This window comes from Mesocricetus auratus, unplaced genomic scaffold (genome assembly GCF_017639785.1).
Source record: "Mesocricetus auratus isolate SY011 unplaced genomic scaffold, BCM_Maur_2.0 Super-Scaffold_100023, whole genome shotgun sequence".
In the NCBI taxonomy this organism is placed as follows: domain Eukaryota; kingdom Metazoa; phylum Chordata; class Mammalia; order Rodentia; family Cricetidae; genus Mesocricetus; species Mesocricetus auratus.
Window position 1 is genome coordinate 955,634 of NW_024429204.1, and position 288,358 is coordinate 1,243,991.

At 45.0% G+C, this 288,358-nt stretch overlaps 2 protein-coding genes and 1 pseudogene across 3 annotated transcripts; 2 read left to right on the top strand and 1 right to left on the bottom strand.

Annotated features, from left to right (window-relative positions):
* Nucleotides 1–823: 823 nt before the first annotated feature.
* Nucleotides 824–136,577, bottom strand: Tspyl5 (TSPY like 5). Of its 2 annotated transcripts, XR_002383279.2 has the most exons (4): nt 136,420–136,577; nt 133,806–133,943; nt 91,101–91,166; nt 824–1,421 (listed from the first exon to the last, which is right to left on the bottom strand). XR_002383279.2 is itself a non-coding variant. In XM_005072689.4 (2 exons), the coding sequence occupies exon 1, from the start codon at nt 4,755–4,757 to the stop codon at nt 3,483–3,485; it is 1,275 nt and encodes a 424-aa protein (XP_005072746.1). In that variant the 5' UTR covers nt 4,758–4,848; the 3' UTR covers nt 824–1,421; nt 2,573–3,482. The 2 variants fall into 2 exon arrangements, 1 of the variants encoding a protein (XP_005072746.1); XM_005072689.4 differs by lacking the exons at nt 91,101–91,166; nt 133,806–133,943; nt 136,420–136,577 and adding an exon at nt 2,573–4,848.
* A 43,652-nt stretch (nt 136,578–180,229) lies between these two features.
* LOC121133643 lies at nt 180,230–183,003 on the top strand (annotated as a pseudogene).
* Nucleotides 183,004–235,989: 52,986 nt separating this feature from the next.
* On the top strand, nt 235,990–277,163 carry Mtdh (metadherin). Its single transcript, XM_005072657.4, has 12 exons — nt 235,990–236,367; nt 245,998–246,099; nt 254,022–254,106; nt 254,800–254,976; nt 256,392–256,457; nt 257,630–257,866; nt 260,482–260,580; nt 266,229–266,353; nt 268,071–268,178; nt 270,635–270,775; nt 273,605–273,761; nt 274,250–277,163. Exons 1-12 carry the CDS (start codon nt 235,990–235,992, stop codon nt 274,318–274,320), a joined length of 1,746 nt encoding a protein of 581 aa, XP_005072714.1. The 3' UTR covers nt 274,321–277,163.
* Nucleotides 277,164–288,358: the final 11,195 nt, after the last annotated feature.

Sequence of the window (288,358 nt, forward strand, 5' to 3'; positions counted from 1 at the left end):
CCCTAGTGAACCATCATGACAGCCCCCCAGTGCCATTTTCTTGCCCATCAAACCACCCTCTTTTTCTAGTCATTTTCTGTGGTGTTTGGTCATCATGGAAGATGGCTTCTTTTGATGGAAACGATCCGTCCTTTCTCTGGGTACGTGAAATGAGCAGCGTCACAGAGCCTACTCTCAAGGCGCTATGCTGGGTCACCTGGGGAAGCCTTTGGAGCTACTTGTGGCTGGGTCACTGTTTCCTCATTCTCACTTAGGTGGTCATTGTGTGACGCTGGCACGGGTATTTTCTTAAACTTCCCAGTTAATTCTAACATGCAGCCAGCCTTGAATACCAGAACTCTAGCTTGAAGGGCCTTTAAAAACAAAACAGAACAAAAAACAAGAAATATCATTTTTCTCATCTTTCTATTAGTTCTTTGGAAGGCCTTCTGAGGTCAGTTGCAGCTCAAAGTGTAGTCCACATGTCACCGGCAGTTCATCACCGGGAAGCCTGTCACGGTGCCCCGGTTCTGCCTGACTACTAAGTCAAAAATCCACTTCACGGGATTCCCCACTTAACTCAAGTTCACTACCAGATGTTAGAAACACTGAATTTCTGTGAGAAGCACCTGGAAAACCCATTATAAGCAAGACCAGCTGGCTTCCTCCAGAGCCACAGAAGATGCCAGTCTCTGGGAAGGGCCTGAGAGGCAGGACTGCATGTGTTCTTGTGCCAGGCTTTAGGCCTGGGACCTGCTTGCCTAGGGCACTGCACACCACTCACTCCTCACTTCTGCTCAGCCTCTTTCCAGTAACCCCTCCAACTGTGATTCTGCAATATGAATAGAACAGTAACACAAGAATTTTTATTATCATTTTTCCACCATACATGCACACTTGCAAGGATTTATGCTGCTTAGTAACAGGGAAATAATTGCATTATTACCAGGGTATCAAACGTCAACTACAACAACCAATAGAAGATTTGCTGGGGGGGGGGATTATTTTCACAGAGCACAGCAACCCTAACAGTCCACACAAGTCTCTATGTTACACACAAGACGGGTATTGCGAAGGGTCTTGGACAGATTTACAGCAGAATGGCCCCTTCTTTTGTGGATGTGGGGGACTATCCTCATCATCACCCTCTGAGTTTCACTAACTGTGAAGACTCACTTGTGAGGCCCATTTCTGGAAAACTGTTAATTTGCACACGACGGAAGAAGCTGCCTTGCTGGGATCGAGAGAGCGCACCCCACAACTGCCAATGCCAGGGCCCCAACCTCCCAAAGTACGTCTGACTGTACGGGCAGAGTACCTTGGGCTTTCAGTCAACAACGCGGGAGGAAGAGGAGCTACAGATGAAATGTGGTTGCTCGTAGCTGATGATGGATGCTGAGAGGCAGAAGGCACACAGGGTCCAAGGACCATCTCCTCCACTCCTGTTTGTGGACATTTAGGTAATAAAGAACAAATAACATTTTAAAGCAAGTATACATAGCATACAGTGTAATCTTCTACACCTACAATGCTGCACCTAGAACAGAAAGCATCCAACACAACACAGTAGCATTGCTTTTGGTTTGTTTCTGTGATTACAAAAACAAACAAACAAACAAATAAATAAATAAAACAAAACCAAAAAACCACTAGTGATGATAAAGACTGTTCAGAACTCGGGCAAAGCCCAGGTATCCTGTCTACCACCAATCCCTTTAATCCTCCCTTCCCAAACCTGAGTAAGGTCTCTCCTGCCACCTTCAACGCTGAGACACCGGCCACTCCCATGCAGTTTCAGAAGCCATTTCTCATGCCTATTCTACGTTCTGATTTCCCTGCCTATCGTCCCCTTAGCACTGAGTCAAGGACCCCCTCACAGAGGTTAGGGTGAAGTCCTCCATAGCAGAATGTGCGTTTGGCGAAGAGAGTTCTAATTTCCATGGACGGGAAATACCTAGAACAGCCTTCTTGCCTGTGCCTATCCCTAGGAACACCTTGGGTTCCCCCATAGTGAGTATTTTTGGGCTAAGAGGCAAAGACAGCAAAGGACTGTGGAGCGGGAAAACTGAAGACTGAGGATCCCAGTTGCACAGGCTACCAAGGGAGACTAAAGGAAGCCCCTCCCTGGGCCTTAAAAAGAAACACACAGAAGACAAAACTAGAGTCCACAACACTGCTGCCTTAGGGCCCCCAGTTCTAGAGGGCGCGTACGACTTGAGAACTACAGAATGAGTGGTCCGACAATAGGACCTCCTGGGGCCTTCTGGTTCTTCTTTATCCTATCTTAGCCTACTACAACCTTCCTAGCTATATATAGAAAAGTCTGGCTGACGATTTTCTTTGTCTGAGCTGTGATGCTATGTTAAGGGTGGGGGGAGGGGGAGGGGTTCTGGGGGAGGGGCCCTGGGGGAGGGGAGGACAAGAAGGAGGGTAGGAAGGTCAGGAGGCAGGCAGATAGGGGAGTAGACTAAGTTGCATGGAGGTGTGAGGTAAACGCAGGCGTAACAAATGAAAAAAAGCTCTCTTCCTCAGCATCCCACCAAAGTACTCTTGCCCCATCTTAGCAATGAATAAGGAAAGTTGACACGGATACCTAGCTGACAAAGCTGTGGCCCAAAGCATGATAGCAAGAAGCATACTGTTCACAAGTGCCAGGCTGCCCGCCAGTAGGGTTCCTGAAGTCTGGGGAGGGTAGGTTTGAAAGCGCATGCACTGGGAGGGTGCCTGGGTCCATAGGCGGTTCTTGAGATCGTTCATGAACAAGCCGGTTGGAGCCAACAGCAACGTAGCCAACAGTCCAGTCCGTGGACTGGCCGCAACCGGGCATGACCAGACCTTGATGAAGGTTCACTGGCGGGCTGGCCCACAGGCAAGAAGAGTTTGCAGGAGGTGAAGGAAACAGGACTTGCTCCTCCTGTTGACCCGTGACCTCATCATCTGCACCCAGGAGTCTGCTGGACCCTAGGCTGAAGCTGGGAATAAAACAGGAAGAACCTTGGTTGCTGTCCCCAGACCCACAGGACAATAAATCTGGCTGGTGGCCAACGCCATGGGCACTAGCTTCATTTTGTTGTGCTGGCAACAGGAAATTTGGCCATTGATAAGCATGCATGGCTAAGATGAAGACGAAGCGGACTGGCCACGGAGCCCCGCCCCCGCAGCTCGAGTCTCCATCTGGGCGATGACTCAGAATGTCCACGTGAGAGACAGGCGAACAGGGCCAGAGCTAAGAGCAGGGTCTGTGGAGAGTGAGAGGTTGCTGTACACCTTGACCGCTTAACACACAAGCAAGTGAGGGCGAGCTCACACGACATGTGACACCGTTGTGACAAGGAGAGGCCATGGGGGAAGCAAAGGAGGATCCACAGATGCCACGTTCTTGGAGAGATGTCCAAGGTGGCTACCGTGTACCATGACGGCATCAACAGACGGCAGACATCCAAAGCCACGTGGTCAGCCTAGCCGGTCCAGCAGGAGGTACTAGGGATGTCTTCACCATGGTGTCAGTTGGACGGCTTGGCCCCAGGTGCTGCGGCGGTCTCCCGGGGCTGTTTGGCTGGACCTGGCCTTTCTTCCTTTCCTTTCTCTCCACGGGCTTCTTCGCTGATCAGGTAGTACTGGAGAGGATTGGGCCACAGGTCCTCGTTGATGATCTCGACGATCTTGTCAGACTCGATAGAGCTGTGATTTGAAAACCACCCAAAGAAGCTACCGTTATTTTCGGGGTTTTCCTTGCTCAGGGACTGTAGATCGTGACCTGGGAGCCACTGGATTGGAGCTGAGCGAGACACCACTTGGCCCGAGGGACCACACCCATACTCCTTGACCAGCACCTTGTTTTGGAAGTAAGGGTTTCGGCCAAAGTAGAACTTGATTTTGTAGCCCAATCTAGCGAGGCCAAGCTCTTCCACCTCCAGTCTGTTCAAGTAGGTCAACACCTCCTTATCTTTGGTATTCAGGAAAGTTGACAACTGGGGATGGTTCTGAAATGCTTGTCCCCAGAAGCCCGGGATGCTCTCGATGAGCAGGTTCCGGCGCTCTAAATGGTGAAGTCGCAACTGGCCAAACTTGCGGGAGAGCCTGAGATAGGCCCTGTCGGCCTGTGCATTCATGGTCTCCAGCTTCAGCTGGACCGTCTCCAGGGTATCCATGCTGCCTATTGTCATGGAGGACACTGACCCAGCATGCTTCTCCGCCACCCTCCTTTCCTCCCCCGCTGGGACAGCGACGCAAGGCCCAGCAGAGCCCATCTTTGGCTTCCCACTGACTGTGGCCTGAGGTCCCCTCCCCGCTGCGGCGTTCCGGGCATCTGTGGCCTTCCTCCCGTGCGCTCGCCGGCTTGCAAGACGGTGTCGCAGCCTCGCCAAGGCTCCCACGGTTCCCACGAAGCCGGTGTCGGTGGCTAGGCGCTCGGCGAGGGAGGTGGCCCTCTCCAGGCCCGGGTCAGTGGCGGCCAGCCCGCGCTCGCCCGCAGAAGCAGCAGCAGCAGCGGCGGCGGCGGCAGCCCGTGCTCGCAGCGCCAGGCCGCAGTCCAGCGGGAGGCGGCGAGCCGCTTCATCCCCGAGCTCGGCTGGCTCCGAGCCTCCATGAGCAGCTCCGGCCTGCACCTGCTCGGCCTCCTCCTCCGGGGCGGCGTCATCCTCCCCGAGCTGCGGGTCCTGCGGCGACTTCGCGTCACGCCAGGCATCGTCTTCGGCGGCGCGGACCCGGGGTCTGGCCCGGCCTTTGCCCCGGCTTTTGGCGCGGGAAGACCTTCGACCCCTACTCCGGCCGCTCATGGTGCCAGCGGACCGGGGCTTCAAAGCTGGACCAGCCTAGGGTCTCGACCGAGCCGGCCTCGCCATGGCAACCGTGACGTCACCACGGCAGGACCCGCTGCTCCCCGTGATTGGCTCCGCTGCGGCGGCTGCGCACCAGCCCACCCATCACACGCCGCCCCCCTCAGTCTCTTCATTTTGCTGTTGCAAACTTAGTTTCCACCTTTGCAGTTGACCTTGGTTGTGGTGCTGATTCGTCTCCCACCACTGATCGCGAGCGTGTCCCCCCGGGGGGGCTTCTAAGACACAGCCATTGATCTTACGATGGCATCTAGAAGACAGCCACCACCAGTCACCATCAATTTTGTCCTCTTCTTCCTCTTCGGTTAGCCCGTGTGACATCTCTCATAATTAAATGTCCATCGACGTTTCTGTCTCATCACATAATTATTCTACTGTTAAGATTTGCACACACACACACACACACACACACCAGCAACTTAACTCGAGGGAGTGTGTGGGCAGGTGCCATAATGCTGATCTAAAATGATTTAGAAAGAACAAAAAGAAATAGCAGCTAGTATTGTATAATCATACACGCAAGGCAATTTGCTGAATACTCTCTCTCTCTCTCTTTCTCTCTCTCTCTGTCACACACACATTATCTCTGTTCATGAAGGAGGCATTGTTATCATTCCCAATTTCTTGATAAAAAACTGTAGCTGAAAGTCTGCTGTTTCAATTCAGGGATAAGACACTTGCTTAGCATGTGGGAAGTCCTGGGTTCAGGACTTGTGAGGAGGGGGTAAGGAGGAGGGGAGAGGGGGAAGGGGAAGAGGGCTAAGGAACATTCTGGAGATTGCACAGGTAAAGAGAGGAGGCTGTGGCCTATCTGAGCTCATTACCTATGCTATCACAAGAAGTCGGTCCTTTGCAAATGACTGTGCTGGCTCCTGAGAAAGGCTGTGAACAGACCCCAGACTCTTCTGCCTGGGCCTGAGTTTTCCAGCTGTCTCAGCCTACAGAGAGTTGCACTGTGACTCCCAGTCCAGGGCCAGAAGTAAAGGCCCTGGGTCCAAGCCACTGTGGTTGGAATAGGACACATGTAGTATGAAATATCACCCTAGGAATACAAGATTTCCAGGTGGGAGTCCAAGCCAGAGGGTTTGAGCAGTGAGGAGGCCCTAGAAACTTTCACAGCCTGCAGAGAAGCAGCCAGACAACCTGGCTGGGATTGCTATGGGGGCCTCAGGTCACCGCGAGTGGTGAGGGAATCCATGGCCAGTATGAATGTGTGAACAGAGACCCCCTGAGTGGACCTTCCAGGTTAAAATTCAACAAAGCCCTTGCAGCGGTAACAGAGAAGCGAGCCCATCGGCCTCTTGGGGTTCAACCCCTCCTTTCTCTTCTCACTCAGTGTCTTTGTGGACCAGCAGACGGCCAGCACCTGGAAGCTTGCTCAAGGTGCAGAACTACCAGATCAGAAACTAAATGTCAACAAGCTCTCAGGTGGCTTTACGTACATCGAAATTTAAGTGTGGCCGATGTGGTAGGGGGACGTTGCTCTGAAGCAGACAGGCCCTAGTTTGAAGCAACTCAATACAGGTGAGTCCTAACTTGCTCAAAAGAGCAGGCAGTTGCCCGCAAGGCTCCAACACCAAAGCATCTCAGACCCCCCAACATTCTGTCTGCTCCCCCTTCTGCGTCTCATTGTGGTCTCCAGGCTCAGAATTTCTGTGCTGGCCCTTCCTGCTAGTTTAGATGCTCCTTACCACACGATCCGGGCAACTTTTCACTTAAATTAGTTACTCTCGATGCCATCATTTTTGAAGTTGTCAAATCTTTCTATTTCTGCTTGTCCCTCCCCTCCCCCCCCGCCCCGCCCATAACACCTATCAACCCTACACATTGCCCATAATTTGGATTTCTTTTTTAATATAATCTTTAAAGTATATACATTTGTTTATTTGGGAGGGAGGGTGTGTGTATATGTGTGTGTGTGTGTGTGTGTGTGTGTGTGTGTGTGTGTAAGTGTAACACTGCGCAGGTCTAGAAGCCAAAGGATAATCTGGGAGAGTCGGATCTTTCCTCCCACACTCTGAGTCTGGGTCTCCCTTGTTTTTGCTTCTCTGTGTACTCCGAGCTAGCTGGCCAGAGCTTCTAGGTGTCTCTCCCGTGCCTACCTCCCATCTCACTGTAGGAGTACAGAGATCGCAGATACAGCACAAGCCAAGGCACTTAAGAGTTTGGTGTCGTTGTTTGTCTGTGTTTATGTGAGTCCCAGGGATTGAACTCAGATGGTCAGGTTTGCAGAGCACCTCCCCCCCCCATGGGTTATCATTTAATTGTCTCCTCTCAAGAATGCCACCTCCATGGATGGAGGGTGGGGAGGGCCTTGGTTTTGTTCACTATATCTTCAGTTTCTGAAATTAAAACAGAGTTTTTTTTTTAAGTTTCTAACTGGTGTCTTAAAGTCAAACTCCTCCCTTTTCTTCACAGAAGCAAAGCTATATTCTCAACTCAACCTGTGGGGACGTCTATTAAACTCAATATTTGGCCAGAAATCTGTCTTTTGTCATTGCCCCTCAGGGACAATGCATAAGTGAAAATCTGGAGTAACAAATGGAAAGCCTAAGTTGAGAGGATTGCTGTTTGACTGATAGGAATGAATTAGTCCAAGGATCGCCTTCATGCCTTGTGGAAGGCTTTCCCTCACCACTCCTTCCCCATCTTCCAGTCAGCTCAGACGACAGGAAAGCAGTTCTGGCCTGGATCTCACGGGGCAGTGGCTCGTGCACTATTTGTTCAGGGGTTAGACACACACTCTTTTCTCTAGTTCCATCACAGAATTGCTTCTTGAACAGGATAATCATGGTCTGGGACTCGGCAAATCTCAGATGAATAGGAAAAAAAGTAAGCCAAAGTGGCCTATATCCCTCTATAAATTGGGGCACTTCCCTGAGCCCTCGAGGCTTAAGATGTCTCCGTTGTCGAAAGTCTTAGTCCGGCTTCAGTATCTACATCATATAACTCACCAGAGGCTAAGCCCCTGCAAACACGGTTTAGTGTGCAATCTGGCCTTGAGCCTTGTCTCATCCCGTCAAATAGAAACGCATCAGGTAAATAGAGACAAGTAAAAGACTAACACCCATTACAGAAATACTCTTCTGGTCCAGTCCCAGACCGCCCAGTCCCTGTAGCTTTCATAAAGGGCTGGTCTGTGGTGATGAACGGTGATGAACTGGGTTTTCTTCCTGGGTATCAATATCAAATTTTATGCGACTGAAGCTTAACTGTATAAAGGGGGACTGTGTATCGTTTTACTTTTATCCCCCAGAGCACCTAGCATGGAGCCTCGCACATACTAGTAATCACGACGACAGCTCACATTCACTTGTAGTTTATACGATGCCACAACTTAACTCATTTTATCCCACGGCAACTCTGAGGGACAGAAGCAGTCATTCCTCTCATTTGAAGATGAGGTTACAGCCTCACAAAATGGTTCAGTGGCTTCCTAAGGTTTACACAGCCAGGAAGAGATTCTCACAAAGGTGTTTCAGCTCCAGCATCATGCCCTTCCCTAGTGGCCCTGTGATGTCAAATTATAGTTTGAAACAGAGTAATTGCTCCAATACCTCCATTGCTCTTTTCCTCTCTAGTAAGTATTTTCAAAATTGTATCTATGCATACCTATCTATTTATCATGCATATGTCAACATATATACAATACATAGAGCAAGTAGGATTTGTCAAAGGCTGTGGTACTCAGCATAAGTTTGGTTTCAACAGTCAATGGTGGGAACTCAAATACAGCCCTTCAGTTTCTACTCTGTACTAAGCATTCTGTGGCTATTATTAGATTAAATACAAGTTTATCATGTACTCAAGGGATCTAGGGATGTTGTAAACTTCTTCCTAACATGTAAGGGCTTAGTCCATAATAATCTGAGCATAGAATCCTTTTCATTGTGGCATTTTAATTCTTGGCGACCTTAAAAAATAAGCCAAGATGTTATAGTTAGGCTTTGCTTTTGTTTGAAAAATCCGGTTCCTTCTGTTTCTTTTAAGATCGTTTTTTTTCTCAAGTCGTAGAAGTTAGTGAACTTGGAAAAGGACATACCAGCCACCCAGTCTATTCCCCAGCCAAAGGAACATTTCCCACAGTCTCTCTAACAGGGTCTCTGGATCCCAGACTTGACATTTTTAGCGATGGAGTTTTTCTCTTCTTCCCCAAAGAGACACTTCAAGCCCCATTAGATGGCAGTGAATACTGCATGCTGTGTGGAATTTTGCCAACTAACCCCCACCTTCAGCCTCTAGAAGGGCATGGAAAAGAAAACCACTGTCAAGGGAATATTTTCAGAGCCAAGGAAAGAAGGAGAGAAAAACTTAACTTCTTTTATGGTAAATGTCCAGACTATCTGGGCTTAGCATCTTTAAAATATGTGCCTAGCTTCTTCATAGCCCCCAAAGCCACAATTCCACAAGTAGACCACCTAAGTCATCTCAGTTCATTCATATAAGCAGCCAAGGAATATTTGAAAGTATTTCCACATGTGTTTTTCCTTCTTGGAATCCTATTTTATTCTGAAATACCAACACTACTTTTAAAAGATCTTTAGGCTAGAAAAAGAAAAATACCTAAGAATCCAGAAAAAAGATTTTTAAGTTAAATTTATCACTTTGAATTCCAAAAGCTATACTGAGAAAGGAAAGGTATAATAGCATTAAAACATATAAATATGCACAGACACACATATGAGTATATAATATTTATTTGTATACATATACTCAAGTATATGTATATTTATGTTTCAATGCTATTATGCCAGAAATCGTGTGGGGGGGGGAGGTGCTGGATACTTTTATGTCAACTTGACACAATCTAGACTCATTTGAAAGGAGTGAACCTCAGTTGAGAGAAAACGCTTCCATAAGATCCACCTGTACAGCATTTTCTTAATTAGTGATTGATAGCGGGAGAAACCAAACCATTGTGGGTGATGCCATCCCTGGGCTGGTGGTCCTGGGTTTTAGAGGAAGCCAGCTGACTGCTCTTAAGACCCTTTTCCTCTGGCTGGGTTACCTTGTCCGGCCTGGATATGAATGTTTGTGCCTACGCTTATTGTATCTTGTTATGTCATGTTCAGGCCCTGGGAGGCCTGCTCTTTTCTGAAGAGAAACAGAGGAGCAGTGATCCTGGGGGGAAGGGAGGTGGTGAAGGGGAGAACTGGGAGCATTGGAGGGAAAGGAGGCCGTGATCAGGATGTATTGCATGAGAGAATAAAAAACAAGAGAAAGCAGGATGAAAGAGCCGTGGGGAACAAACCAGGAAGCAGCACCCCTTCCATGGCCTCTGTATCAGCCCCAGCCTCCCCAGGTTCCTGCACTGCTTGAATTCCTGTCCTAAATCCCTTCCGGTGATTGATTACAATGTGAAAGCATAAGCCATTGGTCTTTCCTCCACCAACTCACTTTTGATCATGGTGTTTCATCACAACAATAGTAACCCTTAACTGGGACAATGTATATACGTGTGTGTGTGTGTGTGTGTGTGTGTGTGTGTGTGTGTGTTATATCATAAGTCATGCTCCTCACACACTCATGCTCCATACACTTGCACTCATACACTTACACACTCCTCACACACTCACACATGTACACTCACACACACACATGATTTTTAAATTTTTAAATATATCCTTTAAAAGTCTTCTAAAACATAACTGCGACAGAAAAAGTGAGGAGATCCATTATATTCCAAACAGATTTTTACTGCTCGCACAAAACTAAGTGTTCTGCAAAAAAAAAAATACAAAAAAAATACAAAAAAACAAAAAGTTTCCCAATCGTTGGGTGTAGACTGAACTTAGATGAGTAAGCATAGGGTCTCCGTTTACTGAGTATAATTTGTTTGTTTATATGTCTGTATTAGGGATTATCCCAAGCCCTTGCACATGCTAGCCAAGCACCCTAACACTGGTCTGTGTCCCTTGTCCTTTTATTTTTACTTTTTACCTGGAGATAAAGGGCCTCACTAAGTTGCCAAAACTAGGCTTCAATTTGTTCTGTCATCCAGGCAGGTCTTGAACTTGTGATCCTCCCGCATCATCCTGCAGAATAACTGGGATCGAAGGCCTGAGCTATCAGACCATAGCAAGGTTATTGCTTTTAACGGATGATTTTCTAATTTATCGTGTGCTTGAACTCTTCCCAAGTTGAGTTATCTAGTCAAGATTTATCTCCAGGCAGATGGGAAGTACAATGACTATAAAAGCCAAACTTGCCTCACCGGTAAAGTGTTCTGCACCTTTCCCTCGCATTGCCCCAAAGCAACGACTGCAGCAAACCACTCACAATGGCTTCCAAATCAACAGTAAAGTTGTTCTCAGCCAACATTGCTGTGTGTCGTCTAGGGCAGAGAACAGTGGGCCAGGGTTCTCTTTGTCTTCCCTGGCATCTCCTTTTTACGCTGCTCAGAAGCGTTTGCTGGCGTCATAGTCCTGTTATACCTTTAATACTATTTGCACACACCTGGTGGTCTGAATGAGAATGGCTCCCATAGGCTCCCATATGTGAATCCTTGGTCCCCGGGTGGTGCAACTGTTGGGAGGTGTGATGTGTGACATTGTTGGAGAGTGTCATTTGGAGTGTGAGCTTTGAGCTTTGAGATTTCAAAAGCCCAGGTCAGGTCAGGTCCAGTCTCCCTCTCCCTGTCCCTGTCCCTGTCCCTGTCTCTCTCCCTCTCCCTCTCCCTCTCCCTCTCCCTCTCCCTCTCCCTCTCCCTCTCCCTCTCCCTCTCCCTCTCCCCCCTCTCCATCTCCTCCCTCTCCCTCTCCCTCTCCTCCCTCTCCCTCTCCTCCCTCCCTCCCTCTCTCTCTCTCTCTCTCTCTCTCTCTCTCTCTCTCTCTCTCTCTCTCTCCCCCTCCCTCCCTCCCTCCCACCTCTCTCTCATGCAAATCAGGATGTAAGCTCTTAGCTATGACTCAAGTGCCATGCTTGGATGCTTCCCACCACATGGTGTTCAAGGACTAGCCCTCTGGGACCAGTTAAATGCTTCCTTTTATAAGCCATCTTGTTCATAATGTTTCTTCACAACAATAGTATCAACAGTACCACGGTAGCTAAGACATTTCCCAACTACAGCACATCAATTAGGAGTACAGAAATGTGCTATAGGAAAAAAAGAAGGCGAAGTTATAAAATCTTCTCTTGAAAGGTGGGTAGGGGGAAATGGTAGCTGGACCGGGAATGTCCTGGGCTATTTCAGGAAGCTTTTGACAAAGAGTGGTACACACTACAGATAACTGAAATCATCTTTGCCTCATATAGGCAAAAATCTTGCATGAGTTGCACCTGGGTTTCAGAGTAAGAAAAGGGAAGCATATTGCTGCAGAGAATGACCTGGACCTGAATGGAGCTAGGTCATGGAGGAAGGACTGGGAGTGAACCCCGTTGGATAACATACCCCATTTTACACACCAGCTTGGAAACTACGAAGGAGAAGCAGCCAATTAGAAGGCTTTATCCTGGCCCTAATGAACTAGGAATTCACCTTAAAGACATACAAGAAGAAACAATGATAAGATTGTGTTGAATTTTAATGAATAGTCAAGCATCTTAGGGTTAAATATTCAAGCATGGGGTTCATTGTTCCATTTTATTTTATTTGGGCTAATTTAACTTAAGGCACTCCTTGCCTTTTTGGAACAACCATTTCGGTAATTCATTCTGCAGTATAATACCAGCTGTAGTAAGGCATTTTTTTAAGTTAATAGGTAAGCAAAGGACAAAGTGAATTCAAGATCTTGGAAGTCCAGAATAAAAACAACACGGTGAAGAACCCAAATGCCCAGATTCCACTGGTGCTCACATTATCCCTAGCGATAGGCCATGAACTTGACTCTGACCCTTCATCCACTCATAGAAAGAGAAAATCAATGTATAGTAACATTAATAATGTCTGTATCTCTGTGTGTAGGAGGTGAGAATGGTTTCTCACAGAAAACACATTTATGGCCAGAGAAATTATTTCTGTTGTATTAAAAACTGTTTTTCCACCCAGGCCTCTCCACTTGCATTAAGACTGAGTCCCGGCGGAGTTAAAACTTGATCTTCCTAATCAGATCTCCTCCTCAGGGATTCTGCATCCCTATAGTGTCGGAGGTGGCTACCAGAATCAGGGCCAAGAGAGGCGGGACACAGCCCATCACACGACCTTAGGAAGCTGTGGGTCTAGGGCTGCCCTCTCTCAGGCTGGCAGGTGCCACTGGATCTCATGTGATGGTTGCCAGGGAGAAACCCCCATTTTTCCTGAGAACTTTCTCCCTACGTAAAATCCAGTAAGAACCAGAAAAAAAAAGTTGAACTTACAGATGCCCTTTCACAACCCTATTCCACACCCTTCTGAACTTCTCCCGTGAAATCGTGAACAAATGTCTGGATACTATTCAAATTATTTGAAAGAATAGAGACACTTGGTCTTATCACTCTAGTGCTGCCTCTGGAAACAAATATTACACTGGAGTCACAGCTGGAGTCACCCCTTGGGGGTTTGCCTTTGATGAGGACAGTTTGTTGGAGGAAGGATTTTATTACTATTGCTACTACTATTATTATTATCATCATTATTGACAAACAAAGCTTCTATCTTTTTTTATTTTTAACTCCAGAGATGACTGCTATGTTTAATGTTTGTTTATTTTTCCACACAGGAGACCCCATGCTAACCCCTGGTTTCTTAGCATGGACCATGTCGGCTCCAGGAGTATTTTCTCCACCCTGCAATATAAAGGCTTTTCGAGAGAACAGCATCCATCCACTTAACTGTCCGCAGCAGCCACATCTGACATAAGTGGCAGCCTGAGTGACTAACGATGCATCTATGTGCACTTCTTTTTTTTCTTCCTAAACTTAATCAATACCTGTATAATGGATTAGGTGGGCCATATGGCCCTTCTGATTCACAGATTAAGACAATTAAGACACCAGCCAGCTGGCGTCTTTCATAATGAAGACTAGCGAGCCTCGTGCTTTGTCTTCCTTGGATAAAGCAAGTTCCACCTGGTCTTGGACATGATTTGGGACTAATTCACACAATGCCTAGCTAAAAAATTGAATCTAACCATATTTAGACAGAATACTGAATATAAATGAATTGTGTGGCAGTAAACTCCAGAGGGCCTCTACCTCAGGACCCGGATTGAAATGCTCACGGCTCAATCACTGAAGACTGGCCACCCCTTGCTTTCACTGGTGTATCTCCATTCCTGGTGCAAGCATGGAGACTGAGGAGTTATTTGAATTCCGCACCACCAGCACCCTGCTTAAAAGGCAACCCAAGTCTCATCCTCCCATGTCATATGCAGCCATAAAAACCACAGCTTGGCAGAATATGAGCTTCTGGCTTCAGCTGGGTCCCCACTGCTCCTCCTGTCCATTCCTTTGCCTGCCTCATGCTCCTCTGAAATGCCTCTCTGGCTTACAGGGTGAGGCAGCCCGCCAGCTAGCTGTCAATCAGCCCATCCACAAGTTTACATTGTTGCTATATCAAAGCCCAGATGCTTCGGTATAAATAAATAGCTCATCTGGGACCTGGAAAGAGTCCAGCTGAATATTACAGAAAAGGCTGGGGTGGGATCATAACCAAACGCAGCTGGAAACTGTTAAGTTAGAGGCAGGGCACAGAGGCTGCATTGGGAGAGAAGAATGGGGAAAAAACAATAAAAGAATCAAACCAATGATTACTGTTATCTGGAAGGTTCTGAATTAAAATCACAAAGAAATGGACCATGGTTTATATCACAGTTGAAGCAAAAGCACTTTTACAAAATTAATAGTTTATAACAATTCACCCTAAAATTGAGAGGCTTGGCAGGATGGAGAAGGTTATATGATTTCTTGGATGGTATTGTAGTTTGAATGTAAGTGGCCCCCATAAACACACAGGGCGTGGCAGTATTAGGAAGTATGGCTTTGTTGAAGTAGGTGTGGCCTTGTTGAAGGAAGTGTGTCACTGTGGAGATGGGCTTTGAGGTCTCATATATGCTAAAGCTACATCCAGTGCCTTAGACTACTTCCTGTTGCCTATGTGTCAAGATGTAGGGTCCTCAGCTCCTTCTTCAGCATCATTGTCTGCCTGAACACTGCTATGTCCCACCATGATAATAATAGACCTAACCTCTCAAAGTGTAAGTCGCCCTATTAAATGTTTTCCTTTATAAGAGTCGCCATGGTCACAGTGTCTCTTCACGTCAATAGAACCCTAACTGGGACAGATGGATTGGGTGGGTCCCCTTCTAAATCTATAAATGGCTTCATGTTGAGCAAGGTTTCAAAGTTCAACTCTGCACTGATGAGCAGCATCCCTGCGCTGCCTTCCTGGGATCACCCAGCCTTTGGGAAGTTACGTGAGCTCCTAGGCCTGCAAGCAGCTCAGCTGAACAAGCCTAAGATGAACACATGCAGAATTCAAGAGTTATCCGGGGGAAGGGTGACATCACTCCTTCCCAGCCCAAGACCCAAGCAGGTGAGTCACAGAGATGAATCAGCAATGGCTGTAGAGGTAGCTGCTGGGACCCATGCCTCCAGCCTCTGAAAGCTGGGATGACGCCACAGCTCAAAGGACAGAGGAGATGAGGTTCATATAACAGAGGAAATTAAGACACCCACATGCATGCATGCACAGAAAGACAGACACAGAGACAGAGAAACAGACAGTGAGACAGAAACCCCTCCCTAATGAAAATCAAGCACATAGATTCTGCATTAAAAATACCCAGATGCCAGACTGCAGACTTTCCAACCATCGTGGGGCAGGTTCATTCTATCCTTTTTTTACTGTGTATGTTCCTTGTTTTTGACAGGTAATGCAGGCTGGATCCTAGAAAATCTCCAACCAATGTGAGGCTGAACTTTAAGACCGTCAGGATGAACGCTGTGTAAAAAAGACGGCCACAGAGAGTGAGACTACCTCCACAACCAATCGTACAGCTAGTTTGGTCGGAAAGACAGGTTTTCTGTATAGTCTGAAATCTGAAAGGATAAATTACTTTTCTTTGGGTATTATTGGAAAATGTTTCCAGTTGGCAATGCCTGTTCTTACAGGAACCATCAGCATGACTGGCCCATAGCTCAAGGGCTGGCCTTGACTATTCTGTGGTACATACATGTTGTAGTGTGCAGGGGAAGCCAATCTTCATAATTCCATGTATTGCAACTCTGTCATCTTTTATCAAAACTAACATGCACAATGTGGTTATAAGTTGATATGTCTCCTTAAATACATTTTTGTTTGTTCAGGAAATATTTAAAGTTGGGGGATATTGCTCGGTGTAGAGGTGCTTGCCTCCCGTGAGTAAGACCCTGGGGTCAATTCCAACACTGAAAAGAAAAATATTTATCAAGCCATCTAAGAAGCAGACATTATGTATACATTCAAGATATATTGTAGAATACATTCAACAAAGTTGTTAACTCTGTTCCAATCAATATCTTGGAAAACTGATCAATTCCAGAACAAAAGAAAGCTGCATAGCTCAATAAATGTCTCATTCCTCAAAATGAAAACAGAATTGGGTTTCTAAAACCCTAGTTTTGTGCCATTTCAAGCACAGAAACCATATGAAGGAAAGTAAATTGGAATTCTTTCTGTAGTCTGATAGTTAACCTGTGGCTTAAATGTAAGAGACTTCAATCCAAATTACTATTTGGGCGAAAGAGGAATTGGGAAGATTGTATATACTGGGAGGTATACTTCCTGGAAGCATTTTCTAATTCAAAATTGACAATTCAAGAGCAATCCTGAAATAGGTCTGTGTGCTGTTTGCCGGTCCAAAATGGCATTGCCAGGTGACAATACCACAAGCATCATTTGCAGGGTATGCCATGGAAGACTGAAATTGCATGACTTGTCTCTCTCTTTGGTTTAGTTTGGGGGTGGGATGTAGTCTTTTTCCCTTACGGGGGAAGTCCATGTTCACTGACCACCTCACCAGGTTTCCTTACCCTCAGGCTTCCAGGATTTCTAAGGAATCATGATGGCGGGGAAGGCAGCTAGTCCCAGGCCTCCCTCTCCACATCAGCAAAGGCCTTACTCTTATCAGGCCACCTAGGACACCCCACCACGCAGGCACAATCTCAGGGACTCAATGTTTTCTCCTTTTATCCTTCTACCTCTTGAGGGAGATAGGTACCCTACACTTGCCCATGCCTTCAGAAATGACCCTTTCTCGTAGTTTAAGTCTGCCCTCTGTTTCCTGCCGTGGCCACACAGGGATGTCATATTATCTCAGGCTTTGTACCTTCAGATGGGGTTTTTATTATTTTCTTATTACACTGTTTCAAATTTTCATGCTTTTAAATGTGCATTTAAAAAAAAAAAAAAAGCAAGACCTCCCAAAAGATCCACTGACCTGTCTGAATTAGTAACAGGACAAAAACGGCTTACGATAAAGGTCTTATATTTTACTCTCTAGCATAAATATTGCATTGGGGGGGCTTCCCCTTACGTTTCACTTTCATCTTTAGTAGTAGTTGAATGATTGTCCCACAATGAGTCTTTCTGCCCTGGATATGTTTACTCCTTGGCACAAAGACAAAGAGACACGATGATCCACGAATTAAGGAAGTTGCCCCTTCTGGTCACTGGAAATTCATTCCAATAACCTCTGAAATGTCCAGAAACAGGCATACGACACCTCTCCTTCTCCACGACAGCACAAGATTTTGTTTTGTTCTGCTGATTTTTATCATTTAGCCCCTCTTCTGGGGGAGGGGGGTCACTGATTGAGTAGTGGACAGGTTGGCTTCTGCCCCAGCTCTGCAGAGCCAAAGCGTACAATTTGGCTACGGGACAAATGGGGTGTCTGTCGCCAGGAGCCATGGCACATCTGCTAACTTGGGGATACAAGCCATCTTTTCGGCATTTCCGACTTCCATCTGGAAATCCCTACCCATCCACCCATTCGTGCCCATTCGCTGTCATTTCCACTTCCTCTGTTTGCAAGGAAATCCATTCTGGAAGAACAGCGAGGGAGGGCAGCCAACAATTTCGTGAGACTCATGCCCATAGGCTGTGGGTCTGACGGAGAGGCATGATGGGCAGGGGCCTGCCTGTTGATGGGCAGACGCTGTGATGTTCTGGCTGAGCCCTGACGTCACTGCAACCAGATGGGGATTTTCCGGCCCTCGTTCCATAATCCTGTTAGCTTTACCGTGTGGGTCAGTTGCCCGAGGGGTCCAAGCCTCACTGTTACCTTTTTGTAAACTGTGGCATTTTTAAAAGCCTACAGCAGCAGCTGTGGAGAAGCAGAGGGAGAGTGTCTGTGGGAAGCCCTCAGCGTGAGCAGAATGTAGCTCAGTAAGCACTCCGTAGGTGCAGACAATCAACAAACGGTATCCCTCTTGGTGTCTTGTCGTCACTCACTTTAGCTCCCATAGCCTGGCCAGAATGGACAGAATTTTGATCCTTTTCATAGATCTTGGCTTGCTAGTTTACCTTGGTTGCCTTTTCTGGGTGCACACAGCCCTCGGCCACATAAACCCATCATTATGGAACAGAGTAGGGCTGCGGAAATGACGCAACAGTTAAAACACTTGCCATGCAAGCAGAAAGACGTCAATTCAGATCCCAGGATTCATTTAAACGTAGGATGGACAATGCAGGCTAACTTGTGATTCTAGCCTCAGAAAGCTAGTTACTGGAAACTGAGATCTAATTATGGGAAATTCATTTCCAATTACTTCTGAGATATCCAGGAACAGACACATGACATCTCTCCTCCACTGCAGCACAAGAGTTTTGTTTTGCTGATTTTAATCATTCAGCCCCTCTCATGGAGTCACCCATTGAGTAGTGGAGGGCGTGGCTTCTATTCCTGCTCTCTTGCAGAGCTCATCCACTGGGAGATCTCATCCCAGACCACAACAAGTTAGTCTAGCTCGGATTGGTGAGTCCTGAGTTTGAGAGGCCCTGCTTCAAAGAGAAAGGGGGAAGAGTACGCAAAGATTCTGGAAATCAACTTCAGATCTCTGCACACACTGGCACCTACATGCATGCATGCATGCTCCTCCACACGTGCGAGCATGCATACACAAATATACATGAGAAATGGAAGAGAAAAAGGGGGATGGACCTAGGCACACAGACGTTCCCTTTTTTAAAAAATCGTTTAAAAAAATCATTATGTTTAAGACCCTCTGATGCCATGAAGCTCAGGTGGGTGAAAGACACCCATTGGGTTACCTGAAGTATCTACAGGCCTGCCTTGGTTGGGTGTCAGCCTAACGAGCAAGTATATGGTGGTGAAATCAGAGATAAGAGGCAGAAAGGTTTCGTGTGCTGTGGTAAGAGGAAGTTTTGCAGAAATGAGGGCTGCGAGGAAAGGTGCTGATGTTGGTTGCCTGCTTGCTACCTGGGGCCATGGTGACATCCAAGAGCCTGGGTTACTGCATGGGACCATGTCACAGTCAATGGTGGGGAATCAATAGCCTACAGTGCCACCAAAGGTCACACGGGATGTCTAGGGTCTGGGCCACATTCTGCGGCCATATAGGTGTCCAAGGGCTCTCCTGCCACTGGGATCATGGTGTCACCTGGGCCAGGGCTGCTGCAGAAGGCCATATCTGGGTCCATGGCCCTATAGCTGATCTACACTGATGTCATGGTTACTGATACCATCAAAGGCAGTGCTGATGCCAAGGGCCATGTTGGTGTCCAAGGGCCTCAGTACCACGGGGGTTGGACCAATCCAAGTGACCTGTGCAGCCAGAGTCTGGGCTGATGTCCATGGCGGATGTCCAAGGGTCACTGCTGAGCCAGCCCTGTCCATCACTGACTCACTGACTGCAGGATAGCTGGCCCTGCCCCTCGCTGGACACCGTAGCAGGAGAGCTGACAATGCATTCCCATCCCCCACCACTGATGGAAGCTGACCCCAACATTCAGGAGAGATAGCCCCACCCTGCACCATAGGCTTGGAAGAAATGGCTCCAATGGCATGGGCCTAGGAGAGCTGGCTCTGTCCCTCACCTTACGGGGCGGTCCCAATGACCCCGACAAACCAGTTCAACTACTGTATCCTAGGCCTTGGGTTGACCCACCCTAGCAGCTGCCCCGTCTCTGGCCTGATGGAGTACCCAAAGGGACTGGTCCTACAGAACAATAACCACAGAATTGCCATGACTTAGAGCAACAATAGGATATCCAAGGGGAGTTTCGATGAGGGCTCAGCCCGGTGATGATGGTGTACCAGGAACCAGAGGCCTTGAACCAGACCAATGACTCACTGCAATGAACATTTTGGGGGTGGGGCTGACAGCTCCCAATGCTGCTAAGATGAATGAAGAGGGGTTGGAGAGATAGAGGAAGGATGTGGGGGTTTGGATTGTTTTGTTTTTAATTAATTGGGGGGAGGGCATACCTCAGGGGTAAAGGGCAGATATGGAGGGACTGGGAGTTGAGTGAGATTGGGGTTCTTGATGTGCAATTTCCAAAGAATCAATAAGAATTATGTTTAAAATAAAAAAATCATTATGTTTTAAAGATGATAGGTTAGACCCAGATGGGCTTTTCTGATGTCTCTCTGAATCAAATAGGACAGGAAAATACCACTCACCCCATAAAAAGTACCTAGCAGATAATCCTAGGTTTCCCTGTCTGATGATAACTTCTCTACTGGAATTATTTTTTTTCTATCCCTTATGTCCTCAAATCTGTGAGATTCAAGTATCATTTGTCTTAGGGTTACTATTGCTTTGATGAGACACCATGACCAAAGCAACAGGTTTATTTGGCTTACACTTCTAGATTGCTGTTCAACGTTGATGGAAGTCAGGACAGGAACTCACACAGGGCAGGATCCTGGAGGCAGGAGCAGGTGCAGAGCAGGAGAGGGGCCTGGCTTGCTGACTGGCTTGATCCCCACGGCTTGCTCACCCTGTTTTCTTATAGAACCTAGGACCACCAGCCCAGAGACAGCACCTCCCCATCAATCATTAACTTAGAAAGTGCCTTACAGCAGAGCCTTATGGAGGCTCCCTCCTCTCTGATGACTAGTATCTGTCAATTTAATTCTCTGCGTGAATGGATGTCACTAAAGAAATTCAAGCAGAGAATTTAGCTTTAGATCTGAGAGCATCCCAGGAGTGTGTGGCTAGGGAGGGAGGACACATCTATCTCAGTGCTGCTTGAGTGTTAATGTGGATCTGCTTCAAATGTTGATTGGCAGTTAGCCTAGGGGAGTATGTGGGCTTCTGCATCTCTAGTCAGTGCTGCTGCTAATTGATGACAAAACTTTAGTTCTGAGAAGACAAAACCCTTAGCCCAATTTCTGAGGAGAAGCAGTCATGGGTATGCTGGGTTTTTGGGGTTTTTTTTTTTTTTGGTTTGTTTTTTTGTTTTTGTTTTTGTTTTTTTTTTGTGCTTTGCCCCCCTAGCATAGGGTCTAAGAAGGTTAGAGTCTTAGTTAGGGTTTCTATTGCTGTGAAGAGAGACCATGACCACGGTAGCTCATTTTTGCTTTGTTCTTTTGGTTTTTTGGTTTTGTGAGGCTTTTTGTCTTGTTTTGTTTTTTCGAGACAGAGTTTCTCTGTGGCTTTGGAGACTGTCCTGGAACTAGCTCTTGTAGACCAGGCTGGTCTCAAACTCACAGAGATCCACCTGCCTTTGCCTCCTGAGTGCTGGGATTAAAGGTGTGAGCCACCACCTCCCAGCTATGGCAACTCTTGTAAAGGAAAACATTTAATGGGGTGGCTTACAGTTTCAGAGGTTTAGCCCATGATCATCATGGTGGGACATGGTGGCGTACAGGCCACCATGCTGGAGGAGAACCCAAGAGTCCTACATCTTGACCCACAGGCAAGAGGAAGTGGTCTAAGACACTGGGTGTGGCTTGAGCATATACGGGACCTCAAAGCCCACCCCAATAGTAACAAACAAGGTCATAGCTATTCCAACAAAGCCACACGTCCAAAGCCCACCCCCCCCACAGTGACAAACTTCCTCCAACAAGGCCACACCTACTCCAACAAAGCCATGCATCCTAATAGTGCCACTCCCTACGAGTGTATGGGGGCCAATTAAGATAGTTGATGCGCACTTAATTGTTTTATGAGGATGTTTATGGTGGGTACTAACCCTGAAGCAATAAAGATTCATTGTAATACTGGAATGTGGTCAGGTTTCCAGATGTTTAACTCTTATTCGTGCATGTAGACAGTCAACCCTCACTTTAACTACCCTAGGTTAGGCGTTTTTCTTTATAGAGTCAGCTTTCCTCTGCTGAACTACGTTAATTCAAGAAACGATAGGTCAATTGTGTGAGAACAGTTATCTGACTCCAGAACTCTCTGATGGTGCTGACAGGCCAGCATCACGGCCCCTGTCAAGAATGCCAGATTTCCTCAGCCAAGCGTGTTCTCTTCTGGGAAGTGGAGGCATGGGACGGTGTCTCCTATTTCCCACCACTCCCACGGCTCTAAGCCACTCCACGAATTTTGCTTATACTGGCTAGAACTGATTAACACACCTCTTGATTGCACATCTCTTTTTCCTGTGTGTTGGGAAAGGAAAGGAATGTTACATGAATAATAATAATAATAATAATACTGTAAGAAATTAACATCAGAATGATTTCCTGTGAGTCAAGCAAGTCTGCTAGGTCTTTTTGTAGATTGACTCACAGAGTTCTCATTAATTCTCCAAGGGACACAGTTATTATCATGTTCTTGTGGATGAGGAAACCATAGCAGGAAATAGCTAAGTAAATTCTCCAGAGTTGCATAGGCCGATACTTGAGAGCTGCAACTCAAACACAGTCTAGCACCAGGGGCCCTTTTTAATTGGTGAGAATTCACTCTTCAGAGTGGCAAGAATTGCTCATATTAATGATTGAAGGCAGGAAGTCTCAATTCAAGACTGGCAGCTTTGGGCTTTCCTCTTATTCTTTTCAGGTTGTTGTGACAAAATGCATAAATTGAGTGGCTTATGGACAACAGATTTATTTCTTGATGGTCTGAAGGGTAGAAGTCCGGGTGCCAATAGGTACAGAGTCTGATCAGAGCCCAGTCCCTGACTCCTTGTAGCTGTTTCCTCACATGAAAGAGGAGATAAACAAAGCCCCAGGCAGTAATGAGGGGCTCCTGGGCAAATATCACAGGATCCTGTTGCTCTTTTCCAGGTATCTGCTCTGTCCTAATGAATACATCAAGAGAAGTAAGAACCATCCTTTCATTTGGACTATTCTGTTTCCTTGCATCAAGGCAAAGAAAAACAAACAATAGGAACAGCTTCAAAAGGCATCGAGACATTTTAAAGACCCAAACTTTAAGAGGTCTGTGCCAGACACTGTTTTCTATGGCAAGTTTGAGCAGACATTTACATAGGAACTGGAGGTGTCCCAAGTATGTTTCTGCTCTCACATCCCACCAGAAACAGAGAGAGAACAGAAGGCAAATGAGAGAAGGCAGAGTGACTGAGCAGCAGGGAGAGGACTTCTTTCCAAGGGGAAACACTAGAGTTTAATAACAAAGTTGGTGGACAAAAGAGAGACCTACCCGGGAGGCTAGAAAGTAGCAAAGCAATCTGACAGAGCCAGAAGGAGGGGCCTTGCTGGCTCCACTCACAGAGGAATCCCCAGCAGAGGACCTTTGAGGGGCGTGCCCTTGCAAGCTGTAGGTAGAATCTGTAAGGAGAGCAGTTGAAGAAACAGTTCTGCCTTGGGCGATCATAGACCTGCAGACACATTTGAGGCAGAGTTACTCCCCTTAAATACAACTACGGGGTGAGTTTCAAGGTAAACTCACAACAGTAATAAAGATGCAGGCTCTTGGTCTGAAAGAATATACCCAAGATCCCATCAGATTTGGATGAAGAAACCATAGTGAAACACGCCAAGATGGAAACAGGCCTGTGGCTTGTGTGTATATGACCTCAGGACTGACTATAAAAGATAACCATAGTTAGTGGGCTCATCCCTGGGAAGACTAATTCTCCCTCTCTCTGTTGTCTTTCATTGTTTCTGCTTCTTTGTCTCAGGGTGGGACCTCTTGAGGGTTCCCCCCTCCCACATTAGTATATCTATTGACATTATCATTGTTCAGGGGTTGTTTACACACACAGCCCTAAACAGACTCATTAGGCCATGTTTATATATTAGCACATTTATTTATCTGAAACAATATGGATCAAAAAGAGGCCATAAATTCAAGAGAGGGAGTAAAGGCAGGACATGGGAGTTGGAAGAAGAACAGGAAAGGGAGGAAGTGATATAATTGTAAGTAACATCGTGCCAAATTAGCAGTGTGTGTGTGTGTATGTGTGTACGTGTGTATGTGAAACAACAATTAATGGAAAAGGAGGCAATGAATTTGAAAGAGAGCAAGGAAAGCTAGGAACCTACAAGGCAAAAACAAGAAGAAAATAGTAGCGAGCTACAATTTCAAATGTTTAAGTCACTTGAAGAGTGAGAAATAGACGACTTTGGAAAAGGCTTGGTGCCCGGAGCTGCTTTGGTTGGTTTCTGAAGTTGCCAGGAAAGCAGGGACACACTTAAATTCCATCTCGAATGAAGGTTGTCATCTGACCTCGGGGCCCATGTCTATTATCATAAACCGAGTCGTGAGTAATCTTGTAGTGGGCGATGCCTCCTAATTGGTATCAAGCTCATGGGTTATAGACACGGACAAGCAGCCCTGGGAAGAGACTGGATGCCATCCAGTAAAGGTAAAACCGGGCACCTCTGTTAAGAGAAGCTTTCCTTGAGAGGAGCCTTCCCGCCCGCCTGGTTCCAGATCTGCATCAGTCCCAAATAAACACAGGAGGCTATATTAATTATGAAGCTGTTGGCCTTGCTTGTCTCTTACTGGCTAGCTCTGCTTTAAGTAATTACCCCATAATTGTTAATCTAAGTATGTCTCTTACCGGAGAAGTTTCCGGGCTCCTACCCGGCGTTACATGTTGACTCTCTTGTGTTTCTCCTTCCCAGAATCCTCCTGGACTCCTAGCCCCACCTATCTAGATTTCTATAGGCTCAACAGTACTTTATTGACAAATAACAGGCAAATAACAGGACTTCCCTTATTATCTTCCCATAGTGTCTACTGTGATCTTCACGATGTTAAATATGTATAGGGATATAGCTTACATTCTTTAAGAGGTGCTAATTTCTTATAAAAGAAAGTAGATATATTGGTGGCCCTGTTAATTCTTGGTGCTAATTCACCTAAGTGGTTTTTGTGTTAATTTATTTCAAATAGACCAATGAAGACCCCAGTCTTCTGCGTGAAGTGACCTCAACTATACCCAAGCCTTGAGAAACCACACATGCCTGAAAAGTGTGTGTTCAGCCACAGTACTAGAGACTTCCTCTGCAACCTTATGAACTACCTTCATGATATTTCTATTCCCAACTACTTTCTACTGTCCGCCTCTCTGAGGCTCCCCATGACACCCCTCTATTCCTTTTCCTTTCCACTTCTCATTACCTATTAACCTAGACTTGCACAGTGCAAGTTTGACAACCACACATGGCTGTCAAGCATTTGAAGCCCCTTTGGGCTTATGTTCAGTAAGATGAAAACACACACCAGGGTTTTGGAGGATTAGTATTTTAAAACGAACAACCTTAATGTTTATTCTAAGTCCAAATTATAATTTTTAAATATATGGTGAAGTATAATAAGTTGACGTTATCTCTACCTCTTATCTTTGCCTATTTTAGATAAGGCTATTTCAAAATTCTCAATCTACATTAGACTGCTAATACAAGCCTCCTTCCACAGACCTCAGGCATCATCTCCCTCCACTCCCTCCGCTGCTCCTGGTATCCTGCTCCCTTGGTAAAGGAAACTAAAATGCAAACACACCCTCTCCTTACCGGAGGAATTCAGTGGGAACTCAAGCACCAATGAAGGAAGTACAGAAGCTACTTTGATTACAGGTGACTGGGGACATCTCCCAGAGTGCTCTACCTATTTCCTTGTCCAGCAGCTTTACTTGGGTTAGTAATTTTCTTTGTTTTTAGTTTGGTTGGTTGGTAGGTTTTGGTCCCTGAGAATTATAGGATATTTGTTTTTCTAGTGTAGACATAGTTGTGAAGATAAATGACTTGAGCCAGCCAGGTGGTGGTGGCACACATCTTTTAATCCCAGGACTTGGGAGGCAGAGGCAGGAGGATCTCTGTGAGTTTGAGGCCAGCCTGGTCAACAGAGTGAGTTCCAGGACAGCCAGGACTGTTTCACAGAGAAACCCTGTCTCCAAAAAAAAAAACAAAAACAAAACAAAGACTTGAGCATGCATGCACACATCACATGTGCACACAGACACACACACACACTCTCTCTCTCTCTCAAATATGCTCCTCATTCCTCCCCTGCATTTCATCTGTTTGAAGGCAGCTGTGCCTTGACCCATTTATCCTGCAGCCTTTCTTCTCCATTTTCTCAGCTCATAGAAAAATCAGAGCAAACCAATTAAACGGGAGCCCTACTCAGAAGAAATACAAACGGGAAAAAATGGCTCTTCTGGAAAAAAAAAAGAAGAAAATGACTCTTCCCTTTTCATCAAGGAAGGTAGTAATCATAGTTCAAGAAGCCAAGGGTAATTTCACTCATAAGTTTTATACTCTGGACACATGGGTTTTTAGCACAAATTAAGGATGGAATTTAATGTCACTTCTCCTTCCTCTGAATTGATTTTTTTAAGAGAGATGTTTTCCTTGAAGCATTTACTATGTACTTCCTGCTATAGATGACTGTTTGCAGCTTAAAGGGTCCATGGGTCCAAGGGTCAGGGGATCTGGTGGGTCCATGTCCTATTCCTCCCCCTCTTCTCCCTCTCCTCCTTCCTCTCTCTTTCTCCTTACTTTCTTGCTGTCTCCATGGCTGGCTGCAGCTACCTGGCTTCTGGACTTCTTCCTCTCCCCCCAGTCCTTCCTCTCCCCACCCTCTCGCCCCCCCCCACCTGTACTTTCTCTGCCTTAGGCAGGCAAAGGTGGAGCAGCCACACATCTTTACATAATTACACAAATACGGCATAAACAAATGTAGCACATCCTTACATCATTAACAAAGGCAACAGAAACATTTAACTTTACACAGTTAAATTAACATTCTGCAGCACAAACAAATGAAACACATCTTTGCCTCATTAAAAGAATACTCCGTAACAATGTATCTGCCCTTCTCAGTGTAGGGTTAGTAGCTCTCTGAGAAACCTCTGAATCCAACCCTCCTCACTCTCACATCCACCCCCAAACAAAGTGAACCAGTCTTTTGTTTAAATGCTTTCTTGCTGTTCTTTATATAAATCATAGTGGGTCAGAAACAGATGACCTGAACAAGGAGGAGCTCATGGATCCCAGACTGATAGCCAGGAAACCAGCATAGGACTTATCCAGACCTCCTGAATGCGGGTGTCAGTGAGGAAGTTTGGGCAATTTATGGGGCCTCTGATAGTGGATCAGTATTTATCCCTAGCATATGAATGGACTCTGGGAGCCCATTCAATATAGAAGGATACTCTATCAGTCTAGACACACTGGGGAGGGTCTAGGCCCTGCTCCAAATGATATGACAGACTTTGAAGATCCCCCATGGAAGGCCTCACTCTCCCTGGGGAGCAGAAATGGGACAGGATATGGGTTGGTGGGGGGCAGGGGAGGAGGGGAGACAGAGGGAACTGTGATTGACATGTAAAACTAGCTTGTTTCTAATTTAAATTTTAAAACGGAAAAAACTGGAAAATGTATAAAGTGATTGCTTTGTTACATACCTAATAAATTAATATTATACAATCTGAAAAAATAAATCACTGTGGTTTTTAGTGATGCCATAAGTCAAGAAGGCTGGCCACTTCCTTGGAGTATGTATGAAATGTTCTGTTGAGGAGTTTGGCTACAATATCAACCAGGCCTAGCAAAATGCCTGACACTGCCAATACTTAACCAATGCTTTTCTGAGTGAATGAATTCTACTTTTCACATGTGTGTGTGGTTTTTTGTTTTGTTTTGTTGTTTTTGGTTTTTTTTGTTTTGTTTTGTTTTTGTTTTTTTGGTTTTTTTTTGTTTTTTGTTTTGGTTTTTCGAGACAGGGTTTCTCTGTGGCTTTGGAGGCTGTCCTGGAACTCACTTTGTAGACCAGGCTGGCCTCGAACTCACAGAGATCTGCCTGCCTCTGCCTCCCAAGTGCTGGGATTAAAGGCGTGCACCACCAACGCTCATGAATTCTACTTTTAGCCAATGTTTTTAGGTAGTAAGGACTATGGTAAGTTCTGGGAACACTTGAAAAGGAAGTTTAGATGAAGTCTCTTCTGTCATGAGGTCCAGAAGCCAGAGTATGTGTGCATACCTGATATCATGACTGAACAGCTAAGGAGAAAGTTCTATAATGGGAAGGTGGTTGCTTTAGGACCTGAGAGGAAAGAACCACAGCTAGCTGGTGGGGAAAATCGCCAAACACAGTATTTTTTCTCATTAATTCATCCATTCAGTTATTCATCCAGAAAGTACATACTGGAAGGCAAATATTGGCAGGTATGTGAAAGACAATTTCCTGAGCTCATGGAGTTTATAGTCTATTTTTTAAAACAGGCCAAAAAGTTCAAACAATCATTAAAAATTCATGCTAACTCAATAAATGAATCAGAGACCCAAAATATTTTAATCTCCATTATTGTGTTGTTTATGTAATAGTTTGGACCCACTGAACAAAAGGCACTACTTGCAAACGCCTCTCTCCTACAAAACTCTGGCTTCCACTTGCTCCCAGCATATCCTCATTCTGGGATGATTAATTTTAAAAGTTATCTTGATTGAAATGAATAACAACCTAGATTAGTGAAGGACACTGGTGGGTAATGCTATTAAGGAAATTATAGACACGGTCAGGGCAATAGTTTAATTCCTTGATGGAGTCAGATTCTGAATAGTCATTAGAATAGAAGAAGGCAGGTGATACCTAGAAGTCAGCTCTTTATAGCTCCCTCCTCTCTAATGGTGTGTCTCCAAACAGTGTATCTTGGCCTTTACCTTCCCACAAGTCATCTTCTCTGCTTCCTGGCTGCTGTGATGCAAACAGCCCCAACACACACACACACACACACACACACACACACACACACACATGCACACACGCACGCACGCATGCACGCATGCACAATTTTCTGACTTTTGTAAGGTCCAAAGCAATGGATCCAGCCAACCACGGAGTGTAATTTCTTCTGAAACCACGGTCCAAAATAAATCCTTGCTCCTCTTGAGTTGTTCCTGTCAGGAATTTATTGCAGCATGAAAACCAATCAACACATGATCCAATTCTTCTTCCATTCTTCAGGGAAATGTATCAACTCTCCAGAAGTGACAGGGTCATGAATGGTGTCATTTTCCAGTCTGTAAAAATGCAGGTAAGGAACTGTGCCAAGCCTTGGTCTTATCATTTCTTATACCGTACTTCGATGACACTGGTGACCACTGCTGAATATCTCTAGGTGAATGTCCACTCATTCATTAATTCATTGTGTACTTATCAAGTACCCACTACACTCAACACAATTAACTGGTCAGTGAAGATTCAGTGATGTGTAAAATAGATGAGTCACTAGCCATGTGGAGTTTTCAGTTATCAGGGGTGATGATACCGATGTTAAAACTAACACCAGACAATTTGTCACAAATGACAGATTCCTATACCTTAAGAAGTCAAGCAAGAAAAACTTGAATATATCCAAAATAGTAGCATTTTTCAATTTACTCCCTTCCTTTAAAACCATATAATGGGCTGGGGAGATGGCTCAGTCAATAAAATGATTGCTGTGCAAGTTTGAAGAACTGAGTTCAAATCCCCAGCGCTCATGTGAAAGCCAGACATGGTCACAGGAATTTGTATCACTAGCACTGGGGGGAGGAGATAATGTTTCCCTGAAGCTTCATCACCAGTCAGTCTAGCCTATTAGTAATGAACCCTAGATTCAATGAGAGAATCTTAAAATTAACCCTGGCCTCCATGTGTACACACACACACACACACACACACAAACATACACATACACTCATTCAAATACACACACATATACTTACATAAACACACACACCACATACATACCACACTCACACACAACACACACACACACACACACAGAGAGGGAGAGAGAGAGAATAGAGGAGAAAGGGAGAAAGACAGGAGAGACGATGAGGGAGAGAGGAGAGAGAGAGAGAGAGAGAGAGAACAGTCAGTTTTCCAGCTACACAATCTGTTTCCACAAAAAATGAGTCAGACCTGAGTATGTCATGTCCTACCTCTAACATCTCAGAGCCTGCCTGCTCTGCATTTGCTGTTGACCAGCTTTTTTTTTTTCCAATTTCTTATTGAAATTATGTTTCGGGTTCTCTGTCCTATATGTGATGACCAGTTTGTGGCAATGTAGAGTAAAGCTGGCCACTGTGCTGTGCACTGTGAATGGTATTTCTTTATACTCGTGTCTTGCTGTAAGTCATGCTGAAGTATTCATTAGTATACACTGTTACTTTCACCGCTCAACCCTTTGTATCTATCTCTAGCTGCCGGGGGCATCGTTCCCCTGCTCAGTGCCTGTTCAATCTCAAGAACCCTTAAGACTCGGCTGAGAACCTCCTTCAGAAGCTTGTCTTCCTCATTTAGGCGGCTCAAGCTCCATAAACCAAAGAGAAAAGTGGATAGGTAATAACAACACATGCTGTAGATCTTTATTATCTCCCTAGCAAGATGGTTAATTTAACAGCTAGATCTTGTCTGAGCTCCAGTCTGAATTTTCTTTGTCTTGTCTGTCTCTATAGTCTCCAAAGTCATGCCTAGACCCCAAATTTCAAAGTCACAAAAAACCTCATCCAACTATAAAGTAACACCCCGTGTATTATTATTTTATTGCTATTATCTTTTTTGACATGCTGAAGATTGAAGCCAAGGGCATGAACATCTATGTACTTTACTGCTGCGCCATTCCAGCACTTACATTTTTATTTTAAGATAGGACCTAAGTTTCCCAGGCTGGTCTTGAACCTGTGATTCTCCTGCCTCCACTTTCCTAGTAGCTTACAGAGATCACAAGTCGGTGTCATCGTAGGGAAAAGCCCTTTCCAGAAGCGTTTCCCTTGGAGGATACGGTTCCCGATCTCACCACAGACCCTCGGCAGATGGCACGGAGTGGTTTGGATTCATCTGAAACTGTGTGACCAAGTTATCTTTTTGAGCATGTTCCATCTAATGTACACCTCAATTAGGACAGACTCCGCAAGCGGGAAGGAGAGAACGGTGATTGGGATCTCTAGTTTCCCTCAACGGACCCATCACAGCGGAAGTCGGACAACCCTGGGTACTCTGTCACTGAAATTTCAGAGTTGTGTTTCAGGTAATTCAGGTCAACCTGCAGTCTCGGACTCTTCAGGTTTGAATCCGCAGGGGAACTCATGTATGAAGTCTAATAAAGACTGTTATTATTCAGGCATATATACTGGCCTGTCTGAGGGGTTCTTATAGGATACGCCCTCAGCTTCAGCCATTAAGAGCACCATCTGTGCCTATTCATTATGTTCTTTTAAAAGGACCCTGCCCACCTCCCATCCTTCTTTCTCTCTGTCTGTTCCTCTCTCTCTGTCTCTCTCTGTGTTCCTCTCCCTCTCTTCCTCTCTCCCCCTCCACCTACTCTTCCTCCCTCTCTCCTGCCTTCCTCTCCCCCTCCCCCTCCCCTTTCTCTACCCCTCTTTCCTCTCTCCTGCTGGTGTCCCCCTTTTTATGATCCGTTTCCCCTTTTCATGATCCCTTTCCCTAATAAGAAATCCTCTGCTTGAACCCTGTCACGTGGCGTCTTTCTCTCCAGCTCCACATTTCTTAAACTGCAACAAAGACTTAAAGAAAATTCAATAGAAGTGGAGCGATTGCTTGATTGACAGTATTACTACAATATCTAGAACACTTTTTTAAAACATACTCTAGAACAGTGGCTATATTAATGCTAGCCATTCGGAACCTTCGTGCAGTGAGAGGGAAAATGGGCTATCTATAGTCTGTGATGTTTGCTCCATTCCGTCATCGTTTACCATCCTGGGAACTCAGCCTGGTTCTTTACCCTCTTCAGCAACAGCAAAGCAACACTTTCTTCACTAAATCAAATCAGTGCTTCCCAGTCTGCAAAAGGACCATCTCGGGGGTGCAGAGCCCACCTCTCCTTCTCGATCCATCCATTTCCTGCCAAACGTCTTTCAGGCTGAACCTCAAAAGTGGAGTTTCTTTTTCCATGTTGAGTTGAACTGTGACTTCCATCTTCGTCCTTAATTCTCAGTCTGCAGAATTGCTGCAGGTCTCTGAAGTGGTCAGAGGCTTTTCGTGGTGCCCTAACAAATATTTGCGAGGGAACCATTGAATGAAGCACTCTGGCTTGTGTGTAAACAGAAAAGTTACAAAGGGTGGGAGTTCTCTTTACATGGCGTGTGCTACACTGAAACACCTCTGAAATAACCAGGTTAGAGGTTTTTAGCATGCTGACAATTCTGTTCTCAGACTAATCAGATGATTATGCAACTAACCTTTATTTAAGGGTGTTGTCACTCCCTTAAGTTTTCTTTGGAAACTAAAATAGAACCCGAATACAGCTTATGGTCTTGCCAGGGTTCAAAACTGCCATTTTAATGTGACCAAAGTTCCCCGTTGAATTGAAAAAAAAATCCAACTCAAATTTTTGTTGAAAAGAAAAGGAGATGGATCAACTCAATAAATGAGAAAGTCCGTGGTTAATTTGGGCATGAAAATAAAAATAGAAACATAAGCAGAAGCACATCTGTCAATTTTCTAACATGAGAAGAGCATAATCCATTAAATAAAAATATTGCATTCTGAGAGCTGAGGAAAAGACTCGGTCAGCAAAGGACTTGCTTACAAGCATGAGGACCTAAGTTCAGATCCCTAGATCCTTCATATTAAAAAAAATGAGCATAGTAGTGCACACCTGTAATTCCAGTGGTAGCAAGATAGGGACAGAAGGATCCCTAGAAGCTTACAGCATGGTTTTCATCTGGCAAATGCAGTAAAATTCCAGAATAATGATAGATCTTGTCCCAAACTAAAGGTGAAAGGTGCCTGAGGACTGACATTTGAGGTTGTCTTCTCATAGAGGCTGTGCAAGCATCTACACACACACACACACACACACACACACACATACACACACACACACAGGACTTTGAAATGTATACAGATTACAGATATCCAGTTTTGTAGCCAACCAAAGCAATAGAGAATAATGAATGCCATAGCACCATCCCTTGTGATCATAGGGTTGTCCCCATGACTGATGTCATATCCCGGTCTTAGAAGATACCCCTTTGCATAGAAGAAATATCATATAGTATGCTATATTAGAAATTGGGGGTCTGCCAAAGCAGAGTCATGTGAGCATCCCTCAAATAGCTAGGAGCGGATGATAGAATGGTTAGAGTATCAGCGAAATTGAGACAGCAACCTAGTGATTGCTGTCCATGAGGGCAGACACGGGTGGTGTGACTTCAATATTTTGGCCATACAAACCCATGCTGCTTTCGTCCAAAACGTAAACCAACATATGAAACAAAGAAACAGAACTGCCAGCAAGATGTCTACCAGTCAGCCCTGCTCCAGTGAATAGCTCAACATCTATGAGTATGAAAACAGAGTATGGTATCAGTGGGCTATAAAAAAAATTGTAAGAGAACACAAAATTGGGAATGATTAGGTGGGAGTACACCTTGGAGGAATTAGAGGAGGCAATGAGGATGAAGATGATCAAAATACATCATATGCATGGGCAAAATTCTCAAAATAAGATATTACATTAAGAAATAATTATCTACTGTAATAAACTATGGGCCAGTTTTTCAATGTCTAGGTTATGAACTTCTAGAGGGAAGGAAGAACTGATGGTATTATTCATAGATAATACATATGTTTGGGTGGACACTGAAATATTTGTTCAGAAAATCACTGAGCGAAGATGAGCTTTGGAATGTATCCAATTTAAATTTCTCATATAACTAAATCAAATACCTAAAAAAAAAAAGATGGTGGTGCTTGACTAATTTTATTTGGACCATCTTACTCCTGCCTCGGGATACTCTCAATCCAATAACATAAAATTAACCACAGGACACCAATCCAGTCACATAACCTTTGACCCACAGTATCTCTTGGTCTATGGGATGTCCTGGGGTAAGGGTGACACAGCGATTGTAAGAGTAGCCAACCAAGGGCTGGTCAAACCAGAAACCCTGCCATGAAAGTGAGCCTACCCATAACACAGCCTGGAGCACCAGGACCCAGAGGTTGGATGGCCTGGAGACCTAGGATAGAACCAAACATGACTGGAGAAAACAAAATATCAATGTAATGATGCCTAACCACATTCTGCTATGCTTCTAGATTGGTGCCTAGCCAGGTTATCACCAGAGAGGCTTTATCCACCAACTGGTGGAAACAGATGCATAGATCCACTGTCAAACATTAGGCCAAGCTTAGGAAATCCTGCTGAAGAGAGGGAGGAAGGATTATAGGAGCCGGAAGGTTAAAGGACATCACAAGCAAACCCACAGAATCAGTCAACCATGGCTCGTAGGAGCTCACAGAGACTGAACCAACAACCAGGGAGCCTGCATGGGACTGACCTAGGCCCTCTGCATATATGTGACAGTTGGGTTGCCTGGTCTTCTTGTGGGACTGGTAACAATGTGAGCAGGTGCTGTCTCTGACTCTTTTAGTGGCTTTTGAGGCCATATTCCTCCATACTGGGTTGCCTTTCCCAGCCTTAATACATGGGCAGGTGCTTAGTCTTACTACAAGTTGATACGCCATGTTTGTAGGAGGACTGACTGCCCTTTTCTGAAAAGAAATAGAGGAGTATGGATGGGGGTTGAGGAGGGGAGGTGAGGGAGTAGGGGACAGGGAGGGGAAACTTTGGTTGGGGTGATATCATATTGGTTAAAATAACACACTAAAAAATTTACTACATGTCCACACCTGAAGTTGACTTTCAAAATCCTGTATGATCCAATCATGTCAATTATGATTATGTATCAGAGTATGGGCACATTGTGGTTATGCAGGACCCATAATGGGATGGGGACTCCTCTTTTTTTAAAAAAAAAAGATAGTATAGAATGAGCAATATGGGATTATAAAGGTGGACATTTATTTAGAATGAGAAAAGAAAATACAGTAATCTGCAAGCATGACAAATGACTGATACTGTAAAAATCTTAGAAATGATGGTCTTACACTAATTAGATCATTATTCACCATGTCTCAGATGCTTCTTTTCCCACAGTTTTTTTTTTACTTGATACTCTGTGATTCAGTCTTCACAGGGCAACCATTGCATAATCTTTTCCCAAGCGAAAACAGACAACTCTATCCAATAAGAAAAAAAAAACTAGTTTTTGAATGGCTAGCAGTCCAAGGATGTCGCACTGCCCTTCACAATGTACTTACGCTCTTGGGTAAGCTGGATATTCTTAAACAGTTTTGGACTCCTAACCCAGACTTGTTAGAGAAAATGTACCTTGAAATGGCCACTTGTAATGAGCTAATAGTCATGCAACAAACTACCCAATGACACCAAGAGGCATGGAGGAAAAGGATGCTCCGATTTCACACTTAGTTCTCCAAGGTGTTTCTTACATGCTGTTTCATCTGGAACTGCTAGGTCTCATCAGGACAAGGCATATTAGACTCACAGATATAAAGTGTGATGGGCATGACAGAGACATACAACTCGACATTCTGAGTTGTAGTACTGTTTGCAGTATTATAACAGGGTTGTGTCCTACAAGCACGAGAATTCTGATTGAGTCTATCTTAGCAAAGTCCTAGAACGCCAGAAGAATTCTGATAGGGGAAGTCCTTCTGTACATATGTTTCTCTTATTGGTTGGTGAATAAAACACTGATTAGCCAGTGGCCAGGCAGGAAGTATAGGCAGGCTACCAGACAAGGAGAATTCTGGGGAAAGGAGAGAGAGAGAGAGAGAGAGAGAGAGAGAGAGAGAGAGAGAGAGAGAGAGAGAGAGAGAGAGAGAGAGAGAGAGAGAGGGAGGGAGAGAGAGATGCCAAGTAGAGGCCAGAAAGACAGAATGCGCCAGATGTTCTCTGGTAAGATAAGGTCATGTAGAAGTATATAGATTAGTAGTTATAGGTTAGTAATTAAGAGAGAGCTAGCCAGTAAGAAATCCTAGTCACCATGCAACAGTTTATAAATTAATATAAGTCTCTGTGTGTTTATTTGGGGCTGGTTGACTGTGGGACTGGGAAAAAAACTTCAGCCACAGAATTCCAGGAGTGTTTTATCTGAGAGCATGGTATGGTTGAGAGGTCTTTCTGACAGCAGAACTTCTTGACTAAGGGCTGGTGGGTGCCCAGTTTTCTAGTAACAGTCTGCTGAATCGAGTAAGTATTCACAAACTAGCATCTGGGTGTACTTCAAATTTTCTTTCTTCCCCACCCCTAATTCAGGGCTATGCACTAAATGATATATACATGTTATGGTGTGATGGGGGAAGTCCTGTGTATATGTCAATAAAGCACTGTTGGCCAATAGGGAACCAAGATAGGTGGGACTAGGAGTCCAAGAGGACTCTGGGAAAGAGAAACACAGGAAGTCAAGATGTAACGCCATGGGGTAGGAAGCCCGGAAACCTCTCCAGTAAGAGAAATACTTAGATTAGCAATTATGTGATAAATACTTAAGTCAGAGCTAGCCAGTAAGAAACAAGCAAGGCCAACAGCTTCATAATTAATATAGCCTCCTGTGTGTTTACTTGGGAATGATGCGGCTCTGGAACCAGGCTGGTGGGAAGGCTTCTCTCAAGGAAAAGGCTTCCCTTTACAACGGTGCATGCTATGAGACTGTACCTTTGTGTCCCTTCAAGGAGTTGATGCAGCAAGCAGGACGGGATCTCAGGAAGTCTCTATACCCAGAAAGCTAACAGTCACCCAATCATTGATGCTAATGGTTAAAACCAGGCAATATATTAAAATTAAATGTCTTTCCAATTTTACATCCCCTTAACAGCATCCCCCAAATGTCCATGGCTATATTAAAGTTCCTTGGCCCAAGGTAATTAATTCAGGAAAAAGATGGTATTTAATTAAAGCTAAAAGTATCATTTTGTAAATTTTATAAAACATAACTCAGGAAACTAAAGCAGGGGCATGAAGAAGTTGGAGACATTCCAATATCCTTAATTTAGCACAAAGGGTGTCATGGGAATTCTGTCCCTGTGTAATGGCTTTCATATTTCAGTTCTATGCAAGCAAAAGAAGACAATCTGTATGGTCATCTTTAAATGTGAGGGACAAGGACTGATCATATAAACTGATGGAGATTATATTCGTTTTGTAGAGCTTCCATTATAAACAGCACAATGTAGAGGTGGATTAATGGATAGGCAGATGGATGGATGGATGGATGGATGGATAATGAATTGTAGACTAAAGTTTCTGTCCCAACAAGTCCTGCAGCTGTTTAGTCCCAAATAAACACAAAAGGCTTATATTAACTATAAACTGCTTGGCCAATGGCTCAGGCTTCTTATTGGCTATCTCTCTCTTAATTATTAATCCATTTCTATTCATCTGTGTATCTTCATGTGGTGTTGACTTACCGGAGAATGCCCAGGCCTCTTTCTTCCTCAGTAGCTGCATGGTGTCTCTCTGGTTACTCATTCCCTGCCTTGCTCTTCCAAGAATTCTCCTAGTCTGGTAGCTCTGCCTATATACTTCCTGCCGGGCTACATCCTGCCTGTCCATTGACTGAAACAGCTTTATACATCAACGAGTAAGAGAAACATATATTCACAGCATACAAAAGGACATACCCCCCATTAATGAATGAGTGGTAGACAGACAGATGGCTAATATATGAAAGGAGAGACCAATCAGAGCCCAGCTAGTCAGGAACACAGTAAGTAACACAGGTTTAACATGTGTGGAAGATATAATCCTAGCGTATCTTTTTATGATCTTCCTACCCTGTATTCATCCAAAAGCAAGGAAGTCCTTCAGGTCAATCCTAGGCCACTGAACATATCTGTAAAGAACACTGAGCCCTATAGGATTCTAAGGCTGCAGTTGTCTGGGATTAGCAGAAATGAGCATTAGTGGGGTCTCTCTTGGCTAGGGAAAGAGAGGGTTTGACAGACATCTCCGAAAGTCCTTTTCCTGAAATCATTTTGACCTTGCTCATAGTAATGCAATCATGTCTACCGCAGGAAGAAACAAGCCACGGGACTGGGGGGGGGGGGGAAAGTGGGACCCGATAGTAGCATTTTTGAAACTCTATTTACCACCTGCTCTGGCTGTGATTACACTAAGGCTGACAGTTGTGTGATTAAATACACTGAGATGATTAGCCTGAATGGGCTCTGGGCTCCTGGCGTCTTTCCCAATGATTTTCAATGGTAATAACACACTGATAACTCCTTCAGGGAGAGAACACAAGGGCACAAGAAGCTCTCACGCCCACTCGAGCCAGCCTTGTGTTCACCTTGACAATAGCCATAGCTCAGTGAATTGGTCCTTGTGTGAGCTCTCTTTTTCAATCCTGCAGCGTGATTTCTTATCAAAGGATGGCTTGATATGGAGCACCTGGACCCTGACAAAGCCTCCTCTGACCTCAAATGAAGGAAAAGACTTAAACCTTCATGTTCTGAGGTTTGCGGCCACTTATTGCGCCTGCAGGTGTAATAAGCCAAGATGCCTACTTTTACCCACAATGCATCTTGATCACTTTCAAGATGCCCCTTTTTTCCTATTTGAAAGCAGAGATTCACTTCACTCCAGCCATATCTAAACCCTGATCACTACCTGAGATCCCATGAGGCCCTAGAATTGAAACAAAACAATGCTAAGAAGATTAACCCCTTAAGAGCACCGAATCTCCCTACTGTACATGTCCACAGTGGAATTTATGTTCCTATACTTGCTCCTTAGCTCCTCCCCTGCTGCCTCCCCCCATTTCCCTTGCTCTGCTTTTACTGACCACACAAATAGTGATGATTTTGCTTTTATGTCACTTGTATTCCGTCACCCTCTCCCTGCCCCTTCATTTAATATCTCTCCCTCAATTCTAATGGTTCGTTTTCTACATTCGTAACTTGCACCACACACAAACACAAATAAACACAGATTCTTGTTATAAAAGAAAGGATTGTTTTTCCATATCTGAGTCACCTCATTTCACTTAGCATAATGATCTCTGATTCCATTTCCCTGCAAATGTCATGACTTCCTTTTTCTTTTTTCTTTCAAGGCAGATAGCTCTGGCTATCCTGGAAATGACTTTGTAGACCAGGCTGGTCTTGAACTCACAGAGATCCACCTGCCTCTGCCTCCCAAGTGCTGGTATCAAAGGCATTCACCACCATGCCTGACTACATTATTTAACTATTCTCGTCTTACTACTGAAGAAGTATATTAAATTAATTCCATCATGATGTTGGACCTGCCTATTTTTGTTACAAATATTTACTTTAAGGTTATATTATTAAGGTTTCATTATTATTAAAATGCTGAATTATACTCCATGTATTTTACCAGACCATCATGCCTTAAAGTTGGAATTCAACAATAACACAAATCGCAGAAACCCTGAAAACTCATGGGAATTGAATAATACACAATTGCACCACTCCTGGGTCAAAGAAGAAATAAAAAAGAAATTAAAGACTTCCTAGAATTCAATGAGAATGAAAACACAACATACCAAAACTTATGGGACACTATGAAAGCAGTGCTAAGAGGAAAGTTCATAGCACTAAGTGCCCACATGAAGAAACTGGAGAATACTTATACTAGAGAATTAACAGCACAATTGAAAGCTCTAGAAAAGGAAGCAAACTCACCCCAGAGGAGCAGACAAACCTTTATCCAAACTTACCAAATGGCAGAGTATGAACATGCAAATTAACAAAATCAGAAATGAAAAGGGAGACATAATAACAGACAGTGAGGAAATCTAGAGAATCATCAGGTCATATTTTGAAAAGCTGTACTCCACAAAATTTGAAAATGTAAAGGAAATGGACAATTTTCTGGATAAATATCATTTACCAAAATTAAATCAAGAACAAATAAGCAATCTAAATAGTCCTATAACACCTAAGGAAATAGAAGCAATCATCAAAAGTCTCCCAACCAAAAAAAGCCCAGGACCAGATGGCTTCAGTGCAGAATTTTACCAGAAATTCAAAGAACAGGTTATACCAATTCTCCTCAAAGCATTCCATGCAATAGAAGCAAAAAGGTCTTTGCCAAACTCTTTATGAGGCTTCAATAACATTGATGCCCAAGCCACACAAAGATACAACTAAGAAAGAAAACTTCAGACCAATATCCCTCATGAACATTGATGCAAAAATACTCAATAAAATACTGGCAAATCAGATCCAAGAACACATCAGAAAACTCATCCACCATGATCAAGTAGACTTCATTCCAGGGATGCAGGGATGGGTCATCATACAAAAATCCATCAATGTAATCCACCATATAAATAAGCTCAGAAACAAAATCACATGATCATCTCACTGGAAGCTGAAAAAGCCTTTGATAAAATCCAATACCCCTTCATGATAAAGGTCTTGGAGAGATCAGGGATAACAGCAACATACCTAAACATCATAAAAGCTATACACAGCAAACCAACAGCCAACATCAAACTGAATGGAGAGATAATTCCTCTAAAATCAGGAACAAGGCAAGGCTGTTCCCTCTCCCCATACCTTTTCAATACTGTACTGGAAGGTCTAGCTAGAGCAATTAGACAACAAAAGGAGATCAAGGGGATACAAATTGGAAAGGAAGAAGTCAAACTTTCACTATTTGCAGATGATATGATAGTTTACATAAGTGACCCAAAAAACTCTACCAGGGAACTCCTATAGCTGATAAACGCCTTCAGCAAAGTGGCAGGAAACAAGATCAACTCAAGAAAATCAGTAGCCCTACTATATACAGACGATAAAAGGGCCAAGAAAGAAATCAGAGAAACATCACTGATTACAATTGCCACAAACAACATAAAATACCTGGGGGTAATGCTAACCAAACTAGTGAAAGACCTGTATCGCAAGAACTTTGAGTCTTTAAAGAAAGAAATTAAAGGAGACACCAGGAAATGGAAAGATCTCCCATGCTCTTGGATAGGTAGGATCAATGTAGTAAAAAATGGCAATCCTGCCAAAAGCAATCTTCAGACTCAATGCAATCCCCATCAAAATCCCAGCACAATTCTTCACAGACCTTGAAAGAACAATTCTCAACTTTATATGTAAAAACAAAAAACCCAGAATAGCCAAGACAACCCTGCTCAACAATCCAATGACAGGAGGCATCACCATCCCTGACTTCAAGCTCTATTATAGACCTATAGTTCTGAAAACAGCTCGGTATTGGCACAAAAATAGACAGGTAGACCAATGGAATCAAATTGAAAGCCCTGAGATTAATCCACAAACCTGTGAACACCTGGTTTTAGACAAAGAAGCTAAAATTATACAATGGAAAAAAGATAGCATCTTCAACAAATGGTGCTGGCATAACTGGATATTGACATGTAGAAAACTGCAGATAGATACATGTCTATCGCCATGCACAAAACTTGAGTCTAAATGGATCAAAGACCTCAACATAAATCCAGCCACACTGAACCTGTTAGAAGAGAAAGTGGGAGGTGCCCTTGAATGAATTGGTACAGGAGACCACTTCCTGAACATAACACCAGTGGCATAAACACTGAGATCGACAATTAATAAATGGGACCTCCTGAAACTGAGAAGCTTCTGTAAGGCAAAGGACACAGTCAGCAAGACAAAAAGATACTCCACAGATTGAAAACCCTGATTTTAACCCACACACCTATGAACACTTGGTTTTTGACAAAGAAGCTAAAACTATACAATGGAAAAAAGAAAGCATCTTCAACAAATAGTGCTGGCGTAACTGGGTATTGGCATACAGAAGACTGCAGATATATCCATGTTTATTGCCTTGTACAAAACTTAAGTCCAAATGGATCAAAGATCTCAACATAAATCCAACCATACTGAACCTGTTAGAAGAGAAAGTGGGAGATACTCTTCAATGAGTTGGTACAGGAGACTACTTCCTGAACATAACACCACTGGCACAGACACTGAGATCGATGATTAACAAATGGGACCTCCTGAAACTAAAAAGCTTCTGTAAGGTAAAGGACACAGCCAACAAGACAAAAAGGCAGTCCACAGAATGGGAAAAGATATTCACTAACCGCACATCTGACAGAGGGCTAATCTCCAAAATTTAGAACTCAAGAAGCAAGTCTCCAAAACACCAAAGGATCCAATTAAAAGGTGGGGTACAGAACTAACTAGAGAATTATCAATAGAGGAGTCTAAAATGGCTGAGAGACACTTAAGAAAGTGCTCAACATCCTTAGCCATCAGGGAAATGCAAATCAAAACAACTCTGCGATACCATCTTACTCCTGTCAGAATGGCTAAAATAAAAAACACCAAAGACAATTTATGCTGGAGAGGATGTGGAGAGAGGGGAACACTCCTCCACTGCTTGTGGGAGTGCCAACTCGTACAGCCACTTTGGAAATCATTATGGAGATTATTCAGGAAAATGGGAATCAATCTACCACAAGACCCAGCAATTCCACTCTTAGGCATATATCCAAAAGAGGCAAATTCATACAACAAGGGCATCTGCTCCTCTATGTTCATAGCAGCATTATTTGTAATAGCCAGAACCTGGAAGCAACCTAGATGCCCCTCAACTGAAGAGTGGATAGAGAAAATGTGGTATATTTACACAATGGAGTATTACTCAGCAGAAAAAAGAAAAAACAATGGAATCTTGAAATTTGCAGGTAAATGGATGGCACTAAAAGAAACCATCCTGAGTGAGGTAACCCAGTCACAAAAAGACAAACATGGTATGTACTCACTCATATATGGATTTAAGACATGGATCTGGATAGTGCCAGTCTGCACTTCCACTGACAGAGAGTCTGGGAAACAGGAAAGAACCTAAGAGATATGCATGGTACCCCAGAGAAGAGGATTGAGGCAAGATCCTCTGAACAGATGGGGAACACAGCGAGGGGTGGGGGGAGTGGGACCTGGGAAGAAGAGAAGGGGAGAAGAGGAAGAGAGAGTAGGTTATGGGGGAACAGGAAGGTTGAGTGGGAGGTAGAGTAGGGGGAAGAGGGAATCATAGGTTAGAAGACAGATCAGGCACCAGTGTGACCTCTAGTGATCTAAAGGGATGACACCAACTGGCAAGCTAAGCAATAGTGGAGAGATCACCTCGAATGCCCATTCCTAATAATGAACTTGATGTCCATAACCATCCTGGAGCCTTCATCCAGTGACTGATGGAAGCAGAGGCAAACACCCACTGTTAAACACTGAACTGAACTCATGGAACCCGTGACAAAGAGAGAGGAGCGATGAGCAAATTGGCAAAGAATGGGCTGGCAAAACCAGCAGAGACAGCTGATCTGAACAGGGGAGAGCTCTTGGACCCCAGACCGACAGCTGGGAGGCCAGCATGGGACTGATCCAGACCCCCTGAATGTGAGAGTCAGTGAGGAGGCCTAGGCAACCTATGAGGCCATGAGCAGTGGATCAGTGTTTATCCCTGGCATACAAACAGACATCGTGTGTCCATAACACAAAGAGGGATGCTCTCTCAGCCTGGACTCTTAGGGGAGTGCCTGGACCCTGCCCTGAGTGAAATGACAGACTCTAGATATCCCCTATGTGGAAGGAAATGGCGATAGGGTGGGAGGCTGGGGGGGGGGATGGTTGGAGGGTTCGGGAGGAGGGGAGGAAGAGGGAACTGGAATTGACATGTAAAACAAACTTTAAAATTAAAATAATAAAAAAATAAAAAGCAAAAAAAATTCTAGAGGAGCAGAGATAATTTTCTACATCTCTTCAGTTTGCCATTCCGGCTCAGATTCAGAGATGGTAAATGTGTCTTGATAACCCAAACCATACCTTCAGGTTGACATCATTATCATTAGGTGCTTGTACAAGTGGAGAGTTAGGAAGACGTGGGTATATAATACAGTCGGTTGCTTCAGTGGTATCACAGGAATGTTTGGCCTTAGAGCTTCCCAAATGCAGACTCTTTGTTTTATGTACGAGGAAACTGTCAGAGATGTGATGCCTCTAGGTAGCTTTACTTACAGAGATCCTGCCTCTGCCTCCTGAGTGCTGGGAGGCACCCCCACCACCACCACCCGGCTAGTCCTGGGAAATTCCACATAACTCCACTTGCAGGCTTACAAAGCATATGACATACACAGAGCTCAGAGATATTGTGAAAAATTCTGTTTAACTATTATTTCCCAAAGTAATTTAGCCAGGAGAAAAAAATCTTTTTTTCCCACAGAACACCTGTTAAAACTGCATGGCGCATTTCTGTTCCCCAAAGCAATTTACGAAATGGTCTCTTGACGAAAAGTTATCTCTGCTGCTTTCTGAGTAGTTTAAGCTCTGTGTAGTCATCACATTCCCAAGGAACAAAGAGAACCCTGTTGCACACACTGTTTTATTACACTTGAAGTTGGCATGCCTAGAGGCACACATCAAAAATATGTCACTCAATGTCGATTTGAACCTTCAGTTATAAACGAAAATTCCAATCTTTCACAAACTAATTACAGAGAACTTCCATCCCCAGCTCTGGCCGGGTATCCTGCGTCAGACCACCTCTCCTGTCACGTGAGACGCAGCTGCTCAAGGCAGACTCCAAGGTTAAAGACGGCGATAATCACTCTAGGCAACCAAAAGTTGCCAGGCCAAGACTTCAGTGAAAGGAGATGGGAATCTGTGTGAGCCCGTCCTTCTCTTTGCCAGGCTGTAAACAAAGAAGAGTCAAGAGGCTGGCAAGAAAGTAAATTCTCAGAGATTTCGGAAGTTTCATGTGTCTAAAATAATAATAATAATATCTGAAGTTTCAGATGACCATCTGAGGTCTTCAGACCCTGGTGCAAAAGAAACAACCACTAGGTTGGCCCCAGATTCTGTCTAACATTCCCTTCTTGTGGGGAATTTGCTGGGATTCCGGTTGTACCACATACAAGTCAGAAAGGAAATGCTCTTTAGAACACTTTGGATGCTAACAGACCAAAGCCAAACACTGGGACAAAGCACAGAAGGCATAGGTAAGAGACCTAAAGGCTGATTTGGGGAAGAAAGCAGAGCAAAAATGCATTGTCCATCAAAAAGATAATACCCAACTTTGAATGGTTGCGATTTCCCGTTAGATCTGGTTGCCCCCGTTTTCCCATCTGCTGGAAGAACTACTCCTAAGGGTAAGAGGGAAAAAGCGTCAACCGCAGTTTATAATTTCACACACATTCCAGCCTTTAATAAAGTGAGAACTAGCAGAAAGACCAGGAAAGAGAAATACAGGAATAAAAACCAAGAGGAATATTAATCAATGAAAACAGACCCATGAATGCCTTTGATAATTTTTTTTTTATAAAATAGGTAGAAGAGTGGAGATTTTCACTAGAGAACTGGGTCCCATATAAACTGTATGAAATAATGACTTTAGAATTTAAAACACTATTAGTGACAATAAAACAAATTAATAGAAATGGATGGTGTCTGTAGGAAATATGCACCCAAAGTACAAGAACTGATGAAAAAACACCAAACAGCGTAGAAGAAACACAGAATGTGATAAAAGGTCTAACATGCAAATAGCCTCCCAAAAGGAGCTGATGAAACAGACATTTCCTCCTCTCTACAGTTAGGTAAAGGCAAGCCTGGAGACCTGAGTGGGATTCTGGAAACCTATGTTGTAGGTGAAAGAAAAGAACCAACTCCACAAAGCTGTCCTCTGATCTCCACACCTGTATTGTGACATGCGTGTATCAATGACGATGACAATACTAATATCAGTGCTCTAACCACATCACAGAAAGCTATGAAACGCAGAAAAGCTAAGAAGCAAAGAAAACATGCCAAGTGAAGAAGCCATCCAAGTAATTACACTTCATGGATTATTGAGTTGGGAAAGGGGGGTAGGGCTGGAATTCAAGTATAAAAAAAAAATGGTTTGCTATGTATGCTGTGCAGGATTTTTTTCTCATGCAAACACATTTGTAGATATTTGTGGATTATTTTCCTAAAGAATTGGAATCCTTTGTGGGAAGTCTTTTCCCCTGCCTGTATCTTTATGACCGACCTTTCCTTATTTTTTAGTCTGATAACTTCAAAGTTCTGGGTTTGGATTAAGACCTTCAGTCCATTCTGAACTGACTCTGCACAAGTGAGAGATAAGGGCCTAGTTTCATTCTTCTATGTGTGGGACTTCCAGCTTCCCCAGTACTACCTGCTGTCCTCTTTACCAAAAGTCGCTGGCCATATATCTGTAGATTCACCTCTGCCTCCTCTATTCTAGTCTCTGGATATGCATATGTCTCCCTTTCATGATGGTAACATACTTAATCATTTGTGTGTGTGTGTGTGTGTGTGTGGTGTAGTGTATATGAGTGCAGGCACATGAATTCCTAAGAACATACATGGAGGTAAAACTTTGGGGTATCAATTCTCCCCTTCCACTGTGGGTTCTGAGCAGTGAACCCAGGTCATCGGTTTCTCACAGAGCCATGACATCAGCCCCTGATTTTTCTATGTGAAAACTGGCATTAGAATTTAATAGAGGTTACATTAAATCCAGTGATTGCTTTGGGTCAAAAAGCCATTTACACAATATTAATTCTGCCAATCCATGCCCATAAGAGGGATATCCCACTTACTAGCATTTTCTATTTCTTTTTCCAATAGCTAAACTTTTTTATGGTGTAAGTCTTCTAAATTTCTTAGTCACATTTTTAAAGGTATTTTTGAGGCTATTATGAATGGTATTGTTTTCATTGATTGATTTCTCAACACATTTGCTATCAATGAAATGGAAGGCTGCTGATTTTTATGTTGACTTTGTATCCTACTACATTGATAAATGTATGTATTAGTTCTAAGAGATGTGGAGTAGATCTTTTACAGTCTCTTCTATATAGAATCATATAATCTTCATCTTATCTTTCTTTTGCTTAGTTTGGCTCAGACCTTTCCAATCTTTTTAACTTTTAAAAGAACCAATGCTTTGTTTCATTAAACTTATCCTTTAACAATTTTGTACATGTATGCAACATATTCTGATTACTGTCTTTACCACCCCCTATCTCTCTCCTACCATTGTCAATACCACCTCCCTTAAGTCCTTTTTTCAGATTCTAGACACAACAGTTTGTTTTATTGATTCTTTGTACTGTTTGGTGATGGCGGTAGTTATTTCAACTTAATTTATTTCTACACTGATATTTATTAGTTTCTTTTCATCTACTCTGTTATTATTTAGTTGTTGTTTTTCCAAGACCCTAAAGTATACCATTATTTATTTCAGAACTATTTTTAATGTAGACATTTGCAACTATGCACTTCCCTCTTGGAGCTGCTTTTACTGTGTTCTGTAGGGATTGTCATGTTGTGTTTTCATTTTCTCTCAATTCTAGGAATTTTTCTATTTCTTTTGTGATTTATTTGATGGCACATTCACAATCCCATATGTTACTCAATCTTGTTGAGTTTGTATAACTTCTGTCCTTTACCTTGCTGTTGAATTATACCTTTATTCCGTCATATAAGTTCTATTACATGGTCATGATACTTACACACTGGGTGATTTTATTGATGGGTTTTAGAGAAATTTCCATGAACTGCTGAAACATCTGTTTATTTCATTGTGTTTGGATAGAATGTTCTGTGATTGCCTGTTAAGTCTATTTGATCTAAGATGTTGAAGTCAAATGTTTTGTTTGTTTGTTTGTTTGTTTTTTGGTTTTTTTGTCAGAATGCCAGTCTGTGATAATTGGGTATTAAAGTCACAAACCATTACTGTGGGGTTAATCTGTGTCTTCTCATCTTGCAGTGCTTATGTTATGTCCAGTACATATATGTGTTTAGGGTTATAATTTCTTCTTGATGAACTGTTCCTTTCATAACTATGAAGTGACCCTCTTTCCCTGTCAAGACTAAAAAAGCCAGTTTTGTCTGATGTTGGGATGGCGACTTCTGCTTGATCCCTCGTTCCATTTGTATGAAACCTTTCCCACCCGTTTCACCCTCCGTTCACAGCTATCTTTGAGGGTAAATTCCTTAGAGGCAACAAATACATGGGTCCTGCTCTTTGGCCCAATCCGTTCATCTGAATCTTTTAATTGGGGGATTTAGTCTATTAGTAGTTAAAGTTGTAAGTGAATGTGTATATTAATTTTTGCCATTTTTGTTGACTTTCCTAGTGCTTGGCGTCCTTACTCCTTCACTGTGTTTTAGCATTATTTATTGTATCCTATAGTCTCCCGGGTGTGTTTATCTTTCTCCTCGATCTGGAGGGTTCCCTCAAGTGTCTTGTGTGATATTAGTTTAATAATCAAGAACTATTTCAGTTTGCTTTTATCAATGGAAAGTTCTTTCTCCTTCAGTCATGACAGAGTGTTTTGCTGGATATAGTAATCAGGGTTGACAATTATGATCTCAGAGTGGTTGGAGTGCTGGCCCAGCTTTTAGGGTTTCTGTTGAGAAGGGGGCAAAACTACTCTTTTGATTTTTTTTATGAGTTGTACACATATTGGGCCATTTCATTGATTGTGTTTTTAACCACTATATTCTCTCAGTTAAAATATTTGTGATACTTAAGTGGGAGAAGTTATTGAAGAGGTGTGCTATGTACATAGTTCAGAAGCTCAACTCGAAGCTGGTGTGCTCAGGGACCCTGGTACAATCCTTATATTGCTCCCAGAGTAGTTTGTGAACTTCTCTTTTCATCCTCCCAACAACTCAAGAGTCGAATGATGGTGTTATGTTATAGCCTGTTGCTCAGAGCATCAGTGACTCACACTGAAGTGACCATGGTTGAGATGCTGGCTTCTTCTTAATACAGTGTCCCTGAAAAGTGAAGGTTTTACTTTCGTGGTTCTGTCTCTTGCTAATGACATCAATTATTCAGCCCCAGCTGACAAAACCCAGACTCGTAATTCCAAGGGTCTAATGGCCCTGAAAGAGATTTTAAGGGACTCCCAAGACTTCCCTCTGAAACCTCACAAGCCAGGGCCCCCACCAACTACACTGCTCTTAACACTGTCTTCCAATTTCCCACAACAGCTCACTAAGCTTTGAACACTCAACGGTTTCTCCAGCCCAAACTTACAAACTCCTTCCACAATCCTCCAAAACACCACAGTCAAGTCTGTTACAACAATACCCCTACAAACTGGGTACCAGTTTCTATACCAGTTTACTCTTCTACTACCGTGATAAACAGCAACACTCATACTTTCCTAAGTAATCTGATAATGAAACAGTGCATGTGCCCCAGTCTATGGTGAATCCTAAATAGCACTAATTCCAAACCTGACAGAGGACAACTACAATCACAATTGTTCTCGTGATATAGAGACAACATTAGCCAATCAAGACTAGCATAGGCAAATGTATCCTATAACACAGTCCAGTTAGACTTATTTCAAGAACAGAAGGCTGGTTTAACATTCTAAAGCAATCCTCATAACTCACCAACTCCATGAACAGAATAAAACAGAAAGAGTATGTCAACCTCAATAGAAACTGGTAAAACATTTGGTGAAAGACAACCTCCATTCATCATAAACACTCAGCAACTAAGCATAAAAGCGAATTGTCTCAATAAAAAATGAATTCTGCGATAAAGTGAATTTATCTGACAAGCATGCATACAAAATGCCCTACAGCAAGCACCATTAAGTATCTTATGTTATGAACACTACATTCTGAAGTTTCAAAGCATCCTCTCCCACTCTGCGACTGGAGGCTGAGCCTGCATCAGTCTTTATTAGCTGGCTGCATACCAGGCTACAGCAACAGTGGGCAGGAGACAGCAAGTTGAGAATTGGAGGAGCAACGACCTTCAAACCCTCTTGTTTGCCTCTTATTTCTATTCGTATTGACACATCAGAAACTCTTCATCCAGAGACAGCATTTGTTTCCATCAACAGCTGTTGCTACCACGTTGCAGCTGTCCTGCATCTGTCTCCCTGGCCACCTCAGACATATTGGGATCAGTCCTATAAGCACCTACTCCTTAGAGGTCTACATCTTCACAACCAGTGGCCCTCTTCAAATTTCCCAAACACAAGCGCTTTGTCAAACAGTGATCTGTCTCTGGAGTGGATGGCCTGGGTCCAAGGAGACACTCCTCTGTGTCGTTAAGAGTTTTCCCAGAAGTTGAGGGAGTTGCTGCTTCCTTTTCAGAACCCCTGGGTTACCTTGTGTCTCTTTGACTCTTCTCTAAGATGTAGTGGACAATGAAATGGCATTCTCTCTTTCGTCCGGTTGGCTTCTATAAGCTGACTGACACTGATGAGCTGGTTAACGGCACTCTGAGAACGCCTGCTCTAATCAACAGCCTCTGATAAGTGGACACTTGATTGGTCATGATATCCCCTTTCCACTTGGCTACATAACCCAAGCCAATCCTTTGTCAGCCTCACCCATACCAATAAGAAAACAAGGAAGGCACTCCACAGGGTGGAGGTAGACAGTAGCACTCATATCTAGAGAAAAGTGGGAGCCACAAAACAATTGGAATTAATGACTAATAATCTTCTACTGTCTACCAGACCTAGCTACAATTGCTAAGATTGAGTCCTAACTGACTTCCTGCATGATTTTCACTTGAGCTCATCTGAGTTGGCTCCTGTTGTTTGAAACCAAATAGACCCTGACTGAGGCAGGGAGTGTGATGACAGTGTTTAACCGGGAGTCTGAGAAGGAGATGAATCTTATCTTCTCTTGGTTATCCTTGTGCTACAGTGTAATTCTTGAAATATTACAAAACCTAATTTTCATATAGATAGATAAATAGGGGCAAGTCAAGGTTTCATCCAACTCATTAATGAGGGAGCCAGCAGAATGACAAAGCCAGTTCAAACAGAATAGGAGCAAATTGGACTTGTGTGGGCTGGGTGGGAAGAAAGGAATGATGGAGTAAGATCACAAATTCAAATACAAACCAGTTTATAACCACGGAAGTGTAAAACTATGGTAATTGGTTTATGACATGTCTCCATGCCTGAACAGAAAACTAAAACCATCACTATCTTATTAGTATTATAAAAGATCTGAGCCCAAATTAATGGCACAAGCTTTACTGCATTTCTCCAGTGATAGGACCGTTAGGCAAGCACCGCTAGATAAGTGCTTCTGGAGTTGCTGATTCCTGAGTCCTTCCCCCTGAAATTCTGATTCAGACTGGGAATTAATATTTACTAAGCTCCTTCTGCCAATGTTAGCAAGTCAGTAGTACAACCTTAGATGACACTGGAAGGTCATGTAATAATCCCTTGACCATACTTCTAGTTTTGAATAATTGTTCTTAAATCTAGATTCAAGAGAGAGCTAAGTTTCCAGATTTAAAAAAAAACCTCCAAGTAAAGCTAAATAGCACTTCTTCCTTTACTAAAAATTTGAGTTTATGGTACAGTGAAGAACTAAGTTGTGCGAAGGACTCATCTCCTTCGTTAAAAGAGATCTTGGTAGCATTGAACCAAACCAGACCCTTGGATCTTGGGAACAAACTTGGCTTTTGAAAAGATGAAATAGAAAAAAGAACCTAGGCTCTGCCCTCCTCCCATCTTTCTATGGCAGTGGCTTCAAGCTCACTAAGATTTTCTTCAGCATTATCTAAACAACCATTATTCTTACTCAGTATACATTTTAATCTCCTATCTGGCCTTCATTGGCATAATCTAATGTTAGAGCTGAAGGACTACCAGCCTCTTTGGTGTGCCCTTGACTTTTCTGTGGCTCTGAACTCTACACACATCATAAGACTCGAAACCACCTGTAAAACCAAACTAAAGGAAACAAACAAATCTGCCTCTCAAAACTGTAAATTACGTGGCACAAGTTCAGTAACTGCCATGAAGAAGCTGAAGTGAGACCGGAGGAAGGGATAAGTGTCCCCCTTTCCTGTTTGCAGGAGCCCTCGTGAAAGAGTTAACCCTGAGGAGACGAGAGGTTGTTTTGTTTTCACTGTGGGCGACGCTGTGAACTGGGAATGGGAAAGAAGAAACAGAGAGGAAGCAATAGAAAGAAGAGGGAAATCCTTCACTATCCATCTTCTTGCTCATGAGCAGTGGGGCCAAGCAAGCCTGGCCCTTACCCCTGTGACTCCTTGTCACAGGACTTCTCACTGCTAAGCCTCAAGTCAATACGTATAAACTATGGTTAACACTGCTGTCGTCGTGAGACCCCAGACCATCATGATAAATAACTTAGGTCAAGCTGGGCATCATATGTAAAGCAATTAGCATAGCACCTGATGTAGAGAAATCAATGTTCCATACGTGTGCATTGTGATGGCCATTGTCCTCATCTTTGTTGCTGCCATTACATAGACCGCATGATTCAAGGTGAAAACACTAAATATTCACCCAGCATGGTAATCTCGAGTAAATCAGGGGAGTTAAAACTACATGGTATTGTTGATCTTCTAATTCCATCTGAAACAAACATTCCTTTCTTTCTCTAAGATAGAAAATGATAGGTGGGTTAGTTGTAAAAAGGTTGACCGTGTGGGAATCTTTTCAGCTTTCAGTGATTAAAGATCTATTTCTAACCTCTCTCTTCCCAAACAACAGCGGGACGGCCTGAGCAGCAGGCTCCTAATAACCCGTCCTTTAATGGCATTCTACGTGGTGGAGTTGCATTAAAAGAAAAATGCAACACAATCGCTCCTGCCCCTGTTGCTTTCTAGAGCTGACCACAGACTCTCCAGATAACAGATGAAAAGAAAAAAAAAAGCTTCCCCCTGCCTCGGTGACTACCAAATGCAAAGCCAGCACACAGGAGACCTCAACAAAGGTCAGCACTGGGTAGGTGAGCTAGCCAGCTAAGCTATAAACTTAAGGAGCCACCAACTGAGAACATCTACACCCTGAGTGCGGATGCCTGCTTAAACTTCTTTGCATGTGCTAACCACCTGACTCACTTCACCCTAATATGCTGACCTGGATCCAAACCACAACCATATCCATGAATTCTGCTAGGAACCCCCCCCCCCATAAAGCATCCTCCTGTATGCCCAGTCTCAGCCCTCCAGAATAGAAAGGGCTTTTCACAGAATTCTTTGTGACAAAAAGTAAAGCCTAGATACCCAGAATAAAACTCCCTTCCAGAACCCTGAAGGTATGTTCACTGCAGGGGTCACAGCTTCTGTGGGCTCTAACCCAGGAGACAGTGTGGTCATTTCTTACCCAGCTCCCAGGACTGGGATGTCCTCTGTATGATCAGCCTGGGCCTAGAATGCACAGGGTGAGCCTTTTCTCTACTCACGGGGTCCTGAGAAATATACCAAATAGCTCTCCTTGCCAGAAGTCCATCAACGGTTTCCTTTGTTGAGGAGCAGGTGCAGGGCCCCCATCACTTTTGACCTCTGCCCATTTGTCTAGAAGAGCCCCTCTTCTCCGAGCCACACAAGAGCTGTAACAGTGTTCCTTCCTCTAGACCAGAGGTTCCCAACCTGTGAGTCACAACCCCCGTGGGTGCCGAATGGCCCTTTTACAAGGCTATTGGGAAACACAGATGCTTACATTATTGTTGTGTGATATTTTTGCTCTTTTGGGGAGAGGGGCCTTCTACCCAGCTTCCGAATAAGTCACACGGAGGCTTATTCTTAGTTATGAATGCCCCAGCCTTAGCTTGGCTTGTTTCTTACCAGCTTTTCTTAAATTATTTCAACTACTTTTTGCCTCTAGGCTTTTCCTTCTCCATTCCTATGTACCTTTCTTTCTTTCTTACTCCATGTCTGGCTGTGTAGGTGGGTGGCTGGGTGACTGTGTGTCTGGGTGGCTGTGTGGCTGGGTGGCTGTGTGGCTGGGTGACTGTGTGGCTGGGTGGCTGTGTGTCTGGGTGGCTGGGTGACTGTGTGGCTGGGTGGCTGGGTGGCTGGGTGGCTGGGTGGCTGGGTGGCTGGGTGGCTGGGTGGCTGGGTGGCTGGGTGACTGTGTGGCTGGGTGGCTGGGTGGCTGGGTGGCTGGGTGGCTGGGTGACTGTGTGGCTGGGTGGCTGGGTGGCTGGGTGGCTGGGTGGCTGTGTGGCTGGGTGGCTGTGTGTCTGGGTGGCTGGGTGGCTGGGTGGCTGGGTGGCTGGGTGTCTGGGTGGCTGGGTGACTTGTGGCTGGGTGGCTGGGTGGCTGTGTGTCTGGGTGGCTCGGTGGCTGTGTGGCTGGGTGACTGTGTGTCTGGGTGGCTGGGTGGCTGGGTGGCTGTGTGGCTGGGTGGCTGGGTGGCTGGGTGGCTGTGTGTCTGGGTGGCTGGGTGACTTGTGGCTGGGTGGCTGGGTGGCTGGGTGACTGTGTGTCTGGGTGGCTGGGTGGCTGGGTGGCTGGGTGGCTGGGTGACTGTGTGGCTGGGTGGCTGGGTGGCTGGGTGGCTGGGTGGCTGGGTGGCTGGGTGACTGTGTGGCTGGGTGGCTGGGTGGCTGGGTGATTGGGTGGCTGGGTGGCTGGGTGGCTGGGTGACTGGGTGGCTGGGTGGCTGGGTGGCTGGGTGACTGTGTGGCTGGGTGGCTGAGTGGCTGGGTGGCTGGGTGGCTGGGTGGCCGGGTGACTGTGTGACCGGGTGGCCGGGTGGCTGGCCCTTGATGCCCTCCTTCCCTTTTCTCATTGCTCTTCTCTTCTGCATTCCTCCTTCTATTTACACTCTCTGCCTGCCAGCCCCGCCTATCCTTGCTCCTGCCTCGATATGGACTGTTCAGCTCTTTATTAGACCATCGGGTGTTTTAGACGAGCCTCACCGAGTTAAACAAATGCAGCATAAACAAAAGTCACGCACCTTAAAATAATATTCTAGCACACATTACAGTCCATAACAGTAGCAGAATTACAGTTATGAAGTAGCAATGAAAATAATTCCATGATTGGGGGGGTCACCGCAGCATGAGGGACTGTTATCAAAGGGTTGTTGCAGCATTAGGAAGGTTGAGAATCACTGCTCTAGACTGACCCCATCCGGTCTCTCTTCTCTATCTTCCAGGACAGCAGCTCCCTTCAGAAATTCTTAGGCACCACGGCAATCTTTCCGGCTTCTTCTGTGGCCTTTTGGATTTGTGGGTCAATATAATTTTTAGTGGTGAAAGAGAGATGATTAATGGGAGCTAATGATTTTCTTCTGCCTTGCCTCCTAGACTCCAATCACAACTTCAGCATTAAAGGAAACAGTGTTTCACTTGTTTGCCTAAGGAATTCACTGTCTGGTTCATCTGAAACATCACTTTGTCCTTAGCTCCAGTACCCTACTCTTCTTCTCTGACATTTAGTGTTTCGGGGACTTCATTTTTGGCCTCAGCACTACCCTCCATCCATAGAAAATGTTGTTAATATGAAATGAAAGGCCATTCTCTGTCCCTGGCATGCCTTACAAATTCCTGTCAATAACTAGCAATTTAACAGGTGTCTCTTGTAAAGATCATCATACCCTCCAGGTGAGGTCCCCATACAACTTGTATGGCTCCTTTTGTCCTATAATCTGAGATTGTCTTCCTTCCTCAGTGAAGAATGACACTTGGATCTCAGAAAACAGACCCTGGTGTGTATGAAGTTTCCAGTGTCCTCGCTGGACTGTGACGTAAACCTGGATTCCCACCACTCCCCCTCACTATGCACAGGTACACGCATGCTGATTTCACATGTGACCAGGGCTAGCTCTGAAGAATGAAAAATCTCAAGCCTAGGCTTCCTCCAGGATCATACCTCTCTAGCCATCAATTGCTGTGTTCTGGGAGCCAAGAGCTATTTTTTGACAGGTCACCTTAAGGCCCCCAGATGCGGTCAGCTGAACACACTGAATGATGGAGATCCTCTAGAAGTACCGTAACAAATGACACAGGTACTGTATTTGTTGTCCTGACTCTTACTTAGGCCATTCTGAGTTCAAGTCCTCCTTTCTAAGTGTTTGGGCTTGTTCCAGACATCCTCGGAGGCCAAGGGGAGCAGTAAAGCCTCCGGTGATCACCCCCACATGCCCGCCCTCAGCTTGAGAGTGGGGGGTGGGCACAAATATTTAAGGCATATCCAAAGTTGGTATGGAGCCAAAGACCATCAGTGTTATTGTAAGATTATCATCTGATTGACAATTTAAAATTGGCAGCGTGTTTGGTCTCATTAGCTACAAATCAAGACGAGCAGTTTCTAAATTGCTTTCCTCTGGTAAACAAACTCAGCGCCACTAGGAAAAAAAAAAAAAAGAAATTGATGAGGCTGTTTGTGGATGAAGAGAAGTCCCTAGGAAGGAACACGAACACACTCACATTTCCCTAACACTCTAAAATGGTTTAGAGTGACAGATAAACGGAGGCCCCTGATATAAGACCCCCACCTGTGGAGCAGAATTGGTGGGATTTTGCCCATCACTTTTGCAGCTGGCCCATTGAAATGGCAGCTCACACTGTCTCCTTGTTCCCTCTTCTAAGTCCCACCTGATCGGACCCCTGTGCAGAATGAGTCAGCACTCACCATTCAACCAAAGATCCCAAAGAAATTTAGTGAATATGTATTCCATCCTTACCTTTGTGTTGGGCCCAGATAAATAAGCCAGTCTGTGTAAGCCATGACATTAAAAACCAGGGGGGTACACTAGATTAAAAACAAAACAACAAAACCAAAAAAAAAAAAAAAAACCTGAGCACCAAGAGAAAAGACAGCGTGTCTCTGTTGATGGCACTCATTTTGACCCAAGTCCTGCTAAAGTCCTGCTAATGTCTCGAAGGGACACTCTGATGTCCCAGGAGAGGGTTAGGGTTACAATAAGCTGTGTTTTCTAAACGCATGTCGTGGCACACGGTACATCCAGTCATGGTAAACTGATGACCCTCTCACTGCGCTCAATTTGGAAAATGCTAGAAAAAAAAAGACACCTGTCACAAGCAGAGACTGTGTTGGAAAGGGAGGTTGGGTCACAGTGGGATAGTCTCAGCATCCCCAGCTTCCGGCAGACTGGCCTAGCCGTCTGGTGCGTTCTGCTTACTGTGGGGTAGACCTGGCCGCCGGCCAGAGCCTGCGAGGGCGTTTCTCATGACACAGACCTAGTTCCTTGGGAATTACCACAGCTGAATACACAGCAAGAGCCCCATCTGAAAAAAGCCTTTGTTTCCTTTAGCCGGTAAACACGTTTACTCCCATCTCATTAGGTACAAAACAAACACATGAAGCCAAAATTAAGCAACAACGTACTACAAAAACAAAACCACAATGTCCTCACTTGCTAAAAGAAAGTCCATCAGAAAAAAAGGACATGTTTCCCATTTGCAGATTCCCCAAAGTGCCACCAAGATGAATAAAGACACAAGAAATACAAAGCATGCTATCTGCCCCTGGGGAGAAAAAGAATACCCCGTTTACAGATAATTTTAAATGTAAAATTTGTTAGAATATGGCTTTGGGATGAAATTGATTCCTGAATTTTATTTGAGTTCTTCTACATGTAGCCATCCAGTTTGACCACCACCATTTGTTGAAGATGCTGCCTTTTTCCAGTGAGTATTTCTGGCTTCTTTATCAGAATTTAGATGTTCATAGGTATGTGGATTTGTCTGGGTTTTCAATTAGATTCCATTGACCACCATGTCTTTTTTTTTTAACAGTATCATGTTTCTTTTATTACTATAGCTCTGTAGTAAAACTTGAAATTGGGGATGGGGATACCTCCTGCCGTACTTTTATTATACAGGATTGTTTTCGCTATCCTGGGTTTTTTGTGTTTCCATATAAAGCTGAAAATTGTTCAAGATCTGTGAAGAATTGTGTTGGAATTTTGATGAGGATTGCATTACATCTGTAGATTGCTTTCGGTAGGATGGCCATTTTTACTAAATTAATCCTACCGATCCATGACCACGGGAGATCTTTCCATCTTCGGGTATCTTCTTCAGTTTCTTTCTTCAGTGTCTTAAAGTTCTTTTCATATAAGAGTCTTTCACTTTCTTAGCGAGAGTTACCCCAAGATATTTTATATTATTTGAGGCCATCGTAAAAGGTATTGCTTCCCTGCTTTCTTTCTCGGTCTGTTCCTCATTTGTATACAGAAATGGAACTAATTTTTGTGAGGGAATCTTGTACCCCGCTTATTTTGCTGTTACGTGTTTATTAGCCACAGGAATCTCCCAGTGGACTTTTAAGGGTCACTTATACTGTCATATCATCTGCAAGTAGAGGTTCTTTGACTTCTTCTAATTTGTATCCCCTGGTCTCCTTCAGTTGTCTTATTTCGCTAGCTTAGACTTCAAGTACTATATTGAATTGTGTGGAGAGGGTGGACAACTTGTCTTGTTCCTGACATTAGTGGAATCGCTTTGAGTTTCTCTCCATTTAAGGTGATGTTGGCTATGGGCTTACTATAAACTACTTTTATTATGTTGAAGTGTGTTTCTTGCATCCCTAGTCTCTGAGGCCTTTTATCATGGAAGGATATTGGATTCTGTCAAAGGCCTTTTTTGTATCTAATGAGATGACCATGTGGTTTTTGTCTTTCAGTTTGTTTGTATGGTGGATTACTTTCATCAGTTTATATATGTTTAATTATCCCTGCATGTCTGGGATGAAGCCTACTTGATCATGGTGGATGATCTTTTTGACATGTTCTTCAATTTAGTTTGGAAAAGTTTTATTGAGAAATTTTGCATCTATGTTCATAAGGGAAATTGGGCTGTAATTCTCTTTCTTTGCTGGGTTTTTTTATGTGGTATGGTAACTGCAGCCTCATAAAATGAATTGCATAATGTTCCTTTTGTTTCTATCTTGTGGAATAATTTGAGGAGTGTCAGTGTTAACTCTTCTTTGAAAGTCTGATAGAATTCTGGAATTCTGTGATAAAAATCATCTGGCCCTGTGGTTTTTGTTGTTGGTTTGGTTTGGTTTTTGTTTTTTAGTTTGATTGGTTGGTTAACTTTTAATTAATGCTTCTACTATGCTAGGGGTTATGGGTCTTTTTAAGATGTTTATCTCATCTTGATTTAACGTTGGTAAGTGGTATATATCAAGAAATTATCCATTTTTTTGTTTCCCAATTTGGTGGATTACAGGTTTTTAAAATACGTCCTTATAATACTCAATTTATTCAGTGACTGTTGTTACATCTCCTTTTTCACTTCTAAGTTTGTTCATTTTTGTATTCTTTCTCTACTTTTTGGTCATTTCGGATAGTTTGTCAATTAGCTATTTGAATAGTTTGATTTTTCTCAAACAACCTACTCTTTGTTTCACTGATTCTTTATGTGGTTTTTCTTTGTTTCTGTTTTATTGATCTCAGCCCTAAGTTTGATCGTTTCTTGCTATTGACTTCTTTGGGGTGTGGTTTCGTCTTTCTGCTAAGTTACTAGTATGGATCGATCCAATACTTTGATGCAGGCACTTAGGGGTATGAATTTGCCTCTTAGACCTTCCTTCACTGTGTCACATAAGTAAGTCTGGGTATGCCGTGTATTCGTTTTCATTCAATTCTAGAAATTTTTTTTCCTAGAACTTTCTTTCTAGACCCATTTTCCAATCAATAGTGAGTTGTTCAGTTTCCATGAGCTTGTAACCTTTTTGTTGTTTCTGTTGATGTCCAGCTTCAACCCATGGTTGCTGGATAGGATGCAGGGTATTATTATTTCAATTCTCTTGTGTTGGTTAAGACTTGTTTTGTGTCTGAGTGTGGGGTCAATTTAGGCACGGCACCTGGCACCACCCCAGCCATAAGCATTCTCTAGTCCTTGGCTGCCACTCACTGTCTGGGGAACCCAGGGTCCCCACCTCCACCAGGTGAAGAGCCCAAACCCTCACCCAGCCTGCTGTTTAGGCCGTCATGACAGGCTACAGAAAAGACTCAGCAAGATGTAGGCCTCTGAGTCAGCAAGATGTAGGCCTCTGACTCAGCAACATGTGCTGAGCTCCCTACTTTGCCCTCCATGTGGTAAGGGACCAATCAGAAGTTAGCTGGTAGTCTCTGGATGTGCTTTACCAACTACAATGGAATACAAAGCATAGCAACCACCCTAGGAGGGCCTGTAGTCATAACAACCTTCCTGCAGCTGCAGTTGACCAATCAACACAGACCAGGTTGCCCAAGCCTGGAGGTGCACCAATCCTGAGACTGTTGCTATGCAACTAGCGTACCCTCAGACACTCCCCTGCCCCACTGCTGCTATAGTCCCTCCTGCTTCACCCGCTATGTCAGAGGGACCGGGGAACCTGAGTTAACTCGTAAAATTAAAGGCTCTTTGCTTTTGCATTGGATAGGGTCTCTGGTGATTTGGGGGTTCAGAGTTTCTTGGTGACCTGGGGGTTCAGAGTTTGGGCACAACACAGGCACATACTTTTCTTGGACGTTTCTACCAGGCCACTTCTAAACTGCCACCACCCACCAAGGTCCCATAAGATATAATTCCTTTTGAGCTTTATGAATGAGCTAAACCCACCACAATCTACTGCTTATTATTATCAGCTATACATTCTATGGATGGTATCCTCATAACCATCAGAGGACAACTTGCATGAATCAGTTCTGTTCTTCCACTATACAGGTCCAGGGGACAGAATCAGACTTAGTTATCAACTGGCTTTCCCCACGCAACGTTTTCTTTTGTAAGAGAAAGAACATGATGCTGGAAGATGTTTTATTACTGTGCTAGTTTCATTACTTGTTAAGAATCCATTCGGCATTTTTTGTTTGCTCTCGATTCCAGTTTGGTAAGTCACAAGAAATTTGTGCATTTATTCTAAATTTTAAGTAGCATTTGCGGGGGAAAAAAGTGGATACAACCGGAAAACAATGTTAAAATAAATCAGACAAAATACATCGTGTTTTCTCTCAAACTCAACGCCTGAATTTAATATTGTATATATGTGCATAGTTACGGATGTGTTTGCCCATCACAGAACCATAAATGGGATTGTTGGATGGAAGAGGATATCTTAAGAAAGGTGAAAAGTGGAGAAGTTTAATCTGGGGGAGAAAGGGGAAGGAAGCGAAAAGGAAAAGGAGACAGGGGGCAGTGGGGATGGAAATTAATTCAAGCAAATATCATGACACATATGTATGAAGATGCCATGATAAGGCCCATTATTTTGTATGCTGACATAAAAAAGTTTTAAATGGTATATATGTATAGATACATATAAACAAATCATGCACACATGGATATACATGAATGTATATGTGCACGTGCATACATATGAACCAACCAGCAAAGCAGAAATTATAAATAGTCTTAAAATTGTAAAGATAAATTATAGTCTTAAAATTTTTAAAGATTTCTACTGGAGTGATGGTTCAGGTAAACATAGATATCCACTATCTATAGCAATCTGCCCTTCTTTCTGGTTCTTCTTATGCCTGTGCAACCCTCGTGCTGTTTGCTAGTTTGTGGATGGGATTGAATTAGAAGTAGAGCTTATTGGAATTGCTCTAAGTTTTCCTAATCACTAGCACAAGGTAGGGAGTAAAGAACAAGATTCTCTCATTTTGAACATATTCTGGGAGAATTAGTTTAATGTAACCCCAGGGATGGGGTAGAATCAAGCTCCACCATATAAATGGGCCTCAGGCATCCTCAAAAGCCCCAATAAAGGACCAGGCAGCAAACTCTACTGGGTGGAAAGGCATCACAGACTTCACACTTTCCACTGGCCGTGCTCTGGACTACTGAGATCCATTCCCTACACCCTCTTCAACTGGTCTCCCAAGGTATCCGTCTTAAACGAAAAGTGAGTTCCACTCCATTCTCTATCTCCAACCCGAATCACGCTGAGTATATTTTTCCATGAGCTTCCTCTGGTAGAAGCTCACCTTGACCATATCAAGTCACAGGTAGTCGCCAGCCAAGATGGCATAGCCATATCTGTTGTAAGTTCAAAGAAGAGTGAAAACGTTTCCCAAAGCAGCAAGCTTGGACGTGGTTTTCTCAAGATGGTGAGCTCCTATTGTACCACACTTCTATAATGAGAAATGCAAAGCCCATTCCCACAACCCCAGCAAACTATGCAGCTCCCGGATCTGCTAAATTCACACTGCCCTTTAATTGACCCTATGCTCCTATGACACTCTTTCGTACCATGTCTCTTTACGTCTATAATCGCGACATTACAGAAGAGACAGGAGAACTGCCACAAGTTGGAGACCACTCTGGTCTACATAATGAGCTCCAGTCACCCAGAGCCATGCAGCAAGACCCTTGAGTCAGAGGAAGGGGGAGGGAGCTGCATCCCATCACTCGGAATACCTAAAATATGTCCAAGCCTGAAATCAATGCCTATGCCTAAAGGTACTCCCATCTCTGAGGTCTCTGTCTGCCAGGAATCACGTGACAGTTGGCCAATGCCAAAGCCTAAGGCTTAACCACGTCTTATCTGTCATGTCCCTCTTTTTTGTTACTCAATCAATCTCTGCAACCTGTGTATACCAACTCCTAACCTTCCTACTCATCTACTCTCTCTACTCTGTTTTCCCAGGACCATCATCTCTTACCCATCTCGCTACAGGGGCTCTTACTGGCCTCCCTCCTCCAGGAGTGTACCCTGCAGTAGTGCATTCTCCCAGTTCCAGTTAATACCACACTCCTGACATAACGCCATTATCCATGGGGAGACTACAAGCTGATGAGATGATAGGAGACACAGTTGCCACTGCAAGTGTGAGGTTAAAGAAATCATTCAGCACTGGAGTAAGAGAAGATCAAAGGAGGGAGACTAATGAAGGAAAACGTGGAAAACTACTAATGAGATCCAACATCCCTATGGTTCTTTAATCTGAAGGTGTTGAGAAAGAATAATGTTAAAACAGAAGAACATAGCCCAAAGTAGTAGGAAGAAGCTTCCAAATACTTAAGACTATTTAATGAAAAAGTCTCATGCCCAAGGCGATCAATAAAATTTCTCATTGGTAATCATATATGCCTGAAGACAAAGGCAAACAAATTGATCATTGTCAGAGAAAATTACTTTAAACCTAGAATCCTAATTTCAGTTAAACTAACTGCATCAATTACTCTTCTCATTGTTCCGGCAAAAATACCTGAGCTCCCCAAAGCCCCCCAAAAAAAATGTTTAAGGAAGGAACCATTTGTTCTGACTCACAGTTCCAGGGCAAAAGTCCATCGGGGCAGGGCAGACGTGGCTGTGGGGATGACTATGGCGGCATCAGGAAGAGGCAGCCAGCTATACTGCATTCGCAATCAGGAAGCAGAGAGGGACGTACGTTAGCGCTAACCTCACTTTCTCTAGTTCGAAGACTAGTTTGCAGACTAGTACCCTAGACAATAGGATGGTACCACTCCAGGTGGGGCTTCCAAACTCATTAAGTCTCTCTGGAAACACCAACGCGCACACACATTCCTAGGTGGGTTTAAATCCAGCTAAGTTGACGACGGGGGGAAAAAAAATAAGCATCCTGTTAGCTTATAGGAAAGCAAAACGAAAGTTCTTTTCAGTTATGCAGAGACAAGAGCACCTCTCCAAATGAATTTTGTAGCATATATATTGTATGTTCCTAAATAAAAGGATTATAGTACCAAAAACTGGTAAGCAAAAAGCCAGGAAAACTTCTCGTTAAAGGTTAAGTAAGTAAGTACGCGTTTTGCATGTACCACTTGTTTTAGAGTTGAATATATTAACTGTCCCTGGAATGGATTATACTTTGATTATTTGAATCAGAAAGCAAGATAAACTTCAAAACTCAAGGAGACAAGATGACCAAAGGGTTTTAGAGCCCTGCATTCACTCTATGTCATGTTTAAATGATATTCAGATACTGTGCACATTGATTTCTGCTTTCCTGTTCAAACAGGGCAAACAGCAATTATCCAGACATTCCCAGCGCTCCGAAACTGCTACTACTCGCTTGGAGCTTGAGGTAGCAAACACCCCAGAATGCCAGGAAGGGAAGGCCAAACCCTGCAGGAAACTTCCAGGTTATAATTCTAGCAAGCCAATTATAGATCCATGGTGAAATTCACTTGAAGCCACCACCCATGAGAAAAATCCATTATGAACCCGGACCACGGGGGGGGGGATTGCAACTCTCCTCTGGTACGAAGATATGTTACAAAAGAACAAGAACCCTAGACAAAAACTTCATATGCGGCTCAATGCTTTTCTTCTGTTTTGCTGATATGTCAAAACAGAGCCGAGAGCCCTTGGCCCATACTGCTAAGAAAATGACACAAATTTGCATCCGCTGTCTATTCCAGGACTGTGTTTAGTTATTAGGCAGCACGGTTATGCCGACTACTACTTAGGCTACCTGACGGCCACAGGGGAAGTCCTTTTAGCATTGTGAAGTCATGCTGTTTCAATTTGGTTCTAGTGTCATTAATGTTCTTCTTGTCTGGTTTTCTATAAACATTTGCCAGTTCGGTTTTGTGTTTTTTTTTTTCTAAAAATACCAGCTTTTCTCCTGCCTTGCCAATCTAAATACATTCTTGCTGTGTATTTAGTTTAAAATACTACAGTCTTCAAAACTTCTAAAATCTTAGTTTTTCACCACCACCACCCCACGCAAAAAAAAAAAAAACAAGTTCAGCAAGGCAAAAATTAAAATAAAAATTTACAATTAGAGTAAAGCCTACATCTTAACCCCTTATCCCTTGAATGTGTTATTGTATATGGCTAGAGGCGGGGAGAGAGAGATTTTGTGGGTATGATTAAGGTAGCAATCTGGGGGTGGAGAGGGTATCCAGGATTCTTCACAAGTGTTCTCGCAAGGTAAATAGGTATGAAACTATAACAGCAGCAGGAAACAGGGTGGCAGGGCAGACTGGAGGGAGGGGTCTCTGACCTCCAGTGCCTCCAAGACTCTTTCCATCTGATTCCATATAAACAGTAACTAATTCCTTTTTTTCTGACTTGCAGGCCTTTTCCGTCTTTGCTATCTATATACCATATTCCCACCAATTTTAACACATGGAATACTGACAAGCCAAGGAATATTCCGTCAAAGTGATAAAAGTCTCTGCCTCAGACTTCAACCCAGAAACAACAACTCCGTACTTTTTTTTTTTTTGAGACAGGGTCTTTTCTATGTAGCTTTGTAGACCAGGCTGGCCTCGAACTCACAGATCTGCCTGCCTCTGCCTCCCGAGTTCTGGGATTAAAGGCGTGTGACGCCACCGCCCAGTTTCCATACTTCTGATATGTGAAAATGTACAACAACAACAATATTTGTGATGACTGAGTACAACATCAACAGAAAACTAACAGAACCACATCCTTTAAAAACAAAGAAGCTGATTTGTTTGAAAGTTTAAGAAGACTTCTCTTGGAAAAGACCTGGTTAAGAAACTAATGACCGGGTGTTTATGGAGGAAAAAGAGCACTGTGAAGGGTTAGAATGTGAAATGCTCCCACAACAGAGCTCTTCTGGAAGGGTGCAGAGAGGTAGGGGAGGGGACCGAAGAGGAGGATGTGAGTCCCTGCCTGGAGAGAGAGAGGGTAGGCTTGACGTTTGTAGCCTGGCTCTGGGTCTGGTTCCATCCCTGTCTCTGCATCCTGACTGCAGACAGGACGTCAAGAGCCACTTCCTGCTTCTTCTGCCACGGCCAGGAACAAGCAGCTCCTCTTGATGCACTACAACCCCTCAAACCATAAGCCAAGACAGACCCCCTCCTCTCTTAAGCGCCTTCTTGTCAAGTGTTTAGTCACAGTGCTGAGAAAAGCAGCCAATACAAAAAGCAGCAAACCCGGCACCAAGAATAATAAATAGGTCAGCACTGTGGTCAGCCTGACCTTGTGGGTTCTCGGGCCTTGGGAACTGCTCAGTGGGAGACATGTTGAAGAGTTTGGAGTTGCCAGCCAGCTTTGGAATGCTGTGAGCAGAGTTTAGTGCGCCATTCCGGTGGGAGTGCTAAAGACCAAAACAAAAAAAAACAAAAAATGCTACCGGGAATTCCGACCTAAAGACTGCTCATGAGAATTCTGGAAGGCAACGAGGACTCCACTGAGAATCGGGGCTAGAGGCCATTTATGCTATGCCCTGGGGATGGAATCCAACCCTGCACTCTGCCCACATTCTGAAATTTTGAGTGAGCTCAAAAACAATAGACTAAGTCGCTTGCCGAGGAAAGTTTCAAGACACCACGACATTCAAACTTATTATTCTTAGTCAGACAAATAGAAAAATAACAACAACAACAAAAAAACCTTGTAGTTTGGTTTTAAAAAGAGGGAGGGAGAGAGAGAGAGAGAGAGAGAGTTTGGCAATGCTGGGGCAGAAAAAACACCATGGAAGACGTTAAAGAGGAACGGGGGGGGGGGGGGGGATCTGAGAAATTTCATTTAGTACAGTGCTCTCACCACACCAGTGTGAGGAGCTGAGTTTGCATCCCCAGCACCCATGCTAAATTCACCTGTAATCCCAGGACTGGGAGACAGAAACAAGAGGGTCCCCTGAGCTTTCTGGCTAGTCTAGCCAATTGTCAAGACAGGTTCAAGGAAAGGCCTTGTCTCAAAGCATGTAAGACGGAAAGCAATAAAGACAGACATGTGACATTGACCTCAGACCTCCACATGTGTACTCGAAAACATGCATGTGCCCCCGAAAACATGCATGTGCCCCCACACACGTGTGGACACATGTGAGCATATAAAATGCATATGCTGCACAGACACACACACACACACACACACACACACCATGAACTTCGTAGTGAGACCACAGGAGACATAAGACCTCTTAAAGGCAAAACCTCTCCTGTTGAGAACTCAAAAAACATAATGATTGTGCCAATTCACTGAGAAGACAATACCTAAGAAGGTAGAGCTTTTGGGGTTCCTAGCTAGGCTGGAAAAGGAGGAGTATCGGATAGAGCCCCAAACAGAAGACAGCAGTGGGGACTCATGTTGCAGCCACAGAAGCTAGAAGCTCTCTTGCTCACCTTACACCATAAGAAAGAGAGCTGATGAGCCGGGCGTTGGTGGCGCACGCCTTTAATCCCAGCACTCAGGAGGCAGAGACAGGTGGATCTCTGTGAGTTGGAGGCCAGCCTGGTCTACATAGGGAGATTCAGGAAGCCAAGGCTATGTAGTAAAACCGTGTCTCAAAATATAAATAACTAAGTAAGTGGATAAGTAAGTAAATACATAAAACAGAAGACCAACCTCGTCAAGCAGGCCAAGTGTTCAGGCAGCCAGGACCTAGCAGGAAGCTAAGCTGCCTAAGGACCATGCAACCGGCTCTCGGTGACTCCACCTGTGGCTGGGGGAGGGCGGGGTGTGCACAGTTCCACCTGGAGGGGTTCATCTCAGCACAGAGCAGAAAACCACCACCTCCGATGAGGAACCACAAATGATTTAAGGACTTCTGGGAGAAAATAATAATATCGGAGCTGAAATGCATCTCTACACCACAACCCTGCGATTGCTGGGTAAGTACTCATTAGCCGAGCAACTAACCGGGAGAGTAAGGTCTTCTACGTGAAAATGAAGGGAAGCTGTTGCCAGTAACGTGACTTGTGATGATGACCAAGATAAAGGACAGACAATCTCTAAGGAGCTTTTCAGGAGGCATTTGATATGGTCTAGAGAAAGATACAGTTCACACATTTTAATGTCTGGGCTTAGCCGGGCGTTGGTGGCGCACGCCTTTAATCCCAGCACTTGGGAGGCAGAGGCAGGCGGATCTCTGTGAGTTCGAGGCCAGCCTGGTCTACAAGAGATATTTCCAGGACAGCCTCCAAAGCCACAGAGAAACCCTGTCTCGAAAAACCAAAAAAAAAAAAAAATGTCTGGGCTTGGCTCTAAACCTTTTTTTTTTTTTTTTTTGGTATTTTACCATCCACACTGGCTTGCCTGCCTGCATTCTAGCCGAGAGAGCAAACACTCGGTGAACTGAAGGTAGCCCACTCAATGCCCTGGACTTTCATCACGCAGCTGCTTAGAGAAAACATTCTAGACGTCAGACAGTGCGGGAGAAGAACGTGAGAAAATAGAGGGTGTCCCATCCATCCTTCATCCCTCAGGAAACCTCTTTATGGGCCAGAAAGATGGCTTGGCAGCTAAGGGAGTTTACCACCCAGCCTGATTATCAGAGCTCAATCCCCAGAACCCACAATGTGGAAGGAAATGAATGGACTCCTCCAACTTGTTCTCTGACTTCCAGACATACGTTGTGTACGTATACACACACACACACACACACACACACACACACACACACACACTAAATGTAGTGTAGTGGAGAAGGGCCTCCATAGGCTAATATATTTGAATGCTTGCTTCCTGACTGGTGGAATTGTTTGGGGGAAGGATTTAGGAGGTGTGGCCTTCTTAGAGGAGGCGTGTCACTGGAAAGGGGCTTGATGTTTCAAACTGGAATGCCACGCTCACTCAGTCATCCTCTCTCTCTCTCTCTCTCTCTCTCTCTCTCTCTCTCTCTCTCTCTCTCTCTCTCTCTCTCTCTCTCTCTCTCTCTCTTCCTCCCTCCCTCCCCACCTATGGATAAGATGAATGCTCTCAGCTACATGCCTCCTGCCCGTGACAGTCATGGACTCACCCTCTGAAACTGTAAGCCAGTCTCCGATTAAATGCTTCCTTTTACAAGTTTCCTTGGTCATGGTGTTCTTCACAACAACAGAAAAAGAAGACACTAAACAAATGTTAAAAGAACTTTAAATAAACCTTCTTACATCTCCATCCCACTTTCTACGTGGATTTCCTCCAGCAGAAACCTCCACTCATGTTTATGAAACCAACAACTTAAGTGTTTCCATACTGAAGTGCTGGGGAAACTCCGTTCTGAGATGCCATGGCCTACTCTGTATGCAGTTGCTGCTGTAGGAAAAGCATTAACAGCTTCCTTTCGTTTACACATAAGTAACTGGGAGACAGTTTTACAGAAAACTAGAAATGTGTTTGGTATTTAACTAATTGCAACCAGTCCGCAAGTTACTGTGAGATATGAAAATGTAGTTAATTATAATTTAAAGAGTGTTCTACATCACATTTTAATTTCAACATTTCCTCTCTTATTCTTCTTCCAGGGTTTCCTTTCAGAGAACCAGATTTTCCGTGTTTTTACTATATTCCTTCTTCGTAGGAAGCCAGAAGAATTAAGTTAAATAGAAAAGCACTTCATGTTTCAGAGATGGGAAACCACAACTGACATACTTCCTATGACACATATTTGGGAAGCTGTATCCGTCTGTGACAATAGGGCGTTTCTTCATTCATTCTTCATTGCTGCCACTGCTGCTTGAGTTGATAAAATCTCTTCCCAATAAAATGCACTTAGATTTTCCACCCACACATACACAAAAATACAAACAGAACCTTGGGGACATGCTTCTGGAAAAAATGGCAATTTTCCCCAGATTTGGCAGATACGCACATAGAAGCTATGGCAGCTGTAGTCAGAGAGAGTCAGGCCGTATCTTGAGCTGGCAGGATCAACTTGGCATTGTCTGCATGGGGCTGGTTTTGTAGATATGGAGATGTAAGAGGGAGAGGGTCATAAAGGGTTGTGCAGGATTATCAGATTTCCTGGAGGAAACTCCTGAGTAGCTATAAGAAAGCTATAGAGGTGGCGCCTAAGTTGCAATAGAGACCCCAGGTTATTAGAGATGCCAGGGGCATGGGATATTCACCAAGGAAACTGGCCCAAAAGAGAGGCCAACCACATAGGCTGCCAACAACAGGCCTAGAAGGATATGACTGTCCAAGTCCTTCAGAGCTCATATGATGCCATACATGGAGCTATAAGGTTTGATATTTTGCCTTACTGGATTTCAGTTTATCTTTGATCTAATTTTTCCTTGTATTTTCTCCATTTGAGACTGTGAATATTGATTCTGTGCCATTCTGTATTGGAAATATGTAACATTTTTACAGGGGCTCACAGTCTCAGGAGAACATGGACTTAGTATTTCTGAGTAGCATTGCAACTATAAGACTATGTTAACCTTACATATGTATATTATGTGTATAAGCACATATATACATATATATTTATAAGCATACATGTGTGTAAGCATACATACATGTATAAGCATCCAGTATATGCATGTGTGTGTGTGTATGTATGTATTATCATCATGAAATCGCATGTAATCCTTGCAAAAACCATGCTAATCTTCTCCGTCATTCCGATTTTAGCATGCGAGCTGCCAAAGTGAGCATAAACTACGGGAATTGTTTTTAAGTAGGACTGAAAGAATTGCCCATGAGCCTATGGGGGCCAGGGGCAGAGCGTTGAACTGTGAATATGAAACACCATATACAGGCTCATGGACTTGACTACCCTGTCCCCAGACACTGGGGCTGTTTTAGGAGTTTGTACGGCCCTTGGGGGATGGAGTCTAGCTGGAGGAAATCAGTCACTGGGAGTCAACTGTTGAAGTTTGTATGCCAGCCTCAGTTACAACTACTGGCATGTCGTAAGTAGCCATTACCTGCTTCCCCTACCACAGCCTTAAGATTTCTGCCACCATTTCTTCCCTCAAACCCTAAGACAAAATAGACCTCTCCCATTGAGTTCCTCCTTGCTTGCTATTTGATTAGAAAAGTAACGAATAAAGAAGGTAAGACACGGTAGAGGCTGTGGAGATAACTCCACGCACGACGCGCTTACCTTCCAGGCATCAGGATGACGGTTTAATTGCCAAAATTCATGTGAAAAAAATAAATAATAAAACCAGGTGTATTGTCACACACTCACAACGTCCGTACTGGAGAAGCAGAAACGGGTGGCTCCTTGGGTCCGATCACCCAGGCATCCATTAATGTACTTGGATAGCTCTAGGACGGTGAGAGATTCTGTCTCAAAGAATAGGGCAGAAGACTCCTGACACTGTCCTCTAGCATCGATATATAAGCACATACATGTTTATGCACACATACATGGACATGGACACATACACGGAAGAAAGAGTAGGGAGGGAAGAGGAAGAAAGAAATAAAAAGAGAAAAGAAAGACAGAGGACAGAGACAGAAATTTAGCCGCAACCATAGTACAAAGAAATAGAGGGATGGGGGATTCTGAGAAGATGGCTGAACAGGAGCCACCTGGACAGAAGAAAGATTATGCGATCCAATTTATCTACAAACACTTCATGACAGTTGTGCGTGTTCATGTGATTCCGTCACTGTGTGTACGTCAGAGTATACTCACGCACACTAGGATGGATGTGATACCCCATGTTAACATGCTTGCATGCAACCACCGTTGTCTGTACACAGTCTGTGCTTAACTAAAACCTCCTCACATGGTGCATGACTGTGTTACCAAACTTTGGTCCATGAAAGGCATGAAGTTTCCACAGGAAGCTTTGTGTGTGTAGTGGCTGTTTTAATTCATTTCAGCTTTCTACTGGCTGGTTTTGTGTCAGCTTGACACGAGTTAAAGCCGTCTGACAGAAGGGAACTTCAACTGGAAAAAAAAAAAAAAAAAAAAAGGAATGTCTCCACCGGAAAACTGGATCGTGGCGGCGTCCGCCGTTACAGTGAACACGTGCGTGATGGGGAGATTGGGAAGAGGAAAACGGAGCCTATGTGCTCTGTAGACGGGCTGAACTGGAAACAACATGGCGGTGAGGGCCAGGCTACTGTGAGTGGGCTGCGCTGCCTGTTGATGTACTTAAGGGACCTTGTCTTTGCCCATGGTCCTGCTACAGTCAGATAGCTGGGGCATGCTTGAGTCTGTGCTGTCACTAATATGTAGAAACCCGTGATCTGTGCTCCTGCTGACTGTACAGAACGGCGATGAAGTTGCCTTTGCTGTGATATCGATTATTGCAGATGCACAGTTGAGAAAGAGGGGCATGGAAGGCTTCTGGGACAACCCCTACTCCCCAACACCCCCCAAAAAAGTAATAGCCACAGCTCTTAATGGTGCAACTCCCTTTGGGACCATTTCCTTCCAAACCACCACATACAGGTATCCTATTTCTTATGAAAGTATACAAAAAGATATAAATAAGAATGACAGTAAACATACAGAAAAACAGCATTGAAGAAGCTTTTTGAAAAGTTATTAAGGGACGCTTTTACTGTCCAAACTAAATTAAGAAATTTCCATGTTTTTAATTGAAATCTTATTAAAATAAAAGAACTCAGTGCCTTCCATACTACAAGTCAGTATGATTATAGTTAAAAAAATTCGAAAGGATTTGTATCCTATTTAACAGTCTGGTTATAATATTTCATGTGGGATTTTAAAAAATCATAATGCATGTTACAATGGTCAAGCAATTTTTTAAAGGAGTGAAGGAAGATGGGCTATAAAGACGAAAATGATTTAGAATGGGTCTTAGAGCAAGAAGAGAGATCCCAAGATACAATGCATACATGGAAATTTAATATATAGTAAAGTCCGTTGTCAAGTCTTGATGAAATAAAAATGGCACATAATTACCTGATCAAAAAGAAATTTAAGGCCTGGTAGTCCAGGCCTGAACTTCCATCTACTCAAGAGGCTAAGACAAGACATACTGGTCAGACTGGTCAACCTAGTGAGACTCTGTCTCAAAATAAAGAGGGGAAACAGAACTTGGGAGGTGGAAAGTGTGCCTACTATGTGCATGGCCCTGTATTCACAAAAATATAACATTGCATTATTCGTTGACAAAAACCAAGCCTATGCATCAGAGGAATTAATGTCAGCAGCTCAGAGAGGTTGAATACATTGCTGAGAGTGTATGTGTAATAAAACCACAATTCTAAGACAGATCAGGGGGCACTGGAGAGACGGCTGGGTGGCTAGGAGAACCTGCAAAGAGCCTGGTTCAGTTCCCAGGGCCTGTGTCAAACCCATAGCCACCTGTAAGTCCAGCTCCAGGGAGCCGATGCTCTCTCCTGGCCTTTGTGTGACATATTTAGTAATGAATTTCCTAATAAACCTAGATTATCTTCTTGCGGAAACAAAAAGGAGGGAAGCATAAATGGAGGCAGCACTTTCTCTAACTAACGCACAGTCCCAAATAATCACACAGAAGCTTAATGTTAACTACAAACTGTTTGGCCTATTGCTCAGGCTTATTACTAACTAGCTCTCGCCTTTAAATTAACCCATTTCTATTCGTCTATGTTCTGCCATGTGGGCCGTGGCTTTACCCATGCTCTAATACATCTCACTCCTCCAGCAAATGGCTGGCATCTCTCTCTGACTCCACCCTTCTTCTCCCTGTATCTCCTATTGGATTTCCCACCTAACTGTGGTATACTTAGACATAGGCCAAAGCAGCTTTTATTATCAACCAATGAGCAGCATATATTCGCGGCACACAGAAGGGTTACCCAACAGCAGGGAAGGGGGGGAGGGAGAAAGAAACAGAGCTGCTAATATTAGAAAAAGTGTAAAATTAAAAATCCATAAGTCAATCAAATGAAATGTTGAGTAGGCAAAATTCTTAAATTGCCGTGGTGTAGAAATATAAAATAGTTAGAATTTAATATAAATTTTTCATTTTCAATAAATACAGAGACAACGTGTCTCTTCAGAGAGACAAACAATAAGTGCTGAGTTTTAATTCAGTCGCTTGGTTGCAAGCATAAATATGAGAATCTAGTGCGGGTGAAAGATTTTTAAAAAGGAGCACTTCCATATGCTATTTTGGAAATGACAAATTAATAATGCATTTTTGTTTCCGCCCCCTCTTCCACCCAGCACTACACCAAATGTATTTTTCTTCCTAAGAGGCATATTCACACTTGGGTGCAAATATACATGTCTATCACAGTATGATTTATAATAAAAAAAGATTGGAGGAAAAATTAAATTTCCAGGAGAAGAAGCATTTCAACAGATCGTGAAGGGTGGTGTAGACGGCTTCTATATCAATTGCCTCACTAAAAACAATTAGAGTGCTTACTAAGAAATATTTAAAATGTCTTAAAGGCAAAAAAGAGCTGCAAATTAATGAAGAAATGTCAAGGAGAAATACTGAATGGCAAGCCCAGCAGCTCGCTCTGGCCCTGAGGGTGCACACCAGAACTAGAGGGGGTCTTTGCTTGTTTTGCTTTTACAGTCTAAGAAATGTCAAAACCCAACAAAACTGGGGAGACTAATAGAAAATTCTCATTCCATAAAGCTCGGGCCCCAGAGGGTTACAATCATAGAAGAATAACAGAGAAACAAAACTTCCTATTACTGATGCCCAGGAGCTGATGCTCATATCAATTTATTGCTCAAATTCAGTCTCCAAGGGTGACCTAAAAACAATTCTTAACCATTCCACAATGTGTTTTTCTGTTTCAAAAAAAAAAAGCACTGTAGATGATTAATACAGTTGTTTCAATTAAAAGGAATAAACAGAATGGGCCTATTTTCTTTTCAAAATATGCATTTTGTTTTTAAATCCTTCTGAGCTGATATCTTCGGACACCTTACTGAAAGAATTCACCTTCATTGTGCAATTTAGGAATTTTCATATGCACGTGAGCATGTGTGCATCAAGCTTTTTTCAATGAAAAACCCACTGAGCCCTAAAGAAAAAAAAAATGAACCATCACCAAAAGAGAGAGGCATCCAAACCTGCAAGCATTAGAAGGGCACCCTGTGTTTGTGACTTTTGAGTTACTGTGACCAGAATACCTTGGAGAAACAACTTAAAAGAGGTAGGATTCATGTGGGCTCCCAGTTCTGCACGTTCCGTGTTTGTCATGAGGGAACGACATGGAGGAGCTCGGGGCAGAAATACATCCCCATGGTGGCGGATGTGTGTAGAACCACATCCGGGCTACAGCGTTCAAAGGTCTGCCCCTAGTGACCTACTTCTGCCTGCTAGGTCCGGCTTCCTGGAGGTTCCGCGGCCTGCAAAACAGCACCACAAGCTGAGGGTGGTACTATTCAAAGTATGAGCACATCCAGTATTTTCCAGATCCAAAACATGCAAGACCCCAAGAGGCAGGCATGGTCATGCATGCTTGTTAAGTACAGCACTCCGGAGCCAAAGCAAGAGGGTCACAGGTTCGAGGATAGCCTGGGCTGCATCAAATGACCCAGAATAATTTTGATAAAAGAATAGTAGTCAAAGTACAAAAATACCCACGCTTCTCATGACCAAACAAAGAAAAGACATTTAAAACTTTCGCATAATAAATAAAAAAATATCTAAAATGACCAAGAAGATTTGAACGTGACTCTTCTAGTTTGGTTTCTGTTGCTGTGATGGACACCATGACCAAAGGTAACTTGGGGAGGAAAAGGGTTTGTTTGGTTTTTTTTTTCAGCTCACACTACCAGGCAATACTCCATCACTGAGAGAAATTGGAGCAAGAACTGAAGCAGGGACCATAAGGAACCTTGCTTAGGGGCTATCTCTTTGGATAGTGTTCAGATTTCTTACAACATAAACACACCACAGTGGGCTGAGCCCTACCACATCAATCATGAATCAAGACAATTGCTGACCAACATGGCAACAGGACAGTCGGATTTGGACAACCCCTCGATTGAGAATCCCTCAGATGGCTCTAGGCTGTATCAATTAATAGCTGTAAGTAACTAGGATAGTGGCTTAACCAAATTTCTAGACATAAGAAGAATCATAATTAATGTTGGAAACCCAGCCATTAGTTTTAACTACAGAACAAATACAACAAAAGACACGGTGAATAAAAAGACAGACCAATGCAAAATCACACAGGACAAAGAATTAGAGAGGGAAAGAGTACAGAAAATGTAGACCACTTAATACAGAGATATGGAGACTACATCTAACATCTGACAAATTGGTGTTTCACAGGGAGAATAGAGAAAAGATGACCAAAAAAATCTAAAGGGTAATAGTCAAGGGCTCCCAATATTGCTGAAAAATGGAAATATATAAATTTAAGATACACAACAAGTCAAAAAGACATACACAAACACATGCACATACAGACACACACACACATGCACCCACATATATGCATACACACATACATAGACACATGTACACATGGGCACATGCACAGAGAGACACACATGCCCACAGACATATACACATAGAGACACACATGCACACACAGAGATACATATATACACACATGCATACAGAAACACACATGCCCACAGACACATATACACAGAGGCACACATATACACATAGACACACATGCACACACAGACACACACATACGCACACAGACATACACGCATGCACAGACACAGAGACACACATGCACACACAGTCATACATGCACAGACACATACACACAGAGACACATGTACACACAGTCACACACATATACATATACACAGACACACATGCACACACAATCACACAGTCTCACACACACAGATGCATACACAGACATGCATGTACACATTCACACACACAGACATGTGTGGTCAGACTGTGAATATGGAGAGAAACGAGGGTGGATAGATGACTTCCTGTCCATTAGGCTGACAGCTGAAATACCACCCTCCACGATGGACACCAGAAGTCAGTTTCATGAAACCATTAACAGAATGAGAGAAAAATAGCGCAACTCCAGAATTTTATGCTCAGAAAAATAATATTTTATGATAAATCCTTCCCATGGGTTGTAAAGACAATAAAATATAAGTGTTAAAAGAATTGTAAGGACAAAGGAGCACGTGTACCAGGAATTGCCATGTAACTCAATGTGTACGAAATACTGACATCGTTTGCGTATGTACTGACAAGGTGCAAATATTTTAAAGAAAGAGGCCTAGAAGAACCAGTTAAGCAGCAAGTGATGTTTACTTCTTTGTGAATATGACTTATCTGATTACTGAGATGTGAAAATAGGGGAGAAACGTATGTGGTCCAGCCCTAGGCTCCTTTTTGCTTAATTTTAGATCAAGTTATCTGCCTGAAATACACTTTTACCCATCTCTCCTCTCCCTTTTCCCTCCCTCCCCCTGCACTCGCATGTGTGTGCATGTGTGCATGTGTGCGTATGCGTGTGTGTGATGTGTGAGACCAGAGGTCAGTGTCGGGTATCATTAGTCAGGAGTCAACCACCCTGATTTTGGGACAAGGACTCTCATTGGCCTGGAGGTCACAGAGCAGGCTAGGCTGACCAGCCCGTGAGCCCCCAGGAACTCCCTATTTCCAATGTCACCAACACTGGGACTGGAAGGCAGGTATCTAACTCAAGGCCCCATGCTCATAAGATAATCGTGTTACCAGCTGAACCAACTCCCCAGCCCAATATTTTAATTTTTCCTTTCCTCAGGCAACAAGTATCGGAAGGGACTGCCACACAGCACCCAAGTTCCATCCTTCTGGGTGAACAGGTTAACTCAAGATGACCAGGCAGCATATTCCCTACTTAGGCACTGAGTTCAGTTAACATTTTGCAATCCTGGTTTGTCAGAGATGCACTTTATTATTTTGATCCCAAATCTGGTTGCTGGTTTTTTTTTTAAATAGGTTCATAATTGAACAGAAGGTGGATATGACTCATCGGCCACTTAAAATTTCAACAATAAGAGTATTTTTGTATGTGAATTTGTCGAGTCCACGCCTACAGCATGATTTGAGACGCAGAACGTCGCAGCTATTCCTATTGAAAATTAAGCAGATTGCCTACTGTTCAGCTTAATACAGAGATATCCAGCCCTACTAAGCTACAGTTCAGTCTTTAGACTAGGGGAGGGGCATCCAGCAGGCAACAAACCAATGCAAAGCAGGAAAACAGATGCTGAACAGGGGCTGTAAATGTCATCAACATGGTGAGACTTCGGATCACCGTGAGCACATGTACACCTCTGAATGGAGTCCCTTAGGGAATTTCCAGGAAGACTTGATCTGGGAAGATGCTCACTGGAACATGCGTGGCACAAACCAATAGTCTGAGTTCCTGGTCTGAACAAAAATTGAAGGCCACACTGGGCGCTAGCATTCATCTTTGCCTTCTGACTGTGAATGCGATACGGCCTGCAGCTTCATGTTCCCGCCCCCACTCCTTCCTGCAGTGATGGGCCACACCCTCAAACTATAAACCAGAATAAACCGCTCTTTTCATCGAGTGGCTTTCGTTACTTATTTTGTCGCAGCAACGGGTAAAGGAACCGCTGCAGATGTGGAATCGAGGTTCCGAGGGAGCAAAGAGACCAATGAATTCTGTTTGCAGAGAAGGCACGGAGGGCCGCTGAAATGTGAGGTCGGCTATGAAGGAAAACCACAGGCAGAGGGTAATTAAAGCCAAAAGCGTGAGACAGGGAAATGCGTCTGGGTTTGTGGAACTGTGCACTGCGCGGCCATGTTAGCACAAACGAACTGAAGAGGAGATGAAAAGTTAAATGGGGAGAGAAAGTGGTGTCGCATTGAGGCACTCATCAACCCCGGGCTCCGTATTCAGTCAATTGTGGGTGGTAGGAAACCACTGTGAGCTTTTGAGCCTCGATTGACTTGATCAGATCTCTGGAAAGACAACCAGGGTGCCAAGGATGGACTGAAAAGGGAAGAGAGTGCCCAGCTGAGGGCGGATTTCACTAATGATCCAGGCAAGCAACCAAAGGCTTGGACTGCAGTTTCAAGGCTAACACCAAGAGGGAGGAAGCACCCAAGCATCGGTACTCCAAGTCAGATGTGAGCAAAACAAGGTTCAGGCACAAGCAAGAGGTGCTGAGGGGAGGGAAGGTAATAGGGGAAGTCCTTCTGTGTATATGTTGTCTTATTGGTTGATAACTAAAGCACTGTTGGCCAATAGGGAAGCAAGGTAGATGGGACTAGGAGTCAAGGAGGATTCTGGGAAATGTAGTCAGGGGTGGAGGGTCACCATGTGATCCTGGGAGGAGAGGGACCAAGTCTGGTGTTCTCGGTAAGATAAGAGCTTATAAAATATATATGTCAGTAATTATGGGTTAATAATTAAGTCAGAGATAGCCATTAAGAAACCATAGCAAATGGCCAACAGCTTCATTATTAACATAGTGTCTCGTGTGTTATTTTGGGGGCAGAGACAGCAGCGGAACCCAGGAAGCTGGTGGAAAAGAATACATGTTACAGGAAGAAGCCAGACCTCTCCAGGTACAGGCTTGACCACCCAGAAGGGGAAGGCCGGTCAGAAACCTCAACCATCTGGAAGCTTGGTTGCTAGAATGGGCTGAACAGATGCCACAGAACAGAGGGAACCCTCAGAGAAGTTGAAAAAAAAAGAGCTGAGCAGCCTACATACTCAACCAGCCATTAACAGTTGGTTGGCTGGCTGGCTGGCTAGTGAGTTTAGTGATTTAGTTGGTTAGTTTCTAAACAAAGGGGCTCTAGTACCAAAGACCTGCAATAAGATTTCCCATCTGTCCCCAAAGCCTCCAGCCATCTGGATGTTTCCTGTTCACCACACAGAGCACATGAACAGGTCCCGTGACACAGGCATGTGCCTGGGATACATCTGGGTTTGGGGGCACGTCACCCCTCCCTCGCCAACCACATCAGAGCACACTGGGAGAGTTTGGCAGCGCTGAGGCATACAGCCACATGCCATCCAGTGTGGGATTTGTCTGAAGCCAGACAGATGTGAACAGGCCCGTTTGTTCCTCCTGACTTTCTTGGGTTTCTTTTTAAATCTGGACAAAGACAACCTCAGTTACCTATCTCCAAGATCTCCAGCGTGTTCATACTCAAAGCCTCCGTCTCTGAAAGCCCCCCTAACTTGGGCTTCTCTGACCCCTATAAAGGACTTTAATTACACAGAGATCTCAATCACTCGATTAATTTTCCATGTGTATAGAAACCTACACCAAACCATTCCATTCTATTGACCAAAAGTACTTTTCATAAGCTTGAATAGTTGTCTTTCAAGTTTACCACCATGTCAAGAATCTCTGTCTCTCTCTCTGTCTCTCTCTCTGTCTCTCTCTCTGTCTCTCTCTCTCTGTCTCTCTCTCTCTGTCTCTCTCTCTGTCTCTCTCTCTGTCTCTCTCTCTGTCTCTCTCTGTCTGTCTCTCTCTCTGTCTCTCTCTTTGTCTCTCTCTCTCTGTCTCTGTCTCTCTCTGTCTCTCTCTCTGTCTCTCTCTGTCTCTCTCTCTCTCTGTCTCTGTCTCTGTCTCTCTCTGTCTCTCTCTGTCTCTCTCTGTCTCTCTTTCTCTTCTCTCTCTTTCTCCTCTCTCTCTCTCCTCTCTGTCTCTCTCTGTCTGTCTCTGTCTGTCTGTCTGTCTCTGTCTGTTTCTCTCTCTCTCTCAGACTTAGGGAAGGAGCTTCTAAAAGTACTGACTTTGGGGCTGTAGAGATGGCTCAGTCAGTAAAGTTCTTGCCATGCAAGCATGAGAAACTAAGCTAGGCTGGGTGTGGTGGTGGTGCACACCTTTTATCCCAGCACTCAGGGGAGGCAGAAGCTCCATGAGAAACTCTGTCTCAGAAAGTGTAAGGTGGAGAATGACTAAAGAAGACACCAGATGTTCACCCCCTAGTCTCCCCACTCGAGTGTGTGTGCATACACACACACACCACACACACACATGCACACATACACATATCCATACGTTCACATGCACACTGACACACACACCACACACATTCACACATGCACACTCACATACCACACACCCACATACCACACATACTCACACCACACATACTCACACCACACATGAATGCATGCACACACTCATACACACACACTTATGCCACACACTGGTGCCCACATATACACGTCCATGCATGCACACCACACACACACACACATAAGCATACACACACACTCACACACACCACACACATACATGCATACCACACACACACACACACACACACACGTGTGCACACACACACAGCTTTTCCTATCTGCATCCAGCACACCAAAATCCAACCAACACCCTCGTGTTGTGCTATGGACCTTCTGATTTTGAGCACCTAACACTCAGATGAGTTGGTAGCCAGACAGCCAGGCCACAGCTGGGGAGGCTGGCTCCACAGACCTTGCTTTGGCAGCTGGAGCTGGTGCCTGCTTTCTCATGAGACCCGGTGTTATAATGGCTTCAGTGTCTGAGGATGAGAGGCCAGTAAGGGGCTGAACAAAGAATTACTTGTATGAATTGAATTGGGCCGTGTTTGCTGCTGTTACTGCTACCTGGCTGTTCCTGGCACCATAGGCCACTTGCTCTCCTTCCAATCCCTTCTCTTTTCTCCCAAGACTGCTTTAGCGTTTCCTTAGACCCTGTGCCCCTTCCAGATCCGTGCTATTCTCAGTGTCAGGGCTTCTCAATCATATCCAAGACCCCCAAGAACCAGGGCAGACGTCAAAAGCACCTCATCCATCCAGGGGATGCTTGGTCTGTGTATGATGTGCCAGGCATATATTTCTGTCGTGCGGTGCTCACCACAACCCTAAGGTAAGTTCCATCCAGAGCCAGGCAGGTTCTCTAGAAGAGGAAACCAAGGCATACAGAGCTCCGTGGACTGGTACAGCTTTGTGTTCAGCTACCAAATCATGGCTCCAGGTCAAAGCCGCACCTCCATTCCTGGGGTGTTGAACTGCCACTCCAACTCCAGAGTTCACAGGGCTGTGTGCTCCTCCACCCCTTCATCGGACAGAACACAAAGTCTCTCTCCCAGCACCACTAAGATTCCCTAGACTTTGGTCGGGGTGCAGATTTGACAGGCACATCCTCTCCGGGCTCCTACCGGATCAGTTGTTTCAACAGGATCCCACGCCGCTTTGAGGCTTTTTATCATCTGCCCCCCCCCCCCCACCCAGTTGGCTTCATCTTGCTTCCCTCCATATTGTCTTGTGGGCTCGGGATCCCCCACCTGCCCTCACCACACTAAATTCGCTGGCTCCTTTTTTTCTGATGGCGCTGTTCCGATGAGCCCTCCCTGTCCCCTTATTTGGGATAGGGCCTCCCATTGCCTCCCAACAAGCCCTTGTCAAGCCTGGCTACTATTTCCTGCATCCTCTTCAGAACACACAGCCAAACTGCTGATGTTCCCCTCCCCCTCTTCCCTCCCTACCCCACTTTGGCAAACACTTTCCCCATCTCACCAAACGACACAGAGAAAGGTGCCACACAGCGACGAGAACAACTGTGGCCAGTCTATCCCTCTGACGGCCAAACTATATTTTCCTTACTGGGTGTTGCCTTTTTTCTTAGTTTTCAGCATCACTAATTGAAAACAGCAGGTCGCTGCTCACTGTTAAGAGCAAGCCCTGAGGGCAAGGTCAACATCCGCAGTGCATGACCGGACTGCCAGGGCTAGAAGCCAAGCTGCTGCCATCAGCTGAGTCTGGGGGCAGGGAGATGCTTCTGATACTCCTCCCTATGGGGCCAGATCCTGTGGCATCTCTGCCAGCTATGAACCTCCTGAAGCCAATACCTGAGATTTGTTTGGAGTCCAAAGAGAGAGAGAAAGAGTCTCCCGGGGTTAAATAACTCCCTCCTTATTCTCCACAGAGCAAGAAAGATCTTCTCGGAAATGCTCATTGGAGCAAATGTTCCTGCTTGTAAACCATTCAAATATTTGACTGCTTATAGGATGGAATCTACACTTCTCAAATAAGACCAAGTGGCTTTAAATGGCTTGGGCCCTGATGATCATCATGGTCTCAGTGTATACCCACGGGACTGCTGAGGACTCCATAAACAGCATTCTTTGATCTTACCCAAGTGTTGGCCCATAGAGAAATAGGAGAAAGCAGTCAGACAATGGAGACCATAATCTGATTAGTACTCAAGGCAGATTGGAGGAACGTGGCTTCGGTCTTCTGCCATCCAAACTGCCTTTTCTCTCCGAATTTCACCTTTTCTTTTTCACTGAGTGCTACTTCTGAGCCCAGTATTAGACAGACTGCTTTTCCCCAGGCAAAGAAGGGTTGACCTAAACAAAGACAGCCTCCCGGTGGTCAGGGCCTCTCCCCTGGAAGACCCAAAGATTCAAGCTTTCTACAGGCAGCTCCTTTCCCAAGAGAAATGGAAGATGCTGGGTTTTACCTGCCAGCTACAGATGCCACTCATGGTCCCCTCCAAAGTAGAGGAAAGACTGGTAAAAATCAGCCACAGTGAGTCCCTCAGAAAATCAAGCTACTTCTACACAGGACAAAGTGTCAGAAGGAAGCTTCAGAAAGGTCCCCAGAGAGGATCAAAATAATACATCCTAGATTGAGGGGCTCAGCTTGGGAGAGAGGCTGGCACCAGGAGCCTCAAGGATGCTTTGGGTATCCAATCTGGGAGCAACCTGGTGGCCTGTATATACAAGATGCAATTTGTTTTTTGCCTTTTTTATTAATTTATTTTTTATATTCCAATCCCAGTTCCCCCTCCCTCCCCTCTTCCTGCTTCTTGGAGAGGGTAAGGCCTCCCCGAGGAAGTCTACTAAGTCTGTCCTATCATCTAGCCAAGGCAGGACCAAGGCACCTCTCCACACACACACACATACACATACACACACACACACACACACACACACACACACACACACACACACTCCAGTGTCTAGGCTGAGCAAGGTATCTCTCCATATAGAATGGGCTCCACTAAGTCAGTTTGTGCATTAGTGTTAGGTGTTGGACCCACTGCCAGGGGCCTCATATATTGTCCCAGCCACACCATTGTCACCTGTATTAAGGGAGTCTAGTTCAGTCTTATGCAGGTTCCCATTTGTCAGGCCTGAGTCAGTGATCTCTCACTAGCGTCAGTTAGCTGATTCTGTGGGTTTCCCCATCCAGGTCCTGAAATTCACAGGCAAATCGATAGAACTAGGAAAAAAACATCCTAAGTGAGGTAACCCCAAACCAGAAAGACAAATACAGTATGTACTCCCTCGTAAGTAGATACTAGACATAAATCAAAAGATACCCAGCCTACAATCCACAACCCCAAAGAAGCTAGAACCCTCTTCCAGAAACAGATGGAAGCAGATGCAGAAATCCACAACTAACCAATGGGACAAGCTCCTGGAGTACAATCAAAGTGAGGGAGGAGCAATAATATGAACAAAGGAGCAACTTGTTTTCTTATGAAGCTATATGCGTGCCAGATGGTGGTGGCCCTCGCCTTTAATCCCAGCACTCCGGAAGGAGGCAGGGGCAGGTGGATCTCTGTGAGTTTGAGACCAGCCTGGTCTACAGAGTGAGTTCTGGGACAGTCAGAGTTACACAGAGAAACCCTGTCTTAAAATAAAATAGCATCAAATAGATTAGCAAATCTATTATCCCACTGCCTTCTGGGACCAGTTTCTGCCCCACACCCAGGTCTCATCAAAGCGGCACTCGGCAGAGCTCAGAGAATGAATACCCCCCACACTCCTTCTGCACTGCTTCAGCTAATGAGTAACGGGATATAATTAAGGCTCTTCATTTAACAATGAGTCAACCGGAGGATAGGGGAAAGATGACATTAACAAGAACATTTACATCTCTGTGCTAAAATATTGTTTTAGGACTCAGTGTTATATTGCCAAATACAGTTCTGGGTGGAATTAAATACCATATTTCATGTAACTCTGCATCATATGTTTTGTTAAGCTTTGTGTGTCTGGAAATATGAGTGTTTGCACTGGAATGAAAGGGAGCAAAGAGGGGCATCCACCAAGTCTGTCCTAAAGGCTTAGATGACCCAAATGCCTTCATGAGACGTATTGCCCGGGGGTAGCACTCGAATACCCAAGAACTGAGGCAGAGGGTTTGCCTACGGGACAAGAACGCAGTTGAAGACAGGACTAGCCGGTGAGTTGCTTCTAACCTGCTCTCGTTTCTTTCTTTCTTAACTATGCAATCTTACAGACTGACCTCTCTGGCGCTGAGGAAAAATGAATCGAGCCTTATGAAACAGGCAGGTGAACCATTCTTCTCAACAGATATCCCGAAAGATCACTGCTTAGAAGACACATGCAAAGACAAATGGTGACCAGACTCAATAAGGAAATGATGCAGAACACACTGCCCCAGCCAGAAGTGATCCCTAGGTCTTAGTGCCTTTCATATCTCTTTCCTTCTAATATATGGCTTTAGCAAAGCAACTGATGTGTGTAATTTAAGATCTAACCTTTTTTTTCTGGGAGACTCTTTGGACATATAGACATAACCATCTCATTTTAAATAGATGATTCCCACGTAAACTGTGCTTGGAGCACGGGAGTGTCTTCTTCCAAATCCTGAATGTGGCTGTCCTTTTACTCTTCTTGGAGGAATACAGTTTGCTCCTGAGGCATCTTTCTCTCCGGCTTCACTGAGGTTTCCAACACATCCAAGACCAATGTGGTACACTCAACAGCCCCATGGACTCTTTGGTTTTCTTGTGGTTATTTCTACATGGCTACCTGATATATGCAAATGGGTTTTTCCAACAATGGGGTTTGAACCCGGGACCTTGTGTATGATGAGCACATGCTCTGCCATTGAGCTATGCTCTTGCTGGAAGGCCTTGCTGGCTGGTCAGAGGTTGCAGTTTCTCATGGTCTGGCAGCTTTTCCCAAAAGCTTGGCAACATGGAAACTCCCTCCCTCCCCAGCAAAGCCTTCTGCTCTCTACCTTCCCTGATACGGAGAATGTCCCTGGGCCTGGAGGACTGACCTCATCTGAAAGCTATCACTAAGCCAGATGCCTGATTCATCTTTACCTTGACCCTTGGCACAGATTCCCGCTAGATTTATGCCAGGGGCTTTGCTATAGGATCCTGATGTCACATACTTGTGATAGGAGCATGCCACTTAATGCAAATTAGAGTTTGTCCCTATGATCATTAATCCTATGCATTCCTTACACTCTGGAATAAAATTGAACTGATTCGCTGAAGTCTGTCTCTTGGAGAGTGTCTCCATCTTTCCCACAGCCATCCTAAGACTGTTTCCTGCTTCTGCTCCTCCCACCCTCGTGGACCAATGCAGCCAACGATCCCTGGGGAGGAAGCAGAGATGACATACTCTTAGGTAGATCAGACAACCTTTGACACAAATATTGGTGATGAAACCACAAACGGCAAATCAAGTCTGCTACTCAGTTCCCCTTCCTGCTGTCACATATCTACTGAATGTTTTTATGATAGCATTTATGACTTCTGCAATTCCAGCACTTTGGAAGTGGAGACAGGAGGACCGACCTCAACTTTACAGTAAATTTGAGGCCACCCTGGGGTACATGAGTCCTTGTCTCAAGTAACAAACATCAAAATGGCTCTGAGGGACTGTGTAGCGGCTAGAGCATGAATTCAGTTGTATGTGATAGAGGCACAGAATAAATAGCACGGATTCTATTGTTTACATTGCTAGGGTCAGAGCCTGGGCCCTGGCAGCCCTAACAATCTAGATTGAACCACTCATCCCCAATCGGCCAATTAAAGAAACAAAGTAATGCCGGGCGGTGGTGGCGCACGCCTTTAATCCCAGCACTGGGGAAGCAGAGGCTGACAGATCTCTGGGAGTTCAAGACCAGCCTGGTCTACAGAGTGAGTTCCAGGACAGCCCTCCAAAACAATACAGAGAAACCCTGTCTCAAAAAAACAAAAAAAAGAAACAAAGTAATAGTGAAAAGCAAGGAGGGGGAAAGAGCTTTATTCAGTGTAGCCAAAAGCCAGCAGGCAAAGAGGTTTACTCAATGTAGCCACATCTGAAAGAAACAAAGAGGTCCAATACTCTGGAGCATATCTTTTGGAGTTCGTCATGAGGTTTGGATTTAAGGAAGAAGTGGGGGATAGGTACAATGAAAGTCAAGGTGCTGTCGCTCTTACCATAGTTTTCAGGGCTCCAGTCTCCCCTGCAAGTTTGCCTGAAAAGTGGTTGGCTCTGTATGCAATCTCTTTCCAAGAGACAAGCTCCTCCCTGTTCATACTGGAACCCAGCTTTAGCCTTTTCCTTCTCCTACTATGAGACCCCTGTGGAGATTCCCATTCTTGGAGTCTGTTGTCTATGTAGTCTGATAGTCAAAGAGAAGGGCACAAGAGTCTCTTTGGCATATCTTCATGATTGTTGGAGCTGTTGTATTACAGTTTAAATAAGATGGAAGCAAATTACTAGAATTTCTCATAAGACGTGAGTTAAGACAGAAATCTCTGTCACATGAAGTTGCTCTCTACTTACGTGGCCAAGGAATGCTGCATGTCAGTTGGCCAAAAGGAGCAAAACAAAGGAGTAGTATGTCATTTTGTGTCTCCCTTGGAGACGTGTCCCCTCTGTTTACAACCCATCAAGAACTTAGTGACATGGCCAGACCTGAATACAACTGTGTCTAGAAAGTGCAGCCTTATTCTTGCATTGCTTACATGAGGATGTATTTTCAGGCTACCATGAAATCGAGGTAAGTCCCCATATGACAACTATGGAGTCAAAACATCTGTGACTCTGGACCAGATCCTTCTCATGACTAGTGTTTGCCAAGAGCATCCCCTTCAATTTTTCAATTTCAGGGAGCAGCAGGAAGGTTATGGTGATATCCTGCTTGTACAAATAAAGCCTGTTTGAGGGTAAGAGAATGGAGCTTGCCACTAGCTAACCATAGAGGTCTGGAGGTCTGTACAGAGAGACAGGAAGTAATGTAGCTGGGCAGTAACAGGATATAAGCAGGGAGAAACAGGAAATCACTCTCTTCTCTGCTAAGACACTTAGGAGGTAAGGTGTGCCATGACTTGCTCCTTCTCTCTGATCTCTAAACATTTTCCTTTATATCTGACTCCAGGTTTTTATTATTTAGATCAATTAAGAACTCCTTTTATACAAGGTAATGGTGTTCTAGACTTCAAATCTGGATTTCTCCAGCCAAATGAAAGTCAGGAATACTTAAAAGAACCATGCAGAAGATTTCAAGGCCAAATATCAAGTTCCTGGAAATCAGACTAATTTTGAAACATTTAAACTAGAAGGGACCCCACGTGAAGAGTCTGCATTACATTGAGAAGTACTATATAAAAGTCTAGAAAGGAAAATCTATTCCAAATACCTGAGGACAACACCCTGATGGTCTGATCAGAATTGTGTGTTGGTAGAAGGAGGCACTGATCACACTGTAAATTTCAAAGTCAGTTTGCTGGGTAATATTTTTTAATAAAAGGCAGTGTGTGCCCTTTGTTGGAAAACATGCTACCCCTGTCATTCCTTATGTGATCTCACTAGCTGCTACTTCTACATGACTCCTGACTAAAAATTCAGATCAAGAAAACATACTTTGATTTTCACCCTGAACCTAGGAAAATGGTATATCTTTAGTACTGAATTTCTGCAATAAGTAACTCACTGATGTTACCAAATAAATAAATATTCCTCTACAAGAGAAAGAATTCAAGAATCTAAATACAAAAACTTAGGGCCATTGCAAGGATGAAAAGGAAGAAGGTGTGTGGGGGGGAGGGAGAGAGGGAGGGAGGGAGAGAGAGAGAGAGAGAGAGAGAGAGAGAGAGAGAGAGAGAGAGAGAGGCAGTGGGCACTGAAAGTTCTTCCAATGACTGGGGCTTTAATACATTTATAGCAAAGGAAAGAATGTTTTCCAGGTGCCAAATTGCATCTCACTTAAACAGAGGAACATGTTTCACTTAAACATCTCCAGGGACATGGGGCTTTCCCATCTGATCTACAGGAAGGAGGAGAGAGTGTGAACCTAGCTAGCATTTCTACTCCTAAACGTACGAGTCAGCCAAATACTCTTCCTCCTTAGAAAACAGGAATAATGACTGTGGCCATAGAATCTGTTAGAATTGGCTGGTTAATTGTATTGCCATAATAAAGTTACCATAACTGACGTTTATACTGTATGGACTCCTGCAGTTTATAAGACTGCAGCTCCTAATTGTCTTGCTTGAGTTTTTCAATAACCCTGTTGTAGGAATCATGATCCCCCCCCCCCATTTCAAAGTAGATGAATGTGCTTGCTGCTGCTGCTGCTGAGGCTGGAACAGCCAGGTGTCCCTTCCACCCATACCACATCTTGTTAAGGTGCAAAGCAGAGCAGATAGAGCCCACTCGATACCCAGGGCAAATGCAGTAATGAAAGACCCAGTCTTTGAGACAGATAGAATGGACCAAGACCGTAGTTCGGCCTCCCCATGATCAGAGGCAAGGTCTGTATTAACTGTACTCGGTAGCGTCCTTGTAATGTGTAAAACAGGTACTATAATACCCAAAGGGTTTTCCTGAGGGTTAAATGAGTTTGTGAAATGCTTAACACGGGTGATAGTTATTAACAGTAGGATAGAGTTCATGTATGAGGAATAGCACAGAGCATGTGGCAAAGGGTTCTATAATTGTGGCTTCTGGTTAGATGTGCGGTCTGTGGTGGTTTGAATAAAAAACGGCTCCCATAGGGAGTGACGCTATTAGGAGATGTGACCTTGTTGAAGGAAGTGTGTCATTGGGGGGGTGCTTTAAGGTTTCAGAAGCTTAAGCCAGGCCTAGTGGCTCATTTTTATCTTCCTGATGCCTGCAGATCCAGGTGTGGGACTCTCAGCTACCTCTCTTAGCACTGTGTCTACCTGAATGCCACCATGCTTCCCACCGTGATGGGACTAGACCTCTGAACTGTGAGCCGGTCCCAGTTAAATGTTTTCCTTTATAAGAGTTGTCATGGTCATGGTGTCTCTTCACAGTAATAAAACCCTTACCAGAATAAACATCTGGAAGTTTTCTCTGCCTGAGAGTAAACACTAATTCTGCATGAAAAATCTCTAACTAAAACCATTGTATCACAAAGAGGCTCCAATATTTTTTCAAGATTATATATTCTATTGCCTTAAGAGCGCTCACACTAATCAAAGTTGGGTTTTATTTATCTCAAAATACCTTGTGTTTTAAATTCTCTACCAATAAACCATATTTTACTACACCCTTCAATAATCTTTACATGTTAATCAACCACCTTGAGTTTGCCCCTCTGTATTTATTGCACCTGTTTTGTTTTGTTTTTTTATTACTTCCTTGGTAAACCTTGTGTTTCAAAGGCTTTTCAGAACAACTCAATCACAAAAATGTGCTTCTAAGGTGGCACCTAAGACAGAAAATTTTAACCTGGTGGTGAAATAATTTTAATTAGAAAAAACAAAACCATGAAATGGAATCCCAGTGACAGTTAAGCCAATCTGTAATTACCTAGCCAGTTTGTAAATCCCTCCTGTCTCCCTTCTCATTCAATTTGCAGACCTGGATTCCATCTCGTTAAACCAACAGCTCAGATATGCACACAAATGTCTTACACCAAACACACATTTCTCTTTCCACATCTCTCCCCAGCATCTAAGCCTGTCTCGCATAGCAGCAACATCAAATTAAATTGGGAGGAGAAAGTAAATAATGAAATCATGTAGCCAAAGCAAAAACAAGCAACTGTGGCTGGAGCTTCAAGCCAACGGTTTCAAAGTGTCAAAGGGAGATTAAATGAATGGGAATGCTGTGCCCGTGCAACTCAATAATTATTGCATTTCCTCATTTGCTAGATGTATTTGAGCACTAGCTGTATGCCTAGCCTATATGAATCTTAGCAACTGCTTAAGAAATGAATCAATAAATTACTGTAATCACATACTGCAACGCCTTTTGCATGGTGCTGTGATCCTACTCACTCACTATATTTAAAGATTAATTGAAGTGGCCAGTGGCCTGTACTCTCAGAAGGCTGAGCCATGAAGATAACAAGTTTGAAGCCTGCCTGGGCTACTACTGAGTGAGTTCAAGCGCGGCTTAGGCAACTTAGTGAGACTTGGTCTCAATTAAAAACTAAGAACACAACTGGGACTATACAGCTCAGTGGCATAGTGCTTACCTGGCATCTAAGAAGCCCTGGGTTCAAATCCCGACATCAACGGAATAACATTTGTTTCGGTAATTAAATGTCACAACAGTCACGCTTTGTTCAACTCTAGACCATTCATAGTAGACACCATTGTAGGAGAAACTGCAGCCAGCCTAACCAAGCTGCAGTCACCCTGGCCCTGGTGCCCAAGCCAGCCCATATGAGCATGTGAATGCCAGGCGGGCACTTCCTCCCTGAGCCAAGCCACCAAGCCTGCCTCAATGCCAGAGACACCAATGAGGAAAGGACAATGCAGCAGAGTCAGCCGCCTGAGCCAATAGGACCTTGGGAGGGGGTATAAAGTCAGGTCTAACTTCCTTAATAAACGAGTCTGCAGCCTGCTCTGCTGCTCACTGACTCCCAGCGCCTGAGTCGTTGGTGCTGCTTCTTCTCACCACCGAGCAGGGTAACCCGCAACAATACCATGGATTTCCTGCAGCAATTTCAGCCTGCCATCTGAGAGTCTTGTTAAGTCTTGCCACAAGGTGGGAAGGCTCGGAGAAGCTGTGCTGGCTGATGCACTAAGGAGTTCCCTCACACCCATGACTCTGTGGACTGATTCCCCGGGGTCCACAGCTGTGAGCCCTCGCTCCCCTCACAGCTGACACCAGAGCCGAGGGCTAAGGCCAGCCTCGGCCATGACTCACCATGACAGGAAGGAATCCAACCAGGATGCTTTGAGGAAGTCCGGGGGTCTGTGACATTTCTTGGAGCTGTGGGGATATCATAGAGGAAACACACTCAGTAAGGGAATAAGGAATTGTCCCTGATCGGTCATTTGAAAACCACATCTGCTGTTGGAAAGAGAAGTGAACCTAGCATCTTCCTCCAAGAACAGACTTGCAGATCGTGGGAGTTTGAATGTCTTGCCTGAGGATGGCCCACCCCTCTGCACAGCTGGAGTGGACGCTTAAGTCTCCATATGGGCCATACAGAAACCAAAGCCGCCAAGGCATCCACTTGTCCATTTAATTATCAGACGGTTTTTTACTTTTAATAATCTTTCCTTCTCACCATCTGGAACTGGCATCTGAGGGATACTAGAGTCTGTAATATCCCTCCTGCTCTCTGTCGGTAAAATTGGATGAATTCCTTCGGGACCGGAACTTTTAATTACACACTCAAACATCTCAGAATTTTTAATGAGCAAGGCAATTGTATTCCAAATCAGAGTGGTCCAGCCATATTCGGCTTTTCCGACTACTTGAAGAACATCACAAATGCATCCTTTCCTCGGGAACCAGGTGGATGTTTGTTCTTTCCAGGGCATCCAATTCTGTCAATTCATGAGCAAGCGTTATTGGGTAAATATCTTGTGCTGGGTTCTGGGGTGTAAACTGAGAGACACAATTCACACAATGGCCGAAACTGGAAACCTGTATGTGTGGAGCTTAGCGGATGGGCATTATGTTGTGTAGACACATAATACCTGCCCTGGCCACGGTGTGGCAGATGACAACCGGGCTGCTGAGTTGTAGGAGAGTTCCCCTGTCAAGAGGATATAGGGCAGATGGAGTAGGAGGAGGGCACGATGCCGGGCGTTGGTGGCGCATGCCTTTAATCCCAGCACTCGGGAGGCGGAGGCAGGCGGATCTCTGTGAGTTCGAGGCCAGCCTGGTCTACAGAGTGAGTTACAGGACAGCCTCCAAAACAATACAGAGAAACCTTGTCTCAAAAAACCAGAGAGAGAGAGGAAGGCCAAGAGAAGTAGCAGTAGGAAGAGAAGGGTAGCACTTCCTCGGAGGGGGACAGGCTTCTCTTCCTATTTTAAATTAAAATGTAATGACATCATTTCTTCCCTTTCCTCCTAATCCCTCTGACCTTTCCTCACATCTGCCCCTCAAATGGATGCCCTCTTTTTCTTTCTTACTATCCTATATATGTGTAAATACACAAGCCCAACCTGTAAGGTCTGTTCAATGTTGCACATGTGTACATGATTTCAGGGCTGACCACTTGGTATTGTGTAAATAATTAGGGGGATCATCCCTGGGGACACTGTCTCCCTCTCACAGAAGTTGCTAACTGCCTGTAGTTCTTTGTCTGCAGGGGTGGGTGGGGTCCTGCAAGATGCCCCCCTTCCTTGTCAGCGTAAAATGGGCTTCTTAGCTGTTTCCTGCTTCTCCTGAGAAATCCTGACAGATCCTAGATACACGGATATGCAAAATGGATGGAAGACTTAAAATTTTACTGATAATGGTAAATAATAAAAAACCATTATTTTAAAACAACTCTTTCATCATATACCTAATTCTACCATTTATTAAAAGTTAAAGAAAAATTTTAAAACAGATATACTTGTTCATTTTCATATAAAGAATTAAATCCTGGATATTTGATCCCACAGGGTACAGAGCATCGCTGATGTTTTGGGGGGGGTGGAATTGATCATTTTCATTTTATGATCATCAATGCTGAGGTCTCTGATGTGCATAAATATATTATACAAAACGGTATGTTTGGGGCCATTTCATAAATCACCAAATAACAAACCAAAGTTATTTTAAAGTTCTTGTCTTTTTGCTGGGCATGGTGGCTCATAGCATTATTCCCAGCACTAAAGGCAGAGGCAGGTGGATCTCAGTAAGTTCTAGGCCAGCTGGGGCTATGTAGTGAGACCCTGTCTCAAAAACAACATCTTTTTTTTCCACAATTAAATCGTTATAGTTCTTAAAGAGCAGAAACTTGGTCTGTACAGGAAAACACTGCAATTTATGACAAAATAGTCTGAATCTGAGCATAAGTGTTTGGGACGGTTTTCACGGGCATTATGTGGGCTGTTAGCACACACTCAAATTCAGAACCAAGGCCACGGTGATGTTTCATGATGTAACACGACGTACCAACACCTGTTAGAAACACCTTGGATTTGTTGTGAATTTAATTTTTAATTAGGTTTTGGCCTTGGCATATTCAGAAATGTTTCACTATTGTCAAAGGTTTTGCAATCCTACATTCAGTTTACCAACTCCACATAGGGTTACAACACCCAGTTGGAGAGGCCAAACCATAAGAGGTATCCTAAAGAAACACAGTCACAGAGCTGGAGAGACGATTCAGCCCTTAAGAGTACCTGCAAAAGACCTAGTTGATTCCCAGCACCTATGTAATGGCTCACAACCATTCGTAACTCCACTTCCCGAAGACCTGGCACCGTCTTCTGCAGGACGTCCATACACATAAAATAAAATAGATAACCCTCTTTTAAAAAATACAACCACCGACACTCCGCTGAGTGAGAAGATAAAGCCACACCTACAAGCAAACCAGAGTCGGTGCTAAAGATGGAAGAGTTGGGAGGCAGACGTGTGTCTTGGTCTACTTGGGATACTATGGCAGTGCTCCCCATACATAGTTCAGAAGGGTTAGCCGGCTTCGACTGGCATGCCTACATACATTGCATTCTGGCGATCCACACTGCCCTCGTATGGTGTATTCAGACAGGAGAAGGAGAGGGCTTCCCTGTGGGATGCTTTAAATGATGCTGCTAGCCTCACTCAGGAAAGTTATGCTCCCATGACCTAGCTACTAGCACTACTTACTCGCTTTGCTGCGGTGACAAACCATCCGGTAAGAAGCAAACGAGGAGGAAGGGTTTATCATGGCGCGGAGACAGAATCCCTGGAAGGCAGCTGTCCATGGTCAGAAAGTGGAGCCCTGGGAATGCTTTGTTCCCCCGGGTTTTTCTCCTTTTCATATAGTCCAGTGCCCCGTTTGGTAGAAGGGTGCCGCCCACAGAGAACAGATCTTCCCATCTCAATAAACCTAACCTGGATCCTGTCTCCTGGGGACTCTGGGTCTCAGTAAGCTGACAGGGAAGACTAAGCGCCTCATTTCCCAAAGCCCTACTTGCTGATACCGTGTGACACGTGAGATCCTGATTCCAAACGGATCTGGGGGAGAAAGGTGCGAGCGCGGGCGTGCGCTCCTTTGTAGTAACTTGAAGGCTTCTAATTGGCTGAGTCCCAGAAGCCCCCTGAGGAGTGGCAGGGCTGCCATGTGCCAGCCCGTCTGTGGTTGGCTCACTTTGTGGCCGGGGCTCCCGAGTAAGAGCGGCTTCTCTTATCTCTGCAGTGTTTGGTATAAGTGGAGGCATCTAAAGGAAAGCAAGAGCAGAGGCTGCCGCTGTGAGAAGCCACTTTGCATACAGCAGACAATAAACAACTCAGTGTCCTCAGACCTTATACCTTGTGCCTTTTAAGACAGAATTCTTTGACAACACCAAGTTTGCCCAGAGGACAGACAATGCAGTGGAGTGTTTGAAGACAGTGTCAAAGGAAGAAAGGCTGTAACCTACAGAGAGCCGTCATGTGGAAGAGGTAGGCTAGTCTCTCTCTTGCTTCTGAGGGGCCAAACAAAGAGAAAAAGATAGCAGTTGTAGGGGAGCACAAGAAAGACTTTCTACCAGTTAGGGCTTCGGCTGCGCCTTGCGGGTACCTTGTTCCCTGGGTTTTTGAATGATCAAAAAAAAAAAAAAATGACTAAGTTGGTAAAGAGTATACAGCCAAACTACTTCATTCCACAGAAATCAAAATCTAAGCCTGGAAATACTGAGGGCACGCCATTGGTCATGGAAGGTATAACATGGACCCCTCCTTTAGAGAGAGTGTTGACTGAAAGGACCCCTAACATCTGTTCTAACACACAAGCCTAAGCAGAGGTAGCGTTATCACCGCGTCATCGCCGCGGGGAAGGCATAATGCAGCTGGTCACACTGCATCTGCAGTCGGGAAACGGGAAAGGATGGAGATGCTCAGCTTGCTTTATCCTTTCTCTTCAGGTCCAAATGCTGGACCACACAATGGTGCTTCTCGGGGTGGGTCTTTTCACTCTAACTAATCTGACTGGGACAGTCCTGGGATTGTCTCCTGGGTTATTCTACTTCCTGTCAGACTGACAGTAGTTTCTAAACATAATGGGATCTCCAGAAAATAATTAAAACTGGAGCTGGAGAGATGACTCAGCAGTTAAGAGGTCTTCCAGGGGTCCTGAGACCAATTCCCAGCAACCACATGGTGGCTCACAACCATCTATCGTGAAATCTGGCGCCCTCTCTGGCCTTCAGGCACAAACAGGCAGGCTACATTAACATTATATATTGAATACCTCACAGAATGAACTGCTTTATGCAAATGAAAAGCAATCTGGTTAATATAAAATACACAGATAAATGTTAAGTTTATATACTGGCAATGATCTGGAGCTTGAAAGTACTACTTTAGATCTTAACCACAACTAGCTTTAAGAACAATGTGGACCTAAAGGATTTTGGAGTCAGTCTTATTAAATTTGTCAACATTATAATCATCACAAAAAGATCTGCTACATTGAAAGAGCAAATTCCGAGTCGCTGAATTTATCAAAAATGACTCAACTATCGTTATACTATGATAAACAAACTCTGGGATGGTATACCGCTGGATTCAAAGAATGAAATAATAAAGAAAACCATCAATATTTGTGACAGGAGTGATCTGAAAACCAACGTAGTTTCGCAGAATCAGCGACAACAAAAAGGTGGAGGTTTCCTTTTTTCTTTTTCTTCCTTTAATACCTCCTATATCTCACTTCCAATGTTTTATGGGGCTTTCTTCATAGTCCAAACTCTTTTCTGTATACATCCAAAACTACTAATAAACTTTAAAATATAATGACTCCCGCCTTCTCGCTAATAATGTTTTTCTCAACGTTGATATATGGAAGGCGCCTTTCAGCGTATATCGCGTAACAACTTTGATCAGTTATGAGTCAACTGATATTGCATGGTTATATTCCCTCATACTTCCAGATCGTCTATAAACGGTGTTGTATCGTGTGACTCACAGCAATGTGCAGGGGAGTAGCTGGTACTCGGAGATGACACCCCAATACCCGTCCATCTGATGCCTATGCGCGATCGAGCATAGAGCTGCAGCCAGCGAGAGCAGAATGTTGAGGTAAAGTAGTTATCCTGGATAACAAAAACGCTTGAGGTGACTGGAAATACTAATGATATCGTGGCTACCAGATATATCATTATTTTCACATCGTCTGCTGGTTTTGATAATCAATTTAATAGACGATGATATTAAATAAATTATATTCAGTCTCTTTTTTCAAAATGGAATACACCGCCACAAAGTCAAAAATATATTGACTCTTTCCACACAGCCTTCTGTGCCTCCTGCAGCCATTATTGCATGGTGCCGTTCAATGACGTCTTCTCGTCCCCTTCATCTCTTCTTTTACCCAAGTTTACCCATCCATCAGCATTCAATTCACACTCACCTTATTTCACCCATCTAGTAAATGCTGGCCAAGCACCTACAATGTGGAATACTGTCGGACTCTCACCCGTGTCCTAAGGGTGAACTAATGTCAGTTGTTACATACAAACCTCAGCTGTCTCTCAGGCATAGGATCTGTATTTGAATTCACCCCCACTAGATTCTACTCCCGGGTACCAACATATTCTAATTAAAGCCAAAAGAGTTTCCTGTATTATACAAAAATTTGGATGGGGGCACTGGAGAAATGGCTCAGTGGTTACGGGCACTGGCTGCTCTTCCAGAGGACCTGAGTTCAATTCCCAGCATCCACACGGGTGGCTCACAACCATCTGTAGCAGGATCCAATGCCCTCTTCTGTCATAAAGGTGTACATGCAGATAGAGCACTTACATGCATTAAATAAGCAAAAAAAAAATGTTTTAATTGGCTGGACTTAGTTTCAGTCCTGGAAAGTAAACAAAAACTGTTAAAATTTCCCAACAACAGCAGTCACTTTTTCTTCCTGGGGATGAGCTCCCAGATGGGAGTTTAGGACAATGTAGTAACCCTGTATGAGCTCCTAGATACCTGTGATAACAAGGTGGTTTGGGGTTAAGGCTATCCATCTAGAAGGCCACTACATCATTAGAGATCTAGTGTCCAGGTCGGGAGAAAGGGAAGGCTTAATACTGAGTGCAGTCACCAAGGCCATTAATGGTTCAATGAACTGTGCACACATAACGACACCAGGATCAAACTCCAGACACCGAAGTGGAAAACTTCCCTGGGCAGGCACCCTTTGTATCGTCATCCAATGCTGAACCCATCATTGTGAAAGGGTACATCCTGGCTCCACAGGGGAGAGGATGGAATCTGCGTTTGGAACCCTTCTAGACCTTGCCTCCTGTGTCTTCTTGCTTCCTGACTCCTTTTAATTTGTGCAATTTTTGTTATGATAAAGTTACGGTCATAAGCAGAATGTGTCCTGAATTCAGCGAGCCCTTCTAGAAAATTATCACCACTGACCCCCCAGATCCATAGCCAGTAGGTCACTAATGGCTACGGCCTAAACTCGAAGCTGGTGTCTGAAGTGAAAAATGTCTTACAGTTTTGCCTCTAAGGTGTAACGGTTGGCTTCGCTGGGTATTTAGTGTCAACGGTCATACCTAGGTGTCAGGGTTTCCAGATGTGGGTTTCATTCACTCAGTCAAATAATACAAGTATATTGAGTAAGATACCCAAACACCCACCCCAACCCATGGCCCAGGATGGAGGACACCACTATGACGAACAAATACAAGATGGCGAGATGGGAAAAACAGGAAGAGAAGCAGAGTGGTTCATGTGCTGTGGAGAGGGGTTGATGGGGAAAGTCCTTCCGTGTATGTGCTTATCTTATTGGTTGTTGAAGAAAGCACTGTTGGCCAATAGGGAAGCAAGATAGGTGGGACTAGGAGTCAAAGGGGATTCTGGGAAAGAGAGGCACAGCCAATCATGATGTAGGACGCCAGAGAAGTAAGAGGTCTGGACCAGTAAGAGAAGACCACGTGGGAATACTCAGATTAGCAGTTATGGATTAATAATTAAGTCAGAGCTAGCCGATGAGAAACCTAGCAAATGGCCAACAGCTTCATAAATTAATATGGTGTCTCCTGTGTTACTTGGGGGCTGAGACAGCGCAGGACTCAGGCGGCTGGCGGGAAGACTCCGCGTTACAAGGGGTAGAACTGGAGTTGAAAGGTGTTAAGGACAGGCTGATAGGAAGGTCCTGTGCTGCCACCTGAGGTCATGGTGATGTTCCCTTCTGGGCTGCTGCCAAGGGCCCTGTCTGGGTCCATGACCCTATTGCAGCCAGGGTCTGTGTTAATGTCACCTGATCTGAGTTGCTGCCTGAAGCCATGTTGATGTCCACTCACTCTGCTAAGCTGGCCTGGCCTCTTGCTTGCCTTGGGTAGGCTCGCCCCACCCCTTACATATGTGCAGTGATGTGGATGCAGGAGAGCTGGCCCCACCCCTTTCCGGCTCCGAGAGAACTGGCATAGCCAGAGGCATGAATGTAGGGGAGCTGGCCCCACTCCTTGCTGGGCCAGCTCAAGAGAGAGCAGACCCCATGGCATGGGCACAGAAGAGCTGCCCTGATGGGGGAATGCCCCTCTGTGCATGTTTCTCTTATTGGTTACCAAATAAAGCACTGTTTGGGCAGTGGCCAGAAGGGAAGGATGGGAGGGGGCTACCGGACAAAGAGAATTCTGGGAAGCGTAGGCAGAAGGGGTCATCACATGAGCCCAAGAAGAGGGACACACATCCGGAGTTCTCTAGCAAGAAAAGACCATGTAGAGATATGTAGATTAGTAGTTGTGGGTTAATAATTAAGATGGAGCTAGCCAATAAGAAGCCCAAGCTGCCACCGGCCAACAGTTTTATAACTAATATAGCATCGTGTGTTTATTTGGGGCCAAACAGTTTCAGGATTTGCCACAACACTGCCCCTTATTGGGGTGAAAGGGAGTCCTGGCAGAGACCTGGGCTGACCAACTCAGCATTGTTTTGTTGGTCTGTATCACCGACATCCTGTGTCTGGGATCTTACATGTTTACAGAAGTCAGCAACCCTCCTCTATTTCCACGAAGATGTGTGTGGGGGAGATCACATGTCATCTGTAGGGCTGAGGGAAATTTATCTGAAGTTTCCATAAGTGAAATTACGGTAAAGACCTCTTTGCTTTTTGCTAATTGAAAATAAACTGCTCTCCTCTGGAGAGGGGCCTTGGCCCTCTGAGGGCTGCCATGGAAAAAGCTCACGAGAGGCTTCAGCAACTGCTCAGACATTTAATTTCACCTACAGCAAAATGCACTCTCTAAGTGCTCATAATATAAAATACATATTAGCAAGGAACTCCGTAAGCATTCTGCTAGGGGCGGGCCTCATATTTTCTCTCTTTGAAGATTCCCACATGAAATGTTTAGGGTGGGAAATCTAAGGAGCATCATCACAAACAGCTTCAAAACTGACCAGGAAGACTATGAGGCGTATCTTCAAGAAAGGAAAAAACTGATAAATCTGCACCCCACAAAAAAAATGTACTGGCCTGTTCTTGGAGTCCTGACAGGATACGCCCTCAGCTGCAGCCACTAAGAGCACTACCTGTGCATTCTTTAATGTTCCCTTTTAAAAGGGTCCTGCCTACCTCCCATTTTCCCCCCCTTCCCATCTCCCTCTCCTGCTGTTCCTGTCCCCAGAGACTGGTTTCCCCCCTCCCCTGGCTCATCTTTGTCTTAACGACCAAACCCTGTCTTTGATGCTGGGATAAGCAGTCATTCATTCAGCACGAAACAGGGCGATGGTCTTTCCAACTCAGATGAGAAACAAAGGTCAAGAGTAACAACGAGGAGGATGGAGGACTCTCTCTGAACCTCCCTACAGCTTCCAAACCTCCTTGACGTTTAAGACAGCCTTCAGGACTGCAGGGGAAATGAATAACCCCAGCCTAACACTTTTGCATGCCAGAAGAGGATATTATATCCAACAGCCTACGAGTGGCATGCCTATAGACACACTTCAAACCCAGTGACCCTGACTAACCCCCTCAGCATTTCTCCCCACTATCCCCATCCTGTCTACCCAGCCACAGAGTCTCGATTCCCAGACTTGCTCGTGCCAATGCTTCTACGCAAGCTCTAGCTCTCAACACCTTGATCCAACACAAAATAAAAGGTGGGTTTATTTCTGTGCCAAGCCCTGGGCAGACGTCTTTTTTCCTCGGAACAACCTGTAAGGTGGTGGTGATGCCAGTTTCACAGATGAAGGAGAGGACGCATGGGGGTTAAGAGGAGTCACCCTGATGTCAAGGGGTAGAACCAGGACTCAGCCATTTATTTATCTGCCTGATTCCAGGTCCATGCTCACTCTAATATTGTAGCCATAAACCACTGCGGTCACCATCACGTTTATTCCCTTCCAGTTGGCGGCCACTCCGAATCTATGAAGCCAGATCCATCTTCTTTAAACTTGCTTCTAACCACATCACTGCCTTCCTCAAAATCCCAACTCTCATCTTGTCATGGAGAATGTCCACAGTCTGGTCCCACTGGCCCTTGTCCCCAGAATCTTATTTGCTTCAAGGTTGATGAATTTTGTGGCCTCAATTTCCACTCTGATCATGTCTCTCTCCCCCTATCTTTTTCTTCTCTCTGAAATCCTCAGCACCGGCTCTTTTGTATCCTCTCCCACCAAATGACTGTCTGGTAAGACCTCTGCCCTTTCAATTGCCGGATCTGAATTGTGAGCCTTAACTTCGTAATCCTGATTAAGCTTCTCAACCTCTCTGTGCTGCGGTTTCTAAAAAAAAAGTAACACGAGGCTGATTTTAACTCCTGTGTGAAAGAGGGTTAGGGGAATTAAGTCAGTTAATACAGAAAAGAAAAAAGAAAACACTTGGAACAGTGTGTGGAACAGAGTGATAGCCCAAGAAACATGAGCTAGCCCTAGCATTCACTGTAGGCATCTAGTGCTAGGATCACTGATGGCGGGTGGGGAGGGGGACCGAGATGAGTAAGACACAGTCAGTCCATTTCCTCCCAGACCAGTGAAGAACACAGGCATGTCAATCTACAATCCCAGGCTAGTACTTTCATGCTAAAAATAAAAGCCGGAACACAGAGAGGTAGCAGGAGACAGACGACACCTAGCATCTAGAGTTGAGTTAAGGTTACAGCAAAAAGTTATTATTCCCAAATTGAGGAGATACTTCCTAGTGGTACCTGAATGCACCTGGCACTGTCACACAGGGGTTTCTAGAAAAGCAAGAGGCTAGAGCTAGTGCTGGGATCACCTGTAAATGGAGTTCTTAATAGACATATAATAAAAAAGCCAGAGTCAGATATAGAGAGAAATGCTGAGAGATCAGAGAGAAGGAGCAAGCCACAGCCACACCTTACCTCCTAAAGCATCTCAGCAGAAAAGAGAGCGATTTCCTGTTTGTCCCTGCTTATATCCTGTTTCTGCCCAGCTATGTCACTTCCTGCCTGTCTATACAGACCTCCAGACCTCTATGGTTAGCTAATGACAAGTTTCTGCCTACATTTCCCAGAATTCTCCTTGTCTCTTAGTCCTGCCCATCTTCCTGACTCTATTGGTCACAGTGTTTATTCATCAGCCAATAAAGAAACATACATAGAAGGACATCTTTTTGTGAGCTCTGTTTCTCTTTTAGACAGATTCAATCTTATGCAGTCCAGGGTGGGATTGAACTCTGTCTTCCGCGTTCTGGGATTAAAGGTGTGAGCCCCCACTGACTGGCCTCTCTGGCTAACTAGCTGGCTTAGATCTGCACCCTGATCTTCAGGCAAGCGTTACTTGTTAGATCACAAGCAAAACACCTCTACAGAAATTCGCACAAATAGCACACTCTGCAGGGGTTGTCCCCAGCCTTTTGACATTGTGACATGATGCTGTCATCAACAGATGTGTTGAACCACGTGCACCACAAAGCCATCCCAGGACTCATGTAAACTCACAGGACACAGACTGGGCACACCTGCTAGTGCCTAAGACCGCCACAATGCACACACTGGAAGATGAAGCCAGGGAGGCTTTTCAGAAAGTACATGTGTGGTGGGGGACCCACTGAGCCTCCCTCTGTGTGTGTGTGTGTGTGTCTGTCTGTCTGTCTGTCTGTCTGTCTGTCTCTGTGTCTCTGTGTGTGTGTGTGTGTGTGTATGTGTGTGTGTAGGAACTCTGGCATTACACTGACCCCACCCCTACCCCCAACAAGGGTAGGGCATGCTCAGTGATGACGCTGTGTATTTGTGTGTGCATCTGTCTCTGTGTCTCTGTCTGTGTGTGTGTGTGTGTGTATGTCTGTCTGTGTGTATCTGTCTCTGTGTCTCTCTGTGTCTGTGTGTGTGTGTGTGTGTGTGTGTAGGAACTCTAGCATTACACTGACCCCACCCCCACCCCCAACATGGGCGGGGCACACACAGTGATGATGCTGTGTATTTGTGTATGTATCTGTCTCTGTGATTCTGTGTCTATGTCTCTCTCTGTGTGTGTGTGTGTGTGTGTGTGTGTGTGTGTGTGTGTGTGTGTGTGTGTGTTTGTTTAGGAACTCTGGCATTACACTGACCCCGCCGCCCCCAGGACAGGGAGGGGGAGGGGCGGGCAATCACAATGATGCGGCTACATCATCTCTATGTCACTCATTACGGGACTCAATGCACATGTGCAGCTCACCCTTTTTAAGCTCCACCACCCCCTGCCCCCCACACCCCTGCTCCACCCAGGTTGGACCCTCCTCACCCCTCTTCTTTTCTTCCCTAGTAAACTCAACGTGGAACTGTTGACTCACTGTCCGTGTGTCTCCTTACTGGTGACTTTAGACAAATTAGCAACAGTCTGTCTCTGTCTCTGTCTCTCAGGAAAAAAAAAGAAAAAGAAAAGCTATCTCTGTCTTGTAGAATGACCCCCACTTTACTCAGCCCAAGTTTCACAAATATCTGCTTCCATTCCTAAAGACCGGCACTGAGGATTGTCAGAGAGACAAGAGTTTCAAAACATACCAAATGGGAATCCAGAACCTGGCCTCCGAAGCTCCCTCTGCTTCACGCTTACCTTTCTCTTTCTTATTAGTTGACGCTTTCTAAGAAGCCCGTGTCTTCAAAATATCAGTGCTTACGGGGGTCCATCCAAAGACAGAGACCTCAAAGGAAGGAATCTCGTGCTCACCCCCACCCCACTCCTATGTCCCCGTTTGTATCACAGCTTCACAACCAGAAAAGAAAAGGCCTTCGTGTGTGATTCCTGCTCTCATCGCTGTGGGGTTAATCGGGTTCCTAGGCAGCTCCTGGCGCCATCTTCTCACACACTGCCTTCTCCCAGATTGGGCGGGGGGAGGGGGGCAACGGGGACGGACACGGACTTCGTGCTGCTTCTCATCCTAACTCAAAGAGAGGAACCTGAGCAAGTGCTGGAAGGGTGCCTCCTGGGATGTGAGCAGACAGAAAAACAGCGGGGACATCCTGTGGAGTGATACCAGCAACCCCTGGACTCTGCCACCAGTGCTCATGAGAATGTAGCTTTCTTCTAGTTTGCTGAATTAGACCCAACTCCAACCCAGACTTCTGTGGAACGAAACCACCATCATCTCCTTGTTGTGCCCAGACTCTGAACCCCCGAAACCACGAAGAGACCAGATCCAATGCAAAAGTAAAGAGTGTTTTTAATTTGTGAGTTAAGTGGAGTTAAGTCGGGTCCTCCAGCCGTCCAACACTGCGGATGGAGCAGGAGGGACCCCCAGCATCAGTGGGACAGGGCGTATATTGAGATAGAGCAAGTGGAGTGTCTGAGGGCTCCCCTAGTTGCATGGCAACAGTATCGAGATTGGTGCACCTCTGGGTTGGGGGAACCTGCCCTGAGCTGATTGGTCAGCTGCAGAAAGGTTGCTATGCCTAGAGGCCCTCCCAGGGTGGTTGTCACGCCCTACATTTATATCCACAAAGCCCATCCAGAACCCGCCAGCTAACTTCTGGTTGGTTCCTTACCCCATGGAGTGTATCTGGCCATTGCTTCCTAGGGATTAGGGCAAGGGAGGAGCGGGGAGAGCTCATCAAGCATCTACATCTTGCCGCATGTCACGGCTGCAAAAGCAGGGGGCTGGGTGAGGGTCTGGGGCCTTCACTCCTTAGCTCCAGAGGGTGGCGATCTCATTTTGAGGCTGACCACAGGAAGTATGAGAGCCTTGATGTGCATATGCAGCCTCAGCCTCAACTGTGTGGCTTCCGGCTGCTCTCAGTCCCCCGCTCTGCCTCTTCCTCCCTCCCCCTCTTGCCTCTTTCCACTTTTCAGTCCCTGGTTCCGCGTTGCTTCCTGGACGCCTTGTCTTTTCCTGCCTCACGTTCCCTTATTTACCCTTCGTTCTCTTTTGCCCGTTGCTCCCCACCCACGCTTTTTCTGCCCTCTGTCTTCTTAACCCCCTTCTCCATCTTAACGCAGAAGGAGAACCAACATGTCAAAGCTGGAGCGACAGTCAAGAATGCTCGCCCCCACGGACCCCACCGCTTCTCGACATCACAGAATGGGCATTAGGGGCGGGCACGGTTCTCCGCTTTTCCGAGGGATAACGGATGTGAAGAAAGGGAGAGAGAAAAGCAGGAGAGCAGGGACATGGCAAAGCCCTCCGCAGAGGCATGACTGTGGTCAACTAATACGTACTGGAGCCCCGACGTTTGGTCATTAGTACAGCTATGTAAAACTTTGCACGCTGAGGGGAGGGAGCACAACAGGTCCCAACATGGAGGAACTGGCATGTCTCTACAGGAAGGGTAGTGTTTCAGGAGCTGGTGCAGCACGCTGAGCTGGCCCTTACTGAACAACCAATTCACAGAGCACCAATAACAAAACAGCCCTTCCAGGACAAAGCAAAACGCCATACTTATGACCAGCCACCACCTTATTTGGTTCTTCCTCCGTACAGAGGATGATGGCGCCCAACCATAGGAACCTCATGCTTCCTGAAAGCCTCCAACTCCAGCTCCTCGGTCCTTCCCCCAGATTACCAAATAAGCCAAAATCCTGCCGTAGGCCCGTCTTTCTGCTGCTATAACCGAAAGCCACAAGCTGGGTAGTTAATAAAGCATAGCAATTTATTTAGTTTGTGGTTCTGAGCACAGGGTTAGCACAGCATCATCTGCTAAGGGTCTTCTTGTATGCCGTGTCATGGCAGAGAGCACATCCTAGGGAGACACAGAAGATGCCTACTTAAATCGTGTCTCCTTATTTGGGGACAAGGTCTCACTTGCAGCCCAGGGACACCTGGAATTAGTGATCTGCCTCAGCCTCCCGAGTGCTGGGATTACGGGTGTTCACACACAGCTCTTCTCTTGTAAAGCTACTAATGCATCATGAGGAGCACCCTGGTAATCTCATCAATCCTAATTATCTCCCAAAGGACCCGCCTCCAAGCACGACCTTAAGGATTGTTTCCAACATAGCAAGGTCCTTCTGAGCTCCTTTCCATCTCTGCCATCCGGCAATTCTTCTCTACTTCAACTAGCAATAAATAAAGTGTTAAACCCCAGCTGTACTCTGGTCTTTGGCTGGAGGTCAATAATAACTTATAAATCTGTGTCCTGCCCAATGCCTTGATGTTACTTAAGGATGGGCAAAGAGGACGTCACCCTTCAGTGAGGAGAGCCAGTCAAGTTCCCCCTTGAGTAGAGGCGTTCCTGTTCTCTTTCTTCTCCCCTTTCAGGGTTTTAATACTGGAAAACTTCCAAGATGTGAACATAACAAAGAAAGTAACCTCTAGCAACAGAAGAGTAATCCAGAGACTTCTGGATCTAGCAGAAGAGACCCTAACCTTAACAAGAGAGCCCTACTTTAAGAAGCCTTTCTTATCAGCTGGCCCAACTTAGTAGTGAGACATCACTGACTCAGGTCTGACAAATGGGGAATCTGCATGAGACCAAACAAGACTCCCTGAATACAGGTGGCAATGGTGTTACTGGAACAATATATGAGGCCATTGGCAGTGGGTCCAAGATCTATCACTAATGTACAAACTGACTTAGTGGAGCCCATTCTGTATGGAGAGACACCTTGCCCAGACTAGACACAGGGGTATGGCGGGTGGAGTGGTGCCTTGGTCCTGCCTCAATGAGATAATGGGACAGACTTAGTAGACTTCCTAGGGGAGTCCTTATCCTCTCCATGGAGCAGATGGGAGGAACAGGGAGAGGGAAAACTTACATTGGAATGTGGAAAAAATAATAAAAAGAGAAGCCTTCCTTCAGCAGAAAGAAAATTCACATGTTAGACAAGGATGGATCCTTCTGCCTATTGGGAAGTAGGTATGACCTCAAACGAGCTCTCTGGGAGTCCTGGAATGATTTTATAGCATCTGTCGCTGCTGCTGGATTCCCTGTCTCAGCCCACATCCAACCCAGAGCTAGCAGAGAAACCGATTAACAGAGGTAGATTACAGATTCTGGGGTGGGCGGACAAGGGAACAAACATGATCCTGCTTCCTTTCTGCAGCTCATTTTTCAAGTCTGGGTCAGCCTTGGTCCCAGAGTAGCAACAGACACTTATTTCCCTGTCAAGACTGTCTTCAGCTAACATGAAGGGAAAAGTTTGGAACCAACAACAATGTACTAATCCATCAATGCTGACGTTGGGTGATAGAACCGGTGCCTGCCGTTCGGAACAACTTTCCCTTCAGATAAGCTAGTTTCGGGAGCCTGGCTGTCTATATGATATGCCCAAACCCAAGTAATGGGTCTTCTCCTATACTAATGTTTTCCTGATTCCACAGACCTATGTACAATACACCACTTTTCCAGGGGCTGCATAATTGCCAGACAATAAATTAGCCACAAACCAAAGTTGAAGATTGCTCTTAAATTATTCAAGGTGCTGAGGAAAAAAATACGTGCACAAAACAGATCAATCAGAGGAATCAAACACATACCCTGCAGTTTTGAGACAATTAGGTGAGACAAATTCTTCCACTGAACGCTGGCAAGTATCCCTCCCACTGAGGGGGTATTGGATAACTTAGAAAAATTAAATTGTGGCTTCGTGTCACAGAATGGAAGGCTGCACTGCAAGCATTGGATATCAGTAAGCAGAATTACAAAGCTTAATAGAATCATAGTGTAAACCTCAGAGAATCGCCATCTTGAAAATAAAATAATGGCTATCTCCATGCATCATCTTATCCCTACCCAGGGAGCCACTAACTGTTTCAAAGTTCTTACGGGTAGGACCAGCACCTGCAGAGGCTGGGGCAGTGCGGCAGCTTTGGTGCCCCCCAATCCCTGTGGTCCACGGTGTAATCTAAGAGAGCAAAGCAGCTGGCAGGTGCTGGGACAAAATACCAGCGTGCAACAGTAGCGTTTCTTCTGTGCTCGTTAAGAAGATAGGTTAATTAGGGCCCATGAGCCGCTATAGCAAGCCCAAAATACCCAGCGGATTCCTAAAATGAAAGTTTCTCACTCATATAACAGCAGAAGTGTTGTGACAAATGGGTAGCTTCCTTCCATCTATAATTCGACCACGCTGTCCACTGCAGCAGACTTCTTGCATTGATCTATCCAGATCAGTTCTGCCCTGATCTATCCAGATCAATTAAATCGTCCCTGGGGAGGAGCTGGGAGAGAGGGGTGGTCCCCTTGGAGCACAAGGCACAGGAAAGAGACAGAATGCACCAGCTCTTCAAAGCCCCTGGCCCAGAGCTGGACCCCATCGCTCATGCTCCACAGCCAAGCACACTGAGAGCTTCTATTTGCAGTAGATAGTCACTAACACAAAGAACCACAGCTGCTTGAGATACAGACGTTAACAGACTGCAGAATGTTCAGCTCTAAAGGGAACGTGTGTGCACACTCACTCACACACACACACACACACACACACAGCTCAGTGATCACTGTAGGAAGAGAGGGTAGAATGAATGTAAGTGCCAGAGTGGTGGATGGCCGCAAGGACACAGCAGGCAGCTGCATGTGTGAACTCACAGCTGTTGTGACAGCATGTACAATATCTGTGCAAGCCCAAGCCAGACCAAATGCCAGTATGGAACAGAGTTGGGCACACAACCCTAACCCAAACCCAAACCCAAACCCAAACCCAAACCCTAACCTAAGCTTTCAACTCCAACCCTAACCTTAGTCTTAGCTCTTAGCTTTAGCTTTAGTCTTTAACTTCTAATCCTTCTCACTTTAATTTTAACCTCTAACCTTTCTAACCCTAACTCCTTTAAACCCTAAACTCCAAACCCTAAACCCTAGCTTTAGTTCCTAGCCCTAGTTCTAACCTCTAACCCTACTCCTAACCTTAACCTTCTAATCCTAACCCTAATCTCTAAATTCCTAAACCCTAAACCCTAAACTCTAGTTCTACTTAAACCATAACCTTAACTCTTAACCCTAACCCTAACCTAAATCCTAGTCTTAATTCAACTTCTTAATATAACTTTAATTTAACCCTAACTTAACCCTTAATCCTAACCTAATTTAACCTTAACCCTAACCTAACTGTAATCCTAACCCTAACCCTAACCCAACCTTAACACAACCTTAACCCTAACTCTAACCCTAACCCAACCGTAACCCTAACCCTAACCCTTAACACAACTTTAACACATATCATCTTTAACTCTAACTATAACTCAACTCTTAACTCTAACCCTAACTCTCTAGCCCTAACACAACCTTAACACAACCTTAACCCTAACTCTAACCCTAACCCAACCGTACCCCTAACCTTAGCCTTGGAGCAGCTGGCAGAAGTTGGCTGCTAGGGGAGGCAGGGTCTGTTTTCTTTAAGAATGCCCCCCCCCCGTAAGCTGACCATACTCCAGTGGAAGACCACACATCTGAGAATATTTCGAGCAGTACACATTTGGTCTTAAACAGGTTTCAAAAGAAAAGGGCACAATTGGGTAGAGCTAGCAACAGTTGGTAGGGGTAAATAGGCTCAAAACACACGCAAACTCTCAAGGAACTAATTTTTTTAAAAAAGTAAGATTTGGCAGCCTACAAATTGTTTTTAATTCATTTCTCCTACAACAACTGAAGCGCCCATGCTGACAATGGTTCCGTCACTTTCAGAAGGCAGGTGCCAAGGGTTCTCTTGGAAGTGAACAGCTCACACAGAAAGGAAAGGAAGGAAACAACCTACCAGGGAGGTTTTTGTGAGATGGGCATGACAGTATATATGTATGTATGTATGTATATATATATGTATGTATATATATATGTGTGTGTATATATATATGCATATATATATATAATTTCCACCCACTTTCTACTGGGACTGATAACATAAGCAAGGCTTGCACTTAAATGCACTAAGGTTTCATTGTATCATCACGACATTCGGTACCCAGTTAAAGTCTGCTTGGACGTGACAGAGTTGTCAGAATATGTCTACATGTTCGTAGCAAAATAGAAACTGGGTTTGGAGCCAGCAAATCAGGCCTCACATCCGGTGGCTAGGTCATTTCTCTCATGCATTCACTCTACAAACATGCACTGAGTGTCTAGTCTGTGCTAGGTACCGCGCGAGAGAACAGACACACAAAGTCTACAACTTCGCCGTGGGCTGGAGAGACAGACCAACAATAAGCAGGAAAACAGATGATGACAAAATATGAGAAACATTGTCTTAACCTCTTAGTGCCTCTACTTTATCACAAATGGCTGTTGCATAATGCGTACCTTAAAGGAATGTGAGCTTTGTTCTAGATGTAGAGAAGTTGGTGTGTGTGTGTTTGTTCTGCTTGCTGAATCCTGGCCTGACGCCTGTGAGCCTACTAAGGCCGTGGAGTTTCCTTTATTAACAAATTCAACAATCTTGTTACAAGGCAGCCTCACCTCAGATTGTGTCTTCCAGGACAGATGAGTTGAAGTTCTGATCCCAAGAACCTTAAAAGGAGATTTCATGGAGGCAGAGCTCACAGAAATATTGGAAAGGAGGAAAATTTGCTTGCAAATGCACACGAGAGAAAAAAGACACATAAAGATGAAGGTAGCATCTAAGGGGCTGCAGAGAGGGCTTAATTGGTGCTTGCCTTGCAAGCAGGTGATCATGGTTTCCATGTCTACCACTCACTTTAAAAAAAGAGCCCGAGCTTGGTGGTGTTTGTAATCCCAGCTCTGGGGAGGTATACAGGAGGGTCCCTGGGATTTGCTGGGCAGCTCACCTGGCCTGCTTGGCAAGTTCTAAGTCAGTGTGTCCTCCCCACAACCCCCAAAAAGTTGGGTGACATCAGAAGGGCTATCTTATGACCTCCACATGAATATGCGCGCGCGCGCGCACACACACACACACACACACACACACACACACACACACACACACACACACGCAGATTTACCTATAGGCTGGAGAATTCCAAAGACTGCTACAAAGCAGAGCTAGAAGGATTCAGGCAGATTTCCCCCTAAGATTTTCAAAAAGGAACAGTCCTACCAGAACCTTGATCTAAGGCTTCAAGCCTCAGAAGCTACAAGAGTCAGGTTTCTACTCTTAAGGCACCTGGCACGTGATACTTGGCTAGGAAGCCTCAGAAGCCCAATACACATGGGAAGCAAGAGCTGAGGGAACACGACCAGAATTCAGACAGCTCCACAGCAGCCCTTTGATGGATGGGCTCCAGGGTTCAAGGCCAACTGCTGAACAGAGAAACTGAACATGAGGACCATTTTCCATCAAATTCTCCTCATTCTCTTTCTTCTCGGCAGTTTCTGGGAGAGAGGAGTCATAAAGTAGATAAGGTGCCATTATTAACATCATTATCAGCAACTCACTTGTACGGATCTCAGTGAGAATTAGACTTTAATGTCTCCTCCTCACAGCGAATGCAGGGTGCCGGCTACACCCAGCTAATGCAGGACGACAATGCTGGTTAAACCCTTGTGCGATTTATTTTTGCTCCTATGAGAAGTTGACACTTTATTCATTAAACTACTCCCTTTACCACATTTCTAAATCATTGCTTTCCACTCTGATTCCGTCTAGTTTTCATTCCGAATTTCAGCTAGAATGGCTTTCATAATGAATTCTTTTTTTTTTACCTGACAAGGCAAGTTAAAACCTCCCCACTACTGAACATTTAAAAGGGAAATTCAGCCCCCTTTTGTCAGGCTGTTTATCATATCTTGCAAATACTCAAATCCATTTGCTTTGGAGAAGGTTTGTCTTTCTATGACAGCCATATAAAAGGGTTTTTATTACGACGCTCTATTCATTGAGGCTGCTCTGCCTGAAGATAAAAAGGAATTCATTTTCTGGGTTCTCCTTGAATGTCAGCTCTACAGTTTGCTTCTATTATCAAAGTTCTTAGCCCAAGAAGAATGAGGGGAGGGACAATTCAAACTGATACACAATTATGGTATATAGCATAGAGATTAAGAATTCCAAAATAAAATCTGGATTTAAACGTAAATAATATATAAAGACAAACAAAGAAACCACTGTGGGTATTTAAGCCATTACTAGGTTTACTTGGAAAGCAGAACCATGCATGACTCTCCAATATCAAATGAATGTCAGCATTACTCCTTATAAACACTCCAACCTGTCCGGTATGGTGTGTGGTGCTACCAGGAACATCGGCTGGGATATATATGAGAAGCAAGATGCCCTTTGGCAGGTCTAGGCAGGGCCTGAGACTGTACATTTCTAGCCAGTTCACTGTTCGGGGGCTGTGTCGCAGTCAAAGATGACACATTGGGTAGCCAAGGGAAACAGCTTTTCAAAAAAAAAGGTCAAAGTGCATGCTCCCATCCTTGGAAACATTAGCTTTACTCTAACCCTGAATACCAGTCCAGAGAAGCTAACATCCCAATATCAGAGCAACCATACCCACCCCACGCATGTCTGGAGGACTGATGGAGACTCTCTGTCTGATTCTGACCTCAGACATCTCCCAGGGCTCGTGTAAGAGAAGGGCACATTTGAATGAAGCTAAAGGAGCTATCTACAGAAAGGGAACCAAGGGGTCTCTGCAGGGAAGAAAAGACAGATATCGTAAAAGGCACATGTCTTACAAGCAGGGAAGACTGCAGAGGCCACAGGCACCATGGCCACTGTCGCAGCTGGCGGTCTGGGAAGCATTCTGAGACTGCAGCAGGTATTAATGAGCTGCTGCTCTCAAAACATAGACATTGACAAAAGAGCACAAACTGGGAATATGAAGGCTCAGAGGCAGTGCAGGCAACAACTTAGTGGAGACCCGAACAAGCATGGAGATTATTCATTACACACCTGAAGACGTGAGCAGAGGAACTCAAAGTCCCCAATTTGTATAAACTCAGGAGGCTTAAAAAAATTTAGATTACACATGGGGTGCGGGGCAGTGAGATGTGGGTGAGTCATTGCAAGCCTCTCTCTATGGCCAGGAAAACAAGGCAGATGGACACAAACAGTGTTCAAAGGTGAATCGTCTTTCAGTCATACATCTCTCTCATTCGTAAACAAGTGAGGTGGTCAAGCCCTCAGGCTTGGAAATTAAGTATTCTATAGAGAAAATAGAACAGGGGAGAGGGGAGCCATCTGAGGAGCACTGCATAAGTTCAAGGCCAATAAACAACAAATAACAGAAAGCACCCTCCCTCTTTCTTACCGAGCCAACTTAGTGAACCGCTGAGTTTTATTGAGGTTATTTATAGGAATACGGGTAAGGGGTTACTTACAGGAGCAGAAATGACTCAAAGGCAGCTATATCACCAAACCCCACCCCAGCATGAGTGACAGCTCACAAACCTGGACACCCGAGGAACACTGCACAGCCTGGCAGCAGCTCAACAAACTTGGAGAATGGCTTTTCCAAGTGATTTGGTTAGTCTGAACCTCTTCTAGGCTGGTTTCTGCCTCTTCCAGGCAGCTGGTCTAGGAGTGGTCTTTGCTCATCTGAGAGTAACTTAGAGGTCTTTATTGCTTATTCTTGGGGGGGGGAGGAGGACTAGTGGATCTGATCTGATTGGTTTCAGGGACTTCCTAAACCTAGCTATTTTGAGTTGTTTACTTCCTGTCTTAAAGTGCTTCCTGCAGGATGATGTGTTTCAGTCTGGGGACAGGGGACCAATAGACAGCATGGGCAAACCACCAGAGGACACAGCCCCAAAGAAGAATGGTTCTTCATCCCCCAGCAGCTGCCAACTGGCAATAGCTCCTCGGGAAGGAATAGGGCGGGAGAGTACATTCTGAACAACTTGTGCAGGTAACCACAGCTACTGTGAGTTCATGAGTAGGATAGCCATGTTACCTCCCAAGGACAAGATTTCACAGTAGTCCTCTCTACCCTCTCTGATGGGGTTGTCCTTCTGTACTTATGTTTCTCTTATTAGTTAATAAATAAAACACTGTTCAGCCAACAAGGCAGGAAGATAGGCGGGACTAGGAGACAAGGAGAATTCTGGGAAAAGAAGGCAGAGAGGGCCAGCCAGAAGAGTTGCCATGTAGGCCACCAAAGGAGTAACAGGTCTAGACCCTTTTCCAGTAATATAAGACCGCGTGGAAATACTTAGATTAATAATTAATACTTGGGTTTATAATTAAGACAGAGCTAGCCAATAAGAAACCCAAGCCATCGGCTAACAGTTTTATAACTAATATACCATCCATGTGTTCATTTGGGGCTAAAGAGGGGTTGGACCAGCCAGGACAAAGAGCCTCGCATTACAACCCTCCATCTCATAATGGTTCCCTGAACTTGGCCACATGGATCCAACATGTTGGCTTCTTTATAACCTTGAAGCTTTGCTTTTAGTGACTTATACATCCCTTTGCTTTCTTTTCCTCTCTCTCAGATGGAGAACTGTACTAGTAACAGGAATCGAGTATTATAGACTGTGGTGTTTAATTTTGATTGTATTAGGAAACACCTATGGCATTAGAGAGGCATGCCCCTGGGCACACCTATGAGCATTTTTCCAGAAAAGATTAACCGAGTGAAGGCTGTGGGAGTTCCCATAGGCTGGGGTTCTAGCTTAAATTAAAAGAGAAAGGGGGGAAAGACAACTGAAGACTAGCCTTCATCTCCCTCTGCTTCCAAATCAAGATATGAGCAGGTAGCTTCATGTTCCTGATGTCACAGTGAGAATCTATTCCCACACCCCTGCCTTCCTCCCTGTGGTAGACTACACCCTCGAATTCTAAGCAAAAATCAACCCAGCTTTCCTTAAGCAGCTTCTCGGCAGGTATTTGGTCACAGTGGCAAGAAAAGCAACAACACATCGATAAATCTAAAACCACTTCTGATGGGGGATGTCCTTCTGCATATATGTTTGTCTTATTGGTTGATGAATAAAACACTGATGAAGAGAAGCAGGAAGACTGTTGGGTCTAGGAGACAAGGAGAATTCTGGGAAAGGTAGGCAGAGGGGATGGCAGAGACACGATGAGGCTGAAGGAGTAACGTGGCAGACTACGGGTAAGCCACAGCCTCGTGGCAATACATAAACAGAAATGGGTTAATAATTTAATAATTAAGACAGAACTAGCCAATAAGAAGCCCTAGCCATCCGTCAACAGTTTAATAATTAATATAAGTCTTTGTATGTTTATTTGGGGCCAAAGCATCGGCAGGACCTGGCAGGACAAAGAAACTACCCTGCAACATATCTCCTATTCCTTTATTATTATAATAAACAACCAAATTATCTCACTTGTCTTCCTACCTTGCCCACAGCCAACAAGCAGAAGATTTTGACATCATATTCCTGGAGGGCTGTCATTAAGGCAATGATATGTTCAGAGTAGTGACAAGCTGAACCTTGCCAAAGGTGGTGCAGCCAATAGTTGCATGGAAACGGATCTACAACCTCATGGCTACATCAAGGCCCATCCTTCTGGGTAAAGGAACTCACATGCTCTTGCATGGTCCAAGTATTCCAAGTATTCTTCTAACCAGTTTGTGATACTCTTGGTCTAGCCTCTGCACAACTTGCACACACCTCTCACTTGTGTTCTTAGTCGATGTGGTGGCTCAGGGCCAGCTGACACCTCACTGCAGCCCCCCGGTACCAGCAAGGTTATCTTTGCTATGTAGTGTTTGCCTCAGTTGATTTCTTCTGCAAAATGGGAGCACAGCAGTACCAAGCTCACAGTGTTGTTAAAGAAACAGATAAATAATACATGAAGATTTAGCTAAGTGTTTGGCATGTAGTAAGTGTGTGCCTGACCATACATATACACAGAGAGACACACAGACACACGGTGGGGGGGGAGGAGGAAGAGGAGGAGGAGGAGGAAGAAGAAAAGAAGAAGAGAAGGGGAAAGAGGAAGAAAATTTCCAAAGCATTATTAACAATACAAAACATTTTTGAGTATCTGGATTTTTCCCCACCTTCTAATTCCTTACAGTTTATCTAAAGTATAAAGGTATATGCTTAAGTAATTGAAAAAGGGTTGTGTTAGGGGGTGTTGGGGAGACTGCGTTTTGCTTGGGGGTGTGTGAATGTGTGTGAGTGAGTGAAGTGTGTATGAGTTTATGAGTATTGTGTATGGGTATGTGTGATGTGTGTGAGTGTGTGTATTGTGTAAGTATGTGTGATGTATTGTGTGAGTATGTGTGGTGTGTGTATGAGAGTCTGTACATGTGTTTGGGTATGTGAGAGTGTGTGTGTGAGAGTATACGTGAGAGTGTGTATGCATGCTTGTGTATGAGAGTGTCTGTGTGTGAGAGAGAAAGTGTGAGGGGTTTGTATGAGTGTATAAGTATGTGTGATGTGTGTGAGTGTGTGAGTATGCATGAGTGTGTGAGTGTCTGTGATGGTATGCATATGTGCATTTGTATGTGTGTGAGAGAGTGTGTGCGTGTGTGTTTGTGTTTGTGCATGTGCCAATTCAGACAGGGGTCTCATATGTAACTCTGGCTTTTCTGGAACTCTCTATGTAGACCAGACTGCCCTTGACTCACAGAGATCCTCCTGCCTCTGCCTCCCAAGGTCTGACATTAAACGTGTGCTCCATCATGCTCAGCCCAAGCAAGTGAAACACTTTTAATCAGATAATCCCATCTCTTGCTTTTTTTATCCATAAACAAAAATTATTTCCCAAAATCACCTAACAGACTGAAGGCGAGCATTCTTCGGAGCTGGCTTCTCCACGAAGGCTCAGCGCCTCAGAGCACAAAATCATATCCAGAACCAAAGCACTAAGTATGTCGAGAATTGACCGGAAGGTAAATGGCTTTGGTAGAAAAGCAGGGGACATGGGGGATCAGAACATAAAGGACTGTTTCCTTGCGTTTTAAAAGTCAGATAATGACCCTGACTATACAGGACCGTGTAAGAGTGTAGGCCACACAGAAAAGACAAAAGGAAAGCAAGCTGGAAAGGATGGGGAGTAGACCTCATCCATTTCTGAGCGCTGCTCAGCTCCTGCACAGAATAATTAGGTGGCTAATCCTCTTTTCTGGCTAATTAATTTCCTCCCACTGCCTTACCCACATCAGTCTACCCTTCTCCTCCAGCCTGTAAACTTCTGCCTAAATAAACAATATGTGCATAAAGGGACAGTGACACGGGGATTGGACACGCCAGCAAGATCCCAAGAGACACGTTTTGGTGGGAAGGTGGAGCCCCTTCCAATGGGCCACTTCAAATCGCTACGTTTTGGGGACGGTTTGTTTCGTTATATATAATAGGTTGGTTGGTTTTACTCTGTTTATTGTGTCCTTCAGGCCACTATGCATGGCCCCTTCATTTATGCAAATAAGTATTGAGTGCCACCATATGCCAGGCACTGTTAGGGTCCAGAGACCCAGAAAGAAGCTCATAGTCCTAACTTTGAAGAGCTGTGTACTGGTAAGCGAACTCAAAAAAGAAAAAAAAAAGGCACAAGAAAGACAGACAGACAGGGAGACAATGAGAGGGAAAGAGGAGGAGGAGGGAGGGGAGGAGGAGGAGCAGCCCTGACCAGGTAGCATTCGCCAAATTCTGTAATTCTTACTACGGCCAACATAGGGCTACCCCCACAGCATGACACCCAGCTGGCAACAATCCTAAAAACAACATACCATCAGCTCTCACCAGCTGAAATGCCATGGCCCTTGTACAAACAGACCTCACAGCACAGCCAGGGAGGCAGGGTAACCTCCGGACTCCAGAAGCGAGCACGGAGTGCTACAGAACCACGGCGTGGGAGGCAGAGTCAGCCTTCGGAGTGCCAAGGAGAAACCATAATGGCCAGCCACTGTAGCAGCAAGCTTAATTTTCACGATGTCCCCAAACAGAAGGCCATCTGAGGACAGACATTGTTTTCCTTGACTTCCTTTTAGCTTTTTAAAGTGGCCTTTCCAGTCCACCACACAGATGCACTTTATAGCTCCGACGTGGAGATACGGAAAGGCAGGGCACTGAGATGACCGGCTTGTCCCTTGCTACTGACGGCTGCATGAGTGATTCTCGGGATTTTACAAGAGGAAACCTTGCCGCCGCTAAGTACAGCCTGAAGACTCGTTTCATCATTTTGACTTCTGTTTTAATTAACTGTACATATGGCCGCTCGCTCATTAGGGTCAGACAGTCCAGCTGGGATGAATCTTCCTGACATCTGGGCTGAGTTAGCAAGTGCCTATGGGATTTGGAGCTGTGACAAGAGGTCGTGAAGGAGAAATTCAGGAAAGGTTACAAACTCACTAGGGTGCCAAAAGCAAATTTGTTGGCTCCTTTCAAAGTGAGGCTAAAGAACAAACAGCTACGGAGAAACGTTCCAAGGTAACCAACCATCCATACCCGGTCCACAGCCGAGGTTGTGTAAGGTCAGTGTGAGCCTACAGAGGGCGTGGACTAAGGTATCTGCAGGCTTTAAAACCAGGCCACTTACGACATAAGAACTCCACGACAAACCACTAAAATACCAGTGACACAAAAACCGCCACTGCACAAAGATGCAAGTCACCCAGACAACCACTTTTTGTAGGTCCAAGCCCTAAACCTCATTTTTTAGGATGCAAATTCCACAAGGCACTCAGCAGAAAACAAGCTCATAACCTGATAGGCCACATGGCACACCACCTCCCAGAAAAGACACTTCCCTTCCAGTAAGAATGCGCGCCATGCCTTTATTTAAAATTAAATGCAGAAGACATAGTCATCCACCAGTCCTCAAAAGACAACCAACTTGTCTTGCTATTTTAGTTGTGAAAAAAAAAATCTAACAATTCACAATTAATTGCGTGTAGCCAAACAGGTGAGTCAAATTTCAACTGACTATGGGAAGAACACACAGTTCTAAAAAATAGAAGGGAAGGTGGAAGGAAGAAAGGGGGAGATGGAAGAGGGAGGGAGGGAGGGGGAGGGAGGGAGGGAGGAAGGAAGGAAATAAGGAAGGGAAGGAAGGCAGTAATTGAATCTTGCAAATAACAGCCAGGCAATGGTGGTGCACACCTTTTATCCCAGCACTTGGGAGGCAAGGCAGGTAGATATCTTAATTCAAAACCAGCTTGGTCAACAGAGTGGGTTCAAGAACAGCTGGGACTAAACAGAGAAACTCTGCCACAAAAAAAAAAAAACTTTGCAAATAGAACTAACTACACCACTTCTGGAAACACCTGAAGGACGCTAAGTCCACACACCACAGAGACACTCACACATCCATGCTCACTGCTGCCATTATTCACAAGAGCCAAGACGTGGGACCAGCCGACGGGTCCCTCAACAGGAGATTAAAGAACTGTAGCGCCATGTACACAATGGGGCTTTGTGCAGACACAAGAAAAACGAAAATCCTGACTCTTATAGGAAAACGGATGCCACTGGAAACCACTATGTGAAGCAGAATAAACCAGACTAAAAAGATAAATACCACATTTTCTCTTGTACGTGCAGTCTACATTTAGAAATGCATGTGGTGTGCATTCATCTGTGTGTATTTATGGGTCGCAGAACTCTAAAGGGGATGATGAGAGAGGAGAGAAAGATCTTCAGGGAGGTGGACGATTGGGTTATGAAGCATGAATCACATAAAGCCAGAAGGGGAGTTAACTGGAGGAAGAAAGGGGGAATGGCTGGGGGAGGCGCTTGTGGGGAGGGCAATAGGGAGGAAGACAGATCATAATTACACATATGCAAGAAGACATCACAGTGAAACTCATCACTCTGCAAACCATCCTAAGAAATTAATACATAAGTAAAGAAAATGGCAACCATGCGAGATATTAAACTGAGTTTAGCCTGAAGGCGATTCCACACTGTGTCCATAACCACCTGCAATTTATCCTAAAAGGTAAACTAGCCAGGCGTTGGTGGCACACGCCTTTAATCCCAGCACTCGGGAGGCAGAGGCAGGCGGATCTCTGTGAGTTCGAGGCCAGGCTGGACCGACAGCCTCCAAAACAGAGAAACCCTGTCTTGTAAAACCAAAAAAAAAAAAAAAAAAAAAGGTAAACTAGCTGAAAGCCTAAGTCGGGGGTAGAGGCTGTGACAGCAGCCGAGTTTTGGCAGTCTTGGGTCGCCAAGGGATTGGACAAGATTCAAATAAGGCAAAGAGCACAACAGTGCCAGCCAAACCTTGCCTACAGACCACTGGGCTTTCTCACCTCTCCTCAAAGCTGCCTGTCAGCCTAAGGGCAGACATCCCCATTCTTGTCTTGGGAGTTCTCAATCCACAGACGTTCCTCTGCTCAGTTCAATTCTGCTGAGTTTAATTTGTCAGAAGGTCTTTATTTTAATACAAGTGATTTACAGGTTAATTAGTTTGGTGGTGGCAATTCTTTCCCAGTACATGTGTCAAAATGCTAAATCACAGACCTGAAATGTACACAATTTTTATTTGTCGATTATACATCCATAAAGGAGTAAAAAAAATGGACAACGCTGCAGAACAAAAACTTAAAAAAAATCAGACACAAGGAAAGACTTTCATAAAATAACTACTGAAGCATTTAGCATCCCAAAATATCAATTATGAAAACTACTATCAAGTTTTCTTTGATCCCTTTACTGGAATGAGCAATTCTTCAAGTGGCTACCCTCCCTTCTCCTCTCTTTTCAATAAAAATGTTTTATTAACTCTCTTAAATTCAAATCATTTATGGCAGGGATACGTCATTCGATTGCTGAAGGGGCCCTGAACATGTTTTTAGTGGCAGAAACTCAGTGGTAGCTAATTATATGATTTGCCACACACTTTAACACAGACAGTCACTAGTCTGGTGACCTTTGTAATGTCCAGAATTTTCCTAAAATAATTACCATTTTTCCTACTAAGCAATAGCATTAGTGGCATGTACTAAATCATATTTATTGTTTGTAGCCTACCTATTTCAAAACATTCTTGAAGTTGTTTAGACAACATAAACAGACTTTTCAATCGTTAAAATAAGAAAATCAAAAGTATATATGTAACTGAGAGATTATGCCAAAAATCTAGACTAAAGATCACAATTAAGATCTAGATTTAGACCTAGATTTAGCCTAGTCTTATCAGAAAAGTTGGTAACCTTTATAAATCTCACTCATTAAAATAGAAACTAAGTTCTTTCCCTGTTTGGCGCTAAAAATCTTAAAGAAAGTGATTGGGGAAAGTGATATAAAGAATATTAGGCAATAATAGTAATTAACTTTCAAAACATTTCCAAAAATGCAAACAGGTTCTTTGTGTGAGCATTTCCATATTAAATGTCAAGGTTTCCATATTAAATGTGAAGCCACTTCTTCAGGGAAATGTAAATGATGTCCTCCAGATATGTGGCTTTTCTGAGGCTGGAATTTGATGAGGAGACAGATTTCAGTAGATGCCTGACCCACATCTAGCAAATGCCTTTGCCAACAGCCTTGTAGCTGTTGTAGAGTAAGTTGGTCTGAACTGAAACATTCTCTGCTAGAGAGAGGAGGGAGGCTCCTAAGAGTTAGGAAGCAAAGAAAACTTACAAGGCTCAGGGAGCACCTGAAAGTTACAAGATTCACAAGGTTCCCCTCCCCAAGGCTGTATAAGCAGTAACAATGGTTGGGAAAGTAGACTCCAAAATCAGCCAAGATGCCTGCAAGTTCTGTAGACAGCTCCAGGGACTCAGATGTCCTATGGTGTCACCCATGCTGGAGAGGAAAGTCCTTTTGGTTATGTGACTACCTAGGAATCAGCTATACTCCTATATGTAACCCTACAAACTCTCTGCTTCACTAAGCTAAACTTGAGTGGAACTGCTTCCTTCGTCTCTTGTCTGTGCCATATCTAAGGTGGATAAACATTGGCTCACTCTGCCCAGGAAAAGACACAGGTCTTTGACTGGTCAAAGCTAATTGGGCTGGGGGGGTGGCGATAACTTGACCACAATTTTAAAAACGTATGGTATAGCTAGAAGAGGAAAAATAGTATTTTTTTCTGTTCACATAATGCAAAGTTCGTGGCAAAGTACATAATTAAAAAAAGAGAGAGACATATGAAGCAAAGTGTACCAATATATCTGACAAGTTTCACGTGAAACAGGAGGCTTCGAACACAAGGAACCCAAGAAATGACTTTTCTTTTGAGCTTGTGTTTGGTGAAGAATACAGAGTTTGGGAGAAGTGTAACAGGAATTCCAGACACGGTGTGGCATGCTTGTTAATTCCAGCACTCAATAAGCTGAAGTCCCAGGAGTCAGGAGTTTGAAACCTGCCTGGAATATATCTTAAGACCCTATCCCAAAAAACACAAAACAGCATGGTCCATGCCACTGCCCAGGGTCATGTCTGGATCCATGGTCCTGCTGCAGCCAGGGACTGTGTTGATGTCCATGGCCTGTGCTACCACCAAAGGCCATTTGGACGTCCATGGTCTGCACTGCCTCCTGAACTGATGCTGATGTCTGGTGGCCATGCTGCCACTAGAAGCCATGTTGATATGAGTGGCCTGTGCTGGCACCTGAGGCCATGCTAATGTCCATGGTCTGTACTGCCACCAGAGAGCATGCTGAGGTCCGTGGCACTTACTGATGCCGGAGATCATGTGGATGCCCGTGGTCCATGCTCCCGTTGACTGTAAAGAGCAAGGAAGCTGCTTTTGTGGTGGTGCTCATGACTGCAGACTCACAGCTGAGAAAGAGGGACAAAGAAGGTATCTGTGACAATCCGCTACCCCACCGCCAGAAGAGTAACAGCCTAGACAGAAAGCCACTAAATACAACTCTTGAAAATTGTAATAAGGGTGCTGAAGTTAGTTCTCCACAGTTGATGGTTTCTGGCAGGGGGAGGGAGAGGGGGTTGCAGGTAGGGAAGGATGAGGTTTTCTTTAAGGGGCTAGCTACAGGGAGTTTTGACCATGCTCCAGTGAGCATATAGGCAATGCAGATTTAACTTTTCTTCTTCCTCCTCCTTCTCCTCCTCCTCCTCCCCTCCTCCTCCTCCTCCTCTTTCCTCTTCCTCCTCCTCCTCTTTCCTCTTCCTCCTTCCTGTTGCTCTTCCTCTTCTTCCTCCTTCTTCTTCCTCCTCCTACTCCTCCTTTCTGTTCTCTTCCTCTTCTTCCTCTTCTTTTTGGGAGTGAGTCACAAGAGTTGGGGGAGTGGACCTGGGAGAACTCGGAAGTGAGTGTGATTGAGCTTCATGATGTGAGATTCCCAAATAATCAATAAAAATAGTTGTTTTTAAGACAACTGCGGGCTTTTGAGTCAGCTCTCCGTCAAGCTACCGGGGGCTCCTTCGGCTATAGGACTGTGCTTTGTTTTCTGCCATACTCTCGCATAAAATCCTGGTCCAAATACACACCAAGAGTGATTTCACAAAAATTACCATTGTAACAGCTTCTCAATCTTGCTTCTCCTTCCAAAAAAAAAGAACAGCTTATACTTTAAAGCACGTGCGCGCACACACATGCGCGTGCGTACACACGCGCGCGCACACACACACACACAAAAAAAACAAGCACAAAGAAAAAAAGAAGGGGCAGAAATACGGATGGGAGGACAGATGGCCATGATCTCACGGATGAGTGGGGCAGCCGCGCTCGCCAGGGCCCTATTTGTTCAGTCTTCTCTGAACTTTTGCAGATGAGTGTATTCTTCTCTGCCGGGGACAGGGGAACCTCTGAGATGGCCTACTTCTTGGAAAGAACTCCTCAGCGAGAGGTGCAGACAAGACACTTCTGCTGCTCTTAAGGGTCAAGCTGCCGCATTTGGGGACGGTGTGTCCCGAATCCCATCATAGACCTTGACTTGAAAAATGTAAATCTGACCGCCTTCATTATGAAAACCAAGAGGCTGGGGCGGACAACTGTTGAAATAACAGGAAGATCACATAAAGATGGAATCCAGGATTAGTGTTGCTTTTGTGAATAAAACAAAAGAATAGAGTGAATGTTATGAGACGCAGGTCTAAGGCAACCACATGGAGAGAAAGGAGAGAAAGCCCAGGTTGGGGAGGCCCTCGAGGGGCCACATCAGAGCCTGCTGCCACCTCCTGTACTATGGGTCCCTCCTTTTCCTGTCTGGCTCTTAGTTCCTTCCCATTTCCCTATGTGTTTGTGCCCTTACAACAAATGGCGCATTGCCCAAGATCATTTTCTAAGTCGTTCTTTTTACACCCCCCCAAAAAAAGGAAAACTGAAAAATATGTCATTTGGGCCCAGGGAGAAAGTTCAGTCAAGTAAGGTGTATGCCTTTGCAATCATAAGAAACTGAGTTTGTCCCCTGTGTTGATGACTCAGTGGTTTAGGGCGCTTGTTGCTTTCGCAGAGAACCCTGGGTTCAATTCATAGCACCCACCACATGGTGGCGCATAGCCATCTATAACTGTAGTTTAAGGGGATCTAACACCCTCCCTGGGCTACCGCACACATGTGGCGCATATACACACAGGCAGGCAACACACTCGTCCATATAAAATAATAAATCTTTTATAAAGAGAGGAAAGAAAACCAGGGTAGTGGCATACACTGGTAATCATAGTGATAGGGAAATGGAGTCTTGCGGATTCTAGCCACATTCTAGCAACGCAGGCTAGAGAACTCGGCAAGTTTCAGACCAGTGAGAGACCTTGTCTCAAAAAAACAGAAAAGGTGGCCAGCACCATGGAAACAGCATCCAAAGGTGTTCTCTGGCCTCCGCACATCTGAACACACACATACATGTGTACCTATACGAACACACACACATACACACATACACACATATACACATATGAGTGTGTGTGTGTAAATACATAATTTGTGTATGTATGATTTCATCCATGGAAACTACTTTTTATCTCTGCAATGGATTGGTTTCAGGGCTGCATTTATCCAAACAGCTAAATGGGGACTGGACAAACTAAAAGCAATTTAGTTTTTTACCATGACGTACAGAAGAGGTATTTTTGACCTCAGAGAAATGTTAAGGGCAAATTGTGTTGCCGGTCATCTGCCTCTGTGGGAGAAAAGAAACAAGGAACAATACTATACATTTCTTGAACACCTACATTTAAACTGGGTGCTTCCAGGCCAGGTTAGCTGGGGATAAGGAGATGCACATGGGTTAGTCTTCAACCAACCAAGACATTTTGTAGTGTAGTTTATCTGAATATTGAAAACTAACCCAAAACAACATGTTTTGTTTTGGGGCTTTTGTAGAATTAATGACAGTAAAACAGACGATAAAGTTGGCTAACATTTTTTGGGGGAAAGACAGATTGGGCTTGAATTTGCTAGCTCAAGAACCCTGAGCAAGCTTCTGCAACTTTGTTTCCTCATCTGTAACATGACATTGTTACAGACTTAATTTGAGTCTTAAACAAAATGATCTGTAAGGGATATTCAGCACAGTGCCTGGCATAAAGTAGACCCACAGGGGAAGGGAGTTATGACCATCCCTCCTTTGGATAACTCCATCTCTATCACTCCAGTCACCTTTTGAAGACACTGTGCCCAAGAGTCATCTCTGGAGGTTTCAAAAGAGAATCAAAAACTGAAATATATTCACAGAAGCGGTCCACACTTCCGCTGTGATGTGAGGATATTTGGTATTACATCTGTGGCTCTGAAAAACTAAAGTCTCAAGGGCTTGTCTAAGAATGAAGCAGCAATATTATCACAGCGAAGAGTCTAATATCCACTTCAAATGTCTAGCATTTTGTAGAAGAATACTTCTAAATCCTACTTTTTTAAAATACAGCCAGGCATGCTGTAACGCACCTCTAATCTTAGCACTCCTGTGGTGGAAGCAGATTAAGGAGTTTGAGGACAACCTGGGACACTAGGCAAGTTCAAGGCCAGGGAGATTAAAGGGACCCTGAGTCAAAAAAGGAAGAAATAAATAGAGAGAAAAATATAAATGGAGGCAAAAACGGGAATGGATGGAGGGGAGAATGGAGGAAGAAAGAAAAGACTAAGTGAAATAAAACAAAGCAATTTTTAAATCTTGGTCTTTATTATTGTTTCATTTGTTATTAATACTGCTGCTATCAATCTTGCCTGGCTAGATTGTCTCTAATTTCTGTAGCAGAGTTATCAGCTGACTCAGGCTCTCCCCTTCCTAATGGAACCCAGATATCTGCAGAAACCCTTTTCCAATCTAAAATGGTCAAGAGAACAGTTGAAGCTCTCAACCAGCCCTCTGTGCTGATTTTCCCTCTTTGTCCACATAGATTAGACAAGCTGTCAAGACATCTCCTCTGAGCCCAAGACCTTAAAAACCTCCAGTGGATCCACAATAGAAACACCAATGGGCTCTGTAAGAGGCAGCTTTGCTTGTCGTGGGAAATGCACTGTCCTGGGGGACAGCGATGGCTCTCTGTGGCTGCCCTTCATCTTGGCTCTCTAGGACAAAGTGGCTGGTCACCTCTGCTGAAGTATCAGTTTCCCCATGGCGAGCACCGCCAGGCAATTAGGTTCTTGCTGTCTACAAATTTCAGCAGGAGAACCTAAGCTTCATTTTTTTTAACTGTGCAGGAAGGCATTGCCATGGTAACATAACTAACTCCTAGAGCAATCTGATTGATTGCTGTCATCATCGTGGGATGTGGATTGATGTGGGTGACAGCAGGGGGAAATTTCATACGGCTTTAATCACTTCAGGCCAAGTTTATAGGTTCTGGTTATTAAACAATAACTGCGTGTAATGGCTGCTATCCTATGCAAAGGGAGCCATGTGGTCCAAAACAAGATGATAAACTAATGAACTGACCGCCAGGGAGGAGTGAATTGGTCTCCTGATAAATAGAGATGAAAGACTTCATCTTTAGGCAGAACGGAGCGTTCAGACGCTTCACCCACCCAGCAATGATGGCAATCACCCAACTGCTCCTCTCTCTGAGAGCATTACACTTTGACCATCACTTAATTTAATATTCCTCTTGAATTGTCTCCACCCACAGCCCAGACTCTATAGACTTGCTCTGGGGAAGGAAAAGGAAAATCCAAGTAGAGAATGAATGGGCTACGATCCAAAGCAGATCCCATCTGGCACCAAAGGCATTTGGAAAGCCCTCTAGTTATGAAGTAGCAATGAAAAGAATTTTTCAGTTGGGGTAGGAGGGGGTCACCACAACAGGAAGAACTGTATTAAAGTGTAGCATTGTTAGGAAGGTTGAGAACCACCGCTCTAGGGAATGGGTGTTCACACACGTGAGCCTATGAGTACCATTTCACATCCAAACAGTGACAGGGTCCTTAGACCAAAGTGTTGACATTCCATTTTATTACATTCAGAGTGGCAACCAAGATAAACACAAGACAAAGCTCCCTGAGAAAGGACTCAGAACCCACAGCTCTGCAAAACTTAAAGGCACGCCAGTAGATGGGGGATGTCCTTCTGCATGCTGTGAATATATGTTTCTCTTATTGGTTGATGAATAAAGCTGGCTTGGCAAATGGACAGGCAGGATGTAACCATGCAGGAAGTATAGGCAGGGCTACCAGACTAGAAGAATTCTGTGAAGAGAGACACAGAGAGTGAGTCCTGGGAGAGACACCATGTAGCTGCCGAGGAAGCAAGAGGTCCAGTCACCACTGATAAGCCAAGACAACATGGAGATACATGGAGTAATAGAAATAGGTTAATAACTAAGAGAGAGCTAGTCAATAAGAAGCCTGAACCATCAGCCAAACAGTTTATAATTCATAAAAGTCTCTGTGTGTTTATTTGGGGCTAAACAGCTTTGGGACCAGGTAGGACAGAAACTTCCATCAACAAAGTGGGTTAGAAGGGAATGGCACACTATCCTGCCTATCTTGAGTCATGCCAGGAAATCCTGTAACCCTTCAGAAGTCTCCAACTTACTCAGCACCATGAGCAACTGGTTCGAGAGGGGCAGAGCAACAGCAGAAGCCAATTCCAAATAGAAGGAGCCAGGCTGACATTTCCATTTCTAGATGCCAATAGTAGTATGTGGTGTGAAGGGTTTTTTTTCTGAAGCTAAAAAAAACAGTGTATGAGGGCAAAAGTAAACATAGTGTGGTAGATTGAACCCCAAAGACTCATATATTTGGATGCTTAGCCACCAGGAATTAGCATTATTTGAGAAGGATCGGGAGGTGTGGCCTTGTTGGAGGAAGTGTCTCACTGAGGGTGGGCTTTGAGGTTTCATAAGCCCAAGAAAGGCCCAGTATCACTCTCTCCTGCCACCTCCAGATCCGAATGTACGATTCTCAGCTACCTCTCTGGCACCATGTCTGCCTGAGTGCTGCCACCCTTGCCATCATGATGATAGCGGACTAAGTCTCTGAAACTGTAGATTCTTTTACAACGGTTTCTGTGGTGTCTTTTCCAGCAATAGAATACAGGCTGAGACACATAGAAAGAACAGAAATTAACCTGCACACTGTGGTGCTAGTCCCCTGGGGGACCAGCTACTCAGCCAGTAGCCAGCAATAACAGGCCCAGTGCTTCACAACAGATGACTGGAAGATCCTGAGAGACACATGCCCTGTTATGTTTCAACCTCATCCAGGAACCATCTTGAAACAAAGGAAGCCAAAGAAAACACTTTCAGAAAGCTCAGAGAAGCCCCTTGAGGAAGCGTGAGCCTTAAACCAACTGCATGGGTTACTGTATGCTGTGAGAAAAAAAATCTTGCTAGATTTTAAACACATTTAAGGCATTCTTTTCATGACAGTTGAAATCGTTGCTCAGGGCCATATGAGACCAACACCATTTATATACCTGAGTCATGGTGTTTACATTTCTACTTCAAAGTTCCTCTCATTTCTCTTAAAAGATTTTCTTTGGGGCTGGAGGGGTAAGCACAGCAGTGAGGAGCACTGGCAATGCCCACAGCGAGTTGGGCCCTCCATCATGAATCACTAATCAAGAAAAACACCTCCGCAGACTTTCCCACTGGCCAATCTGTTGAAGGCATTTTCTCAGTTGAGGTTCCCTCTTCTAGATGACCCTGGTTTCTGTCAAGTTGGCAAAAATCCAACCAGCACACGTGGGTTCCAGGGATCAAACTCAGTAGTCTGGCTTGCACGTCGGGTGCCTTCGACCACTGAGCCATCCTACCAGCCCCAGAAGCCTTAGCTAGCAGACTGCAAGCACATGAGATCTCCTTATCAAGCAGCCTCCCCAGAACAGTACCAACGAGTTACAACCAAGACCTATTTTCACCTCACCCTTGCCCTCTCTCATACACTCTTCACGGGGTATTTTTCTCCGGTATCCCTACGTTTCACGAGTCAACGACTATCGGCAAGAGACAAAAGTAATCACACGCAAGGTTGTACCTGGATTATGGTCTAAGAAAAATGCAGAATGTGGGTGCACATCCCTGTGAGGATGCGTGTGCCCGTGTATGAGCATGCGTGTGGAGGCCAGAGTTCAACCCGTGATTCTCAAGAGGCTTCTGTCTTGTTTGTTGATACAGGGTCTCTCGCTGGTGTGAAACTCATCATGTAGGTTAGGCCGTCGGGCAAGCAAGCCTCCCCAACACTGTGACTACACATAGGTCAGCATACCTGGCTTTTTTATGCGGACTCTAGCTGAAACTTGGGCGCAGTGCAAGTTACCCACCGAGTTCTCTCCAGACCTTTCTTTAACGAAATAGCCCCTATCTCCCCCCAAACCCCGCTGCATCTCAGAAAGCCCGCCAAATGATGACCCCTCAACCCAGAGATGCTCAGGACCACTCCCACAGGGTATATAAACTGTCCCCCCATGATTTTCCCAGTGGTCTCTCTTTCCTGTCTCCACACTGGGGGGCTGGAGGGCCATTTAGAAGTGCTTTCTCTAATTCAGTTTGATTTGATCTGACTTGGATTGCTCCATTGGCAGAGAGGCTTATCGGGATGCAGAAACTTTTCAGTGATGGTGATGTTCCAGAAACCAGAACCTTGAACCAGACCAACAGCTCGTTATAATGACCGTTTTGGGAGTGGGGCTGATTGGGCAAAAGGGGCACAGTGCATGACACACCACAGCTCCCGATGCCACTACGGTGAAGGAAGAGGAGTAGGAAAGACGAAGGAGTGAGGTGGAATTTTTATGGTTGCTTTTAGTTAATTTGGGGACATACTGCAGGGGTAAGGTGTGGATATGGAGGGACTGGGACATGAACAGGATTGGGATTCATGATACGAAATTTCCAAAGAATCAAAAAAGCTATGTTCAAAAATTTTTAAAGAGCTAATGTGCTGATAGCTGATATCGTGCTGAAGTCAACTGCCAAAATTATTTTAGATAGAACCTATGTTACTCTTAATCGAGAGTTGACTCTGTACCAGGCACACGGCTAGTTTCTTTTAATGTATTATCTCATTCAGTTCTTAGCAACAACCACGAATGACAGATTCCGTTAACTCTCTTTTCCGAGCAAGGAGACTGAAACCCCAAGGGTTTGAATACACTTCCTTATGGAGTCACAGCCTGTAAATTGAAACTCGCATCTGTCCGATTCTTCTATTCCTTACAACAATCATATTTCACTGAAACATTACCGTCCCACTGCTCGCACGAAACTTGGAATTATTAGATTTTTTTTTCATTTTGGTATAAACCTTTTCAGTTTCCTTTTGTCACCTCAGGCAGAAGACTGCTGCACAGACCTGATGCATTGTCCCAGGAATGTGTTTCTTGTATGGAAAGTAAAATCAATGTGTCTGCTCTTATATTTCATGGGCGTTCATTCCTCCTCTTGAAGCCCTCCTGAGCAATGAGAGCATCTCAAGTGGCATTTTGCAAGCTAAGTTGGCTTGATCACCCAGCTGCCTAATTTCTGGCCTCTCTCCTCTTTCTTTTTATGTTTCCATTTTCATCTTGTTTTAAGAAAACAGTGAAATGGCTTAGCTATTAAACCATACATCGCTTCCAAGGCACAAGTAACAATAGGAATTTTATAGTTTGCCTGGAAGGGAGCCGAGGATGAAGGAAAACAAGCGTGACGTTTTCTGTATCCCCCTGACTAGTACTCCCACCACACCACCAGGCTCCGTATAACAGGGAGCTCTACCACTCCAGAGCTGGAGAATACAAAGCGGTATGTGATGTGGAAGGTCAATGCAATATGGAATGAAATATATTTATTTACCAGAAGAATTTACACACAAGCTGGGGAGTCAGAAGTATGGCAGGCTTCCAATCGAGGAGAGAAGAGAGATTCATTTCTCTTTCACTTCCTTTTATCTCCACCTGCCCTAAATGTCCTTATCCCCGCCCTTAGGGCAGATAGCTTTGTGGGGCTCACCCCTACAGGTATGGAAAGCAAGAAGGACAGTTCTCTTACTAGAGAACTGCTATTGTGTCTGGGTCTTGGTGCTCTTGAACCCTTTGCCATGGGTATCAGTGGGTTCACCAGAGACCTCTCCAGTGACCTCTCACACAATTGCCTTGACACCTCATGACCTCCAGCCAACCATCAGCTACTACTCTTCTTGAGGCCCTGTTTCTGGTTAGTTTAGTCGTCAACTTGACCGTACCTAGGAAGGGGGGACTTCAACTGAGGAACGGCCTCCATCGGATTGGCCTGTGGGGCATGTCTGAAGGGGCACTTTCTTAACCGCTAATTGATGGAGAAGGACCTAGCCGACTATGGGTGGTAGCATCCCTGGATTGTATACGAAAGCTAGCTGAGGAGAAACACGGATCAAGCCAATAAGCAGCCTTCCTCCTTGGTCTCAGCTTTGGTTTCTGCTTCTAGGTTCCTGCTTTGAGTTCCTGTCTTGGCCTCCCATGACTGTGACCTGTGAGCTGAAATAAACCTTTCCCTCCTCCAAGCTGCCTCTGACCACAATGGTGCCTCACAGCACTGTAAAAGCAGCCTATGGAGGAACCATTTCTCTAAAATCACTCTATGGCACAATCCACACCGGTGAATGCCACTCTGAAAGCAGCTGTTTTTCCTTGTTCTGTCATCCATGGCAATATCTTGCTTGTACAAATAAAGCCTGTCTGAAGGTCAGAGGATGGAGCTTGCCACTAGCCAACCATAGAGGTCTGGAGGTCTGTATAGACAGACAGGAAGTGACACAGCTGGGTGGAAACAGGATATAAGCAGGGAGAAACAGGAAATTGCTCTCTTATCTGCTGAGACGCTTAGGAGGTAAGGTGTGGCTGTGACTTGCTCCTTCTCTCTGATCTCTCAGCATTTCCCTCTATATCTGACTCCAGGTTTTTATTATCTAGACCAATTAAGAACTCCATTTACATTTTGGCACCCAACTATAATCGCAGTCCTCTGAATTATAGATTTTTTCAGGACCCTCACAGTCTACGTCTCCAGAGCTATGATACCCCCAACTCAAGTCTTCTGTTCTATGAGGCAAATGTTACGAGTTGCTATCTAAGAAATTCTTTGAAGGTAGTGTCAGTTAGCCACTGCTATGTAACAAATCAAGAACTGCAGGTTTCACAGTACCCCAGAGAAGGGGAATGGGACAGGATCTCCTGAGAGGATTGGGAGCATAGGTGGAGGGGAGAGGGAGCTGGGAAATAGGGGAAGAAGAGGAGGAAAGAGGAAGACATGGGGGAGCAGGACGGTTGAGTCGGGGGAAGAATAGAGGAGAGAAGGATGAGAAATATCATAATAGAGGGAGTCATTATAGGTTTGAGGAAAGACCTGGCACTAGTGAGACTTCCAGAGATCTACAAGGATGAAACCAACTGGCAAACTCAGCAATAGTGGAGAGACTACATTAAATGCCCTCCCCAGATAATGAGACTGATGACTACCTTGTACGCCATCCCAGAGCCTTCATCCAGTGGCTGATGGAAGCAGAGGCAGACAGCCACAGCTAAACACTGAACTGAACTTCTGGAACCCAGTTGCAGAGAGGGAGGAGTGATGAGCAAAGGGGTCAAGACCAGGCTAGTATAACCCACAGAAACTCATGCCGTGAACAAGGGGGAGCTCATTGACCCCAGAATGATGGCTGACAGGCCAGCATGGGACTGACCCAGACGCCCTAAATTTGGCTGTCAGTGAGGAGGCCTAGGCAATCTATGGGGCTTGGGGTAGTAGATCAGTACTTATCCCTGGCATACAAATGGACTTTGGGATCCCATTCCACATGGAGGGATGCTCTGTCAACATGGGCACATGGGGCATGGCCTAGGGCCTGCCCTGGATGATGTGACAGACTTTGGAAATACCCCATGGAGGGCCTCAGCCTCCCTGAGGGACAGAATGGGGATTGGGTGGGGGGTTAGGGGAGTTGGGGGAGCGAGGGAGGAAGGGAGGGTAAGGCAGCTGGGATTGACATATGAAGCAAGCTTATTTCTAATTAAAATTTTTAAAAAGATTAAAAAAGAAATTAAGGATAAAACAAAAAAAAGAACTGCATGTTTAAATAAAACCTGTCTAGGCCAGGTTAACAGACCTCAGCTGAGTACATATATATTATGCATATATACATATATGTACGTGTGTGTGTGTGTGTGTGTGTGTGTGTGTGTGTGTGTGTGTGTGTGTGTGTGGCGCCAAGGGTCCTCAGAGAGCTGCCTGGTCAGAGGCATTCATTCCACTCTCATATGTAGTAGACTGACTCTTGACTGAGGTGGAGACATGGCCAGGCTTTGTGTTTCTCGTCACTCAGCAGGCAAGCTGGGACTTGATCACATGGCAGAAGCCAAGAGTCCGAGAGGAGCACGCACAGGCTCGTGAGGCCTTGACCTAACAGTAACGCAGCCATGTCCATCACATTCTATGGAGACTAAAGCAAAACATGAGGCTCGAGTCCAAGGGTGTTCAGAGATAAACCCCACCGCTTCCGGTGGTAACTGCAAAAGTGTTTGGCAACAAGGAGGTTGGTGAAATTCTAGGTGCATCTTTAGGATCGATCTACTGACTCCATGAGCAATTCCCTGGTCTTTGTCTTTATAGTCAGCTCTAGTTCAGCTGAGTTCCTCTTGGTCCTATCTCTGTTAAGACATGAAGACATTCACATTTAAGGAAAGCCTTCACTAACTTGAATTTTGCTTTGTTTGGTTTTCCCCTCTTGTCCCCGGGGCTGCCGAGAGACCTAAATTCACACAGCGGATTTGCTGCATTCCTAATTCCCAACCATACACACATCCTGTCAAATTTCATCTTGTTATTTTAGGGAGGTTCCCCCCACCCCACCCCACCCCTCTGAGTCCATCAGAGTTCTTAGTCAAGCAGCCTGAGAAAACAATTCAAGCCATTTCCTGTCAGAAAGTCCAGAAAGCCTGGGGCCAGTCAAAACTGAATGTTCTTAGTCAAGCCGCCCATTCCCTTCAAACATAGAGCGCAGGTCTACCTCGAGAAGGAATTCAAGTCTGCATCCGTACTCTTCGCAGTCTGCCTCAGGAACATCGTGACTGATGCTAAAAGGGTCTCTCTCCTCATGCAGCCCAGATGCATGGTCCTGCTGCTGCAGCCCTCTGCGGTTATAACCCTGAAATCATTCAGAAATAAAAAAAAAAGGAAAGAGGAAATCAAACAGCTTGACAGTGAAAGAATAAATCAAAAGGAGAATCCAGGAAAACTAAAAGAAACTAGCAGCGGCAAAATTTATTTTTGGTGGGATGGGTGGAACACGTTGGAATACGAGAGCGGAATCGAGGTGGAACAAATCCCTGAGTGTTCCCGGCCTTTTTCTTTGGACTGAAAAAGCTATTGCCTATTTGGCAGATCCCTTTTAAAGGGCTCTCTTCATTCCAGTCCCAGCAGGGAGAGATTTAGTGGGTAAGGCTGATTGATCAATTGAGAAGCTGGGCAATAGTTGAGGGCTTCCAGGGAGAAATTTCCACCTCCCTTCAAAGGGAATCAGTGGCGATTCTATCACCGCCAAAAATGTGTCTTAAGACCCATATCACACCTCACTGGCAGGACTCTTCCCCAAAGCTCTGCTTCAAGCCTCCTAAAACCCCTGGATCTTAGAGACTGCTCTTGTAGACAAATGCAAAGCTAGAAATCACATTCGATGTTCTGGGAGCCTTGCTGGTTCCTGTCTCTTCTCCAAGTGGAAACCACAGCTCTCCCGTACTGTGTGAGGACGTATTTCATTAAAGCTGTCAGAGCAAGGAAAGATTGGTGCTCATACACAGGCCGAGAGGTTTTGAAGTAAGACAAAGATAAGACGAGAAAGCAAAGCAAAAACCTGGAGTGTTACGCATATGCAAGAATGGCTGAAGGGAAAACTGTTTTCAAATCCGCGAGATAACCCGGGTCTCACAATTGCCAAGCAGTTTGAGACCTGAGGGAAGAGTTGGAGGGCGTGTTCCGGGAAACTTCCAGAATAAGTTGCTATGGGCTGACTGGTGGCTTAAAATAACAAAAACATGTTCTCTTCTAGTCTTGGAGACAAGACATCGGAATCAAGAGTTTATTGAGTCTGTGTTCAGTCTGAAACCTTAGACAGGGCTGGTCCTCATGTCTTCTAGCTTCTATTTGTTGCCAACACTTCTCGGTGTTCATTGGCTTTTCTTGATCTTTGTGTGGCCTGTGACTTTGTGTCCAAACTCCCTTTATTGTTAGTGCATACATGCGTTATGTTGAACAGAGAACCCACCCGATCCAGTATGGTCTTGTCATAAGTTGATCAAACCAGCAAAGACCCAATTCCCCAGGTTGTGGATAAATGTGGGTTTTTTGATGGACAGTATTCAGTTTAATACAGGAGTAGATAGTGGTCCGCTAGTCTTTATAATTGGGATAGGAGAAGGTAGAGGGGAAAACAGAAGAGGGAGGAGGTGTTTTTAAATAACGTGGTAAAAGATGGAGTTTTTAAACCAATGATATAGTATCTCCATTGTACTGGGCGCTTTGGGGAAAACGAAGTCATGTTCTCTTTGGTAGTGTTCACTGGGCCTGTGGACACTTAGGTGAGGAATAGTCAGATTCTAGGTGTATTATGAAGGTAAAGCCAATACAGTTTGTTGACAAATGTGCAGAAAGAGAGAAGAAAGAGGAAGGAAGGAAGGAAGGAAGGAAGGAAGGAAGGAAGGAAGGAAGGAAGGATCTTTACCTGCTGAGTCATCTCACTAGCCTTATAGTATTTTTTTTTTTTTTTTTGAGACAAGATCTTGGGATGTACCTCCTGGCTGACTTGAACTCTTTGTAGACCAGGTTGTCCTCAAACATAGAGATCCACTTGCTTCTTTTGTTTTAATTTAGAAACAATCTTAGGCCGGGCGGTGGTGACACAGACCTTTAATCCCAGCACTCGGGAGGCAGAGGCAGGCGGATCTCTGTGAGTTCGAGGCCGGGCTGGACCGACAGCCTCCAAAACAATACAGAGAAACCCTGTCTCGTAAAAAAACAAAAAAAAATATTTAGAAACAATCTTACTTTGCATATCAATCCCAGTCCCTTCTCCCTTCCATCCTCCCATAGCTCCCACCACTCCCCGGGGAGGGTGAGGTCTTCCATGGGAGAATCATCAAAATCTGTCACATCATTTGGGCCAGGGCCTAGGCCCACCCCTATGTATCTAGGAGAGTATCCCTCCGTGGGGAATGGCCTCCCAAAGTCCATTTGTGCACTTGGGATACACTCTGGTTCCACTACCAGAGGCCCCATAGACTGCTCAGGCACCTAACTGACTCCCACAATCAGGAGGCCTGGTTTGGTCCTATGCTGGTTCCCCAGCTGGGGTCCATGAGCTCTCACATGCTCAGGTCAGCTGTTTCTGTTGGTTTCCCCAGCGTTTGCTTCTCTCTAGGTACTGGATTACAAACACATAGTACCGTGCCCCCAGCCCTGTGGTGTATCTGCTGCGTGATTTTTATCCTTTTGGCTTTTTGGTCTTGGGGGTGGGGGGCGCCACCACCCAGCTCCCAAATAAATCACACATGGAGGCTTATTCTTAGTTATGAGTGCCCGCCCTTAGCTTGGCTTGTTTCTACCCCTCCCTTTTCCCTCTCGTATACCTTTCTTTCCTTCTTACTCAGTCGCTGGCTGGGTGGCTCAGTGGCTCCGCGGGCGGCTCACCTCGGCTCGGTGGCTCAACTCGGCTCAGTGGCTCAGTGGCTCAGCTCAGCTCAGTGGCTCGCCCCTGACATCTTTCTCTCCTCGTTCTCTCGTTGTTTGCTCCTCTTACCGAGTTCTCCCTCTATTTATCCTCTCTGCCTGCCAGCCCCGCCCATCCTCGCTCCTGCCTCGCTGTTGGCCATTCCTCTCTTTATTGGTACCACCTGGTGTTTCGGGCAGGTGTTTAGACCGTAACACAGCCTCACAGAGTTAAGCAACTGCCGCGTAAACAAAAGTCACACACCTTAAAGTGATACCCTACCACCTACATCTTTTAACCAGACTTTGTCCCCGAGTAGCTAAAGTTACGAGAGGAGGGAGGGAGCTCTGGCTAAAGCGGAGGTGGTTTTCAGGTGCAGTTGGACAGGAGGGCAAGCAGGGTGCCAGCAACGGAAAGACCTGTTGAAGATGAGTAGCCACGCACCGAAAGAGCCCCCGGCCATGGTGTCTGAGACAGAGAATCAGATGTAAGCAAGGATTTACTGGGGAGCATTTCGAAGGGGGGGACAAATAAGGAAACTAAGGTGCGCTGTACGCGCAGGAGCGTGGGATCTAAGTAAAGAGGGAGATGGGGACGTGAGGCTGGGTAGACTGCGCATGTCGTGGCTCTGTCACTGAGGCAAAAAGAAGGCTGCAAAGAGAACATGAGTGTGACAAGCCATGTTTACCAGCAATGGCGTGTTGGAGGATGACCTTGAACCGGAGGCTAGGGTAGGGGTGGAAGACAAGGTCACTGCAGTCAAGGAACTGCAAGGCAAGGGTGTCAGAATATCATCTGTGTGGACATTAAAGACTTCGTTTTTTTTTTTTTTTTTTCCTTTGAGACAGGGTTTCTCTGTGACTTTGGAGGCTGTCCTGGAACTCGCTCTGTATACCAGGGCTGGTCTCGAACTCACAGAGATCCGCCTGCCTCTGCCTCCCGAGTGCTGGGATTAAAGGCGTGTGCCACCACCGCCCAGCCATTAAAGACTTCTTAACGACAGCAAAAGGGGCATACGCCTTATGCAACGTATGACCCATTAATAAATGATGGATAGGGGGAGAGGCTGGAAGCTAAGGGAAACCATAAGGGACTACAATCTCACTTCAGGGATTTCAAAGACGAGGCTTGTGAGGGGAAGGAAAGAGGAACAGCCTGGAAGTCGAGACAAAGGAGGGCACTAAGCCCATCTGTTGGCTCCCATGGTTTGGTGGGGTATAGAAGAATGAGGTCACAGGCGAGGAGAAGACAGTTGGTAGAGCAGAAAAAAAAAGGTAAAGGAGAATTTCAGAGAAAAGGCTAGAGATAGAGAGCCATAGATTGGTCATGAGTCCCAAAGGGGACTGTATAAGAGACAGGAGAATCGGAGGCTTGAAGGGTGGGAACATGAGGTCAGAAAAGATGATACAGAGGTCCTAGTCATCCTTACAATGCTGGGGAACAAGGATTAAACTGAAGATGGAGTAAGGAGGCTACAGGGTGATTTGTTGTGAGAGTCTTAAGGCAGATGCGGAGTCAAAGCCTCGGTGTTACAGAGGGAATGATGGTGGGGGGTGGTCGCAGAGTTCTGGGGAGCCTTCTCTACTACCACAGAAATGGCGGTGGGGGAGCTGGCTACCTGTGTTTCCTGAGCTATCCATTGTTCACTGGTTTGGTAATTGTACACGGTTTCAATTATATTTTTTGCTCCACTGGTTCTAAACTTTCTATCATGGAAAAAAAATCCTCTTTATAATAAGATTTTCCCTAATCCCAGAAACTTCCAGTTCCTTCAGCAGCTGCCTGACTTTGAGTTAGTCGTTTTAAAGGCATAGACGTTGTCTCCATCTGTTTCTAAAGGTCTGAAGGAAAGCTGAAATTGACAGCTGTAGGAAAATTCTAGGGCTCACACTGGAGAAGCTTCTGTAAGTGGGGAACTATACCCCAAAATCACCACCAAGAAATTGAGTCACCCTGTGCAGTTGCTATTACTGCTAGGAATGACAGCGTTCTGCCTACTTTCTATGTTTGAAAAATTGAAATTCGGTGATGGGCAGGGGTGGTGCACGCCTTTAATCCCAGCCCTCAGGAGGCAGAGGCAGAGGCAGGTGGATCTCTTGTGAGTTCCAGGTCAGCTTGGTCTACGGAGCTGAGTTCCAGGCTAGCTTGGTCTACGGAGCTGAGTTCCAGGCCAGGCTCCAAAGCTACACAGAGAAACCCTGTCTCAAAAGAAAAAAAAACCAAAAGGAAAGAAAGAGAGAAAAGTTGAAATTCAGGACAGCATGAACCAGCACAAAATCAGAGGAGGCAACTATTTTAGCTAAATCAATCTCAGAGGGGAACCTGTAGTGTCTATGCATCTCAGTATCTACGCTCAAATTCTAGCAAAGATTATCCTACTCATTTGTAAGAAGTCAGCAAAAGCTTATCCAAATGATCCTTAAAGCATCGTTATGAGGCTAACATCAAGAGAAGCCAGTGTGCAGCCCCAGACAGAACATGTTCTTCTCTGCAAAGGACAAGAAGGTGTACGGTGTTGTCTTGTCCCCTTGTGAATTTGTTCCCACCAAGAAACCTCAGCAGCACTCCCATAAAACCCATTCCTTTATAAGTAACAGACTATTCTACTCTCAGGACTGCAAGAAAGACTTCAACGTGGGCCATTTAGAGTAGAATGTGTTTCCTGAAAAAGAAATTAGAACGGCTTCTTGAAGCGTTAAAAGGTTGCATTTATCCAGGGAACAGGGACTTCTTTTGGAGTTTTTTATCCGTATAATAGTCGATTTTACTATTACATTGAAAGAAAGAGAGAGGGGAAGGAAGGAAGGAAGGAAAGAAGGAAGGGAGAGAGGGAGGGAGGAAGAAAGGGGGAGAGGGAAAGAGGGAGGGAGGGAGGAAGGAAGGATCTAGCTTTCACCCAGTACTTACTAGCCTTCCTGAGCATTTAGCTACAACATCAGTGAGCCCTCTGTGTATACCAACGCCCCCAATCCAGCAACGGTCTCATGCTGGGTACCACTTTAAAAAGATGAATGTGACTTCCAACCCTTTGTTAACCTGAAGCCTGTTAACCCAGACTCTTTACTCATTCTGTTTTGGATTTGTGTCTTTGGAAAACCTCTGTTCTCAGTCAAGAGATAATTTTCAATATTTTGTCTTTTGGGTTCTCTTAAAACTCACTGGGTGATGTAATTAACCAACAGGAAGATCACTGGAGCAAGAATAGATGCCGATCCGCCTGATGAGATTTGGATCCACAGAAACACACTTCCCATGGTGTTTTTCTGTTTGGTGAAATTTTAGAGAATCAGAACCCAGATCCCAGTGGCTTCCTCAGAAGACGTCAGGAAGACATTTCCTTCCCCCAACCTAAAAAGTGTTGGTTGCTCAGCATGGATGTTTCCTTTTGGACACCAGGAAACCATTTAACTCATCCTTGAGGTTTGTACTCCAGATAGCTGCTGTTACGCCCCCTCCTTGCCTCTGTCTCAATCTATTGTACATGAGCCTAACTTGCCCTCACCCTTACTCCGCCCCTGACAAATCAGCACCCAACTAGCTGTTACTTTTCCTGGATGTTATCTTTCTCTTTTTTTTTTTCTGGCCCTTGATGAAGTAAAACGGCATGGGTCCTTTACTCCTCAACACCATACCTTAGCATCTATGGAGCCTACACGTTGATGGGTCACATACAGACAGGGTGTCTTGGTGGGATTGGTTCAGCTGGGTTGGCTGTGCTTTTCCCAACTGTTACCTCCTCCTAGGACCAGAGGGCTCAGACGTACATATTCCCCCACAACAATGGCAAAAAGTCCTCCCCCGAAAAAAAAAGAAAAAAACAAGGCTCAACAATAACATACTTTTATCTTGTGTCTACCTCTTTCTACTGACCCAAGGAAACCATGTAGCCAAACCCAAAGTCAAGGAACATGGAAATAAGTTTCCCTCCTCTATGCCAAGTGAACTACAGAGTCAGCATTTTCCACTCTTCCATTTGGACACTACCAAAACTACACTGCTGGCATTTTTAGTAGCCCTGCTAATGTTTATCAGAATTTACGAGTCCTTCAAGATAGCCTATTGAACCTGACTTACAGAAGCTGTCTAGCAAAATGGAGATAGAGCCTGTTTAGGAAAGAAACTTAACCCCTATCCAACCCCAGTGTTGGGGACTGCTAGAACCTTGAACAAAATGGAGTCTGTCAACCGTTTCTTGGCCTACGTGACTGCGAGCACACATGCCCTTGAGACAAAGGAAAAGGCTAACCATTAAAGTTAAATTTACACAGGGCAGCCCACCCGCCTAGCCAGGGGAAATACCCTTACAGAGCAATTGTCTTTGTTAACAAGATTATAGCGTTCTGCTGTACACTTCCTACCCCTCCCTAATTCCTGCACCTGACTTACGCTGACAAGCATTTGTGGAATGCAACTAATGACTGATGGAAAATTACAGCTTTGTCTTTACCGTATTTGGTGTATATTTGAATTGAGACTTGATTGACATGCTTGTACCACCCCCTGAGGTCCTTCCTCTATAAGTTCCAGCGCGCCCCAAAAAATAAAGGCTCTTGATCAGCAAACGTTGTCTTGAGCCTGTTTCCATTAACCTCTTGAAGTTCACTTTCCAGATCGGATCTGCTCGTGAAGACCCACTAAATTAGTAGCGACCCTCATCACCTCACCCCCGCGGGTCGGGGTCCCTTCCCGGGGTCGCAACTGGCGCCCACGTGGGACACGAGTTACAGACCACCGATCGGACGGCAGAGGCGCGACGAGTCCGGAGCCCACTCATAAGGCGTCAGGTAAGCCCCATCCGGGTGGCGCAGAGTAGGGTTAGTCTAATGACCTAGGTTAACACCGCCGTCCCATCCGTCCCGCGAAAATGGGGACTAGTATCAGCAAAGAAGCTAGATTTATTAAAGGAATTCAAGAAGAATTAAGAGATAGAAACATTGAGGTTAAGAAAAAAGATTTACTTAAGTTTTTGCTTTTTGTACATGAAGTTTGTCCCTGATTTGTCATTACCTGTCCAAAAATAGTTTGCAGTACTTGGGAACAAGTCGGGGCCGAATTAACTAATTATTTTGAAACCAAAGGCTCTGAAAGCGATAAAAATTATGCAGCAGTATTGGGATCTCTTAAAAGGTATCATTGTTAACGCGGAGGAAAGCCTCTGAAATGAACAAATTCTTAAAGATGCCCAACAACATCTAGAGGTCGCTTCCTGAGGGTGCTCTAGTGCAGCTCCAGAGCAAGTTCTGTCGCTGATCTTTCTAAAGATTGTTCCTCTTCCTCTGCTAACTCTGACTTTGATAAGCTTCCACCTTCTCCTTCTGATCAACCTACTTCATTTGCCCCTAAAGTTCGATCTCTAACCACCTGTATCTACCCCTCCCTACGGGCTGTCGCCTCTGCTCCTCCTGAGGAACCTCTCGATCCTGGGGACGCCCAGGAGCTAGAGGAAGAGGCTGCCGCATACCTTCGGGTTCGGGCGTGAGGTCTCTCTGGCCACGAGACCTTCTGCCTACGATCCTTCCTAGCTCCCTGATCTTCCTCAACCTTTTGCTCCCAAATACTCCTCCACTGTTGATTCTCTTGCTTCCTCTCTCTCGTTCAAGCTCTCAGCGACAAGTTTTCACAGCTCCTCTCCTCGGCATCACGTAAACTCCAGTTCCCTCTTTTTGACCCTGAAGGGTAGGGAGCTGAACCGCCTCTCCCTGCTAGACCTCTTCCTGTGGCACAGGGGCAACCACGCACTAGACAGGCAGCTTGAGCCGAAGAAGCGGCTCGCCAAAATCCCGATGATAGAGCGGGCCTTGGCTATAGCCCACCTGCTCAAAATTTTCAGTAGTGGTTACTACCTCCCCTGTACCCCATCCCACCCCATCCCCGCCCCGGCAGATAAAAATCACCTGGATAAATGATGATTCTGTCTGGGTAGGACAATAGCCTCTAGTCAAAAAGAAAAATTAGAAGCAGTCCAGCAGCTTGTGCAGGAGCAATTCAATGCTGGCCATATAGAACTCTCCACATCTCCTTGGAATACCCCTATTTTCGTTATCAAAAAGAAATCAGGTTTGTGGATGCTTTATTTTTGGAAGCCACAGATGTAGTTTTTCTGGATGAATTGTTTTTCTTATAGATGTATCGGTGTGGTATGCTTTTGCATTGATCTACCGGGTAATTTAAATTTTATTTTTACAAGCAGTTTTTCGATCAAATTCTATATTTGATACAATGTGTTAAAGATAGATCAGCCTAGAGTCACACAGCTAACAGCTGGGACCCCTGAGTGTCTAGGAGTCCTTAGAGGCTAGGTGGCCTCTCTTGGTAGTCCCTGTGGTGGTAGCGCTGGCTGGTCACAGGAACGAACCTTCAGTGCCCTCAGCATGGCCCTAACCTCTTGGATTGTTACAAGGATTTTTCATGGGCATTTTGCTACACGGGCAGTGGACAATCCCAGTAGTCCCAGGTATGCCATAAGCAACCTTTCTGTGATCTCTCCCTAACTCATTTTTCACACCTATAAAAAAAGAAATGTGCCCTGAGTAGATGTTACACTCCCTTGGTGTTCATATGCCTCCTTAGTTTTTACAGATGGCAGTTCTAACAGCATGGCTGCCTTTAAGGTGGATGGCGTTATTCATCAAGTGCCCACACAGCACACCTCGGCACAGCTTGTCGAACTTGCTGCGATAGTTAAAGTTTTTGAGTTAGTTCCCCAGACTTTTAATTTGTATACAGATAGCTGCTACATTGCAGCGTCCCTTCCTCTTTTAGAAACAGTCCCTTATATTAAGCCCTCTACCCCTGCCTCTGCCCTTTTTGCCAAGATACAGGAACTCCTTTTACTTCGCACCAACCCATTTTTTGTTGCTCACATTAGAGCACACACTGATCTTCCTGGCCCTCTGGCTGAAGGAAATGATTCAGTTGATAAGGCTACACGACTTCTAGCTGTTCTTGATCAGTCTAACTCTTTACAGTTAGCACAACAAGCTCATAGATTACATCACCTTAATGCACAAACGCTTAGGCTACAATATTCCATCACTCGAGAACAGGCTCGAGAGATAGTTAAATCATGCAAAGCTTGCCTTTCCCTTTTGCCTGAGCCTCATACAGGAGTCAACCCCCGTGGTCTTGTGCCTGGTGAGCTTTGGCAAATGGATGTTACTCATTATTCTGCCTTTGGTAATCTTAAATATATTCATGTTACGGTGGATACCTTTAGTGGCTTTGTTTGTGCCTCTCTCCAAACAGGAGAGGCCACCAAAGACGTTATTGCCCATATTTTACATTGTTTTACTATTATTCCTGTCCCTATCGCCATTAAAACTGACAATGGCCCAGGGTACATTAGTTCCAAATTTAAGGATTTTTGTAAAAAATTTGGCATTACCCACAAAACAGGAATTCCCTTTAACCCTCAAGGACAGGGAGTTGTAGAGCGAGCTAATCAGACCTTAAAAAATATGCTCTTTAAGCTTTCTTCCGAAAGCGAAACCCTGTACGCTCGCAAAGGCAAGCATCGCCTACTTTTAAATCATGCACTTTTTGTGCTCAACTTTCTCTGGACAACAATGGCCGATCAGCTGCTGATCAGCTCTGGCACCCTTCCACCCGTGAAAACTTTCAATAGGTATTCTGGAAGGAGGTGCACACGAGCCAATGGCTCGGTCCTCACCCAGTCCTTATCTGGGGAAAAGGACATGCTTGCGTTCATAACACCAGCAATGGAGAAACGCGCTGGCTTCCAGACAAACTGGTCAAGCTTTATAACCCTCCCAGGGAAAAAGCCCCTGAGGACTCTCTTGTTTTCTCTTTCAGATGCTGTTGATAACAAAACTCCCAGTGAAGATAACACCACATCGCCTGCTACTTCTTCCATTTCTCCTTACATCCCCCGGCCAGACAGCTTAATTCTGGCCCACCACCACTTAATCCCCTTTGTTCACGCAGTTGGTGCAACCTCCTGCATATCCAGTTTACAGCTGCAGGAAAAAGGTTCCTCTGGGAAGGTTCCCGAGGCGCTTACTGGGGTCTACGCCTATATGTTTCTGGCACGGACCCAGGCCTCACCTTTTCCATTAGACTTTTGAAGGAAATCCCTTCCTTTCGCCCTATTGCTGTTGGCCCCAATCCTTTTTTATACCCCTCTGGTGGTGGCTCATTCCTACCCAAGGCTGCCGCCCCTCGCCCTGGTCCTAATCTCCATTCTCCAGCTCCCGCTGCTGCCACCACTGTTTATCAACCCACCATGCCCGCCGGTCCAGTCTCCACCGCGGACCTCATCCTTCAGATGGTCAACGCCTCAGCCCAGGCACTCGCCAACACCACCTATGAGCGCTGCTGGATTTGCTATTCGCCCATCCCTCCATTCTACGAAGGAATTGCAGCCTTCGGCTCACCCATCTACACCAACGACACCAATCTGCTTCGCTGGGGCACGCAGCCACAACCACGTGGCATGACCTTAGGACAGGTCGTGGGATCTGGACTCTGCCTTTTGGGACCACGTATGCTTCCCCCCCACCCCGCTGTTAGAAGCATGTACTCAAACCATGCAAGTTGCTGCTCATGCTTCCTTCCTTATTGCCCCCAACCTCACCTTTTTTGCTTGCTCCACAGGGTGATCCCCGCATATTATTGTAGATGTTTTCCTTGCACACAAGGACTACTGCGTCCTTGTTGTACTCGTGCCCAAATTGACTGTTTGCCCTGAATCTGATTTATTGCCCCAAATTGATCCAACTGTAACTCTCTCTCGCCAAAAAAAGAGAGCCGGTCACCGCCCTCACATTAGCCATATTGGTTGGTCTGGGTGCAGCAGGTGCTGGCACAGGAATTTACTCCCTAATCCAGACAAAGGACTCTGTTAATGCTCTAACCCGCACTGTTATTAGAGACATAGATGAGCTAAAAAGAGGTTTAGATTACTTAGAACAAACTGTTGGTTCCTTAGCTGAAGTAGTACAACAAAACCGCCGTGGTCTCGACCTCTCCTTTTTGCGGGAGGGGGGAGTTTGTGCCGCCCTTAAAGAGGAATGTTGCTTTTTCAAAGACAAATCAGGATTAGTTAGAGATAGTATCAGAAGAGTTGAACAGAGTCTGGAAGAAACAAAAAAATTTGGATCAAAGTGAATCTTGGTACAAAAATTGGTTTTCTACCTCTCCCTGGCTATCGACTTTGCTGCCTAGTTTGTTAGGACCTTTTATTGGCCTTATGTTACTTATTTCCTTTGGTCCTTGGGCATTTCGCCGCCTTACTGGTTTTGTTAAAAATCAGGTTGATGAGGCTACCAAAAATTCAGTTCAGGTTCACTATCAGCAGCTCTCTCAACAAGACCCCGAAGAACCTGAGGCTGTAGACAAACCTACATTCCAGCCTTTGAGCTTTCAGGAGTTTGAGTACCTGGCCAACCGCCCGCGTTCACTCTGCTCCAGGCTGTGGAGATGCTTAAGACGGGGATAGCTTGGTGCCAGAATCTGGGAGCAAACATGGCTCTCTAAACATTGCCGGCAAAAACTTAATTCGTATCCTCTCTCGCCATGTCCAGAACTGGAAGCCCACCAGGTAACCTAAGCCAGGCACTTCACCCAACTGCTCTCTTCTTTTACTATATAGAAAAGGGGGAGATGTTGGGGACTGCTAGAACCTTGAACAAAATGGAGTCTGTCAACCGTTTCTTGGCCTACGTGACTGCGAGCACACATGCCCTTGAGACAAAGGAAAAGGCTAACCATTAAAGTTAAATTTACACAGGGCAGCCCACCCGCCTAGCCAGGGGAAATACCCTTACAGAGCAATTGTCTTTGTTAACAAGATTATAGCGTTCTGCTGTACACTTCCTACCCCTCCCTAATTCCTGCACCTGACTTACGCTGACAAGCATTTGTGGAATGCAACTAATGACTGATGGAAAATTACAGCTTTGTCTTTACCGTATTTGGTGTATATTTGAATTGAGACTTGATTGACATGCTTGTACCACCCCCTGAGGTCCTTCCTCTATAAGTTCCAGCGCGCCCCAAAAAATAAAGGCTCTTGATCAGCAAACGTTGTCTTGAGCCTGTTTCCATTAACCTCTTGAAGTTCACTTTCCAGATCGGATCTGCTCGTGAAGACCCACTAAATTAGTAGCGACCCTCATCACCTCACCCCCGCGGGTCGGGGGTCCCTTCCCGGGGGTCGCACCCCAGGACCTGATCAAGATGATTATAGGAACACTAAAAGCAACCAATGTCATTCTAAGCTAGAGTAGACAAATAATAACTAGAGACGCTGTAGTAGACTGTTTTCTAACACCAAGACAAAGTGTCCTAGTCTTGGCACCTTACTAAGAAAAGAAGTTTGGTTAGCACACGGTTTAGAGTCTGAAACTCTGACATTGAGTAGACTCACACACTTAATATCTAGTGAAATCTTTACCAGGAACAGAATCTCGATGGCATGACCATGTATAGGAGAAAAGGGCAGAGAAGGAGGACACGGGGGTCACAGGGCAAGACAGAACGCCAGGGGGATTCAGGTGCCAGCCATGTTGTCATAAAAGCTAACTCTCCACAAAGCTAGCATCAATCGCACCAGAACTGCATCCCAATGACCTAGTTACCCTCGCTGTGAGCGGCTAAGGACCTGTGACAAATAAATGGGAGGAGAGTGAGGGCTAAGGACCTATGACAAACGGGAGGAGAGAGAGGCAAGAGTGAGAATTCCACGGTACATCTGGTTGTTTTGAAAAAAAAATGTGAGGAAAAGAGCCAGAAATGAAATTAATTTTTTTGTTGTTGTTGTCTTGTTTTTGGAGACAGGGTTTCTCTGTGTAGTAGCCCTGGCTGTTTGGAACTCGCTCTGTAGACCAGGCTGGCCTCAGACCTCACAGGGATCCGCCTGCCTCTGCCTCCCGAGTGCTGAAATTAAAGGTGTGCGCCAACAACGCCCTGCTGGAATTAAATTTTCTGATACGCAAATGAATGTTTAGCCAGACAGGAATAAGAAGTGGGACAGAAAAAAAAAAACGAGATATGCTTTTTTAAGGAATGTATGTGCCACTGTCTGCAAAGCCACACTCCAACAGCAGCAGTTGGGAAGGGGGCCTTTGGAGACCCCCTTGTCACATTATCACTTGAACAAGGAAAGTACTGCAGGCCGGGTGGTGGTGGTGGTACACGCCTTTAATCCTGGCACTCAGGAGGCAGAGGCAGCCGGATCTCTGTGAGTTCGAGGCCAGGCTGGACCGACAGCCTCCAAAACAATACGGAGAAACCCTGTCTCGTAAAACCAAAAAGAAAAGAAAAGTACTGCATAGACGTTCTCATCTAGAGTAGCGCTGCCTGGAGAGTGACCCAAACCTTGCCATCAATGCCGTATCCTCTGGTACTAGCAGGTTGGATGCGCTGGCCCCAAATGGAACTGGTGCTGGGTTTGCTGCCAGGATCCCTCAGCAGCCCAGGAACCCTCACGGTCTGCGTCCCCCCCCCACATCATGCTCCTTTTCACTGGGTGCTGCTATTCCTCTATTATTCACTTGTAGTTACCAACTAATTTGAAGTATGTCTCTTGAATCAGTCTGCTTTCACCCTTTGCAAGATCATGGTTGAACACTTAGTATGAGACCTGACTATAAAACAGAGTGAACACTTTAACAAGACATAACTGGGGTTTGCAAATGGGCGTTTTCATTCCACGCCTGTCACATTCTCCTAAGTTCGTATGTCCACGGCCATGTAGAAGACCATGCTCACGGCTGTTCCACCAAGTGAAAGCCGTATGGTGCTTATTCTGAACAAATTCATCCTTTAAGACCTAGGTCTGGACCTTGTCTTTCCTAGGCTCTTCTTTTTCCTGGGGTCTTCTCCTTCCTGGAGTCTTCTCCTTCCCGGAGTCTTCTCCTTCCTGGGCTCTTCTCCTTCCTGGGCTCTTCTCCTTCCTGGAGCCTTTTCCTTCCTAGGCTCTCCTGATATCCATTCTTTTCAATCCTGTAGTTTATAATCCCAGCTGACTATGTTTTCTAAGATGAATGCAACAGCATTTCCTTCCACACACTGTTTCTTCAATACCTCAATCACTTTGAAGCTTCTTCTGCCGACACGGGGAAGACGCGATGGTTAATTTTCATTGTCAGCCTGGCAGGATTTAGATTCACCATGGAAACACATTTGTGGATGTGTCCCTGAGGGTGTTCCCAGAAGCTCTGGTTGAACAAGGGCAGCAAGCCTCTGTCTCTGAGTATGAGGAACACCATCCATAGGCTAGTCTCAGAGTGAATTAAAAGAAAGAAAAAAGCTGGGCACCAGCACTTACCTCTCTCCCCTTCACAGCTCTCTGTGGGATGTGAGAAGCGGCCAAGGCTTCTTGCTGCCTGGCTTCAAACCTCCCCTTCCTTGAGTTGCTATTGTTGGGTATATTACCATAACAATGAGAAAAGTATCTAAGACAACGCATCACTTCAAGATAGAAGCCTGGGCACAGCTGTTATGAAAGGGATGCACGGCATTGGTGACTTTCTTGTACAGCCACAATGGAAGTCAGTATGGACATACCTCAAAAAAAAATGGGAAATGTGGGGCTGGAGATATGGCTCAGAGGCTAAGAGCACTGGCTGCTCTTCCAGAGGTCCTGAGTTCAATTCCCAGCAACCACATGGTGGCCCACAACCATCTGTAATGAGATCTGGTGCCCTCTTCTGGCCTGCAGGGATACATGCAGACAGACACTGTATACATAATACTGTATACATAATAAACAAATATATATATACATATATATATTATTAAGTGAGTCAGATGTACCACTCTTGGGTAAATATATCTAAAAGACATCCTAAGTCAACACCTCAAAGAGGGGCTAGAGAGATGGCTCAGTTAGACCACTGGTTACTCTTCCAGACCAGGGTTTGGTCACCAGCACGCATGTGGTGGCTAACAGCCATCTGTAACTCTGGTTTCAGGGGATCTGGCACCCTCCTCTCACCTTGAAAGACCCCTACCCAGGGCACCCTAGGAAAAGAAAAACAAGGCCTAGCCATTGCCTAATGGAAAAACCCAGACCAGGTGCCTCGCCCTCAAACAGGATGTCAAACAGGATATCTGTGATCACCATAGCAGTCATGGGACCCTGATAATAATTGCTGAAGTGTGCCGGGGTCTTTCATGAGGTAATACCAGGAAAGCTAGTCCGTGGGAACTACCCCTGCCCCCAAGAAGAGCCAATGAAATGCCTGTTGCTATGCTGATTCTTATGTAACCATTAAAACTCTACAAATATTGTGCTCCCTCCAAGCCCGGTATGCTCTGCAGCCGAGTTGCAGTAGCATCCGCAGGCGCCTGTGTACTCAATAAATCACCTCTTGCATTTGCAGCCAGTGGTCTGGCCCCGGTTCTTGGGCAGAGGGTTCGGTTCGGTGCCCGGCGCTTTGATGCTGAGGTCTTTCAACCTTTGCAAGCACCAGACATGCACATGATGTAGACATACATATGAGCGAAACACTCACACACATAAAGGTAAAATTTTAAAATCCAAAAAGATTATAAATAAATGTATATGTGGGTGTGTGTTTATGTGTGTGTGGAGGGATCGTGAAACCAAGAAGTGGGATCATAAGAGGGAAGGGCGATATCTCAAGGAAGAGAAGAAAGAGAAAGGTAATGTATAAACACACGATTAAAAGCAGAGAGATTATATGGGAAAGAAAGGGACCTGGCAGACAGGCGTTGGTGGCGCACGCCTTTAATCCCAGCACTCCGGAGGCAGAGGCAGGCAGATCTCTGTGAGTTCGAGGCCAGCCTGGTCTACAGAGCGACTTCCAGGACAGACTCCAAGACAATACAGAGAAACCCTGTCTCGAAAACACACAAAAAAAAAAAAAAGAAAGAAAGAAAGAAAGAAAAAAACAAAGGGACCTGGCTGGGGTGCCGTGGAGGAAAGGAATAACTACAATGACGTGTATTTATGAAAATGTCATAATGAAACCCATTACTTTGTGTAACAACCTTAGAACACTGTTTTAAAAGAAAATGTGTATAGTCTTACTCGGGTTAAGATAGGCTTGTGACCAAAAGAGAATAGATAACCGGGTGGCTTTCATAGTTAAGTCTGAGAAGGTGTTATGATTCTCTCTGTTTCTCTTAGGAATTCACTCCTCAAATCCAAACATGAAGCCCAAGTGTTAGCATTCAGGCTTGTGCACTCAGCCTGCCTGTGGAGTTCTGACGGGACACGCCCTCAGCGGCAGTCACAAAGAGCATCACCTGTGCACAGTCACTATGTTCCCTTTTAAAAGGGCTCCGCCCACCTCCCAACCTCCCTTACCCTCCGGCCTCTCCCTCCCTCTCCCTCTCCCTCTCCCTCTCTCCCTCTCCTTCCCTCCTTCTCCCTTTCCCTCCCTCTCCCTCTCTCCCTCCCCCTCCCCCTCTCCCTTTCCCTCCCCCTCTCCCTCTCCTCTCCTCTCTCCCTTCCCTCCTCAATCCAGTCTCCCCCTCCCCTTTATACACTCCTTTTCCCCTAACTATAAAAAAAACCCTCTGTTCGAACTCTGTTGCATGGTGTCTTTCTCTCTCAAGTCACTTTTCTTAAATTACAACACCAAGCCACCATGAAGATGCCCTGGTCAGGTGACAACTGGCATGCCCATTGTCCAACATGTGAACGGTTGGTTGGTTGGTAGAAACCTGTAAGGCTTTGAGAAGACTTTGGGGGATTAAGGTTTTGGGGGTGTGAGGGCTTTGGGTAGACTTAAGGTTTTGAGTGTATTAATGCTTTGGGGTGTTAAGCCTTTGGGGTGTTGAGGGACTATTTTTTTTAATGCTATTGGAAACTAGAGAAAGAGAAATCTTTGTCGTGCCAAAGCAGGTTTAGCAATGCTGTCCTTTGCGGAAACATAGCAAACAGAAACTGCCTCTAATGAACTGGGTGGTCTGGGTTAGGCTTCCCATCAGAATACCTAAAATGGCACCTGACTTCTTCTTGATTCCTGTGATAAACTAGGAGGAAAGGGGTCAGTTAAAGGGTTGGATCTTAAAGAAGCTAGAACTTTCTGTGTCCAGAAGTAAAACCATTTCTCCCAACCTCTTCCACAGTAGACAGTTATCAAGTTAAAAAAGGACCTCAGGGGGCTGGAGTTGGCTCAGCAGCTGGGAGCACTGGATGCCCTTCCAGAGGACCCAGGTTCTACTCCCAGCACCCATGTAGCAGTTCACAACTGTCTGTAACTCCAGTTCCAGGGGATCCGACATCCTCACACAGACATCGTGCAGGCAAAACACCAAAGCACATGAAAACTTAGGCAGAATATTAAACCCAGGTACGAGCACTAAGATCCTTAATTAAAACCTCAAAGAATCTTCCAGACAAACAGAAGGCCTTGAAATGATGCAAAGGGCATTTAATATGCACAGCTTCCAGAACTTTGAGGGCATTGTCCTTCAGTAACCTCCGCAGCAGGCCAGCCCACAGTAGAAATTGCCAAGAGTTTTATGAGCATGTGTTTTCTTCTAGTGGATTTGGTTTATAAATAAAAAATAGGAACACAGCCTTTTTTTTCTTTGTTTTGTTTTTATTTTATTGTTTTAACTTTAAAAGGCAGCTATTAGGAGCTGTTTAATCCTTGAACTACTATGGGCACTGGATTGCTCAATGCCAAACATCCACAGCCTCCTAGAGAAGAAGGATAATGCTGAGGGTAGGCTCGAAAGCCAAAAAAGAAACTGCCAGAATTTAAATCAAAACAAGTGACAACAATATGCAACTCCATTTCAAAACTCTTGTGAATTGATGACAATAGCATGCTTCCTGACTTTTTTCCCTTCAACAAAAGTGTGTGTGTGTGTGTGTGTGTGTGTGTGTGTGTATGCATGTATGTACGTGCATACTCAGGTCTTCAGGCTTGACCACAAATGTCTTCAACCACTGAGCCTTCTCACTGGCCAGTCTTCTCCCTCTTGAATGGAGTGTTATTAGTGTCACTCGGAGAGATACAGACCTTCTTTCAGGCCACTGCCCTCCAGTGGAACTGCTCTGAAGAACTACATGGAGAGCACGCCATCCTCACCGGAAATGCTCCAGAAGACACGCCATGCTCACCGGAAGTGCTCCAGATGACGAGGTCCCGAGACGGCAGATGCTACAGGTGGACGAGACCTGAGAACCTTAAAGAAGGAGAATGCATGGGTTTTTGCAAGTTGTAAGAATGGGAGTCATCATATCCAGGCCGTGGGCTAAAACAGAAATAGCTATACTCCAATCTATACCAGAGAGGCTCCCTCCAGCAGCTGATGGGAGCCGATGCAGAGATCCACAACCAAACATTGGGTGAGGAGAGAGTTCAAACTGGAGCTCTCCGTAGGGTCCTTCCCCCCGTCAGAGCTCAGGAACCCTGCAGAATAGGCAAAGGAAGAATTGTGTGAGCCAGAGCGGTGGAGGACACTGGGAGAACGCAGAATCGACTAAGCAGGACTCGTAGGGGCTCACAGAGACGGAAGAGGCAGTCGCAGAACCTGCAGTGTATCCGTACTAGGTCCTCTGCAAACATGTTTTGGTTGTTGCCTTGGTGTTTTCTGTGGGACTCCTAACAGTGGGAGCCCAACAGGAGGAAAAGGGTCCCAGGAACAGGAGAAAGAGTCAGACACAACCCTACACCCGGCATGATGGTTTGTGCCTAGTATTGTTGTAACTTGTTATGTCAAGTTCCGTTGGCATCTCTGAGGGGCCTGCTCTTTTATGAAGAGAAATAGAGGAGGAGTGGATCTGGGGGGTTGGGGGGCCCAGGGAGGTGGTTGGGAGAGTCAAAAGAGTGGAGGGCGGGGAAACTGTGGTCAGGATGTATTGCCGGTAAATGGGCCGCACTGAGGATGCTGAGAAATGCGGGGGGGGGGGGGGTCAAAGATACTTTATTAGAGAGAGAGGCCACTTACATGAGAAGCTGAGAACCAGGTCGGCGCTCCAAGAGAGTGAGAGCCACTACTGTATCTTCTTTTTTGTTTGTTTGTTTTTGTTTTTGTTTTTTACGTGACAGGGTTTCTCTGTATTGTTTTGGAGGCTGTCGGTCCAGCCTGGCCTTGAACTCACAGAGATCCGCCTGCCTCTGCCTCCCGAGTGCCGGGATTAAAGGCGTGCGCCACCACCGCCCAGCATCCTGTATCTTCTTTTGTCCCTGATTTCTCCCACCTACCTGTGACCATGCCCCTAAGGAGCATGGTTAGCGCTGCAGGTACATGATCTCTCCCTACAGGGATGTATTGTGTGAGAGAAGGAAAATAAAGAGAGAGAACTGGCGGAAATAACACTAAGTAACTTCCAATACATATGACTAAGTCATAAAAGGCTACATACAGCTTCTACCTGGTTCTGCATGGGAAACTTTTTGTCTCTCAGACCCAGGCACCCTACTGTGAAGAAATTCGATCAGCCACATGCAGAGGCTGAATGTGAGAGCTGGGTTACCGGTTTCAGGCGAGGTCTCAGCTGGTCAGCTATGGTCTATCACAGACAGGCAGTAAGTCAGCTCTACACACAGCTGTCGAGTCACCCCACCCTTAAGTCTGTCCTGCTGAGACCCTGTAACTTGTATTTGCTCCCGCCAGCTGTCTACCCACCAAATAACATACAAGATACTATATTAATTATGAAGCTGTTGGCTGTTCGCTATGGTTTCTTATCAGCTAGTCCTGACTTAATTATTAACCCATAATTATTAATATATATTTTTATGAGGTCTTACCGAGGATATAGCCTCATGCATCCTCTCTTCCTGGGATCACATGGCGACTCTCTACTCTTGACTACATTTCCCAGGATCCTCCTCGACTCCTAGTCCCACCTGTCTTGCTTCCCTATTGGCCAACAGTGCTTCATTTATCAACCAATAGGACAACATATACACAGAAGGACTTTCCCCATCAAGACCCACTCATCTGAGCAAAGGTCAACTCTGTCCTTAGAGTCATGGTGGGTTATATCTGATTAACTTCCAATTTGATTGGTAGCTACAAAGCAATTGCATGGTCAAGAATTTTCACATGTGTCAAAAGTCATCTTCCTAGTAATTTTTTCGTTTTACAGGTGAAGACACTGAGACTCCAGTAAGCTCAGAAAAGTTCCACATCCCTCGAAGGGTTCATCCGCCCACGCTGACCCCACAGGCCCTTCTAGTAGGCTGAACTCTCCCCAACGAACTTCAAATGTCCTGATCATGACCAAATTTTCAACAAAAAACAAAGATCACATGAGGTCATCAAGAAGAACATCTATTTTGGTCATCAGAAGCTAAAACAACAACAGCCTGATTTCCATGCAAGTTACAGGAATTACCCCCAAGATAAGAGCTACAGCAATGTTTCTAACAGTATCAGATCACAGGCACAAAACGGAAGAGAATACTTCTGATGTACTGTGATAGTTGGGAATAGTGCTTTTATCCACTAATATTCCTGCTACAATGCCTGGCCACAGGGGAGACACTATACAACCTGCTAGGGAATATTATTTTAAGGGGTGTGACTTCTGTTTATGCTACATTTGTTTAACTCTGTGAAGCTGTGATTCTTTGCCTGCCTAAAACTCCTGATGGTTCTAATAAAGAGCCGACCGGTCAATAGCGAAGTAGGAGCAAGGATAGGCGGGGCTAGCAGGCAGAGAGAATAAATAGAAGGAGAAATGGGGGTGGGTGGAGCAAGATAGAACAGGAAGGAGGAAGACATCAGGGGCCAGTCAACCCAGACACACAGCAAGCCTCTGAGTAAAAGAATGTGAAAGTAAGATATACAGAAAGATAAAAGCCTGGAGGCAAAAAATAGATGGGATCATTTAGGTCAAGAAAAGCTGGCAAGAAAAGAGCCAGGCTAAAGTCAGGCATTCATAATAAGAATAAACCTCCATGTGTGATTTATTTGGGAGCTGGGTGTTGGGCCCCTCAAAAGACCAAAGAGCCAAAACAATAAAACATCTCACTACAACAACCTATAACTGTGAGGAGCCGCCCTCGCTATCGCTATTGCCGTTAGAAGATGGCGCTGACATCCACTGTCAGTTGGAGTTAACTGTCGCTGTCAGTTGGAGTTAACTGTCGCTGTCAGTTGGAGTTAACTGTTTAAACTGTGCCTCTCCCGTGACGTCATCTGGGGTGATGTGCAAACCACCAATCCCGGCTCTACACATCTCACTCGGAGCTCCTAGGCTTATATAAGGGGCTGGGTTTCTTAGCTTGGGGTCTCCCTCTAAGAAGCTGATCATCTATCTCTCAAGATGCATTAAAGCTTTACTGCAGAAGGATCCGAGTGTTCTGCGTCGTTCTTGCTGGCGAGACGGTAGCGCGGGACATCTGGTGCCGAAACCCGGGAACTCTTCAACATCGCCGGCGCCGCGGGAGACCCCTCGGAAAACGGGGCGGATTCAGAACTGCAGGGACGTAGGTTCAGAGAGGTATGCTTTATCCTGAACAACCCTTTTCTCGACTTTGGCCTTAGTTTGTCATCACCGTGGGACGGGTCAGTGGAGGCTTTGGTGCTAGTCCTGTTTGTCCTTCTCCTTCATCGTGGCTGGTGCTGACAGAACGGCGCTGTCCGTCTGGCGCTGTCCGTCTGGCGCTGTCCATCTGGCGCTGTCCATCTGGCGCTGTCAGTCTGGCGCTGTCAGTCTGGTGCTGTCAGTCTGGTGCTGTCAGTCTGGTGCTGTCAGTCTGGTAACGGAGTTGAGCGCGTTTTTAGATAAGCTGTCAGCGCGATGGGGTCGTCACAGTCAGTGGTTACAGCCTTACAGACTGTGCTAAAACAAAGAGATCTTAAAATTGCACCACGAACACTTCAAAATTTTGTGAAGGAGGTAGATAGAGTGGCACCATGGTATGCTTGTTCCGGGTCCCTCACTGTGGCCTCATGGAACAAGCTAGGTAAAGAACTAGACAGGAAGCATGCAGAAGGAGATCTCTGCTTAGGTACCAAAGCCATTTGGAAGCTAGTTAAAAACTGCTTGGAGGATGAGGCCTGTCACCCTGCTATAATAGAAAGTCAGGGAACCTTAGAGGAAGTTCAGGATAGCATGTCAGAAACTGAACGGAGTGAGAGAATGGGAGCTCGCAAAAGAAAAGACATGTCTAAGAAAAAAGGCCCTCCCAGGAAGTTAAGAAAGGGGGAGAGAAAGAAGGGAGTTATCATTCACCCCTTAACAAATCTAAGAAAAAGAAAAAGCCAGAATCTAGTCTATACCCTGCAGTAGAGCTAGAAGCCTTGGAGCTAGATAATTCTGATTCTGACACTCTGGATTCTAGCGAAGAAGGTGGTCTAGAGGAGGAGGTGGCACGGTATGAGGAAAAAGATATCACCCTGATAGACACCGGCCACTGAAAACAAAAATGAATGTGAGGCCACCGCCTATAAATCCGGCAGGCTCACGCCCCTCAGCGCCTCCGCCATATGAGCTTCGGCTGAATACTGGTACTGACTCCTTTTTACCTTTAGAGGAACGGAGAAAAATACAAATGGCTTTTCCAGTATTCGAGAATGTGGAAGGCGGAAGAGTACATACCCCCGTAGATTACAATCAAATTAAAGAATTGGCCGAATCCGTTCGTAATTATGGGGTCAATGCTAACTTTACCACATTACAGGTGGAAAGGCTTGCTAATTTTGCCATGACTCCCACTGACTGGCAAACGACAGTGAAAGCAGTGCTTCCCAACATGGGACAATACATGGAATGGAAGGCTCTCTGGTATGATGCAGCCCAGGCACAAGCTAGAGTTAATGCCACGGCTGAAGATGAGAATCAGAGGCAGTGGACATTTGAAATGCTGACAGGTCAGGGTCAACATGCCCTTAATCAAACCAACTACATCTGGGGCGTCTATGGTCAGGTGTCGGCCGCCGCTATTAAAGCATGGAAGGCCCTCACAAAAGGGGAGAGTCCAGTGGACACCTTACAAAGATTGTCCAAGGACCCCAAGAGCCATTTTCAGACTTTGTGGCCAGAATGACAGAGGCCGCTAGTCGCATCTTTGGTGATTCAGAACAAGCTATGCCCCTGATTGAGCAACTTGTCTATGAACAAGCAACCCAGGAATGTCGAGCGGCTATCGCCCCTCGCAAAAGCAAAGGTTTACAAGATTGGCTCAGAGTGTGCAGGGAGCTGGGGGACCCCTAACCAATGCAGGACTAGCTGCCGCCATTTTACAAACGCACAGGTATAGAGATTTATCTAATCGAAAAGCTTGTTTTAATTGTGGGAGAATGGGGCACCTTAAGAAAGATTGTCAAGCCCCTGAAAGAACAAGAGAATCGAAGCTTTGCCATCGTTGTGGTAAAGGTTATCATAGGGCTAGCGAATGCAGGTCAGTCCGGGATGTAAAAGGGAGGCTTCTGCCCCCTATTGAAGAATCCAAGGTACCCCAATCAAAAAACGGGTCACGGGGCCCATGGTCCCAGGGCCCTCAGAAATATGGGAACCAATTTCAGAAAAGCAATCAAGAGGAAGTAGAGGTTTCCGAGGAACCTCCGGAATGGACTTGCGTGCCGCCTCCGACTTCTTACTCATGCCCCAAATGAATGTTCAACCGGTCCCAGTCCATTCCCCTGGACCTTTGCCCCCTGCCACCATTGGGCTTATTCTGGGCCGTGGCTCCTTAACTTTACAGGGACTCATTATATATCCTGGGATTGTTGACCCATATCATAAAGAGGAGATTCAAGTTCTCTGTTCTAGCCCTCGGGGTGTATTTTCTATAAAGCAGGGAGATAGAATTGCACAACTGGTGTTGCTGCCCTCCCTCGGGGATGGAGAAACCTACACTTTACAAAAAAGGGCTATGGGATCTTCTGGAAGTGATTCAGCCTATCTGGCTATACCCCTAAATGAGAGACCTACAATAAAATTGTTAATTAATGGAAAAGAATTTGAAGGGATAATGGATTCGGGAGCAGACAAAAGCATTATTTCACTCCATTGGTGGCCGAAGTCTTGGCCCACTGTTGTTTCATCTCATTCTCTACAAGGTCTTGGATACCAGTCCTCTCCTGCCATCAGTGCCTCAGCCTTAACCTGGCGGGATGCTGAAGGCAAACAGGGATGTTTTACCCCCTATGTGTTGCCACTCCCTGTAAATTTATGGGGACGAGATGTGTTACAAGCCATGGGCATGACCCTAACTAATGAATACTCCCCCAGGCATCAGCCATTATGGCAAAGATGGGGTATACAAATGGTAGAGGCTTGGGTAGGCAAGAACAAGGCAGAATAAAACCCATTACACAACACGGAAATCGGGGTAGAAAAGGACTGGGTTTTATTTAGGGGCCGTTGAGGCTTCACGACCCATACCATGGAAAACAGAGGAGCCGTTATGGGTCTCTCAATGGCCTCTATCCTCTGAAAAATTAGAGGCTGTCACAAGATTAGTGCAAGAACAGGAACGGCTGGGGCATCTAGAGCCTTCTACCTCCCCATGGAATACACCAATTTTTGTTATTAAGAAGAAATCTGGGAAGTGGAGATTACTCCACGACCTGCGGGCCATTAACAATCAGATGCATCTTTTTGGCCCTGTTCAAAGAGGCCTTCCTTTGCTTTCTGCACTTCCTCAAGATTGGAAGCTTGTTATTATAGATATTAAGGATTGTTTCTTCTCTATTCCACTTTACCCACGGGATAGACCAAGGTTTGCCTTCACTATCCCTTCTCTTAATCATATGGAACCAGACAAGAGATTTCAGTGGAAGGTACTGCCGCAAGGCATGGCCAATAGCCCAACAATATGTCAGCTATATGTGCAGGAGGCTTTGGAGCCAATTAGGAAGCAATTTACATCTTTAATCGTTATCCATTATATGGACGATATTCTTATTTGTCACAAAGAGTTAGATGTTTTACAAAAGGCTTTTCCCATGCTGGTGGCTGAATTAAAACAGTGGGGATTAGAGATTGCCTCAGAAAAGGTTCAAATTGCAGATACAGGGCTCTTTTTGGGCTCAAAGATTACTCCCAAAAATATAGTTCCTCAGAAAATAGAAATTCGCAAAGACCACTTACAAACATTAAATGATTTTCAGAAACTTCTGGGAGATATAAATTGGTTGAGGCCCTTTTTAAAAATTCCATCTGCTGATCTAAAACCCCTCTTCGATCTCCTGGAGGGTGAGCCTCATATCTCCTCACCCAGAAAATTTACCCCTGCCGCCCACCGAGCCTTACAGATGGTGGAAGAGGCCTTACAGGAAGCACAATTACAACGAATTGAGGAGTCACTACCTTTTAATCTGTGTGTTTTTAAGACAGCTCAATTGCCAACTGCAGTCCTGTGGCAACATGGACCATTACTTTGGATTCATCCAAATGCTTCCCCTGCTAAGATTATTGACTGGTACCCTGATGCTGTTGCACAGCTCGCGCTTCGTGAATAAAAGCAGCTGTTACACATTTTGGCAGGGATCCTGATTCCTTGATTGTGCCTTATACTGCTGCACAAGTTCAGACCTTGGCAGCCACATCTAGTGATTGGGCAGTTTTAGTTACTTCCTTTTCAGGACAAATTGATAATCATTTTCCAAAGCATCCAATTTTACAGTTTGCCCTAAACCAGGCTATAGTGTTTCCACAAGTGACAGCTAAAGACCCACTCCCAGATGGGACTGTGGTGTACACTGATGGATCAAAAACTGGTATGGGAGCTTATGTGGTCAAGGATAGGGTTATATCTAAACAATATAATGAAACTTCACCTCAAGTTGTAGAATGTCTGATAGTACTGGAGGTTCTTGAGGCTTTTCCAGGACCCCTCAATATTGTATCAGATTCCTCTTATGTGGTTAATGCAGTTAATCTCCTTGAGATAGCTGGAATAATAAGATCCTCCAGCAGAGTTGCTAACATCTTTCAGAAGATACAAGCTGCCTTGTTAAATAGGAGATTTCCTGTTTTCATTACCCATGTCCGAGCACATTCTGGACTCCCAGGTCCCATGTCCTTAGGGAATGACTTAGCGGACAAGGCTACAAAGCTGGTGGCCGCTGCCTTGTCTACCCATGCACAAGCAGCAAAAGAATTCCATAAGCGCTTTCATGTGACGGCTGAGACCTTGCGCCGTCGTTTTGCTCTATCCAGGAAAGAGGCTAGGGAAATTGTTACTCAATGCCAGAATTGCTGCGAATTCTTACCTACTCCCCACATGGGAATAAACCCACGTGGCATTAGACCATTGCAGATGTGGCAGATGGATGTTACTCATATTCCCTCTTTTGGAAGGCTTCAATATGTTCATGTTTCTGTTGACACCTGTTCTGGCGTAATGTTTGCCACACCCCTAACAGGGGAAAAGGCCTCATATGTGATTCAACATTGCCTTGAGGCCTGGAGTGCTTGGGGAAAACCCAGAATTTTAAAAACAGACAATGGACCAGCATATACCTCTCAAAAATTCCGACAGTTTTGTCGGCAAATGGATGTTACCCATCTAACTGGCCTACCTTATAACCCTCAAGGACAGGGCATTGTGGAACGTGCCCATCGTACACTCAAATCATATCTGATTAAACAAAAGGGGAGTATTGAGGATGTTCTACCCTCGGTACCAAGAGTTGCTGTATCCATGGCACTTTTTACCCTTAATTTCTTGAACTGTGATGCCCAAGGCCACACTGCGGCTGATCGCCACAGTTTAGAGCCTGATAGGCCAAAAGAAATGGTAAAATGGAAAGATGTCTTGACTGATCTCTGGAAAGGCCCGGATCCTATTCTTATAAGATCCAGGGGAGCTGTGTGTGTTTTTCCACAGGAGGAAGAAAACCCCCTGTGGATCCCTGAAAGACTCACTCGAAGAGCTCCTTCACAACTCCAGAATAAGAAGGATGGAGGCCAAGTGGGTGATGAAGACTCTCCTACTCGGGATGATGGTTCCTAGTATGATGGGAGAGTTACGGTGGGCCATCATGTCTACCTTCCCCTACCGATGCCAGTGATGCAGAATGCCCAGGTGTTCCCTAGATTTTTCACAAATAATAGAGAGTTGGGGCTTGCCTTTTTGCCTTTAGATCCTCAGATACAGAGTTTTCAGGATGAGAGAACCTTGTCATTAGTAGGAAGCTTATGCTTTACTGTGATTTCTTCATTAAAGGATAATTTTATTCATATGGATCCAGAAAGATCTAATGCTAATCCTTTTGAATTAATGGAAGCTGTACTGATCTTTCTCCTATGATAGTGAGAAGGGACAGATTACTTTTGATTGGAAAGGGGCATTAGGCAACAGTCTGAGTGAGGGACAGAGCTCTGGATCATCTGATTGGTCCTCCTCCAATGTTAAGTATACCCCTTTTAAGAGAACTAATTATTCAGCTGCCCTTTATTTGGGTTGTGAGTAATGATACCTTAGGTAAGAATCAGAAAGAAATAAATTGTTCTGCTTAGAATTGTTTTTATGCATTATGCTGGGATGCTATTAAGCACCCTTTTGCTTTGGTAATGCGCATGCCTCGATTTATTCCAGCTCCTGTTGAGGCGCCAAGTAATTTGAGTTTGTTTAGGGAAAAGCGAGATTTTTGGGATCTCTGCTATTATTGTGGGCCTGATAGCCACCGCCGCGGTTACTGCTTCGGTTACCGCCTCGGCCCTTGCACTTTCTGCCACTGTGCAGACAACTCAAACCATTAATGAACTATAGGCCACTGTGACCATGGTCCTAGATAAACAGGCCACTGCCAATTCTCAGATACAAGGAGGCCTGATGTTGGTAAACCAACAGATTAATTTGGTTCAGGAACAATTGGATATATTGTGGCAGATGGCCCAATTGGGATGTGAACAAAAGTTGCCTGGCCTTTGTGTCACTTCAGTACAATATGAGAATTTTACAAGAGCAGCTAACCTGTCAAAAGCTCTGTCTCAACATTTATTACAGAATTGGACTTTTGAGTTTGAGCAGACACTCCGTGAGTTGAGAATGGCGATCCTGCAAGTGAATTCGACGCATCTGGATCTTTCTCTGATGGAAGACCTCTCCCCTGGATTTCATCTGCATTTTCTTATTTTAAGGAATGGGTGGGGGTAGGATCATTTAGCCTAGTTCTCTGCTGTGGAATAGTGTTGATGCTTTGGATGGTGTGTACGCTCAGAGCCCAAACAAAAGGAGAAAGTGGTGGTGGCACAAGCACTTGCTGCCTTAGAACACGGAGCATCCCCTGACATTTGGTTAACCATGTTAAAGCAATAGGTCGCTGGCCTCCCAGCTCTTGCACCCCACGAGGCTAGTCTCATTGCACGGGATAGAGTGGGTAGGCTTCAGCAGCCCAAGGAGTTGCAAGGCTAAGCACTGCACAGGAGAGGTCTGCGGTATAACGACTTTCTCCTGGGAGATAAGTCATCTTGCATGAAGGTTCTATGTCATGATCTCCTTCCCCCAGAAAAAAGACATCGGACTGGTCAGGACTTCCTCTGGGGATAAGACCCTGGAGAGGAGCTTTGTACATGTTCCGAATTTGCACATGGGGATTTGACCTCTATCTCCACTCCAAAGTTGTGGGTGTCCTATTGCTTCAAAAATAAATGAATAGGGGGAGATGTGAGGAGCCGCCCTCGCTATCGCTATTGCCGTTAGAAGATGGCGCTGACATCCACTGTCAGTTGGAGTTAACTGTCGCTGTCAGTTGGAGTTAACTGTCGCTGTCAGTTGGAGTTAACTGTCGCTGTCAGTTGGAGTTAACTGTTTAAACTGTGCCTCTCCCGTGACGTCATCTGGGGTGATGTGCAAACCACCAATCCCGGCTCTACACATCTCACTCGGAGCTCCTAGGCTTATATAAGGGGCTGGGTTTCTTAGCTTGGGGTCTCCCTCTAAGAAGCTGATCATCTATCTCTCAAGATGCATTAAAGCTTTACTGCAGAAGGATCCGAGTGTTCTGCGTCGTTCTTGCTGGCGAGACGGTAGCGCGGGACATATAACAACAGCTGAGAAGAAAGTCGTAAGGCCCTGAGGACAAGACAGGGGAAGTATCTCCAACAACTTGTTGGCTCACTTCCTATTCAGAGAGAACACTCATCCCATAAATGGTAAATCCTTCAAGGGAATGTCTGAAACATATTCAAAATTAAATTCTGTATAGGAGAGTGAAGAAAGAGACTTCAGACCATTGAAGCAAAGCTTGTTTTTAATCACACACTGTTTCCAACTTGAGAACCATTTGTACAAAAAGAAGCCTAAATATTTTTTTTCAGTCGTTTGAAGAAACACATTACGAGTCTGCATAAAAAGGGCAGGATTTCAAGTTTCTAAGAAAGTAATCCCTCTTCTCAAATAAAGAAGAGCTTTAACAAGAAAACGTCTGTTCATAAAAGTTGTCAGCCTCCAGATAATTTTTGAAAAGCTGGAAATGAATTTTCGAGTGTAATCTAATCGTTGTTTATTGACTCACTTGGTGCCCACTGAAGAGCGGACGCTGCAGACAAGCTCAAACCAAACCGCTGGGAATGAAAGGCACCCATCCCGCCCTATACGAACTCGTTAGCTCCCATCTAGCTGGGAGACAGATGCGAGCGGAACTGCTGGGCATCACGAGGAAGGGAAAGAAGTGGGAGGTGGGGAAGGTTCCTGCTACAGGAGGGCGCGTGCTGGATTGTGTGTGAGCGGGAAGTCTGCGAAAGCGCCGTCTGAACCATGAAATAAGGAACGGTGTCCTGGCTTCCAAGGGCTACCATTGCAAACCATCACAAACTGATGGTTTGGGAGGTTGGAGGTCAAGCGGGAAGGTACTCAGCAAGGCCATTTCTTTCTGACAGAAAGCTTCTTGCCTCTTCCCAGCTCCTAGGGTTGGCTTTCAACCCTCGGTGTTCCCTAGCTTGGATCTGCATCGCTCCAGCCTCTTCCTTTGATGTTATGCGATGCTCACACATCGTTCTGTGCTGACTCTCATGACCTTCCCAGAGGGACCCCGGTGATAATGAGCTAATAACAGATCGTCACCATATTCCAGGACCATCACAGCTCAGTTATTCTATCTGCAATGACCCTACTTCCGGGGACAAAAAGGTCACCTCTGAAGTACCGGGAGTCAGGACTTTATGTATCGTTATCTTTTTTTTAGGGGACCCAAGGTGACTCAATAAAGATGAAGGGCAGGGTCAGTAAGAGGGTCCAGTGGATGATAAAACACGCTTTTTTTCTTGAGTTCAATCCCGAATTCATGTAAGGGTGAGAAGAATACAGCAACTCCACGGGAGCTGTCTTCTTCCTACCTCTACACATGTGCCTTGGTGTGTATGCCCCCCCTCTCTCTCCTTCCCTCCCTCCTCTCTCTCTCTCTCTCATACACACACACACACACACACACACACACACACACACACGATGATGGTGATGATGATGATGATGGAGATGATGATGACGATGGTGATGGCAGGGCAGAGGGAAAGCCCTACCAAAGGCCTTGTGGCAGACACATAGTGTATCTGAGGGCAACTAACTGTCGAGGAGCGCGGGGGGGGGTCTGCTTTCTTGACGTATCTTGCTGTTCTGATCTTTTGTCACCACGATTATTCAAAAATCTATAACGATATTGACCCTGACCAGGATCGGAGAGAGAGCCTTAACGCCGACATTCTCCTGCCTATGTTTCTGCCGTCCTCCTGGGTCTAGCCTCGAGGGGAGAACACTGGAGATTTCTCTGGATGCTGTTGCTCTCGCCAGCCACGACTGAAACAAAATTTAAAATAGTTTGCCCTTCACTCCTTCATATCCTGGGGGGAGATTTTGCATGTGGTTTGGAGTCTCAGAATAAATTACTGAACCAAGCCTAATTTAAAAACAAAAATTAAACATAAACAACGAAAAAAAAAAAGGAAAAGCACCTTGCTAGTCTTTCATTGTACAAACCTCCTTCCCAGAAGGCTGCATCTCAATGAGCCACTGCCCTCATTCTTTTTTAAAGCTAGCTCACATCCTGATGCTGTGGTCATTTGTTTCTTTGAATCCAGATCAACTACACAACCAATTGTGAGACCACAAATAAAGATGCAAAGCCCGGTTGAGCAGTTCCTGTAAATCCTCCTTATGACACTGAAGATTGCAATAGATCCCAAAGGGCGGGGGAACTCCACAGTTTATGCTGAGCTGACGGAACAGTGCCTGGGTGTCAAAGAAACCATGCTCCAGCCCTGAAGGGCTGGATTCAATTTGGGCTGATTGTCCTGGGCAGAGAAAAAAAGGGCTGATGGTGTGTGTGCTGGAGTCCAGAATACAGTTTACTTTGGGACGGGTTCTTCTAAGAAATTTCATGGGACCTGAGAACATCAAGTCCTCCTGGGTATCCTGGACTACAAGTTGCTTGAAATTCATCAAGTAAAGCATTTGTCTCTCACTCACAAATTTTATTTGACTTCTGGGAGCCTAGGCGCCTACAAAGCACTACCCGTTTGTTATATAAAACTCAAAACTAAATTCTCCCCGAGTATGTCACTTTGGTTGTACTTCAAAGCACCAAGAGAAAGCTTGGCTAATGCAATGTGGAGCAGAAATTTCTGCCTGAAGAACGGCTTGCAAAAAAAAAAAAAAAAAAAAAAAAAAAAGAAGAACGGCTTGCTCCTCTGTTAAAATGAAAGGTTTGAACTGAGGGCTCAGTAGTTTACACCTACAGTGCCAGCACTTAGTGAAAATAGAATCAGGAGTTCAGGGCATCCTTGGCTACACGGAAAATTCAAGGTCAGCCTGGGCTACATGAGACTGTCTCAAAACAACAAAAAGATACATAGTATAAATACACAGAAGTTTAGAGAACACTGCTATAATTAATAAGCTACAATTTAGACCCTACAAGAATCACCAACGTTGAAAGAGTAGGACTGCAACAAAATTTACACTGTTTCCAATCAATCTGAATGAAATTAAAGGTACCACAAAGGGTTAACATGGAAGTAGGAATTGATTTTTTTAAAAAATGCTATGACTAATGGAAAGATAGAAACAACTTTGACTTTCCCAGTAGATTATATATATGCAAAACAAGTCTTCGTTGTTACTCTCCATAGAAACCAAGGTATTAGACGACACATGGATTTAAAAGAGCCATCCAACCTCTGAACACACCTCAGTCCTCAGATGCCTTGCCCAGCCTCCTGTCCTATGCAATGGCAGTGATAGGACCAGAGTCCTCGGCAGCAGCGTTCTGAGGAGGAAGGGGCACAGTTTTGTCAATGATTTCACATGATTTCTACTGTGATGCTTAGAGTGAGAACTTCAATGGTATTCTAAAATAGCATTTATGTCATTTTCTGATTACAAAAGTAATGTTTTGATGGGCAACTAACTTCATCCCGCTGTTTGCTGCTCAGATCTCTGAAGCCAAGAATTACAAAGCCTTCTTTCTTATGTCAAGTGGGAAGAATGGAAAGTTATGGGGAGAAAAACATTAATAAAACCCATTACTTGTAAAAAAAAATTAATCCATGTTGATAAGAACAGAGGGGGCAGCATAAATGACTATTCCAGCAAAACGCTATTTGGCTGTTGTATACAGGGATGAGACTGAACTGTCCAAATGTTACTATTTCCTGACGTCAATAAGAACTCCTATGTAGACACAGACTCACGTCAACAGTTTCGTAAGGAGATAGGCATACTGTGCTTGCACGGTTCTCCTAGGGCTGACCTTTAAGATTATTTACTCTTTTGAGTTATGCTAACTAGCATGGTGATGGATGTCTTTGAAATATGAATCTTGGCCTGCACATCGAATCACTCCCTCTGCATATGTAACAATAAGCATCAGCAGCGTGTCTCTGACAGCATATATTTAATGAGATGCCCCTTCTCAGTCTCCCTCCGCCACACATTCAAGTATATCGGTGACATTTCTTTGTTTGGTGCCTTTAGCGCTTTCTGGCTATGCCTCTGGCTATGCTTCTGTCCTGTTTTGTTTTCAATGATTCTTCTGGGGATTCTGTTTTCATCCGGTTGTGTCAGGTGTCCTGGCCATCAGATGGGAGCTTCTAATCAGCTCTCCTTGCTCACGAATTTCTCTCAGCCTCTCGAATCCTGTTATAATGCTCTAGGAGCCATTCCCCCAGGATCTCTGAGGACCTGGCTTGGCTGTCACTTTCCTCTTCTTCGAATGCCCCTGTGTTTCCAAAGTGTGTATTAGAACAAGTAGGAAACAGCCGTTCTAACGCAAGCCTGCACTTTGTGAACTCCGTCTTCTTCCAGGGGAAATCCCTTCTGCTTAGAGAGGATGGCTTTGGGTGATTCTTTTTGATCAGAGAGGTTCGCTGGGAAATGTGGCTGGAGTTTGCACTCATTAGCATCCAAGTGGTAGTCAAACACCTTTCTGTATTCTGTGCTTAAGCGGAATAGACCCAGAAAAAAAAAAAACTATACCAGACATCTCCCACGGCTAAATTAAATGAAACCAATTTTTTTTAAAGTCTAGAAACACGAAGAAAGTTCCGAGTAGACCCATGTGTCTTTGTTTCTTAGGAATTTCACGCATCAGCACCTTTGACCAAAGATCAGCTGCTTAAGGGTGTTTGTCTCAGATTCCTGGAAAGTCCTGTGGGATTCCCACCACCTCCCAATACAGCTTTCCCATTGCCCAACACCACAGCAGCAGAAACAATTTTGCCACATGGGCTCCATGAACCCTTTCTGTCAGGCAGTTAGTGGAGACAGTTCTAGACAGCAACAGTGTTTCTCCACTCTGCTATCCAACCTTCATAAAGAGTTCATCTCTTTCCCCAGCCCCTACCCTCCCACCCTTGTGTATAAATGCATCTGAGAAGGTTACATGAACTATCCCACATAATAGAAAAGGGGGCCTTTCTCTTCATGCTATACACTCCACAGCATCCGTTTTAATTTAGAAATAATAGTAATGAAATTGACTGAGGCTATTTGTCCCAAATGTACCCGGATGATCAGGATGACTGTTAAAATATTGAACTGCCTCGGTGTCAACTAGTAATTAAGTAAGCCCCATCCCTAATACCAGACCCCTCCCTAGGGAATCATCTACACCCCACCCCCCAACCCCCTACCCACCTCAGTGGAAGACTCTAGTTCCATAACATAGCACCGCTGGGTCAGAGTCCATTCCAATTGACACTGTATCTCAGAAGTGATAAATAGTTTAATATCATCCTTAAACATTTCAGCTGGTTTTGAAAAAAATGGAATATGTGTTCACCATAGCTTGAGTCTCATTCTCTCCTTTATTCTCAATTTCAATTTTTCAATAGGTATTTATTAGGCTTCATTTTGTTTTTTCTTTTTGGTTTCTAGAGACAGGGTTTCCCAGTAGTTATGGAGCCAGTCCTGGAACTCAATCTGTAGGACAGGCTGGCTTCGAACTCACAGAGATCCGCCTGTCTCTGCCTCCCAAGTGCTGGGAGTAGAAGTGTGCTCCACCACTGCCCGGCTTATTAGACTTTTTTTCTATTCAGTGATATGCAGAGAACAGTCATACCTCAGGAGGGATTATAATCCAGCAGCAAAAGTAACTAAATAAATCATTTTAATACTGTGCGATAAATACTCCAGTAGGGCAGAGTCAGTGTCATGGGAGCTCAGATACGGAAGTTACAGAGACAGCCAACAGTGAAGACGAAACTTTGGCGTCACGTCTTCATAAGGCACGTTCACGGCAGATGGGAAGTGTTGTACCAGGCTCGCACAAGCAAAGTCAACCACCTACGGAACGGTCCAGAAGCCCAACAAAATCGGTGACCAATTACCTCATGAGATTGAGTATAAAAGGAAGTTAAGCCAAAGAACGACTTGCCTTTCCTACCGCACGACTGTGTTGTGGAGTTGACAAGTGGCTGCTTCAAGTGGGGTGGTTGTCTTGCTCTTCGGCTCTGCTCTGTTTAGTCAAGAACTGTCAGCACGTCCCGCTTACTCCCAAGGCAGAGGTCGGCCTGGATACCTTATCTCCTGCTCTCACCCTGCTGGTTCCTACTGTTACTGTGAGTAAATAAGAAATCCGATGTGACTACCATGGGTTGCTGCTCCATGCAACAAAAGGCTAATTTATTTTTGATCTGCTACTTACAGGTAGACACCTGACTCGGAGCATGCCACCGCTGCTGTCCCCCGCACCCTGTGGACTCGAGCTGATGAAACACCTGACTATTGTGGGAATACTGGGCTCATTTTCTCCTCGCAGCTTCACGAACGCTGCTCCAAACACCTGTTTTCCCTGTAGAAGCAGAAGCTCACCAGCAGAACATCAGCCCAGTGGTCCTGTTCATACATGGATGATTCTCGGATCAGGGTGCTTCAATACGCAGGCAGCAATATCTACTCACTGTGGCTTCCTTACCTACCCTGACAATCAAGCAGCTTACACTAGAGTTCCTCTGTGTTAATCACCTCACTTGTTGCTGGATGAAGTACTTGATGCAAAGCAGCCTAAGATGCACAGGGTGAGAGGTTGCGGTACATCGTGGCAGAGGGGCCATGTGGCAGGAGCAAGAGGCAGGGTTAGGGTTAGGGTTAGGCAGGAAGCAGGCAGAGATGAAGGCTGGTGCTCTTCCATGACGTGAGACTACCAACACTCATGGTGGCTCTCCCTCCCTTAGTCAAGTCACACATGTGTTCCCTAAATCATCCCAAATCCAATAAGGACTGACCATCTCAGCTACTGAGGACCAGGGAGGGCCGTAAGATGTCTTCTGAGAGTAAAAATGACAGTCTCCGCGGCTGATTAAGACAATTCCTCAAGCTACTTCTTCCGTGCGGCTAAGGAATCACTCTGAACCACCTGCACCTCTTTAAAGATAGTTGGCCAAGGAGACAAGGAAAGTTTCTTGAACGCTTCCGGGCTGCAGTTTCCTTGCTTGTAATTAGAGGTGATATGTAATTCAAAGGTCTACGAAGACAACGGGTAATGTGGTGCGTGTCTCAAATTTTAAATCCTATCTCCTTTCTTTTTTCCTTCCCGGCATGACTGAAGGGATCGTGGTTTCCTTAGAATGTATGTAAAGCCTGTGTTCTGGGGGATAATTAGCGCTCTAAGGATCAAGGCCTATTTGATCCTCTTTGACTGCTAGGCTCAGGCACTTCACACAGACGGCCATAGGCACAACTGAGATTCAGCTCAAGTCCCGCCAACCCTTCAGAGCCAAGAATTCCCCAAGGAGGCCCTTTATAGCCTACGAAGTTATTCATCACATGACAGGCCAGCCTGGTCTAGCCAGCAAGTTCCAGACAAGCCAGGTTACATAGTAGGACACTATTTGGGGAAACGAAAAAAGAATCGGTGAGAACGAGATTCATTTAAATATATGTTATTATATCATGGTCGATATCAAGTCAATGTATAGTATATAATCAGTATGAAGCCAAGAGCCTCTTAATTTACTCTGACTTAGAAAATAGATCATACTAACCCCTCCCCCAGATTCTGAACCTAAAACTTTACTAGTATGGAATTATTAGGGAGATAGTCCGCTTAAGCGCTACCCTTCCCAAGAAACATGCTGATTTTTTATTATTGTTTTATTATGTGTCTGGGTGTTTGGCCTGCATGTTTGTGTCTGTACCATGTGCATTTAGTGCCCACAGAAGCCATAAGAGGGCATCAGAGCCCTGCAGCTGAAGCTACAGATAGTTGTGAGCCACCATGTGGCGCTGGGAATCAAATGAGTGACTGAGGGAAGCCACCCAGTGTAGGAGGAAGTCTGATGCCGCCATTAAACATGTGACTTATTAGAGGCCCATACAGATGAGGTAATAAAAGGGCGGTTTACCACACCGCTAACCACACCCACTTTAGGCAGGACTAAAGACGTATACGTACGTAGGCGGAACTACGTCACTAGCCAGGCCCACTTTTGGGCATGGCTAGGGGCGTTACGGGGGGGGAAGGCATAAAAGACAGCACACAGGAAGTCTCAGTCTCTTTTCCTGGAGATCGGCTTCCGGGTTGGCCACTGAAAACTGCTCCTCTGGGTTTGGTATCTTGTGAGTAATTTTCTACATTAAATACTTAGCTTTACTGTCAGTAATTGTGTGTCGCGTATTGTTACAGCGTCCGTTAAAGCCTACAACCCAGTCAAACGTTTTAAGCAGGTACATACATGTCCAGACAGAATTCTCTGTCCACGCCAAGTTAGAAGTGACTGTGTGTATATCTTATTTGGGCCGTCTGAATGTTAATAAAAGTAACACGGGTCACCTTCCTCCGTGCATTTAACCAGTGAGAGCTCTGCCACGCCCTCATCCACTGCTAGCCAATGGCCAGGAATGTTAAGACAGTTCCTGAGTGGGTGCCGGCGGCAGAGCCCTCCTGCAGAGTGACAGTGGCCTTGTGTGTCTTAGCCACTTTGGTCTTCAGGTTGTTCTGTCGCTGCGACAAAACCACAGGCTGCTCTCACTGGTGTGGCGGGAGAATAGAAGCCCTGGATTTATGTTTTGCAAAGTCATGAATGGCAAAGCAAAGGATGGAGTGGAGGAAGGGGAGGAGTTAATTACAGGCAAGAAAGCCAACCGGGAGAGACCGCAGCAGTCTGGGGAAGCGGCGGCAACGGCCTAAGTTAGAGAAAGAAGAGTGTAGGTGAAGAAGATGAGTTATAGGTGGCAAATGCTTGCAGAATTAACAAGCCTTGTAGACAACATGTAGCTTCTAGGTACTTAGCCATTTGTTTCTACAAAGTTACCTCCAAAACTTACCAAACTAGAAAAAAGACAAACACGCATTTGTCTCACAGTGTGGGAGGCCTCTGAGGTTCAGGCAAAGCTTAGCCAGTGGTTCTCACTTGGCAGCCTTCATTAGTTGCCTGGTCAAGATGCTGAAGGTTTGGCTGGGAGTCGGAGGTCCGCCTCCAGGATGGTCAGTCACATGACTGGTGAGCTCATGGGGACTGACTTGCTCCCGGAAGAGGATCCCTGTGATCACATGGCTGGTGAGCGGCTGCTCGCTCCCGGAAGAGGATCCCTGTGATCACATGACTGGTGAGCGGCTGCTCGCTCCCGGAAGAGGATCCCTGTGATCACATGGCTGGTGAGCGGACGCTTGCTCCCGGAAGAGGATCCCTGTGATCACATGACTGGTGAGTGGACGCTCGCTCCCGGAAGAGGATCCCTGTGATCACATGACTGGTGAGCAGACGCTTGCTCCCGGAAGAGGATCCCTGTGATCACATGACTGGTGAGTGGACGCTCGCTCCCGGAAGAGGATCCCTGTGATCACATGACTGGTGAGCGGACGCTTGCTCCCGGAAGAGGATCCCTGTGATCACATGGCTGGTGAGCGGATGCTTGCTCCCGGAAGAGGATCCCTGTGATCACATGACTGGTGAGCGGACGCTTGCTCCCGGAAGAGGATCCCTGTGATCACATGACTGGTGAGCGGACGCTCGCTCCCGGAAGAGGATCCCTGTGATCACATGACTGGTGAGCGGATGCTCGCTCCGGAAGAGGATCCCTGTGATCACATGGCTGGTGAGCGGATGCTTGCTCCCGGAAGAGGATCCCTGTGATCACATGGCTGGTGAGCGGATGCTTGCTCCCGGAAGAGGATCCCTGTGATCACATGACTGGTGAGCGGATGCTCGCTCCCGGAAGAGGATCCCTGTGATCACATGACTGGTGAGCGGACGCTCGCTCCCGGAAGAGGATCCCTGTGATCACATGACTGGTGAACTGATGCTTGCTCCCGGAAGAGGATCCCTGTGATCACATGACTGGTGAGCGGATGCTTGCTCCCGGAAGAGGATCCCTGTGAGATGGGATCCCCGTATGACTGCGCCGGTGGCTGGCTTTCCCCAGAACAAGAGACCCGATGGAAAATACGGTAAAGCAGCAAGCCCCCTTATGACTTAGCATTAGATGTCACACCACCCACTCCTCAGGTTCCCTTGGATCACTCGCACAAACCACATGCGCTGTAGGAGAGGATGAGATGTGATTAGGGACCACAGTGAGATGTAAGGGGAGGAGAGGCTGACTCTAAGACTGAGCGGCTTCTATGTGGTCTTTTATGTCAGTGTCTTAGAGGGGGATGGGATGCATAGGATGTCCCGGTTTCCCTACTCCTCATGTCCAGTGCTCCTTTAACTCAACGGTACGGCTTCGTGTGTGTGTGTGTGTGTGTGTGTGTGTGTGTGAGAGAGAGAGAGAGAGAGAGACAGAGAGAGACAGAGAGAGACAGAGAGAGAGAGACAGAGAGAGAGAGAGAGAGGCAGAGAGACAGACAGAGAGGGAGGGAGAGAAAGAGAAAGACCAGGAGGAAATGGTCAAAAGTGAAATCTCCTCATTATCATGGCTACAATTGATCTTTTGGGTTTTGTTCCTCAAAAATCAACATTATGCATAACTCTAAGAGCACACTCACCCACAAAGAATCTTTCTTTCCTTCTTTTTTTTTTTTTTTTTTTTTGGTTTTTTTGAGACAGGGTTTCTCTGTATTGCTTTGGAGGCTGTCCTGGAACTCGCTCTGTAGACTGGCCTCGAACTCACAGAGATCCGCCTGCCTCTGCGTCCCGAGCGCCGGGATTAAAAAGGCGTGCGCCGCCGCCGCTACCACCTGGCAACAAACACCCATTTCTAAATAAGGTCACGTGCTCAGGTGGCACCTCGTGTCACTTTAGAAGACACAACCCAGCCCATAGCCATCCCCAAATGCTGTACATCCGGAAACTCGCTTCCCAAATGGCATTGTGTGCATGGTGTTTCGCCAGCCTGGCCTTCTCTGTGAAGCTGGAATGATCCTTCCTTCCCTCCTCGAAAGCTTGTGGTCACTTACGGCAGCCTCCTTCCTCCCTCCTCTTTCAGACACTCCTGCCCTTCCTTCGTTTTTCTCCTTGTCTTTTTTTTCCTCTTTTCCTTCCCTCCCGCAAAAATAATAATAATAATAATAAATAATAATAATAATAATGAATACTTACAATGTGATGGCCTTGTGTCATGGCTATAGGAAAAAAAACGAAGCAGGCTGGAAGCATAGTGTTTCCCTGGCTTGCACAAAGCCATGGGTTCAATCCCCAGCACTGGTGGGATGGAGGGAAGAAGACCGGAAATTCAGGCTCATCCCTGGCCATGTAGTGAGTTCAAGGCCAGCCTGCGGTACGTGAGACTTTGTCTTAAAATCAAACAAATAAATAAACTAATAAAGTAGGACTCCCGCATTAAAAATTTAGAGTCAGACATAGCGGTATATATAAAACACAAGGAGGTAAGTGCCGTAAATGCCGTAAGAGAGTCGCAGGGACAGTGGCAGCAAACACAGAAAGGATAGGTCAATTTCTGCTGCGGAAAAAAAAATCAAACAAAACAGAAGAGCTCAGCTTTTTCAAAAACTGCCTAGGAGCTGGATTTTCAGAAATATTTCCCACTTGTGCTGTGAGAAAGGGCAGGGGAGGATGAGCTCACAGCACAGGCATACATTTCTCTTTACTACAAAAACATCTCCGAAACTTTAACAGAAAAAAAAGATGACAACCAAAAAAAAAAAAAGGTGTTCATTATGTTATTTTTTGTGAATAAGATGTATTTTATTTAAATTGTTTAATTAAATATTTTGCCTCCAAATTATTGTCACATAAAAGGAGGCAGCTAAAAGAAATGTAACTGAGTCCTGACTGTGTTGTGACAATAGTGGGGAGACACCAGCCATGGATGGTCCTCAATTCTGCTTCCGGGAGATCTGCAGCTTGAATCTTTCCTTTAGGTAAGCATCGTCTGCCCTCTGCTGGCAACTGGAAAGTCACCAAAGGCAAGAGTTTGCCTTGTCTCCAAAGACAATATGATAAAAAAGACCCCCCAAAAAACATTATAAAGTCATCCTTCTGATATTAAAAACATCAGTTATGTTACTGGGATCAGTTTTCACATTCCTTCTGCACACCCACATCAGAGAGAAAAGGTCATGTGTTCGCTGCCCAGAGCTGCACAGTAGGCCCTCAGCTGGGACTTCAAACCATCTCCCAGACTGCAGGAACAGCTTGGGTTCACTGTGAGCAGGGTGAGATTTGCTGGGTGTGTAAGGTGGAGGGCAGTGGGGATAAGTACGGCCAAGTGGCTGGGGTCAGGGGAGGGGTGATGGGTCTCCAGAATAAGCGCTCGCTTACATTAGTACTGAATTATAAACCACAACACAACTGGCCTTCAAGAGTGGGCAGTGCATGCGGCTGGAGAAACGGTTCAGAGGTTAAGAGCACTGACTGCTCTTCCAGAGAACCTGAGTTCAATTCCCAGCAACCACATGGTGGCTCACAACCATCTGTAATGAGATCTGGTATCGTCTTCTGATATGCAGGCAGAAGACTGTATATATAATAAATAAAATCTTAAAAAAAAAAGAGTGGGCAGTGCTTGGTTGTGGGGATATCCTATGCAGTGTGTGGAATTTCCCAGCATCCCTGGCTTCTACCCACCAGGTAGAAGTGCCCCTCCTCCCCTCAGTGAGGGCAGCCAAACATACCACCAGGCATTGCCGAAGAGCCCTCTACCACTGAGGGTGCCTGTTGGTGTGAGTGGGCATGCGTGCTTGTATGTGTGTGCATGTGTACTTGTGTGCATGTATGTACACACGTGTGCATGTGTAAGCATGTGTGTGCATGTGTGCAAGTGCACGTGTGCTCATACATGTGTGTGCGCACACGCATGTGAGTGCATGTGTTCATGTGCACATACACACAAGTGCCTGTACATGGAGGATAGCAGAGTGTATCATATTTCCTATCACTCTATATTTGTTCACTCTATATTTGTTCTTTTGAGATAGTGTCTCTCCCTGAACCCATTTCCTCAGCTCAGGTCTCCTCAGCAAGCCCCAGTGATCCTCCCGCCTCTGCTTACCTCAGAGCTGGGGTTAGAGGTATGCACGGGATACTTGACTATTACCTGGCTCCTGGGATTCCCAGCTTCCATCTTCACGGAACCAGAGATTCACACGTCCAGACCTACCTTCAATTTCCTCTTAAATTGTCAGTCTTTGTTCTCATTGGTAGTGGTTGTGGCGGTGACAGCAGCAGCAGCAGTGATGCCGTTGCTTGGGATTCAGAAAAGCAAAACTGCGTCTCTGGTGTGACATGAATGCGCCCTGTTTCCTCCATGCCAGGCCAACGTCATAGTAGCCCTGCAGCCAAGATTAAACTTCTGGTCATTTTTGCATCCATCTTCTACATACTGGGATCCAGGCATGCCAACATGACCTGTTTATATGGCATTGAAAAGGGAGCCCAGAGCTTCCTCCATGGTGAGCAAGCACTCTCCCAGCTGAGCCACCTCCCCGGCTTCGTGTTGTTTTTTCTGAGACACCATCCTGCTGCGTAGCCCAGACAGGCCTTGAACTTGCCATTTTCCCTGCCTCGGCCTCCTCAGAACTAGGTTTACAAGTGTGTGGCGTCACATACAACTTAACCCAGCCGTTACTGGTCAATGTCAGTCCTCCGGTGTGCAAATATACAAGGACGGAGAGAATAAAGAACTCCCCTTGTCACCAGGTCAGGTGACTTGGTTTTCAGCAACCGCAGAAAGCTGGCTGGCATCAACCGTGTGTCTGGGCTGGTGGCATGGATCACCAGGTCAAGGCACTTGCTGACACACCTAGAGCAATTTGAGCTTGCTCCCTGGAACCTCCGTGGCAGAGAGAAGTGACTCTTGTAAGTTGTCCTGTGACCTACACACACACACACACACACATCTTTCAGGATTGTTGTTTGTGAAGCCAACCAAAACTTATGAAGCAGCCATCCATACAAGACAGTGTGCTGAGGACCCTTCTTAAGGAACAGCCAATGAGAACCCTGAGAGAGGGTGGTGGGAAACCCTGCATGGATAATCTGCACAAGAAAAATGGATCATGAGGTTGCAATGATGCACCTCAAGGAAGATTGAATAGAGTGCCTCAACTTTTTATTCCCAAGTTGAAAATTAAAAAAAAAAAACTCTGCAACCCCTCATCATCATCATCTTCTTCCTCTTTCTGCTCCTCCTCTTCCTCCTCTCATTCCTCTTCCTCTTCCTTGTCTCCTTCCTCCTCCTCCCCCTCTTTTGTTTTGCATTTAACATCAAAATTTATTTGGGGCCAGCGCCAGGTGTGGTGACACGGACCTTTAATCCCAGCACTCAGGAGGCAGAGGCAGGCGGATCTCTGTGAGTTCGAGGCTGGGCTGGACCGACAGCCTCCAAAACAATACAGAGAAACCCTGTCTCGTAAAAACCAAAATAAAAAAATCATTGGGTGGAAAAACTTGACCCACAGTGAATGAAGTTGTTTGCTCTGCATCTGCACTGCGAGTGCTCGCATTTTTCTGCACACATACTGAGATGTTTGGTCCAAGGATGCTTCTTCAGACTGTATTAGGTTTGTTACATGACAACATGGATAACATTTAAACTTTCTGAAACAAATTTGTAAGGCCTGATGGCTTTTTTTGGACAATGGACTATAGATAAGTGCGTTAAAACTAACAGGAGAATGAGCAATCCGAGAGGCGAAATGCCACACTAGGTGTGTGCTCGTGTCTCCTTTGTATCTTGAAGCACATGAAATTGTGTTTGAGGTTAAGTGGGAAACACTGGTGTACAGCCAGAGGGTGGGGGGGGGCTGTGGATTTTGCTGGAACAGCAGAAGCAGCGCCATCCACAGACTAGTCACTATTTCCATCCGTCACCCTGAAAGAGAGAGACAGACAGAGAGAAACAGAGACAGACAGACAGACAGAAACATAGAGACAGAGAGAGAGAGAGAGAGAGAGAGAGAGTCATACCTCATAGAAACAGCCGGGCCCCTCTCCTCACTGCTCACAACAGCTCTCCTGCCACGAAAGACGCCTCCCTCTAACCTGCACTAGCTGTGATCAGCTTCACCTACCCAGTGCATGCAATGCTAATAGCTTTCTTTCTTCTCTCCCCTTCAGCTCAGCAGCTTCTAAGTGGACACATGAGCTATTTTGAGCACCCAGTATGCGCTTGGATATTGTGCTGGCCACTGTAACCTTTCTTTCTGCCTCTTTTTGGGGGAAGAGGGAAAGGGGGCAGGGCCGTAGCAATCTTTTTTTTATGTCATTACTTACAAGTCAGTAGGATACAAGGATGTTTCAAAGTATCACCTGTAAGGCATCATTAAAGGAAGGGGATGCAGATGAGAAGAACACATGCCCCGCTCGAGCAAGACCCTGGAAGGACTACAGCACTTGAAACTAAAATCAAACACTTTATAACAGAAGATACACTTTTAAGATGTCACAATGATTAATACTCATGAATTCCTTCTTCCTCTACATGATAATGCGTGTGTCAGCAAGTCTTGTGTCTCTTTGCACAGTGTGTCTTCACAAAAGGCATGGGTTAAAGCGGTCTGTGTTATAGTTGCTGTCAAGAGAATCAAGTTTACAAACGGCCATCCGCTGTTGCATTTATTTACGCTTCTCTACTCCCCACTGAATATCCTTCAAAAACCTTTGTGCGTGCTAACTTCAGGTGCTTAATGAATGTTTAATGAGGAAATGGGAGCGTGCTGTTCTAAGTGTGTGTTAGGATTCATTGCCTTTCTCACCGAGCTCGGGGGGCTGCTTCCTGTCCCACTGAGACAGTCACTTAAACATGAGTCGAACTTTGCAACTTCCCGAGGGCTGTCACGCACGTTAAAAAGTCTTTTTTTTAAATTAAGCCAAATTAATGCAAAAATGTACTTCGACCCCAGGAGTGGCACCAACTTTCTCTTTTACAGGGAATGGAGTTAAGGAGACATTGCTGCAGCCCCCGACCCTACTCCCCTTTAAAGGCAGGAATTAGCAAGAGGTAAAGAAGTTTAAACAGCACTGGAAGGAATCTGGGAGCCTGATGTGGTGGCATGCTCCTGTAACCACATCTCTTGGGAGGCCGCCACTGCAAGGTAACAAGGTAACAACACCCTGTTTCAAAGACACAAAAGAGTGAAAAGAAAGAAAGCCAGGATTACAGTAAATTTTATGTAACATAAAAGGAGGAAGGAATCACCACAGGCAAGGCAAACAGGGACTCCAAAGTTGCTCTGTTCAATTTCCCTGTGGAAAAATATGCAATAAAGCCATTGGCCACCAGGGGGTACTGTAGCAAAATCCAAAGGAACGGTCTGACAGCACCACCCAGCACTTGGTCTCAAAGCCCAGGCATCAACCGATTGCCTAACCAAATTCCACAGAAAAGCACTACTGCTTGAAGACTTTGTGGTGGGGCACCCGTTCTGAGGAACAGAGACTCACATGGGATCATGACGTCTGAGCCTGCAATGGTTTTGGCTCCAATCTGGTACCCTCACACTCGTGGAACCTCTCCTATCCTTGCATCTGCTGGTGACTCTAGACATTTACATACATTTAATTTACATTTTCCATTTCCCTTATGTACATTTATGACAGACAAAAGTCAGAAATATTAGAACATGTGAGGCTGTCACGTTCAATTTAGCAGTTAATAATTAACACTAAAAGAACCTTTTATCAATTAGAAACACCAGGATCATCCTTTTAATTACCATCTTGTAAACTGTTTAGTTTGGGTATGCCTTGCTTACCATCACTCGGAAGCCCTGAGATTTTGTTAATCTGGTGTGTCAGATGCAGAGCTGCTCGCCTCAGAGTAAACTGAAATACAGAGCCGGCATTTGAACCACCTTGGTGGTGAAGAAAAGATCATACATTCCTAGTGAACTCTCTCTCCTCACACTGGGGGATCAGTTGTAAGCTCTCGGGTATTGTTCCTGGGCCATGCCTGCCTACCTGCTTGTCACCATGTTCCCCACCATGGCAATCATGGGCTCTAACCTTCTGGACCCATGAGACCCAATAAGTGGAGGGGGGTGGTTGTAAGTCGCCTTGGTCATGGTGTCTTTTTACAGCAGTAAAAGTAACGAGGCAATTAGCTCGGGAAACCGGATAGCCCACGTTGCCACTAAAATGCTCTCCAGGGTGTTTGCATAAACCTCTGTTCTTTTCCTGCATGGCCAGAAACTCGTCATGTCTATTCTCAAGGTCCACGCCCGAGAGATCTTTGACTCCCGTGGGACCCCCACTGTTGAAGCTGATCTCTACACCTCAAAAGGTCTCATCTGAGCTGCCGTGCCCAGCGGTGCCTCCACTGGCATCTACAAGGACCTAGAACTCCGTGACAATGATAAGACGCGCTACATGGGGAAGGGTGTCTCAAAGGCTGTTGAGCACATCAATAAAACTATCGCACCTGCTCTGGTTAGCAAGAAACTAAACACCGTGGAGCAAGAGAAGATCGACAAACTGATGATTGAGATGGACGGCACTGAGAATAAATCTAAATTTGGTGCAAACGCCATCCTGGGAGTGTCCCTGGCTGTCTGAAAAGCTGGTGCCACAGAAAATGGGGGTACCCCTGTACCGTCACATCGATGACTTGGCTGGCAACCCTGAAGCCATCCTTCCCGTCCCCCACTTTCAACGTGATCAATGGCAGTTCCCACGCTGGCAACAAGCTGGCCACGCAGGAGTTCATGACGCCCGTGGGGGCGTCCAGTTTCCGGGAAGCCATGCGCATTGGGGCAGAGGTTTACCACAACCTAAAGAATGTGATCAAGGAGAAATACGGGAAGGATGCCACCAATGTGGGTGATGAGGGTGGGTTCACGCCCAACATCCTTGAGAACAAAGAAGTTCTGGAGCTGCTGAAGAACGCAATTGGGAAGGCCGGCTACACTGACCAGATTGTCATTGGCATGGACGTGGCTGCCTCTGACTTCTTCGGGTCTGGCAAGTATGACCTGGACTTCAAGTCTCCTGATGACTCCAGCAGGGACATCACACCCGACCAGCTGTCTGACCTGTATAAGTCCTTCATCCGGGAGTATCTAGTGGTGTCCATCGATGACCCCTTTGATTAGGAGGACTTGGAGGCCTGGCAGAAGTTCACAGCCAGCGCCAGCATCCAGGTGTTTGGGGATGACCTCACAGTCACCAACCCTAAGAGGATTGCCAAGGCTGTCAGTGAGAAGTCCTGCAACTACCTCTTGCTCAAAGTCAACCAGACTGGCTCGGTGACCGAGTCTCTCCAGGCATGTAAAATGGCCCAGTCCAATGGCTGGGGCGTCATGGTGTCCCATCACTCTGGAGAGACTGAGGATACCTTCATCACCAATCTGGTGGTGATCTGCACTGGGCGAATCAAGACTGGTGCTGCCCCTTGCCGATCTGAGCATCTGGCCAAGCACAATCAGATCCTTATAATTGAGGAAGAGCTGGGCTACAAGGCCAAGTTTGCTGGCAGATGCTTCAGGAACCCCCTGGCCAAGTAAAGTGGGTAGGGATCCCTGGAAACACCTGCTGCTTAGACCCTGTCCCCGATGTCATCATGGCGGCTCAAGGCCGGCCCAGTGCTTGTCCCTTCCTTAGACATCTGACCACCTGGAGCCCTGCTGGTGACCCCAGCTTTGTAATTATGTGATTGGCTGAGTTGTTGTTTCTGTCACCTCACTTGTAAGCTAGTGTCTGGAGCCCAGCGTAATCTCCAGGGTGGCCACGGGCAAGACCCCCACCCCAGCGGATCTACATACAAAATAAAAAAAAGAAAGGAAGGAAGGAAGGAAGGAAGAAAGGTAACAAGGACCCCAGTAGAAATCTATTGGGAGGTTTCTCATGAGGGAAGCAATAGTTCCATCAGATATCAGCATCACCAAGCCATCCATCAACAGAACCGTTAGATACCAGCTCTGTCTCCCCCAGAGTCTGGTCCCTAACCCAGGCCACACCATCTCCTCCCTTAGTTCATCTTTACATCTCCTCTGGCCCTGAGAATCCTGGGTGCTTCCTCAGTTTCCAAATGTAACCTCTGCACAAGAATCCACCCTTTCAGCCAGGTAATGGTGGCGCACGCCTTTATTTAGTCCCAGCACTCCGGGAGGCAGAGGCAGGCGAATCTCTGTGAGTTCTAGAACAGCCTTGTCTACAAAGCTCATAGAGACACCCTGTTTAATTAAAAAATAAAAACAAAAAGCATCTGCCCTTTCTGAGCCTGGGACTGTGAAATCTGAGCCTTGGAACCAAGGATGGTCTCATTCCTTTATCATCCTGCAATTCCCAAGTGACCTTTATCTAAGCCAACAGCCACACAATGCCACCACTCATTCACTGAATGGGAAATAGTGCATAAGGCAGTACCAGGCATTAAAACAAAATTGAGCCAGGTATGGCGTGGCTCATGTCTGTAACCTAATGCTTAAGATGTTAATTAAGGCAGTGCTCAGACTCCCCTGGTCCTGCCTCAAAGTGGTGTGGGACTGAATTCCTTGACTCCCCACGGGAGGCCTTACCCTCTCTGAGGAGCAGATGGAGATGAAATGAGAGGAAGGTGGGGGGAGCAAGAAAATGGCAGGAAGGGGGAAATGGGATTAGTATGAAAAAAAAAAGATGTTAAGGCAGGAGGATTGCTATGAGTTTGGGATCAACATGAACTACACAGTGAACTCCAGGCCAACCCGTGCTGTAGAGTAATACAATGACTCAAAAAGAAAAATCTATTTTAAAATATCATCCCGTCAGATGTGAGTATGAAACCTGACCCAGAAGCCCAAAATACAAGAGAAATAATTTTTTTTTCAGTTTTTACGAGACAGGGTTTCTCTGTATTGTTTCGGAAGCAATCGGTCCAGACCGGCCTCGAACTCACAGAGATCCGCCTGCCTCTGCCTCCCGAGTGCTGGGATTAAAGGCATGCGCCACCACCGCCCGACTAAGAGAAATAAATTTTTAAATAAAAATCATAGCCATTGTGGTGAGTTATCTAACCTCCCCAAACCCCCTTTCCTTGTCTATAACATGGAGATAATAGCAGTACCTAACTCTTGGGAGCTGTTGAGGTGTTTTTTTTTTTAAGTAAATAATGGGCTGGGGCTGTGACTCAGTTTGCCCATCGTGCATAAAAACCCTGGGCTCAACGCCCAGAACCGTATAACCAACCTGAGTGTGATGGCAGGTGCCTATAATCTCAGCACTCTGGAAGCAGAGGCAGGAGAATCAGACAAGTAGAGGGAATCCTCTCCTACACAGGGAGTTTAAGGCTAGACTGACCCGGGAAACCCTGCTTCAAAAATAAATATATAAGGTTCCCGAGTCTGCCCAGAAGGTGTGGCTCTCCACCAGCCTTCGGGGAATGACATCTAGTGTTCTTTGACATCTTGGTTTCATAGAGTCTCCTCTTTATGCAACAAGGACTGGGCCATGCTGGGCTGTGCTGTGGGAATCTTGTATCGTGTTGCCCTCTTCTGCAACTGTTTAATGCAAACTTTGAAACATTAACGGTAACGTCCCCTTCCACTAATTACCTACATACAGCTCAGCCTCTTTTTTTTTTTAAGCCTGAGGGGTTCTATAAAAAAAAAAAAAAAGAGGCTGAGCTATTGTTTGACTCTTTCCCTCACTGCATTCGTTTCTTAAGGCTGTAATGAGCAGTTGGCTTAGAACAATGGAAGTATATTCCCTCACAGAGTCAAGTGCAGCGGGTCCAGGCTCCCTCCGAAGTTTCTAATGAAAGGCCTCCATCTCCTCTGCGGGCCTCTGGTGGCGTACCAGCATTCCTTGGTCTGTGACAGAAGCCTCCATCTGGGTAGTCAGTCGACAGCGGCTCCCCTGTATCCTCCCTTCGTGCGCGTCTGAGCCCAAATTTCTCTCTTCTTGTAGGACGGCAGTCATTTTGGACTGAGTGTCACTCTCCAGTGTGGCCTCATCCAGAATAAATACATCCAGGAACACCACTATCAGTCACTCAGAGGTCCTGGGCCCGGGGACATCCACATGTCTCTTGGGGGCCACAATTCAGTCCGTGACATCTGCGGGTCCCTGCGGGGCTCCTAGTGTATCCATGAACTCCGCTGAAGCGTTTCTGTATTTCTTTCCAGACCTATCAGTTGATGGAAGGAGACTGGGGGAGCAAAAAGCGCTCACGTGCAGCCACGCCTCACCCATGACTCACGGTACTCTGTGTTGTCATTTCCAGCACGTCCTGGGTCATCCCAGGGCCTTACATAATCTGCGCACGTGTGCAGCACATACATGGCAAGGGTACGTAAGCCCCCATACGCATGCCCTGAGCGCCCCACTTTCTCCGCCATGTTTCTCTTCCAGACAGGCATGCGCACTCCGCCTTCTACCTCTTACCCACTCTTTACTAATAAAACTCTTAAGATGGGTTTTGTTGTGTACCTTGTGGTCCATTCAAGCACACCGTAAACAACACTCTGTATATGTAACGTTATGAACCATAGAGTCAGCTTGTTGGTCATGACAAACATGGCATCTCCACCCCCGTCCCGGTTGGGACCTTTACCCTTCTCTCTCCCTTGCTAACCCATTAGATCATATTCCTAAAGCTAGCCCCCAAGGCCTATTCCCTAATTTGACCACTCACCCGTTCCTGAGACTGAACACAGATCCAACACTCAAAATGCATTATTTGGCTACCCCGGCTAGCCCATCTTATCAGGATTAACCTCACCCCAACACAGACTTCCACTTTTCTCCTTAAAATTCCACTCCTGCAGAACCACCTGGTCCAGAGGCAGCCACTACCCCACCCACCCACAAACGGCTTGCCCCTCCAGGGTGATGAATCTGCTTTGTGCCGAGAGCTTGGTGTCTGGCGTCTGTTGTGTTCTGAGCCCACTCAGAGGGCTCCCCCACCCCACTCCCCAACGCTTCCCGGTCCCGTTTGTGCCTCTGCGCATCTGTAAACTGCGGTGTGGATGGGAACCGTATCACGTCCCACAATGAAGGGTAGAAGCGTACTGGAAGAACTTGGTGCACGCACTGAATGAGGAGAGACGAACGCATGAGAAGGAAGAGATGGTGAAATAGCATGTATAATGTTGAGTACTGGTCCCCACCCGTGAGTGGTCCCCACCCGTGAGTGGCATCGGGGCCTCTGTGTTCCTGCAGCGTTTGGTTCCAAATCTGGCTTCTCCAGCATGGGCCCTCGTCTCTGTTTCTAGCTAGCCACAGGCTGCAGCGCCTAAGTGACAGGAACTTCCTAGGGCCGCTATACCAACTCTGTAATACTGTTACAGCCTTCACTGTCTCTTTTTTTTAAAGATTTATTTATTTATTATGTATAGAGCATTCAGCCTTGGATGCCAGAAGAGGGCACCAGACCTCATTATACATGGTTGTGAGCCAACTTATGGTTGCTGGGAATCGAACTCAGGACCTCTGGAAGAGCAGTCGGTGCTCTTAACCTCTGAGTCATCATCTCTCCATCCCTGCTGTCTCTCTCTTAAAGTCTGGATATGTGGATGTCTACCTTCCTCTTGATATCATCCAGTTCAGACTAATGCCCACATAGATAACAGTAGTACTCACGGTGTATCAAGCACCCCCCCCCCCATTTCCTCTCAGGAATCCCTCATCAGAACCTAGAATAGTTGAGGATCCCAGAGACCACTAGCATCCCTGTAAAACAGATGAGGGAAATGAAGTCGGGATGTTAAATAATTAGTTTAGCCAAGATCTCACTGCCAAGAAGAACCAGAGCTGTGTTAGCTTCCTTTCTTTTGCTGTGATAAAACACCCTGTCTAAGGAAGCAGATCTCCCTATGGGGGGAGAGGAAGGGAAAGGGGGACGGGGAGGGGGAGGGGGAGGGCGTGTCATGGTTGCTAGGGCTTGAGATGTCACAGCTGGCCACATCACGCCCCTATCAACAGCAAGAGGTAGTAAATACTTGTCAGCAAACTTGTGGGAGTGGCCAGCCAATGACTGGTCTACTTTGAGGCCCACACCAAGAGAGGAAGCCCATGCCCTACACTTCCTGGATGACCCAGAACTGGAAGCTAGTAGGACAAAACATGACTGGTGAAAAAAAAATAAAATCAGTGAAATGATTCCTAATGATGTTCTGCTATACTCATAGATCAGGGCCTACTCCAACTGTCACCAGGGACCCACAGCTAGACATTAGGCAGAGAGAGATCACGAGTGAAGGTTGGAGGTCTCCATGGGGTCTCTCCCCTCAGAGCTTGGGGAACTGAGGAACCCCAGGGAAGGCAGGAAACAGAAATCGTGGGAGCCATGAGCACGGCTTGCAGAATCTACTAAGCAGGGCTCATAGGGCCTCACAGGGACTAAAGTGTTTCTATCAGAGAAATTAAGTGGACCCAAGTCATTTTAAGATTAAACGGGAGGGGGGGTGGAGGGAGATTAGGAAAGTGAGCCCTGGCCCATTTTACCTGACTATTAGAGATAAGAATGAAGGAGATCGTGCATGTGTGGCAGGGAGTGATAAGCAAGGTGTGTAGGGACCATCTCAGGACTAAGAAAGTACAGCGCACCATGACTGCGTGGAAAATCGCGCCCTGGAACTCTCCTCCGCTAACCTGAGAAGCCAGTCCGCTAAACTGAGAGCCCTGGAACCCAACACTGCAGACCCCGAGACCTCGGGAGACTCCCAGTTTGAATCCAGAGGAATCTTGAGCAGTGACCCTGAGCCACAGGAGAGGTACCAGGTTGTGAGTCTAGCTAGAGGCTACGGCCCCTCGGACTTTGCTTATGCTTGTGTGTTGTTACAATATAAGTGTGAAGTAAGATATATACTCAAAATCAATTCACTGAGTCTGTCATCCCTCCTCCTGGGTTAAAGCCGGGTAAGTGCTGCTCTTGACAGTAAGTTAGAGTAACACTGCAGCCAGGGGAAGGTGGTGGCACTCACCTTTCATCCCAGCACTCGGGAGGCAGAGGCAGGCGGATCTCTGTGTGCTGGAGGCCAGCCTGGTCTACACAGTGAGTTCCAGGACAGCTATGGCCACACAGAGGAACCCTGTCTCAAAAAGGAAGAGGGGTAGGGGGAGAGGGGGAGGGGGAGGGGGAAAGGGAGAGGGAAGACAGGGAGAGGGGGGAGAGGGAGAGGGGGAGAGGGAGAGGGGAGAGAGGGGGAGGAGAGGGAGGGGGCAGAGGGAAAAGGGAAAGGGAGGGAGAAGAAGGGGAGAGGGAGAGAGGGAGAGGGGAAGAATGGGAGAGGGGGAGGGAAAGGGGGAGAGGGAGAGGGAGAGGGAGAGAGGGGAAGAGGGAGAGGGGGGAAGAGGGAGAGGGGGAAGAGGGAGAGGGGGGAGGGGGAGAGGGGGAGAGGGAGAGGGAGGAGAGGGAGACTACAATGGCGGTGTGCTGTAACAGTCAGCACACTGGTGGGGGAGCTGCCCCAGAGACCTTCCTGCATTTCCTCCAATGACATTCACAAGTGATGACGGGTGAGTAATAGACACCGCTCGTTCACCAGGTGCGATATAGCCTTATGTTAAAACTCCACAATTTAACACTGACGTCAATGGCATAGCCCAAAAACATCAGGATCGATTCAGATCGCTAAGGAAGGAAAACGGCATGCACTGTTGCCCTGGAAACAGATCTCTTTGGATGTTCCATCTTGTGTCCTTCACTGGTACCGTGACCGTGAACTGCCGGTGTCCTTGGACACCTACCAGATGCACAGAGTTGGGATTGTGACATTGAGATTGCACTGCGCTGTTCGATGTATATAAGTCGGAAGAGTTTTTTTGTTTTTGTTTTTGTTTTTCCTTAAACTGTGCTAAGAAACTCTGAGTGTCTGCTGCTCAGGGGACAAAGCTTTGCATCAGGCAATGATATTTTTTTTCTCTCTGCCCCACTGTCTTGGGTGAGCTGGAACCAAAACCAATTACCCCAAGATCAAAATCTCCAGATGCCTCAACAACTGTTTTAACTTGGTTTTAGAATTGCGAGCTGCCATTCTACCCCCTACTGGTGTTAGATGTAGCCAAATTTAAAACATCACCGAGTAATGGAAAATTGCTCAACTCTTTCTCTTACAACTATGTTCTATTAACAGCCATTATGATCATTTGGTGGGGGAAAGGGGATGAGCCTCAAACACATTTTTTAATGGAATGCCCCATAGCTCATCTTGAACTGTTTTTCTCATCCACTTTACTGACCTTCATCCCTTCATCTCATTCTCTTGGAAGCCTGAAACTCAATTCCATAAACACAATAAAAATTAAAACTGACCCCATTTGGAATGAGGTCTTATTGTTGAACTCACTTTTTTTGTTTGTTTGTTTTATTATGACTCAAACGCTCCGGGTTGGATCTGCAATGTAACTAGAGTCCAGGTGTGATTAGATGTCAAGCTCTTGTATTAGAGAGCCTCTCGGGCTGCACAAATCCTTCCCACACTTCTTGCTACTCTGCCCCAGCCTGGTCCCTGGGGTGGACCTTCCTGCCATGTTTCAGCACCCAACTCAGCCCTTACCTGTTTAGTGGCTACAAACAGTCACCAAGTATGGATTCTGCTTCCACCCTGAGAACCATCTAGACAGAGGTCTCGGAAACCATCCCCTGCAGAACGCTAGACCTTAAACTGTTGGCAGGAAAGAGAAGAACACCTCAAGACGAAAGTGTTGCACCCTTCCCCCATGGGGGGTCTGTTGACCGCTTGTTACTAGGAGCTTTTTTTTTCCCCGAGACAGGGTTTCTCTGTATTGTTTTGGAGGCTGTCCAGGAACTCACTCTGTAGACCAGGCTGGTCTCAAACTCACAGCGCCTGCCTCTGCCTCCTGAGTGCTGAGATTAAAAGCATGCACCACCAACACCCAGCTTACTAGGAGCTTTTAACAAAACACTTCTCATCCCCTCCTACCAGTAAGACCTGCATGCAAATTCCTGTTTATCGTCTAAGTGCTAATTCCTGTCTTTGGCCCACCCTTTGCTGGAGGGCCCTGGGAACATAGGCTTCTGACCTTGGTGTTTTTCCACCACTCCTGACTTTGGTACACAAGGCTCTACCCTCGTAATAATAAACGACATTCTCCTCATAAGAATGAGCCGCTGTCTTTGTCTTCATTTTACATCCTTAGCCACAAGTGTGAAGTACGTAGCGCCACAGCTGCAAACACACCAGGGGCTCGCTACAGGAAAGCATAGGGATAGACCATTTTCAGAAAGACTCTAGTCAATCGGGAAGCAACAGCCTCGACTGACAAATGAGACTTGGTACAATTAAAAGCTTCCGCACAACAGAGTGGAGGAGACAGCTCAGCCAATAAAGCATCTGCCATGCTAGGATGAGGACCAGAGATTGGATCCCCGGACCCACTTAATGGACAGATACAGAGGCGTGCATCAGTAATGCCAGTATTCCTACGGTGAGATGGGAGGCAGAGCCGGGAGAGTCCCCAGACAGACTATCTAGACTGGCTACAAGATGGCCCAACACAAAATCTAAGCTTAAAATATTATGAATTTTGGCGTGGTGGTACTTTTAGTGGCTTGATTGTGCTGTTTGCAGGCATGGACCTTGCAGGTTAAATGCAACGTAGAAGTGTCAACAGGATGGGCGCCGGCTGATTGTTGGCATCATTTCCTGAGCGACTAGAGTCCCCTTCAGAAGGTCCTTCCCTACGCCTCGGTCTTTCACCTATAACAGTTTCAGAGTGTCGATCTTGCATTAAGGTAGAAGCCACTTTTCTGCAGAGAATGGCTTTCTGAGATTTTGAACTAGATAGTCCTAGGGCAGGAAGCAGAATCCTACATGATAATTACTTGTAGCATTAAGTAAGCAGAGCCCAGGCCAGGTGCTGAGATGAGGCAGGATCGTCCCTCCTATAAACAAGGCAGGCTCAAAGCAACAATAAAGGGGACCCATGGAAGGAAAGAGAGAGATAAGAGCCTGGAGGGGCGCATATAACCTTTAGTCTTCCTGCCAGCCGCTTGGGCCCTGCCGAGCTGTCTGAGCCCCCAAGTAACACACAAGACCATATATTAATTATGAAGCTGTTGGCCGTTTGCTTGGTTTCTTATCGGCTAGCTCTTATCTGATTATTAACCCATAATTACTAATATATTTTATAAGAACTTATATTTTTGAGGACACACTCCTGAGCGTCCCCCATTTGCTCCGGGGAGATTACATGGTGAGAGCTCTCCAGACTACAATTCCCAGAATCCTCCTAGACTCCTAGTCCCACCTATCTTGTTTCCCTATTGGCCAACAGTGCTTTAGTCAAACCAATAAGACACATATTTATAGAATGACGTCTCCCAACAGGGGGAAGAATATGGGGAGACTGTACTCAACATACTTGCAAGAATGTGCAATATCTCATGCAATATGCTTGCATGAAAATGCCCTCATGTACCACAGTACCATGTGCAATAAATAAACACGATGAAAATTTTAAGACTTTAATTTAGTCAAGTATGGTCGTTGGTCTTGGTAGATACATTAGTGCTAGTCAATAATCCTTCCACATATCTCTATTCATTAATTCAATGCCAGTACTCAATCGGTAATGCCAGTACTGGATTTGGTGCCTACTAGAACAAGGCTCTGTTTCAAACACAAGAGTCAATGGTTCACACACAACTCTATCTCCTGTTGCTATCACAGCTGTTTCCTAGCATATTGCTCTTGGGAAGTCCACAGTTCCGACCCTCCCTAGTTTCTCTTAGTTAACCCTCCCACCTCCCCTGTCCTCCTCACCCTCCATCTCCATCAGCCACCTCTCAATACTGGTTCTTTTTCAGCAACACTTTAATTTTTTTTTTTTAGATTTACTTATTATTTTGTGCCAATGAGTTTTTTGCCTGCATTTACGTAAATGCAACACGTGTGTGCCTGGTATCCCTGGATTTCAGCAGAGAGCATCAGATCCCTTGGAACTAGGGTCGTAGACGGCTGAGCTAAAATGTGGGAGCTGAGAGCTGAACCCAGGTCCTCTCTGCAAGAGCGGTAAGTGATCTTAACCACTGAGCCGCGTCTCCATCCCCTACAACAGTATTTTTTTAATGTTTAGGTTGATCACAAGCTCAAACTATAAATGACCCCTTCCCCAAGTCTTTCTCTAAAAATCTTCTCCCCATGGTGAAGTTTCTAGAAAGAGAAATCCACACATGCTGTCATTGTGTATGGCCCCAAAACGACTGAGAACAGGAGTCCCCTTCAGGCCAGCAGGTGCCCATAGCGAAGACAATAGAGGGGTCTCTCCCACTCATGCCCAGTGCCCCCTCAAACTCACTCCTCAGTAGAGGTAAGCTGCCAAGGAAGACGCCACCCTCCTGGAAACTCGCTCGCCAGGCAAGCCTGAGGACCTGAGTTTGGATCTGCAGCATGCCTGTAAAAACCCAGGCATGGTGGTGCATTTATGTTTTTTATTTTTTATTTTTTATTTTTTTATTTTCGGTTTTTCGAGACAGAGTTTCTCTGTGTTGCTTTGGAGCCTGTCCTGGAACTCACTCTGTAGACCAGACTGGCCTCGAACTTATGGAGATCCAGCTGCCTCTGCCTCCCGGGTGCTGGGATTAAAGGCATGTGCGCCACCAATGCCCGGCAAGTGGTGCATATTTGTAACCCCAGGACTGACTGACAAGAAAGGAACCCCTCACGGCAGATCCCAGAGAGATCGTTGGTCAAGCCATTCTAGCTGATTCTGCAAATTCCACATTCAGTTAAGGACTCTGTCTTTAAAAAAAAGTTAGTAGAGCCTGATGTTGACCCCTGACCTCAACACACATACAGAGGAGAGAGAGAACACAGGAAGGAAAGAACAAAGGGAAAGGGAAGGAGGTAGGGAAGAAAGGAGGGAAGGAGGGAGAGACGGAGGGAGGGAGGAAGGGAGGGAGGGACAGAGGGACAGAGGGATGGAGGGACGGAGGGACGGAGGAACGCATCAGGGCAGGCAGAGCATACACTGGTGTAAGAGAACAGGGTGCCCTCTTTCGTGAAATGCTTAAGGCAGGGCTCATCTGAGGAGAAGCATTTGTACAAGTCCGTGAATGGGAAGGATGATGGGGGGGATGTCCTTCTGTATATATGTTTCTCTTTTTGGTTGATGAATAAAACACTGATTGGCCAATAGCCAGGCAGGAAGCATAGGTGGGGCGACCAGACCAGGAAAAGGCGGGGAAGAGAAAGACAGAGAGAGGTGACCATGTAGCGACCGGGAGGATAGGACGTGCCAGGCATTCTCTGGTAAGATAAGGCCATGTAGAAATACACAGATTAGTAGTTATGGGTTAATAATCGAGACAGAGCTAGCCAGTAAGAAGCCTAAGCCATCGGCCAACAGTTTTATAATTAATATGTCTCAGTATGTTTATTTGGGGCTGAAGATCAGTGGGACCTGGCAGACAAGAAACCTCCAGCTTCAGAAGGACATTCCAGGCTGAAGGAGCAATAAAGAGACAAACTCAGAAAAGTGCACTAATTGGGTGGAACTGAGACTTAAAAATGTCCCTGAGGCTGGAGACGTGGTTGAACAATGCCCTCACAAAAGATGCCCGCACTGTAGTCCCTAAGGATTAAGAATGTTGCAGAGGCAGGAGATGTGTGGATGTGGGTGAATTCAGGGTCTTGACACTGAGTGATCCTCCTGAATTATCTGTCTGGACCAAATGGAATCACAGGTATCCTTACAAGATGGAGACAGGAGAGTCAGAGAGAGAGAGAGTGAAGGTGCTCCATTGTCAGCTTTGAAGAAGGAGGATGGATTCATGAGCCAAAGACTGAAAACTAGGAGACTTTGGCAGCCAGAAATGCTGGAGCCTCCATGAAGTACACAGCCCTGTCAACACCTTGCCCTTAGCTCTTCTGACCTCTGTACAGGAACAGGCTGGCTAAGTCTGTGATAATTTGTTATAACCACAATACAGAACTAATAATACAAGTCAAGTGAGTAAGAGTGGAGGGGGGAAAAGATTCCAAGAGTTTAGTAAGGGTTTGTTTTGTGACTTGGAGATTGTGACACAGAGATCGGGTTCCACGCCAGCAGGCCTGGGGAGCCTTGGGGTTGATTTAAGTAGATGAGTCATTTTTTTTTTTACTGTGAGCTTCAGACAGACTGTCCTACTGCTGTGGAGAGAAGCATTTGAGGACAAGAAACCAGGCAGGAAGCTGTTGCCATAGGAAAACCAGGGCAGGAGCCATAGGAAGAGTGAAAAGTCAGTTTTGAGGCTGTTTTTACAGACCGAAATCATGGCAACACTTCTGGCAGGTTGCTGTGAACTTAAAAGAAAAAGTGAATTGAAAAGGTCTTTAACCAGGCACACCAAACTGAAAACTATGGGGAACCAGGTGCTCCCGACAAATGAGGACGGCTTTGCAGGGTAACGAGAAAACCAATGTCTCTGTTTTTACTGCCCTACGTGCTAGGCCTCTTAGACTCCCAAGTGGAAATGCTAATCTTAACACGTGGATATACAAGTCTGGAGAGCCGAGGAGAAATTTAGGTTGGCAATTAAAATTCTGATTCCATGGCCTTTTTAGCCATAGGCGGGAGGAAACGACTGATCAGAAGTGTGCATGAGGCTGGGCGTTGGTGGCGCACGCCTTTAATCCCAGCACTCGGGAGGCAGAGGCAGGAGGATCTCTGTGAGTTTGAGGCCAGCCAGGTCTACAGATCGAGTCCCAGGATAGGCTCCAAGGCTACAGAGAGAAACCCTGTCTCGAGGGGGCAGATAGAAGATAGATAGATAGACAGACAGACAGACAGACAGACAGACAGACAGACAGATAGATAGATAGGGAAGGAGGGGAGGGAGAGAGAGAGAGAGAGAGAGAGAGAGAGAGAGAGAGAGAGAGAGAGAGAGAGAGAGAGAGAGAGAGAGAGAGAAGGATTGAGTTCTGGACCGCTCTTCCCTTTACTGGGTATGTACAAAAGCAATAAAGAGCCAGTCATCAGTGAAGAAGGAAGTCGGGAAATTCGGGCGTTTCAGAATCTGTAGGGAGAAGGTGTTTTGGGGCAGAAACAATCCACCAAGGAACCCTACGTACCAATCGTTCCCAGCCACTGACTCAGTCATCAAAACTAATGAGTGACAGAGAGCTGAGTCAGAGTCCCAGGAACTTAACAAGGGAAAGACACTTAATTCCCCCTCACAGATCCCAGCCCGAGAACCGAACTCACAGTGAGAGAGCCGGCTCAGAGCTAACGGAGGGCAGTTGAGGACAAGCCGCGAGGCCTGAGTTCAGTCCCTGAAACCCACGGGATAGAAGACTCCTGCAAGTTGTCCTCTGACCTACACACCACGTGCATGCCCCCACACAGAGAATGAAAAAACAAATGTAAAAATAAGATATGCATAATATATTTAAATGCATACACAAATAATAAAAAAATAATAATAACTGAGTCCAGGCAGCATAGTGAAAATAAATGGCATGGCTTGCATAGCCACTTGGTGGTTGCATATTACGCTAACGTGTCGTGAACCTTAACGTTTTGTTGAGTGGACACTGGCTTTCCTCTGCCGCATCCCTCAATTCTTTATGTGTGATTGGTTTTGGCATCTCATCACTCTTTTCTTTAATTAAAATATAACCACATCGCTTCTTATCCTTCCCTCCCCCTAACTCCTCCCGTGTCCCATGTTGTTTTTATGTCTATTAACACTGCCCAACATTTCTCAGAAGAAGTGAGGGTCAAAGCAGCTGAAAGCGCATGCCCGAGAAGGCAGTGTGCAGAAGATAGGAAGGTGACCTCATTGGCTGTGTTGCAGACCCGTGCCTTTCCCTCGGCGAGGGCGCCATCTGGTGGGTGAAACGGGCAAGGACAACAGCAAGTATAGCGCTGATAAGGGAAATGCAAATCAAAAAAAATTGCTAAAATAAACTGGCTGTTTCGAGGACTCAAAAGTCACGTGCTGCTAGTGGCAACAATGCAGGAAGACACGGATATAGAATCATTTGCTACTAAAAAAACATTGCCTGGGAAGCTCTTCAGTTCTAAAGACTTCAGACGTCCTTTTTTTTTTTTTTTTTTTTTTTTGCTCACAAATATCTACAGTTCCTATATTTTTAGTTTGCCATCAACGGGAAAAAACACAAATCTGTCTTCTCCCACATATGCAGTATTCCACACTACTCAGCAATGAAAAAATAAACTGATCTGTCACCACATATTACAGAAGAAGTGAATCACCCCAGGCTTACACTGAGTGATTATGTACTCCGGAACTCAGTTCATATAGATGACAGAAACTAATAGCAAAAGAAAACTGATCAACATACAATTACCACATAAGGAACTTTCACACTGGAAACACACTGTGTGGCATCTTCTGATAGGTATCTATACGGGGCAAAATGAAGAATCGCTGAGAAGCCTTGGGTGGAAACGTCACTATCTTGATTGTGATGATTGAGCTACGAAGGATATGTCAGGATGCACCAAATTTTGTACTTAAACTATGGCAATCTGCTGAATTTCAATTCAGTGTTAGGGTTTCAGGTAATTTATGTGATATCCCCACATAAAAGTCAGAGGATAGAGGAGCGCTATAAAATGCTGTCTTCTGGACATGATATGACCATTGTACAGACGTCCTTTTTGATGGCTCGGTTGCCTCTTAAAAAAATTAGTGACTTGGAGAGAAGGCTCAGTAATTACACACTTGCTGCACTTGCGGAGAAGTCGAATTCAGCTCCCAGAACCCACTCACTCGGCAGTTCACAGCCCATTAGAACTCCGGTTCCAAAGGATTCTATGCCTTCTTCTGGCCTCTGGTAGTTAGAATGCTTAGTTCCCAGCTGGTAGGATTAAGAGATGTGTCCTTGTTGGAGGAGGTGTGTCCTTGTTGGAGGAGGTGTGTCCTTGTTGGAGGAGGTGTGTCCTTGTTGGAGGAGGTGTGGCCTTGTTGGAAGAGGTGTGGCCTGGTTGGAGGAGGTGTGGCCTTGTTGGAGGAGGTGTGTCCCTGTTGGAAGAGGCGTGACCTTGTTGGAGGAGGTGTGGCCTTGATGGAGGGGTGTGTACTCTTTGGAGGGGGTGTGGCCTTGGAGGAGGTGTGTCACTGGGGGTGGGCTTTGAGGTTTCAAAGGCCAACACCGTTCCTGTGGATCACAGGTAAGCTCTCAGCTACGGCTCCAGTGCCATCTTGTCTATTGTTCCCCGCCATGACCAGCAGCCCTGTGAAACTGTAAGCAACCCCAGTTAAATGCTTTCTTTCGTAAGTTTCCTCGGGCATGGTGGTTTTCTACAGCAACTGGAAAATAACTAAGACATAGCCTCGGCAGGCGCCAGGCACGAATGTGGTGCACATACTCGTATGAAGACAAACCCTCGTACACACGAAGTAAGAATAAATCGATCCGTTTTTAAATGCATAGAATGTAGGCAAGCAGAAGTCTGCTGGATATTGCTCCGAGAAGAAAAGACAGATGTGTGGAAGCGGCTAGGAATAAGGTGACGCTGAAAAGCGGGGGCACCAGCAAATCAGTCCCGTTCATTCATACTGTGGGGTCAGATTCCATGCTGTGTGCAGGAGGGCTCGGCGCAGAATGCAAAGAAAACAGGCTGCTTTTAAGCGTGTCTTATGTGACATCCCAGCACCGGGGAAAGAGGATGCCGGAGTGGCATCCGTCCACCCGCCTTAAGGTACCCGGTGAGTGGAGACGACGAAGTCCAACTTAACGAAGGATGGCCCGAGGACCAAGTAGAGAGAGACGCCTGTGCGCTCGGGTCTCGGAAGAGGATGTTCTTTTCTATGAGAAGGGAGGATGGGATGCTCACTGTGAAAGGGTTGAGCGGACGCCGCTGCCTCCTGCCTCGCATCGATGTCGTCATGGTGCCCTCCTCCAGCCTCCGTGTGGTCCTTGGATGGGAAAAATGAAACATCGCAGAGAAAACAATGTTTTTTTTTAGGATGGAACCATATTTTGTTAAGATCAAGAGAGGGAGACACTATCCTGAAACTTACAGGGGATGAGGAGGAGTTTTTCAAGCAGTGGAATGGATGATGAGGAAGAGGGAGAAGGGCGAGCCAGGGCCAGGAAATCTCTGAATAGGATGGGAAGGTGCAGGGGAGAGGAGAAGAAATGGGAAAAGGAGGAGGGAAATGGTAGACTTAGCTTTGTTCGTCAAAGTCACGGGAGATGCCCTGTGAAGTGTCTGACAGGACTGGAGTTAGCACAGGCAAGTGAGGCATTTCTTTGGTGTGCTGGTCATCTGTATCAGGCTGATTCAACCTGAAATCACATGACAAGACAGTCTTAATAAGGCCTTGGCTGCATTGGTCTGCGTGATTGGGCGGGTGTTATGCTGGCCTGCCCTTCACCTGGTAGAATGCACGCAGGCAGTATCCTGGTCAGCTCAGGGTTCCGTGAGTACTAGCCTGCACGCAGGTGCAAAGGACCCCTTTAAAAGACAGACCTGGTTGGTGGCGCACGCCTTTAATCCCAGCACTCGGGAGGCAGAGGCAGGCGGATCTCTGTGAGTTCGAGGCCAGCCTGGTCTACAGAGTGAGTGCCAGGATAGGCTCCAAAGCTACACAGAGAAACCCTGTCTTGAAAAAACAAAAACAAAACAAACAAACAAACAAAAAAAAACAGGCCCCTGATCACTTACCACACACACACATACATACACACACACACACACACACACACACACACACACACACACACACACACACACGCTGGGCTTACCAGCATTTTAGTGAGAGCAGAACGGAGCCTGGGCTACTTCTATGGAACAACTGTCACAACACAGTTTCGAAGCACAGAAATAACCAGTCAAGGCTTAGGAAAGAAACCGGCGGGGACCCGGAGATGCAGGGCGCTGGTAGAGCATTGGCCAGAGGCAGGTGAGCTGTGTGCAAACAACTAAGCTGAGTGAGGGCTGTCCTTCCTCCTCCATGGCTGTCCTTGTCCCCTGTGCCCCATGGATATTTCTCATCTCATACCCCACCCTGATCCCTGCCCGGGACCAGCAACCTCGCTTGTGAGACCCAGTGCGTAGTGAAAACATGAGGCCCCCTTGTTCAAATACTGTTTTTGAAAAGCCTGGGATAGTGAAAGGGGATGTTAAACCAAGCTAGATAGGCGCCCAGTGTCACCCAGCCCTGCACTGACCCTGCCTCCCCCGGGGCACTGGTGTCTCGTTTCTCACCCAGCTGCCTCGGTCTCCAAATAACTCTTGACCCCTGCCCGTGCCTCTCTGACCAATGAAGCTATTTAGGATCCCAGACTTCCATGTCAAAGGCCACAGATACCAGCCGCTTCGTTACTGCACACCCGGAAATTAGGAGGTTAGTGGAGGAACAATCGTAGAATTGATCCGGTCCGGTCCGGAACGCTCTCCAGGCGTACCAGCCTAGACTACATGAGACCCCATTTCAAAAGAAGGTGAAGGAAGGGGCGAGGAAGGGGTGGAGGGGGAGGAGATCAAGCAGCGACCCTAGTCACTACAAAGCTACTAAACTAGAGGCCCATAAGGCCATTATTGGTTTTGAAAATATTGCAATGCGGCTGGGGTGTGACATAGTGATAAGAATAATTGCCTAGGACACACCAGGCCCTGGGACCAGCCGACAGAACTGCGAAGGGGCTCAGCAGAGAATGGCGCTTGCTCCACAGGGACCTGACGCAGAGAAAAGAGAGACCCAACTCCCAGAAGCCACGCTCCTGAGCTCCACACATACACCCACGCACAGACAAGAGAAATGTAAGAAGCAAAGCAAAATGTCTAAATGTTACTTTAAAAGTGTTTTTGCTGGCTGATTAAATCAAAATTATTTCCTTCTGTCTTTTGTTATGCTTTAACGTATTTTTCACTCTGTCACACGCAATGTACATGTATATGACAAATCTTGATGTTTACACCTGTTGTCAACGTGGTAGGAGCCTAGGAATTCATCTCTGGGAAATAATATAAACCATGAATTCATTTGATGTTACAGTATTATTCACAGTAGCAGAGAGGGAGTCCGGAGAGAGACAGAAAGACAGAGAGGTTAGGGCCGTTTCCTGGATAGTTTGTAACGACAATATACAAATTGTGCCACTAGGTGGCAGTAAGGGGCCGGGCCAGTGGTTCTCTAAGGTTGACCTGCAAACTTAGAGCTAATGCTGGGGAAATGTTCAGGGAAAACCTTTTTCACAGTGATTTCAAAACTTTATCAAAGCAACAACGAAACCCTTTCACAGCAATTTCCTTTTAGGAATGTGGCCTGCGGTGTGGCTGGCTCATGGGGGTCACAAGCCTGACCCCCCCCAGTTCGATTCCGGGAACCCCAGTGAAAGGACCTCAGTTCTTGACGTTATCCTCTGACTTCCGCAGGTGCTTAGAGGCCCTTGGGCATGTACAGGTACATGCTCACTCACACATGCATGCACACATGTGCGCGCACACACACAGCAAATTTAAAGGAAATAAATTATTTTTAAAACTAATAAATGAACAAAGACCTATTAGTTTGGGTTGTCCAAAGAACCACCATCAGTGCAAACCAGAATCAGTTGGCTAAAGAGTAAACAGATCAAACAGAGAACGTGGGGGGGGGACTGATAGACAGACAGACACATACATACATGGTAGATAGACTTGGTAAAGAATTGACTCACAGCCGGGCATTGGTGGTGCACGCCTTTAATCCCAGCACTCGGGAGGCAGAGGCAGGCGGATCTCTGTGAGTTCAAGGCCAGCCTGGTCTACAGAGCGAGTTCCAGGACAGCCTCCAAAGCAATACAGAGAAACCCTGTCTCGAAAAACAAAACAAAAAAATTGACTCACATAACTATACAAGCCTAGGAGTCCCACAATCCATAGGGACCCAGGATCCCAAAGCCTCAGCCTGAGAACTAGGAAAGTTGTTGGTGTGAATGTGAGAAAAACTAAGTGTCCTGACCCAAATGACAAAGCCCCTGCCCGGCCTGCTTGTTCTAGTCAGCCCTCTGGAGACTCTGGTGAGGCTCCCGTTAGAAAGAACAGTCTAGCTTTCATTCTACTGGCTCAAACCACATTAGAATGCAAGACACAAACTCATGCCACACTCACACATACACACACATCACGCACACATACAGGCACACAAACACATCAAACATACACACACACACACACACACCACACAAACAAACATACACACCACACACCACATACACACCACAGGCACGGAAAAAGAATGAACAAAAACATTTTTTTTACTCAGAACCACTTACTTAATAATAATAATAACAATTCATTGTCTTAAAGCAAGAGTGTACACTGGACCTAGTAATCTTCCCTTTTCACAACCTGGCTTCGTTAACATCTTCAGGGTTCTCTGGAACACTTCTCTGTGCCAGAGCCACGCCCTCGCCCCACCTCACCCTCGGCCCAGGACTGCAGCTCTGTTTGGCTCAAGTCACACTGGGTATTCCCTTCCTGGCCCTCTAAAAATAGCACAGAACAGGACCCTCCCTCCCCTCCCTCTGCTTCCTCTCCTCCTCACAGATGCACCAAAGCACCCCCTGTTCGAGAACAAGGAAGTTCCCCCGGTTAGCTGGCTCCAGCCACACCCCGTTCCTCCGCCCCTTTGCAGCCATTTCCCTGTAAGCTACCCCCCCACCCCCGAGATAAAAGAACCTCATTCCACCCCCACCTGCCCCCCTCCCCCTCCCTTCCTTTTTTCATTGTCTCCGTGCCCTGTGTGCAAAGGGCTTGCCTTCCCATCCAGCAAATTCCTCCAGAAACCAAGACTCACTTTTCAAAACCCCCACACCTCCACCAGATGCCCAGCCAGGAAAGTGATTGGCAAACCCAACTGGTTCACTCCTGCGACTTGTGGTCTTGGCTTCAGCTCCCCCACTCAACTGCTGGGATAAAAATCGATATGGGTATTAGTTCAACTTTTTTATTATTATTATTAACCTAAACACTTGTTCTCAAGGCTAAGGACAAATAAATGCCATTCACGAGTGCAGCAAGAATAATAAAAACCCAGAGGCAGATACTGGGGTTCAAGCTGAAGATCAGAGAAGCAAAGCAGCTAAGCCACCAGAGAGTTCTTAACCTCCACCAACACTCAGACCAAAGGCTGGGTGGTCCTGTCCTCAGCGTGACTGCAGCCTGCAATGCTCTCCACCAAACCTCAGACTGCCCTGAGGCTGCACTGAGCTCCTGCCTTATATTCCTCTCTAGTGCTGAGATTAAAGACATTGTCATCCCAAATGCTGGGGTCAAAGGTGTGAGCTCTGTTTCTCTTTTAAGGTTGATTCAATCTCGTGTAGCCCAGGGTGGTCTTGAACTCACAGAGATCCATCTGCCTCTGTCTCTGAGTGCTGGAACTAAAGGTGTGAACCACCACTGCCCATCTTCTATGGCTAACTGGTGGCTTAGCTAGGCACGCTCATCTTCAGGCAAGCCTTATTTGTTACATTACAAACAAGGTATCACTGCACAGGAGGAGTCCGCTATAGCTGAACTTTGGAAGTGAATAAGTGTATGGAGAGGAATTAGAACAGAGTCAGACTGCCCTCCTCTGTCGATCTAAAGGGGCCAGAGCTCCACTAGCCCTGTGAAATCACCAAAGCAGGTACCGTTTCTGCTCTGGCTGAATGGTGAAAAGACATCTGCAGCAACTGCTCTGGCAGCTGTAATTTCCCTTTGCCATTTAATTACCATCAATACATCTTGCAGATAAGACACTGCCACAGTTTTGTAATGAATAAAAGGTAGCAAATGTAAGTAACTTCTGGTTTTCCTAATCTGCCCTAGAAAGTAAGATTACATTTACACACACACACACACACACACACACACACACACACACACACACACACACCACATCATATTTACACTGGATGGTGACCTTTAACCATAGCACTCTAGAGACAGAAGCAGAGGCAGGCAGATCCTTACTAGTTCAAGGCCAACCTGGTCTACATATTGAGTTCCAAGTCATCCAGGGCTATATAATACTACCCTGTTTCAAGAGAAAAAAAATCACATTGATTTACTATTTATTTGTGGAGCATAGTTTGCAAGAGCAGACTCTCTCCTTCAACTGTGAACGTTCCAGGGATTGAACTCGGGTCAACAAACTTAGCAAGTGCCTTTATCTGCTGAGCCATCAGACAGGCGTGTAGCTCATAGTCTTTTTAGTAGTCTTTATATTGCCTTATGTTTAACTTACAGAACTCCTTCCGATCAGGAAAATGAACAAGAAGAAGCTGCTGTTGAAGATGTATTCACGGTCAAGCATTAGCTTAGAACTGGAAGCATAGGAAGAGCAGGGCTTTGCCACAGACATTTCAAAAAAATTACCCTCTGCTCAAAAAAGAAAAAACACAGAAATAAAAACCACTCACACAAAAGTTGGAGGCGGGTTATAAACAAGCATAATATTAGTGTTCTGGACTTGTTTCATAAGACCTTTAGATGTGAGTGGCCACATCTCATATAGGACCCTTTATTAACACTTGAAGTTCAGAAAAATAATAATTTTTAGGATAAAATTGTCCTATGCTTTAAAAAAAAGTTTTCATTATGTGCCTGAAATTCAAGTTTAACCGGGCATCCTGTATTATTATTATTTGCTAATTCTGACAACCTTACACTTAAGACATGAGAGGTATAAAAAAGAGCCCCGTCCACTGGAGTTGGTCAGACAAGCTTCCTGGAGAATTCAGCTTTTAAGCCAGCTGCTGGTGAGGGCTTGGGATGGAAACGGAGAACATCCCACATGTAGGCAGTGCGTGTCCTTAGCGCTGAAATGGAGATGAGCAAGTAATTCCTGGTGAGGATGGCAACCCCAGACAGCTTAGCTGCTTCCTTAGACCAGGAGAACTGTAAATCACCTATACAAGATCCCGTTGCCACATTTGGTTTTTTCTCCTTTGTGGGCAATCTCTTCTCTGGATTTCTTTCCATGGGGTTTGTGAAAAGGGATAACATTGCTATTAATCAGAGTGATGTCGTTGCTTCTGGGTTCTTTATAAAAACCAAGACCCAGTTTTCAATTGCACGTTGCACACATGTACCTCACTATTAGCACTGCATGGGAACACGTCTTAAAGACCTAAAGTTATTTTGAACAAGGCCGGGTGGCACATGTCTGTAGTTCCAAGAGACAGCTGGGGCAGGAAGACCACAAGAAAAAAATCATTAAGTCCAAGGTCGGCCTGACCTACACAGTGAAAGAGACCCTAGCTTATGAGGAAAACAATCCGAGATTTTAATGTGTGTGAGTGTGTGTGTGTGTGTGTGTGTGAGAGAGAGAGAGAAAGTGTGTGTGTGAGTGTGTGTGTAAATGTGTATGAGCATGTGAGTGTGTCTTGTGTAAGAGAGTATGTGTGTGAGAGATTGTGTGAATGTGTGAGTGTATCTCTGTGTGTCTATGTGTATAAGTGTGGGGGTGTGTGAGCATTGTGAGAGTGTGTGAATGTGTGTGAGTGTCAGCATATATGAGATATGTGTGTGTGCACGTATACACACACCCACGAGCAGTGTTCCCATACCTGCTGACACGTGGGAGTGCTTTCTGCTTGAGAATCAGCTGGATGTGAGCCGTGCAGCGTGAAACCTGAAGACTTTGCACAACTGGAAGGGCAAGCCTGAGAGGGAAGAGCATGGGGCCAGCAGTGCTGGAACAGGGGCGAGGAGCTGCCAAGCAAGGAGAGGGATGAAGAAACAAAATCCTGCTCCTGCGCTCTCAAATTCCGACTCTCGTTTCAGCAACCCCCCCCCAGAACTCTACCACAAGTGCAGGAAGGCAAAACTAAGACGGAACATGTTTACAAGGCTATTCATTGTAACACTGTTTCCAACAACAACAACAAAAAAAAATCTGGCAGTAACTAAAACTTCTACAAACCAGGGCTGGATTGAACAAACAGAAGTGTGTTGCTTCTGTATAATGGAAGGCTCCCTGGCACTGCGAAGATAAAAGGAAGGGTTGGTGCCGGGCATAGGTGGCACACGTCTTTAATCCCAGCACTCGGGAGGCAGAGGCAGGTGGATCTCTGTGAGTTCGAGGCCAATCTCCAAAACAATACAGAGAAACCCTGTTTGGGGGGGGGGGAGGGAGGGCTGGCGATGTCATTGGTTGGTGGAACGCAGGCTCAGCACACAGGTTCAACCTCAATCACGGCAAACAAAGAAGAGGACGAAGGGGGGAGAGAAGAAACTGCTAACCAGGGGACCTAGGAAGTGTCTATTGTGTGCTTTGGAGTACATGAGAGCCAAAAATATAGATGAGTGGCGGTGGAGCATGCCTTTTAGTCCCAGCACTTCTGAGGCAGACAGGCAGATCTCTATGAGTTCGAGGCCAGCTTGGTTGGTCTATAGGGTGAGTTCCAGGACAACAAGGGCTACACAAAGAAACCTTGTCTCAAAAAAAAGAAAAAGAACTAAAAAATACAAATATACAAATATATTTGCTTATATTTAATCAATGGTCATAATTTAGACAACAAAAATCTAGTAATCAAGTAAAAATATTTTTAAAATCCCTTTATATAGGAAAAGAAAGAGATCAGACAGAGATAAAATGGGCGGAAACTAAATTTCTTTAAATGTGTTTTGTTGATCTAGACTTAACTTTGGGGTCAGGTAGGTATTTAAATAATTTTTAATTAAATTGTGAAAAACAAATCTTGAAAAGTGGAAAAATATGAGGAGATAAGTTAGCACAAATGTGCAGCCAACCAGGGGACAAACTACCCCAAGTAACTTAAGTATGTAATAATGCAGGACTGGGGAGCTGGCTCGGTCACTGAAAGCTAGGCTCACAATCAAAGGTGCAGTAGTATAGAAAGGCATCATGGCTCACACTGTACTCTCCGCACTCAAGGAGCTTGACGTAGGAGGATTGCCTCAAGTTGGGAGGTCAAGCCTAGGATAGACAGCAAAACCTCTCTCGATAAAATAAAGTAATAAAACAAAAAAAATGGAATTTGGCTGGTGTTCCTGGTGCAATATCCTGTAAAGATAACAACTGTAAAAAAAATTAATAAGGAACAGAATCAGCTGACCCGAGCTAATGAGAGATCACGGGCTCATAAGACCGAACTAGACTCCCTTAATATAGGTGACAATGGTGTGACTGGGACAATATATGAGGCCACTGGCAGTGGGTCCAGGATCTAACACTAATGCACAAACTGACTTAGTGGAGCCCATTCTATATGGAGAGACACCTTGCTCAGCCTAGACACAGGGGAGTGGGGGTGGAGAGGCGCCTTGGTCCTGCCTCAACGAGATGATGGGACAGACTTAGTAAACTTTCTGGGGATGCCTAACCTTCTCCAAGGGGCAGATGGGAGGGGGGGGGAGAGCAGGAGGAGAAGAAAGAGGGAGAACTAGAATTGGAATGTAAGAAAAATAATTAATTTCTTTATATATACATATATGTAACTAATAAAGAGCCTTTAAAGTTCTAGAGTTATATTGCTGGCATCTGATATGACCCTAAGGATAACAAGGAACAAAGTAATTACGTGAAATTCTCTCCTACTCAGGGTCATTCAGTACCGGCACTCTTGTCTAGGAAGAAGAGAATAACCAACTCGGATAGGAGAAGTCCTGTGGTCATGAATTTTAATATGAAGTATCAACAGGAATAAATAGAGCATTGTGCCTTTTAAACAATACCAGAAGCATTTCCTAGGCCCATCCAAGGAAAAGTACTGGAAACAAAAGTATTGGAACAAAAAGTAGCAGTGAGCACTCTTTTTTTATTTTTTTTATTTTTTATTTTTTTGTTGTTTTTTGTTTTTGTTTTTTGAGACAGGGTTTCTCTGTATTGTCTTGGAGCCTGTCCTGGAACTCGCTTTGTAGACCAGGCTGACCTTAAACTCACAGAGATTCGCCTGCCTCTGCCTCCCGAGTGCTGGGATTAAAGGCATGCACCACCAACGCCCGGCTAGCAGTGAGCACTCTTATGTGACCTTGACCGCATCATTTCCACTAGAAGAATCAGGGCACCTAAATAAACAACAACAAAAAAACTAACTGCAGGGATTAGAGGCATATAAGAGGAGCTTGGACCCTCTTGTCACACAGGCAACAAAGAAGCTGTCAAAAACCACAGGATCACAGCTAACCACCCAAAGGAACCCTACTGCAGCCATATGCTCCTGTACCCACGATATTTGCAGCACTAGTCATGGCTGCCAAGAGAGGGAATCAACCTAGCTGACCATCCACAGATGAATGGAGAGAGAAACTGTGGTATGTTTGTGTACACAGTGGAGTGTCGTTCAGCCCCACAAAAGAACAAAATGATGTCACCTGCAGGAAAACGGAGACAATCCCATCAAGCAAAGTAAGCCAGACTCAAAAAAGGATGATGTGCTTATCCTCATATGCAGAGTAAAGACGTTAAAAATGCAGACATATGACACAGGAACGTGGGGAGGGTCAGTGTTAGGAACACGGCGTGAAGGTGGGACCTTGGAAGGGTTCCATGGCGGATGAGGGACGAGCAACGGGTGGGGTACAGACAGAGACCTACAGACAGAACTTCTGTAGAAAGCTTATTGGGGGAAGGTAAGGAAGTAAGGAAGGGAAGAGAAAGAAAGAGACAAAGAGAGAGACAGACGGATGCCTCCTCAGAGAAAGGGCAGAAAAGAGACTAGGAATGGGTCTCTCTCTCTGTCTCTTTCTGTGCCTCTCTGTCTCTCTGTCTCTCTGTGTCTCTCCCTCTGTTTCTGCCTCTCTCTGTGTCTCTCTGTGTGTGTGTGTCTCTCTCTCTCTCCCTCTCTCTCTCTCTCTCTCTTCTGAGATAGGGCTTCTCTTTGTAGCTTTGTAGATCAGGCTGGCCTTGAACTCACAGAGATCCGCCTGCCTCTGCCTGCGGAATGCTGGGATTAAAGGCCTGCACCTACCACCACCGGGGCAGAGTTTGTGCATCTGCAAACAGAACCAGGGTACTACTGCTTCCCCCCCCGTGTCAGGTTCCCAAGGGGCGGAGCCAGTTTGATGGACTTGAACAGACTTAGTGAGATGAAAACAAGAGAAAATAATGGGGCAGCAAATACGAGCAAAGTACAAGACGTGCGCGGATGAAGATGTCGTGATGAAACCCGTTTGCGTGCTGCGGGAAAATATGGATAAAAGACTACACAGTCAGGCCGAAAGGGTTCCAAAGCCAACTTGAGGAGGACCCTGTTGCTAAAGGGTGGGATAGCTTTTGCTTTGCTTTGATAGGAACGATGGTAGTTAACGGAAGCATATCAATGTGTTTCCATCCTGCTCCTGTAAAAGCAGTAAGTATAACCTCATCGGCTACTCCTGAAGGGTGCCAGCAAGCATCCTTATTGTGAAGACTAGCCAAAGAAAGGCCATTGGCAAGTGCGTTTACTCAAAACTCAAAACTTGAATCTGACGAAAACCAAGGTCCAAGCACAGACCACAAGAATCCTGGAAGTCAAGGGAGCATTCCCCCATACCGCAGGGTTCCAATAAACAAAGTCCAGATGGCTGAGGTCTTGAAAATTAAATTGCAAAGAGCAAAAAAAAAATTTACAGGCCGGGCGTTGGTGGCGCACGCCTTTAATCCCAGCACTCGGGAGGCAGAGGCAGGCGGATCTCTGTGAGTTCGAGGCCAGCCTGGACTGCCAAGCGAGTTCCAGGACAGCCTCCAAAGCTACAGAGAAACCCTGTCTCGAAAAACCAAAAAAAAAAAAAAAAAAAAAAAAAATTTACAGATTTAAAAAAGACATATAAGAGCTGGGCGGTGGTGGTGCACGCCTTTAATCCCAGCACTCGGGAGGCTGAGGCAGGCGGAGCTCTGTGAGTTCGAGGCTGGGCTGGTCCGACAGCCTCCAAAACAATACAGAGAAACCCTGTCTCGTAAAACCAAAAAAAAAAAAAGTTCAAGCCAGTCTGGGGTACAAGAAGACCCTGGGTTTTTTTGTTTGTTTGTTTGTTTGTTTTTCTTTTGTTTTTTTAAACTATCAATAATCACAACATACTTGGAACCTGGTTCAAACAAGTAAATTGATCTATTAATATTTTTTGAGACAGGGTCTCTCTACACAGCCCTGGCTGTCCTGGAACTCGATAGGTAGACCAGGCTGGCCTAGAACTCATAGCTACCTGCCTGCCAGGTGCTACCATTAACCCATTACTTTTTTTTTTGGACCAGGAAACAAGCTTGTGAAGCGGAGACTACTGTTATCTCCATATAGCAAGTAGGAAACAGAGCCTCGGAGAGATTAATTAGCACCCTGAAGGTCACACAGCCTGAGAGAGGCCGTCTTCCTGTCAGGTGAGCTCTCTGGAGACCACACAATGGTGTCATACGTCCAGGTTTGTTTAAAAATGAGAATGGAAGCCATCCTTGGGGACAGCTGGCATCTGGGTTTTAGACATTTAAAAACTTTGGACTCTCTGGAATACATTTTTTTTAATGGGGAGGGAAACAATAGTGCGTCCAAGCCATGCCAAGGAAATATATCACTGTTTCTATTCATAGTCAATAACAACCTATTTAGAACAACACATGACAAAAAAAAAAAAAAAAGAGGAGTGGGGGGTGGGGATACCGAGCCTGTCGAGAAATGAAAACGTAGGCATAAAGCTTGTAGACAGGCAGAAAGACGTACGATCCTTAAGGGACTATGAATTTGAATAGGAAAATCTGAACAATAGAGAACAGGCTGCCTCTTAGATTCACCATGTATGAAGTTTGGTTCCATTCCAGTGGCTGTCAAAAGATACTGGCAGAGGCCCAGCCGGCCTGCCAGGAAGACCATCTGGGAGGGACGGAAGTGCCCACTACACACTGGTCAGTCTGGGGTGAGCCCCGGGGTGTTCGTTGTAGCTGTGGAAGGGTTAGTGAGGAGCTGCATCACCCCAAATCACAAGGGCTCCCAAGGAATTAAAACGCCAGATTGAGCTATCAAAGGTGGTTTTTCAGAAACAACCGATCCAGCTGAGGATAAGCTATTACCAAGTTTCTGAAAAATCGGCATGGGGTTCATCCCCGGTCTGATTAAGGCCAATCCTATCTTTCCCCTGAACCAGAATGCAGCGAAGCTATGGCTATCACTCTGCTTGTATCTGGAGCCCCAGACACTAACTCTGACTTGAAATACAGCTTTGAGGTTGGAAACTGTTATCTCCCTGCACATTCTGCTGGGGAGAAAATCACTTTTTAATGTAGTAGAGGCCAGACTAATTAAACTCTTCACTCTCCCAAGACACAGAGAGAAATATTTGCAGATTCAAAAACACCAGAGACAAAAAAAAATTTTAATGGGTTTTTTAAGTGATTAAAAAAATTATCTAACTTGATTCATAGAAAAAAACGGAGATGGGGGGGTGTGAATGAGAATGGCCCCGTGGGTTTATATTTTAATTTTTTGGTCCCAAGTTGGAGATTATAGGATGTGTGGCCTTACTGGAGGAGATGTGCCACTAGGAGCAGGCCTTGAGATTTCAAAAGACTCATGCCATTCCCAGTACGTACCCACTGTCTCCTGCCTTGAGTGTTTGCCTGCAAGAATGTATGTGTACCATGCATGTGCCTGGTGCCTAGAGAGACCAGAAAGGGGCCTTAGATCTCCTGGAACTAGAGTTACAGGCAGTTGTGGGCTACGATGTGGATGCTGGGAATAGAACTTGAGTCTTCTGCCTCAAGCATTCTTAACCACTAAGCCAATTCTCCAGCCCCAAGGTTTATTTTACTTTACATTACATATACTTGAGTGCATTTGTGTGTGTGTGTGTGTGTGTGTGTGTGTGTGTGTGTGTCTGTTCTTTAGGTATCTGCAAAGGCCAGAAGAGGCTATTGAAAGAGTTTCCATACCCTGACAGTAAGTCTCTCCACAAAGGCAATAAATCAGATTGGGCCTAATTAACAAGACCAGGTTCAATCTGAGCAAAGCAACTCCCAGGTGGCCTGCCTGGGCAGGAGGAAGGGTAAGGGAGAAGAAACCATGTAGCAGGTCTAGAGATCATGTCTTAAATACTCTGTGTTGGGGTACCCCGAATTGAGGAGGGGTCCCCAAGCTGGATTTGTCACCCCAAGAATCAAGAGTCCACACGCCAATTGATGCAACGCAAGAGGCTTTAATTAGGCATCTGCAGATGGGCCTCTCGGTCAGCTTTTAGACCGATTGGCCCCGAGGTTCAGTTACAATCAGCTTTTAAAGAAAAAATCCACAAGCTTTTGGGAGGGGTCCCTATCTCGTGACGGGGGAAGGGGGTACGTAACTCCCGACCCAGGAAAGTAGATGTCTTCCTGACCTACATGCTGTAAATTCCTCAAACCTTGGCATGAGTTAATTATCTCTCCCTAAGTAAGCAGTGTTATCTCCTTGTTTCCCACTGATCTTGTTTGCCCATCTCTGATGCCCTGGTCAGTTCTTCACAAATGGTCGGCAGCCCGTAATTGGCCTTTTGTGGATTTACAGCCCTTCTGCAATTAAGGTTGCTAAACCATACATTCCATTCTGTGGTATGGCCGGTTCCTGGGATGGGGTCCTTTGTTCACTTCCCAAGTTCTCTAGTGGGGTGCCCTCCCTGTTTAAGCTTATATTTTATTTCTATAAATTCAGGGTCTTTCATCTGTAGGTGTGGTCTTGAGCATTTCAGGTAGAGGAGCTGTGCCTTGGTGGGCTTTCTAAGGGGCAGGGTTTGGAGAGGGAGAAGGGGGACCTGAAATGGAGCTTGCACCTGAACAGCTATCAACTAGTTCCCCTGGAGATGCGCCAGGGTCTGGCCAGTATCAGTCCTAGGCTGTAAGAGCTATCTATTCTGAGCCAGGCGTTGGTGGCGCACACCTTTAATCCCAGCACTCGGGAGGCAGAGGCAGGCGGATCTCTGTGAGTTCGAGACCAGCCTGGACTACCAAGTGAGTTCCAGGACAGCCTCCAAAGCCACAGAGAAACCCTGTCTCGAAAAACCAAAAAAAAAAAAAAAAAAAAAAAAAAAAAGAGCCATCTATTCTGGACTGATGTGTTTAGGGCTGTGTTTGGAACCAGCCAAAACAGCCCCGGATCCGACCCTGAGTGGGGGAGTGTGGGTCAGGGAAATCCTAGCTACCTAGTGTCATTAAGGACTAGACAGAGACATCTTGTCATTTCAGGAGGGCTCTCAGCCCTATCTCAGTCCATACTGGAGACCACAATTTATGCAAGCATCCTCTTAAATAGCTTTCCAAAAGTGGGGGGGGGGGGTACTGGCAGAAGACATCTATTATCATGTATACAGAGCTGACTAGGAAACACTTCCTTTAACCCTAGAGATGGTCCTAGAATGCACATACACAAGTACTCAGACTTTCCATAATGGCAAGTCCCACTAGTCCCCAGGCATGTCCCACTAGCCCTCAGGATGGGCTTGGGGCCTAGGTCTATTACACAAACTAGAACCCATTATCCACTGTGGCCAGGCCATCTGGATGTAACCAGTTGACATCTAAAAGACAACAGAGATTCGAGCTCCTGGAATTGAGCTGAGGCTTATATCTGAAATATCATATTTGGGCCCCAACAGAGACAGGAGTTACCATTGCCCAGTACAGGAGCTGGAAAAGTGATACTCACTCTTAAGTCCTGAGCCATCTTGCCAAACCATAGGCGAAGCATTTTAAAAGGAGTGTTTCCTTCCTTCTCTTTCCTCCTCTGCTAACCATGGAGACCATGTGTTGGCATCAAGTCCACAAGACGAAACCAGTCTGGGTGGTGGTCATAAGGAGCCCAAGCACTCTGGCAGGGTCACCTCATCAGGCCTCCTGTGAGCAGGAAACAAGCTTCACGGTGCCAAGCAATTCTATGTCTCGGTCACCGTTCAACTGCCACGAAGAGACGCCATGACCAAGGAAATTCTTACAGAAAGGAAAACATCAGATTGAGGGCTTTCTTACCGTTTCAGAGGATTGGTTCATTTATCATCGTGGTGGACAGCATGACAGCAGGAACCCATGGTAGAAGGAAAGAACCAATTCCTGAAAGCTGTCCTGTGACTATATAAGCATGCACACACACTCACCTACAAACTCACCTGTACACACACGCACACATACACATCATACATATACACAAAGCATGCACACTAGTAATAATTTTAAATACATCATTGCCTGAATATATCTGAAAAAGTTTAGCAGCAGGAAATTTAAATTCCTTGGTGCTGAGTTTTGAACTTAACTTACACATCACGGTTAGCTTTATACAAAAAGTCAATTTTATTTTCCAAAACAAAAAATTCCGTGTGTTTCAAAAGTCCATGGAGGGCTGGCGGGATAGCAGGTTAAAGACATGACGTCCTACGTTTGATTCCTGCAGCCTACATGGTACAGAACCAATTCCCACAACTCGTCCTCTGACCTACACGTCTGCACCTCAGCACATGTACAGCTTCAACCTGGCTGTAATGGCATCCCCAATAAAATGATAAATATGAATGTGTGACCGTCTTGTGCACAAGCCCCTCGCCTGCCTGTGTCTAGTGAGTGACCTACCATGGCGGGGGGATCAAGCTGGAGCCCCACCCCTACCCATTTGATTCCACATCCAATCAGCAATCAGGATCAAGCTGGAGCCCCACCCCCATCCATCTGATTCTTCATCCAATCAGGAGTCAGACTGTGTTTCTTCCTCTCACACAGCCCCCTACCCCGTTATCTCCAGACTCGCAGCCCCCACCATACAGTCCGGTCTTTATTCCTTCCTATAAAACCCCATATGAGACATGGAGACATTTAGGTGAAAACCCAAGTGTGCTTGCCGGGCCTCTCTTCCTTGATAGAGACAGTTAACTCAAAAGGAAGATCCCTGGAGCTCGCTGGCCAGCTAGTCTCACCAAATCAGTGGGCTCTAGATTCTGTGAGAGACCCTGTCTCAAAAAATAAAGTGGAGAGTCGTTACAAGGACAACTGATATCAGCCTCTCCTCCAAATGCAAGCACACACACACACACACACACACACACACACACACACACACTTCTGCGATTCTTTGTACAGTGCCTAATCTCAGGTCTCCTGCTGCCGTGCCTGTCAAGTCTCCTCTTTAAAGCCTTGCACACACTTTAGGGTTAGGTACGTATTAAGGCTGGCCACCCAGTTGCTCAACCTCTGCAGCCGGGGACAGGATCATCCAAAGGAGACTTCACCCGTCACCTGTTTCTTCTGGCTTCATTTCAGTTCCACTCCGCACTCTATTTAAAGGTCTGAGAGTTAAGATTTGAGCCAAGGAAATAGCTAAGAGGTGACGGGACTAAACCCTGAAGCAGGCTCTAAATAGGGCATGGCTGCAAACGGCAAAACTTCCCTGGGACCTGGTTCACGCCCACAGAATTCCTCCACGAAAGTCACTCCATGCACTCCCATTTGTACCAGAGTGTAAGGCTGGAGCATTTGTTCCGTCACAGGGAAAATACATTTCACAAAACAAACGAGGGATGACAGGATTGAGTGCTTTTTGTTGTGATAGGCTCTACCGCACTTCCGATTAACGGTGGTAATTCCTAAACAGTTAGAAAAGGGATCCAGGGAGCCCTTAATACAGGTTTTTAAAACGTAGAAAACAGCCCACTTAATGGATGAAGGGGCCTGCCAATTCCAGGGACCCACCTGCTGGGAGGAGAGACCTGACTCCTGCAAATTGTCCTCTGACCTACACACACACACACACAAACACACACACACACACACACAGACGAGTGTGCATGTGCGCACACTCATGCACTCATGCACTTGTACACACAAATGTAATAAAAAAAGATTGAGTGAGCCGGGCGGTGGTTGCACACGCCTTTAATCCCAGCACTCGGGAGGCAGAGGCAGGCGGATCTCTGTGAGTTCGAGGCCGGGCTGGACCGATAGCCTCCTAAACAATACAGAGAAACCCTGTCTGGTAAAAACCAAACCAAAAAAAAAAAAAAAGATTGAGTGGAATACAGTTAACTGGCAAGTCAGTGCAAACCCACCCAGATATTTTTAAGTTTTAAAACAGTTTGCACAGTAAAACACAGCTGCAGTCAGACCTGCAAGCTGGTGCCTCTGCCTCTCAGATTAAGTCAAGCGAGTACACAGATCATCTAACGTTGGGGGGGGACTCCCCCCTCCCCCAACTATGTGGTTTAAGTTTAGATAGCATAGACTGGGCTCTCTCTGCTGTGTGAGACAAGGAGCTGGCATTCCTGGCGATCTTTCCCACCTACGGCTTTCCCCTTCCCTCTCTCTACTGCACCTGCAACCCCCATTCTTAGACTTGGTTTTTTTTAACAGTTTCTTATCAGCGCTGTAGTGGTGGATCATAATTTTGCTTTTTGTTGTTGTCTTTCCCTCACGGTCGGAAGGCAGTGAGCCTGGCCCAGTGAGCCCATATCGCATGACAAGAGCTAGCATTTGCCATGCTGTGTCCCCTGGGGAAACAGAACCTGAGCCTCAGCTGCCAGCTCGGATTTCCCAATATCCCTTGTTTTTTTTTTTTTTTTTTTGGTTTTTTTTTTTTTTTTTTTTTTGGTTTTTCGAGACAGGGTTTCTCTGTGGCTTTGGAGGCTGTCCTGGAACTCCCTCTGTAGACCAGGCTGGCCTCGAACTCACAGAGATCCGCCTGCCTCTGTCTCCCAAGTGCTGGGATTAAAGGTGTGCGCCGGCAACGCCCGGCTCCCCAATATCCCTTGTAACGAGGGTGACTGTGTCACTAAGGTCTGGCCCGCGGAATGTCAGCAGAAATGACAAATAAAGCTCATTGTATGTTGTGCGTCCTAAAAAAAGAACGTGCCTTCCTATTCCATTCGATGTTCTCCCACCTTGCTGCAAGAGACCTGGGGTTGGCAGCAAGCCATCTAGGACAGAGAAAATGGAACTAATATTTTAGGGTACTTAAACTTTAGGATGTAGGAAGCCAACTCATCAGCATTGTGTAAGAAATGAGCCAGACTATCAATAGAAATAAAAACCTTATCTTGATTTAATTTCTAGTCTTTGCCAAGGCAAGTGAATCTTTAACCCTATTGAAGTGTCCTATAATTTCCATTTCAATTGCCTTACATTTAGATTACACTATGTTCCCTTTATGTCACACCACTATATCACTCTCTCTAGCTATTAGAGTATTTAAGGCAAGTAGCAACAAAAAAACACTCAAGGAACTATACAAGTTTCTTTGCAAAGAGGAATGGCAACTTGGCAAAATTTGATGACCAAAGCCTACGATATTAAAAAAAATGGTTATTGTAGTTATTTGCTATAAAAAGCCCAAATGCAGTAAATAACCATATTCCAGGCTATGCAAAATGCTGCCCACAGCAAGGAGAAACGGGACAGCGTGTTAAAGGAGTGTGCAGGATGCTGAGTAAGTAACTTTCTTGGCCTTGTGCATCAGCTGCTCCAAACGCTAGAAAACATCTCAGTTACCAGTCAACAAGTGATTTTCTAGTACTGAATCCTAATAGCTGATGTAGTCCAATTACTCTGCATCTATATTTAACAGCCTTTCAGGCTTCAGTTTTTAAGTAGGCTAAGAATAGTTTGTCCAGACGGAGAACGAACGTATTTTAAGAGTGATATAAACGGGGCTTGTGGTGAGTGTGAGCTCTTTTGGAGAGTACTTTGCCACCAGATTCCACAAGTTTCCATTCATAAATAATTCTGCGAGGGAACTGGAAAAGAAGACAGAGTCTTTTCTCCTAGCATTATAATGGCAAAGAAGTGGTCGGGAAAAGAGAATTTTTTTTGTGTGTTTGTTTTTAAGACTAAGTACCTAGCCCAGGCTGGCTTCAGACTCCATATGTAACAACGGTGATCTTGAATTTCTGATTCTCGGAATCACATGCATGTAATACCGCACCCGATTTATACCAGGGCTGGGGAATGAATTCAGATGCTCCTGTATGCCAGGCAAGCACTCTAATAACCGAGCTACATCCCAGCCCAGGAGGAATAATTGTTAAGAGCCTCGGTGCCCTAGCAGGATAACCTCTGATGGGACCACACTCCTATTTCTGCACTGGTGACCACAAATAAAAAAAATGCTACCAGTAGAAGAGACATGTGTATCTAGTTCTCATAACTGACTTTGGGCTGTCAGAGTTGGGTGGGAACGGCAAGAAACTAACAACCCTGGGTGTTTCTGAGAAAGAAAGAAAGAAAGAAAGAAAGAAAGAAAGAAAGAAAGAAAGAAAGAAAGAAAGAAATAGCTAGTGTGTCTTCAGACAGCTCTCAGGAAACACCTGGGAGAAGCTATGAGGAGTTTCGGTTTCACAGGTTACAGAAGTCCTAAGAGCCATTTTGTTTCAAAGTGAAAATTGGTGGTTATCACTGGTTTGCCTCATCTTGACCATTTTTTACTAATGGAGCGGTGACTGTTTTTTCTCAGTCACAGAACATTAGCTATCTGTGACCATTTCTGCCTTGTTATTATTATCACGGTCACTCGCTGACACCCTTTCTCTTCATTCCTTCCACTGTTAAATTTAGGCGCGTGGTTCCCTCAGGTTCCAGACCATAGAAACAGCTTCCTTTCTGCTTCTAATAATCATATTCGCTAATTCCTTATGTCAACAAATACCTTTGGTAACAGATACTTTAGAAGGCCTGGCAGTACCACAGATGCCAAGGTCAGGTAGCCGGCACACCAACTGTACACCTTCCTTGTCACCACAGATCATAGAATAATCTTATTATCTTAGATATTACCCCAGGGTGCAAACTGCATTCTGTGCCCGCCAACCCCACCACCAAACTCACATGCTGAAGTTCTTAACCAGGCCTGACTGTATTTGGTTAAAGTCTTTAAGGAAGTAATTAAGATGGAAAGATACCATAAAGGTAGGGCCCTAACTTGAGAGGATTGGGGTCCTTATGAGAAACAGGGCATTGGTGGTGCAAGCCTTTAATCCCAGCACTCAGGAGGCAGAGGCAGGCGGATCTTTGTGAGTTCGAGGCCAGCCTGGGTTAAAACAGCAGTAGGATTCAGTATCTGGAGTAAGCTGAAGCTTAGTTCCTTTGCCAGCTTCTGAGTAACTCAGGGCACTAATTTACATAAACGCCTCAGTTTTACTCAGTGGGACAGCTGCTTCTTTCTTTTCCACTAAGCCCCCAGAAAAAAAACCCTCAGTTTTACAAACTTAGTCCTCCCATGAGGTTTGAGACGTTAATTTTTTTCCTCTCTTCCAAAGACTGTTATTTATCACCTCTGAAAAACTATTTTTTCCCTTTGTTAGTTTAAGTTTTACAGCATTAGAAAACATCTTAAAATTTAGATGGAACCCTAGGAGCTACTAGAATGTTGAGAAAGGGTGTGGGCTCACCTATTGTAGCTCTCAAGGGTGATCTTATTCAACAAATAGTCTGACCTCAATAATACAGCTTATCCAGGAAGGCATTTAAAATTCAAATTTACACTAAAGCATCCATAATTAAGCCGGGCGTTGGTGGCGCACGCCTTTAATCCCAGCACTCGGGAGGCAGAGGCAGGTGGATCTCTGTGAGTTCAAGACCAGCCTGGACTACCAAGCAAGTTCCAGGACAGCCTCCAAAGCCACAGAGAAACCCTGTCTCGAAAAACCAAAAAAAAAAAAAATCCATAATTAGAGAGAGAGAGAGAGACAGAGAAACAGAGAGACAGAGAGAGACAAAGAGAGAGAGGTCAGTAATCTTAGAATCTTAGTTACTTGGAAGGCTAACGGAGAAGATCCAGACTCTGGCCCCAGTAAGGCTACACAGTGAGAAAACTGTCTCCAAAACATAATACACTAAAAACCTCCAGGTTCCTAGGCAGTGGTGGTGCACGCCTTTAATCCCAGCACTCCTGAGTCAGGGGCCAGTGGATCTCTGTGAGTTCAAGGCCAGCCTGCTCTACAGAGCAAGTTATAGGACAGCCAGAGTTCTTACACAGAGAAATTATGTCTCAAATCAAAACCAAAAAACCATCCTAGTTCCTACATAAATGTAGCTATTGTAAATATTATAAAGACCTTGAGGAATATCTTTCCAGCTTCCTATCCATCTATATAATGCACACTTATCTTAATCATGCTACTACATAATTTAACCTGCTTTTTTCTTCTTTGCTTCCCATTTTAACAAATAACTAATATGAACACGTATATGCTGTGTTCTTCAAGGAGTGCATAGCATTCCTCTGTTTGTCACAATGAATTCTATTAGTCACTCCTTGGTACTTCTTTCAATGTATTGTACATTACAAACTACAATGAGTGTGATTTCACCTTTATGTATGTGTGGCTATCTTCTTTGGATAATTCCCTAGCAAGCTATTTCACCAGACCAAAGGTCATTTAATTGTCTGGTTTTTTTGCATGTGTGTGTGCCTGTACATGTATATGTGTGTGTGCCTGTGCATATGTGTGTGCCTGTACATGTATATGTGTGTGTGCCTGTGCATATGTGTGTGCCTATACATTTGTATGTGTGCCTGTGCATGTGTGTGTTCATGTGCATGTGTGGATGCATGCTTGTAATTGTTTAAGTGTGTGCATGTGTGCATGATACAGGGAACGTGCAGGGCTCAAAGGACAACGTTGGGTGTTGGTCTTCAACCTCAACGTTGACACAGAATCTCTTGTTTGCAACTGCTTAGCACACAGACTTCCAGGGTTTCCTGTCTCAGCCTCCCATCTCACCTTAGAAGCTCTGGGGATTACAGGAACGTGCTACATGTCTGTAGCACAAATAATAACGGGTATTAATAATAAAAACCCATTGGCAGATATTGGGGTTAAAGCTGAAGATCAGAGAAGCAAAGCAGCCAAGCACTAGAGAGTCCTCGTCCTCTACAAAGTCGTAGACGGAAGGGAGGATCCACGAGCCTCAGATTGCATCTGTCTCCACCAAACCTCAGACTGCAGTGAGCTCCTGTCTCCTCCTGCCTTATATTCCTCTTTCCTCCCAGTCATATCACTCCTGTGTCCACCTCCCTAATGCTGGGATTAAAGGCGTGTCATCCCAAGTGCTGGGATCAAAGGTGTGAGCTCTGTTTCTCTTTTAGACTGGTTCACTCCCACATAGCCCAGGGTGGCCTTGAACTCACAGAGACCCATCTGCCTCTGTCTCCTGAGCGCTGGGATTAAAGGTGTTCACCACCACTGCCCTGCCTCTCTGGCTGTGGCTAGCTTTGCACCCTGATCTTCAGGCAAGCTTTATTAGATCATAAAAAAATATCGCCACACTTGTCTAGCTTTACGTAGGATCTGGGGGAGCTTCACTTAGACCCTCATGCTTCCATGACCGATGCTTTACCTCCTGAGCTATCTCCCAGACCTATTTGTTTTTTGGGGGGGGTTTGGTTTTGTTTTGTTTTGTTTTGTTTTTTGTTTTTTGAGACAGAGTGTCATGTATCCCAGGCTGGCCTCGACTCTCTGGGTAGCTGAGAACCTTGAACAACTATCACCGCTCCCACGTGCTAGCATTACAGGAATGGGCCATCATGCTAAGTTTATGCAGTGCTGGGTATCGAACTCAAGGCCCTGGGTGTTTTAGGTTAGCATCCTATGATCAGAGCTACATCCCCCGCCTGTCTGTGTGCTTTTTGAAACACAGTCTCACTAGTAAAGCCGAAACTGGCCTCAAATTCACTACACTGCCCCTTGCCAAGGGTGAATGACCTTTTATTGCCTGTCTTCCTGCTTCAGCTTCCTAAGCGCTGGGATACTTCAGGGAGATATTCACATTCCAGCACTTTTTACAAAACAAACAAATGGTATCGCCAAAATTGCCTCGGGAAGTTACCTCGTGTTTCCATACTCTTGCAATCAGAGGGTACAGCCCATCTCTTCAAACTTTGACACTGTTATTGCTTTCTTTTCTTTTCTTTTTGGTTTTACGAGAGACAGGGTTTCTCTTTATTGTTTTGGAGGCTGTCGGTCCAGCCCGGCCTCGAACTCACAGAGATCCACCTGCCTCTGCCTCCCGAGTGCTGGTATTAAAGGCATGTGCCACCACTGCCTGGCCCTGTTATTGCTTTCTTAATTTTATTGCTGTGGAATACTTCACCACCACGAACGTAGCAACCTTACATCCTAGAGCTCAGGAGGGAGGCAGAGGCAGTCAAGGCTCTGTGAGTTCGAGACCAGCCTGGACTACACAAATCGAGTTCTAGGACAGACTTCAAAGCTACACAGAGGAAACCCTGTATCAAAAAAACAAAACAAAACAAAATGTAGCAATCTGAAAATATTTCCTCATCTTTTTTGGGTGAGTTGTCCAGGGAGTTGATTTCCCACAAGATTGTGATCAGGGGCTATCCAGGATCTGCATCTTGAGTTGGCAACTTGAGTTGCAACTTGAGTTGGCAGTGTTTCCATAATAGTATTTTCTAAGGAAAAAAAAATGTATGGGCCTTCTGTAAGCTACTTGGGGTTCACTACACGGCATAAAACACCAACTCAAAGGTCTCTTCTAGGTAAGGCCTTCTCTCCCTTGGGTTCCTATTGATCTTCCTGAGAAAACAAGGACATTAACTTCCTGGATGATCTCCGATTTAAGTGAAAGTTTCCTTGAGACACGGTCTTAATCTTTTTTTGGGAGGACTTGACGGTTGTGCGAGTGGCTGCAATCCTTTTCCCTTTCCGATATTTTGGCAAAGATTATAAATGGTCACACCCAGGGCTTTTCTCCTGCCAGCTTTCCAGATGGTATTTATAGCCCTTTGTTTGTTGTTTTGAGATAAGATCTCACTCCACATCTCAGACTGATCTGGAATTCTTCCTGTAGAGCCTGGGCTGGCCTCAGCCTCCCCCATGCTAGGGACTACAAGTATGTCTGGGTTCAGAAGTTCCTGCTAGTCTCCCACCTGAAGAGCTCAAGTTTCTTTTTTTTTTTTTTTTTTCTATTTTTGGTTTTTCGAGACAGGGTTTCTCTGTGGCTTTGGAGGCTGTCCTGGAACTCACTTGGTAGTCCAGGCTGGTCTCGAACTCACAGAGATCCGCCTGCCTCTGCCTCCTGAGTGCTGGGATTAAAGGCGTGTGCCACCAACGCCCCGTGAGCTCAAGTTTCAAAACCATCAGTTCCTTGTTCTCTTCATGTCATAATTCCTTTAGTTTCTTCCCACTTGCGTTTTCGACTTTTGAGAAGATACCCAATATCACCTTCAGTATTTTCTTCTTGGAAATACCTATTACTGCACAGGCAAGTCCTTTATGTACTCAGTGTCTACCTAGCTTCAGGAGAGACCTGCCTGAGTTTTCTGCCGTGATGTCACAAAAATGACCGTTTCTCTAGTTTCTGTGGAAGTCCTTTTGAGCTTTGGAATGACTTTAATTCCTGTTTCTACTAACATTATGATCAAGGGAATTTGGATTTTATCATTCTCCTCAAAATTCTTCCAGCCAATGGTCGTTCCTTTATCTCAAAGACACTCTGGGGGTTTTGTTATAGTAGCATCCTATTACCAGGTACCTAAGCACCCAGATGGGCAATCTATCCCTATGTACAAGTGTAGCAACTTAAAACAACACACATCATGGGCATCTCACAAAGTGTTGGTTAGGACTGGGCTTTAAAGGGACCAGACCCTCACCCAGGCCCCTGCGTTAGCAACCATGACAGGCTGCAGAAAAGAACTAGAAAGACAAAGGACCCCAGGCTCAGCAACACGTGCTTAGTTTCCGGCCTTCTGACCTAGGGCAGCCAGGGGCTTGTGTGGGGTTCAGTCAGAGGGAATCTATTTCCAAACCTTGAGACTGTTAGCAAGATTCCTTTCTTTCTGGGATGTCAGACTGGCTGGAGAATCCAGGCTTAGAGTCTTGTTTCCTTGATGCCTGACAGGAGACCACCCCAGTCTCTTGGCACTGCGCCCCTCTTCACGGATGGTAACAGAGCTCTGGGGCCTTAGCGCAGCTGACTCCATGGTGGAGTGCCATTCCAGGCTCTAAAACTCGGCCCACACATAGCACCGCCTGCCAAAACTGAAGCACAGAGGCCTGATCCCTCAAAGTCCATAGTTGTGGGAAAGCCTCGAAACGTCCTAAACTTGCGTTTTAGCTTCTGCTTCTGGCTAACTGTTCTTGTTAACTGAAGTACGCCAACCCAGGACATTTTTGTTTGTTTGTTTGTGCTTAAATACTCATCCCGAGAAAGGCTCAGTGCTACACTGGGATCTGAACACCCAGAGTAGTAGCTGTCCGGCTACTAAAGACTTTCTATTGACTTAAACTCGTTAGAGCCGGGCGTTGGTGGCGCACGCCTTTAATCCCAGCACTCGGGAGGCAGAGGCAGGCAGATCTCTGTGAGTTCAAGGCCAGCCTGGTCTACAGAGCGAGTTCCACGACAGACTCCAAAACAATACAGAGAAACCCTGTCTCTAAAAACAAACAAAAAAATAAAACAGAACAAAACTCATTCGAGCAGTCTTCTCTAGTGAACACCCCGCAGCAGTTATTTAGCCAGAGCTGATACTGGCCGAGAAAGCAGTCTGCCAGCAATGCAGAAGCTGCATTCAGAAAGCGGCATACCCTTTTGCCATATTCTATTGACTAGAAGGAAGCCACCCATATGCCTGTTCCCAAAGGACGTGATTCGGTCAAGAACTGAGGGCTATCTTAGTCCGCCACAAAATGTCCTATGTGTGTGTGAGTATCTAATAGTCTCTGTATTCACATCAAGCTAACATAAACTCCTTGCTCTGAGGCACCATGCTAGACATAGCAGATGGCACAATGGTGAGCAAAAAAAAAAAAAAAAAAAAAAACCAGGCATGGTTCCTGTCCTTGTGAGAAAATATAGTGGGCAGCGAGAGAAAAATGATTGTATGAGTAAACAGGAGATTGGACCAGATACAGTAGTGCACAGCTTTAATCCCAGGGCTCAGGGGGCAGAGGCAGGTGGGGCTCTGTGAGTTCAAGGCCAGCTCTGTCTACACAGCGAGTTCCCAGCTAGCTGGGGCTAGATAGGTAGTGAGACACCATCACAAAAGAAATTTACGACTTTGCCAAATAATCAGAAATTTCGCAATGCTGTGGAAATGTGTAACACAAGCAAATCAATTGATGTAGCAGTTGGGCGTAGCTTCTGAGCAAAAAAAAAGTTCTTTTCACTTGAGTTATAAAAATTGCACGGTGAATAACTAGGAAAAGCACAGGGGCAGATTGCGTACAAGCAGGTGAAACTATCGCATCTGAGGACTGAGGACTGAAACATTGAAACAAGGAAACCAAGACACACTTCCCGCCGTTCCCCCTCCTCTGAGGTTGACGCTGATGAATGTGTTCGGTTATTTTGGTCCTCCTGCCGACAAATTCCCTCCATGCCCCGTTTTTCTTTTACTACCAACAATCCTAACTCATCCTTCACGTTTAAACCTAAACGTGTTGCACTTAGTATTTCTCCATACCCATCGGGTCCTCGGTGGCACCAAACACTCCATCATCCCCGACAGAGTCTGGCCCTGTGGGAAGCCGGCTTTTGCGACGATCGGCCCGTAGGCCATCTGTTAGTCAGTGCTCTTGAAAGCCCATCCGTGAAAGAGAGGATGAGGGGAGTCGGGGTTGGACAGAGAGATGTATAGCTGTGAGGTCCCAGCCAGACCCACGGAGAGCCTGGGGGATGAAAGTCTTTGAGGTTATACCAAGCTGCAGCCAGCGGCCCAGAGATTTATGTTCTGCTAGGCTAATGACTTTGGCAGAGGAAGTGTCTCTCGGTAATTTCTCCAAAAGTATGGCAAGTAGAGAGTGTCCTCTGACATTATTCCATGTTCAGAAATATGACATTCTTAAAGAGAGATCTAAGGGCAGGTCCCAGCTAGCCCTACATCAGCTCCAAGCTCAAATCAACTCTCCTCTACCGCCTTGTGTTAAGGAAGGCTGTTGTCCTCACCAGGTTTCCAGATTTATTTTTGTTTCTTTTGTTTGAGACAGGGTTTTGCTTGCACAGCTCTGGCTGTCCTGGAACTCACTCTGTACACAAGGCTGGCCTCGAACTCACAGAGATCCTCCCACCTCTGCCTCCCTGATTAAAAGCAGATTTTTATTTCTGACTTTGGGCTGGTTTTTTTGTTGTCTGTTTTTGTGTCTGCTTATTTTTCTTTCAGTTTTGGGACTTTTTTTTTTTGAGGACAGGGATCGGGTATTTAAAAGTGAAGTGTTGGGGTTTAATAAAAATCTGATGACTCAAAGACTGAATAAATAGTCAAAAGAGTTTGATTAACCAAAAACACAGGGCCCTAACTGAAACAGTTGGGCTGTTGTTTGAAGATTTATTTTGCTTTTAATCATGTCCGATGGAGGATGCCCTTCTGTAGGCTGTGAATATACCCTTCTCTTATTGGTTGATGAATAAAGCTGTTTGGGCCAATGGACAGGCATGATGCAGCCAGGCAGGAAGTACTGGCGGGGCTACCAGACTAGGAGGATTCTGGGAAGAGGAACACAGAGGAGTGGCCAGGGAGATGCCATGTAGCTGCCGAGGAAGCCTGGGCATCACTGGTAGATACACAGATTAATAGATATGGGTTAATCATTAAGAGAGCTACCAACAAGGAGCCTGAGCCATAGGCCAAACAGTTTATAATTAGTATAAGCCTTTGTGTGTGTATTATTTGGGACTAAACAGCTGTGGGACCAGATGAGACAGAAACTTCTGTCCACACATGTCTTGGTATCTGTATGAGTATGTGCCAAGTGTGGGAGGTGCCCATGGAGGCCACGGGCATCGGATCTCCTAGAGCTGGAGTTAGAGGTGGTTGCTAGCATTCAAACTCAGGTCCCCTGTAAGAGTAACATGCGATCTTAACTGCTGAGCCATCTTGCCACCCGGGAGGTTGCCTCTATAAAATATCCCTGAGACTCATGGTAACACTTGGTTCCTATCTGGGGGTGCCATTTGAGTAGGTGGCAGAATCCTTAGGAAAGGGGGCCTTGCTGGAGGAAGTCCCCATGGTGGTGGTGGTGTGTATAGGGGGGTGAGCCTTGAGAGTAACAGGTCTGCTTCTAGTCCTAGCTCCTAGAACCGAGTTGTGAGACACCCCAGCTACACTCTCCTGCTGCAATGAGCTCTTCCATGCCTTCCCCAACATGGTGGATGGTATCCTCTCAAACCAAGAACTGAGATAAAGCCTTCCTCCTCTGTCTTTCGTGTGTGTGTGTGTGTGTGTGTGTGTGTGTGTGAGTGATTTTTTTTAAAGATTATGTACATGCCTGCATATATCCCTGAAGGCCTGAAGAGGGCACCAGATCTCAATACAGATGGTTGTGAGCCACCATGTGGTTGCTGGGAATAGAACCTCTTAACCTCTGAACCATCTCTCCAACCATGTGTAGTTATGTTTTGAGACAAAGTTTCACTACGGCACTGGGTGCCCAGAACTCAGTCTTTATGTAAACCAGGGTGGCCTCAAACTCACAGAGATCTGCCTGCCTCTGTCTCTCAAGTGTTGGGACCAAAGGTGTGAGCCACCATGGCTTCTTCTGGTATTTCATCGTCACAGAAGCAGGAAAAGTAATCGAGGCCAATGAGTGGATCAGGGCAAAGACATTTTCCAAGCTGGATGACCTCGGTTCACTTCCAGAACTCACGTGGTGAGAGGGAACTGGCACCCGTAAGTTGTTTCTGACCTCCGTGTGTGTGTGTGTGTGTGTGTGTGTGTGTGTGGGTGTGTGTGTGTGTGTGTGTGTGTGTGTATGCATGCGTGTGTGCACGCCATGACACATGGGTACTCACACACATATACACACAAATAAATAAATGTAAAAAAAAACTTCTAGAAGAAATACACTTCTGACAGGGTTTAGCTGTATAGCATAGTCTGTACACATCGTTTTAAGATTTGCGCATAGGGCTGTTTGCCTGCACGATTGTATATGTATGTGTGCATACCATGTGTGCAGTTCCTACAGTGACCTGAAGAGGGTGTTGAATCACACAGAGCCGGGTGAAGTTAAGGTTGGGGCCCACTGTGTGGGTGCTGGGCACTGAACCTGGGTCCTCTGTAAGAGCAATTGCTCTTAACTACTGTGCTTTCTCTCTAGACCTGGGCTTGATTCTCGGTCCTGTTGCCCAGATCATTCAGGTGCTAGGAGTATATGAGTCCGTGCCACCATACCATACCTATGTCTACAGGGCCTAGACAGACTTACTTTAGTCAGGGTTTCCATTGCTGTGAAGAGACACCATGACTGTGGCGCGCTCCCTGACCAGCAGGAAAGACTACCACCAGACGAGGATTCTTCCCAAATCGCATTTTATTGGAGCCTCTTGGTTGAAGGGAGAGCAGGAAGCAAGGGACCCAGAACAAAGACTGCAGCTGCTTATATAGAAGCTGAGGCAGCGTGCAACTGTCCTATTGGTCGAGCACCCCTGGCAACCACCTCAGGCTCCCTGATTGGCCCAGCAAGCTGAGGACACTGCGCATGCTCGAGCTGGTGATTTGGGTTATGACCCTATATGGAGTTGTTTACTCCAGCCCTGCAGGGGCCCAGTGCCATCTTGGAATGGCGGCCACACCTCATGGCTCCCTGCATATGACTGTGACAACTCTTATCAAGGAAAACATTTAGTTGGGTGGTTTAGTTTCAGAGGTTTAGCCCATTGTCACCATGGTGGGATGTGGCATCCGGCAGGCAGACATGGTGCTGGAGAGGAGCCGAGGGCGGAGAAGAGGCTACATCCTGATTCACAGGAGACAGGAAGTAAACTGAGACACTGGGCATGGCTTGAGCATACCTAAGACTTCAAAGCCCGCCCCCACAGTGACACGCTTCCTCCCACAAGACCACACCTCCTCCAACAAAACCACGCCTCCCAACAGTGCCACTCCCTGTGGGCATATGGAGGCCAGTTACGCTCAAACTACCACAAGTTATTTTCTTTATATCACCATTTCCCAGCCATTTTTCATTATCCCCTGACAGTCTTTTTAAAGCATTTTCCAGTGCCCCAATGAATTTTTAATTCCACGCATACACTGTATCTCAGTGTTCAATTCATACTAGAACTGAATTTTATACAACAAGGTTTTCTGTTCTCTTCAAGAATCAATACTTTTCACCCCCTTGGATGTCACTGATCTCGGATGAGGATGTGTGAGTTATTGTAGTGCCTCACAGTCGACCCCCGGCTCCCAGGACCAGGAGAAAAATACATTTCTAAGAGATGATTAATCTTCACTGTCAACTTGACTGGATCTAGAATCGCCATGGAAACACAACTCTGAGTGTGTCTGTGAGAGTGTTTCCAGAAGGGTTTGACTGACAAAAGGTTCACCCTAATTGTGAGTGACACCATCCCACACGTGGTTGGGGGTCTCGAAACAAATGAAGACAGTGAAGCTGAGGAATGGAGCACATCTCCCTCTGCTTGTTGCCTTTGGCTGTCATGTGACCAGCTGCCTCACATCCCTACCTGTGACTTCTCTGCCATGATGGGCAATACCTGTCCTTCACTGGGTTGCTTTTATCAAGCATTTTGTCATAGCAATAGTACAGTAAGAGCAGCCAGTGCAACACCCAGGACACGTCAACTCCAGCCAATTCATACATGCAGTAAATCCAAGAAATGGCCACACAGCAGCCTGGAAAAGACGAGTTACCAGAGGGTCTGAACTCAGTCTCATTTACACTGGGTAACACTTAACCCTCTCTCTATAAAATTACTGGCTTTTCCGGGTGGTGGTGGCTTATGCCTTTAATCCCAGCACTCAGTAGTAGGCAGAAGCAGGAGGATCTTTGTGAGTTCAGGGCCAGCGGCCAGCCTGGTCTACAGAGTGAGTCCCAGGACAGCCAGGGCTACACAGAGAAATCCTGTATCAAAAAACAAAATAAACAAGCAAACAAAAACAATTACTGGCTTCAAAGAGTCCTTCTTCAAGCTCCTTGAAACAAAACATTGGAAGACAACTTTCAAACTAAAAGCATTTAGCTCAAGCATCGCACTGCTTGTGAAGATTTAGTTGCAAGCATGTTCTGACGGTTTATATTTGATGGCAGCACAAAAGTCTATAAATAGTCTGTTTGATAGTATAGTATATGCAATCACAGTAGAAGGTGGGGGGTGTGGCACAGCAGTTAAGAGCACAGGCTGTTCTTGCAGAGGACACTGGTCTGGTTCCCAGCACTCCTATAAGTGACTCATAACTACCTGGCTCACAACTGTAGCTTCTGGGGAGCCTGGTGCCCTCTTCTGGCCTCTGTGGGCACTTCACACATATGGTATATTTGCATACCTGCAGGCAAAAGAGAACTGGACTACTACAGGTTGGTGGTCCTGCTGTGTTTGCCCTGGGGATGAAGCTAAGACTCAGGTTGAGAATTCTGGGTCTTCTGGGCTAGTTGGGAAGTTCTTGGCTAGACTACGGGACTTTGCTGATTTTCAGGTAACTGTGGATGGAGAGAACACTTGGCCAGAGGAACTGAGGTACAAAACAGCATGAAATACGCATAAAATGAAATGAAATCCTTAAAAAAAAACACAGAAGAGATGAGAAATATAACATCTTGCCATTCAGTTGATAGCTGGGGGCCAGAAGAGGATAATTCTCCTTTAAGGTTGTTCCCAATGGTAGTTTTCCCGTGTTTCAGTGGATAGCCACACATCCCTGTGCTGTGGAGTATTATTTTAAATAAAGATGTGTGACATTCATCATTAAGGCAGAATATTACTCTAACTTTGTAGAGGTGTGCTAAATTTTTTTTTTTGCTGCATTTGTTTAACAATGTAAGGATGTGTCTTTCATTATGTAAACATGCGTTGCATCTGTTTCGACTTGCCTGCCTATGGCACCTGATTTGTGTGGCAGAGGCTAAACAGCCAATAGCTAGGCAGGAGAAGGGACAGGTGGGGCTGGCAGGCAGAGAAGAATGAACAGAAGAGAAAGAGGAACGGAAAAAGAGGAGGAGAGAAGGAAAGAGACACCGCTCGTGGCCAGAAGCCAGACAGCCGCCGACAACCAGCAAACCTAGAGAAGCAGTGAAAGTAAGACATAAAGAAGTAAGAAAGACTAATAAGTCCCGAGGCAAAAGGCAGATAAAGAGAAACAGGCTAGTTTATGTCCAAAGAGGTAGCTAGGCCAAGCATTCAAACCTAATAGTCAGTCTCTGTGTCATGATTTGGGAGCTGGTTGGTGCCCGGAAAGGCAAAACCTGATGTGTCCATGTACATGTGGGCAGCACTCGTGTAATGCAGGATATTCAATCACACTGTGAACCCTGGGACTGCATTAATTAAATAAAATCGACATTGGGTCAAGAGGTAGAGCCAGCAACTAGCTGACAGGAAGTAATCATAGAGTCAGAGGGCGTTTGGACGACCGATAGAGATGCACAGGAAGTAGGAGGGAGGGACAGATAGAGATGCACAGGAAGTAGGAGGGAGGGACTTTGAGTGGCAGAAGGCTGCCCCCTTGCCGAGTCACAGGCTGAAGAGGAAGGTCAAGCTGGTTACTTCTCAACCTTTCTGAGCTAGGAGGTTTTCTTTTCTTTAATTTTTTATGTGCATATTTTTTTTTGTTTTTTTGCCTGTGTGTATATCTGTGCGAGGGTGTCAGATACTGAAGTTACACAGTTGTGAGCTGCCATGTGGGTGCTAGGAATCGAACCTGGGTCCTCTGGAAGAGCAGTTGGTGCTCTTAACCGCGGGACCATCTCTCCAGCCCCTGCTAGCCATGTTTTCACCCCAGCTAATGACTCCCAAGTCTTTACTGGTAAATAGAACAATAGAGATTTAGTTAAAAACTACATTTTGGGGGCATCAGCAAGAGGCGGTTCTGGCGGACACACAAAAGTCCCTCCAGGCCTCAGCCTGAGCATCTGGGCATGGGTTGTGAAGCTGCCGTCAGTAGCTGAAACAGCTGTACATTCAGGTGCAGCCACGGTCCTGGTGATAAAAATAACACTGGTTGCCGGGCGTTGGTGGTGCACGCCTTTAATCCCAGCACTCGGGAGGCAGAGGCAGGTGGATCTCTGTGTGAGTTCGAGGCCAGCTTGGTCTACAGAGCGAGTTCCAGGACAGCCTCCAAAGCCACAGAGAAACCCTGTCTCGAAAAACAAAAAAAAAAAAAAAACAAAAACAGCAACAACAACAAAAAAAACACTGGTTGGAAATATATATAAAGGTGGGGATATGGGTTGAGAGGCTATGTAAGGAGTTAACGGGAACTGATGAATGGATTATGATATTTCATTGTATACATGCATGCAATTCTTAATAAATTTTAATTAAAAAATACCTTGCCAGCCTGGCAGTGGTGGCACGTGCCTTTAATCCCAGCACTCGGGAGGCAGAGGCAGGAGGATCTCTGTGAGTTTGAGGCCAGCCTGGTCTACAGAGCGAGTTCTGGGACATGCTCCAAAGCTACACAGGGAAACCCTGTCTTGAAACACAAAAGATATTTTGCCATTAAAGTTGATAAATGTTATGTGCATATTTGCTTTATGTGATGATAAAAACTGCCTGTGCATATTAACTGTCTCCATAATAAACAATGGCATAGTGTTGAGAAATTTGGTTCTTGAAAATCACAGGTTGGGAAAAAATGTCTGCTTGGAATCCTACTTTTGTAGGATCCGAGCTATGAGTTTTTGCCTGGTTTGGGAGGAGGTTAAATGAGAGATGTCCCCCATACGTACATGTTTTTTAACGCTTGGTGATGCATTTAGGGAGGTTATGGAACCCTAGGTTGTGGGGCCTTGTTGGAAGACAAGCCACTTGGGCAGGTGTTGAGTATAGCATGAGGTTTTCTCTGGCCCAGCGAGGTCCTGCCGCCCTTCTCTGCCCCCAAAGAAACACACAGATGCTGTAATAATTATAAAGCTGTTGGCTTGCTGGCTTCTTATTGGCTACCTCTGTCTTAAATATTAACCCATTTTCTAATAATGTAGGTATTTCCTTGTGGCCTTATCTTACCTGAGAAAGGTCCAGGGATATGTTACTCCTCTGGCGTCCTACTGCTCAGCGTGTTGGCAGGGAAGAGAATAGAGCCATTTCCTGCTTATATGCTGATTCTGCCCTGCTATGTCACTTCCTGCCTGGATGGCATGGCGACTTCTCTTTACTACATTTCCCAGAATCCTCCTCGACTCCTAGTCCCACCTATCTTGCTTCCCTATTGGCCAACAGTGATTTATTCATCAACCAATAGGACAAACGTATACACAGAAGGCCATTACCCATCAGTTGAGGGTTATAGCCATCCCTCTTCCAGTTCCTTCTCTGTGCTGAGATGTGATCTCTTAGCTTCCTGCTGCCATGGCTCTGGGCAGTCATGGATGGCGTTCTATCGTCATGGGTCCAGGCCATCATAGACCCCCACCCTGTTGGGGAAGTCCTGTTATTTGCCTGTTATTTGTCAGTAAAGTACTGTTGAACCTATAGGAATCTAGATAGGTGTGGGGACACCAGACCTTGAGCAGAAACCCACTTCCCCTTCGGCCTGGGAGCAGGCATCTATGTAATGTTTACTGAAAACAATTCAGTGCTTTAAAGCTTGATAGGGCTCAGATAAGGGCTGGCTCACTGAAATACCATGCCTTTCACACCTCCTACGGCTAGATGCCTCTTCCTGCCCCCTGTGGTGTCTCCCCGATTCTGGGGCTGGAGATTAAACCACCAGCCAGGAGGGTGAGAAGTGGAAAGAATGGTATGTAAATGGATGGCAAAAGTCCTTAAAAAGGGAAGCTCCTTTTTCTTGGGGAGACTTCTCCTGAGATTTCTTCTGAGAGCTCTCTCCTAAGCGGACTGGGGTCTCCTCCTAAGCTGACTTGGGAAACATAAAGTTTTCTTAAAGCAACCGACCGGTCTCTGTGTCATCTATCCCGACCACCTCGCTACATTCTTGGATGCAGGCCGCACAGCAGGTGCGACAGATAGGTGGGGCTAGGAGTCCAGGAGGATTCTGGGAAGCAGAAACACAGAGAGTCAACATGTAACGCCATGGGGGCAGGAAGCCTGGAACTATTCTCCGGTAAGAAACATATTTAGATTAACAATTATGGGGTAATTACTTAAGTCAGAGCTAGCTAGTAAGAAACAAGCAAGGCCAACAGCTTCATAATTCATATAGCCTCCTGTGTGTTTATTTGGGACTGATACGGCTCTAGAACCAGGCTGGCGGGAAAGCGGCTCTGGAACCAGGCTGGCGGAACGGCTCCTTCTCAAGGAAAAAGCTTCTCTTAACACCACCCAGTCCTCCAGAACTGGAAGCCAAATAAGTTATTTCCTCCACAGTTTGCTTTTGGCCATAGTAATTTATCACAGCTAGAAGTTTTTTGTTTGCTTTTGTTTGTTTGAAATGGGGCTTGGCTATGAAGCCCAGACTAGCTGGGACCTCTGAATTCTCCTACCCCAGTCACTGATAATGGGATCACAGTAATCACCGCACATCCAGGTTCAGTCACTTTTAAAAATGGGTTTGTTTGAATGGCTTTTTTTGTTGTTGTTTGGAAGCAGTTGAAAAGTCCTAAACCAAAAGATTTAAAATAGATAATCTGAAGTTTGGGGAAAACACATACCACTATGAAATTATCACCACAAATAGAACACATTTGCCTCTCCCAAGTTTCCGTGGCAACTTTTTAATACCTCTCTCACACATATTTGTTTCTATCCCATGTCCCTAAGTAACCGCTGATTTTGCCATCACTGTAGATCAGTTTTCATTTTCTAATTATACCTAAATGGAATCATGTGTTATGTACTTGCCTGGTCCCTTTCATTCAGCATTAGTATGTGTTCATGCCGCTGTGTGAGTTTATAGTTCATCCCTGTTTTATTTATGAGAGTGACAGGTCCTTGAATAGGTCACTCTGGAAAAAAACACACACACCAAAAAACACTCATTTCCAACTCAGAACTTCTCATAAAGGGTTTCAGGCACACTTTTACTTTTTTTTTTTTTTTTTTTTTTTTTGGTTTTTCGAGGCAGGGTTTCTCTGTATTATCTTGGAAGCTGTCCTGGAACTCGCTCTGTAGACCAGGCTGGCCTCGAACTCACAGAGATCTGGCCTGCCTCTGCCTCCCGAGTGCTGGGATTAAAGGCATGCGCCACCACCGCCCGGCTACACTTTTAGATTTTTATCTCTGCCATTCACAAGGAATTAGGACTCTTTGCCTACTTAGACCAGAGGTAACATTTCCATCACATGAAGCTCTTTTTGCCTCGACTCTTTCAAAGTGCTGCTTCATTTAAATTTTAATCTAATCTTTGTGCTGTTGCAATTAATAAACATAACACATCCTTACACTTATATTCTTACAAGTTTTCTTAACTGTCATAAATGCTCACAGCTACACTGAATGCAAACCAGTAGCATGTGACCCCACTCTTGCTTTTAAAATATAAATGTGTAGTGGTATTTTGTTTGTATTCTAACGAAGTAAGCTTGCCTGAAGATTGGAGTACAGAGGTAAGCCACTAGTTAGCCACACACCTAGTTAAGAGCTAAGCCACTAAGCCACACAACCTAAGGCCACTAGTTAGCCATAGAGGACAGGCAGTGGTGGTTCACAACTTTAATCCCAGCACTCAGGAGACAGAGGCAGATGGATCTCTCCGAGTTCAAGGTCACCCTGGGCTACATGATACTGAATCAACCTAAAAGAGAAACAGAGCTCACACCGTTGACTCCAGCACTTGGGATGATGTGCCTTTAATCTCAGCACTAGAGAGGAATATAAGGCAGGAGCTCTCAGTGCAGTCTCAGGGCAGTCTGAGGTTTGGTGGAGAGCTTTGCAGGCTGCAGTCACGCCGAGGACAGGACCACCCGGCCTTTGGTCTGAGTATTGGTAGAGGTTAAGAACTCTCTAGTGGCTTAGCCGGGCGTTGGTGGCGCATGCCTTTAATCCCAGCACTCGGGAGGCAGAGGCAGGAGGATCTCTGTGAGTTCCAGGTCAGCCTGGTCTACAGAGCAAGTTCCAGGCAAGCCTCCAAAACAATACAAAGAAATCCTGTCTCGAAAACAAAACAAAAAAACAAAACAAAACAAAAAAAACCAAACAAACAAAAAAAGAACTCTCTAATGGCTTAGCTGCTTTGCTTTTCTGATCTTCACTTTAACCCCAATGTTTGTCTCCGGGTTTTTATTATTAAGACCAACTAGAATTCATGCTACATAAATGCATGGTGGGATAAAGATATAGTTCAGTGGGGGGGGGGGAATGCTTGTCTACCATGCTTATGGCTCCTGGTTCAATCTTCACCAAGACCACAGCAACAAAATGCATATGCATACACAAAGAGAAGCAGGGAGAAAGGGAGATATGAGAATGTCCCTGATACCAAATACAGTAAACGGGAAAAAAAGACAATATGATCTTACTAAATCATATTTACTTGCTAGAATGCCAAAAGGACTAGCATGCTCACCTGCAGTTTCTGTAATTATTTAATTTATAAAATCTAGGAGGATCAGTAGAGTTCCTGGGGGGGGGGGACCACGTGACCCTTTGTGTCTGAAACCAACGCAAAATACGTGGGGTTACAGATCTTATTCCAAAGCTATGAAGGGAAATTGTTAATTTTTAAGAGTCCATACAGATCCCATTATAAGGTTCTGGCCTTTATAATTTAGTCAGTAATTATGAGTCCGCATGGAGCTTAGCTGGAGTAGCTTCTTACAAAACTCGGTTCCACCCATTAATCCCAACACTCATTACAACACTGATGCAAAGTAGGTCAAAACACAAGAATAGATTTTTAGTTTGTATTTACATCAGCCGCCTACGGGCTAATTATCATTTAATGATAGGCACTGTTGTTTCCTTATAGCAGAATCGAAATTTAAGTCCTAAGCATTTAAACCACCAAGCATTTTCATAACTAAGAACTGGAGAAGCGCCTCGTGTGTTTATTTTTTTGGGTGCTGGGAATCTGAAGCCTTGCATGTGCTCAGAAAGCACGCTCTTGTCATCGTGCGACATCCTCTCCCGGCCCCGGCCCACCTAAGTTTCCTACTAATGCTGCATTCCACCGTCGGGCCACACCATGCAACTCTTCTTGTGCTGTGTGAAAAAGCTTAAAGTAATATTGCCACGAGGAAGCTTCCCCTGCGCGTAAACACGACCCCAACGCGCTTTCGTCTCAATATTCCCTTGTTAAGGCTACGGATTAGTGGGAAAATGATAGCGCCGCCCGCCCACGGGGCTCTCCGGCTTTTTTAATTCTGGAGTCTGACAACAAAAAGGCAGTGGGAGCGAGCGAACGGACGCTACAAAAAAACAAAAAACAACAACAAAAAGCCCTTGCCAATGTAATAAACCAGAGAGGAAAAAAAACAAAACTCGGTTTTGTGAATGGCACGCAAGGCGCCACGCATGGAGCTCCCCCTACGCTGGAGGAGGCATCCAACCGACCAGGTGACCTTAAGGGAGCAAACACCCGCTGCAACGCAGCGGTCAGTGCAGGAAAAGCGCAGGGGGAGCCAGCTCAGGCTCGCTCGCCCAGTCGCCCAGCCGCCGGCACAGTGCTCGGCTTCCGCTTCCCAAAGCTCCGCGCCAGGGAAACCCCAGAAGACCAGACACCGGCTGGGCCCCGCCCACTGGCCGGCTCTCCCCACCACGTGACCCTCTAGCCCCGCCCACACCTCCCACGTGACCACGCCGCCCGCCCCCTCCCGTCGCCGGCCTCCGCGCGCGGCGTGCGACGCGGCCGGAGGAGCCGCCATTGTTCCGCCGGGGGAGGACGGCCCGGGCCTGGCGCTGGCGCCCCGACGCCGCTTAGCGGCCGCCTCTGGAGACACTGTGTCCCCCGGCGGCAGCGGCGGCGGCTGCCAATCCCCGGCTCGGGCGTGAGGGGCGTCCGCGATGCGGTCGTGCCGCGTGTGAGGCGTCGCGGCCCCCCCGTCGTCGTCGTCGCCTCCCCTACGACTCGCCCGCCGCTCGCCCCGGCGGCGGCGGCAGCGACAGCGGCGGCAGCGGCGGCGTCGTCGTCCGCGCGCCCCCCCCCGGGCGTCATCCCGCGAGCGTCTCCGCCGGGAGGGAAGATGGCTGCGCGGGGCTGGCAGGCCGAGCTGGCCCAGCAGGCCGAGGAGGGTTCTGCCCGGCTCCGGGAGTTGCTCTCGGCCGGCCTGGGTTTCCTGCGCACCGAGCTGGGCCTCGACCTGGGGCTGGAGCCCAAGCGCTACCCGGGCTGGGTGATCCTGGTGGGCACCGGCGCGCTCGGGCTGCTGCTGCTCCTGCTGCTGGGCTACGGCTGGGCCGCGGCTTGCGCCGGCGCCCGCAGGAAGCGGAGGAGCCCGCCCCGCAAGCGGGAGGAGGCGGCCTCGACCCCGGCGACCCCCGAAGACCCAGCCCAGCTGAAGAATCTCAGGAGCGACGAGCAGAAGAAGAAGAACCGGAAGAAGCTTCCCGAGAAGCCCAAAGTGAGTCTCGGGGGTTCACGGGGGTGTGTGTGGGGGGCGAGGAAGCTGGGGGAGCCGCCGAGGATGAAATGATGGGTTAGGATGGGGGTGGTGCGCGTTCCTCGAGGTGGAGGGGGTGGGAATGGTCGGGAAGGGTGATAAGAGCCGGTGGGGCAAGTCGAGCTTCCCGCGTGGAAACTTCCCTCGAGGGGGTGGGGAGTAAAAGCGCCCCAACTTCATCAAGCCCGTCCTCGGGGAACCTTAGCCCCCCTCAAACCGCGTCCCCTTCCTGGAGGTCTCTAGAAGGAAGGAAGCTGCATGGGGGACCCCACGACGACGTTGGGAAATTCTGGAAAGACTGCCTGGGGCCGGGCGGGGGGGGAGAAGGGAGAGAGGAGAGAGGTTGTCTATCTCTTAAGTCACGTTGAGACCTGAGACCGTGCCTAGTGGAGGATATACGGTGGCCTCGTAAAAGAAAAACAAAAAACTCCGGCTTAAAGAGGATTAAAAGTGTCCAGGTGGCCGGGCGGTGGTGGCGCACGCCTTTAATCCCAGCAGTCGGGAGGCAGAGGCAGGCGGATCTCTGTGAGTTCGAGGCCGGGCTGGACCGACAGCCTCCAAAACAATACAGAGAAACCCTGTCTCGTAAAACAAAACCAAAAAAAAAGTGTCCAGATAACTTCCATCTTAGTTGGAAGTGTTAAAAAGGGAAATGGTTGCCCTGTCTTGCTTGGCCTGGTGAATGTGGGGCTGGGGTGAGGGGGGGGTAGGCTGGCGAGGGAGCTGGCTATCTAAAATATGCATCGAGATGTACGTCTCCCTCCCCCCCCCCCCAGCAGAAGCTGAGGCGACTTCAGCAAAGTACTCTGCAGTGCAGCCAGTCCTCAGGGTGTGTGTGGGGGGGGTTATTTTCAGGACAGATTAGAAAGCTGAGGTTGCGAGAGGGTTTCGAGCCCCCGATTTGCTGGGCCACGTGTGGAAATGCAAAAAGGCATCCTCTTGGTTTTAATCAGGCCTTGGTGCCTTTTCTCCGTAAATGCCTGTAGTTCTTAATGTTTGTTGGGGGAGATCTCGGGCCGCGGCACGCATGCGGAAGTCCGAGGAGAACTTGTTGGAGTCGGGTTCTCTCCTTCCACCACGTGGGTCCCGGGGACTGAACTTGTCAGGCTTTGTGGCAAATGCCTTTACCCGCTCAACTCTTTTACTGGTTGGCTTTCCTTGGTGGGGGCGCAGTTCGAGATAGGGTTTCTCTGTGTAACAGTCCTGTCTGTCCTGGAACTCCCTTTGTACACCAGGCTGGTCTGGAACTCACGGAGATCCGCCGGCCTTCCCCCACCCCGGTGCTGGGATTAAAGACGTGCTCCATCACGCCCTACCGGTTTTACATATTTTAAAAATACAGTTGGGAATGTAAAAGACTTACAACATTAGAGATGTGTTACCCGGGTGTAGTGCCCCATGCGTTTAATCTCAGCGCAGGGGCAGGAGGATTTCTGTGAGTTTGAGGCCAGCCTGCTTTACATAGTGAGTTCCAGATCAGCCAGAGCTACATAGAGAAACCCTGTGTCCAAAAAAGAAAGAACGAACTGAATACCTGCAATGTTTGTATCCTCCGAAGACTGTTACTGTTAACTTTTTAGAACAATTCAGTAACCCAGTACCAGGTTCTTACTGTGTAGAGATGTGCTCTGGAATGTTTGATGGGCGACTGGATGTGTGCACATAGGCGTTAGAGTCAGTCATGTGACCGCGTGGGAGTCGGATTTGTAAGTATCGTATGCATGGACCCATAGTTGCTAAATAGAGGTGTGAACACATGTTGGTGTGATCGGGAGGGTGGAGACTAATTCCGGTTTGAGAAATTGATGAGTTATTTAAGGAAGCTGGATTTCACTTAAAAAACATAATATAGTAATAGTAAAAGGAAGAGGGCTGACAGCTCATATAAGCATTCGTGTTTTGCTTGCTGAGTAGAAAGACAGGATAGAAAACGTAGAAAAATCAGTGTAATGCTCCCCTAAGTTCCGAGAAAAGAAGACAAGCTACGGTGAAGATGCATAATTAAAAGTCTGTAGCCAACATCAAGGGTTAAGTGATGCTCTGATTAAAGTAGGTGTTTGGGTTCAGAGTAATGTGATCTTGAAAAAAACAGATGCATTAATCCTAAGGTCTGTGTGGACTGTGGTGGGGTGTGAAAATTTCAAAGCCTCTTTAGAACGTTCAGAATTTGAGATGGACGTGAGTGGAGAGACAGGTACTCCAAGAGTCCATTTGAAGTGACTCAGCTGAAGGAGGGACATACTCCACTGTGAAAAATGGAAATCATGCTTAAGATTTGGCCCATAACTGCAACTTAGAAATAATATTTTACATTCCAGCACAGGCACAAGCTTACTTTAGTTTATGACCCACAAAATTGATTTCTGCTTTGATTATATGGCCTAACACCTCCCCCCAACCCATTACAAAAAACTGCTTTTCAAGGTTGAGTATTAGCTTCATTATTTCCTGCTCATTGTATTCCTTGTACTGTGCTGTTTTTATTTAGGAGAGGAGGAAACAAACAAGCAGGAAAAGTGAGTGTTTTGTGTCTCACTGCAAAGGGAACACAAGTAAAAAGCTCAGTGTCTCCTCAGGGAGCGTTGCGCTTGTTGTGGAAGATGTCTGTACACAGTCCACTCCTCAGGTGTGCTCTGTGCTCATGGATTAACCCAACCAAAGATCAGAACTTTATTTTTAGGGATGGGTGATGTTGCTAAGTTAGTAGAGTGCTTGCTTGGCATGCATGAGTCTCTGGGTTCGATGGCTAGCACGGCATAAACTGGGGTCTTGGCATGTGCCTACAATCCCAACATTCAAAGTAGAGACAGGACAATCCGACTTTCAAGGCCAATCCCTACAATCTAAGGAGCTTGAGGCCACCTTGAGATACATGAAAAAAAAAGCAGTGGTTTTTAAAAACTGCAGCTGTGCTAAATTAGGTACAGACTTTTTCCTTGTTACTATTCCCTAACCTATACTACATAATAACTGTATACATAATATTTACTTTGGGCTAAGTCTAATTAATCTAAAGATGACTTCAAGTGTATGGGGATGTGTGTGAGTGACATACCAATACTTCATTTTATTTTATGAGCTACTTGGCATCTGTATATTTTGGTATTCTTGAGAGTTCTGGTATTCTTGAGAGTCCCTCCCTAACATTTAACAAATACAGCCCCGCTGTGGTACCAGGGACACCAAATGCCTGGTCACAGAGGTTGCTTTTAGAGTTTGAATCAGTTAGTAGAGAAGCCTGAGAGATGGCAAACCTGGAGGAAAATAGTCTGTCAGTTCTAAGTTTGAGTAAAGCATTTGACCTAATCTGTTTTACTAATTGTGTGTGTAAATTGAAGATTTTAGCTAAAACTCTGAGGGGGTCTCCCTTCCTGGTCTTTGCAGTAGAGTGAGTTTGAGTACTCCTGAGCTGGATCTCAGACTTACCCAAGCCAAACTTGGAACTCCTGGGCAGGTGTGTCCCGCTGCCTGGCTTTTTAAATTTGTATTTATAGCAAACTGATTGAAAATCACTCACTGGAATAGAGCTATAAAGTTTATAAGACCTTTTATTTCTCTTTTTGACTATTTACTTGTTCTAGAGACAAGGTCTTACTGGGCTGTCCTGCCTCAAATTCAGAAATCCACCTGCCTGGGATTAAAAGTGTGCACCAATGCTCCCAGCTGACCTGTTTCTCCAAGCTAGTTAAGAGTGGCATGTATTTGTAATGTCAGCATTAAGCCTGGAGAATTAGCTGTGAGATTAAGGCTAGCTTGGGTTACATACTGAGGTCCAGGCTATTTGGACTGCGGTGTGATACAGAAACAATAAAGATCTTTCTAGCAAGGCAGTGGTAGTGCACCTGTAATCCTAGGATGCAAGCAGAGGCACTTTTATTTTGAGGGTCTTGAATTTGAGGTCAACCTCAGCTGTACAGCAAGACTGCAAAAACTTTTTAGTTGAGTCACACACTCAGGTGAATTCTGTGATGTAAGGTACTAGTTTCTATGAATGAGCATATTTCAGGATACTATGCCTATATATAGTTTTACTTTTATTGTTTCATTCTGTCATTTAGTTTTCTTTTAAACCATGCAATCCTGTTTTCAAAATGCATTGTTTGTGATGTCTGTCTGTCTGTCTATCTATATCTTTGTGTGAACATATGCATGGGTGTAGAAGCCAAAACCAGTGTTGGATATCTTCTTCAACCAATCCTTTTTCTTTCTGTCTGTCCTTTCATTGTGTTTGAGTGCTTACTTGCTCACATGTACACGCATGCACGTCTGGTGCCCATGAGGGCCACAAGAGAGAGGGTGGTGGATCCCTTGGAACTGGAGTCGCAGCTGGCTGTGGGCCTCCATGTTGGGGTACTGGGAATTACACCCCACTGGAAGTGTGGCAAGCACTCTAAACTGCTCCTCTTTCTTTCTTACCTTTTCATAATAAATAAATTTTATTTTAATTTCTATATAATATATTTTGATCGCACCCCTTGCCCTGTCCAACCTCTCAGGTCCTCCTCACCGCCTGACCCACACACTCATATTCTTTCTTTCTCTGTGCTCTCAAAACACAATAAGCGCCTTTAATCACAGCACACAGAGGGCAAAGGCAGCCAGCCTGGTCTACAGAGCAAGAGTTCCTGGACAGCCAGCTCTATACAGAGAAACCCTGTCTCAAAACAGAACAAAATAAACAAATCAAAACAAAACTACTAAGGCAGGCAGGCAGGCAGGCATGCATGCATACACACGCACGCCAAAAGGTGAGTGTTTCTTGCTGGCCAGCTACTCCTAGGCGTGAGTCCTGCCCTGGAGTGTGGTTGATAGACCTGGTAAGACTCCATTGGAGGAAACCTTTATTTCTTAATATCTTATTTTTTGCTTATCCTTTGAAAATTCCATATATGTTTACAATGTATTTTGATTATACCCATGCCCACTCTCAAACTCCCATCACCCCTCTTACATGTCTCCAGCTTCACATATTCTCTCCCTTTCGGTGATCCACTGAGTCCAGTTAGTGCTACCTTTATTATGCACAAAGGTATGAGGCTTTGGAACCATCCCATCCACCTTAATTTAGGCAACCTATCAGTAGTCACACCCCAAAGAAAAAGACTCCTTCTTTCTCAGCCGCTGTCAACTGCCAGTAACTAAGAATAATTCCTTGTGTTCTCTGAGCTTTGATGGAGTGATGTCCGTGTCCCTTTCAGAGCTGAACATTCCCTCGTTTTAATTGGTTATGAGCCAGGGTTGAGAGCAGCACTAATCTGTGGGCATAAGCATAAAGTTTTAGAATGACAGTTTGGACAGTCATGTTCATTTGAGCACAACAACAGTAGTAGCCAGTCCCTAGCACCCACTGCTCTCAGAGTGCTGACCAAATTGTCTTACAGGTTTTATGCTTTAATTTTCTTTGTTGCTTTTTTTTGTTTTTGTTTTTTTGTTGTTGTTTTGTTTTTTCGAGACAGGATTTCTCTGTATTGTTTTGGAGGCTGTCCTGGAACTCGCGCTGTAGACCAGGCTGGCCTCGAACTCACAGAGATCCACCTGCCTCTGCCTCTGGAGTGTGCCTGGATTAAAGGTGTGCACCACCAACGCCCAGCCAAAAGTAACAAAGTTATAGTTATGAAGAGCAATGAAAGTAATTCTGTGGTTGGGGGTCACCGCAGCATGAGGGACTGTATTAAAAGGTTGAGAACCCCTGTCTGAACTGCTGAGCCCTCTCCAGCTGTGCTTTAGGTTGGCTTTCTCACTTGGTGGCTCGGGCTCCCCGCTAACTCAGGAGCCTCCTGTCTGAGTGTCAGTGCAGTATTCTGACTCTGGGTGCTGGGATTGCAGGCATGTGCCACGACCCTTAGCTCGCAAGGAGTCTTTTTGAAACAGCACTTTGTAGTTTCTGTGCTCAGAATCAAAACCTCTTTCCATGGCCAATATCACCCAGAGCCTTGTGACTCCTTGTGCTAGGTTTTATTCTTTTTGTCATTGCTTTCTTGTGCTTTTTTGGGTTTTGAGCGAGTCTCACTATACAGCCCATGCTGGCCTAGAATTTGCTTGTGCTACTGCTGGCCTCAATCGTGCCTCTGCCTTCCGAGAGTTAGAATTACCAACATGTGCTGCTGCTACCTCTGATGTTTGCAGACTTCCTGGAAGCAGGGGTCGTCTTTTCTCTCTGCATGTCACTCTGTTGTGTTTGCTTATGGGGTAATGGTTAAGTGAACACAGTGAATGAATGCCACATGGTTTTCTTAGGGGTGGTGTCTCACTTGAGTAACACTTGTTGGTCTGGAATTTACTATGTAGACCAGGCTAGCCCTGAACTTGAATTCCAGCTACCTCTGCCTCATGAGTGCTGGGATTAAAGGTATGCACTGGGCCAGTAATTTTTGTTTTAAAGAAAGGTAACATGAGAATATTGTCTCTTGAAGCAAGCTTATACAATTTTTAACCCTGGAGAATTATGTTTACCTATTAGTTGTAATTTATTAACTTCCTTAAAGAATTAATGTCTGGAGCATTGGGTCTGTTGGATGCAAGTCCAGGATCTTTTGACCACCAGGTCTTAATTTATTTTGAGATTGCTGGTATAAAAATGGCCATACGTACTTGAATATGAGATTAGGGCACATGTGCATCATGCCTATGGAGAGGAAAGTGTGTTAGAAGTGAAGCAACTTTCTTGAACAGGTGTGTTTCCATGTGCTCCTATTTGAAATATTCTAACAAGTCATTTAAGATAAGTAGAAGATAAGTCCATGGGTTCTCATACTTAGAAATCAGGACTTTAGGGTAAGATCAAGAAAAATGCTTAGAAACCACAGTGATTAGAGCTGACAAGACAGCTCAGTGGGTCGAGGTGCTCGATGCTAACCCAGTGAGCTGGTTGGGTTCCCAGCATAAGTAGAGAACCAACTCCCAGAAGTCATCCTCTAACTTCCACATGTACTCGGTGGACACACATGAAAACAGTAATTTTAAATTGCAGGGGTTAACTGTAGCTGTTGTATCTTGTTCTAGTTAGGGTTCTACTGCTGTGAAGAGACATCATGACCATGGCAACTCTTATAAAGGAAAACATTAATTAGGGTGGCTTACAGTCTAGAGGTTTGATCCATTATCATCATAGTGGGAATGGCGCCACAGGCAGGCAGAAATAGTGAAGATTTTTCAGCTACATAGGAAAGCGGGGCAGGCTAGGTGCAGCAGCACATGGCCTTTAATCCCAGCATTCCAGCAAAATCCAGCCTGATCTATATAGCAGGAACCAGCAAGAGTTACACAGTGAGACCTTGTCTTGGGGAAGGGGGAAGTAGAGGAGGAAGAAAGGAAAGGTTTGGCTAAAGAAGACAGTTAACATGAACTGTCTGTGAGAGTTGGGTGCCGTGGCTTTTCCATATAGGCTTAGTTTCTTGGGAGGCTGAAGCAGGAAGGGTTTGAGGCCAATTTGAAAACTCAATGAGATGTTTCCATTTTAAAAGAAAAAGGAAGCTGCTCTCTGAGTTTGAGGACAGACAGGGCTACACAGAGAGACCCTGTCTCAAAAAAAAAGGAAGAGAAGAAAGAAAAAAGAGGTCAGACTGGTAGCACACACTTAACCCTCCACCTCAAAAGATAGGTGAGTAAGATAGTGGGTTTGAGGCCAGACTGGGCAAGATAGCAAGATGTCACCTCAAAACCAAAGACGAATTAAAAGAAGACATAGCATATGAGAACAGCAAATAAGACTAAGGGTGGATATAGAACCAGCTGGTTCTGAGTGCCTGCTGTAGAAGTCCTTAAGTCTGCTTTGCCTTCTGAGGGTTGTTCCCTTTCCTTAACCAAAGAGCAGTCAGAACAGTACAGAGAAGGAGAACCAGCCAAGAGTGAAGGAGGAAACCTGGTTTTGGCTTTCACTGTCCTCTTTTAAAAGGCTGTGTAAGATCCAGAAGATTAAATGCTTATTAATTAGACATATTCAGCTAAGGCAGCTTTTGTTTTGACTTCCTGCCACAAATCTTTGGAAAACTTACAAATTGAGTTTTAAAATGTGAATTGTGTGTTTTCCCAGCCTCATCTACCTGATGTTTTTAAAGGTTTCTTTTTATTTTATTTATTTATTTATTGGTTTTTCCAGACAGGGTTTCTCTGTATAGTTTTGGAGGCTGTCCTCGAACTCACTCCGTAGACCAGGCTGGCCTCAAACTCACAGAGATGCGTCTGCCTCCGCCTCCCGAGTACCCGGATTAAAGGCGTGCACCACCAACGCCTGGCGTGCGTGCGTGTGTGTGTCTTGTCTGTCTGTCATGTCTGTCTGTCTGACTGACCCGGAGAAGACAGAAGGAGGGTATCCGATTCCCTGGAATTGGAGTTATGATCGTGAGCCACTGAGTATGTAATGAGAACCAAACCCGGGTTCTCTCCGCAAGAGCAGCAAATGCTCTTTACTACTGGGCCATCTCTTCAGCCAGCTCCTGCTTGGTTTTTGGATTTTGAAGACAGGGTTTCTCTGTTTAACCTGGCTGTCCTGGAAGGAGCTCACTCTGTAGACCAAGCTGAACGAACAAAAGATAAACATTGGTTTTTCGAGACAGGGTTTCTCTGTATTGTCTTGGAGGCTGTCCTGGAACTCGCTTTGTAGACCAGGCTGGCCTCGAACTCACAGAGATCCGCCTGCCTCTGCCTCCCGAGTGCTGGGATAAAAAGGCATGCGCCACCAACGCCCGGCAAGATAAACTTTTTTTTAAAGTTTACTAATTCTTGAATAGAGCCAAACTCATCTTCTTCTCCTCTTCCCTCCTCCCCCACAGGGTTTTTCTGTGTAGCCCTGGCTGTCCTGGAACTCACACTGTAGACCAGGCTGACCTTGAACTCACAGAGATCCACCTGTCTGTCTCCCCAGTGCTGGGTTTAAAGGCGTGCGCCACCAACGCCTGGCCAAACTCAAGGTGCAGAAATAAAATCCAGAGTTGGTGAGATACTCGGAGATTACCCAACTAATGAGTCCCCTTGACATTACCTGTTTCTTTTTCTTTTTTTTTTTTTTTAACTTCTTGTTTTGGTTTGGTTTTTCAAGACAGGGTTTCTCTGTGGCTTTGGAAGCTGTCCTGAAACTTGCTCTTGTAGACCAGGCTCGAACTCACAGAGATCCACCTGCCTCTGCCTTCCAAGTGTTGGGAGAAGGTGTGCGCCCGGTTGTTTCGTTGCTTTTATTATTTATTACAAAATTTGTGGTGCAGAATTTTGCTGTGAGTTCATTATAGGGAGGCTGGAGAGATGACTCAGCTGTTAAGAACACTGGCTGCTCTTGGAGAGGACCCATGTTCAATTCCCAGGACCCACAAAGTGGCTCGCAGCCATGTATGGCTCCTGACCTCCACAGGGACACACACTGACCAACATGCAAGGCAAAACACTCATACAATAAAAGCAAATAAAGATACAACATTTTAAAAATTAATTCAGTATTTATATCACAAAAACACTTATTAGTCCATTGAGAATTAGGTGGTATGGCCATACAAAATCAGGCTTGTTAATTTGGGTCAGGGAAAATTTGATTGTTGTATGTGTTATGTCCTAGCCAGCTGGTTTGATGATATGATGTTTTTTTTCTTATTACCTGTGCAGCCAAATGGTCGGACTGTTGAAGTCCCTGAGGATGAAATCGTTAGAACTCCCCGTAGAATAACAGCAAAGCAGCCACCAGAGACAGACAAGAAAAACGAGAAGGTGAGCTTGGGACCATGTGATATTGTATGCAGAGTTTTTAATAAAGAGAGTGTCATAGAAACCATGCTTTTGTGTTTGATAGGACTGTGTATCTCTGTTTACGGAAACTTCAAAGTCTAAAATAATCACACTGGACAGGTGGTTTAAGTTTTCTTACAAAGAATATTATGTTACCAAACATTTAAAAATATTATGGTGCTGTCAGTAAATGTTCATTATGCCAAAAGTGATTTATGACTTGATTTTTTTTTTTGTTTGAGTGAGGTTCTGGCTTTATAGATTACTTCTTATACAAAAAGAGAATCATGTTGCTCATATTGGTATTGTACCTTGTCATATGGTATTGTTAAAATAGATTTCCATTGTTAGGGAATTGAATCCTCTACCTGTTAAGCAATTAACTTTATTTAACAAAGTAATTCTGTACTGAGATCGTTAAAAGGTTTGGATAAGGGCTGGCCACATGGCTCAGCAGGTGAAAGCATTTGTCACCAAGCATGAAGACCTAAGTTCCATCCCTAGAATCACCATGTTAGTAGAAAGAAACTGACTCCTCCAAATTGTCCTCTGACTTCCATGAGTGTGTGTTTGTGCGTGAGTGTGCGCAGGCATGTACATGTAGATCAGAAAAAGGGCATTGGATCCCCTGGAGCTGGAGTTACAAAGGGTTGTCAGCTGCCCATTTTGGGTGCTGGGAACTGAACTTAGGTCCTCTTGAAGAGTAACTTGCTCTTAACCACTGAGTTGTCTCCGGCCCTAAGAAGCATGGTTTTGTACGGAGAGTAATTGTTTTTCGGGTTATAGTGTGTGTGTGTGTAGATTACATTTCTTGTTAATTGAGTAAACTTTATAGATAAAATTTCCTCTATTTATAGACGTCGGCTTTTTTTGTTTTTTAATACATTTTAATGTCTCTGTTTTTATAGCCCAGATTAGCTAAAAATGTATGATGCTCCTGCCTCTGCCTTCATGCTGCTGGGATTACAGCTGCGTGCTAACACGTCTAGTAGTTCTTAGGTCTTAGTTTTGATGTGGAGGCCAGTCAGTGCCTCACTGACATGTGTTTTTTTTTTTTTTTTTTTTTGGTTTTTCGAGGCAGGGTTTCTCTGTATTGTTTTGGAGGCTGTCTTAGAACTCGCTCAGTAGACCAGGCTGGTTTCGAACTCACAGAGATCCACCTGCCTCTGCCTCCCGAGTGCTGGGATTAAAGGCGTGCGCCACCACCGCCCGGCCACTGACATGTTTCTAGTAGAGATCATAGAGGGCTGTTAGCCAGGCACTGTGCTAATAGTTAGTGATGGGTAGAGAAATCGTAACGTTTATACCCTCAGAAAGATAACAGTCTAGGCAAGGAAAGGCAAACAAGCTGTAAAAATAGGGTGTTTGGTTAGGTATTCAGTGGAGAAGAGAATCCTGTTTGGGTAGCCAGAACAGACTGGTTTGCTGGGCATGGTAGTGCATGCCTTTAATCCAGCTCTCTGGGGGCAGAGGTAGGTAGAGCTCTGTGAGTTCCAGACCAGTCAGGGCTACATAGTGAGTGAGGGCAGGGAGGGAGTTAAAGAGGGATGGTATTTCAGTAACTGAGAGGGGGAAGCCAGTTTTAGAGAATCAAATGAGCATTATGTTATTCAAATGAAACGAATGAACATATCCAGATGCACTTAAGGGAAAAACCTTAAATTTGAGTGATCAAGATTGGAGGGGCATATGATTTTTCTTATTTATGTGTATGTAAAATCAGGTAGATTCATGTGTCAGCAGCATCTATGATTTATGAGTCCATTTTGCATCTAGGATTGTAAAGATCTAAACTAAAAGGGAAAATCTGAAATTTGCTAATTAGAAAACCAGTAATAAGTAAAATGTATAAAGGTTGGTTACTGTTAGATTGTTAAAAGATGAAGTCAATGATTTCCACTGAAATTCTAATAGCATTCATTGTAAGAGCTAATGGTGTTCGATGAGTGAAGTATTTTCACATCACTTCATCCTAACAGTGAGGGGTGTTTTTATTTATTTATTTTTAATAGCTGAATAAATAAACTATACAAGATCACATAGCTGGTAAAATTTCTTCAGTTTCTCTAAGGCAGTAGTTTGGTTGTGACTCCCGAGAAAGGAGCCCTGGGGACCCTTTGGTTGCGTCCCTAAAAACAGACCTATTTGTGTGGTAATGAAAACATTTGCCTGTTTTGCTGTGCTGATATTTGCACTGATGGTGCCAAAGCAGTGGGTGAGTTGCTGGCTCTTTACCACGAGTCAGACTAACAGCACTGAACTGCTTGCTGCTTTGTCCTGCTTCCAACTCCATTTTAGAGGAATAAATTTGCTTAAGAGTGCTTTATCGGTCAGGCGTTGGTGATGCATGCTTTTAATCCCAGCACTCGGGAGGCAGAGGCAGGTGGATCTCTGAGTTCGAGGCCAACCTGGTCTACAGAGCAAGTTCCAGGACAGCCTCCAAGACAATACAGAGAAACCCTGTCTCGAAAAACAAACAAACAAACAAAAAAAGAATGGTTTATCAAGGGTGCAATGGGGATGATTGCTAGTCTTGTTCTTACTCTGTATTTGTGTGTTTTTTCTGATCAGGATAATTAGCAGGGAGGAATCTGTTCTCTTGCTCTGTCTTATGGGATCTGGGGTTTGAACTCAGGTCAGACTTGACCACAAGTACCTTTACCTGATGAGCCATCTTGCCTGCCCTAAATCTTAAAGTACTTGATTTGAACTATTCTGCATGGGGGAATGTGACTATATGTGAAGAGAAAGATTGTCTTAAGGAGAAACACTTGTACGTTGTAGGTTGTTCTGTTCCCTTTGAAATAATGATTGATACGCAGCATTGGCTTATCAGATTTGAATATATAGACATTTTCTCATGGATAAACAAAAGGATCCCATCACAGCAAGGAAAATATTTTACTTTTCAAGGAAAAGTGTTTACTGCAAATGATGAAGGGACTTCTTGTCAAATAAAAATGAGAAATTCTGAAGATTTGGATTTACTGCCATGATATTAACTTAATAGTACTTAGTATTTCTGATGACATCACTTGTAGTAAATAGGACTTTTTAAACAGAGCCCAAAATGGTGGATGTAGTGGTTTGATGTAATTGGTTCCCACGGGTTCATAGCGAGCAGCACTGTTAGGAAGTTAGGAAGTGGCCTTGTTGGAGTAAATGTGTCACTGGGGATGGGCTTTGAGGTCTTATATGCTCAAACTACACCCAGTGTGGGACACAGTTCACTTCCTATTGCCTGCTAAGCAAGATATAAGAGCTCTCAGCTCCTTCTCCAGCACTATGTCTGCCTGCGTGGCACCCACCACAACGATAGTGAGCTAAACCTCCAAAGTGTAAGTTAGCCCCATTGAAATGTTTTCCTTTATAAGAGTGTCTCTTCGCAGCAATAGTAGCCCTAACTAAGTCACTGGGACATGTTTTTCATTCCAGAATTTGGGAATTGGAAGCAGGATAATCAGAAATTCAAGGGCAGTTTCGGCTGAGTTAAGTAACCACTTCAATTTGACCAGCTTAGGGTTACATGAGACCCTGTGTCCAAAAAAAAATCCATAATGGAATATCTTAACATTAAATGAAGTTTGTTTGACTTAGCAAACCAGTATTTTATAGTTGGCTAGCACTTACATTACAAAGTCATGCATAGGCCAGGTATGATAGTGTAAACTTTTAATCTTAGCAATGTAGAGACAGACAAATCTCTGAGTTCCCGAAAAAGAAATACCAAGTCCTAAGCTGCAGAAAAGCTGTTTAGGTGTCTGTCATTCATTTAACTCATTTTCTCGGGAATGATAGAGCATGTGTAGATGTATGTGTATTTATGTGGACACATTTAACATAATATGAACACATTTCTTTCAATGGTACTAATATAGTCTACATTTTTTTGTATCTGTTTTGCGTATGGGGAATTTAAGTAGTAGACAGTAAGAAAATGCTTACTTGGCATATTGATTTTTAGAATCCATCTGATAAATTAAGTATCTGTTTCAGATACTGGTGAAAATGTTTGGTTCATTTACCATCTGAGCCTCTGTTCATTTCTGCTGTCAGGCTGAGTTTTGTGGGTTTTTTGTTTGTTTGTTTGGTTTTTGTTGTTGTTTTGAGACAGAATTCTCTGTGGCTTTGGAGGTTGTCCTGGAACTACCTCTTGTAGACCAGGCTGGCCTCTAATTCACAGAGATCATCTGCCTCCCCGGTGCTGGGATTAAAGGTGTGCATCATCACTGCCTGGTCAGTTTTGTTTTGTTTTTAATTGGCAAGCAATATTTGTACTTATTTGTTAACTTGAACAATATGATCCAGTACACATGTAGCTGTCAAATCACAGTAATCAGTACCCTCAATCTTTTCCAGTGTTGTTTTAAAATACATAATTAATCGTTGTGGACTATAGTTACCCTTCTATACTAGAGAACATTAGAGCTATTGCCCCCAATTCTGTGTTCCTGCCATTCACCCTCTCATCTTTCCTTGCCCTTTCTAGAAAAATAGTTCCATGTTGCCACCTCTTAAAATATCACAGTTGGGTGGAAGTATGTAGTGTCTCCTTGATAGACCTTGGATGTAAATCTAATAAGAGGGTTGCTAGATTATATAGTAGGTTTGTTTTCATTTTTTGAGGACCCTCCATGTTTTTGGTACTGGCTGTGTCAGTCTACAGCTCACCATCTCGTGGCGGGGCAGGGGGGGGGGCAGACGTTTATTCTTATACCTCACTGGAGCGGAGTGTCTTGCTTCTGCTGGCCTGCATACTCCAGTCTGTCTCTACCTCCTAGTCCCCAGAGGAGTTCTGGGATTACAGGTGTAGGACACTACATTACATGAATTCTGCAGGTTCTGAGTCAAAATCGGTCATTGGGCTTGCATTACAAGCACTTTTGCCTGCTGAGTCTTTTGCAGTTCCCTGATGATTGGAGTGCTGCTCATTTCTTCATATACTTATTGGCCATGTGTCTTCTTTTCAGAAGTTTCTGTTCAGATCATTTATCCATTTTTAAATAATCTGGGGGGGGGGGGGCTTTTACTGCTGTATTGTTTGGACAAGATTTAATAATGTACCTGATTCCATCGTCGAATATGTCAGTAAAATGGGTGGGAGTATAGTAACAAGAAAGCTAAACTATGCCAGTAGTTCCCACAGAGGTATTAGTTATAGTTGAGCTCCTTAAAAGTGTAAGACAGTAGCTGGGACCTTAGGGCACAGGCCTGTGGGGCCAAGGCAGGAAAATCCCTAAAGAAGCAGTTCGGGGGCAGAGTGCTTACACAGCATGAATGCACCGTGTACACTTTGACAGGTACATCATGTCCGTTTATCAAAATTGTAGCAGCTGCCTCTCTAAGACCTGTGACCTCATCCTCACCACATCCTTTCTAATGTTTACAGTACTAACTGTGAATTCCCGCCTGTGGAGCAGGCCTCACATCCAAAGTGAATGCTTTCTCCCATACCAATCATGGCATTATTGTTCCAGTGGGACGTGTTGCCTGGCAGATCAGTTAGCATGCTGGGTCCACAGCTGAGTAAGACTGTTGATGACACGTCTCCTCGGTAGCCTGTGATCGCTCACCTCCACCTTGATCTGTCTACTTTATAAATAAGTTTATGTTTACTTATCATTAAATGTGCTTTGTAGTTAAATTAGTTGGAATAGCAGGTTGTTTGTAAGTGTGGAGTCTGGGGTTAGAACTGGACTTTATTCCTGGTTTCATACTTAATAGCCCATGATCTTAGACATTTTCTGTCAGGTCCTTATGACTCTAGTTTCCTTATCTTTAAAGGAGGGATGCCTACCATAGGCTCTGGAGACATAGACTGTCTGTTATGTCCATCCTTTCCCACATGTGGATGTTGGATACTCAAAATGTGGCTAATCTGAATTGAGATTAAGTGTAAGGTATACTCTGTTTCAGACAAGATTAGCCATGATTACACCAGATTTAGATTACCCTGCTTTTCATACTGTGTCATTAAGTCATTAAAATAACATTGTAAAACAGTTGGTTACCATTGAGGTGATAGTATTTTAGATATATTATACTAGTTGTCTAGCCTTATAAATTGTTATAAATATTAATATGCCTACCTATCTATATAGCTTGAATAGTGTTTTATTGGGACAGTCCATAAGCCTGCTGACATACTAAAAAGTTGTGTTGTTGTCACAAGCCACCAGGCCTTTAAAGCCTGAAACACTGATTCTCTGGGTGTTAGCAGACTAAGTAACTCTGCTGTTCCTGCTCTAGACTTTAACAGATAGTCAGTGTGTTATCTTTTCTTTCGAATGGTTACGACAGAGACAGAGAAGTAGTTGACTGAAGAGAGGGAGATGGGGGATGCCTGCTGATGGATTCAAGGTTTCTATGTAGGGCTAAAGAGAATATTACAAGCATTTGGACATACTGAAGCCACTGAGTTCTTTTAAAAGTAGATGTGAACAACTGGCAAATATAGAAAAGTGCTGTACTAAACATGAAACATGACAGTGAGAACATTCAAAAAGCCAAATGCAGAGAAGAAAACAGCTTGTAGAAAAAATAGTGATTTTAAAAATACACTCTCATGACAAAAACAAGTTTTTACTTCATTTCAAAATTCACACCATATAAGAATACAGTTGTCCCTCCATCTCTGTCTGGCACTGGCACCTGGACCCCATGCAGATACCAATATTTGCATTTTATTCCCTCGTATTTTTTCAATATGAAGTTGATTGAAGCCGTAGATGGGAAAGTCACAAGCATGTAAGTCAGATTCTTTGTAAGTTGCTCATGGGTAGGAAAGGCATTTAGTTTAGATACCATCTATTCAGTTAATTCAAACCATACTTATCATTTATTCATAATATAAATATCTTACTAAAATGCAACCTGTAACTTTAATTCTGTACAATAATGGGTGAATAGCTAATCTCAATAGGTAACCAAATGAGTGACAACAGAGTGTGTTTAACCAGGCGTTTAATGCTGGGTGTGATAGTGCACAACTATTATACAAGTGTGCCTCTGTTGTAACCCCAGTACTCTGGAAGAAGAGGCAGGAGACTTAGGAATTTGAGGTCATCCTCAGCTATATTTGAGGTGGCAGCGGTGGGATGAGCTTATCTCAATAAAACAAAGCACCAAAACCTACTATATTGTTGGTGTTGTTTCTTTTCTGGAGATACCTATCTAAATACAGACATCGTGTGCAGTTTTTGGCAAGCTTTTGAAAGGATAATATAAAATTAGCAGGAAGGAATTGGAAGACTGTTCCAGAATTTGTATCTTGTGTTGGTATTTTTATCTTTATTTGAATTGTTAAACATACACAGTCAGAGTTTTTTTCACGTTGCTTTGAAATTGACCAAATAAATACTATTTTATACAATTGATATGTTGATTTGTTGTACACAGGGTTTATAAGCAGTGTACCTTATGTATGCAATCAAACCATTATTTGGAACATAATTTTTCTTCTGAAAATGGCAGTGGGTTTTAATATTATTGATCCTAGAACAGCGTATTACAGTTTTGATTACTATAATGTAGGACACATTATGTGTGAAAGCATAATGTAGTTCTGGAGCCCAGCAGACCTTGAGTTTTAACTTCACTTACTAATATAATGTGACCTAATAGAGCCTGGGCAGTATTTAATTAATATTTCTACCTCTGTTTTCTCATCTCTAAAATGGGGTAATGTCTTCTGTATTCTTAAAGAATAAATAAGAAAATTACTGGAATTAGCACAAAGTAACCATTCAAATGATAACTTCTTATTGCCACTTAATATGCTGATTTTAAATCAAATTTAAATTTTTTAGTTGTCAGCATCATACATTTCATTATGTATTTTACTGACTTTCTACCTTTTTCAAAAACAGTAAAATAATAAGCAACATTCTATTTTATTGTTTCAGTCAAAGAAAAATAAGAAGAAATCAAAGTCAGATGCTAAAGCAGTGCAAAACAGTTCACGGCATGATGGAAAGGAAGTTGATGAAGGTATTTGAGAAAGGGAAGGGCCTAGAGAAAACATTTAATTTTTTAATGGAGGTGTGTGGTATACACGCTGCATTTGTTTTACAACTTTTGTATGTAGCTCTTTTTAATTGCCATAAATTTTAACATAAAGATCTGTGATGTTGTTAAACACTTTGGTTATGTAACTCATTTAAGCATCTAATGGTGCTTATCCTTTAAATTTATGTCTGCTCAATATTCTGACAGTTGAGAGGCCATTCATCTTGTCTTTGTTTCCTAAAGATATGGTTTGGAGTTTCCCATTTTTTCTTAAATTTACCATTCCTAAAAGGCTGTGTGCAAAATTCTTGAATAAGCCATTTATTATCATCACACCCTAAACTCATATGTTAGTAGCAGATAATGTAACACTCTCCTGTCGCTTCTGCCCAACAGGATAAAAAGATAAGAGACAATTCCTTTCTGTTACTTTTTCTAAACCACACTCAAAAATTTTACTAAAAAACAAAACTAGAATAAAAATAGTTTTTTGCCTGGAATAACATGAGATTAGAATAAATTCTTAGGGCCAACTAATATACTCAGCACTCTTGGTTTTTAGCTTAATATCTAAATTTATTATGTCTGCCCCATCCCATATTTTTTTTCCCTCAAAGCTACAACTTTTTTGTTTTCCCCTTACTGAATAACACTTTTTTTCTCGGGCTGTATCAGGGGCCTGGGAAACTAAAATTAGTCACAGAGAGAAACGACAACAACGTAAACGTGATAAAGTACTGACTGACTCTGGTCCATTGGATGCAACTATCCCTGGGATAGAAAATACCATCACAGTCACCACCGAGCAACTTACAGCTGCATCATTTCCTGTTGGTCCCAAGAAGAATAAAGGTATATTAGTGGAACTTAAGAGTGGTACATCAAATCAAACTCCTTTAAGTCAGATGGACAAATTATTATGTCACAATCTATTTGGGTCTGCTAACATCATTGTGCTGATATACCCTTCTTCATGAGAGTGTTGTGAACCACACAACAGCAGTGTTGTTAAGAGTGCCTAATGAATGGCTTATTAAATTAAAATTTGCCTTTCTGCCTTGAGTCACACTAGAAAGTGTTGTTGCTTCCTTCCTGTGTGTGTTGCTGTGCTGCAGTCCTCTGACATCTCCATTAGCGTGCATAAGACATTGATTGAATGAAATATCACCATTCTGCATGTTGGGCACTTTCTTCATTCCAACATGAAGCAAGCATGTGGTGGTCAGTGCAGGCTCTGTTATCCACGCCAGTTTTTTGTTGTTGTTTTGATTTTGGTTTGGTTTATGTTTTGGCAATTTTTAAGCATTGATAAAGCTAGATCAGAGCTTCAAAGATAATTAAGCCAAGGTCCTTCCTACTAAGAACTCAGCTGTGCAAACTATCCAATATTGATAGCCACCTCAAGGTGTCGCTTGGCATTGCTAACACTTTACCCTGAAGACAGCAGTTTGCAGAGTGATGCTGCTCACTAGCTGCAAAGCACTGCTTTATTTCCTTTGTCTTTTTGTTAGTGATCTCCCTGTTTTCTGCCCCTGCTTGTTAGCAGATCACCTTCTTAACCTTGTTATTTTTTATTTTTGTTCTTTGCTTGCTGACTCACTGAAATTTACTGCCATAGTACAGCAATGAGTTCTCTTTATCCATTCTGCTGTCAAATGGTGTCTGTAGTTTTAGTTTTTTTGTTGGTGACCCTTTTTTCTGATTAGGGCATGCCTGCCTTGCTTGCACCTCATACTTCATAGGTGTTTTGAGTTCTTCAGTTTGTTTTTGGTATATTGTGATGATTATGCTTATTGTGTCAGAGAGTTGGAGTTTTCATGTTAGAACATGTAATTCTCATGTTTCACCATATCTCTCCTGTTAGTATCCCAAGTCTGGCGATGTTCTGAAGGTGGTATGCTTGCCTCTGGAATTGTTGAAGTCAGCTCATGCTGAGATGAGGCAAAACTGAATCTAATTTCAGAGCTTGATTCTTCAATAAGAGCCTTCAGAGTTTAGAAGCATTGCAGAGTAACAGGCTGTGCTCATAATAATCCATAATGGGGCAGTTTTCTAGGAACCAACATTTTAATTGACTAAAAATGTGGTGACTATAGACTCAGTTTCCTGTGGACATGTGAAATATGTTATAAAATCACTTTTTTCAGTGTCAAAACTGGCACTTGAAAGAACAATTTATTATAAATAACAGTTGTATGTTCCTCCTGATTTAATGTGCATAATGACCTATTTAGTATTAAATAAATTTTATTTCTATTTCAACCCAGGTGACTCTCATCTAAATGCTCAAGTTAGCAACCTTAAGTCTGGAAAAGGAGACTCTGCGCTTCAGGGTGAGAGAAATTACATGTAACTTAAACTAAGGCCCGTCAAAATAGAAACTTGCATACATGACTCTTTCCGTACATGAATGATGTAGAAGGCAATAAAGGGGGTTAAAGTGATTTTTAATTTCTACATTAATATGGTCATAGCCCAGAGATTTTGAAAAATGGAAAAGGAAACTCACTCACATTCTTGTTCTAGCTACTTCCCTTCCTGTATATAAAAACAGTAATACTTTATGTGTAATTTCAGGTCTTGCTTGCATCATTTGAACCAATATAGAAGGATCTTTGTTGGACATGAATGTAATACGGGCATATTTGGAATAAAAAGACTTTAGTCTGTATCTTAAGAAAACATAGCTACTATAAATTTTAGCTGCTTCCTTGATGGTATTAAATATTTTGTGATTAAATAGTTTAAAGTTGTTGGATGCTTCACAAAGTTAACGTAATTCGCTCATTTCTCATTACTGAAGCAAGCAGAGCAGTGTGCTGGCCTAAAGCAGAAGTGTCACAGAGAAGGAAAGAGCCTTTTATTAACACTTCCCTAATGCCCAGCATCTCAGTCCTGGCTACACATCTAGGGAGGTAAACACAGACTGTTCTTACGGTCCTCATCTTAATTGATCTGAGCCTATGCCATAGAGTCTGTTTAAATTTCTTAGTTGATTGTGATGTGCAGTCGTTAAGCATAATATAATATACAAAGGTGTATTTAAGGAAAGAACCGTAACTAGCTAAGAAGTCTTCGTGGTAGGTGAGTATTCAGAATATACTGGAATACTTGTTTTCAGTTTGTCAATTTGACATTGAGAACATCACTAGTATACATGTTCCATTTACCCTTCTGTTGACTTAAATCAAGAAGTGATCTGGTAGTCGGGTATTGTGGTACATGCTTGTAATCCCAGCGCTGTAGAAGCAGAGATGGGAGAACCATGAGAGTAAAATGAGCTAAAGTGAGACCCCGTCTCAGAGACAAATGTTAAAAGGGATCTGTGGTAACCATGTCGTAACTGTATAATTTATTTCTTATACTCAAACCTACTTGAAAGTGCAATAAGAAGGAAGAGAGGACTAAGCAAAAGTTGAGTTACCATAGAAACTTGAAAATGCCCTGTTTTTCACACACACAAGAAAAATTGGGTGTTTTTAATTTTTACTTTCTTTTCTTTAAGTTTCTTCAGGATTGAATGAAAATCTTACTGTCAATGGAGGAGGCTGGAATGAAAAGTCTGTAAAACTCTCCTCACAGATGAGTGCAGGTGAGGACAAGTGGAACTCTGTGCCACCTGCTTCTGCAGGCAAGAGGAAAACAGAGCCACCTGCTTGGACTCAAGACACTGCTGATGCTAATACCAATGGGAAAGACTGGGGAAGGAACTGGAGTGATCGTTCCATATTTTCTGGCATTGGTAAGAACTCTTAGGGGAAAGTGTAATTCATTTTAAATTGGCAATCTACTACATCTTGGATTTTTCAGGATTGGTGATGGAAAGCAAATCATTAATAGAAGCATTCCTAAGCTGGGCATAGTAATGCATGCCTGTAATCCCAGCACTTGCAAGGTAGAGGCTAGGGGACCAGGAGGTCATCTTCAGCTCATAATGAGTTAGAGGATAGCCTGAGCTAGATGAGATCCTGTCTTGCCAAAACGAAGAAGAAATATCAGTCCTGCTATGCAGGAGTAATAGGAATAATTAGGTGACCTCAGCCTTTGCATAGAACAGAGCAAGTGGAAACTAGCATGAATGACATTGTTTACTCTCTATATAGTGTTTTCACGTTCTCTGTCGCATCCATTCCTCTGGATGGCTAACTTAGAGTTGATATGTGAGTAGACATGATAGATTTTAGTAAATAAAAATAGTAAATACAAGTACAAGACAAGTGTATAGCATCCATTTTATTTTATAGTCTATACAAAGGTGTCTTTGAATTATTTTTCCCCTAGGTTTTAATGGCAGAAATTAGTAGTTCCCCTATTGAGAAACATTGTGTTTTAAGCAACATGTGCTTGTGTGTTATAGGAAAAGAAATCTTTATTAAATATGGAAAACTGCAAATAGGTTAAGGGGAAACGTATTATCACACCATCCAGTGGCAGCTGTAATCAGTCTTTGAATTTGTGCATTTTTATGTTCCTTTTCCCCATCCTCAAATTTGTGAGGAAAGTTTTACTTGCCCTTATGAGCACATTTACTTAATGGCCTTTGTGCTGTTTTTTTTTTTGTTTGTTTTTGTTTTATAAGAATTATTTGTTCTGCCTGTAGGCCAGAAGAGGGCGCCAGATCTCATTACAGATGGTCGTGAGCCACCATGGTTGCCAGGAATTGACTACTGAGCCATCTCTCCAGCCCTTGTGCTGTGTTATCAAATATAGCATAGTTTACTTAGCTATTTCCGTATTATTGGAGTCTGACTTTTTAAAAGCTGTTTTAAGTAATGTTTCATTTAGTGTATTTGTTTAGGGTAGATTCTTACGAGTGGTTTGGGTTAAAGAGAACATGGTCATTGCATTATCAGACTCTCATACTTTCATTCTTGGTGTGAGTGTCCATTGATGGTATTCTTGCTTACTGAGGCTGGGAATTTTTTTTAAGTCTTTTCTGATTCAATAAACCAAAAAAAAAAAAATGCACGAATTGTTTTGATTGACTTCTAAGTCACTGATGCAATTGGAAATTTTTCCATGAATTACCAGTTACCTATTCATGTTCATTGCCATTTGTCCAGTGGCCCATGCCATTAAAATTGAGTTGCAATTCCGTATAGTAAATTAATTTTTTCTTTCCTTTTGGGGCTTCACTGTTGTTAGACAGAAATCCTGTCTCAAGGGATAAAACCAAATATATATGAAATTCTTCTTAGTTCATGGGCCATTCAAAATCAGTGGTTTGACTTGGCCTGCACGGTGCAGTTTGCCAACACATGGTGTTGTCAATTACATTTCTTTTCCAGGAGTGCAAGATAATTGCTTTCTTCATTTGATGACTATACAACACATATACATACATTCAGAGAAAGCAATAGGAGTTACTGCAAACAATTTTATGGTTATGTAGCTGAGTGGTTGATATGCTAAATATTAACACATTTGTTGGGTAATCTGCTAAATTTTGCATTAAAATAGATTAACTATTTTGAGTATATAATGGGTGAGTAATCATTAGTGAAATTTTAGCAAGTTTATAATCAAGAAGAAATGTATAAATTAGTGAAGACTGTAAGGGAAAGAAGTGATTTTTAGTTTTATTTATGCTAACAGCGAGCTGTGCTTCTTAACCGTTTTTTTCCTATGAGTGGCTCTAAATCCAAGGTGAGTATGAGAGTCACATAAAGTCTTCTGATTATTTGTCTCTGTGTACCTGATAGTAGAATGCTTTCATTTGCATTCTCAAATGAATAGGACAGTGGGATTGACTTTACTTCCATGGACTATTATACCCCACAATGTATTAAAATTGTTGTATGAAGTTCTGGGCATTGGGCCAGCACTGCTTTCATCTGGTTCCTTGGAGCCCCAACTCTGACTGCACCTGCTTCTTCTCACTCTCCCTCTAAGACGACGGCAGCCACACTTTGAAAACACGGTTCTGTTCTTTTAAATGTCCCTGAACTTAACTCTTTTACCTAACAACTCTTCTGTTGACACTTCTGTCTCACCTCTTCTAAAAAAAAAAGTTGAGCTAACTCAAACATATTCTAATCGTTTTTCTGAGTTCCCAGGATACCCTGAAGCATCTAGCATTAAGATTTTGTGTTGTGCTACTTAACCTTTAAGAAGAAAAATTGAGCTTTTTTCAACATTCTGACATTTGCAGATAACAAAAGTCAGACTCTGATTGGTATGAGTGTTGGGAGTTGAATTAAATCATGTATTGCTCTCAATTTTACTTTTCCTTTTAATTTACATCTAAATGTTTCCTTTTAGAAGAAAAAGTCTGTGTGCAAAGTATAGAACTATTGTTATGAAACATCCTTAGGAGAGTACACTTTTAATTCTTTTGCATTCCTTTTTTCATTTAAGGGTCTGCTGCTGAGCCAGTTTCTCAATCTGCCTCTTCTGATTATCAGTGGGATGTTAGCCGCAACCAGCCCCATATCGATGATGAATGGTCTGGGTTAAGTATGTCCTTTTACATTCTTTCAGTTACTTTCCTCAGAGTTTTCTTTCTAGCATCCTGAACTCCTGCCTTATGTCTTAATTTTAATCCGAATTTTCCCCTTTAAAGGTCTTAATAATATAACACTAGCTATACTGCTTGGAACTTGATTCTGAATATCTATGGAATTAAAACTAACTCTATTATGACTGAGGCAGTCTTAATGTTCTCATAGTTGTTCTGTAGGACTAATTTTTAGATTTTTCTGTTTTAAATGAATAATTCTATTTTTCTGGTTTTGTTTTAAAAGAAAGAATAGACTATACAGCAGTTGCTTTGAATTATTTGTGTTGTGTGTACATTTTGTACTAGTAGACAACCACTTTCAGAGCCCAATTTCCAATAAAGACATAAGTTTAAAAGAAAGAATCACCTTTAACCCCAGCACTCAGGAGGCAGAGACAGGCAAATCTCTGTGAGTTCAAGACCAGTCTGGTCTACAGAGAGTGTGTTCCAGGACAGCCTCCAAAATCTCTCCCCATCATAAGTCCAGTTTTCAGAATTTATTCTTTCCTCTGAATGTTTATGTCACGTTCTTTCCTACCTTGTATGTATTCCATTATTTTGGTCTTTGTTTTAGAAAAGAAAGGGTAGATTTAATGTTCATTTCTAAAATTACCACAGTGATGTACCTACTATGTGCTTCCCGAGTGCTGGGGTTAAAGGCATACACCACCATTCCTGCTGTTGCCATTCTTTACAATATTTGGTATGACGTGTGAGCAAGCACTGTCTGCCCGGGGCTGGTCTCATCTCACTTAATGCTTAGACAGTTGCATTAGGTAGATGCTGTTTCCCTCACACGTCTCAGATAAAGACATTGAAACAAGAGGAAGTCTCTTTCTATAGGCATCAGCTAGTTAAGTGGAAGGGGATGGGAGTCAAACCTTGCTAGTCTTGCTCCACTTGTTCTCTTGGTGGGGTACAGTCACAATAACACTGGTAGTCATGGAGGCAAGCTTACAACACAGAGACTGAAGCAGAGTCCTTGCAGGGTGAGGGAGGTTAGGTTAGAAAGGTAATTAGAGAGGCCCATGTCTGAAGATTAGGATGGTGGAGTTGTGACTGTTTGATTTTTGTCCTATGTTGTGATGGTGTATTTTTAGACATGGTCTCACTTTGCAGCCCGGTTGACCATAAACTCTCAGTCTTGCGTTCTCAGATTACAGGTGTGTGACACCATGCACTACTAAAGGCACTTGTTTGGAAGGTTTAGTTTTAGTTCTGGGCCTAGAATACAGGATTTCATATGTTTTGAAATCTATATTGGACTATAAAATAGAACAGAGTCCATTCTGTCTACTTTGAATAGTTTTGAGAAAGTTCTACAAATTATAATGTATCAAGATGTATATTAAAGAAAAAAATGTGTATACTGCTTTTAGGAAAAATAATCATCTCGGCAGTACAGAACTCAAAAGCAGCAGTGAGGGATCTGGGCTGCTGAGAGCTAAAACTACTGAGCCAGCAGCTGCAGGACATTTTACCTTAACTTTATGAGGGCTTCTAATATGAAAACCATTGATGCTGATAAAGAAAAATTACATACAAAAGTGTGTTGGTAAGATTCTAGATGCTTAAGACCAGCTGTGTTCTGGCAAGATGGCTTACTGGGTAAGGGCATTTGCCTTACCACCTGAGTTTGGTCCCCAAAACCCAATTGATAGCAGACAACAGGTTCCCATAGTTGTCCTTTCATTTCTATATGTGTTCACACACACACACACACACAGTGAATACGTAAGTGTTAATCTTACAGGAGTGGTCCTGGTGGGTCGAGAGAGATGGCTGAATTAGTAAGAGCGCTTGCTGCCCGTATAGGAGAGCTTGGTTCAGTTCTGGCACCCCCATCTATACCTCTAGTTCCAAGGGATCTAATAGTCTTTTCAGGCCTCCATGGGCATGGCACACAAATTATATGCAATGCAGGTAAACACAGATCACATAAAATGAAAATGCAGAAAAAAATGGTGGCACACACTTTTAATCCCAGCATTTGGGAGGCAGGGAAAGGCAGATCTCTAAGTTTGAGGCCAGCCTGGTCTATAAAATGAGTCTTGGGATTACACAGAAGAACCCTGTCTTAGGGGTAAATGAGTGTAATCACAGTATTTGGGAACTAGAACCCTTGAAGAGACAGGAGGATCAGGAGTTCAGGATCTCTCATAACTTCATTGAGTGTCAAGTTTAAGGCTAATCTGATCTACCTGAGACCTTATTGTGAGAGAAATTCTATACTAATTACACACACACACACAATCAAGAATACCATCTTCCAAAAACTGCCATATTGACAGCCTTCTGTATCCAGAATGTATTTATTTGTTTGTTTGTTTTTGGTTTTTTTGAGACAGGATTTCTCTGTATTGTTTTGGAGTCTGTCCTGGAACTCGAATGGTAGATCAGGTTGGTCTCAAACTCACAGAAATCTGCCTGACTCTGCCTCCCGAGTGCTTGGATTAAAGGCATGCGCCACCACCGCCCGGCCAGAATTTATTTTTAATTCGTTTTGTCTGAATTTTATTTTTTGTTTGTTTGTTTGGGGGTATTATACTTCTTGAATGTAATTATCACTCCTGAATTTATAGAATGCATTGTATATCGTATATTATGGTTGCTTTAATATCAATTTCCCACAAATTAGAATCAACAATCCCTTAATAGTTGTCTCTCATTGTGGGGCAACAGCTGGTGGTTACTCAGTCCGTACGGCAGGGGGGTGCTTCAGTAGTCCCAGTCTGCTGCGTGGAATGTTCTGGAGAGCCGCTGGCCTCTAATCCATGATGGAAGTTCAGGAGCACAGGGTCTGCCGCGAGTGAAAGGACGTGAAACAGCAGCAGCAGTGGGGCAGATTAACCTGGCGGCAAGAGGGAGGCAAGAGAGCAAAAGGCGCTCAGTGGAGGAGTGAATCTGTTTAAACATCGCAGAGTGACTTCACTGACAGAAATAACTGATCCCTTGTCGGGCAGCCATAGTGGCACTGACCTTCAACCCCAGCACTCGGGAGGCAGAGGCAGGCAGATCTCTGAGAGTTTGAGACCAGCCTGGTCTACAGAGTGGGTTCCGGGACAGCAAGGGCTGCACACATAGAAAGCAATCTGTCTCAAAAGAAGATAGAAATAGCTGATCTCCAGATTGAGGCTAGCAGTGCTATTCTTGAACCTACACACGTCATTGCACGAGTTACCCATATAATATAAATACATGCATATACATATATAAATAAACACAGCTCTGTATTAAAAGGCATTGGCAGACTCGTAAAAATTTTGGGGTGGGGAAGTTGCTCTAATAATAGGACTACTATGAGTAGTAAATTATGGTTTTGGTTTTGTGTTTTTTTTTTTTTTTTCCGAGACTGGGTTTCTCTGTGTATCCCTGGCTGTCGTGGAACTCGCTCTTATAGACCAGACTGGTCTCAATCTCACAGAGATCCGTCCACCTCTGCCTCCCGAATGCTGGGCATGTGCCCAGAAAGAAGACTGACTGTGTTTAAGAAGTCCATTAGGGCTGGGGATATAACTTATTGGTAGAGTGCAAGCCCAGCCCGCACAAAGCCATGTTCAAATATCACCACCACCAAAACAGAAATACTACATAGTTTATTAGCACATTAGACCTATGAACCTTAAGGATTATTCATTGGAAAATCTCTGAATAATGTTTAGATTTGGGTTATTAAATTATTGAGAAATTAATCTATTCAGTAAAGAGAACAAATAACATAACAAATAGCTATCGTCGGCACAGATTTGTGTTTCTGTTCATGTTTTTACCGACATTGAATCAGGGAGTATAGTTGTTTCCCACACTTTCTATATTTAAGATGTATCAGAGCTGGGGTTTAGCTCATTATAGAGCACTTAACTGTGATGGGTAAGACTCTGAGTTGAATCCCTAGCATTTAAAACAAAAAGAGTGTATCATGGAGATTTCTCAAAAAATATTACTGGTTTTAACTGATTTTAATGTCGCAATGACAGTAAAACAGTAGCTGCCATTTGTTGAGTGATTACTATATTGCTGTGAGCTGCTGCTGTAAGTGTACCTGATATCAGACATCCTGTCAGACTGCATGGAGTTGGGATAGAGCCCTTAAGACTAAGAAGTTTAGCAAGTGTGGTGGTGCATGCTGTTTATCCCAGCACTTGGAGGCAGAAGAAGACAAATCTGAATTTGAGGCCAGCCTGGTCTACGGAGTTGGAAGGCAGCCAAGGCTACACAGAGAAGCCCTGTCTTGAAAGAAAAAAAGATGTGTGTGGGAGGGTTAAGAGTATTGTGTGTCACATTAAGTGATACAGGGTTATTCATGGACATTTTAGACAGTAAGGTTCCTAACCTCTGTTAGTGCTGGCTGGGATCACATCCATCTGCTCATGGCACATGATACTGAACTTTTGAGACGGGGCAGGACTGCCTTTTCTCTAGCATACCTGACACTTGTAATCACTGTTGCACATTTTCCTCACTAGGAGTAGATAAACTTCTAGTGAGGAAGAGACGATACATATATTACTGATATATGTCTTTCTCACATAAATTTGTGGTCACATTGTGCAGAAGTTTCTGTCTGTTTAGCCTTTTTGTTTTTGTTTTCCTATGAGCTTTTGTGGAGATCTATGAGAGTCTCTCCTGTAAAAAGTAAACAGTTGACCTGGGAAAATTCATGTAGCAGTAAGCATAAAACAGGCAGCTTGCCTCCTAGATCCTAAGAATGTATGTCCAAGTCTTGCTTGGCATTACCTTAGGAATATATCAGTGGGACATACTAGAAATCCCAGAAGTAGTAAAATGCAGATTTTAACTTCGTATTTGGTATTAGTAGCAGTAAGAAATTATGGGAACTTACTGGACTTATTCTAGTTAAACTTTGCTAAGAAGACTTCCTGGCCATTTGGAGTAAAGTATAGCCTGTTTCATCTTAAAACTTGGCTGTAAGTAGATGCTATAAGAATGTATGTGGAAATGAATGGTTTGTAGGAAGGAGAGGTAAGAGTTAACTCTGGGAACCTCTTAGCCAAGGAAAATTGAAGGCCTGTGCTCCCCTCTGGCACTGACCAGTGAGTGATAGCTTCCTAAATAAAATGTCAGTGCCTCTGGAGCGGAAGACGGGAGTTCAGGAAGAGTTAAAGCTGATTTTGAGACTAGAGTATACACAGCCCTACAGGTGGCTCAGATGCTTTGAGAGTCAGCAGATAAGAGAGGCTACAAGTTAACTATTAGAGGTTGTGCTGAGTTTGAAGAACTGATCTTGAAGAGCTTATAAAGATGGGAGGAAGTGTGTTTTGAGGTGACAGGGGGTTATATAATTTTGGTATTATGATTAAAGCTTAATTCTGTGCCCTAGAAAATAAATTGGCTACAAATGTGTGACGAGACCTTAGTCCAGGTTAAAGATGGCAGTGGGGAAGGTGCAGATTCGTAAGACTGACAAGGAGAGTGGCATAACTAATCAGTGTGCCTTGTGTTTCTCCTTTTTGCTGGCTCCTAAAATATGCTCAGGGGAAGAAACACAGTGTAGATTACAGCCTAACTCACAAGAAGGATTTTTAGTGTTTGAATTTCAGCTTGTGGCAGAATGGCGCTAACAATCCGTGCTGTTACCTTCTAGATGGTTTGTCTCCTGCTGACCCCAGCTCAGACTGGAGTGCGCCAGCAGAGGAGTGGGGGAACTGGGTAGATGAAGAAAGAGCTTCACTGCTCAAGTCCCAGGAGCCGGCCCCTGATGATCAAAGGGTGAGTACAAGGAAGTAGGAGGTCCTCATCATACTGATGACTGCCCCACCTCTAATCTCAGGAGGCGGGGCCAGGTGGATTTCGGTAAGTCTGAGGCAGCCTGGTTGGTCTCCAGATCGAGTTTCAGAACAACCAGGACTGTTACCCTGTGTCAAGACACCGCCCTCCCCACCCCACAAAAGAGAGACTAAGGAGGAGACTGTAGGCTCCAGAGGCAGAGACAGTTGATTCTCAGGAAGGAGGAATTGTTGAGCAGCGTAGGGAGGAACATTAAGCCTGAAAATGACCGATGCATTCACTTCCTGGGAATTTAGGTCATTTCATTACAAATGTTGGAATCTGGCTTAGGGGTGTGACTCTAATAGAGCAGGTGCTTAGCATGTACAAGGCCCTGGGTTCAATACTCACCATCAAAAAATTTTGTTTTAAATCTTGGACTAAAAGTCATGTTTCATAAAATTGAGCGGTTAGGAGATCAGTGTTAGGGCCTGGAGTGATGACTCAAGGGACAAACTCACTGGCTGCTCTTGACTGGATTTGATTCCTATCACCCACATGGTGCCTCACAGGTGGTTATGTGTAACTTCAGTCCCAAGGTATCCAACACCTCAGGCACCAAACACAGCATCTTCTGACAGACAGGCTTAACACCCATACAAACAACTTTTTTTTTTAAAGAGAAGTACTAGCAAATAAGGCTCAGGGAAGAAATAAGCAGATAGGACTCCAGTAGGTGACAGCAATACACAATATGAGGAGGGTGGCAGACTAGTCACAGAAGAACCATAGAGTCTGTGTGGCTCTGTGTCCTGCAAATGCGTTTAGACGGTATGGAAATGAACTTTGTACACAGTGTGGAGAGGGCTGAGGAAGTGCTGGCCATACGAGCATGGGACCTGAGTTATATTCCTAGAACTCACATGAAGCCACAAGGTAGCACAGATCTGTAGTTCCTGTGGTCCTATAGCAAGATAGGAGCTGAGTCTCAGGATACATAGCATTGAACAGTAAAGATGCAAGATGAGGACCAATACTCGAAGTTGCCCTCTGACCTCCATGCCAGTGCCATGGTACAAACACAGATATGCACACGTGTATGTGTACGCACACCGAGGAAGAGGGGGGACATTGGCCTTGAGGTGGATCCTAATTTACTGGGGGGGGGGATGTTGTCCTAATCTACTGGTGTCTGCTTTAATGCATCTGTAAATGAAAAGGGTCTAGAGTTTGAAGTCTACTGAGAGATGATGCCAAGCCCTGGATTCAATCCTTAACACTGCAAAGAAGAGAGAAAGGGGATGAATTAAAGCTATATTGAAAATGAATAGATGCTAGAAAATGGAGTAAGCAAGATCTGTTTGTGTAAAATTTAGGTTTTTAATGTAAATATTTAGAAAATGGAATGGACATAATTGAAGGTAGTTGTCCTTTCCTGGAAGGTACTTTAAGAATGGGATCTAGGGTGTGAGAGTTGTGAGCAGTTTTGAGACAACTCATCCAGCCCACGTTGACCTTAAAGTCCTGATCCTCCTATTTCTTTCCAGTGAGTTCTTAAGTAATGTAAGTTTTTATTAAAATTTTGTTAGTCGTAGCTTATTCTTATTTATATTTGGAAGATAAAGACCAAACATAGTGACTGAAGCTTTTAGAGTAAATGTTGTGAGTAGTGCAAGCTTAACCCGTTGGGTTTACTTCAGAATTTTGCTTTTAACATCAGGTTTCAGATGATGATAAAGAAAAAGGAGAAGGAGCTCTTGCAACTGGAAAATCTAAAAAGAAAAAGAAGAAAAAGAAGAAGCAAGGTGAAGACAACTCTCTCACACAGGTAAAGTTCCTGAACAGTGAGCATTCACTGTGATACACCCACAAACACAAGAATATGTACAGATAAGAGACAGCATCTGGACCATCTGCCTGCATGTATGTGTACCACACGTTCCTAGAGAGGTCAGAAGAGGCCGTCAGATCCTCGGGAACTAAAGTTACAGGTGGTTATGAACCATCAAGTGGATGATGGTTGTCCAACCCAGTTCCCTTACAAGAGCAACAAGTGACCCTAGCCACTGAGACATTTCTCCTGCCCCCTCCAGTGAGTTAAAATACGAAAGTTGTACATGTGAAAATTTGGGACATGTTAGAGAATTGCAACATATTAATGTCATACAAGTTGTATTACCCTGGGGCTGGAGAGATGGCTCAGAGGTTAAGAGCACTGGCTGCTCTTCAGAGGTCCTGAGTTCAATCCCCAGCGCCCACATGGTGGCTCACAACTATCTGTATTGTAATAGCATCTGATGGTGTACATGCAGAGCACTCATACGTAAAATATAAATAATTCTTTAAGGATTGGGTTACCCTAAAACTCGATCAAGGATTTATACCTTTAAAACTAAATCAGATTGCATGTGTACTTTTTATTATGAAATGGTGAGGTAAGAGAGGCAACGCAAGATCACATGACAGCAAACTCTAGAGCTCCTGCACAATGCCTTTAGCTATGCAATCCGTGGTTGGAACGGACGGGGTCCACTCCATTCCCCATCTGCCTGCCTTCTAACCCTCCTCTCCAGTGACAGCACCCCCAGGGACACCTAAAACCAGCCCGCACAACTGTTTGGCTCTCTCCGTGCTGCCTACTAACCATACCCTTCCATATTCTTGGGAAGCAGCACACCAAGGTGGAGGTTGCTACAAGCACCTGTCCTGTCCCTTTGCATCTGTGGGCCTCTGGTGAAGTGCAAGGGTGCCAGTGTTTCCTGAAGTTGTAAAACCAACATGGTCTTCCAAGACAGTAGAAAGCAGAACCTTCTGTGGTCCTGGAGAAACCTGATCTGTGTAATCTTTTGCCTCTTCGTGCCCCGATTCCTGCCTGAACTCTTACCCCTCCCCAGTCTCTGACGATTGCTACAGGAGCATTTCTTTACCAGTGAAATAGTGGAGTTCATCAAGAACATAGGCAGGGACTTGGGAGGAGTCTCATTTGATGAAGTGCCTGCTGTACAAGCACAGTTCTGACAGGGTGGTGTGTGCCACCTCAGCAGGGAAGGACAGGGTCAGAGACGGGCAGGTCCCTGAAGCTCGGTGCCTAGCCAGTCTCACCCAATCAATAAGCTTTGGGTTTGGCTACATGCTCAATTTAAATTCACATTGGAATTTTAAGTTGCTATTCAAGCTTACTACTGTCAAATCACATTCCATAGAACCGCAATATTGGAAAGAAATTTTTTAAATGGTGTTTGCTTGTGTGTGTGTGAGGGGGGGAATGGGGTCAGAGGCCAGCTTGTAGAAAGTTAGTTCTCTCCACTATGTGGGTGCTGGGGATCAGATTCAGTTGTTGGGTTTGGTAGCAAATAACCCTCCCTTGCCCACCGAGCCCCCTTTCTGCTAGGAAGCACACTTTGGCAGTCAGGTAGTTGTCAGAACAGGCACTAGAGTTTGACATTCCCATGCCTTGACATGCAGCAAATTCTATGTGTTCTTTTCCGTTAGGAAACACCTTTCATCTTTTATACATGTGTGCTTGTTAAGTGACAGTACGGTTTATTAGTTGGGCTCCTACGTAATTGTAGTGCATATACTTATTATATATGTGTAAGCATGTAATGTGATTTAGGATTAATTCACTAAACTTAGTCTAAACAGTAGCATTAAAACTTAGACGGAATCTTAGAAATTTGGGCAAACATTTACAGTTAAGGGAATAAAGACAAAAGCAGCTAAGAGATTTGTCCCTGAAATCACATGACTGAGTCATGTCATGACCAGATTGGAGTTCTCTGTATATCCTTTATAATGTGTACATATGCATGTGAGTACATTGCTCCTGGAAGAAGTCACTGAGTCAAACTATTTTTAAAGTCTTGTTTCCATTATCAGCCTATTCACTGTGTGCTTCTTGTAATCGAATGTTACTCTCTTTGAGTGGGTCTATTTGCTTAGATTGATTCCCATTCTGTGGTGTGTGTGTTTGTGTCTGTGTCTGTGTGTCTCTGTGTGTGTGTGTGTGTTTGTGTCTGTGTGTCTCTGTGTGTGTGTGTCTGTGTGTCTCTGTGTGTGTGTGTGTTTTAACAGAATAGGATTTGAGACGGGATTTCGCTTGTAACATTCCTCCTGCCTTGACCTCCAGGTGTTGGAATTACAGGCATGTGCTCAGTGTGCCTGGCTTGGGCACGTCTTCAAATGAATTTATTTTCTTAGCATGTCTTTGGGATAACAAAGAGGATTTTAATCAGTAAAGAATGAAGAAGTTTAATCTCACCGACAGCTTTCTTCTTTCTACAGGACACAGACGAACTAGAAAAGGACATTAGAGAAGAGCTTCCTGTGAATTCCTCCAAAGCCCGTCCAAAACAGGAGAGAGCCTTTTCCCTGAAAACCACGAGCACTAGTGACCCAGCTGAAGTACTCGTCAAAAATAGCCAGGTGACTTTTAAAGAATAATAGTTTTCTTGACTTAATTATTATACAGTAGTTAACATTTTTGAAGTAGTATGCAAATACGCCATTCTCAGTAGCACAGTAGAATGTCATACTATGTAAAGCACTTCCATCTGTCAATGGGTACTCATCAGTGCTATCAGATTGGTCACGACATTGGTGCTTGTGCAAATAACCCTTTTATGTTACATAGGAATAGCTGCTAAGCACACATGTCAGTTGCTGATTAAAAAGAAACTATGTGTGTGCTTCTCCTTTAAGTGAAAAGATTTTCAACTTTTGAATTGGAAGGAAAAACAAAACCACGTGTTGGTGACCTACATCTTTGATTCTAGCACTGGGGAGGCAGAGGCAGGCAGATCTCTGTGAGTTCAAGGTCAGCCTCCAAAGCCACTGAGAAACCCTGGGGGTGGGGTGCTGAGATACACAGAAATGTTGAAAAGAAAAGAGCAGTGCCAGGCGGTGGTGGCACACGCCTTTAATCTCAGCACTCGGGAGGCAGAGGCAGGCGGATTTCTGTGAGTTCTAGGCCAGCCTCAACTCTCTTGGAACAGAGTTTGAGTTCCAGGAGAGCCTCCAAAGCAATACAGAGAAACCCTATCTCAAAAAACCAAAAAGAAAACAGCAATGTATCGGAGTGGTGACACACCTTTGATCCCAGCACTCAGGAAGCAGAGGCAGGTGGTCCCTTGAGTTTATAGCCAGCCAAAGCTATAAAAAAAAAGGGGGGGGGGATACAACAAAAACAGAAGTATAGGTCTTGGTACTGTGTACAGTTTCAAGCACCCACTGCTGATCTCAAGAGTCCCCTTGATGCTGAAGAGGATTGCTATATGATGCTTGTTCCTTCTGAACATCTGGACATGTAAAGGATAGAAGACCTAAGAGAAGGTGTTTTTACCAGCTGTGTTTATGCAAAGTTCAAACCTTAATAGGACTAGTTCAGATTCCCAACATTTGTTTTAAAATTGAAGTTTTGTTATTAAGTTCAGTCTAGTTTTGCTTTGTTTTTGTTTGAGATAAGGTTTTGGCTAGCCAAAGCTGGCATAAATTCCTGATCTTCCTGCCTCCACATTCCAAGTGCTGGGATTTTAGGAGTGTGCCTAAACTTTTTTTTTTGACAGTAACATTTTTTAATCATGTACTTTATGGGAATATTTGAGTCAGAAGGGACTAGTTTATGAAAGGTGTGCATCAGACATGGAACAAAAGCCTGATTTCTCCCTGGGTAACTTTTGAATACTTTAGTTATGAAATAGTAGAGCTCTCTGATAGGATTGGAATGGTGAGGAGGTGTGACCTTACTGGAGAAAGTGTGTCTCTGGGGCTGGGTTCTCAGCTTCACGTGCCCATGCCAGATCCAGTCTCTCTTGCCCCGTGGGACTGCTCCACTGCCATGCTTCCTGCCAGGAAAGTATTAGCAAGCCCCCAGTTAATGCTTTCTTTTATTAACAGTCATCTGGGCTGGGACGTGGTAGCACACACCTTTATTCGCGGCACTTGGGAGGCAGAGGCAAGTGGCAGACCAGAGTTTGGTTCCCAGCACCACAGGGTGACTCACAACCATATGTACCTCTAGTTGGGTGCCAGGCAAATGATACACAAAACACTTAACCACATAAAACAAATCTAGATAATTAAATAAAACAGGTCTGTTTGGATTGTCTGACTCATTCACACATTCAGAAATCATTGTAGAGGTTTGTGTGCCACTTGCTGTTTGAGGACCTAGGCTACAAAGTGGGTGATGAGCCAGCATCTGTCTGAGGGACGTGGAGTTTGCTCTACAACAGTGCCCGTCACACTTCCCGCCTAGCTTTGATGCTTTCTGAAGTAGAGGGATATGATCTCAGTAAACAGAACGGCTTAGCATACAGCAAAGAATGCTTGACTTTCTAGTGTCTTATCTAAGTCCTGCTCAGAGGTCACCTTGTGATAAAGCAGTTGAGTCTGGTTGACTTAATATAAGTAAAGAGAGAAAACAGAAAGAGAAGATGAGAAGTCCGTAACGAAGCTGCAGGTGTGAAGAAGTTCAAGGAGCTGTAAGGAGGTGTGAGCAGCGTGAACGCAGAGCCAATGTCTGTAGAAGGAAGAACGCTAGCAGTCACTTCTCTTTGTTGATGGAGTCAGGAAGAGGAGGAGTGAGGGAAAAAAGTCCACCTTGTTTTTGTGTTCTGTAATGGTGAGTGGTAAAGTTGACCAGGGAAGCAATCCACTCATCGCTCACAACCCCAAGACACTCTAAATAAGCATTCTTAGTATTGCCACCCGAAACTTAATGTCGTTAGCAGACTGAAGAGTCTGAGGATCTCTAGTGGTTTCAGTCAGTAGTCCTTCCCACAGTCTGCTTGTGGGACACACAAGCTGCTGCCGTTTGCCATACCCTGCTTATTAGGAAGGAGATAGATTCAGTAGCTATTTCAACTTTTTGTTGTTGTTTGAGACAGGATTTCTCTGTTTCGGAAACTCCATTTGTAGACTAGGCTGGCCTCAAACTCACAGAGCTCTACCCGCCTCTGCCTCTGCTGTGATCAACGGTGTGTGCTCCCCGCCCCCATGTATGCCAGTGTCCCCCAAAAAAGTTAGCTTTTGGTAATTTTAACTTGTATATTTTTGTTTTATCTCAGTATATTCAGCTGTTGTAGATGATGCTGTGTTTAGTTGTGCCACTAGAGGGCAGAAATGAGTCACAGTGCTACTTATAACTAATTAGAGACCATTTTATTTTGCTTGCTGCTAGCCTCTGGATATTGCTTTAATACTTAATATTTATGAAATTATACAATATTCTGAGATGATTTTATTCCAAAACAGCCTATCAAGACTCTTCCACCTGTTATCTCTACCGAGCCATCTGTCACCTTATCAAAAGGAGACTCTGACAAGAGCTCTTCCCAAGTGCCACCGATGCTACAAGACACAGACAAACCCAAGTCAAATGCTAAGCAAAACAGTGTGCCTCCCTCACAGAGTAAGTGCTTTGTTTGTCTTCTTGGTTTTCCTTGTGTAGTCTAGAGTTCTGATCCTGGGTCTGTGGTAGGACGGTAGAGCAAGCCCTGCCTTGTGGAAGGTGGTTCCTTGAGCCCTCAGGATAGAGTTGTGAGCTGGGCTGCTAGGATACCGTGAGCCGTGAGGACAGTGAGGGGCTGGCCGGGCGAGTCTGCGCTTGGCTCCCCGCCCTTTCCTTTGCACATGCGCTCTCCTCCTCCTCTCCGGTCAGGCACAGAACCCTGCCCCATCTCAAAGAGGGGGAAGGGGGGGAGAGGAAGAAACAGCTGATACCTTGACTCAGAAGAGAAAGGAAGCAGAGAATACTAACTTGATATGTCCAAACAGGAAAACTTAAAACATGACATTTGGACATTTAAAACTTTTTTCATAGTTGTTACTTTTATATTATTGATCCATACTGACTATCATATTTTTCTCTCCTCACCCCCCTCCCTTTTTTTCTTTTAGCCAAGTCTGAACCTAACTGGGAATCTCCAAAACAAATAAAAAAGAAGAAAAAGGCCAGACGGGAAACGTGAATTTTTTTTTCCTGAATTGGACATGTGTTTACAAACACTGTCTTGAATATTATGCTGTTTATGCAATAATTTGTGAACATGTACAGAGTTTTATATAAATTTAAACCAATTTTTAAAACAAAACTGAACACAACCACCATAAAATGGAATCAATGGAAAGTTAATTTATGAGATTAAGAAGTCAACGGAATACATACTACAGTGCTGGAAGGCACTTGGGAGAGTCTTTTCAATTGGACAAGAGTGATCTTGATTGAAGAATATTGTCCTGGTTTTACAGCAGTTCCCTGTTTACAACAGATTGTGCCCTGTCTCGTCTGCAGCTGAGGAATAATGGGTTCTGATTAGAAGGCGGCCTGGAAACCAGTGGGCAGCTCCTTGGACCTTATGCACGAACTTAGACCGTTTGAATCTGTTTTACGCTTAAATCAAAGTGCTTTGATCAAATGTGTAATCTGCCATATCTTTACATATTTGTTGTAGCAGTTTGTATTAAAAGAATCACAAGTGCAAATAAAAAGTCATTTATCATTTGTTTAACTAAACTGTCTTGGTTTAGTTTACAGTTCTTGAAAAGTTCTTAATTAAAATATTGAAAAATGCAATTGACAAACGTATGGCTTACAAAGTTATTTTTGATAGTCTTACATTACTTGAATTATTCAAAATAACAGTATATTTTAAATGAAGAAAGGTAAACTATATTATTTGTTTGGTATGTTTAAGGCTGAGAACTAACAAATAATGCTCTTGTTGATGATTTGAAAACTTTCAGGAAGGCAAAATCAACTTAATATTTTTCCTTTCTCTGGCAATTTTTCCAATGTCAACCTATTAGTTGCTAGTAATGTTTTCACTTTAAAAATGAAGTAACTCACCACTTTTGAGCATATGATGCAGAATGGCAAAGTAGTCAGACAGCTTTAATTGACATTGTTGAGACCTCCAGGTATCAGGAATACATTTTTTTACTGCCTTAACCTGTAGTACGTAGAATATGCATCAATTTCTTGAAGGGGATTCATGTTTTTTATAAGAATTTTCATGTATCTATTGCAATTGTGGTCAAAAAAAAAAAGGAACATTTTCTGCTTGAAACTGTTGATTTCATTGACGTGTGATCTGTCACCGTTTTCAGGCACTGTGTGATCTCTAGGAAACTGGCAGGCCGCTCTGTATCTGTTAATAGTGCATGCTTGGCCATGTACACTGTAAATAGCCTTTACCAAACCGTGTTTGACAAAGGACCATAATTAACATCACTTAGTGAATTGTGATAAAGAAAGAAAAAAGCCATGATGTTGATGTGAGTGGCTTGTTTTCATGTGGCGCCGGGAATGAACCTGTTTAAAAGCTATAACCAATGGTACTGATCTATCCATCGAATACTGTCTTTATATTTGGCTGTAGTGTAATAGTATTTCCTGCTAGGAAAGCTACAAGATGCAAAATGGCTTAGTCCTGCTGAAGACTGGCCTTACTAACAGACAGCTTTCCTCGAGAGCCATCCACAGCTTTTTATCAGGTGTTGGCATCTGTGTCAGGAACATGGCCGTGTGTTTACATGTCGTCAGAGTTTTGTTTGAGTGGGATTTTTAAATTAATTGACTTGTTTAAATAAATTGAGAAATGGATAGCATTGTTTTATTTGCCTTCACCATTGGGGTTAATAATAGCTGATCTGCCAGGAGTGGAGCCTTGAGGTGGCTCTGTGAGCTTCACGTTCCCTCGGGGGCTGCCGCATTTGTGTCACAAGGGGAATTTGTAACTACAGAGTGTGCCAAAAGGTCAGCACTCAGAAGTTCAGTTGAACTCTCTCAACTCTACCTCAGCGTTCCTTTTCCTTACAATTCTTTGGGCTGGGCCAAACATGAAATTTGATTTCTTGTTTCATTATCTCCGGATTCGATCACTTCCTGTATTAAGCGGCACCTGCACCAGGTAGTTACAGGACCGTCTTTGTGAGGAGAAATTGTCATGGGAGGGAGTAGACAGAGCACAGCGGTACACTGGGTGGGTCAGTTTGGAGATGGCCTCTGTGCCTTCCTGCCGTCTGGCTTATGAGCCAGCCCTTTTTGTCCTTCAGAAGGAGGCAGCTATACAAGGGAAAATTAACTCAGTTCCCTTTAACGTGTTCATTGCTGGTGGCCTCTAAAGATCTTTATGTGACAGGACTCGGATTCCTTGTCACCGGAGAGAGGAACTGGTTTCTGTGGTCATCGGCTCAGAGATCTAGGTAATGGTGATTAGGGAGTGGCAAGAAAGAGGGCCCTATTGTTTTGTGCTAGCTGGGGTGAGGGTCTCTGATGTCCCCTGCCTCCCTGCCATGGGTTTTCTGGAAAGCCTTTCTGTTCTGGAGCAGTGGTAGCCATGCCAGAGTTCTCCAACTGCATCCTCCCCATCCATACCCTAAATTAAGAAACGAACAGTTGAGAGAGTCCAAAAAGAAAGTATTGAGATAAAATATCATTAGTGTAATTTGCCATGTTTAATTTGTGCATGTGTTTTATTGGGGAGGGAAGGTCGGAATAATTTATCCAAATCTAATGGTATTATTTCACAGGCTAATCCAGTTTGTATTCGAGTTAAAGATCCCAGAGGGTGGTAATTAACTGCAGAGTTTAGTTTTTCTTAATTAAAGTCCTCTACTAATATAGTGTGAAATATCAAAATTTAGGATTTAGGTTCTAAGGTGTCTAATGGCTGTCTTAAGGTTTTCCTGTAAACTCCTTGCACAAACTGGAATTGGAATTGCTTTCAAAAGACTTGGGGAATGAAAATATGTCATGTGTAAGATGCACTGAGTGTTGTAAATAAAACAGATCATTTTTGTTTTGTTTAAATTGCTTGTTACATTCTCTGTGGGAAGGGACTTTGTCCTTTTATATTGTGGCCTAGTAAGATATCAGGCCTTTTGTTCATGGGTTTTGCTTTCCTTTCTTTTAAGACCATGGTTTCAGGCTTCACAACCATGGAGTCAAATGAGCAGTTGCAGCCTGGCATACACACCTTTAATCCCAGCACTCGGGAGGCAGAGACAAGCAGATCTCTGAGTTCGAGGCCAGCCTGGTCTACAGATCGAGTTCCAGCCCCATAGCTGCTCATTTCATGAGGTACTGGTTCACACTTGTTCACCCCATGCAAAGAATAAACTCAAAAGTAGGTTGTAGATCCACTGTAATTTAAAACAAGCAATAACAAAAAAAAAACCAACATGAAAATACAGATCCAGGGAGATAGCCACCCTCAAACCTGACAACTCCAACATGGCATTCTGAAAATTGTCCTTTGACGATCCACACACACCGAAATAACATTTTACAAAGGTGTGTGTAGCTTTAAATAAAAATGTTCATGTGTGCGAGTGTTCGGCTACATGTATGCTAAAAGAAGCTTTTTCTTTGCTAGCCGCTTTGGTTTAGCCCCCGCCAGCCGCCTGGGCTCTGCCGAGATATAGTCCCCAAATAACACACAGGAAGCTATATTAATTATGAAGCTGTTGGCCTTGCTTGTTTCTTACTAGCTAGCTCTGACTTAAGTAATTACCCCATAATTTTTTTTTTTTTTTTTTTTGGTTTTTTTCGAGACAGGGTTTCTCTGTATTGTTTTGGAGGCTGTCCTGGAACTCACTCTGTAGACCAGGCTGGCCTCGAACTCACAGAGATCCGCCTGCCTCTGCCTCCCAAGTGCTGGGGTTAAAGGCATGCGCCACCAACGCCCGGCTACCCCATAATTGTTAATCTAAGTATGTTTCTTACCGGAGAGGTTTCCGGGCTTCCTACCCCCATGGCGTTACATCTCGACTCTCTTGTGTTTCTTCCCAGAGTCCTCCTGGACTCCTAGCCCCACCTATCTAGATTCCTATAGGCTCAACAGTACTTTACTGACAAATAACAGGCAAATAACAGGACTTCCCCAACACATGTATGCGTGTGCCTACTACCACGTACATGCCTGGTCAGAAGAGGTCATCAGATGCTTGGGAACTGAACCCTGATCCTCTATGAGAGGTTAGAACAAAACAATGTTTAGAAAAATGTGAAAGCCAGAGTGGGAGGCTCAAGCCTGTTTGAGAAGTACAAACACAGGGTCGGGAGTTCAAGGCCGTCTTTGACATACAGAGAGTCAGGTCAACATGAGGTCCTGTCTGAAAACCAAAAATTAAAGAAGAAAATGTAAATTCCCGCATAATATGGGTATAAGGAAATAGTTTCTGTGACCCAAAATCCAAATATAACTTTAAAAATAATTTATCATGTATACAGTGTTCTGTCGGCATGTATGATGCCTGCGGGCCACAAGAGGGCTCCGGGTCTCATCATAGATGGCTATGAGCCACCATGTGGTTGCTGGGAATTAAACCTGGGACCTCTGGAAGAGGAGCCAATGCTCTTCACCTCTGAGCCAGCTCTCCCCAAATATAACTTTTAAAAGACAGATACAACTCCACTACAGAAAAATTAAAATGTGACATGACCAAACAAAACAAAAGAAGCACCCTAAACAATGCCAATGACAGACGAATGCCATCCCGTGCTGTCCAGAGAGACTACCTCTAAAGTGTTTGCCTTTAATCCCAGCACTCGGGAGGCAGAGGCAGGTGGATCTCTGTGAGTTCGAGGCCAGCTTGGTCTACAGAGCTAGTTCCAGGACAGCCTCCAAAACAATACAGAGAAACCCTGTCTCAAAAAAACAAAAAAAAAAAAAAGTGCTTGCCTGGCATTACAAAGGCTGGTGTTCCCTTCCCCCCACCACAGGAGGGGCGGGGGGGGGGGCGCGTAAAAAAATTCAACAGCTGCAACCTATGAACATGCACGCCGCTCCCTGCTGTAGCGTTGCAGTGTAGATAAACAGCGTATTTGTAAGCCTAACTTTAGTATAAAAATGATTTAAAACTGGAGAATGAGACCAAGACAAGAAAAAGCCAGGTATCGGTGATTTAAGGCGCGCAGACTGCGCGTCGAGGCGGAAGACTATGGAACTACAGCGAGGGAGAAAGGCGATGCCTCTTTCCAGGCTCTCGGCCGGCTGTCGTCCCTCCTCCCGGTGGGCTTTAAGGTACACACAGAGCCACCAAAGCCCATCTCAGACCCCAAGTGGGAGGCTGTAGCGATGGCTCAGCAGCTAAGATCGCTTGGAGTGTGGTTCCTGGGGAGCGAGGCTGACAACTTGCTGTGACCACAGCTCCTGACCATCCAGTGACTTCTCAGGATTTCCCAGACTAGGTGTTTGCAAGCTGGTCCTGCTCCTCTCTCTCTCCCTCCTCTCTGTTCTCTCCCCCTCCTCTCCCCTCTCTCCCTCCCCTCCCAAAAACAAAATCTTGTATTTTTTTTAAGGCCCCAGTGCGCGGGTTTCTCCCCAGGAGTAACTCGAGGATAGTCTTTGACGGCGGCTGGCCTGGCTGAAAGCCCTGGGTTTCTGTCTTTAGGAATCACAAGGCAGGTTAAGAGTCTTGTGAGAAGGAATCTGGGCTGGAGCCATGGTCAGTGTTTTAGAGCACATTGCTGCCCTTGCCAAGGACCTGGGTTCGGTTCCCAGCATCCAGGTTAAGCTGCTGACAACTTCCTGCAACTGCAGCGCGCCCTGGTGGCTCTGCAATCCACTGGAATTTGAATCCACGTAAATGCACGTGTGCGCACACCACACACACACACACACACACACACACACACACACACACACACGTATTTAAAATAACATAAAAAATAAATCTGAAAACAACCACAAGAGGGCGCTTTGACCATGAGCAATTTCTGCTCATGGTCCGGCCGCTTCCCGTGCTACTTTTCAGACCGCAAGCTCCACATCACCAGGTAAGGCAGCAAGGGCAAAGACAGACTCCTTACCTGGGTTCCAGCGTGGTCCTTCAGCTGCACTGGTGCCTCTGCTGCAGTATTTCCGTTACTTCCTGGTTTTCTCTCTCACACTGTTGTATTTTTATTTCTCCTGTATGGGTCTTTGATTTTCCTCTTGGTCTAATTTCTGATGTTCTCACACACACACAGGTTTGTGTTCCGCTTTCTTCCTTCTTTTCCCTCTCTGATGACCAACCGTAACACCCACTCAAAAACGTTAAGACTTCATATTTGGTTTACGTGTCTGCACGGATGCCGCTGCTGGGCGGGCACACTCGGAGACCAGAAGAGGGCGCCAGGTCTCCTGGTGTCACAGGTGTCACTCCTGGAATTACAGGCACCATCCAGTCACCCCATGTGATGGCTTCCCAGACGTGGGTCCTCTGGAAGAGCAGCAAGCACTTTCCAAGTGATGAGCCGTCTCTCTATCCCCCGCCCCAAATATAATATTAACTGGGTGTGGTGGTACAAGCTTGTAATCCCAGCATCTGGGAAGTGGAGGTGGGAGGGTCATGTGTTCAAAGTCATCCTTGGCTTTGAAGAGGTGAGAAATGCATTGTTTAAAAAAATAAATAGCCGGGCGTTGGTGGCGCACGCCTTTAATGCCAGCACTCCGGAGGCAGAGGCAGGAAGATCTCTGTGAGTTCGAGGCCAGCCTGGTCTACAGAGTGAGTTCCAGGACATCCTCCAAAACAATACAGAGAAACCCTGTCTCGAAAAACCAAAAATAAACAAAGGAATAAATATAAATAAATAAATAAAATACACCAGGCAGTGTGACTCTGTCTCAAAAAATATATACATGCGTACACACAAACATACATGTAGGCATACTTAAATACCTAAGCAAGGCATTTATAATAAGACTAACTTGAAAATAAATCTAGCTGCTTTTGAAAATTAAACGTCTTATTAAAATGAATATGCTTAAGACTAAGGAGAGCTCCGGAGCCGGGCGTTGGTGGCGCACGCCTATAATCCCAGCACTCGGGAGGCAGAGGCAGGCGGATCTCTGTGAGTTCGAGACCAGCCTGGTCTACCGAGCAAGTTCCAGGACAGCCTCCAAAGCCACAGAGAAACCCTGTCTTGAAAAACAAAAAAAAAAAAACAAAAAAAAAAAGGAGAGCTCCGGAATGTTAGATTCTGCCGCAGCACAATAGCTCATAAACTCTACTTGGGGTCAGCTTGAGCATGTCAGAAACAGTTTGGAAACAGCCATTGCCTCCGGCATCTTCAGTGAGCTGATAAAACTGTGGGAGCCCATCAGGCTCTAACCTATCATAATAATTTGGGAAACTTTTTTTATTTTGAAAGTGATCGGTATTTTCCATGGTGGAAATGGTTAGTGCTGTTGACTCTTCTTATTTCACACCCTTAATTCTTTCAAACAACGTAATTAAAATCAGCATTTAAGGGGCTGAAGAGATGGCTCGACCATTTAAGGGCGCTTTGCTGCTCTTGCAGAGAACCAGGGTTCTGTTGTTCAAGGCCACGTGGCCGCTCACCGTCCTTAACACCAGTTCCATTCACATAGGGACATGCAGACCAATCACTCGTGCATGGAATAAAAATAAATCATAAGAAATCATCATTGGAGCTGGGTAGTGGTGGCACACGTCTTTAGTCCCAGCACTGGGGAGGCAGAGGCAGGGGGATCTCTGTGAGTTTGAGGCCAGCCTGGTCTATAGAGTGAGTTCCGGTACAGCCAGGGCTACACAGAGAAATGCTTTCTTGAAAAACAAAACAAAAATCAGAAAGAAACAGAAAGGGGTGGGGAGGGAGGGAGGCAGGGAGGTCAGCTTGGCCTACACAGCACATTCCAAGCCAAGACGGGCCACAGAGTAAGATCTTACGTGTATACACATACATATATACATATATGTATATACACATATTAGGTAAATATACAAAGTACACAGTATGCACGTATGAAAATGTCATAATGAAATGCATCATATTGTGTGCTGATTTTAATAACATTTTAAGAAAAGGGAATAGTAAGAACTTTATAAAAGAATGTGTGTTGATTTGTTTAGGGAGATGGAAAAAGACAGTCTTCCTTTAAAAAACTATCTTGCATTTTAAAGACTTCAACAGCCGAGAAGGATAAATTTTGACTATCAAATAAAGTATTAGTTTTAATAAGAATGTGTTTAGGGATTGGTTCAAATGACCCTCATAGACTCCTGGATTTGAATGCTAGGTCATTATGGGGTGGCACTACTTGAGAGGGATTATGGGGGTGTGGCCTTGTTGAAGGAAGTGTGTCACCGGGGGTGGGCTTTGGGATTTCAAAGTAGCAGTCTCAGCTACTTCTCCAGCACCATGTCTGACTGCACGCTGCCGTGCTACCTACCACGAAGATGATGGGCTAAATCTCTGAAACTGTAAGCAAGCCCTAATTAAATGCTTTCTCTTATAAGAGCTGCACAATGGCACACACCTTTAATCGGGGGGGGGCCGGGGGCACGGACGGACACAGAGACAGGCAGATCTCTGAGGTTTTTTTTTTTTTTTTTTTTTTTTTTGGTTTTTCGAGACAGGGTTTCTCTGTGGCTTTGGAGGCTGTCCTGGCACTCGCTCTGTAGACCAGGCTGGCCTCGAACTCACAAAGATCCGCCTGCCTCTGCCTCCCGAGTGCTGGGATTAAAGGCGTGCGCCACCAACGCCCGGCCAGATCTCTGAGTTTGAGACCAGTCTGGTCTACAACTACAACTGCAAGTTCCAGGATAGCCATAGCTACACAGAGAAGCACTATCTCAGAAACGAAGGAAGGAAGGAAGGGAGGGAGGGAGGGAGGAAGGGAGGGAGGGAGGGAGGGAGGGAGGAAGGAAGGAAGGAAGGAAGGAAGGAAGTGAGCACTGGGTTATACAGGAGTCAACATCATGATGGGCACTGTCAAGAACGGACTCGTCTGTCTGGTGGTCCTAACACACAAGAGAGTATAAAAAATATAAGTCCCCCGGGCAGTGGTGGCGCATGCCTTCAATCCCAGCACTTGGGAGGCAGAGGCAGGTGGATCTCTGTGAGTTCAATGCCAGCCTGGTCTACAGAATGAGTTCCAGGACAACCAGGGGACTGTTTCACAGAGAAACCCTGTCTCAAAAAACAAAACAAAAACAAAAAAACTACAGAAAGCATTTTCATTCCAGGGATAACCTAGAAAAGCAATTCAGTTTCTCAGGAGTTACACTCGGGGAAATAAGTACCACAATGGTATCTAGAGACTTCCAGGCCACGCTAGCTGACCTTCAGTGCTGAGAACCTGGATCCAGGAACAATGACATTGTGTGATGCTGCGTGTGTGGAAACCTCTTCTGCATACATTTCTACGCTACCCCAAATTCAAAGGAAATGCTAGAGAATGTTACTAAGCTGTGTTCCCGGAAAGGTAATTCACATTATTCTCAATGCATAGGATTCCATTACTCATTTCTTTGGATCTATAAAATGTAAAAGGTAAGAGTGACCGAGTGGCATTTTAAAAAGAGGAAACTGGGATGGTAATGAGGACATTTAAAGCCTCCACTCTGCCCTCCCTGTTTCCCCGGCAGCTCAGTTGAGATTTATTGAACACTTTACTGTAAAGTGAACAGAATTAAGACGGCTCTGGAGGAGAAAGGGAGGTGGCCCCGGTAGAGTCTCATCTGCCAGGAATTCTAAACAGCTCTGTGTAAAAGCTTGCATCTGGCTGGGTTTGGTGGTGCATGCCTGTAATCCCAGGACCGGGGGCTGGGGAAGACAGGGCAGGACAGGGGAGGGTGTGGACTAGACAGGACAGCAAGGGATGCATACAGAGGAGGAATATAAAACATCAAAATTAGGATGACTCTGGACCGAGAACTTCCGGGCAAGATGGCCAACTATGAGAAACCTCCTGTAATCCAGTCAAGTGAAGTAAACAAAAATAAAAAATAAAAGCCTCTAACCCAAGAAAAGGAGAAAGAGCTTTGAAAATCAAAAACAAACAAACAAAAAAAAAACAAGCAATACTACATTGGAAAGTTCAAGGAGACAGAGCAAGAAATACAGACAGGAAGAAGCCTCTTGCTTCCTGCACCTCCCAGCCCCGAGTAGGTGTGGGAGCACATAGGCTGCCTTTTTTGTTTTGGTTGGTTTGGTTTGTTTTGGTTTGTTTTGGTTTGGTTTTTCAAGACAGGGTTTCTCGGTATTGTTTTGGAGCCTGTCCTGGAACTCGCTCTGTAGACCAGGCTGGCCTCGAACTCACAGAGATCCGCCTGCCTCTGCCTCCTGAATGCTGGGATTAAAGGCAGGAGCCACCAACGCCTGGCTACACACTTGCTGCCTTTGAGAGTAGCGTTTTTGACTCTTTGTTTTGGATTTTTAAAAGGCTTGTATGGTTTTGCTTGCTTCCCTTCTTGTATTTGTTACAGGATTTTCTCCCCTTTCTGTCCTCTTTTTTCAGTTTTTCTAGTCTCCTGCTCATTTGCTCCCCCTCCGTGACATCCTTCTCCATGCCCCCTTTCTCTCTTCATTTATCCTTTTTTTTTAATTTTAAAATTAGCATCATTACTTTAATCTTTTTAATAGATCACTGGCTGTTTCAAAAGAACACATTATATGACAGCAACATAGCATCACAAGAGATGCTCCTTCCCCTGCCTCCATCTCTGGGGGCTGGAGGATCACCAGGGAGTTGCTTTACTCAAATAAACCTGTTCTTTTACTTTTTAATTTGGCTCCATCTGGCTTACCGTGCCAACGGGGAAACCTACAGAAACCTACCAATGGTGTCTCTTCATAGCAACTGAAACCCTAAGACACAGACCAACGGAATGGAATGGAACAGAATGTTGAATAAAGAGCTTATACAATTACTGCCACTAACCATTTCCAAGAGTATCAAAATTTTATATATATATATATATATATATATATATATATATATATATATAGTGTTGAGGAAGGGGGCTGTGCTGGTAGTTTATGTCAACTTGAACAAATAGAGCCATTGGAAAGGAGGGAACCTCAACTGAGAAAATACCCTGACAAGATTAGGCTGTACACAAGGCTGTAGGGCATTTCCTTTAATTAGTGATTGATGGATGACCCAGACCCTGGTGAGTGGTGTCATCCCTGGGCTGATGGTCCTCCTCCATCAGTCAGGGGCTGGAGAGATGTCTCAGAGGTTAAGAGCACTGCATGCTCTTCCAGAGGTCCTGAGTTCAATTCCCAGCAACCACATGGTGGCTCACAACCATTTATAATGAGGTCTGATGCTTTCTCCTGGGGTACATGCATGTACACAGATAAAAAACTGTATGCATAATAAATAAATAAATAAAGAATGCAGTCTGAGCAAGCTCTGGGGAACAGGCCAGTAAGAAGCACCCCTCCATGGCCTCTCCATCAGGTTCCTGCCGTATTTGAATTCCTTCAGTAATTAATGATTTTGGAAGAGTAAGCGAAATAAACCCTTTCCTCCCAACTTGCTTTTGGTTGTGGCATTTTATCTCAATAGTAACACCATTAGACAGGAGGAGACAGCCCCTTTTAACATAAGGTGCTAGGCAAACAGGGTATTTACATGTTGGGGACTGCTAAGAACCTTGAACAAAATGGAGTCTTGTCAGCCATTTCTTGGCCTTCTGCCTACGTGACTGCGGGCACACATGCCCTTGAGACAAAGGAGATAGCTAACCACGAAAGTTAAATTTACACAGGGCAGCCCACCCGCCTAGCCAGGGGGAAGTAACCCTTATAGAACAATTGCCTTTGTTAGCAAAAGGTTAATGTGTTCCTTTGGATGCTTTTACCATAATGATAGGCGGAAGTAACCCTTATAGAACAATTGTCTTTGTTAACAAAAGGTTAATGTGTTCCTTTGGATGCTTTACCCCTCCCTATTTCCTACACCTGGCTTACGCTGATAAGCATTTGCAGAATGCAACTGATGGAAAATTACAGCTTCGTCTTTACCTTATTTGGTGTATATTTGAGTTGAGACTTGATTGACATGCTTGTACCGCCCCCTGAGTTGCTCTACCTATAAAAACTATTTCACCCCCAAGAATAAATGCTCTTGATCAGCAAAAGTTGTCTTGAGCCTGTTTCCCTTAACCTCTTAAAGTTTGCTTTTTAAGATCAGATCTGCTCGTGAAGACCCACCAAATTAGTAGCGACCCTCATCACTTCATCCCCGCGGGTCGGGGGTCCCCTCCGGGGGTCGCATTTACAGATATAAGGGCAGTTGGCATCTCTCACACTGCAGAAAGACGAACTCAAAAAGATCAAAGGCCTTAATGTAAAAGCTGAAATGCTCGCCTTGCCAGAGGAATAAGCAATATACTCCCAACGCCACAGGAGACAATCCCAGAATCGACAAAAGGGAATATATGAAAGAAACAGCTGAGTGAAGACAGTCTACAGAACAGGGTAAAGCCTGCCCCGTTATGCGTCTCTATTAGTAACTTTTCTCATTGTTTTCACAAGAATGTCTGACAGAAGCAATTCAAGGACAGAGGGGAGCGTGCGCTATGGTGGGGCAGCTGGTCACATTCCGTCTGCAGGCTGGAGGCAGAGAGGTTAGAACTGGCGCTCAGCTTGTCCCCTTCCCCCCTTCTATTCCGTTCAGGACCCCTAGCCTCTATCATGGCACCACTCGCTCTTAGAGTGCAACTTCCCACTTCGCCTACGGGAGTCTTAGAATCCTACAGGGAACTGAAATCCAGACTCTATAAAGAGATCTGGGGGCTGGAGCGATGGCTCGGCAATTAAGAATACTGACTGATCTTCTAGAGGACCCAGGTTTGATTCCCATCACCCACATGACGGCTTACGACCATCTAGGACTGTAGTTTACAGGAATCCAGTGCCCTCTTCTGGCCTCCCTGAGTACCAGGAGCAAATGGTGCTCAGACATATATTCAGGCAAAAACATCCGCGCACTAAAAACAATTAAGATAAAAATAAATGTAAGGAGCCGGGCGTTGGTGGCACATGCCTTTAATCCCAGCACTCGGGAGGCAGAGGCAGGCGGATCTCTGTGAGGAGGCCAACCTGGTCTACAAAGTGAGTTCCAGGACAGCCTCCAAAGCTACAGAGAAACCCTGTCTTGAAAAATCAAAAAAAAAAAAATAAATGTAAGGAGCAATGCAAAAATTAAATGCAGGAGCTGGAGAGCTGGCTCTGTTGTTAAGAGTGCTAGCTGCTACTCTTCCAGAGGACCAGAGTTCAGTTCCCAGCACCCATGTCAGGTGACTTGCAACCACCCATCACTATAGCTCTGAGGTACCCAATACCCAGCCTCCTTGAGTACCCTCTTACATGGGACAGATAAATACACAAACATACATATATAAAGATAAATACATCTTTAAAACAATTAGACACCCCCATCATCCAATCAGCAAATGGACTAGAAAATTGAATATTTTTTAAAATTATTATTTTGGTTTTTTGAGACAGGGTTTCTCTGTTTAAGAGCCCTGGCTCTCCTGGAACTCTCTCTGTAGACCAGAATGGCCTCGAATTCACAGAGATCTGCCTGCCCCTGCCTCCCAAGTGCTGGGACTGAAGGTGTGAGGCACCATTACCCAGCTACAGTACTATGTTTTAGGGGTAACTAAATACATAACAGCATGGATACTGATTCCATCACAAAGTGTGTATCTATGGAATGAGCTACGCTATCCACACCCAGGACATCAATCTCCTGGATCATCCAGGCTGGCTAGGTACTTACTATGCAGCCCATGATGCCTGGCGTTTGCAGAGATTCCACCTGTGGCTGTGGGCTCAAGGGTTACAGGAGTGTGACACCGCACGGAACTAAAAAAGTTCAGCTTAAGTATGAAGCTGCTTTTTTTTCTAACTCATGAAAAAACCCACAATTTTCTCAAAAATGGGGACTCTAAAAGGGCAGCCAATATCAACAATGATTAGCCTTAGCAAATTGTGAAAAACAAGAACAAGTAACATCAAAATAACCAAAACCAAAACAACCCAAAAAACAAAGCAAAATTAAGAAAAGCAGCATTCTCTCCCTACAGATGGAACAGCATAGATCTGCAGCCTGTGGCTGGCCTTGGAGACATGGCAGGAAGACAGTCAGTCACCAACTGTAACAGCATTTTCAAGACCAGAATAGCCATTCTTCCTTGGGGCTTTATAGGTCATGTTCTCCCCAAGGGTGAGGTATTTTCCTTCTTGTGAGTTCACAG

What these genes read in the sequence shown, in the direction of transcription:
- Tspyl5 (XM_005072689.4), bottom strand. Translation starts at nt 4,757, where the DNA reads ATGAGCGGCCGGAGTAGGGGTCGAAGGTCTTCCCGCGCCAAAAGCCGG.
- Mtdh (XM_005072657.4), top strand. Translation starts at nt 235,990, where the DNA reads ATGGCTGCGCGGGGCTGGCAGGCCGAGCTGGCCCAGCAGGCCGAGGAG. An exon ending in CAGACAAGAAAAACGAGAAG is followed by an intron (nt 246,100 to 254,021) that starts GTGAGCTTGGGA and finishes TTATTGTTTCAG; the next exon opens with TCAAAGAAAAATAAGAAGAA. An exon ending in AAGACAACTCTCTCACACAG is followed by an intron (nt 268,179 to 270,634) that starts GTAAAGTTCCTG and finishes TTCTTTCTACAG; the next exon opens with GACACAGACGAACTAGAAAA.